The 239340-nt window shown below is 45.4% G+C and overlaps 2 protein-coding genes, 1 long non-coding RNA gene and 1 pseudogene across 3 annotated transcripts; 1 reads left to right on the top strand and 3 right to left on the bottom strand.

Annotated features, from left to right (window-relative positions):
- The first annotated feature begins 6128 nt into the window (after positions 1–6128).
- On the top strand, positions 6129–88497 carry LOC141995382 (uncharacterized). Its single transcript, XR_012641315.1, has 3 exons — positions 6129–6609; positions 13718–13864; positions 88277–88497. It is a non-coding gene; the product is annotated as an uncharacterized LOC141995382 (long non-coding RNA).
- Positions 71707–180605, bottom strand: LRRK1 (leucine rich repeat kinase 1). Its single transcript, XM_074966549.1, has 35 exons — positions 180508–180605; positions 177934–178060; positions 172994–173209; positions 150491–150654; positions 148551–148722; positions 145779–145958; positions 144996–145144; positions 133021–133247; positions 132514–132641; positions 132063–132226; positions 131121–131258; positions 126772–126884; positions 124563–124639; positions 119010–119139; positions 118064–118176; positions 116583–116797; positions 113309–113473; positions 112142–112314; positions 109320–109440; positions 108877–109036; positions 107834–108110; positions 102941–103112; positions 101554–101717; positions 99880–100019; positions 97082–97331; positions 93393–93559; positions 91360–91557; positions 90421–90698; positions 89408–89602; positions 88358–88509; positions 86691–86808; positions 84827–84943; positions 77085–77929; positions 75180–75281; positions 71707–73239 (listed from the first exon to the last, which is right to left on the bottom strand). Exons 3-35 carry the CDS (start codon positions 173058–173060, stop codon positions 73062–73064), a joined length of 6009 nt encoding a protein of 2002 aa, XP_074822650.1. The 5' UTR covers positions 173061–173209; positions 177934–178060; positions 180508–180605; the 3' UTR covers positions 71707–73061.
- LOC141994631 (centromere protein H-like) lies at positions 166407–167906 on the bottom strand (annotated as a pseudogene).
- Positions 180606–187662: 7057 nt separating the features above from the next.
- On the bottom strand, positions 187663–236429 carry ALDH1A3 (aldehyde dehydrogenase 1 family member A3). Its single transcript, XM_074966548.1, has 13 exons — positions 236226–236429; positions 231392–231496; positions 220111–220251; positions 215679–215808; positions 213841–213902; positions 210004–210132; positions 207227–207340; positions 203447–203549; positions 202404–202588; positions 194335–194499; positions 191606–191763; positions 190256–190330; positions 187663–187790 (listed from the first exon to the last, which is right to left on the bottom strand). Exons 1-13 carry the CDS (start codon positions 236322–236324, stop codon positions 187718–187720), a joined length of 1539 nt encoding a protein of 512 aa, XP_074822649.1. The 5' UTR covers positions 236325–236429; the 3' UTR covers positions 187663–187717.
- Between the last annotated feature and the right edge of the window lie 2911 nt (positions 236430–239340).

Here is a 239340-nt window from a genome sequence, read left to right as displayed (position 1 = left end):
AGTGAGCCTCCCAGCCTGGGTAGACAAGCAGTAGATATGATATTTTGATTTTTAGTACGGCTTTTGACACAGTCCTACTGACATTCTCAGAAGCATACTAGGGAAATATGGTCTAGATGAAATTACTATAAGGTGGGTGCACAACTGGTTGAAAGAAAGACAAGTGCAGAGTCCTGCATTTGGGACGGAAGAATCCCATGCACCGCTACAGACTAGGGACCGAATGGCTAGGCAGCAGTTCTTCAGAAAAGGACTTAGGGGTTACAGTGGACGAGAAGCTGGATATGAGTCAACAGTGTGCCCTTGTTGCCAAGAAGGCCAATGGCATTTTGGGATGTATAAGTAGGGGCATTGCCAGCAGATGGAGGGATGTGATCATTCCCCTCTATTCAACATTGGTGAGGCCTCATCTGGAGTACTGTGTCCAGTTTTGGGCCCCACACTACAAGAAGGATGTGGAAAAATTGGAAAACGTCCAGCGGAGGGCAACAAAAATGATTAGGGGACTGGAACACATGACTTATGAGGAGAGGCTGAGGGAACTGCAATTGTTTAGTCTGCAGAAGAGAAGAATGAGGGGGGATTTGATAGCTGCTTTCAACTACCTGAAAGGGGGTTCCAAAGAGGATGGCTCTAGACTGTTCTCAGTGATAGCTGATGACAGAACAAGGAGTAATGGTCTCAAGTTGCAGTGGGGGAGGTTTAGGTTGAATATTAGGAAAAACTTTTTCACTAGGAGGGTGGTGAAGCACTGGAATGCGTTACCTGGGGGCGGGGGGGTGGAATCTCCTTCCTTAGAAGTTTTTAAGGTCAGGCTTGACAAAACCCTGGCTGGGATGATTTAGTTGGGGATTGGTCCTGCTTTGAGCAGGGGGTTGGACTAGATGACCTCCTGAGGTCCCTTCCAACCCTGATATTCTATGACTTAAGAGTTGTTACCAATGTCAGACTGGGCGGATGTGTCTATTGGGGTCCTGCAGGATGGGTCTTGGGTCCATTATTAGTCAATATTTTCATTCATGACTTAGATAATGGTGTGGAGAGTATCTCTATAAAATTTGTGGATAACTCCAAGCTGGGACAGGCACTTTGGAAGAAAGGATTAGGGTTCAGACAAATTGCAGAATTGGTCTGAAATCAAGAGCATGAAATTCAATAAAGACAAGTGCAAAGTACTACACTTAAGAAGGCAAAATCAGATGTCCTACAAACTGAGGAATAATTGGCTAGGTGGTAGTACTGCTGTAAAGGATCAGGTGGTGATAGTGGGTCAGAAATTGAGTATAAAAATAGAAAACTCAGTAATAATAATAATTAATAGGGAATTTCAACTATCCCTGTACTAACTGGGTATGTGTCCCCTCAAGACAGAATGCAGAGAAAGTTTCTACACTCTATTAATGACTGCTTCTTGGAGCAGCTAGTCCTGGAACCCACAAGGGGAGAGGCAATTCTTGATTTAGTCCTAAATTGAACACAGGATCTGGTCCAAGAAGTGAATATAGCTGAGCTGCTCATTAATAGCAACCATAATATAATTAAATTTAACATCCTTGGGGGGGCATAAAATATTAAAGAAGCCCACCACAGTAGCATTTAACTTCAGAAAGGGGAACTACACAAAAATGAGGAAGCTAGTTAAACGAAAATTAAACAGTCACAAGAATGCTTACAAGCTGCATGAGAACTTTTTAAAAACCCCATAATAGAGGCTCAAATTAAATGTATATCCCAAATTTTAAAAAGGGGGGACCAAACAAATGCCACCATTGCTAAACACAGTAAAAGAGGCAAAAAGATATCCTTTTAAAAATTGGAAGTCAAATCCTACAGAGGAAAATACAAGAGTATAAACTCTGGTAAGCCAAGTGTAAAAGTATAATTAGGCCGGCCAAAAAAGAATTTGAAGAGCAAAAGACAAACTAGCAGCAAAAAAATTAAGAACATCAGAAGCAGAGAGCTTGCCAAACAATCAGGGGGCCACTGGATGATCGAAGTGCTAAAGGAGCGCTCAAGGAAGACAAGGCCATTGCGAAGACACTAAATTAATTCTTTCCCTCAGTCATCACTGCAGAGGATGTGAGGGAGATTCCCACACCTGAGCCATTCTTTTTAGGTGACAAATCTGAAGAACTATCACAGATTGAGGTGGTGTCAAAAGAGGTGGGTTTGGAACAAATTGATAAACAGTAATAAGTCACTAGGACCAGCTGGGATTCACCCAAGAGTTCTGAAAACTCAAGTATGAAATTGCAGATTTAACTGTGGTATGTAACCTATTGCTTAAATGAGCCTCTGTACCAGGTGACTGGAGGATAGCTAATGTAACATTTTATTTTTTTAAAGGGCTCCAGAGTCAAGATTTTTCTAAAAAGGACCCTGTGGATTCTGTCTCCAGGTCTGCCACTGACCTTGGGCAAATCACCCCTGAGCCTCAGTTTCCCTTCCCCTCCCTTTATCTACACAGAGCTCTTTGTGGCAGAGACTGTCTCACCAGTTGTCTGTGAGGCCCCTGTTACAATGGGACCTTTAAACTGAGGCTTCTGAGTAATACAAAAAATAACTATCCTTAGCTGTGGGTGAGCCTCTGGGGGAGTAGTATGTGGTCAAGAAGGGATGGGGCTCAGTCTTTATGGGATCTAGAGAGAGTTGTTACCTACAGGATTGCACCAGTCTGTTGGGCTATTTCATTTAGCACATCCTGTAGGTTTCCAACATGCCAGCCTGTGGAGGGGGTTATCTGTTATCCATGTCACCATCAAGTGTTGATTGGCCAGTAACCTCTGCACGAGAAGATCAAGAGCTAACTTGATTATGCTGTATAAATACCTTCACGAGAGAAAATACCAAGTACTGGAGAGCTCTCTATGCTAGCAGGGAGAGGTAGAACAAGAACTAGTGACTGGAAGCTAAAGCCAGACAAATTCAAATTAGAAATTACACACACTTATTTAGAGAGACAAGGTGGGTGAGGTAATATTTTTTATTGGACCAACTTCTCTTGATGAAGGAAGCACGCTTTTGAGCTACACAGAGCTTAACCACTGGAGCTTAACCACAAACTACCAATGGAAGTGGTAGATTCTTCATCTCTTGATGTCTTCTGATCAAGACTGGATGCCTTTCGTGAAGATGCTTTAGCCAAACGCAAATTATTGGGTGCAATACAAGGGAACAGAGTCAAATTCTCTGGCCTGTGATATCCAGGAAGGCAGACCAAATAATCTAATGGTCCCTTCTGGCCTTAAACTCTTATAAATCCATGAATCTAACTTTTTGCAATCTCTGCATACTCCCCAAGATCAATACAAGGAGTTCTATGAATCTGTCAGTATCTTATTGCATTCTCTGGGGCAAATGCAGATTTGATGTTTTTTCCATTCACTTTGAACAAGAACTACTCCATGAAATGTGGGCTGTTCTATTTTACTGTGCCTGCAGGAGCTTAATAGGCATCTGTGTGGCTCGGCTGTGGATCAACCTGATTCAGGAGCCAAATCTATCCGCTCACCTTTTTTTGCTTGGCTTGCTTTTAGAGCTATGCCTTTGTTTCTGCACAGTTCTGTGGCAAACTACTGTTCTTCCACATCCATAAATGTAACATAGCCCTCAGGGTGGTGTCCTAAAAACTGAACTTGTGACATTCCTGGGCCAAATTCTGCAAATCTTACTCTTGTAAGTGAAGATTTGCAGGCTTGGGCCCATAGAGTGGTCAATGGTCTGAGGAGTTTTATGACGTCTGTCTTTTAGGACACTTTACTGTGTGTATCCCTCGCTCCCTGACCACCTCAGATGCTTTCCCACATGACAAAAGCCCTAAATCTCCCCTTCCCAGCAGCAACAATTTTCTTCCTTACCGCAACTTTTCCTCCACAACTTCTACAGAAGAGCTGTGTTGCCAGTTCAAAAATCTGGGTCACATTTATGGATGGATTGGAAAAAACTGAATTTACGTCAGACAATAACAATACTGTGCTGGCTGCATGTTTCATGCTTTAATTAAATCTCTATTTTAATGGCTCAGAAGCTCCAGGAGTTGCAGTGTGCTGCTCTAAAGTGTCTCGGAAAACAGCAGTTTCTGAATTTACGTACAACTAAAGTGGTACAACGAACTGTATAGTGCTCCCTTGCAAGTTGACAGAAGACTTCCCTGGGAATCATGGACTAAAGTGAAGAAAAGAAAGTGTGAGGATGAGACTACAGAGAGTTTGCAAGTTAGGGTGAAACCTCACCAATTTCAGTGGGGCCGGGAGTTTTGCCATTGACCTCAATAAAGATAGAACTTCACCCTCAGTGTCTTCAAAAGGGTGAGGGGTCCAGGTGAGACAGCACGAGTATGAGACTGGTAGAGAGGAGGCCTTGTGGCAGAAGGGGCTAAGGCTGAGGAAAGTCAGGGGAACAAATCCATGGTTAGCGTTCACAGCCAAGGATGGTCATTTTAACTTGGTTTTACAGAGGGCTGTGGAGGTAGGGGTAGTTTTGGACTGGAAGGTCGTGTTGGCTGGAGTCGTGGATTCCCAGGAGCACTGAGATCAGATAGAGGAAGGCTTGTGAAAGAGTGAAACAGATGGCAAAGGATGAATGCATGACTCAGAATTTAAGCAGAGGAAGGTTCAAGGACCGGGTAAGTCGTGGCAACGGTCCAGAGGTGATGAAAGGAAGATGTAGGAAGGAGAAAGCTGGGGTCAAGGATGACTCCAAGATTTCTGGCTCTGGGAATAAAATGAAGAGCATGTGTAGTTAAGAGATATGAAAACCTCTTACCACAAAGAAGGACATGGAGGCAGGCTGTAATTCACCGACACTGAGGCGTCTCTCTGCTTTCATTTGTGTCTTTCAAAAGCCTTTAATTCTATCGACTTTTATGTGAAAAGGCTCATACAAAGAGCCCAGTCTAAACTCTATGAGTAATGCAATGGTAAAACAAACTTCCAAAGCAAACTCACTGTGATAGGGGATAAGAGAAAACCTGTTTGCTTTACTAGTTTTGACTTCTCGCCCTGCCTTTAAGGGAAGAGGCGGTGAGAGAATGGGAAAGGAATTAAATCAGAGAAACCTTCATGGACCCTCCCTGTTTCTGAGACCTGGAGCCCCACATATCCTCCAGTGTAGCCTGGTCTTTCATACCTGGCATAGGTGTATCTCCCATGAGCCCCCTTTGGGCAGTTATTCTCTTACTGTTGGCATGGATGCAGACTTCCAGGGTTGGATTATGGCTGCGGTAGCTGCCTTTATAAATGCGGCTCAGTGTCCTTTCTTCCTCTCCTGTCTCTTCCAGCACTATTGGGTCGTGCAACAGGTGGGATTTTGCAGCTAGGGAGCAGGCAGGATGTCCGATCCAGTCAGTCAGCATCCCGTTGTTTCAAAGAACATACATTGCCCGAAAATACAAAGTCCGGGGGCACCTTAAAGACAAACAGACACAATTTATTTAAAGACAAAATTTATTTGAGCATAAGCTTTCAAGGGTAAAAACCCCACTTCTTCGGGGGGGTTTACCCACGAAACCTTCTGCTGAAATAAATGTTAGTCTTTAAGGTGCCCCCGGCCTCCTTGTTGTTTTTGTGGCTACAGACTAACACGGCTACCCCCTGATACGTTCCCCAGGTGACTATGAAATGTCAGTGGATCGCCTGGGCCAGGTGAATAGGGGGGTTCCCTTTATTTAGGGTAAAAACGTATCCATTGTGGTCATGGAGATTTACCACCCGGCAAGCGTGTGCAGTCAGACTCTCTCTCCTTCACAGGAGCTGCTTTCTGCCGGCTGTTTTCCAGCCTTGATGGCTGTCTGACACAACATAAGGAGGTGTTCGTGTGTCAATCTGCCCTCCGAGGGCTCAGACGCGAGCCCAGCTGCGCACCCACAGAGGGGCATGAAGGGGAAGCAGCTGCTGACAGGCAAGTGAGCCGTGCCCGCATCCCCCCGTGGAGGCAGGACCTTGGCTCATCCCCAACACGTGAGCCTGCGCGGGCGAGCTGGTGCAGCGGGGGAGTCAGGCGGACCCGCTAAAGGCTGGCGCAGGTTCTGAACCGCCCGCAGCAGAGTCCGCTTCAGCGGAAGCGCTCTCCGGCTTCACCCCGAGAACACAGCGCGGCGCCTGGGGAGCCGGGCCGCCGCAGCGCGGAGCAGACGCTGACGGGCACTCGCTGAGTTCAGGAGGGCAACAGCCCAGGCGGGATAAACTAGACTAATGCAGCGACCAGCCCTGCCCAGGCTGCATGCGTTCCTTGCAGCCCCGCCCTCCAGGAGTCAGGCGGGAAAGTCAAATCACTCGTTCCTCTCCTGCCCTGGGGGCAGGGCAGAGATGTGCTTCCCCTTCTCCAGAATGGGGGGTAGGGTCCGACCCAGGCCAGGGTCCAATCCAACACGAAGAGGTCCCTGCCCCTCCCACGTGAGCCTTGGAATTCCTCACCCCTTGGTTCCCTGATCCCTCGCCCGTCGGTGGAGGATGCGTGGCTGCTTTTGCTGCTGATTGTTCGCTGTTCACGCACCTCCGAAAAGCCCAGAGCTTCCGCTTGAACCAGACAAACTGTTGCTGTCTGTCCTTTGCCTTCTGCTTTCCCACAAGGCCCCTTCCAGCCAAGCTCCGGACACTCTTCCTTGCTCATGTAAGTTCATGTTCCCTTTTAATAAAACTCACCTCCTGGCGAGTTTCTTTTCGATGGCCCTGCTCCCGCCACCCTCCCAAGCAGGGATCCGGTTATAAAGGTAGAACTTCGCAGCTTGCGAGGATCGGCCAGGGGAAAACGGAATCCTTTCCTTTGCGTTCACCTCCGGAATAAAGCACTCTCCGAATGAACTGGGAGCAAGATGGCAAAGGGCGCAATGGCTGCCTTCTACACCAGGTCTTATGGGCAGCGTGACTGGATGGATAAATCCCTGCGCGGTAAAGAACCTGGGCCAAATTCTCTTCTCTTATGCCGCTGTAACCCAGAGCGATTTAAGGGGTGCTGGAGAACTTGGCCCTCTGGGAATGACTGCTCTGGGAAATGCTGCAGAGAGTGCTGTAGTCGGGGCGGGGAGGGAGAGGAGTCATTTTGCTGGCAGAAGTTTTTCTTAAATACATGGCTACGCGAGACGGTTTTACTCGTAAAATTTCTGCCAGCATTGCTGTGACTTTAGTGTCCATTCACACCTGGCTGCATTTCAGGGCCATGATACCAGAAACATTCCGGGGGGGGGGGGGCTGGGAGCAAAGTTGTTAGCATCTAGAACATTACAGATAATTATCATATATCCCGCAAAGTCTGCGGCGGCAAAAAGTGGAGCACAGAGACACATGAAAAGTTGAGGGTTTGGGGGAGAGCAAACAAATGTCTGGAGGGGGCAACTGCCCCCCTGACCCCACTGCAAATGATGCCCCTGCTGCCTTTGCTGGTGCAGTGTGTCCTCACAACAACAGGTTGCACTGGGCCAAAGACTCAGAGCCCTGTGGGTAGGCCTCTGTGTCCCCCTCACCGCTGTTCTGCAGGTTGCTGCCTGGGAAATTTTTGAAGTGCATTGTGGAACGCTGGGGACTGAGTGTTTAGGGTCCACTTCCCATAATTCCCTCTGTTCCATCCCATAATCTTTTCTGTGCCACTTTTTAAAAATTCTCACAGGTCCCTCTAGTCCACATGGTCATCTTCTGTTTCCTCCTGCCAAATTCCAGTCTTGCCGTCAACTCACTGGCAAAAGCATAGCTGCAGCACAGGTCAGGAGATCCGTCTTGTCTGCTTTGTGAACAGGGTGACTGATTCGTCTCTATTTGCAGAACCTCTGCCACCACCACTGTGGCCAGCCGGGCAGCCGTGAACGTGAGAACTGAGGAATGGAGGGCGACAGATGCTGCAGGCCTTCACTGACCGGATACGTGCAGTGGAGTGCTGGCTCTGGCCCGTGAAACGAGCACGGATCCTGATGCAAATACAGGCCCATCAGCAGTGGCTGCAGCACCTTTGGATGCAGAAGGCCACATTTCTGGAGCGGTGCGTTGAACCCACCGCGGTCCTCCAGTGGAGAAAAGGATAGTGATTGGAGTTGCAAGCTTCCCGAGTGAGGGTTGCTATCGGTTGGTGGGCAGGCATTTCAGTCCACTCATCCCCTACCTCTTTCCTGGAAAATCTGCGTTGAGGGCAGTCATCATCTGGGTACACACGGCCATAAAACATATCCGGCTTCACAGCATTGTGACACTGGGAAACGAGCAGGATATAACAGATGGAATTGAGGAAATGGGCTTCCGTAACGGTGCTGGGGCGATAGATGGGATCCCGATTCTGACCCCACCCACCTGAGTACATAAACAGAACTAGGCAATTTTCCATGTTTGTGCGAGCCTACGTGGATCACCGGGGACGTTTCACTGATATTAACAATAGGTGGTCGGGGGAGGCGCATGAGGAATAGGGCTGTCTTTCAAAGGAAGAGATTTTTGTAAAGAAAAATTTTAAAAAATGGGAAAGAACAGATAGAGGCTACTGGAGTGAGCATCCCCATCATGCCTGCCACACCTCCCGCCTCTCCTGGGACCTCCGGTCCTTTGTCCTCCTGCTCCTGGGAGGTATCCTGATCAGAACAGGCTGAAAAGAGAGGGACCCAGATGACATGGCCACCCCTACTGGCTCCAGCTGACTCCCCCACACCTCCTGGGATGACAGTTACCATCTGTGATACCACCTCCAAGGGGTTTTTCCTTCTAGAAGCCTTTCCAGCTAAAGGGAAAGAAAACAAAAAGTGGTGGTAAAAAGAGAGCCTGATTTAATACTTTACATTAGAAATGTTTTAACTGTTTTTCTTCTTTTCGGTGTGTTTAATAAAGCGTTAAAAAGATTTTTTTATTATATGTTGGCCAGAGTGCTAAGCAGGGTATAGTCTGCGTATTCCAAGCCTCAGACCTGGTTTGACATGGTTGAATATTACCGTAACTGGGTTATGGTAACACTTTAATCCCATATATTCCATCTAAATTAATAAAAACGGATTCCACAGCACCGCACAGTAGCAGCCACTTTGTGGGGGGGGGGGGGGCAGCACCAGATGTTTAGTTGGCCTCCTTTGTCTTCTGGTAGGACTGCTGCAGTTCCTTGCCCTTTGCTCGGCACATCCCTGTCATGCCCCAGCTTCTGCGTCTCCATTGCAATATGCAAATAAACGTCTTTATGCCTGTGGGAATTCTGCAGCTGGGCTTGCACCTCTGCTTTCCCCCACAGGCCGAGCAAATCCAAGACTTCTTTTCTGGACTAGGTAGTAGCACGAGGCTTAGCTGCGGTTTTACCTGTGGCTTTACCTGGAGGTAAACCTGTGTGCTTGCAAAGGTGGGCTAGCAGGAGGAGAGGCGTTTCCAAAACATGCTCGGTATTGTGAAGCGGGGGGGTGACCGCTATGGAGCAGAATTCAAAAATTCGACCAGAGTGGTCAGTGCCACCATGGGGACATCGGCAATGTGGGATTGTTTCCGGAGGACGGTTTGTTTCAGTACACACAATGCAGGGTCTTCACAGGCATTGCACCCCTCAGGGAGGTGGTTTAACTTGACTGACAGAACTTCAGGGTTTTGTTGGCAGGACTCAGGGTTGTGTGTGGACGCGTGCAAAGCTGTGCTGATAAGGCGTGTTTTACCAGTAAAACTTTGTCGTGTAGACCAGGCCTATGGATGCATCTGCACTGGTAGTTAAGCACAACTGCTTTTGGGTATCCACGCTGAATTGGCTGATGAACTGCTGTTCTAAGCTGTGCTCAGCTGCACATGGAACTTATCCCCTGGTTTCTGGCTTAGCTCCCAGACGCGGTGTACGTTGGGGGATTTCGCAAGGCCTTCGGTACAGCGGGGAACAGCTGTAGGAGGACCAGTTAAATCATTTTAGATAGTTTGTGTCTGTACGGGCATTAAACCAGTTCAGGCTGAAGCAGTACCGAGCCCTGCTGAAAGCAAGCCTAATTTGGCTGGCATGACGAATCGTTGGCAGAACGTTGGGAATGTTGCTCTGTGGGGTGGAGGGGGTGGGGAGTCGCTATGAGGATGCTATAGCTTGTTTGCAGCCTGTTACAGGTTTCCAGTGTGGACATCTTAGGGCACTTGCACCGGGTGCCCACACTGGTACAGGGGGAAGGTTTATGACACAACTTTGCTTAACTTGCCCAGCTCCTGTCTGCCCCGCACTATGTGGAAGTACTTGAGAAGCCTGAGGAGAAAGGAGCCTTTCCCACTCTGCAGGCAGAAGGGGAGGATATCTACCTACGGCTCTGGATGCTGACAGAGAGAACCTCCCTCGCGTGGATGCCAGTCTGTGCCCTACCACCACACGGTGACACAGCCTCTAAACAGTTTGGGACAGGGACTGTGGGTTTGCTCTGTTTGTACAGCGCCTAGCACAACAGGATCCTGCTCCATGGCTGCAGCTCCCAGGCACTGTGATTCTACAAATATTAATAATAATAAGCTGCCAACTAGAGGCCTCGCTCATGCAGTTAGCCTGCTGGCATATGACCATGTGCCAGGGCCTTCTGACCTTAAAATCTAGGAGGAGATGCCATACTGGTTTTCAAAGGAGCAGGAAAGCATGCACCCGGCTGAAAGCTCCTCTCAGCCCGGAGTAAGCTTGTGCTGCTCCCTGCTGTGATCCGTCCGCTTTTCTCCTAGGGCAGGATATCATCTTCTGGGTCAGATCCCCAGCTGGTGCGTAAATGCACTTAGTTTCATTGACTTCACAGGAGCTTATGCCGGTGTTCACCACTGTGCACCTTGTGGCTGTTGCTGGCTTTTCTCCAACTAGAAAGGCTTGTAGACATCAATGAGATTTACTTTCTCATGCCAGACTCCAAAGCCTGGCACCCTGGAAATACAGGGTCGGACCATTGCTCTGTCCAGACCAGGACCCTCCATCTAGCAAGGTCTGGCGAAGATGAACTCCCCAAATGCCACATCTAGTTTGTAGTGCAACACTAAGCATGGGCACAGAGAGAGAGAATTCCCTGGTAGTTTTCACTAGCCGGCCATCAGGCATGAACCCAAATTCCCTGCATGAAGTACACATGCTACTACAATGGAAGTTGTGTCCACGTTGCTCAGTACAAAAGCATTTATGATGATTCTGCAGTTGTTTTGCATAGGACCCTGGCTGGCGAATTCAGGCAATTAATGAAGCACCAGCTGGAGGACAGAAATTGAATTAGCCAGCCCTTCATAATCCAAGAATATATCAAACCTACCTGACAAGAAGACGGACTATTCATTACTCACTTTGGTGCCAGCCACATTGAGTCCTCCTGCAGATGTTACTCAAGAGATTGGCAAATTCTCTGTAAGCACCATAAAGTTAAACGATTCCCCCAAAAGATGGGAGTGAACTGCAGGATATGAAACACAGAGTACGTGGAACAGCATTTTTCGAGAAGACACCCATAAATTATTCCAGTGCATGGATGAGTAAATTCATGCCCCAAAGTTGGACCATTTCAAGAGATCATTTTGAAATATTCATCAGGAAATGCATTATTTGGAGCACTAATAAGCATCTGGAGGGGGATTAGAAAAATGACATCTGTGTTCAATAAGCGCTTAACTGAACTGTGGGGGGTGGGAGAATCCTGGGTTTCCAAAGTACTCTAGCAGGATAGCACAGTGCGATTAGTAACATACAAGTCAGAAAAAAGTCTCCCATGAGCCACTCATACTGCAGAATCATCCATACCTTCAGTGTATCACCAGCCCCAAGCTTTCAAAAATGACTCAGGCTGCCCAAAATCGTGAGATTGGCCTAAGAATCGTGAATGTGAGGGGTTGTATTGTTTTGTTTTAATGTAGAGTTTATTTGCCTGCTGGCTTTTGAACCTTTTAAGATTCCCATTTTCAAGCTTATCTCTGCAACCAGGATGGCTAGAAACTTACTTTTAGTTTTATTTGTTTGAAATGAAAGTGGAGGGTCTCGCACTAGGGCTTTAAGAAAAGTAACAAAGATAGCAAGACTCAGGATGAGATTGCAGGAGCTGGCAATGCTGTACCGGGCACAGTAGCCTTCCGTTAACTCTGCCCCGGGTATCATGCCCACCACACCTTTCCCCACAGGGGCCTGACTTGGTACTCACCATATGGCCCATAGATTGTTTGCGGGCCTCAGCCGTGGCTCTGACAGGTCGTGGCTCTGACAGGCCCTGTCCATGGGTAATGCCAAGGGGCTGTGTGGAAGCTGCTTACGTGCACAGCCAGGCCTTTTGAGAAAGTGATTTGTGCTTGATTTCTGGGCCTCGGAGTGTGATTATGCGAACCTTTGACAGTCAACGAGTATTATGGGGGGCTCAGTCGTCAGTCCCCTTGGGCAAATCCAGAAGTGGGGCAACTGGAGAGAATTTCTGCCAAACACACAAATGGGAAAGAACGTGGCCTGGCAACTTCCATCCGTTGGTGAGGGATCAAGGCTCACCTTCTACTAAGGGCCGCAGGGAGAGGGGCTGAAACTGGAGTGATGGGAGAGACTGGAAGAAATGAGAGGAAGAGGTTGGGGTTTCTTTCTTCTTTCATGCGACAAGCAGGCCTGAGAGTGCTAGGCCGAGCACAGGCCCTGGGCTCTGAGACTAGGAGTTTGTACAATGTCACTGGCCCATTTTATCCCTTTCTCTGGCACACAGCTCTCCAGTAGCATGGACAGTGGCTTCTAGCAACCCAGTCTCTCTCTCTCTCTCTCTCTCTCTCCATCATCTTTGTTTCATGTTTCAGGAACACGCTTTGCAGGCTGTTGTGTGGAGATGATTGCCCAGATGTGGGAGCATTTGACCGCAGATCCCTCTTCCCTCCAGAAGAGTGAAACTTGTGTCTCCTCCGGAGAAAACCCTAAGAGAAGCTTGTTATGTTGAGGGCCCATTTCGAATCCAGCCCAAGTCTCCAGTGACTGAAATCTGTTACCACCTGATAGCTGAGCATTGGAAATAGGGTGTGGCAGTTGCTAGACGTGGCCAGCGGCTGTTTCCGAAGCTATATGAGACATTTTCATTTAGGGGAGGCAGTCTGGCCGCACGCCGTCACCTTTCGAGACCTGAGCCAACCGCAGCTCAGGAAGGAAAAGATTATAAACACATGAGTTAGCAGCAGTTTGACGCAGGGCCAACAGGTGTGTCCACTGTGCGGGCGGGGTCTCTGTACCTGCACCACTTTGGTTAGAGGCTACAGAGTCCTATCACCCTGGCCACTGGGGAAAGCCATCTACGACTAACCCAAGATCAGGAATGCTGCCAGCTGTAAGGATCCCAGCTGACAAGACTCTGCAGAGTTTGGGAAAGAATCGAGACGCTGCTCTGCTTGTCAAGCTCTGAAGAGTCCGGGTGACGCACGCTGGATGTGGTTCCTCTCTGAAAAAAGATCCGAGGGGAATGTGTGTCCTGATTAGGAGTGACAGAAGGTCCCTAAAAGTGTGGGGGGCACCAGTGCCCGAACCGTGGCCCTGCCCTTGCGCTGCCCCTAGCCCCCACCCCTGCTCGCTCTTCTCCGCCCCTCCCTCCCCCATTGCTTGCCCTTACAGCCAGTAAAAAGTGATAGGGCCATGGCCTCATGAACCTCACCCCCCCCGCCCCCCCCAGTTCCAGTGCCCTGGTCCTAATGTATAGAAATGTAAATGTTATCCTGCATTTAAATATATATAACAGCAACTAAGTGGGAAAGGCTATATAAGAATCAGTAGATTTAAAAATTATACAGAGGGTTTCCCAATATTGTTGACAGTGTTTTCATTCATACATTCTCAGGCCATAAGGGACCATTGGGATCATCTACTCTGACCTCCTGGATAACACAAACCAGAGAACTTTCCTGAATGAATTCCTTTTGAACCCGAAAAACATCCCCTCTGGATTTTAAAATGTCCAGCCATGGACCATCTCCTCCAGCCTCTGGTAAGTTGTTCCAATGGCCAGTTACCCTCTCTGTTAAAAGCTGGCACCACATTTCTTGTTTGTCTATGTATGAAATGTCTGTTTGTGAAGGAATTGTACACTGGTCTCTCTTTGACACTGACTGGGAACTGTTATTCGCTGCTACAGTCAGGGTTTTACATACAGCAGCCCTGAGGTTTGACTCTGTGATAGGCTTCCTGAAAAGCCAAACCTCTGCCTTTGCTTCAACAGAGAGTTAGGCTGAGATGCAGAGGGAAGAGGAGTTAAGTATGTTCTCACAAGGTCCCCTGCCCTATTACACTTGCCTGTACTTTCCTTCTCTGCAGTCGAGATTTTACCCTCCTCGGTGCTGTAAGAAAACCTGGACAGCTCGCAGAGGCTCTGTCATTGAGTTGCAGCCTTTCTCCTCAATGCTGAGTGACAAATAGGGGCCTGGAAGGCGCCTCGCTCTCTTTGCCAGTCAGAGGCTTGGCTCTGGATACCAAGCATATGTCTGTCTTTTCTCCTGCGGCTGCTGCAACATTATTGGGTAAGGAGGAGGCGGAGTGCACCCAGCAGGGGAGGAACCGCTCTCTGGGACACGGGCAACATTTACCTTCTCGGACAAAACTTTGGCTTGTGCTGTTTACCTTCTTTTGCCATCTTTTCTTAAGTAAACTTGAGGGCAGTAAATTGTAAAGAGGCTACTCTGTGTCTTATCACTCACTGTGGGTTGTATTCATCTCCCATGATCTGTGACCTCCTGACTGCATCAGCAGTTAGCAGTAGCAGAAGGTCCTAGATCATTATTCCTTCACCGGTCTCAGGAGATTTTTCTTTTCTGCAGGGGTTTGATTGTGGAGAGCCACGCAAGACTGGCAAGTGTAAGCTTAGTAAATGACTCCATCCATTTTTCCTCATTGCCTCGGTGCCCTCTTCTACGGGAGCTTAAAATGGGCTCTTTCTTCAACTTTAAAAGCCAAATGCATTTTAAACGGGGTGCCAGGACCCACTCTAACTGACGAGAAAAATTTCCTATATAGTACTGGTGTCTCCTTTTACAGATGGAAATTGAAAAGCCTCGGATTAGTCTTTTTTCTCTCCAAACCTTTAATTTGGTATCATTCACTCCCTTCTGGAGTGCAGCTAACATAAAATAGGAGCCAGTTAGCCTTTCCTGGTGCCCTTGGGAGTATGCTCCGTATAATTCACTGAGACAATGGCTTTGTTTTATGGAGAGCCGTCAAGGGTATGTTGTCCTCAGGAGCGTTTGTGCACATTCATTGCTCCGAGGGACGGACGTCCCAACTGTAAAGCCCTGAACCCCACCTTGCCGCGTAGAACCGATAAAGATTGTTCAAAATTTTGGCAAAAATTGGAAATAAAAAAGAAGTTAAACAAAAATTTGGAGCAATTTTGCTCCCCCTTCCATGTTTTGCCCAGTGATTGGCAGTCTTCAGATATTTCAAAATGCAAATAATTTAAAATTTTTAAATTTTCCAATTACGGGGCGGGGGGGGGGCTTTTATTATTATTTTTTTAAGTCACTGACGTATTTCCCTTTTTCTCTAGCCAGCTCTGCTGCCCCCATCATGAATCTTTTGCGACGGGCCCTCCCACAGCTGGGAATTGGAGATGAATACAGCCCTTGATGTTGAAATGACATCTCAGATTTGTCCTGACTACACTGGAAAGCTTTGTGTGGTTTTACTTTCCCATAGATGGCTGGTCGAGCTTTAAGGTTTTCTATGGGCCAGGTAGAATACAAACTGATGACAGAGGATGAGCAGTCTGGATTGTGGGTATTTCCTAGGTGGTGGGGCATACTGGTGAACAGATCAAATATCAGGGCTCCCTACGCAAAGGGTTAGTGTGATTCGGTGTGGCCCCCGCACACAGGCAACGAGAGAGTTAATGTGAGTCTGAGGCCAATTAACCCATATGCCTGCCCCTGGAGAGTGGGCCAGGCCTAGTTAAGGATGCAGCCCAGCTGGGGAAGGAGCTGCATGGTGACTTTAAAGAAAGGACGTCTGGAGCAGAAGGGGCCTGTGGACAGACAGGGAAGAGCTAGAGAATAGAGAGACCAGGGGAGTCAAGGAGGGAAGGACAGGGGGAGAGTTGGCCCTGGGAGTCAGCCTGAATAGCAAAGTCTGGCCAGAGGCCGGGGAGACACAGAGCAGCCCCAGGGCTAGGGCTGCCCCTTATCCAGGTTTTACAGGATGGTCCCATTTTTGAGGTAGCAGCCCTGTGTCCAGTTATACGGGCTCAGGCTCATCCCGGACATCCGGGTTTCTTGCACCTCAGAGGTGGCAACCCCACACTGGGATGGCGCACGCTCCGGAGCCCAGATAAAAGAGCAGGATCTGGACTCCCAGGGAGGAACGGAGCCGGGGATATTCAAAGGGAGGAAAGGTCAGGCCTGAGGTGGGCAGAAGTGGGTTTTCACTTTTACTTTGGAATTTTGTTGGGGGATTCCAAGGGGATCCCTGCAAGAAGGGTGAACCTAGCAAAGCAGTGGGAGAGGCCTGCCGACAGGCCTGGGTGGTAGGAAGAAGTCCGAGGAGTTTGGTGGAGTGAACCTTGATTGTCTGTCCTGGGCTCCCTGGCCTGGAACACAGTGTAGAGGGCAGGCCTGGGTTCACCTACCAGCCACTTGTGAGGTGGCGCGAAGCCCCTGAGGCAGGAATATGGACTATGGCAAGCCCTGAGACAAGGGTGTATGGACCACTGGGCCCTGAATCAAAGACAGCAGACGTGACAGAAGGAGCGGACTCTTGGTTTAGTTGGACTTTGTTATCCTGGAAGGCGTGGGACTGAATGTGACCTGGCCGGAGAGCTGAGTCATGAGAAAAGGTGAACCAACGTAGAACCCGGGTGCCATAGGCAGGGGGCGCAGAGGAGGAGAGCCAGCTATGCTATGCCCAGGAGTGAGTCCACCCTTCCACAGTTAAATAATGGATGTTTATGGAGTTCAGCTTTGGGATGCACAACTGCTGCTGGCAGTAGCATCCAGTTGAGAGGGATAGTAGCAATGGGGATGTTATTTATGAGGGGGGCAACGTGGTGTCGTGACTAGAGCACCGGACTGGGACTCAGAGCTGGGTCTATTCCCAGCTCTGGCATTGGCCTGCTGGGTGACCTTGGCAAGTCATTTCACATCCCCGTACCTCAGTTTCCCCATGTGTAAAAGAGGGATAACGATGCTGACCTCTTTTGTACAACAATTTGAGATCAACTGATGAAAAGCGCTAGAGAAGAGCGTAGAGAGACAAGGTGGGTGAGGTAATATCTGTTATGGGACCAACTGCTGTTGGTGAGAGACAAGCTTTTGAGCCAAGCAGAGCTCTTTGTCAGGTCTGGGAGCTGTGTGTGGCTTGAAAGCTTGTCTCTCACACCAATGGAAGTTGGTCCAATAACAGATGTTACCTCATCCACCTTGTCTCTCTAATATCCTGGGACTGGCATGACGACTGCACTGCACAGATAAGAGCTTGGCATTATTATTTTTATTTATTGTTTGTATTACGGTAGCACCTAGGAACCAAATGCCTGGACAAGGCCCCATTGCGCTCGGCATTTGCAATGATGATAATTCCATGTATTTATAAGGCACACGCCACTGCAGTACCTGGTATTACTAAGGTGGTACATGTTTTATTCATCTCTCTGCTTCTTCTCTACAAGAATAGAAGGGTCTCTTTTTAAAGTTTTACTTTTATGGCGCATTCGATACAAATCAGACCTTACCCCTAATTATGTTGCTACTGCAGAAGGGGAGGTTATGGGACATCAGAGTGGGTTGCAGAAGGGACTGTGCTCTGCATCGGAACAGCTTAGACAACAGCAAAACAAGTCCTGCTTTATGCCAATCCTCAGATATCGCCTCTCCACCTCAGGCCTTGATTCAGCAAAGCACCTAAGCAGGCAGGCAAGGCCCACAGATTTCAGTAGCTTGCTGAATTAAGGTCTTAGATTTGTTGTTCTCCACCCTTTGCCTTCCTCTCAAAGCAGAATTATGTTGTGTAAGATCCAAAATAAAAAGAACATCAGAAATCTGGAGAGGCCATGGGGTTCCCCAGGCTGTGGCTGGTGTATAATATACTATATCCTGTGGGGATGAAACATAGTGTAGCGGGACAATTACCCTGCTCCTGAAAAACAAGGAGAAAAGGTAGGCTGATTGGGAAGGCAGCCACGGCTGGGGCCACGCCCAAGTAGGAGACAGCTGGCCCTATAAAAGGGCTGTGAGCCAGGAGCTGAGTCAGTCTCTCTCTAGCTTTGTAGAGAGATGGGCCTAGCTGCCTAAAGGAGCAAAGGGTACTGTGGACTGAGCAGTGCTGGGGCAGGCTGAGCTGGGGAGCTCAGGCCTGGTGACCTCCCAGGCTGCAGCCTGATGGGAAGGCCTGGAGAGGTACTGGGCTGCAGGGAAAGGCAGCAGGTCCAACTCCCCCTTGCCAATGATGAGTGGCCATTACACTGCAGTCTGCCCCAGTGAACAGGGGCTAGATGATGACTGGCAGTAGCCACTGAGATGAGGTGGGCTTAGAGGGTTGGGGGTTCCCCTGGGAGGGGAAACCCAGAGTAATGGGGTACTGCTGGGGCAGAACTCCAGGTAAGAGGCACTGGGGTCTGGGAGGGACACGGGGGCCTGAGGCAGGTGAGCCACCGGCCAGCAGAGGGCGCTCTGAGCTGGAATCGAGCTAATTCCCAGGACAACCAGCAGGAGGCGCCGCACCAGTGAGTCTCACTTCGCTACACATACCTTGAGCTGGTTAGGCTCTGGAAGATGTAGACAGAAAGAGGAATTAATTGGGAAAACATTCAGTGAATCCCATTATAAGCAGCAAAAGCTGGGGAAAATATAACTCAGATACTTAAACTTTTGAATCTGAATCAGGTTCTTCCTTTAAATCAACTAACTGGGGCTTCTTTTAGTCATTCATCAACATCTACTCCAGGAAGAAGGCTGTTTCCTTTCTCATCTGTAATGGAAATTCGACTCTGCAGCGACAAGCTGATAGGCGTGGGTGGAGATAAGGAGTTGGCTCAACTAAAAGTGATCACGGCCTCCTCTCCTTGGCTACTTAGCTGTTTCTTTAAAAGCTCAGAGAATTCCACTTCATTTGACGTGACTTGAGTGTGGAGTTCCAGCTAATTGTTGCTGCTTCCTTCTGACGCTGGTGCTGCCTCCACCAAGGGGCTGCTTGTGTGAGTAAAGACGGTGATCAGTAAAGATTTTGAGACTGGGCTAAAATGCAGTCCCCTCTGGGGTGGAGCGCACAAGGCGAGGGTGAGACCGCCATCTACTCCTCACTGAAAGTGCCAGGGGACATACCTGGGTAGAGAGGAGTGCCCTTTGCCCGGGCCCCTGAGTTTTCATCCAAAAAAGTCCAATTCTGAAGCCAGAGATACTGGTCTCTGAGCTGGTCTCTGTCTTTAACTTGGCTTTAACCTCTTAATGGGCTCTAACTTGAGAGGTGTAGAGTGCCTGTGTGACACAGAGAGAGCATGTGCTTTGCTCGCCCCTGTGTGCGTGTAACTCTCTCAGGCGTGCCCTCTCAGGAGGAGCGTGTACACATGGCCTAACTTGGATTTAAAGAAGGGAGATAGGCCCAGAGCCTGAGCAAAGGCTGCTGGTCTGCACGCTTCTCTATCTCTTTTCAGGTTTCAAAGTAGCAGCCGTGTTGGTCTGTATTCGCAAAAAGAAAAGGAGGACTTGTGGCACCTTAGAGACTAACCAATTTATTTGAGCATAAGCTTTCGTGAGCTACAGCTCACTTTGCAGGTTCTCTTTCTAAGTCATTTTCTCCATTGTTTGTTTGCTTGGGGGTTGTTTAGTGTGGGAGACCTTGACGCACGACGGAAGAAGCCTATGAAACCAATTTAACTGGGCTTCTGCAGCTGTTGGGCAGCGTTCCACAGGCCCTGGATGTAATGGTGAAATAAATAGATGGTACCGGAGAGATCCAGAAGCTTTGACACACTCAGCTCAGGGCAATGGGTCGAGCAAAATAACATTCCCATTCTCGCTCAGCAGATCAGACATCACCGGTGGCCATTCTCACCCCCATCAGCCATAATAATATCAATGGGGACAAACTGCTAGTGAGGCATTGGTGGAATAATGTGCAGTGATGACATGGTTTTGTGTCCAAGCTCTGTGAGCCTTTCCAATGGGAATGTACGTTCTCAGTGGCCACAGACAAAGCTCAGGAGGTTGAATTGTTTATAAATCTAAAATTACTCGGCTTCACTTGCAAGATTATGGGCTGAGGATCCAAATTCGCTTGCCGCTAACTGAGAAAACATTAGTTTGTTTAGATGTGGCGATGGCTCCCTGGCCCCAGCCCCACTGGATCGTTCCAGGCATTCCCTGCTCTGGTTTGTTGATTGCCAAGGATCTTAAATCATGGTCGCCGGCTCTGTTGTCACTGCAAAGGGGTGGTCGTTGTGTAGTCGCTTGCACTCTTCCCCCTGAGCCAGCGCCCCAGCATGACGTCACAAGGCCACTTTGTTGGTGGAGGTAGCAGCTCTCAAGTCGCATAAGACAAAAACCTGGCCACCAAGGGGCATCAGAGACCCCAGGCTGCTTTTCACACAGAAAAAGGAGATGTTAGCCCCCCACCCATGCACTGGCTAAATTTCCCCTCAGCTAGTGCTTAAAATACTCCCTTCAACCTCTGGTGGTTAGGATGTTCTTCACTTCAAGTTTGCACTGTTGTGTACTGTTTCTGTGCACTGTTAACCAGCGGACGTCTCTCACCCCAGAGTAGGCTGCATTTCAAGAGGGGTGCGAAATGGTCTGTGTACGCCTCCCGGGTTTTTCTTTGCAGTGCTCCAGTGTTGTGATGCACGTGGGGTGGGCTAAGACAGGAGCAGGGCAGGCAAAGAGGAGGGGGGCTTGGGTACAGATATTGATATAAGCACCTGGAGGGATAGATTTTTACACCTGGAATGTCCTTGGAACAAGCCAGCATTGCTCACTGTGCAAACTGACTTTCAGACCAGAGCTGTCAATTGGCCTGGTTTGAGCTCTTTTAATAAGCAGCTGTTAGTTCTTATTAAATTACACGTCCCCAGATGTGTGCTGCTTATCTAAGCACATTGCAATGAATTGGTACTGCAATGTGATTAACACGCTCACAAAATGCTCTTCTGTTGTTCTGCCCCTGAAATACTGACATCTGTGCTGGGCATTCCCCAGGGACTTTGCTAACATCGTTCCTCTGTGCTATGCCCTCGCTGTCACAGCAAAGGCACTTCAACCGATGAGCCCTTTCCCAGTTCCCTTTCTTTCTCAGACCTGTGCAGGTGCTGGTCTCTGTCTGGTCATGTCTGGGCATGGGAATGCGCACACAGCCATAAATCAAATTGCCCAAGGAAGGCTTTGGTCCTCAAGTCCAATGTCAAATTGAAAGCAGGATTTTTAAATGCCACTTATGTGAATCCAAAAGCGTCACTCTGGTTTTTTTCTCTGGGTGTAAAATTCAGCTCTCCCATGCAAAGAGCATGGAGATTGTCCAGAGGCATGGGCTGGTGCCAGCTACACTGCACTAGCTCATGGGCGATAGACAAGTTTCCATTGAAAAAAATAGGTTTTTCCATTGTGTGGTTTATTTCGAGACTGAATCGCTCTGGCTACTCCTGGATCAGCCTCAGAGCATGAGTCTGATCCGAACAGTTCTTACTTAGACAAAAGATCCTTTGAGATCGAGCGGCGTTTCAACTAAGGAAGGGCTGCAGGATTGGGCCCCGTAGGTGTCCAGAATGTTATGGGGCTGTGGGTTAGATGCTTAGAGAAATCGGTGGGACAGACAAAGCACAACACCCCAGAAATGTTCCCTGGTTGCCCACATGCGAAAGGACCCTACAGCCAGAGCGAACCTGGTTAGCCAGCCTCTTGTGATGTGATAACAATGACCGACTCCCAGCCATGGGCCTTTCCAGTCTTTCCTTTCTCCCTTCTAGCCTATCGCTGCTCAATGCAAGGTGGTGGGTCCTGATTCCCAGCCACAGTCTGACCCCTTTCTGCTTCCGGAACAGTGTAACGGGCCCAGAAAGCAGCAGGATTCCCCCCAGCACAGGAGAACTCTCTGAGTGAGATATGGCAGATTATACCACCTTCCTCTTGCAGCCCCCGAGATGGGGAATGCGGGGACGGGGGGCTGTCAGAGACAAGGGAGTAGTGTGATCAGTCACTCTGCACTCCAGCTGTGCTGAGCTGCGAAGCCACAGCCTATAGGTGGCTGTGGGAAGCTGCCATAAATTAGAGATTGCTCTAATTGAGAGTGGGGGCTCTGATATAAAGACACCATAGGCCCCTCCCTTTTGGGCTGAGCTTCCCTGGAGATGTTCCAATCAGAATCTGGCCCATTATTGTCAGAAAAGGCAATCCTACTTTAAATGGCCCCATTGATGGGGTCCCATTGCTTCCCTTGGGTGTCATCTGCACTGTGTTGACTGGTAATAGGTCTCACCGTTGGACAGAAAAGGGTGCTAGGAAGAGAAGTGCCCTGTCCTACGCGGTTTTCCCTGGGTATAGCGTCCTGCAGACGTAGCCAGTGGAAGTCTTTGATCTTTATTTTATCTGAAGTTTTCTATTTATTTCTGGAAAGGGAAAAACCTGTTTTCACTCTTCTTTTCAGCTGCCCCTCCAGGCAATGGCACAGGGGCAGTGCCTGTTTGATCACTTAGAGCTTCCGCTTTCTCCGCAGGACCCAGAAGCTGTGTGCGAACAAAGAGCTCGACAAGGTGGCTATTTTCAAACCAAAACCATAAATATTTTTGGAAAATTTTTACCAAAACGATCCATTTTCATTGGGTAATAACCCTCCTCCACCCCCTATGTGTTCATAGTAGGCCCAGGCAAACATCTTTCCTGCAGTATCAAGGATTCGAGATTGTGACAGGGTCTGCCCAAGACACCCTCACCTTGTGAGCGGCTGTTGGGAATTAAGTGGGTTCTCATGGATATGAGGGAGGTTAGGTTGGGTGGGGTTGGGGGTAGGTTCTCTGGGTATTTAGTGTGTGGGCTGTATCGTCCTGAGGGTGAAATGAAAAAGAGGGATGGGAAGGTTTGAGCTGAATTTCTTAATTTGTTTTTCATGAAGCCCAACCTCCGGTAGCCGGGGGCGAATTTGAACTTTGCACCCTGTGTTTACGGAGTACGCTGGGAATAGTACCCACTAAGCCTAAGTTAATTGTATCCAGTTTGCAAATTAATTCCAATTCACCAGTCTCTCGTTGGAGTCTGTTTTTGAAGTTTTTTTTAGGCTTGAGTAAAGACTGGGAGTAGATGTGTCATTACACAAAGTAAAACTATTTCCCCATGTTTATTTCCCCCCTCCTACTGTTCCTCAGACGTTCTTGTCAACTGCTGGAAATGGCCCACCTTGATTATCACTACAAAAGGTTCCTTTCCCGCCCCCCCCCCCCCCGCTCTCTTGCTGGTAATAGCTCACTTTACCTGATCACTCTCGTTACAGTGTGTATGGTAACACCCATTGTTTCATGTTCTCTGTGTATATAAAATCTCCCCACTGTATTTTCCACTGCATGCATCCGATGAAGTGAGCTGTAGCTCACGAAAGCTTATGCTGAAATAAATTGGTTAGTCTCTAAGGTGCCACACGTCCTCCTTTTCTTCGTTCAGCTCTGTGGCTTGAGCAAAAGCACACTTGGGCCCTTCGCTTTTAAATCTCTGTGACCCAGTACCAGTAGAGCTTTAGACATGCTCCAGCCCAGTGGTTCTCAAGCTTTTGTATTGCTAACCCCTTTCACACAGCAAGCCTCTGAGTCCGACCCCCTCCCCCCATAAATTAAAAATACATTTTTTTAATATTTAACACTATTATAAACGCTGGAGGCAAAGTGGGGCTTGGGGGGTGGAGGTTGACAGCTCACGACGCCCGTGTAAGAACCTTGTGACCCCCCCCCGAGGGCTCACAACCCCTGTGAATCACCATCGTTACTGGGCAGTGTAACTAACCAGTGCACACGAATGGCTTCCCACGGCTGGAAGCAAAAACTCTGACTCTGAAGGAGTGTAAAGGAACCTATTGTCAAGAAGAATTACAGATATATAAAGGAGCCTTGGACGTCTAATATTTTTCATATGGGGCAATCCCTAAGGGAGGCGGGGTAGGGAGAGGGAAAGCACTTTGAAGCTGTGCAGCAGACTGATACTCTACGTTATACCTTCATGTTTCATTCCGAAATTGTTCTGCTATAAGTTCCCCTTTATGGTTCTCTTGAGCCCTGGGATGAATGGGGCCCTGTAGCCTCGCTGTGCGGTCTGGGGCCTGCAGGTAGTGATTTATTTTCATTCTCACAGGGTTAGTGAGGGCGGTAGGGGGTGGGGGTTGCAATGGGAGAACAATATTGGTCATGAATCAAGACTGGTTAAAGAAAACTGCAAAGCCAGTATAAAGAGAGATGTAGGATTCGGAGCCTCTCGGCAGCGTCATCTGGATTGAATAAGGAATGAGCCCACGTGACACACCAGCTATTGCAAAGGCACTAGCTGTGCTGGCCCCTCCTCTTGGTACAAATGACAAATACACAGGATGGCCTGAGGGAAGGTTTGAAACACTTGAACTGGGCTTCCCTGAACAACTTCCAAGTCCCTTTCACAAAGCTGGAGGGCTACCCCCTCGCATTCCGACAGCCAGGGGGCAGACAGCCAGGGGGCAGGGCTCAGCATCACTGTTCTGCCCTAGGTCTCTGCGAGATTGGAAGGACAATAGCCATTGAGATTTCAGGGGGAAATAGCTGTCTCAATTGCCCAACCCCTGCTTACCACAAAATTGCAAAGCCCTGCAAATATGTCACCGCGTATAGGTAAGTCGTTCATCAGAAGGTTTAGAGCTGTGAAATCTCCATGGAGCTTCCGGGATCTGCTAGTTTTCCAAAGCTTCTCGTTCATTTTTCTAGCCTGAGCAGATCCCTGGGTTGCACTTTCAGAGCCAAGAGCCTATTTCGATTTCTGATTTTTTGGGGCGAGGGGGAGTTATATAATCCTCTGAATGTGCTGCATAATGCTGGCCATGAAAATCATCCCATTCTAGGCAGATGTATAGCTAGGAGGACTTGGGAGTAGATACGCATATCAACTGTATGGTCTGCCACTGGGGGCCAATCCTGCAAGGTGCTGAGTGCCTTCTGCTCCCACTAAAGCAGACAGGAACTGAGGGCACTCAGCACACTTCAGGATTGGACCCTGGGCCCTCCCCTAATAACAATGAATTGCTTTCTAAGGAGCCAGAGAACCAGATCTAATGCCTGAAGAGAACCAGAAGCTTAAGGATCAAAAAGGTGTTCTGTAACTGAGGTTAGCAGTTATACACCATGATTCTACACTTTCCTTCTGTGGCAATATAAACATGACGCGGCAGATCTTCCCATGGTGTGAACTGCCCTTGCTTCAGTGAAGTCAATTTGCACCAGTCAATCATAAGAACGGCCATACTGGGTCAGAGCAAAGGTCCATCTAGCCCAGTATCCTGTCTGCTGACAGTGGCCAATGCCAGGTGCCCCAGGGGGAACAAACAGAACAGGTGGCATCCACTGCTCAGCTTCCCTCCCCTGTAACGCTGTGATTCCCTCCTCTGAGCATGTCGGCTTTTACTACTGCAGGGAGGCCAGGCTTCCCTTAATGCACATCCATGGAGACGAGCATTTCTGTCCAAACCTCTGGCCCAAGAGGGGAAGAACAACGCCGCACTTTAACTGCCCCAAGTCAGACACCCTCACCCCCACCCCGGTGTAGCTGTAGTGACATTAATGGAGTTATACTGGGAATGAATATGTCCTGCTGCCCCTCCCTCCTCCTTCCCCCCCCCCCCACCCAGTCCCCGTGCTCCTAGCCAGAGTTCAGCACTCAATGCCTGATTTATTACATCTCCCCAGGTCTCATGAGCTTCAGCCTGATTCCTTCTTGATAACATTTCTACACTGAACAAAGAGTCCCGTTTATAACTTGAACCAAGGAACGAATAATGCCTAGCTCTTATCTAGCAGTTTTCAGCCATAGATGAAAATGACTCTGTTCCTTTGCATCCACCCAAGAATTTTAGGGTCCTTCTCTGAATCTATGAACGCTTTACTGTTCACCTATCACTAGTGCAAATCTGAGCTTTACGCAACGTTAGTGGAGAAGAAGGAAGGGTTGTGAGTTTCCCTGGGTTTCCTCTGTCCCCATGCTGCTCTTTAGCACAGAGTCTGTGGCCAGGCCCTTACAGAAGAAGGCAGTGGGTAGAATGTGATTTTTATTGATCCATAAAATATCCTGGATGATCCCAAAGCATTTTACAAAATACATGTGGACACATTGAAATGCAGCCACTTCTGGGAGTGGAAGGCAGCAGTGACTGGCGCACAAGGCACTGAAGGGCAGGGACGTTTTTGCTTTCCAGAGCTCTAGTTCAAAAACCTATTCTTATGGGACCTTTATGTCCCTAGAGAACCTCTGGGTTTAAAGTCTCTCATATGATAAACGGTGGGATCAATTTGCCCTAGAAGGTTCCAGGGCTCGGTGGGCCCTGCTGGGATGGGAGTGTGCTGTTTCAGGACATGCTTTGCTAGCTATTCTGCCCTGGTGCTTATCCCACTTAGCCATCCACCATGCCTAGAAGCATCAGAGGAAGGGCCATGTTATAGAACACATAAAGGGAAGCAATTGCCTAACTTTTCTGTCTCTGGGATGTTTCTTTGATCAGCAGACCCAAACCTCCAACTGGAAGAGAAGAAGTCTCTCTTATTTTTCACCCTAAAAATAGCAAACAAGCTGGACATTGATGGTTCAGGCACAAGGACTGAACTTGTGACTGGCTGCGTTGGAAATAATTATATCCGAGGATCTCATGACAGCAAAGAAAGCCTTGGTCTCCTCTATGCTTGCCTTGGTGATTTCCACACTATTTCAATGCCTTCTTCCCGGCCCTGTGCAACTCCCTTGCAAAGCTACACATCGAAGTGCCTCGCATTACCTTTCTCCACCTTCTGCCCAGCTCTCCCTTATACGCTATGTGTACAAAGGGCCGTGCGCAAAGTCTATTGAAGTCAATGGAAAGCCAAATATCAACTCATTTGTCTATCGCCCTTTATAGTGACTACTAATCGGTGCAGCTTCTTCCCCAGGCTACTCTTGGCTCTGTATCTTTTTACCCATAGCAATGGCCTACTCCCAACCCCCCAGCTGGGAGCCTCTGGCAATGGCATTGTGTTAGAGCTCTGAAGCAAAGCAGTTCAGGTGACTAGTCACAAGGGGAATGAGAGGAGCTGCATACTCCCACATTATGACCCGAGTTTCATAGGGCGAGGCTGGTGCCCCACATGCATGGCAGTGCCTGCTTTCCCAGGTGGAGTTACTCTAATCGTGTGCCTAAATGGGCTATGGGTCCCTTTTGCATGCCCGAAGGTCCAGTTTATGAAAATCTAGCCCATGCGATTCTCCCAGGAGTAGTCATTGATACATACAATGAAATAGCTAGACCCTTCCTTGACAGATCTCTGGCAGTGTCTTGCTGTTGGACCTCTCAGTTCATAAAGAGGTGAATTTAGAGGCTTCATGACATCTCAGGTGAGAAGAGGGGGCCCGTGAAAGCTTCACTTTCCCTAGTTTCCTGCATTTTTCTTTGATCTTGAAGGAAATCTGAAATCATTTTGGTCATTTCCTGCAGGCTGCTGGGAATTCTTTTCTGTGTATACATTTCAGGAGCAGAAGGCCATAAAGTCTCTCCATGCCTGTGAAGCTAGAGTGCACAGATGTACATATCAAGATCTTATAGACAAGTTGGAATCATTCTTAGCTCTCCTAGTAAATCCTCATCTGTAAAACATATGGTTTATATCTCTCCTAGCAGCAGAGCTCAATTGAATGTTCTGCTAAACTTTCATGATACGTTGTGGTTTTAAATGGGTGGTATTAGCAGAGAAATAATGAGTGGCCTTTTTTATTTGTATTATAGCCAAGCTTCTGAATCATCTGAGAAAGTCCATGAAAAGAATCGCCGTGTCCCTTCTTAAAACATGTTAATGTCATTCCTGCCATTTGATGATTCACTAGATGTACAGCGAGAGACAGAAAGCTCAGGGAAATGTTGACTAACTGTGCAGGTTATGTGGTTGTAGTGAGGGATCATTACTATCTTCTCAAGTTTTGAAACTATTCCTATATTCCAAGCCTCATGCTCCTGATAAGATATAGGACTTTATGGTTAATAAACTACAAGGTCTACACGGATTTAGGAAAGCTAAAAGAACTAGAGTTACTCCACTAGTGTATTGCGTCCAGTTTTGGGCCTCCCACTACAGAAAGGATATGGACAAATTGGAGAGAGTCCAGTGGAGGGCAACGAAAATGATTAGGGGGCTGGGGCACATGACTTATGAGGAGAGGCTGAGGGAACTGGGTTTATTTAGTCTGCAGAAGAGAAGAGTGAGGCAGGATTTGATAGCACCCTTCAACTACCTGAAGGGGAGTTCCAAAGAGGATGGAGCTGGGCTGTTCTCAGTGGTGGCAGATGACAGAACAAGGAGCAATGGTCTCAAGTTGCAGTGGGGGAGGTCTAGGTTGGATATTAAGAAACACTATTTCACTAGGAGGGTGGTGAAGCACTGGAATGGGTTCCCTAGGGAGGTGGTGGAATCTCCATCCTTAAAGGTTTTTAAGGCCCAGCTTGACAAAGCCCTTGCTGGGATGATTTAGTTAGGTTTGGTCCTGCTTTAAGCAGGGGGTTGGACTAGATGACCTCCTGAGGTGTCTTCCAACCCTAATCTTCTATGATTCTGTGATTCACTTGCAGATCTGTGTGCAGCATATAAAGATCAGGGAGAAAAGAAATCCTATGATTGAAGAAAGGCAGAGTTCAGTTATTCTCCTGCTGTTTTTTAAAATTTCATTTCTCAGATGGCTTGTCAGCAGCTCACTTCCTTAAAATAAAACCTGTTTGCAGCTCATCTGGTTTAAACAAAATGCAAATGATTGAGCAACATCAGCCAACAGTGCTGAAAGAACTGTCAGAATTATGAGTTAAATCCTGCTCCCAGTGTAAAGCTGGAGTCATTCTCTTGAATTTATTGGCAACTCCCTAGCATTTCACCTGTGTTCCTGAGAGCAGAACCGAGCTCAACAGAACCAGGAAAGGAAAAGATCTGATGCTCTGGAAATGAAGTTTTTCTTGTAACCCTTTCAGATGAGAGGTTTCAGAGTAACAGCCGTGTTAGTCTGTATTCGTAAAAAGAAAAAAGAAAAGGAGTACTTGTGGCACCTTAGAGACTAACCAGTTTATTTGAGCATGAGCTTTCGTGAGCTACAGCTCACTTCATCGGATGCATAGCATATCGTGGAAACTGCAGAAGACATTATATACACACAGAGACCATGAAACAAAACTTCCTCCCACCCCACTCTCCTGCTGGTAACAGCTTATCTAAAGTGATCATCAAGTAGGGCCATTTCCAGCACAAATCCAGGTTTTCTCACCCTTCCCCCCCCCCCACACACACATACAAACTCACTCTCCTGCTGGTAATAGCCCATCCCTCTTTGAAACCTCTCTTTATAATGCGCATGATAATCAAGGTGGGTCATTTCCAGCACTAATCCAGGTTTTCTCACCCCCCCCACACCCCTCTCCAAAAACCACACACACAAACTCACTCTCCTGCTGGCAATAGCTCATCTTACAATGTGCACAGCAATAATCCAAGTTTAACCAGAACGTCTTGGGGGGGTTTGTAGGAAAAAAACAAGGGGAGATAGGCTACCTTGCATAATGACTTAGCCACTCCCAGTCTCTATTCAAGCCCAAATTAATAGTATCCAATTTGCAAATGAATTCCAATTCAGCAGTTTCTCGCTGGAGTCTGGATTTGAAGTTTTTTTGCTTTAAGATAGCGACCCTCATGTCTGTGATTGCGTGACCAGAGAGATTGAAGTGTTCTCCGACTGGTTTATGAATGTTATAATTCTTAACATCTGATTTGTGTCCATTTATTCTTTTACGTAGAGACTGTCCAGTTTGACCAATGTACATGGCAGAGGGGCATTGCTGGCACATGATGGCATATATCACATTGGTGGATGTGCAGGTGAACGAGCCTCTGATAGTGTGGCTGATGTTGTTAGGCCCTGTGATGGTGTCCCCTGAATGTGGACCCACATATCTATTCAGGGGACACCATCACAGTGTTTCAGAAGCAGTATTGTAAAACTGTGCTCTGCTGTGCCCTACATGAAGATTTGATTATCTTCAGCTGTGTCTCTGGGGAATAGGGTAAAACTCTTTACTAACCCACACACGCACTGGAACCGGTGGTATCCATTGTGTTCCTGGAGGGAGAGGAAATGGACAGGCGAACAGAAGGCTGCAACTTTTAGAAGTAGGTAATTGAAATAATTCCAAAAATTGCTTGGCAACTTATATATACAACCAGGAGCCTTTAATTATTAATCTCTCTCTCACACAAGTGCTCATAAAATGTAGCTTACACAACCATGGTGATTATTTTCTAAAAGATCCATCGCTGCTTCATGGTTTAAATTCTGTTTGGAAACAATTTGCTGTAATAATAATGAACCTGATACTGCTAGCTGACCCTGGCATCCCAGCAGAACAGAGCCGTGGGCCTTAATGGTTTTAGTTGTGGAGAGACGTTTCCTATGGCCCAGATTCTGATTTCCATTCCACTGGTGTAGATCCAGGAGAGCGCCACTGAAGTCAAACGAGTTCTTCCAGATTTACTCTGGTCTAGCTGAGATCAGAGCCTGATTCAGAGGAAATGTCCCCCCACAAGTAGGACAGCTGAAATTCATGGTCCTGATCCTGTGAGCTGATCCATTTGGAGGCTGGGGGTTGCCTACAGGGATAAGAATCTGACAATTTGCATGCTGGCATTGCTCAGTCCCAAGCACATCAGAAAAGCTGGCCCAGTGCTCTAATGAAAATGCTGTACTAAAATATTTAACCTTTTTTGTAGTCTGCCACACCTTCAAAAAATCCATCTACTCTAATCTGTCCCAATGGCAGCTAAAAGGGTTTCTCTGTTGTTTTTTTTTTTTTTTGCTTTGGAATATTCCTATTCATTGCAATTGAATGTTGAATCTGATGTATTTGTAAGCCCTGAAGCCCGAGAGTAGGGAGCTCGCTATTGACACCTGCTGGTGAATAGAAAAAAGAGGCCACAGCTGCTTGACAGCTTCAGATGGACCCTGGGCTCCAGAGGGGAGGAATCTATCTGTTGGCCAGCACGGCGAAATGAGTGGATGGGCCAGGTGTCATTTGCATTGCAGTTATGTGACTGTTTGGGTCATGTGGATTAAAACACCATTAAGTTTTGAGTTTGGGGGTAATAAATGCTGTTGTCTTTGTTGGGAAATAAAAGGACAAGAGAGCTTCACCCCAGGCACAGTTCGTGTGGGGGTCACCCTGACCATGACTATGGGCTGGCAGAGCTGGATAATGGTACCTAGGCAAAACATGAGCCAGCAGAGAGTGGAGAGACTACTAGTGGCTTATATTATTGCATAACCCTTGCTGAAGGCACAGCACAGAGGAAACTTCCAGACAGAAGATGGCTTTGAGGGGGTGGACGGAGTGGCGCTGAAGGCACCTTTGAGATGTCGGCTGACCTGGGGTGGCAGACAGTGTAGAGGTGGCACTGAGATGGCTTGAGGCTGTAGCCACAGAGAGCAACAGCCTGCCTGAGGGACTCCAGTGGGAACCCTCTACTCAGCAATCCAAGCTGAAATCACTGGAGCAGCCCAGGGAGCTCTGTCCTTAGGGGCTGGAGACTGACCTGACCAAAATTTTGGACTCCATCAACCCTGGACAAAGAGACTGTGAGGGGGAGCTGGACAGGAGGTACATGGCTAGAACACATTAGCCACTCAGGCTTGTTAATTGATGGCTTTCCTCAGTCTATTCAGTTGTGTCCCCCTCCACCCCCGGAAAGTTCTTTGTTTTAAAGCCCCAGACTCCATGCTTGTGAGTGGGGAAGTATTGCCTATCACAGTGGCCTGGGGAAGGGGAGGCTATATATAGTTTTCCAGGTTTCTGGATCGGAGCTGGAGCTGGAGGCATTTAAGTCTTCAGAAGGAACCTCTAGAAAATTGGACCCAGCCCTTTTTGCTCTTGACAACACTTGCCCAAAAGGTTAGAAAGGACACACATGGTTTTGTATAACAAAGGAGACAGTATCCTGAAAACAGGACCTGTACAGGACTTCATCCACTCCTGCGTCAGCCGTGAAAGCAACTCCTTGTTTGAGGTCACAGTGCAGTAGATTATGACTTTATATGAATTTAAAAATCCAGCCGGAACTGTTGTGAAACACCGAACAATAAAGATCTGGATGTAAATGTCCTCGGTACTAATCAAATAAATAAAGTAAAAAAATGAGGGAAATAAAACATGAAAACGGTTTGTCGTAGGCAGAAATGTTACAAATGGAATAGTTTCTAAATGCACTTGGCTATTTTCCAGGAGACATCAGCCATTAAGCATGAGTGTTGGGAGGGAGAGGGGAGCGAACAGATTTATTAAAGCCTGTCTGAATTTTGCTTTGTGAACATGTTGTTAATATCAATTGTCTGCTGATTTTCTTTATTTAATTATTTTTAATTTTCATGAAGTTTTGTTAGAAATTAGGAGTGAAGCAATGCCCAGGACTAGAAATCCTCCTTGATTAGAGAAAATGTCTTGGTTGTTTCAAATAAAAGAATTGGGTTGAGTGCTCGACTTTAAAACAACAGAAATCAGTGAAAATTCAGATGTGAGTTGAATGCTCAGATTCAACCCCTCTGCTGTCCCCACACCCTCCCCTCTGCTTTTACCTAGGACGCAGGGCTTTCATTGCAGTCTGCAAGACCATATTTGTTGAAATATCTATGTGTACTTATGGCAGGGTGAGCTAAGGACAGCCTGGCAGCCTAAAATCCGAATTTCCTGTCCTTTAAAGTTAGTCTTTAAAAGTTAATTTCCTTTCTCTATTTGATAGCAGAATACAAATCAGAAATTTGTCCTTTGTTTTGTTTTTTAAGCTCTTAGCATTGGGCCTGTTCCTGTTCCCTCTGAAGCCAATGAGAGTTTTATCATTGACGTCAATAGACTCAGTCCCATTTCCCATAACCTTCAGTGCACCCTTAACGCCATCTTAACTGATGAGTTCCAGTTCCAGGTGTGATGGTCTTACAGGGCCTGATCCTGTTCCCAGTAGTCAGTGGGGGGAAACTCCTCCTGATTTCAATGGTGCAGGATTGTTTAGTATCCACCAAGTTCCAGTTCAGGTTTAAAGGCTGAGTTTTGAGGATCTGCGGAAAAGAACAGCCAGGAGGTTCAATCAAGTTTTCATATTGTGGCAGAATTGGCGTTCTCTGCCACTCTGGAGGGAAGATGCTAGTGACAAAATCCTGTTAGGAAACTCAGAGATTCCTAGGCCAGAAGGGACCATTGTGATCATCTAGTCTGACCTCCTGTATCACACAGGCCATAGAACTTCATCAAGATAATTCCTAAAGCAGATCTTTTAGAAAAACATCCAATCTGGATTTACAAATTGTCAGCGAAGGAGAATCCACCATGACCCTCGGTAAATTGTTCCAATGATTAATTACTTGCACTGTTAAAAATTTGCATCTTATTTCCAGTCTGAATGTCTAGCTTCAACTTCCAGCCATTGGATCATGTTAGACCTTTCTCTGCTAGATTGAAGAGCCCTTTATTAAATATTAGTTTCTTATAGACAGTGAGCAAGTTTCCCCTCAACCTTCTCTTTGTTAGATCAAAGAGATCAATCTATTTAGCTTCTCTCTCTAAAGCAGGTTTTGTCATCCTTTAACTATTTTCAAGGCTCTTCTCTGAACCCACTCCAATTGATCAACATCTTTCTTGAATTTTGGACACCAGAACTGGACTATTACAACAGTGGTTGCATCGGAGCCAAATACAAAGATACAATAACTCATTATGCTGTTTGGGTTTGTTTTTTTTCCCTGCATGTGGTTTGGTTTTTGTTAAAACACTCATGACTTAGGGTTGTGTGAAACATTCTTGCTTTAATGGCTCAAGTCTGGGCTATTTTTTTAATTATCAGCATGCATTTGACACTTCCTGGCTTTTCAGAAGTCTTATGTGTTCATAATATAGTGACCCTGCATTGGAATGGGGGGAAGGAGACCTGCCACTGACTTCCTGTGTGACATTAACCAAGTCACGTTGTCTCTCCACACCTTACGTTCCCCTCCAGTAAAACGAGGATATTGCTATTCACCCTCCTTTGTCATCCACTTTCAGAGATCGGAATGAGAACCACTATGGAGGAGCTGAAGTATCACTCTATCGATTTGGCTTAGGTCAGAAAGTGTACTTCAAAATACTTTGCCTGGTGGGGAGTATCTCCAAAGCACCAGGGATGTAAACTGTGACATGGAGCTTTTTAGCTCAGGTCTATAGTGACTTCAGGTATTGCCACCTTGACTGGCATCTCCTTGGTAGCTTTAGCAGGGAGGCCACGGGATGGCTCAACACAGAGATTGAATCACGCTTCAGCGTCTTTTACTGGCATTTAGCTCACAGTAGAGTTGCTTTTTCTCATGGGATAAAGCCCAAGACAGGGTGGTCCAGCGGCTGGTGTATTATTTGTTGTTTCCATTGAGTCAGCATTGATCTGTATCAGACTGTGCAGTGTTCCAGTTGGGGAGAAGGAGCAGAAGGTTTGTCTTTTCTGCAGGCTATGTGCTGCCTTCTTCCCATCCGGCGTCTGCAGATTCCATCACGCTGCTAACTGAACGCACTGCAGCACATGGGGGAATGTTTGGATTTAAAATAAACTTTTGCAGGTCAGGAGCATTTGGCAGCTGTTTTGCCTGCTGGAGGATCTGCGATCTGTCCTTTCTGAGCAGGCTTTCAGTGAGTTTCAAGTCACCACGAAATTGTGCTGGCCTGGGGTGTCGCTTCCTTTCTTCTCCTCTCTGCACTGGCTCAGTCAACGGAGTGGGCTGTATTGCTTGGAGTCATAAACAGTAGCTGTTCCTCATGCACTCATATTTGCTATGCATGACCCCTTGTGTTCCCAAAAGGTTTTTATATCGAGCAGCTGAATATGGTTTTCTATTAATCGCATATGGAGAAGGGAAAACATAAGTGCAGTTTTCTTCATACTGACCTTCTGCATGAGACAGACAGGCAGAACTTTGGTACCATCACTCGAGGCACATGGATATTTAGCACGGAGTAGAGAGATGTGTGCGAGGGAAAGGAGAGCTGGGAAGAATGAGGGAGAAATTTAATTAAACAACATCCTATCTTGCAAAATTGCCAGATTATGATAATGTATTACAGACGTGTCAAGAGGTCCAGCCAAAAGAAAGAGTCTATTGTGCCGGGTGCAGTGCAAACACATAATGAGAGAACTTGAAATCTAAGTAGATGGGAGAAGGAAGGGAAAGTGACGTTCAGTTTCACTCATCAGAGCAGGAACAGAACCCAGATCTCCCTCTCTAGCTCAAGCTGCTGACTCATGAAAATTTTGAACCTATTTCCAGTGCAGTAATTATTCTGTCTACCTCTCCTGTGTGGCCTCTGCCCGCTTTCATCATAGAATATCAGGGTTGGAAGGGACCTCAGGAGGTCATCTAGTGCAAGCCCCTGCTCAAAGCAGGGCCAGTCCCCAATTTTTGCCCTGATCCCCCTCAAGGATTGAACTTACAACCCTGGGTTTAGCAGGCCAATGCTCAAACCACTGAGCTATCCCTCCCCCCCCTTCATTTGTTACTAGGAAATTGGTCCCTCATTTCTTAACAACTCACTTTCTCTTCCCCCTCTGAAGCTCCAGTCCTGCACTGGTGCTGCCCTACTCCTTTCCCGAAAAGCCAGTTGGGATCTCACAGAGAGTGATTGTTTCATTCGGGGGCAGAAGCAGGAAGAACAGATGGAGGCCGAAGAAAGCTGCCGCTAAAGCCTGCTTTCAAATTGTCCCTATTCATAAAGAAGTAGGAGAGAGAAATACAGGAAATAAATGAAAGAGGAGAATTGATTTCTCTCTCTAAATGCAAGTGGCTTTAACATGTGAGACAGGCCTGTTATATACTCTCCCTGAGGACCTCTGTTTAGCCATAGGCCATATTAGCCAGGCTTGATTCACATTAGCCTTTGTTTAGCTCCAGAAAGGTTTCTGGCCCTGTACAGTATCTGAAGATCAAGAGATCACCTGGCCAGACATGCTGCAATCTAAGGCTCCAACTCTTGTGTGTGGACAGGGACATCCAAGGAGTGTGCCCACCTGGTTCCCCATTGCTTGTGTGTGGTGGTGCGTGGCCTCCGCCACTACTCACTGCTGGTCACAAGAGCTGCCAGATCAGACTTCAAAATAGATACAGGGAAGATGGCATGCAGGGGGGACCCAGAGCTGGATGGATTAATGTCTTACAGGTACATATTCAAGGATTGGCACTGTTCCTTCTACTCCACGCTCAAATGCACTTTCCTTGGACAAGCTTTTTTTGAAATGGAAACCAAACCAAACCAGTTTTGAATTTGATTTTTAAAATGTAGCTTCAAGCAGGGAAGTCAGGAAATTCACTGCCAAGGCTTGCTCTTTAGACAAACTTTTTCTCCTGGGTATGACAGCTGAGACGGCATGTCAAATTACCCCATGTTCACCTGGTAGCAAAGGGGTCAAGTGGGGATGGCATTGCTGACTTTCCTAATATTGGAGTTACAAGCTGGGTGAGGTAATATCTTTTATTGGACCAACTTCTGCTGGTGAGAGAAACAAGCTTTTGAGCTGTTCTTCAGGCCTAGGAAAGGTACGCAGTGTTACAGCTAAATCCAGAACAAGGTCAACAGGTAGAGAATATTGTGAACTACTTATGCTAAACTAAGGGACCATTCAAGGTGAAGCGGCCCATTCACACCCTTGTAGTAAGACCATGATTTTTAGTGTCCAGCAAAGTTAGGAATTTAAGCTCCCAGGCTCATCTTCTGAAAGTGTTGTGCAGGTTTCCTCTGAGGAGGAGGAGTGATAGGTCAGAGCCAGAGTGATTGCTTTGTGAAAAGTGTTCCCCCACGGCTGCTGTGGTGTTTTTGTCTTTTAGCATTTTCCAGTGTGAGTTCATTCGAGAGCATAGTGATTGTCTGAGGTACACCCCATGTTGTGATAGGCACCTGTAAGATCCATGGATCTGGAAAGATGTGTCGTAGGGGGTGTTGATCATTGCAGCAGTGGAGATGTTTGCGGGTTTTGCATCTGTTGTTCTGGCAGGGTGCCGCTTTGAGTTGGGCTGGCCTGGTCTGTGGTCCTGACGTTGGTCAGTTTCCCCCGAGCCAGGATATTCCCATCACACAGTCTTGAAGGGCTGCATTCTCTTGCTCTCCCCTCTGGTGACTAGCAGTTCAGGCATTTTGCATTTGCTGCTTTGCATTTATTTGGCTTTCTTCACAAAAAAAGGGAAAACCTAGTGGAGAAAGAGAGCTGCCTGCCTGGTAACTGGTGTCACTCTGCTGCAGACAGCAATGGCTTAAGAATACAAATGACTCCAGCAAGGTAGACGTGATTGCTTCTAAATCAAGACTTCCTAGCAAGCTCATTTGCAAGGCATGGCTCTGAGGAGAAGGCTTTTCTTGTGTGTACTTTCAATCAGCACAGAAGCCATTTCCCCTCTGTCAGAAGACATGAACGTGAGAATGTATCATGCTTTCTGGGCATATTAGCTGAGGACTTTGCACTCTCTCCTCCCAAAGCTAGTATCCCTGAAGGTTATGTTATCTGTAACAAGCATACAATACCCCTCCACATGGCACCTTGAGAAACTACAGAGAACAGAGCAGATAAACACAGAGTCAACTGGCAATCATAGACTGGAAGAAATTGATAGGCAGGAAAGGTGGCTCAAGTTGAAACATTTGGATTCAAATTTGTACATGAACATCCCCCAAATTTTTGGATTTGTATCCAGTTTGAAACCATTCTAAAAATTGTGGCCAGCTGCAACATTCAAATCTGGATCAGAATTTCCCCTCAGTTTGCGGGTGTGGGATCCAAGTTTGGGTTCACTTGGAACTAGGAAGGAGCCTGGTATCTGCCCCAAAGACTCTAAAACTATGTTGGACAAAGAGACTTTGAATTCCCCAAAAGGGGAAAGACTCGGCTGTGAATAGTTAGAGCATTTTAATCAGTCTCATTTTTACTGGTCAAATGTAATTCCTTATGGTATCCTGAGTGGAGGGGTAACTTGGAACCACTCACAGGAGGGGCGCTTAATGTAGTGCAAATTAGGAGACAAAAGCCAGCACGTAACTAAATACAACATATTTCACAGATTGCCGTTACTGGATCGTTCAGATTTGTTTCTTTTGAAAAATATATGAATTATGGAGTTTTCAACCTTTGAACAGGAGTGAAAATAAATCTGCCACTTGTTTGGGACTGTTCATCAAGAACAGTTTAATGCTTAAACTCCTTCATACACCCGAATGCAACATATCCAAGGCTAACCTAATACAACAGTGGTACTATTGTCCTGTGAGACACACAGTGATGGAGGAGGTGAAAGCAGAAAGGTTATAAATAAAATTCAGTTTCCTCTTTGCCCCTCCCCTTCCCGATTTATTACATCCCAGGAAAGGGGGAAGGAGATTTGCCCTGGAAATGGAGAGAAGTAATGGTGGCTCTTTTCAGCAGCTAAAGGCATCCTCACAATCCCCTGTGTTGTGATTACCAGAGGCTTTCCTGTTAGCTATCTGCTCTGCTTGGATCCAGATGGAGAAACAAAGCTTTGTAAACAAAGAGCTGTCATGGGTCTTTAAGCAGATTGGGGGAAGGGAAGGGAGGGGGGAAAGCTGCTTTCTGGGAAGGCTGCAGATCTTTGTGTTTTCAGTGAGCCCCTTTGAGTGAGTAGCTTCCTGTCAGCCTTTACTCTGTGAGCGAACCAGCCACTTCTATCCCTTATTAGCTAAATAATCAGGCAGTGTTAGGCCATCCCAATGACATCAGCCCTGCAAGCGAAGTGAGTGTGTATAAATAAATGAAAAGGAAGCCAAACGGCTGTCCTGCTTATCCAGACTTAGCCAGGAGCATAGTAGCCAGCTGGACTCCTGCTCGCGGACCATCTCCTAAGATGGCATTAGCAGCGCTGTTGGCATGGAATCAGCAGGCCGATAAGCTGATCAGCGGGGAAGTGGGTCCCACAGTGGGTGGGAGTAGTAGGCAGAGGTTCTTGCCTTTATATCTGAACTCGGTAAGATGCTTTGTCTTTTTACCTCCCCCTGGGTGGCCTCTCCAGGCCTATTATCTTCATGCCCCATAGGAATGGCACTCTGTGCCTCTGTACCGCCTTTCTCCAGGAGGTCAGGGCACGCCACATCAACTAGCTAATAGTAAAACTTACAGCGTTCTTCATCTGAGGCTCTCAAAGCACCCTGCAAAAATGAATGAGCTCAGCCACTCTGGGAAGTGTTGTTATCCCCAAAAGAGCAATGGAGAAACTGAGGCACAGAGGTTAAGTGGCTTGACTGAGGTCACATAGGAAGCCCGGTTAGGAGTCACGAGCATCTGAGTCTCAGTAGTATCTTTCCCGTCTCCATAAAGCCTCACAACACATCTGTGGGGTGGCTGAGAGAGAGAGAGAGGAATCCCATCACTGAAATGCAGCCACCTCTGGTGTGAAACATGGCAAAAAATTGAGAAATATTAAGAAATATCATATCCCATTGAAATAGCAAGGGGCAAGGGTGTTAGGAAGGTGGGGTGGAATCACCTCAGCTGGAATTTGGCAAGGATGCAGGGCTAGGCCCTCTAGCTGTGATGGGAACGGTGCACAAGAGTATTAAATGACTGAGTGACCACAGCCCTGCTTTTTGCATCTCCTCTGTGTAGCTCCAGCAGCACAGCGCCCCCTGATGGCACACTGAAGCATTTGCTCATTGCTGATTTAGTGCCATGTAAGGACTCGCCAGCTGTCCTTCCGATAGCACCTTGCAGATTCCCCATCCAAGTACTGAGCCAGAGACCTATGAGGGTCGGAGCACAGTGTGGTAAGATTGCAGGCCATCAAGATTTGAATCCTACGCTACAAGTTATGCACTCCATTGGATTCATTTTCAGAGGCAGTAGTAGCTGGGCCTGGGAGTGAGGTGACCTTGCAGCTTGGTCTGGCTCCAGCAGAGGCTCCTACCCCCTGTGGGAGGGAGATGTCACTACTGATGGAAAGTGGGCCTATAGAGAAGTCTCAGGGTAAACAACCCCATTCGGCGCCGTGGTTGGTACACATGGTACCACTCAAGCACAGGACTCAACGAAACCGCCTCCAACCCCACCCCAAGGCACAGAGATGTGCCCAAGGTCAGCGGTGGAACCAGGAATAGATCCTAGGACTCCCAGTGCAGTAGACCATGCTGTCGCTCAAAAAGGGCCAATTTCTGTCCTCAGTTTTGAGCCTCAGATACTAGGGCGGTTATCCTTATAATTATTATCTGTATTGCTGTGGTGGCTCGGGTCCATAGACTTGTCCCAGGTGCTGTATGCTCAAAACACGTGTGTTGGCTCATGGTGGTGATCATGTTTGATACTATAAAATGGTACTTCCGAAGGTGATCGATTCCTCCACTCGGATATTGCCACATACTTCTAATGTCATGGAATCTTCCGATTTACCAAACCCTATAAGAATGGCTAGGAAAACATTTTTCGTGTGAATTAACTTCCTCTCGCTGTGTTTTGGACCCAAGTGACAGCAAAAGGGCCTGAGAACCAGAAAGGGAAATTCATGCTAAACAAAAGAGGAAGTGTCCAAGCTGGCTTCATCATCCGAGCTGATTAAAAGGCAAAAAGTAAACCCCATAAATGGGGAAAAGCCAGTGAAATGTTTATTCTTTCTGTTTTGGTAACCTAACAAATTGCTAGTAACAAAGACAGAAGTGCCAACCGCACAGGTTCAAAAATCATGAATCAGACTCCCCGGATCACGCGATTGGCTTAAAAGCCACGAGATCTGTAACAAGCAATGAGTTTGGGCTTTTTTTTTCTTTTTTTTTTTTTTTTGGTTCAGTGTTCCTTTCGAAATGGTGAACTTTTCTGTCAAGAGTTAAGGAAAGCATGGATCTGGCTTAGGATTTCCCATAAAGGAGCAGAGCGAGGTTGCTTTCCAAGGCCTTGAGCTCGTCAGTCATTTGGGGTGGCAGATTTCCACTGTCCTGTGAGGACTGGGGTGGAACCAGGAAGTTACGAGGAGAACAGTTCGACTCCTAAAATATTTAAGATACAAATTGTCAGGGGGTGGGGGTGGGGGAGGAGAGCCAGATGCAAACATTGTCTTTCCAGCTGTGGCTGAGGGAGTAATTTCTTCCCTTGCATCCAGCAGAAATTAGACTTAAATGGAAAAAATATTAATACCATGTTTCATTATGAGCTGATCTCAGCACCGTCCGAGAGCAGAAGACTGATGTATTACCAGTTTGTGCTGGCACAGGCCCCATACCACAATGACTGTAGCGGTTAGGCTGGCACCCTGCCAAAGGTTAGCTCTTTATATACAGTCCTAAGGAACATGCCACAGAAAAATTGGCCCATTAAGGGTTCTGGAAATAAAGCCGTTTTTATTTTCTAATCATGCTGAAAGGTTACAAAATATAATTGGAGTTGCTATTCTCCCTTGTCCTGTTTCTGATACTGAGTTTATAAAGGAGCCTTTGTCTTCGCAAAGAGTTCAAAGTCAGCACTCTACAAGGAAAATTATTAGCAATTAAAAGTTGGAGACGCGCAGTTTTACAGCCACTGGCTGTCAGAGGGAAAATATGTTACAAATCAAATTTTCTGCAAAGGCACAAAAAATATAGAGGGCAGGACTGCTCAAGCTCCCTTTAATGGCTTTTCATGGGAGTAGGTTCATGTACGTGTTCAACACACACCCGCAATGAGAGGGCCTGGCACTTTTCAAAACCAAATCAGACCTATAGCATGAAGTCATTCGGTTACCACCAAAGATTAGGATTCAGCAGTCCTAGAACTTTATTCTGGAGCCACCCCAGGTGCTGGACTGATCCCAAACTAAACTTGGTCTTGATTGGACACAGAACCTGGCTGGTAGATCTGTGTGAAGTAAAAATGGGTGGTGCAGATTGGTTGTTGTCCCACAGACAACAGGGGCTGTCTCAACAAACGCACATATTAAGCCTCTTTTGTTTAAATCCCCCAGACCACATAGGGCTGAGCAGAGCAGGATGTCCTGCCCGATAACTGCCAGATATGTCAATTGCTAGACTATACCATTTTCATCCTTACTTCCACTCATGCACTTCATGAGCAGTGCTGCTTCAAAGATGAGCGCTCATTATTAGTCCTATTAAGAGGGATCAAGTTTCCCTATCAGCTTTTTAGATTAGGACACAGTGAAGCTCTGTCTATGCTAGGAAAACATTTCTGCATCTCTGAGCAGGATCAGTAGATGCACTGTCACAGCTGACATGCTATGTCTTCTACCACTGCCATGGCTGGCGCAGAAAAACACCTCCGATCTTCCCAGCACAGATGTAAAACCTATAGATTTAGTGCAACCCCTTCCCAGTGAATGCTGTAGGCTCAGCTTTAAGATAGAGAAGAAAACTCAGGCAAAGCCACAGAGCGCAGCCACATTGGCTTGCGCACCACCTACCGTGCTGTCTTTAGAAACAGCATCCACAGGATTTACAAGGTGCTAATGTGGAGAGGACGGTTTGGCTTGCATCTCTCATCTGAGATGTTTTCTGGATTTCGATGGTTTCCTTGTTGTCATAACGCCACATGAAACCTGAGTGTGGGAATGAAAAGCCCGGGCTGGTTCTGATTAATTTAAAAGGAACCCCTCCCCCTCAATTTTGTATTAATTTTTGAAAGAAAAGCAGGATCACCCTGAACTGGGGGGAGATTCTTATCATGAACTGGGCTATAAACACCTCCCAGGGGGAAAGCATTATCGCTGGTGCTAACCTCCCTGGGAGTAGTGCAGAAAGTTGCCCCCTGCAGCAAGAAAACTTTAAGAAGAGAGGATCCCAGCACACTTGGAATGGGGCAGCTGTATTATACCATATCTATAGTGCCAACAGTGGGTGTACAATGAATGGGTCCAATAGATTGCACGGGCTGTACTTCAGCTACGTTTTTGGCTCGACCATTGAGATTGGGCAGGTGCCTTGGAGGGCAGAACCTGACCCCAAGTACCGCAAAGATTGCGCCCGCCAAACTAACTGCTGGGAGTTTCCATATTCAAAGCTGAGTCTGAGACCTGCATTCTTCTGCTCCTTTGTATTTTTACAAGGCAGGGAAGTCAACAAATAAAATAAACAGAAAAGGCTTGTGGTTAAGGGCTGGCTGGAGACAGGAAAGGAACAGACCGAGCGGGTTATTTTTAAAGGAGAATCAACCCACCCTCTAATTTTTGCACCCACAATTAATAGGTACAGTTAAGGGAGGAGGCAAAGGTTAGTGTGTCACTGCTATCTATCTGATTCTTGAGTGCCATCCAGTAGAAGTCTAAATTCCGACGTTTGTGCCTGCAATTCCCAAGTTTGGGCTGAGGTGTTTTGTTTTGTTTTTAAATATGAGCCCTGTGTATCACGTCACTGCCAAGCTGGATTACCAGAGCATCAGGATGATCATCGCCATTTACCTATTAAAGTTAATTCCCAGCTATCTCCTATAGAGAGCTGCCTCATTATATCGTAGCCATGAGGTTGGCTAAATCAGAGGTAGCTGGTCATTTCCAGTTGTCTGTTGCACCACTGATCAGTCTTAGGAGATGTTTGACATTTCCAAGTTGTCAGAATTGAATGGCTTGTCTGCCAGGTCCATTGTTGAATTATCACTCACCTTATGCTGAAAATAATCTGACATCCATCTGCCACAGCTGGCTCAAGCCAGGCATCCTGAATCACGGGGCCTTTGTTTGTGCCTGCTGCATACCTGGCCAGAGCAATCAAAGGCTCCTGCAAATCAAGGATGGCAATAAAAGCTTGATGAAAGAGTCATTTCATGAAATGTGCATGAGACTATTTAGAAACACAAAAACAATTCTCTAATGTGCATTTGCAGAATAATTCGCTTGGAAAAAAATGTACCCCCCCCACAAGCATTTGGGGGTCAGCCAAGGTCATTTGCCATTGATTCCACTCTTCAAAAGATCCACCTCCAACCGCAGATGAGTTTTGTTTTTCCCAGGTGAGGGCCTGAAGTTCAGACTCTTAGAAAGATACAGTTATGGGTAGAGCCCTACCAAATTCAAGGTCCAGTTGGGTAAATTTCACAGTCATAGGATTTTTTAAATCTTACATTTTACGGTTTCAGATATTTAAATCTGAAATTTCACGTGTTGCAACTGTGGGGGTCCCAATCCAAAAATGACTCATGGGGTGGGGATGCAAGGCTATTATAGGGGCGTCATGGTATTGGCACCCTGACTTCTGCACTGCTGTTGGTGGCGGCGCTGCCTTCAGAGCTGGGATCCCGGCCAGCAGCCGCTGCTCTCCAGCCGCCCAGCTCTGAAGGCAGCACAGAAGTAAGTGTGGCAATGCCGTGACCAACCCCCTAGAATAGCCAGATGGCATGGGGGAGACCAGATTTCACGATCTGGGCTGCGTTTTTCATGGCCATGAATTTGGTAGGGCTCTAGTTATGGGCCTTCTGTGCACATGCACTGTGGGACATGCTCATGCAACTTGTGATTTGAACACTCTTGTGTCTCTAGGCCTTTAGCTGTGTGTGTTCACTGAAGGGGGTTTTTGTGTCCACACCTGCCATGCCTGTGGAAAATAGCCATTTAAATGCATGCCTGCTAGTGCAGCGTATGTATCTACCTGTGGCTGTCTTGTCCTTGTGTCCTGTGTTCTGCTCTGTTGCATCTCTGCGGACTCCTCCATCTACAGCTATTTTGTGTATAGTGCAGAATCGAATACACACCCCGGGCCTGACTCTCTGTTACCCTACAGCTTGTTATAGTCAGTTACACCAGTGCAAAATACTACTCTAGCGTTTTATATTCACTCTGCATGGATGTAGATGACTGTACCAGTGGGAGCAATTCCACAGTGAGCTCTGGCAGACAGTCTTCTTTCCTGTTTTGTTGTTTGCTTAATATAAAATGAAGGTCATTTAACTGGAAGGGTCTGTTTGCTCTGTTCATGCATATAAAAAATATACCAACCCAGGGCCTGAAAATCAGGCCTTAATGTGAATTGATTTTAACCTAGCATTCAATTACAGCTAGCATGTTGGTCTGTGATCTGCAGATTTTAAATATCAAATGGTGCTTGAATTCACCCTTTAATGTCTCTCCTGAAAGCAACTGGCTCAAATGGCACTGAACTCCCTTCGGTACAGGATCAGAGACCTGAGCCTGCTCCCACTGGCTCCAATTGGAACAAGATTTGGCCCTTAACCTGCGGCTGTAGACCGCTAACAGAGTAAATGTAAAGGATGCTGCTGCTTGTCCCTTGATGCTTCCTTATAGGTCTGCAATAGATTGGGAGTGGGACCATAGCTGGACCAAATGTTGGGCCTTATATTAGCAAGTCGCTGGGCCAGATGCGATTTCATTTATTTAGATTTATGCAAATATTTTAAAAAGGGGCATCTAGTCACGCGCCCTGAAGGTGCCTTGACAATACACCCCGAAGTATACTAAGTGCATCTTCACACTTCACCTTCAGGAGACAGTCAACAGGACAGCTCCAATACCCCCTCCATCAGTTCCCCACTGTACATCTCTCTCCTTCCTTTAGTGGGTAATCACTGGGATTGCTCTCCTGAGTAGGAAGTGCAGGATCAGGTTCTTTGGGACGCTTGGCACCATATTTCTCTCTATGACTCTTTATAACGTCTTGTGTGAGAGAGGGAAATGGGGATGGGCCTGAATTGAAACTCCAGCCCCACTCTCCCCTGAACTTCGGGAAAGTTTGAGGCATAAACCTTCTGCCTTCATTCATTTCTTCCTTATCAGCTGAATAGCAATGGGGAATGGCACACAACACAGGTTGGCGACGTGCCAACAGCAGTGAAGGACCCGATTTGTAACAGTACCATAGAGGAAGTTGCAGTGTTGTAAACTCTTGCGATTTTGTTACAAGTCTCCTGCTATTTGGTGTTTGCCCTGAAAGCCGCTGCTCTGTGAGTCAATTGCGCGGGGCCTGAGTCTTGCTTTCAATGCTTGGGGTTGGTGGCAGTGGTGTTCACCCTTTTCCCAGGGCAGAGCCTATTCCAGAGCCCTCAGCGATCAGCGTGCGTGTTAGAGGCTTTGTTCTATTCGTCGGGCTGATGGCGTGCCGCAGACCTCGACGCCTCTCGGGGAGTCCGTAAGCACGTCTTAATTCTTTACTCACATTTGTTCCAAGGGTGATCTTTAAAACAACTTTGTTGCTCCCAAAGGGCCGGCTCTGACTGATGCTCAGCTCAGCACTTGGGCAAAGCGAGGGTAGTTGCACAGAGCAAAGTATGCCCAGCAGGTGCAAGCAGGGCAGATATAGGGAGAAATCTAGAGAAATTAGAAATTAGAGCAGCAGGAAGGTGTTTTTTCCAGTGCAGGGGGGACATACATGTGCCCGCTCTGCTCGAGCTAATGCCTAAACATAGCAGTGTGGCCCTGGTGGCTTGGGCTAGGTACCCAAAGGGGTGAGGCAGGATTTTACCCAGGTGGCTCAGCCTGTGCGGTTCAGACCAGCCGTCTGGGTAGAATCCTGCCTCACCCCTCTGGGTACGTAGCCCAAGCCACCAGCTGTGCCGCCAGAGCCACACTGCTATGCTTAGGCGTTAGCTCGAGCATTGCTAGCCCATGTATGTCTAATTCCCAGCGCGGGTACACCCAGCTACTGTGTAGTCAGACCCTTAGGAAATCCTTTCCAGCTGTACGTACTCCACCTGCTCAATTCAACTGATTGGTGCAGGCAATGCTCATCTGCCCATCAACAGGGCCTCCACCACATTGATAATACTTTACACTGCTCTGACACCTTCCACATGAGAATCTCCGAGGGCTTTGCTAACATGAGGAGCCCTGGGAGGCAGGGGAATATCATTATCTTTGTTTTACAAATCGGGAGGGTGGGGCACCAGGAGAGTTGGGTGATTTCCCCTCCACCCAAGCTGCAGACAGCAGCTGACTCCTAGTTCTGTGCTTTTGCAACAGGACCATTCTCAGATCACAACCTGCCCCCCAACCCCTGAGTTTGGCCAAGTATAACTAAATACCCTGGGCCTTATTCTCCAGGCTGCTCAGGCCAGGCTGCGCTGACCTAGTGACACAAAGCAGCCTTAGACCCACAGTGGATCTGGTATCTTGAGGCTCTTTGTCTGCCTTGGGGAATGCTTGGGTGGCACAGTGCCCCTGTTGCAGCTCCTAACCCAGTGGCTCTCAACCTTTCCAGACTGCTGTGCCCCTTCCAGGAGTCTGATTTGTCTCACCTCACCAAGTTTCACCTCACTTAAAAACTACTTGCTTACAAACTCAGACCTAAAAATACAGAAGTGTCACAGCTCACTATTACTGAAACATTGCTGACGTTCTCATTTATACCATATCATTATAAAATAAATCGACTGGAATATAAATAGTGTACTTACATTTCAGTGGACAGGAGATAGAGCAGTATAAAATTTTACTTTGTAGTGACTTCGCTAGTGCTTTTTTATGTAGCCTGTTGTAAAACTAGGCAAATATCTAGATGAGTTGATGTCCCCCTTGGAAGACCTCTGCGTACCCCCAGGCTACATGTACTCCTAGTTGAGAACCGCTGTCCTAACTCAACCATCCACCTGGCCATAAGTCCTGGGGAGATGGCTGGAGGGAAAGGGGTCTGATTTGGGACACCTCTGCCTCTAGCTGATCTCTGGACTCTTGTGGCATGGTTGGCAGCCAGTGTACTTTAAAGCAGCCCTCAAGCTATTCTACTGGATGTCAGGGTCCAGGCCAGCACGGAATCAGGTTTAAGGCCACGTTGGCCCTGGCTGCTGCTGAGCACAGTTGTCTGGTGTGGTGGATCTGGCCCCCTCTTTCTATTATCTAAGTACATTGTGATTCTGTTCCATGGCCACAACAGGGAGCTTTGCTGGTGGAACTGGGCTTGCACACCCTGTTCATCCAAGATCGGAGTGTGCCAAGGTCACGAAGGAAAACCGATTCCATGGTGCCATCTCAGTCCCTGGCCCGCTCTCAGGCCAAGGCCAGTGCCCACATTATTATCTGCGTCTGCTCTGGGGAGGCCCAGGAACCGAACAGCCACTTCTGCAGCTGGCTAGGGCTGGTGCACTGTAGCAGAGCAGGATGTGGGGGCAAAGGCAATTGCGCAGCACCTGCTGGGTTCCGCCCCATGCAAGAGGATCCCTTCCCCACGTAATCCAGGGCTCTAAAATAATGAGCAAAGCCACTGTGTAAAACTGTCACTTGACTGAGATTGCAAACTCTTTGGGGCAGGGGCTTGGTGGTCTGCCTTGTTGCTAAATAGGCTCAGAAGGATTCGATTTTTATTGGTAACTGGCAGTAAACACTGATTTCACAGAACGCACATGGGCTGAAGAAAAAATATTTCCATTGATGATGACTGAAATTTATAGATAGGCAAAGTTTGAAAAATGCCACTTGAGAAATGATTAGTGTTTGATTTAAGGATACTTCCGTTGTAGATTTTGACATGTGAAGTTGACAATTTGTATATTAATGGTTATAGAGTTTTAAACTTTTTGAATCTCAATGTCTCCGGTCATTAAATAATTATTGTCTGACCCCCACCCCCAGTAATTTCTCCCATCTGTGTGTGACGCATGGCGAGAAAGGGTTAAATAGCCCGCAAACTAAATAACCCTCAAAAACCATGTGGGGAGATAATATTTGTGGTTTTGTGTATTTACATATGTATGAGTAGGGTGGACAATGTAATCAACAGTTCCTGTCTGTGCTGTATTCTGATATCATTTCAATGAATTGTAAACACAGGATATCTCGGTATTCATGTACTGCGAATGGTGGAGGAAAAAGCAAATGGCCTTATGTTAATTCGTATAGCTAAGCACCGGTGGGTGATGGACCTCCTTCAAAGCCATCCAAATTACCTTTTGTTCCCTGAGGAGCTCCCAACTTGTCAACGAGGACATGAAATTATATAAAAGATCCTTGGGTCCTGATTCTGTCCTCTCAGATCTGCTTAAGCTTCTTCAGCGGAAGTTTGAGTCGCAAGATTGAGGTCTCAGTTATGCTGGTACGCCCTGAACGTGATATTTGGACATTGGACTATTAACTATGAACTATTTCTGAAAGAACTCTTTGCAACCTCAAAGCTCACCATCTCTGCTATGAATCTGCGCCTAAATGAATAGAACTCATGTCTGTATGTATATTGATCTTTTAACCAGACTCTCTCTCTTTTGTTTTTAATAAATTTTAGTTTAGTTAGTAAGAATTGGCTGTAGTGTGTATTTGGGTAAGATCTGAAACATTCATTAACCTGGGAGGTGACGTGTCCGATCCTTTGGGATTGGTAGAACCTTTTCTTTTATATGATGAAATAAGATTTAAAGAAATTTTCACCATATTTGATGTGGGTACCTGGATGGAGGCCTGAGGCTGGATCACTTGAAGGGAACTGTGTTGTTTGGACTTCTGAGTAACCAGTAAGGTAATAAAGAAGCTGTTTTATGCTGGCTTGGTAAATCTAAGCATTGGAATATCCACCAGCTTTATGGGGACTGTCTGCCCCATTCTTTGCAGTTCACCCTAATTGAGTGACCACAGCTGGTTCCCCACGAGGACTCCGGTCACACTGTGAAAATGTAAATTGATAAAAATGAAAAAAAGCTTAAAACCCATAATTTTGTGCACCTGTGAACACCTCAATTGATCATCTAAGAAAAATGCTTAAAATAAGACTTGATATTTTCTGTCAAAATGATCAAAAAAACCCAGAAATGCACCATGCTTATGGTGCTGTATAGATAACAAAGTGGTAGTCATTGTGAGCAGCTGCCTTGTGAGCAGTGCCGGAGAGTCCAGTAATATTTTGCCAGCAAAGGTTAGTTCCAGGAACGCTACTTGACTTTCCTATAGAACAGAACAAGGTAGTCAAAGTCCTACAGTATTTAAAGGGAAATGATAATGTTTCCATAGGGTTGTTTTCCTCCCCACCTATCCTACAGAATTGAATACAGAATTCTATCCCTGCTTTAGAACTGGCCTATACAATTCTATAGATTTTTTGGAAAGTTTGTCATTTTCTATTCATTCTACAGGCTTATTTTTTTTTCTATAAAGCCTTATTAAGTTTCTATACAAATCGTATCGGTTCTATTAACGTCTATGGGACTTTCCCTGAAGGGTCTAGTTGCTGCAGAGCAATTCTGCAAAAAATCGTGGCCTTAGGAAGATGACACCAAAATCCTCTGACAGCGGCTCAAGGGTGCGTGGAGTCTTCCATTTAACTCAGGTGCCATATGCGCAGCGCATGTGACTATGTCAGAAAAGTAGTTTAAACACAAACCCAGACAGCACCACTCCTACACCCCCCCCCAACCCACACATTCTGTCTCTTGATTCAGCGCTGCTACGCCCTGTCTTATGACTGACATGGTACTCGTTATCTACTGACAGCTAGAGTAGGGATGAAACAGAGATTCCTATTAATTATAGCAATGAGGCAGCCAGGTGGCTTAGGCCAGGTCCTGTTACCCTTCACAACAGGTCTGATTGCTGAACTGTGCTGTCTTGATGCCGGAAGAACAGGTTCACACATGCATGGACACAGACTGCGATAAAGAATGATAAAGGTCACCAGGAGGAGCAGAAGGGGAGTGGGATGCTGAAGCCGCAAAGCTAGCAGGGTGCCATAGCAGCTGCATAATGTTGTCGGAAGCTGTACGTGGGAGAAACTGGCTGATTCCCAGCGACAAAGCCCATTCGAATGCTTTTAATGTGGGCCTAGGTCTGCATGTCCGTCCGTCAGGAGCAGAGCAGGGGGGCCCCAACTCCGCAAACAGCAAGGTCTCTCGTCCCCCATCCTTTCGTGCACTGAATGAAAGACACTGTAGAAAAATATACATTGCACTAGTTGCTAAATAAATAGGGATCCTCATCAAAATGTAAATGCAAGTGATTGTGGGTGGCAAGGCCAGGGGACTTAAATAAACTAGGAGTTTATTTACAAAGGTGAGAGGGATGCAGCCTAAAACAACTGCGTGTTGCACAATTTTGCAATGAAAAGGCCCTATTGTGTGCAGTGGCTTTTAATAAGAATGGGTTTATTTCTAAGGCAGCTGTGGGTGGCAATTCTTTCTCATGGAAATGCTCTCCAGGTCTTTTTCTGCTTCACTGTAGCGCACAGGATTTCTTTTACAGCAATAGTCACTTTTCTCCCACCTTCCATTTGAGGATCCCAAAGCACTTCACAGTTCATTGATCGTGAAGCCTCATCATGCCTCTGAAGTAGATCAGTGTGAGCCTCGTTTTATAGGGGGAAACTGAGGCACAGAGCGGTGGCGTGACTTGTCTAAGGTCAGGCGCTGCATCCGTGGCAGTGCCAGGAACAGAACTGTGGAGGCCAACCTCCCAGCCCCCTGCTTTAACCATGGGATCAGTAGCCCGTGACATCGCTTGTCTAGTGAGCAAGGAGTTGTTAACATTTTAGTTATGGCAGTCCAGATTTTGAAACAAGAAGAGCCCAGGCACTAGTGTAGGGTGAATGAAGAATGTATGGGGTGCTCACTGCTAGCACTGGGAAATGCTCACCTGTGGCGCTGGAACATTACTTACAGAGGGCCTGAGTCTGTTCTCACACCAATTTTACACTGGTGTCATTCCCACTGGCTTCAGCGGAGTGAGCATTCCTGGTGTCTCCAGCAATCTGAACATGCCCTGAGCTCCCTTCGCCACTGTGGTTTGTTTTGCAAGGTTTACAGAAGTGTAAACCAGCCAGTCCTCTAATCAAGACCTTACAGCCATTGGAGGTGGCAGTGCCTAAGAACACATGAATCGGCTACCGCCTGCACCTCCCTATATGTTTCCAGATGTCACTCTAGGAAGGCATTTGTGGGGGAGGGATAGCTCAGTGGTTTGAGCATTGGCCTGCTAAACCCACGGTTGTGAGTTCAATCCTTGAGGGGGCCATTTAGGGATCTGGGGCAAAAATTGGGGATTGGTCCTACTTTGAGCAGGGGGTTGGACTCGATGACCTCCTGAGGTCCCTTCCAACCCCGATATTCTATGATTCTAGGAAGGTGGCCTCTGTTTCCTAGTTACTAGGCCTTTCTGCTTTCCCACCTTTGCCCTGAATTCTTCTGGGATATCAAACTGTGCTCAGCAAAAGGAGCTCCCCCAGCTGTTTAATTCTGGGTCTAGCACAATGCCAAATGAGTGGTTTTCTAATGACCACTCTTCTCGAATCAAATCCCGTGGGTATGTCGTGTTGTCTTTTTTGCAGCAAAATTCCCTCGAGGCTGAATGCCGTATGTAGCCAAAGTGGTGCCCCCACTAAAAAGGAAAGCCTGTGTCTCTGTAGGAACAGCCTGTTACAATAAAATCTCATTACAGTCCTTTGCATAGGCAGAACTGAGTTTCCATTAGCACACATTATTTTTCCATTAAAATATTGCACTCTATTACTGAGCAAACATGCGAGCTCCAAGGAACGGGGCTAGAAGAATGGCAGCGTTAAGCAATTACGTAACAGGGAATCGTCCCAAGCAAAGCTACTTGAGCCATTCCCCATGGAACACGCACTCAGCAGTCCAGACTAAATATGAATGGTAAATAATAAAATACTTGTTGCCGATAAGTACCAGTTCCTTGTTTTACAGGTGGGGGAAACTGAGGCAACGAGGCTATGTGACCCACCCAATCACTAACACATTTATTTTATTAACCTGAATGACCCATAAATCTGCAGGGCCAGGCTATGATCTGAGTTACACGGGGTAAAACTGGAGTAACTCCATTGACGTTGAAGCTCAGATTCTCAAGGTTATTTAGGTGCCTAACTGCCATCAATTTAAATAGGAGTTAGCACCGAAATACCTTTAGGGTCTGGGCCCGAGAGCCTGCAGCTTCCATTGTTGGAAGAGAATCCATGCCAGAGGGTCAGGCTTGGGTAAGGGTGCCTGGAGCCGCAGCTGATCAGCCATCTCAGGATTTGACCCTGGAGAGGGAGAGGACTCGTCTGGCATGACAGATGATGGGGTATTACTAGGAGTGATGGGGAGAGACACAAAATTGAGACTGAACATCAGTGCAATCCCTCCGACAGTGCATTAGCCTGGGGAATGATCTGCCCAGGGCAGTGGAGGAATTCCCGTTCCTAGGGATTTTTCGCACTAGGGAGTACAAAAGTCTTTACGGAGCAGCTGTGACCGCTATTGCAATCATATGCACTGTCTTTGGGGGCCACATTGTATTAAACCTCTGAATGGTTTGTGTGGCCTTCTCCCCAGAGAGGGCTCCCACAGGAACTAACAACAGGGTGGTGGTCTTACAGTGAGCCCAAAGGGCCAGCCCAGCTGCTGGAAATAGCCAGAACCCAGCTGCATTCCAGCCACACCCTGGCCCCTCTCCCCATCAGCTACATCTCCTTCGGCCAGTGGATGAAAGGGGTAGAAGTGGCATTGAGGCCTCTAGCAGCTTTCTGAGGAAATCCTTGGGCCAAGGACATTCAAACTGTCCACCTGTGAGACTGAACCCCCTGCCCAGCACAGAAATGGTGCTGATGGACGGCCTGGGATAGGAAGCAAACCAGTGGACGGCTGCCGCTACCTGTCTTTCTGGCTTGTGACACCATTCAGATGCTGGCGACTCACACGGCAGGCTGCCGGACTAAACAGGGCAGTGCTCAGGTGACTTTGTTCATGCCTGAAGAACAGATCCCTGAGGCTTGTCCAGCTGCTCCCCATCGCCTAGCGCTCTACTGTACGGATGCCCACAGGGTTCAGCTGGTTCCCTCATTCCTCCATAATGACGTGAGGCTGTTCAGGGAGGCGGTGAGAGGCCACAGACTCATGAGCCACCAATATGCAGGTGGCACCCGACTGTACGTTTCCTCTTCCACTGACGCGGCTTCTGTTTTCTTCCCAGCAGTTGGAAGAAACCAGCAGCTGGATGAAGCTCAGCCCACGTGATGTAAGTAGGGAATTGGGAAACACTTGGAAGAGCTTGCAAATGTGCTGACCTCACCAGCGATTGAAGGCATCAGATCAGTGTCTCCTAGTGGTGCCTAAGAGATTTCCCTTCCCATGGGCAATGTGGACGGCCACAGAGAGAAAATACTATTTCTCACCTCTGACTCACTGGGAAGACTCTGCCCTTTCGTGTCAGATGAGGACCTCCCCTGAGGTCCATGCTTTCATCTCCTCCCGGACAGGCTGCTACAACTCCTCCTGCTTCAGGCTGAATGAAGTCCGTGCAGCATCAAGATACACGCTCTGCTTCACAAACACCACTGGCTCCCCATGCATTTTGGTACAGAATTCAAAGTCTTGATCCTACTGTGCAAAACCCTTATCAGGCTGGGACCTGGCTCCAGCCCTGAGGGTCTCGCCCTCCGTGACCCTCATGCACGTCTACATTTCACAAGTGTGACCAAGCAGGGGAGACCCAGATGGAGCCGCTCGGCAGCTGGAGGCAGAGTGTTCCCAGCAGCGAGAGCCTGGGTATGGAATGCCTTGCTGGATGAGGTCAGGCTGATGCCAAGCGTGACAACATGCAGATGGCAGTGTGTAGGCCATGCATTTCCCATTAGTTGTCTTTTCCCAGGAATGTCACCCAAGCAATGAAATAATAAACTTTAAAAAAACCCTGAATGTAGAAACTCCCACACAGCTGATCCCAGGGCCACAGAGCAACAGCAATGTTCGTTCCGGCTTCGCTTGTTTGGTGCTGTGATATTGAGGTGAATGGGCACATTAGAAACACCATGGAGAGCATTCTTCTCCATTAAAACCAGCCAGGACAACCACTGAGGGAGAGAAATTGGCCATTAACCCTTTGCGTGCTACAAATGCTCATGTTTTCTGGCGACACAGTGAAGTGTGCTTAACCTTTCCTTGTGCCCTCCAGGTAGGGAATCTGGGTTTTGGTCCTGCCTCAACCACTGCCCAGCTGCGTGACCTTGGTCAAGTCCCTCTCCTTCTGTCTCGTCTCCCACCCCTCTTAAATTATAAGCTCTTTGGGGGAAGAGCCTGTTGCTTATTATGGACATCACCCCATGCAAGGGGACTCTGAGCTGAGTCGGGGCTGAGTCCCCATAACACAAACGGATAATAGCAGTGTCTCAAGGAGGGTTTGAAGACATGCAGGGAGCAGGGCTCATTACTGTGGGATGAATTATAAAGGCTGCAAATGTTCACACTGAATGCAGTTCTTGTTTCCATTTGGGCGTTGTGCTTTAGAATGAAATTCCATTTTTTCAGGCATTAGTGCGAAATCAATAATCTTAATGAATGCTGGATGTGGAGGGAGACTTCCTAGGAAAGATTTTTCAATTTCAATCCTGCTTGGCCTGTGAGAAATAACAATGGGCTTTTGAGTACAGTCAATCTCTTGCAAAGAAAATAATAGCACATAATGAACGACTGATTCAGGTGTGTAGGAATAGCTTCCAAATAGACCCAGACTCAATAAGGGCCTGATTGCTGAAAAGCCTGTATTCATATTAGTACATTTTGTACATGTGCCCCAGCAGGATCCTCTGCTAGTGTAAACTGGAGCCGCTCCATTGCTGGCCATGTAGCTATATCCATTTGCACCAGCTGAGGACCTGGCCTGGCTGGTGAGAACCTCTAGTGAGAAAAGAGGGTGCTGACCAGGTCCCCAGGGAAATCCTTACTTTCCTGACTACATACAGGGTCTTTCACTTTGAGCTGCATTGACAGCAGGGAGAAGACTTTGATTTCCCATCTCTCCTCATGCAATGCACCTGTGGCAAGTCAGCAGCCCTTTCGCTCAGCACAGCGCAAGTATTAGCCACGAGTCTGGGCCTTCCATTTGTTTCCATCTAGCACAGAGCCAACAGTGACATCCTATATGCATGCATAATTCTGTCCATGACTTTCCCATGCAAATTCCAATGTTAGTATGCAGCCTCCAGAATGGAGCACAAAAGGGCCTCTTGCTGTCACCAAAAAAATTCACGGAACTATTTTGGTTCTCATTAGGTCTCCTTGATGCTAGCGCAAGCCTATTAACTCTCTAACCAAAAGCTCTTGTTAAAACATCTGCAACTGATAGAATCGCAGAGAAAGAGACACAGCAAGGATCAGTGGTGGGCGACTCCCAGGAGTGAACTAATGAGCTGATTCAAGTGCTCAGCTGCCAAACTGCACATTTCATAGCTGGTGGGAAGCGGACAGTGCCAAGTTGCAGCTGCAGGAAAACCTGTGGTTTCAAAGGAGAGCCACGTAGAAAGAATTGTCACAGAATGAGGGACTGGCATGAGTGGGAGACAAGATGGGGCAGCTGGGGGGAACCTCCCCGAGACAGGAAGATAAAACCATGCCTGCTGAATGGCTTTGTTTGAATTTTGAGGGCAAGGCCCTGTGTATCACTCTGTGTTGTAACCGGAGTGAGTGCCTACATCAGTAACAGAGATGGGATGGGACACTGAACTGGGGCTCAGGAGACCTGGATCCAAGCCCAGCATGGCCAGAGCTGTGTGACTTTAGGCCAGTCCCTTCATCTATCCCAGGGCTCGGTTCCCTAGTTGTAAAATGAAGATAATATTTTCCTGTCTGCAGAGGTGTTTGGATAAACTCCATTAATGAGTACGAGACTCTCACACGCCAGGAAGGGGAGGGCCATGTAAACAGGTAGCTAGACCCTGCATGGCGGGATCGTTCGGTGGGAATATTAGGGCATGTCTATACTACTGACACTGTAATGGCGCAACTCCCGCACTGGCGCCGTAGTGCCGTAGTGTAGACGCTTTAGGTTTCCCATCGCTGTGGTTGATCCACCTCTCCAAGTGGCGGGAGCTTGCTCCACAGCCGAATTCTTCCATGGACCTAGCCACGTCCACACCGTGCATTAGGTCAGTTTAACTACAGTGCTTAGGAGTGTGACTTTCTCACATCCAGAGCGACGTAGCTAGGTCAATCTAAATGTAAAGTGTGCAGCAGGCCTTTTTCCTGGTGATAAGGAGCAATGTTCTGCGCAGATAAATTTGCCTGGTTGGGACTGGAGAAACTCTGAATACAGTTAAATTACCCTTTCTCTTCCTTTCTCAATAGACAAAGTGTGGATTATGAGATGACTGATAAGACTCTCATAGCATAATCCCGGGAGCAGTATTCCAGCATGTCAACATCAAAGCCACAGTAATGACACTAAATTGTTGGATTACTAGACAATGGAAAAGGCAGCACAGACTTTAATCATCAGAATGCAGAAATAGGAGTGAAATGCAGTTGGTACAACAGACTGGGGAACCCTAAATACTTCTGCTGTTCCTTCCCATCCGCAAATAATTCTGGAAGTACAGGCTGCATTTAAGCCCTTTATTTCAACCAAGCACCGTAGCTTGTTCATCCCATAGTCAAGGAAGCAGCTGATGTAGTAGAAACTAAAGGCGCATTTGACAATTTAGAGCCAGATTCTGAACTTAGTTACCTGGGGTAAATCCAGAGAAACTCCGCTCAAGTCAACAGAGTTAATCCCAGCACAAAACTGTGCAAGCCAGCTCAGAAACAGGCCTCTCAGGGCTAAACAGCTGCCAAAGAAATGCTCCGGGGGCTGGGTAAGTCAGTGAATAAATAGACATTAATTAAATAAACCTCTTGCTTAACCCTTTTGCAAGCTGATGCTTCGGGACACAGACCAATGGGGTTTGCATTGGCAGATCCAACAGCTCTCGCTTTGGGGACGGCTTTTCTTCTTGGCCTGACTGAAAGCCTGGCGTGCTCTTCGCATCAAAGAGTAAATAAATGAGGTGTTCGGAGCCCCGGTGTCAGCTCGACAGTCTCAGTGCCGTCTTTCCGGAAGCTTCTTCTTCCCCCTCCCCCATCTGTGCTTCTGCTTTCCTGCTGCTAACACCGTGTTTAAGGCCCCACAGTCCCATCTGTTCATTTCTAGCGCTGATCCCCTCTAATTTAGGCACCTCTCTCTATTAGCAGTCCCAATTTGTCATCAGGCACCATCTGAAAAGGGTTATTAGCCCTTGTGGCCTTGCATGGAAACGTGACCGCTCCCCTTTAAAACAGGGGTCACTGTCAGTGGCACTGATCGGAGTGAATGTGTGTGCCTGGCAGGCCTGGGCCGTGACCGCTCGGACTATGGCTAACAAGCCCCTTGCTCCCGGGCGCTGGGTGGTTTGATAAGGGCCCATTCCTGCACCCCTCACTGTCTGGGACCACGCATGCGCGTAAGAGCTGCTCACATGAGTCGGGCTTTGCAGACTTGGGCCCTCTGATTACGTTGCATGTGATAAGTCATGAAATTGGGCCGTGCCCTGGAGGCAGTGGTCCTTTGCCTGCCTGCTTTGGCAGCTGAGCAGCAGGCCAGGCCGGGCACAAAAGACCTTCACTTTGTAGGTTTCGGTGAGTCACCCTCTCTCTTTTTGAGGGCGAGTTATCTAGGGACAGAGGTAGCCTCTCTGATTCATAATCCAGGGGCAGCTGCCTGTCCCTCCCTGCACAGTGTGTGCTTGTGTTTAAAAAGAAAAGCCACTGAGCCAGTGGGCCCCAAACTTTTCAGGGTCGTGCTCCCCGCCACTTACCCTGTCCGTGCCCCCGTCCCTTCCCTCAGAGTCGGGGCCGGGAGTGGGGCTGCAGCTCCATGGGGGAGGGGGGCAAGGGTAAGGGGGCAGAGGCTGGGGCTGCAGCTGGAGGTGGGGCCGTGGCCAGGGGCTGAGGCTAGGGGATAGGGCCAGGACCCGGGCCAGCACATGTGGTGCTGCGGTCAGAGCCCAAGGCTGGGGCAGGGCAGTGCAGAGCTGAGAGTGGAGTGGGGCTGGGTGGCGCTCTGTCCCTTCCCCCTCCCTCCCCCCAGTGCAGGGGTGCTGGCACAATTTTTATAATGGGGGTGCTGAGAGCCATTGAACCAAACTATAAACCCTGTAAATAATGAAATCCACTTCAAGCCGGGGGTGCTGCAGCACCATAGCATGGGCAGTGGGTGAACACCCCCCCACACCCTTTGGGGAGGCTAGCCCAACCCCCCCTTCTGCCCTCACCCCCATCAACCAGCACCCTGAACACCTCCCCCTCCTCCCGTGGCCAGAGGAGCCCCAGCCTGCCGGCCTGCCTCAACCCCAGTGCCGCCCTGGGTCGCCTCTGGCCTTAACTCAGGGCTGCCAGCTGGAGCTAAGTCCCCCCCCACAGCTTCAGGTACAGGGGCAGGAAGGGCAGGGCCTCGGGGTGGAACATGGGCAGGGCCACAACCCGGGTCAGGGGAGGCTTAGCCTGCTATGATACCCGCCACCCATGCCCAGCACCCCTGGGTCCAGCACCAATGCCCCTGTTGGGGCTCACCCAGGCCTCACCGCAGCCCCCCCCAGCCCCAAATGTTGTTCCACACCCCCTTAGGGGAGCGCACCCCACAGTTTGGGGCCCTCTGCACTAAGCAAACCCTCCTGGAGGGACAGTTGCAAACTGATTAGGCTGAAATGATTGGCTCCCGGAAAGGCTAGCTGATACATGCCCCCCGCCCGCCACACAACCCAGCTGCATTATTGTTTCTCTCGGTGGGGACAGTGCTTTACAAACCAACAGCCCTGCTGGCAGTCTGAGCCTGTTCCTGCATCTAGAGTGACCACATCACAACAGTAAAATATCGGACACATCGGCCCCGCCCACAGTCCACCCCTGCTCCTCCCAGCGCCGCCCCCCCCCACTGTGCCCCAGGTCCTGCCCCCTCCCCGCTCGGCCGCCCCCGTGCCCTTCCTCACCCCCTGGCCTGCTGCTGGCTTGCCATGTCCCTCCTCAGTCCCCCACACCCCGCTCACCACCTCCCCAACCTACCACTCACTTCCTCACTCCCCTGCCAGCCTGCCCACTCGCCGCTCGTCTCCTCACCCCCCCCCCCACGCCCTCGCTGGCTCGCCTCGTCACCCCTCCCGCCCCTCGCTGTTCCCCTCATTACCCCCCCCACTCGCCTCCTTACCTGCATATCGGGACAAATGGGGTCCCGATTGTACATCGGTCGGGACGCAGGACAAAGGGTTAAATATCGGGACAGTCCCGTTTTTATCGGGACATGTGGTCACCCTACCCACATAGCACTTACACAACGAAGCCCACTGAGTTAAACGACGTCTACGCTGCAGAAGGGGGGGGGGGGGCGAGGGGGGGTCAGCGAGCCGTGACACTGCAGCAACTCGGCTTTGAACTTGGCTTAGCGCCGGTTGAAACCCCAGGCTCCGGGCTAGGCTTTGTTACCCTGAGCGAAAAGCCAACAGCTGGAGTCAAGGCCAAGCTGGGAGTCGGGGGCTGAATGGGAGCGGCTAAGCCAAGTTCAAAGCCGAGTTGGTTGTGCTGTGTGGTTTGTTTAACCTGTGTTTGCTAACGTGGATGACCACACAGCTTGTTGCTTTGCTTTCCTGGGCCATGTAGCCATAGCTTGCGACATGGCAGAGCAAGGGGAAGCAGAGAAACTGCCAGCCTGTGACCGGCTTGGCCTTAGGCAGGAGCTGGGGCTTATCCCAGGCTCAGTAACAGCTGCAGCCCCTGCCATTGGGCCTGCCTCCCCGCAGCATGCCAGCCAGTCGAGCAGGCCTCAAGGGGAGGAGGTCGTGCTGAGGAGGGGGTACCATCAAATGCAGGGGCGCTTCACTGGGTATTCTGCCTCCTGGAGCTCCCCCATGGTGCCCCACTGCCCCCAACTGCCACCACAGAGCCCAACCAGCTCCACACAGCCCACGTAGTCAGCACTCCCGTGTGGCAAAGAGCCCACGTAGCCTGCTCTGTGCCAAACCACCTCTCCTGAGACGCTTGTCAGGGGCGTGGGCGCTGCCAGAATGGCTCTGCTTTCCAGCCATCTCCTGATGCCGGAACAGCCCCTCAGGGCCATTGCAGCCGAGCACAAGGGAGCGGAGCTGTGTGTCTGTGTGTGGGGGCGGGGAGGTGGGGGGGGGACACACAGATAGCCAGAAAGCTCCAGCTGCAGGGACATGAAGGGGACATACACCTGGGGACCGGGAATGAAATCCTGGCCCCATTCACCCGAGGGGGGGTCTTGCTTTAGATGCCGACACATTGTGACAATTCTATTGTTAAATTGAGTTTGTGTACGCAGTTTTTAATTGCACTGTCCTTTGCAATGCTGGTCCTTTGAGGAGTCGAGCTGAGACGGATTATTAAAGGGGCGCCTGCCACGTCTCCGCTGGCACTAGGACACTGAAGTAACTGGAGCTGTGGATTTTCTTGGCTTTGTGGCTGGGGTGTCACATCTTTGATGTGTGCTGGGCAGAGAGCGGTTGGATTAATATGGCCACAGAATTGAGGCAATGCCATATGCCAGTATAGGCGCTTGGTGGTGAATTTCAGTTGTGCTTTTATTTTCACTCAGGTGCTGGCTGTACCCAGCGCTTCCTGGCAGTTGCCAGCGCTCGATAATAAATGGTGATGACTTCTGCAGCTCTCACCAAGTGCGGTATAATGGCTAATACTGTACGGATCAGATTACTGAGAGCAGAGCGTCTGCGCAAGTTTGTGCCCTAAAAAAAAAAGCTCACTAAGCACAAAGATCCTTAGCCGACTGGAGTCACTGCTCAGTAGCTGCTCTGCAAGCTCTTAATATCTCATCTGCACACTCTTCTTTTATGGCGAAATTCACCCCTGTGCAAAGCTCCCACCCTAAACCCATGCACCGCTCTAAGTCCTCGCACTAGAGTGCAAATGGGGCATAAACATTGGGCAGGTCCTCTGTGCAGGGGTGAATTTCCCCCAATTTCTCTTTGGGGAGGAAATGCTTCTCCAGCTTTCTGTGGTTCAGCTAATGAGGTGGCAAATAGGGGCCCAAGTGTGTGGACAGAAGTTGCTCAGACCTGCACAAAGAGGGCCAGACGCCTAACCCCGTTAAATTTTGTTAGAATTTAAAATGTAACCGAACGGCAAGAAACCAACTGCCAAGCTGAAAATGGTCGGGCCAAGGATTAGCTAGGTATGGAAACAAACAATGAGCGCCTTAAGACGAGGCAGGCAGGGCTGTATAGGAACCCAGGGAGAGTTAGGGAAAAGTTGACCTACACAAATCATTGTGCTGTCCAGACACTGAGGAAAGAGCAGCAGGGAAGCGGCTCTCCCCTTGTGCACTGCTCAGTACCTTCCTCAACACACTGGTGCTAGCTGCAGGTGTGGGGGGCTACGGTACAGGTCTGAATGGGGCTTTACTTTGCGATCTGGATTTATTTCGTCTGGACCAAAATAGAACCCTCCCGTTGTCCGAATCTCCTTGAAGCTCGCGCGCCCTCTAGTGCCCAGATGGGGGAAAACATGCAAACCTCATTCAAAACCAAGGGCTGGTCTACACTTACAAGTGAGGTCAACGTAGCTATGTCAGCAGGGGCGTGAAACACACACCCCTGAGCGCCCCAGCTATGGCCACGTAAGAGTGTAGACGCAACTATAGCCATGGACGAATGCTTCCGCCTGGTGTTGCCACACACTGATGGCAAAACCCCATCTGTCAGCGTAGGCCGCCTCTAAGGTACTGGGTAATGCCAGCGTAGCGTCGGAAGCCCAGCTACGCTGGGAGAGTCTGCCTAGTGTTGCCATACCCTGAGCTAGCAGATGTTTTCTCCTTCTTGCTGGTAACAGGGACAAAGCTGCAACAGTGAGCGATGTAAACTCATTTATGATTAACAAAAACAACCACCTTTGCCGGTCAGCGACGCCAATGCTGGCAGCCAAAAAAGACGAAGGGCTTACCTACAGTCTGAGTTATTCAGGCACAGCTATTGCCCTTGAAACTCACACCCTACCTTCCGCCAAATTGACTTTCAAGTGACGACAAGCCCCTAGTTAACAATCAAATCAGCTGCTTCACTCCGACTAGAAATGCAGGCCCCCGGTAAGATCTTAATGCAGTAGGAGACTCAGTATAGAAAGTTTGAGCCAGATCCTCAGCTGCTGCAAATTAATGTCACGCCACTGTCATCACCTCTCTGTTCCCCTCATCCACAGCCAGCTGGCCACCAGGCCGATACCCTGACATACCCGTAGCCTGAGGACCGCTCCAATGCACGCGGCTTGCCAAGGACTGGAGATTAAAGGGGTGCAGGGAAACCATCACCAGTCCCTGGTCACGGTCCCTGTGTCAGGGGCCAGGTACAAACTGTTCTTATGGCGCTATGTGATGAGGAGCCGTTGGTTAATAGTTGCCTGGTCACTTGTGCAGAGACCGCAAAGCAACCTGAGCGCAGGGGAGAACCTGGGCCTAGATTTTTTTTACACCAGTAAATCAGACCTGCTGCCTGACCTGGGAGCAGGGCTGGATTACCCGATAGGCAGCCTAAGCACGTGCTTAGGGCACCAGAAAAGCAGAAGGCACCAAAAAATTTTTGTTTTAATTTGATATTTGATATTTCAAAAACATTGAAGTAGTCATCATGGGAAAAATCAGAACTTTGTTAGACTTCCTTACACTCCACTACACCCTCTTCCCCTGTTTTTCTGTTCTCTTTTTATTACTTATTCCCCTAAACCAGGGGGCCATCCTACTAACGTAGATCGAAATAATGCGAGGAAGTCAGATCCTGTCATTAGCTGAACGTGGTCTGCCTTTCCGGGGATCAAATGACACATTTGGATCATTGCAGAATGGAAATTTCTTGGGATTGTTGAAGCTTGTGGCTCAGTTTGACCCATTTTTAGTAGGCCATATCTCAAAATATGGGAATGCTGGCAAAGGTAACCCATCATACTTATCCAAGACAATATGTGATGAACTCATTGGTCTAATGAGTGACAATATTCATTCAGCTATTGTGGATGAAATAAGTACTGCTGGGTACTTCAGTTTATCTGTCGACTCTACACCTGATCTTTCACATATTGATCAATTGAGTATTGTACTAAGATATGTGTCTCCCACAGATGGAAAAACCAGTTGAACGATTTATAACATTCCTCAATTTGAAAAGCCACACTGGTGAAGAAATGGCAAATCAAGTACTGCATTATCTGTGCCAAGCTTGCAAAATAGATTTCTCAAAGTGCAGAGGTCAATCTTATGCTAACGCTGCCAGCATGTCAGAGCGTCATCAAGGAATGCAGAAAAAGCTTTTAGAACATGTGCTATGAAGACATATCAAAAGATATCTTGCCTGATACTAACTACAAAGAAGCCCAGTCCCGCAAGCAAATCAGGAAAAAACAAGCAAATAATAGCAGTGCAACAGAAACAGCATTGAATCCTAGAGACAAATTTTGCGTATCTACTTACTACGCTATAATTGATACACGTGAAGCTCATATGAAGAGGGGACGTGAAGTGTACAAAGAAGTATTAAGTAGATTTTCTTTTCTAAACGATATGGACTTAGCTGACAAACAATATTCACAAGGTTCCCAAAAGCTAGTTGACTCGTACCCTGTTAACTTGAACATGAATCTCTGTGGAGAAGTACAGCAGTTCCACTGTTATATGCGCACGGAGTTTAATGAAACAGGAAAAATGAAATTCAGTCACATTGGTCTTCATGACACAATACTGAAAGGCGGAATACAATGTGTATTTCCAAATGTAGAGATTGCACAACGGATTTTTCTAACATCGATGATTACTAACTGCGCCACAGAATGCTCTTTTTCGCAGCTGAAAAGACTAAAAAACCCTCAGAGAACAACAATGTGTCAGGACAGACTTGATTCACTTTCCCTATTGTGTATGGAAGCGGACATGCTTTGTCGCGTCAGCGTCGATGAACTTATCCAGAATTTTGCAATCAGAAAATCTAGAAAGAAGCTATTTTAATTTCAGCATATATGTAAGTTTTGTGTCATTTCGAAAAATAAAATTTTATTTTACAGTATAGTTTTGTTTTTATTTTGAATTACATATGGGGGGGGGGCACCATAATCTTTTCAGTGCTTATGGCGTCTAAAGGTCTTAATCCGGCCCTGCCTGGGAGCTAATGAGCAAAGCCGCAGAGATATCTCAATCCTACATGCAGCCAGCACAGGGTGAGGGCAGACCTACAGCTCCATTATTGAAGAGATGTTCTCGCTCTAGCTGTGGTGGGTTTATTACGTAATAATTGCACTTGCCCTTCATTAGCATCTCTTCATTTAAGGTTAGTGCCTGTTGGCCCCAAAAAACTGGGGCTTTGATTTGCCTCACCTGTTCCGTTTGCTTGCATTTACACCTACCTTGTCTTTCTGCAACGTTTTCTTAATCGCCTTTGGCTATTCTAGAGCTGTGGTTCTCAAACTTTTTTTTCCATGGACCACTTGAAAATTGTGAGGGTCTCGGCGGACCACTTAATGAACTTTCCAAATGTTGTTTGTACCATTAGTTAACTATTGTAAAATGATTTGGATAAAAGCGCTATATTAAAAAAAAAAAGTAATAATAATTAACCTTTTTTTGTTCTACAAATAAAAGCACACAACTCATATTTTAATATCAGTGGTCTTACCTTTCTAATGCAATGGATGTGCTCTCTCTCCCTCGCTGTGGCAGCCCCCTAGCTGGGGCTGGGAAGGAAGGGGGTCTCTCCCTATCTCCCCTGCCACAGCAGCCACAGCCCTGAAGCTGGGGAAAGTCGCCACTTTCTCTGGCTGCAGCAGCCATGCACATCCCAAATTCCCCCCACCCCCTCTTCTAACTCCACTGCTCCCTCCCTCCTACCCCCTATTCCTCCCAGGGCCACCCCCTCAGCTTACATGTGTGTCTTCTCCAGGGTCCACGCACCTAATTAGCGGAGCCACGCCTGCGCGGATGGGTGGCCCTTCGTTCTCTTGTGTGCAGCTGCCTAGGTGCGCACCTTAGAGGGAACTATCCGCGGATCACCTGAATGGAGCTCGCGGACCAGTTTGGGAACCTCTGTTCTAGAGCTTGGCTCAGTCTTTATCAATGAGTGCCACAAAGTGGTCACGTGAAAGGCAACTAAAATTGCGTATTAAAGAACAGGGGATTTCCGACCCATTTTCTCCTCACAGTGGGCCCAAGCCTAATACTAGATAATAACCATGCAGTCCTTAGTCAAAGGATCAGGGCCCTAATGAGCTTATAAAAAAAACTTCTGCTTGTGCCATGATGGGGTGCAGTGCAGCCATAGCCTAGCAAAATAATGTCCTGTCTACACGCTTTAAAAGATGGCCTTGTCTTATGCTTTAAACAGAGGAATACTTCTAGAAGCAGATGGCTTTTTTTTAAAATGTTAGATAAAATGACATCTGATTAAATGTTAAGCTCTTAAAAAGCCAGACCTGCTTTGTGCATGCCAAATTACATTCCAGGAAACAGATTTAAACTGCAGGAACAAGTTGTGTACCCTTGGCTGCATCTCGCTAAGCGTTCAGTCTTTATGTGAGCCGCACTGGATGTGGAATTAAGTGGGCAATTTGCTAAGGCCTTTCCAAGGCTGAAATAGGGGAGCTGTTACACTTTTCTTTGCCACTGAAATAGCTAATGATATGAGCCAAGCTAGTAATGTGTCTGTCAGGTAAGTTGAGGAGCGGTTTCATCCCTAATGAGACACTTATCAAACAGCTGTGTTAAAACAGGAGCATGTGTCTAGTTTGATTTGATTAAACATGAATGTGGTGTATTCAGGAGTATGCAGGATTATCATTCTTCTAGGTTTCGGCAATCATGTCGGTGGGGTGAAACAGGCAGGATTTTCCATGGCAGTGTATGCAAACACAGAAATGCTCACACATTTTTAGTAGCATTAACGCTGACATCAATGAACCTGTATTCCTTCAAGTCCCGGTCATACCTAAAGGATTTTTAGGCCTCAGACCCAACAGCTGTGTCCCTTAAATCTTCCTTGATTCATTTTTTTTTTTTTTTTTTTTTTTTTTTGTAGTGACTGACTGGCCTTTTAAAACAGCCTATTCCTGTATTGAGTGGCCTGACAGGTCGTTCAGGCATTTGGAAAATGGTTCCTGTGTAGTTCCTTTTTGAGGCTTTCTTGGTCATTGACAGAATTAAAAATACCCTGGGTTTTATTGTCTGTGGTGGATTAATCTAATTTGAGTGCAGCTTTCTGGCTTGAGGCATCTGCAACCCATCTCCATTCCTGCAGCAGGGGGAGAGGCTTGAGACCTTGTGCACCTACTGGCCTCGCCATCGTACAATTTACAAAACAAGGCTGAGCTGTTGGCTTGCTCCAGTTGGTCAACAGAGGAAGAGATTCACTTTCTGTTTAAAACAATATGTTGCAACATACATCAAACTACACAGCTCGAATGCACTGCCTCTTGGTCAGCACGTGCCAATGTTCTCAAGTCCCTCTCCCTGAAGGCCTAACTGGGGAGAGTCCCCGCCCCAGAGGCTCTTACCCTCTAGCTCAGGGGTGGCTACCCTGGGGCTCCGGAGCCACATGCGGCCCTTCAGAAGTTAATATGCGGCTCCTTGTACAGGCGCCGACTCCGGGGCTGGAGCTACAGGCACCAACTTTCCAGTGTGCCGGGGGGGGGGGGTGCTCACTGCTCAACGACTGGCTCTGCCACAGGCTCTGCCTCCACTCCACCCCTTCCCGCCCCCCTCCCCTGAGCCTGCAGTGCCCTCGCTCCTCCCCTCCCCCCTGAGCCTCCTGCACCCCACGAAACAGCTGATTGGGAGGTATGGGGAGGCACTGATCAGCAGTGCTGCCAGTGGGTGGAAGGTGCTGGGGGGGGCTGGGAAGCTGATGTGGGGCTGCTGACATATTACTGTGGCTCTTTGGCAATGTACATTGGTCAGTTCTGTCTCTTTCTCAAGTTCAGGTTGGCCACTCCTGTTCTAGCTGCTGTTTTACCAGTGACTGATTTTTGACAGCGCAATCTTTGGGCGAGATCCCAATGCTGTTACTCATCTTGAATGGCACCTGAGTCCATGACACTATTAACAAGAACCTGGCCCTGTTTCCCCTGCAGTCCTGCCCCACAATATCCTTTTGTCTTAAACAAATTGTGCTTTTCATCGTACGTGGAGTGGGTGCATGACACCATGCACTCTGGGCCCTTCTGGAGAGAGGCCTCACTGTGCAGATTAATTCTGCCCTGATTTTGGCTGGGTTGTATTGGGGTGCGGTGGGGGGGGGGGAATGGGAGTTGGAGAGTTTCGGGGAGTCTCATGAAAATTGTTTTTTAATCCTCTAGCTTGTGTTTTTTCCTTTAGAGCATTACTAAATCTGCCTATGGCTTGCTAACTGAAGCGAGGCCTGTGCTAATAAACAGTCTGGTTTGATGGCGGGTCTTGTCCTGCTCCAAGGAAGCCCAGGGAATACAATGTAAGCGTTCCCACCCATACAGCCTCCAGAACTGATTTTCATGTCCGAGCCAATGGAACGCAGGTCTCATAGCCTGTAAGGCCAAAGGGCCCATTGTGATCATCTAGTCTGACCTCCTGCACATCGCAGGCCATACAACCTCACCCACCCCCTCCACTCATCGGCCCAGCCCTGCAAAGTGCTGTGTTCTAAACCTGGAGCCTACTGGGCTCAAGCAGGTTCTACGAGTGCTAGGCGACGTTCTCCCTGCCCCCACTGACAGGCTGCTTTACTCACATCCTGGAGGGTCAACGGCACTGAAATAGGTCGAGGGCTCCAGTCTATACCCACCCAGTCACATCCCACCGCTGGCTTCAGCACCTGCCCCCGGTGCCTGGAATGGTCTCAGCTGGGTGGAGGCCTCTTCACTTCTTCCACCCCCCTGCTAAGATCCACATGCTCTGAGCTGCCCACAAGAAGTGAGTCAATTACAGTAACGCTAGACCAGTAACCAGTATAACCCCCCCCTTAGTCATTCCCGTGGTGGCCCTTGCTGAATTGTTGTCTGGCTTTTGTAGCAGGTAAGAGCTTTTCGGGAGAGGGGGTGGGCAGGGGCTGTGCACACGCGTGGTGCATAATAACTAATAATACTAAGCCACTCTACTGAAATAATAGGCTCTTCCATGCGACCAGAGCCTGATCCAGTGCTCACTGACGTCAATGGAACGATTCCAACTGATTTCAGCTGGGTGTTGGATCAAGCCCACGTAGCACACAGCCAAACAGAGGCCTCGGGCCCAGGAACCAGTGCTATGTGCTGCCTGAATGCATGCCCAGGAGTTCCTGCTTGAGAAAGAAGCCACCACAGTGTGAAATTCCCACAGCTGAAGGAATGGGAGGTGTGCACGGACAGATGCTTGCATTCCAGCCATCTCGGCTCTCGCCTGCCCTCCGACATGGTCCCGTCACACCGTGTCCAGATCGCTGGTGTTTCCTGCTTGCTTTGATCATCCGAGCTATTATTTTCTCTCAAAGAAATGTACAAGGCAATGCTGCTTTGGAACACACCAGCTTTTGGCACGTTTGAGCCCATTTTTGGCCTCTGTATGGTTTAAGGACGGCTAATAAAATAATAATAAATACGCTCTTTACAACCATTCAGGCTGTCACCTATTGAATGCATCTCCCTCTGGGCTGAATACAAGCCTGGGACTCAGGAGACCTGGGTTCTAGTCCTGGCTCTGCTGCTGACTTCCTGGGTGACCTTTGGCAAGTCACTTAGCCTGTCCGGGTCTCAGTTGCCTCATCTGTAAAATGGAGATAATGATACTGCCCTCCTTTGTAAGTGTACAGATGGGAAGGGCTACATAACAACTAGGTATTATTAGTGCCATCTAATGGGGGAGGCCCAGGACATGGTACAAATGGGCTTCATGTTAGTGTACAGCTCACTGGAAGCCCTGGCTGTGTTTCTCAAGCCCTCACCCTGGGGAAGCACTGGTGTGGTGGGGCATCCTGAATACAGCCTCCATGCAGGGGATGATTTGTCTCTGCTATGCTAAAGATGGGGCATCCCCAGATGTTTTCGGGGTCTACGCAGCCTGTCTAGCTGAGCACACTCTGGTGCTAGGGTCTGGACTGGGCTTGAATGGCGGGGACACAAGTCCAGTGGGCTGAGATAGCTTGCTACAAAGGTAGCGATTTTAGGGGCGGCACCTCAGCTGAGGTCGCGCCATTGGCTGCAGTGGAGTTACTCTGCTTTACACCAGCTGGGGATTTGGCACCTTAGCTTTTCACGCTCCATTTGGCGTGCTCTCCTTTACTCCAGTTGTGTCAAGTAACCCCTGCACATCACCAGGAGACGGATGGAAGGAGCTCCAGGAAGGAGCATCCAAGCTGCACTCCTCAGTGGATCCAAGTCCCACTCTACAGTTGGAACAGCTTTAAGTTGGCGTCCAGCTTCTCCCCAAAGCGTTTGTGTCATACAGTAGCACAGCGGATGGGATCATGTCTTTCACATTGATGGGGCTGCTTTTGGTCCTTCCCAAATGTGTTTTTTTTAAAAAACCCACAGACCCTTGCACCATTCCTAACTAGTATCCAGGCAGATTGTATCTGTAGCCCTGATGTAGTCTAAAATATCTCAGTTATGTGATACTCTTGTTAGCTGTGCTGGAGAGGCCAAGGAGGAGGGGACCCCTGTCCTCTCCCCACCATTCAGCTATCTAATGGGGGAGAACATAAGAACGGCCATACTGGGTCAGACCAAAGGTCCATCCAGCTCAGTATCTTGTCTACCGACAGTGGCCAATGCCAGGTGCCCCAGAGGGAGTGAATCTAACAGGTAATGATCAAGTGATCTCTCTCCTGTCATCCATCTCCACCCTCTGACAAACAGAGGCTAGGGACACCGTTCCTTACCCATCCTGGCTAATAGCCATTAATGGACTTAACCTCCATGAATTTATCCAGTTCTCTTTTAAACCCTGTTATAGTCCTAGCCTTCACAACCTCCTCAGGCAGGGAGTTCCACAGGTTGACTGTGCGCTGTGTGAAGAACTTCCTTTTATTTGTTTTAAACCTGCTGCCCATTAATTTCATTTGGTGCCCCCTAGTTCTTATATTATGGGAACAAGTAAATAACTTTCCCTTACTCACTTTTTCCACACCACTCATGATTTTATAAACCTCTATCCTATCCCCCCCTTGAGTCGCCTCTTTTCCAAGCTGAAAAGTCCTAGCCTCTTTAACCTCTCCTCATATGGGACCCGTTCCAAACCCCTAATCATTTTAGTTGCCCTTTTCTGAACCTTTTCTAATGCCAGTATATCTTTTTTTGAGATGAGGGGACCACATCTGTATGCAGTATTCAAGATGTGGGTGTACCATGGATTTATATAAGGACAATAAGATATTCTCCGTCTTATGCTCTATCCCTTTTTTAATGATTCCTAACATCCTGTTTGCTTTTTTGACTGCCGCTGCACACTGCATGGTAGTCTTCAGAGAACTATCCATGATGACTCAAAGATCTTTCTCCTGATTAGTTGTAGCTAAATTAGCCCCCATCATATTGTATATATAATTGGGGTTATTTTTTCCAATGTGCATTACTTGAAATTTAATGTGGATAAATGTAATTTGCCATTTGGTTGCCCAATCACTTAGTTTTGTAAGATCTTTTTGAAATTCTTCACAGTTTGCTTTGGTCTTAACTATCTCGAGCAGTTTAGTATCATCTGCAAACTTTGCCACGTCACTGTGTACCCCTTTCTCCAGATCATTTATGAATAAGTTGAATAGGATTGGTCCTAGGACTGACCCCTGGGGAACACCACTAGTTACCCCTCGCCAGTCTGAAAATTTACCATTTATTCCTACCCTTTGTTCCCTGAGAGAAAGCCTGCATTTTAATCAGATACAGCAACTCTTGACCTGATCATGGAGCTGTGCAAACATCCAGTGGCTGATGCAGTCACCAGCCGCCAATAAACGGTGACACTGACGCAATGTAATTCTTGGAGGAGTCTGTTTATTTTGAGATACGTTTTGCTTCTGATGGTTATTTTAACAGCCTGCAGTAAAAGTGTAAATCTGACATTTAACCTGCTAATTCTACATCAAGCAGCCTTGCATATATGTTCAAACTTAGTATAAGGTTCTCAGTATAAAAACACTTCAATACACAGTACACATTCATTCATCAAGAGTTGATTCACTTTTTACACTCTTCTGTACATTCTATGATAATGGGATTGTGTGTACACTGGGTACAATGCTTTCCAGGGTCCAGTGTGACCTTAGTGATGTGAAAAATAAACTATATAAGCAACTCTATCTAAAAAATAACAGACACTTTTATATACCAGTAAACTGAGCTTACTTCCAAATGTATTTACAGAGGAAAAAGAAAAGGAGTACTTGTGGCACCTTAGTACTAGTGGCACCTTAGAGACTAACCAGTTTAATTAAATTGGTCAGTCTCTAAGGTGCCACAAGTACTCCTTTTCTCTTTGCGAATACAGACTAACATGGCTGCTACTCTGAAACCTTACAGAGGAAAGTAACAGAGGGACATGGACCATTTCCAAGTTCTGCTGGTTAAATTACTCCCTTCTCTTACCAACTGGTAAAGCATCTGAAGTGCTGACATGTTTTGCTTTGCATTGGACTCTGTGTACAATTTACTTTGCAGCAGTGCAATTAATTAGCTCATTAATGTACTGAGATTGTGCAGTATTCAATGACAGATCATCATCTTTGGGTCTTTCACAGTAACTCTGTAGCACAATATCTTTCCAGCCCAGAAATATATTGGCCACTGAAGGATTATTGCTGGGCTCTCACCCACTGGGACAGCAGGTGACAGGAGTATTGTGTAAAAGCTCAGTCTCTGAGGGAGAGAGAGATGCATATCTGTGTAGTTAATGAAGCTCTTTTGGATGAGGACCTAAGCAGCAGCTGCCCAGATGTGTGGGGGTTGTGAGGGAATTTACAATGGAAGAAAGGTGGCTCAAAATAGAGAAGTGAATGGAAATGGGTGGAGGGTTAAGGAGGGTGGTACACATTAGGGCAACATTGTTGAGAGATCACCCGCTTTCTGGACTTAATACATCTCTATCCCCTGCTGAAAAGAAAGGCAGAAACAAACAGAAAGGTATCTAGTTTGGTCTTCTGCATCTCTGGCAAATGCACTGCAGAGGAGATAGTTTCTGCAAGAACCCTGCAGTGTTCCTTAGCAGCAAATGTAGAAAAAAAAAACAACCAAACCCTTCTCTAAGGATACAAAAGTGCCCAGGCTGGAATGCTGAAGGGCATCAGGTTCTGTTCCCTGTAGTCTGTCCTTCCTGGATGCTTGATTTTAAATTTGACAAGCACTACCTTCTTTTTCGCATGCAGGTTTCAAGCCTTCCCAGCTCTTCATAGGACTGGTAGAAAATGTCAAACTCTCGGGCACCCCAGCTCTTCCAGACAGCAAGGCACCATTCCATGTTTTTGTTCTCAAAGCAGCACACAACAGTGTCCCTTGCTACGATAGCAGCTTCGACCAGCGCCCTGGGAAAGCAAGAACAGGGTTGGAGAATGGAGTGCAGCTCTCCCAGAAAACAGACAGCCCAGCAAAAGTGAGAAGCGCTGGCTGCTTAGGGTTTGTCTTACAGTCAGTGAATCTGCTTTTCTAAGACAGCTGGAGATATTTAACACAGGAAAACATAAAGCTGTGTAACTACTAGTTACATAATAGCAACCCTCGCCTCCCTCTGAAAACCCCAACACAGTGACATAGTTCTACGAGGCTCTTTTGATTACAACAGTACTGTGCACTAATGTAAGGCCAGATTCGCTAGACCTTCATCCCATTGATTTCAATGAGGCTGCTCACAAAGTGCGGGCCTATTCAATGTGAGGAAAGGTGGCAGAATTTGCCCCATCATGCATTTAGTAAGACCCAAATAATGGATTGATGCCACTCTATAAAGGAGTGCTGGGATAAAGGAAAGGGACTTGCCCCTTGGGGAACTGCCCCAGCACCGGGGCAAGGGAAACGGGAATGGCAGGAGTAGCTAGAGAGTTTGGTATTTTGGAGCTGTGGGGAAGCTGTCCTAAGTGAGAGCAGCCCCCAAGGAAGTCATCTCCTCTCCCTCCCTCCCCTCCACTCCTCAGAAGTGCAGTACAGTATCTGGCTCCATCTTAGCGATATTGCAGCCTTGCAGATGCCTCCACACCCAGGGGAAGTAATTTGTTGCCACTGGGAGTGCAATATTGTTGGCTTTTTCATCATTTTCATCCTGCTGGTCAAGGATGAGTCGACGGATTTTGTGCCTGAATCAGCAAGGCTGCAATATTGTAAAATAGGACAAGCCTAGCAATGGCCATTTCGTCTGGTCTTCTATTCCCCATACTTTTTCTTTCCTATTTTTTTTTAAATCAGGTGACTCTCTGAAATGAGTCCACCTAGCTAAATGGGCCTATGCAGGTAACAAAAGGGACAAAGCACTATACCTGACATGCCAAGGCACAAACGAACAACGGAAGTGAATGAAAGCAAGGCTTTGATTTCATGTTACCTGTGCTGATTTATTAATAAATGGCCATTAATAACACACAGCACAGCTTAACTTCTAGTTGTTTTGTCTTGCCATGAACAGCACAATCACATATTGGTGTTTAAATGGTCAGCAAAAAACAACTCCACACTATGCCATGGTTATTTATTTACTTGGAAGCTCAGTTGCTACATGAAGCATTTTAAATGAATGTCCATAACTGTTTTCCATGGAGTGCCAGGAGCTGCAGCTGGTACAAAGGTGCTTATTTAGAGCCAGATCTTCAACCTGCTCTGAGTGAATGAAGCCACTGACAAGCACTGCACTCTGTAGTAAATACACTTCTTGTTCTTCATGCAGAGACTGAGTCTGCCAAGCACTGAGGACCCCTGCCAGGTGCCGGTGCCTGCAAAGGCCAGGGAAGTCAGCACCTGGCAGGATTGGGCCAAGAGTTATCACAACATCACATTTTGCAAAATGAGAGGCACTATCTTAACACTGACTCAGCCTGGGAAATAAGGCAGCTAGTTAGAGAGCTGGAGATTCAACTTGCTGTGATGTTTCTGGGGCAGATCATGACCATTGCCTGAAGAAGCCAGCTTGGATTGATCTGGCACGTGGGAGAAGATCTACCCCAACTTCTCCTGCTTGTCCCAGTATAAGGAGCAGAAGGGGCACAGTCACAGCATGCTCTGCTCTACCAATCCAGGGCCACCCCAGCCTCAGGGCTGCTCTAACTTGCACTGGGGGGCCTGCCTGTGTAATTGGAGCCTAATCACAGTGACTCCTCCAGCTGGGAGCTTGCCCTATGGCGTAGAATCCACACTAGAATGCCCTGAAGGAAGAGAGGCCAATTGGAGGACTGCAGGCCTTGCACTCAAACACTGATTGTGCATTTCTCCTGATGGAATCCTTTGTGATCATGAAATACAGGCTCTAATTCAATCTCACCCATAGGGAGCCAGTTCTCTGGCCTTCAATACGGCTATGACTCTGCCGCGCTGCATGCCACATTCCTTCTCCAGCCCAATAACTATGATGTCGCCACCTCTCCTACAGACAAAAGAGAGACAGTCATGCTCAACAACTTGGGCCATGGACAGTCAGGGAAAGCACATGTACGGTAGCTCTTCCGATTACTTATGCTGAAGGTTGCCAGCAGGGGGATAGGTCTGAGATCCAAAGAGGCTCACAGACCTTGTTAAAGACAATGGGTGTGCCAAACACTCTCTTTCAGGCTGAAAAGGAGGAGCAATCAAGTTACTTATGTAGTAAAAACAATTGCAGACAATTGCCCACTCAAAGCAATAGGCCAGCGAAGGCCACCTGGCAGGTCAGCATTAAGCCATGTGGACTGAGGGGTTTCCCTGGCTGCAAATGCAGGGATATTGGTAGCAGGGTGTGTGCAGGTTAGGATACATCTACACTGCAATGTAGGCCTAGGGGGTTTGAACTCAGGCTCAAGCCTAACCCCCTTCTTTCTACACACATATCATGCTAATCCAGGGCTCAGATTCAGGGTTGAAGGACCCCACGGGGGTGGAGGGTCCAAACCTGAGTCAAACCAGGACCCAGAATAAAAGCCCTATTGCTTTCCAGTGTGGACACAGCCCCACTGGACTCATGCTCAGGGAATGCGCTCAAGTATCCCACAATCCTTTTGGCTGACTTTCTTTGTCCTCTGGACAATCAAGTTTGGCGGACCTTCGAGTTTTCCCACACTGCACCATGAACAAAGGGCTAGAGCAGCCACATGTTGGAAGGCAGCTAGGAAGTCTGGGATATGGCTGGTCCGACTCAGATCTCCATACCGCGGTGCGGATGCTGGAGCCCCAGGTTCGGGTCCAGGTTAGAAAATTCTTAACCTAGAGTTGACAATCAGTGTAGAAGCTGAAGCTCTAGGTTTTCTAACCCAGGGTCCGCTAACTCCAATTCCACTATCCCTAGGCTTACATTGCAGCATAGACATACCCTTAGAGCAGGGGTGAAAGTAAGGTAAATTACTCACCGGTATGGGGGACTGGCTCCGGGCTCCCGGAAGGGGCGGGGCCTCGGGCAGAAGGGGCGGGGCTGAGGGCCAGCGTCCCCCAGCCTGTCCTTCCACGCTGCCTGGGGGCGATTTAAAGGGCCCAGGGTTCCAGCCACTGCTGCAGTAGTGGCGGCTGCGGCCGGGAGCCCCGGGCCCTTTTAAATTGCCAGGCCCCATCGGCGGCCCTGGGCAGGGCGGCAAAAGGGGCAGTGACGTTAAAGTCCTTAAAGCGCTGCCACGGCTGTGCTTTAACGTGGCCTGTGTACACTTCTTACCGGAACGCCGTACCAGACCACTTTCACCTCTGCCTTAGAGGCAGAAAGCCAGCAAAAGCAGCAGCGAACATGACCCTGAGAGGAGACAGAGGGACAGCTTCTTGAGCAGAGGTTTCACAGGAGTGGCAGGCTTGGGGATTTCTGGGCAAGAAAACTGCCTGCTGATGTTTGTTTCTACTCTGTCCAAGGAACCAGGATTTTGAGTACATTTTTTTTGTAAATAAGATGGCACCAAGAATACACCTGATTTGTATCAGGATTTCTTGTCTTAATGGAAACAATCCTGCAAGACCCCAAATTTGCCAAAGGGGCAACACTAGATACCATCCAAAAGTTGTAGAAACATTGGTTTCTAACTTGAAATTCTGGGATAGTTACGTAGTTTTTTTGCTGTATCTTATTGCTAGTCACCACCATGGGTAAGTTTGCTGTGAAATTACAATTAGAAACAAAACCCAAGTCCTTGAGAGCTTCCTTAAACCCAAACGGACTCATGCTCCACTTGTGACTTGGATCTGGTTTGCTGAGTATGTGCTTTAAGGAGGGATTTACCTAGGGATCCAGATGAGGTCTTTTACTGGAAGAATCTTTACAGCTTGGAGATGTGATGCATTTTCATCGGTTGGTGTAGCACCATTTTCAGATCTGTCTGGGGAAGGGATCAGTTCATGAAACTTGTTGGACTCCTCGCAATCCATGGAGAAAGGCGTGCTGTATGAGCTTGCAGGAGAGCTCGGCAGGCTGGAGAAGGACCTAGTTATTCTGTTAGAAGGGGAGGATGAGTAAGAAGACATGGAGCAATAGTCTGTGAGGGAGTCCTGATGGTTTAATATTTGTGTGCCCAGCTCTGGGCTGCAGATAATGCTCATGTCAGCCAAAGAGTTACTCTCCAGCACAGTCCTGTGTACAGCTGCTGTAGCAGGGATCCCTGCGGAAGGCTGCTGGATTGTAAACATGTCTCTTAAAGGGCTGCAGTCGCCACAGAAGTACCGTGCGCAGAGCTGATAGGCTGCAGTATGGTACATCACCAGGTAGTTCGTTTTATCATCCAGGCACCAAATCACTTCCTCCCCATGGTACTCCGAGTTACACGCCATAGATGTGATCACAGATGGAGGGCTGTAGGGCTCCAGCCTCCTGTTTATATCTAGGGTCACGCAGTCTATGATGAGAATGCCAGGGCCATTGCTGTACCAGACCTCGGCCCCGCTGTTTGTTATTTCCATGGCTTTCACAGGGTAGGGGTTCTGCCGGGGGTCACTGTCCAAGATGTTGAACTTGGACCTATTCACAGTGTGTGAGCACAAGTAGGAGCAGCTGTCCTCTGGGATGCCGCGTGCCACTGAAAAAACTGCCACAAGTCCGTCTGACAGTCCAGCCAGCACCAGGTAGGAGTTCTGTGGGAGAGAGAGAGATTTGTTTCTCCATGTAGACGTTTACAGTTTTGCAACAAGAGAGCTCCCCATCCAACATTCTGGGTGCCCCAACAATATCAGAATAGACTGATCTGTTACCCCAAAAGCAAATTAAATTACCCCACAACAATGTCACTACCTAAAAAACCTAATGAACCTATACACACAACCCCCCCGTTCCCTCTACCCAGCCCTATCCATCCCCCATCACCTTACAGGAATGGGAGGAAAGATGGGCCACGCAGCCCACCCTGAAGGCACAAATGCCGGCTGTGATACACCTGAGACAGCCATCGTGTACCTGGAAACCCAACTGGTCAAGTCCAGATTAGTTCAAACCGAGAATAAAGCAGAATGGTGCTTCTGCCAGGGGAGCCACTCTGACCAATGAGAAAATGAAATTATTGATCCTCCGCCCAATGCCATGCAAACTGCACCTCTAGCAGTGGTTAATCTGACAGCATGACTCATCCAGATGAAGGCTGCAGGTCTGGGGCCCCAGACTATGTTGTAGGCACATGGAGATGTCAGCAGCACTTCAGAGAACAAGCTGACAGGCTGACAAGCACGACGGAGAATTCAGAGGTGCTTATGATTAACGAACACACACTGACTGTGGCAGCTTACAGCACAGTGAGCAAGTCGCACGCTGCACGGATTTCGTCATAGCCAAACCATAATATTCTGCACCACGGTCACTCTCAACACACAGCTAGAGGGTCTCCTTTGTGTGGCAGCCAAAGTCAGGTGTCTAATTATGCACAGCACAGATTGCTATTCTGCAACATTGCTCCCCGGCAGAATGCTCAAAGCATAACAAAACAGCCATCAAGAAAGAACATTACAGCCTGTCAGAACTTCTGCTTGGCCTGGTCATCCCAACGACAGTGAAAACGCGGGAGACAGTGGTTAGAGGACGGGGAAATGGGTATCTTGGGAATCTGACTCACTGTGCGACCACGGGCACGTGCCAGAACCCTCCCTATGTCTCGGCTCCCACAGCTGTGAAACCGACAGAATAACACTCACCTCACAGGAGAGATGGAGCTGGGTTTTTCCAATGTATCAGACTGTAAGAATGTGTCTATCCCAGGTGCTCGGTGCCTCTTAACACTTTATCATACTGTGAAAACCAAACCCAGCAGCCAGACCCTGACAAGTACCTTACCCTTCCTAGGTACCAACCCTCAACCCAGGACCCACTCTTGGTACAAACATGCATTTTGCAGCATGCCCAAAAGGTCAGCAAATTCAGGCTATTTCAGACCAAGGCGGGTGGAATGAATTCCAAGCTCAAGGGCCCCCCCAAAGGCCCCTCTGCTGTGTATAACTAAGAAATTCTAGCCCAAGCTCCTCCACAGATCTTAGCTTATCAACCAGGGAGAAGGGCAGTCACACAAGGAGGTGAGTCACAGGCCATTTCGGTTGTAAAAGGTCAAAAATCAGCATCTATATCCATAACATAAAGGGGAACAAAAAGACACTGAGTAACCCATCACTTAGGGGACACTGGAAACAGCAACCTGTGAGCCTGTGAAAGTTGTATCCCCTGGTCTGACAGGCTGGAGATGCTGGTAACTTTATGTGAGTATTTATGTGAGTAAGAAAACTGCATAGGCAAAGACTGTAACTTGCTAAGATTAAGTTTTAGTCACTAGAAAGTGTGTTTCATTTTGTTTTGTTTGTAACCAGACCTGTCTCCTTCCCCCTTGTTTAGTGTCATTTAGATCTCTGTTCTGTGTTAACAAACCTATTCTTGTTTTGTTACAAAACCATCTCCATGCTGCGTATCAAAGGGAAGTGTGAGTCTTCACACTGACAGGCTGATGTGTGCTCTGCCCTTTTGGAGGCAGCGAACACAGAAATTTCTAAGAGTGTCCAGTGAGAGTGACGGGACACTGCAGTGGGATATCTGTGGGGAACTGAGGTTCACTGACTGTTACCTGTAAGGCCAAGTTTAGACGGGCAATCTTGAAGAGTTTGCTGCAAGGCAGACAGGCTGGTGCAGTAGGGAGCTGACACATCTTAGCAGTAACAAAGCTCTCACTCTTGCTAAGACAGAGGGATAACATAGTAGCTCGCAGTTCTGGGTGTCTTAAACATTACGTCACAGAAGGCCATTTTACATTAAAGAATTTTGATGGGAATTTTTCAGTCAGTTCTACTAGCTACATTTTAGCAGGCTTTAGTGGACAGTGAAAGCTATTCTTTGACCTTTCACTCCTTCCGCCCCCATCCCCAGCTCTGAGTCACTGCTAGATCTTTTAAACTCCTCTGCAACTGAGTGCCTTGGGAGAGGACAGTCTGGCTAGCAAGTGATGTATTTCTTTTGGCTTAGCATCATAAAAATCTATTTGATCTCCTTGGTTAGTGTCAGCTACAACCGAACAGAACAAGGTAGCTTTCAGAGTCAACGCAGCTGCGCCAAGTACACTAGCTGGGGATCGGGCCCAATACAGCCCAAGGAATATTACAAAACCCTTAGACTACGTTAACACAATCACTGTGGAGGCAAATTCAGCAGCCATTTTATGCTCAGCATGACTCAAGCCTTGGGCACTAGAACCTGTTTTATTCAGGCACTGAGGTTGTCCCCAACACTTTGGAAAGCAAGGCATGAGAATTCCTGACCCAAGAAGGGGCTTGAACCCACATTTGTTACAGCATGTCCCGAGGTAAGAGAGCCAGCCACTTAACATGCAAGTGCTATGAAAGCCACATGCTCACAAGGGCTATACACTTCACCGATGCTATCAAGAAACCAGTGCGTTGGGAGGTGGTGGACGTAAGGCAGACGTCTCCAAACCGCGATATTAAAAAAGTGACCAAACCCAAGCAGCACAGCGTCCTCCATCAGCGTGAAGCAACTTTCTCGGAATTCACTTTCGACATTTTAGCGGAGAGAAGAGCCAACGAAAACACAGAAACAAAACTGCATTGGAAGCCTCTGGCCTGCCAAAAGTCCAGCTGTGCCAGTGAGAATGGCCTCTAAATGGGGGCGTGTGCCATACTGTACAGCACAGAGGATGAGCCTGCGCCAAGACGTTCTGTCCTCATAACTACAGTACAGTGTAAGGCTTTGAGCCTATTGGAACTCATCAGATACCATGTAAACGAAGCCCGCAAACAACACAGACTTTGTCGCTCCCCCATCCCATTTCCCTGGCTGATCCTTCTGGCACAGAAGACTTTGGCAGGCTACAGCCTTTAAATGCAGCTTTTGTTTTTATGTGTTCTAGGCTCCTTATGCAGGCCAGGTCCCGACACACGTTCCAACCTCTCTTTTGCTTTTCTTTGTGAAAATATTGGAAACAGATTGAAAAGGAAGTTGCTTTTTGGGGGTCTGGAGGATTTCATTGTTATCTGGTCATCAGAATTAATCATAAAAATTAACCTCCAAAATTACACTTTCAATTCCTCTGGTTTTTTGTTTTTCGGTTTTTTTTTTTTTGAGACGGAGAGTTTATTTTCAGGGCTTCACTCTGCTTCTTTCAAATGTCTACGATGTTTCCTTTGGATGAGAAAAGAAGCATGGGAAACGATTCTTTTGGATCTGTCTTCCCAAATGTAGCCAGTCAGAAGTATTTCCCTTATGAGCAAAATCCCAGGGCAGTAATCTGTCTGCGTGTTTCTTCAAGTTTCATCAGCTAGCTGGCTCTTGTGCTTGGAAAAGGCCAGTGTTCCCATCTACCTTAATGCAAGATTCTTTTCTCTTTAGAGGCTTATTCCATACAGCAACCTCGACAGCTTAATACAACAGGCCTTATGTGACTCCTTCAGCAAAACTGTCAGCTCTAGAATTATAGAATTATAGAATATCAGGGTTGGAAGGGACCTCAGGAGGTCATCTAGTCCAACCCCCTGCTCAAAGCAGGACCAATCCCCAACTAAATCATCCCAGCCAGGGCTTTGTCAAGCCTGACCTTAAAAACCTCAAAGGAAGGAGATTCTACCACCTCCCGAGGTAACGCATTCCAGTGCTTCACCACCCTCCTAGTGAAAAAGTTTTTCCTAATATCCAACCTAAACCTCCCCCACTGCAACTTGAGACCATTACTCCTTGTTCTGTCATCTGCTACCCCTGAGAACAGTCTAGATCCATCCTCTTTGGAACCCCCTTTCAGGTAGTGGAAAGCAGCTATCAAATCCCCCCACATTCTTCTCTTCCGCAGACTAAACAATCCCAGTTCCCTCAGCCTCTCCTCATAAGTCATGTGTTCCAGCCCCCTAATCATTTTTGTTGCCCTCCACTGGACGCTTTCCAATTTTTTCACATCCTTCTTATAGTGTGGGGCCCAAAACTGGACACAGTACTCCAGATGAGGCCTCACCAATGTCGAATAGAGGGGAATGATCACGTCCCTCCATCTGCTGGCAATGCCCCTACTTATATAGCCCAAAATTCCATTGGCCTTCTTGGCAACAAGGGCACACTGTTGACTCATATCAAGTTTCTCATCCACTGTAACCCCTAGGTCCTTTTCTGCAGAACTGCTGCCGAGCCATTCGGTCCCTAGTCTGTAGTGGTGCATGGGATTCTTCCGTCCTAAGTACAGGACTCTGCACTTGTCCTTGTTGAACCTCATCAGATTTCTTTTGGCCCAATCCTCTAATTTGTCTAGGTCCCTCTGTATCCTATCCCTGCCCTCCAGCGTATCTACCTCTCCTCCCAGTTTAGTGTCATCTGAAAACTTGCTGAGGGTGCAATCCACGCCATCCTCCCAATCATTAATGAAGATATTGAACAAAACCGGCCCCAGGACTGACCCTTGGGGCACTCCAGTTGATACCGGCTGCCAACTAGACATGGAGCCATTGATCACTACCGTGGAGCCCGACGATCTAGCCAGCTTTCTATCCAACTTATAGTCCATTCATCCAGCCCATACTTCTTTAACTTGTAAACAGTTTAGCTTCTTGCAGACCTTGCCTGCACTTCCTCCTGGTGATTGGCCTGGCCATACACAGAAAGGAGGAAAAAATGTCATATAAGGAATTCTGCTGAAAGGGCATTGATTGGGGGGGGCGGGAAGGGAGTGGGGAGGGAGAATTGTTTAGATTCAATATTATTGTAGGGCCTGGAATTATTTATTACATTCACTAGACATATCACAGTCTGGAAAGATAATCCAGGAGATCTAAAACCCACTAGAAATCCCATAGGGTTGTAATCAGTGTGACAGCAGAAAATCTCAAAATGAAAGGCACATTCTACTTCTCTGGACAAAATACAAGGTAGCAGATGAAAGATAAGTCAGGTGTCAGGCATCAAACATCGGGGAGGATGTAGCTTTGGGATCCAGAAAAAGTCAACAGGAGCAGTCTCCCAGGAGGTGAAATTCATTCCTGTGTCAGCACCAGGCCTGGTGTCTCCTGTAAATCCCACTTACCCAAAGGGTGAAGTGGGATGTAAGCAGTGCACACTATTCCTGCGCTCACCCTCTGCTCAGGGACACACCTCACTAACTATACAGCAGTCTGAGCCTTTGAATCAGATATGCGCAGTAACACAGAATGGGCACATGGAATAAAATACCCCCCCCCCACTGTGAAACTTGCTCTGTGCAGTTACTAGACGTAGCATGTTGGCGTGTGAATAAGCTTTCAGATCATTAGAGATATTGAAAATAAATGGATAATAATGTGACTTTTTCACTCTAGCTTGCTACAGGTCAAACTGAGGATAATCTAACCAATTAGAAAATATTTGTATATATATCCTAAAACTTGACTGCAATAGCCAATAATGCCACATTGCCACATTTCTCTTAAGAGCCTGCTTATGATAGGACTTTAAATGACTCCAAAAATAAGACTACTAGCTGTATACCACATAATACCTCCCTTTGTTATTACCAGGGGGAGATAATATCCCTAGCCTGCCTTTTTGTTGTATGCCAATTCCTAACCCAAGAGAAAAAGGGCTGTTGATAAGGCATAGGTGATACGTATGCACGTATATACTGCATACATGTAGACCAGGGGCGGCCAACCTGGGGCTCCGGAGCCACATGCGGCTCTTCAGAAGTTAATATGCGGCTCCTTGTACAGGCACCAACTCCGGGGCTGGATCTACAGGCGCCAACTTTCCAATGTGCCGGGGGGTGCTCACTGCTCAACCCCTGGCTCTGCCACAGGCCCTGCCCCGACTCCACCCCTTCCTGCCCCCTCTCCTGAGCCTGGAGTGCCCTGGCTCCTCCCCCGCCCCAGAGCCTCCTGCACGCCACGAAACAGCTGATCGGGAGGTGCGGGGAGGGAGGGGGAGGCGCTGATCGGCAGGGCTGCCGGCCGGCAGGAGGCACTGGGGTGGGGGAGCTGATGGGGGGCTACTGACGTATTACTGTGGCTCTTTGGCAATGTACATTGGTAAATTCCAGTTCCTTCTCAGGCTCTGGTTGGCCATCCGTGATGTAGAGTGTCCAATAAATATGTGCTTAAAAGAAATACTCAAGTCCTACATTAGGAATTAATCAATATCTATCCTAATCACTCAGTCACTTCCCCTCTACTCATCTTTCTCATTCACTTACGCTAATTTTTTTCTAATGATGAGGTGGAAATGCAGCCGGAAAGCTTTAATGTAAAGAAAGCAGGTGTATTTTGACTATTTCCCCAGCAGATTCTGAAGTGCCATTTCTAGACCCTCAGGTTCTCTCCATACCACTTTCAGACCTGTGCTCTCCTTGGCTTGGACACAGAGACCTGAAAACTGCTCTTTTTGCTCTGCCAGCAAGTTCTAGGGTAGAGGAGTTCACAGCAATGCCCTTTAGTTATGCAGAGGATAGTGAAAAACAACATTATCTTGGACTCCTGGTTCCATAAGCAGAGTCTTTAGTTTCATTGATACCCTTTCCAATTGTGAGAAACATTCCTCTTTACCTTTTTTATAACAGGCACCGCTAAGAAGCAGCTCACGGTAGCTGGAGTGTCTAATCCCTTTTGTGGAGTATTTAAAGGACACATGCCTTGTAAGCCATATACATAAATCTTCTGGTCCTGCAGATCAACAAGAGCAGAGGAAATTATGTTTAATTCAGTAATAATTTAACTTAGCTGCTTTTCACATTAACACATAAACAGTCTCAAATTTGTTCCCTATAAAACTGTCCAATTTGTGTTTCTGGAGGTTAATAATCTCCACTTTGGAGTTAATGTAGTTCTTTTTCAGCCAGCTTTTATCTTAAAAGTCCTCTCCCTGATGATTGTTTTGGCTTCTGTGATCCACACTGGTTGGAGAGGCTACCTTGGATTCCCCTTAATGCAGTGCATGATACCAAACACTGTCTGGTAGTACAGGGATCAGATTTTTACCAAATCTGCAATCAGGCGAAAATATGGTTGACTCCACACACAGTTCACATCTACTAGTGTTGTTAGGGAATTTTCTGCCAGGAAAATCAAAATTACATATGTTGTTTTGGTTAGTTTGCTGAACCCAACCAAAATATTTCATTTTCAGTCAGGTCAACATCAAACTGCATCTCCCTGTGGTGTTGCATTTCCTTATGGGAGTTGTAGTTCAGATGCTTCATACCCCCACCCTACTATATGGGCTGGGCCTCTTGGCTGCACTTCAGCTCCCATGATGCACTGCAGTTTCCCCTCTGACTAAGCTGCAGGGTGTATCATGGGAGATGTAGTCCAGCCATGGAGCCAAGCCCATACAAACGAATGAGGGCATGAAAAACCAGAACTACAGCTCTGAAGAAGCGGTGTGGCACTGTAAGAAGATGCGGGTTAATGTTAAAGGGACTTAAAACTAAACCTTTAATTTCAGTTCAAGTTGAAACAAAATATCTCATTTGTCAACATGTTTAATTTTTAATGAAAAGTGTCAAAATGAAATGTTTCAACCTTTCTAAATTGAAATTTTTCTGAGCTTTTCTTTCTGTGAAAAAATGCCTATAATTTTTACTTTTTTTTTTTACCTGATTCAGGACGAATAAAATGTCAAAATATCAGAATTACCTGCAGGATGTAAATTCCAATTTTCACTCAGCTCCACTGTCCATACACATGCAATTAGAGCTGACTGAATTACCTATTACAAATAATTCACCCAATTCATTTAGCCCTTTTTCCATTTGTGAAGCTCTGACTTCTAGGAAATTGTTTGTAATGGTTCAACAGCTTTGCAAGACCATTTTTGTTTTGTGTTGGAGCCTGGTTACACTCAACACAGTTTTGTCTGAGGAGTAGATAGGGACCGAGAGAGATAAATCCACTGCGCTATCTTGGTCTTATCTTCTTAGGCAGGGATTTTAAAGGGCATAGGAGAGTTAGGCCCCCATTTCCCATAGACTTCCAACTCCCTTCAGCCTCTTTTTAAATCCCCAGCCTCAATGTGTTTTCTTCCATCCCTTCCCCTTATCACTTACAGATAAGATTCTTTACCAGATAGAATCTCTCAGTGCTAATGTGCTATAACCTGGGACAGTTTTATGTTGGACAGCTGTTGTTTCCCCGTTCATTCAGAACAGCAGAACATGGTCTTGGGATCAGTAGGCTCTAGACGCTAGCTAAATAACAGGTGGAAACAATATACCAGTGAGAAAGCATTTGTAAAGTTTGACTGCCCATTTAAGACATCCATTGTCATGCTGATTCTCTGAGCTTTACATTACTAATTTATTAAGCTAATACCACGTTCCTTTATAACACACCCGAAAAAAGATTTCTCCAGCACAGCAATGAAGTGCGCACAACCGACAAGAAGAGAGCTGACATGTCAGATAACGTTTACCTCTGTGGCAGTCCACAGTGCACTCTGAACTTTTAACTGGCAGCATAACTTCATTCCTGGGCAGCTCATTCTCTCCACTTCTATGAGACCTTTCTCTGTATTTACCACCGTGTAGTTTCTGAAAGGAGCAAATGTAATTTGTTATAGCAACGGTGCCGATAGTAAAACAGCATTAGCAAGTATTTGCAATTAATGTGTTTGCACTGTACAATTTGGAGATCACCTAATGTTTTTGGCCAGGTCATGCATACTGTCAGCTCCTTAGCTACCCATCATCCTGCAGATGTATAAAATGCTCTTAATCTTTTTTGGGGGAGAGGAAAGTATATCATAAAGGGAGAAAAATTCAGACATTTAAAAGCTCTTTCTGCTATTAACTGTTTGCTAAGTGTACTCCAACTGTTGTCTTGTTACTCTGATTATTTTACTGGCTAAATGAAAGAGAAGTGACACATCAAGAAAGGATGAAGGCCCTTGAGATGGTAAAATAATTTTTAACAGATTGATGAATGAATATTTTTGTGAATAAAAGCACTTCGTTTGTTTCACTATGATTCACGGGGTCACATTGTATATGGGTATTTGAACAAACCCTGGGTATTCACAAATGGGTCTATGAATCCCAGAAGTTGCAACTATTTTAGCACAAGTAGTTCTGAGTTCTAAAATGTATACGAGATGCGCATACCTTGTTACTCTTCTTTCAAAAATGAATTAGTTATCCAATCAGGGAGCAGAAATAATAATGTATGGCTTAAGTAACCAACCAAACGCTATGAATGACAAATAGTGAAAGCAAACAGTTCATGAACAATGTGCAGAGCCAAAATTATTTACCCATACCATTTGGCAAATACTTGCCAATAGTGAATACTTGAATAGAAAATCTGGATCAGCTCATGAATGGTTTCCAAACCCAAAAATGGGCTATAAGTTCATAATCATAGAATATCAGGGTTGGAAGGGACTTCAGGAGACCATCTAGTCCAACCTCCTGCTCAAAGCAGGACCAATCCCCAATTTTGCCCCAGATCCCTAAATGGCTCCTTCAAGGATTAAACTCACAACCCTAGGTTTAGCAGGCCAATGCTCAAACCACTGTGCTATCCCTGAATATTATTTATAAAAAGCAGCTCGACCAACGTGTTCTTGAATCAAATACCAGCATCAGGTCCCAATTCTGCAAAGCATTTAAGCACTTGCTTAAGACCATCCCTATTCAGTAAAACACTTAAGTACATACTAAACTTAAGACATGTGGTTAAGACTAATTATTTCAAGGGGACTTAAGCACGGGCTTAAGTGCTTTGCTGAACAGGCATGGAATGCTGAATTGGTGCCTCAGTTACGAAAGGCTTCGTGTCAAAAGGCCTCATTAGTAAAAAGAGATCATATCTAGTCTGATGTCTCTGTGTTTGTTATAGGTTCCTAATCTTGACCTGATATTATTTGAAGATGAGCTAAGATCAGTAATACTCTTTATGAAATAACCACTGACATATTACTAATTAAAGCAGTCTGGGGAAATGATGCTGTATGTATCTTTGGAAATGCTCCTAATTCACTTTCACCTTCCTTTCTTACAGCCCCGTGGCATGAGTGCTGACATTGAAAGAGTCGATGTTAAATCAAGGAAGAATCGAAAAGGATAAAAACAAGCCCTCTACCTGGTGTCTTCCTTCCCATCCCAGAATACCACAGTGTATTCTTGGCCTTGGGAAGAGAAGAAGGAAGACTGCTTCCCACAGCAGAGCAGGTACATGAAAGTAGCAAACGTAGGATCTTTCATCTGTCCTACAACAGAAATGGCCAATGGACGCTGAGGGGGAAAAAAATTACATACACTGAATGGTGTGTACACATCAGAGATTCTTTTGCAGGTTAAGAATGAACAATACATTCATAATAATTACTATTTATTACATCTATAGTTCCAGAGGCTGGGGATCTCAAAAGAACCTAAGGGAGTTAGGTGCCCAAATCTGCACCCAAATCCCTTAAACTTCTTTCAAAATCCTGTCCCACAGGTGCTCCCTGAGTTTTGCATTTCAGTGCAAAACTAACATAAATTACAAGAATCAAGGCCCATCTCTCTCTTTCCTCCCCTCTTCCTTGCCTCCCTCTCTCATTAGGATTTTATCTATGAACCTCTTGTGCTTTGAGAATTTAGGGAAGAGAGCCACACTCATTATAGAGTATAAGTGCTTGTTAATCAAAGCTCTGCCTGGCTCTTAGGTGAAGGACTGTGGCTCCAAAAATGCAAAATGATTAAAGAAAGCTGTAGTACAGTGTAATCTCTGTTTGTATTTGGAACCCTTCCCTGTCCCCAGAGTGCCTTTTTTTCAAAGCTCCTGAATTCCTTCTAGCTGCATTCACAGCATGACACGTCAGTAGTTTTTAATAATTAAGGGTGGAATCTTGCCCCCACTGAAGTCAATGAGAGTTTTGCCATCGACTTCAACGGGCCATGATTTCACCATTAGGGTAAGCATACAGTTGCTCCATTCATGAAACCCAAACTGAAGTCAATGGAATTTTAGGGCCCCAATCACTAGCAGGTGTAAACAGGTGGCGCTCCACTGATGTCAGTGGAGCAGTGCTCATTGAGACCAGCTGAGGATCTAGCCCTTAGCATATGGGGGGCGGGGGGGGGCTGTCCCAGTAACAAGCAGTAGATAAATGGTCAAAAAGCACCAATTGTCAGGCCCCTCTTGTACCTTTTCTGGCTTAGTGTCCCAACATTCCATCATGAGCGTCTGCATCCTGTGGAACTGCACTTCCCCCGGCTGCCCCAGAATGGGACGGATCCCTTTAGACAGCTTCTTCGCAATCTGAAGCTGATGTTGTCCGAGCACAGGCCGCTGTCCAGACAATAGTTCATATAGGACCATTCCATAGGAGAACATGTCCACCTAAGGCAAATATCACTCAGTTAAGCACAAAGCTGCCTCCATAGATGGGTATGGCTATTTCTTTGGAAGGGAGTTTTATTGTATGGTTAGAATTTGGGATAACATTGACAGCAGTGATGGAAACCAAACAATACATGAATAAGCATTAAGAGGTAATAAAATAAGATCAGCAGCACATTCAGCATATGCATGGAAGGTGAAATGCACCCCCGTGCGGTGGGCCAGGCTTATGCATATCTTAAGTGTTGCCTAGCTCTTAGGCTGGCTCCTATGTACGGGGTTAATTTCTTCTAGAAAGAATGAACGGACCTAAATGAACAATCCAAATCATTTTGTTCCCAGCAAGGAACCTTCCATGACACATACAGACATTTCCAATCTAGCTGCAATCAGTGCTATGAATAAGGAGTCCAGTTTGCATGTGCCTTGCTCATATCTTGCTGATCGTTAACACAACGACACACTTAGTTTCTTCATCAGTGATTCCATTAAATCGGGTCTCTTTGCAGAAGTGGGTGCCTCAAGTTAAGATTCCTAAATCCATAGTTAGGCACCTAAATAATGGTCTGATTTTTCAGAGGTGTTGAGTACCTGCAGCTCCCACTGAAGAGAATTTGTTGTTGGGCACCTCTGAAAATCAAGCTATTTACCTAGATGCCTAAATATGTACTCAGGAGCACAACTTTAGGTACCCACTTTTGAAAACCTTGGCTTTAGTCAGCACATGTGAGAAAACTCCATGAAGGGCCTTGATGAGCATCTTTTTCATTGGGTTATAGATGAGAACAGTGCCGCTTCAATGGACATTTCTTAGTTACCTTTTCATCATAGACTATTCGAGGCCTAATCTCTGGGGCTTGGTACCCAGGAGTGCCTTCCACTCCAAGAGCTCCTTCATGGAATGACTGCCGAGAAATCCCATAGTCAGACAGTTTGATGTTGATATGCTCTTTAATGTCCAGGGACCACACTAAAATATTGTCTGACTTTAGGTCACAGAATATGATGTTTTTCTTATGCAGGTAGGCAAGGCCTGTTGCAATCTGATACGCTATTTTCTGGGTCAGCAGGCGCCCCAGTGGCACAAAGGAAGCCCCTGTTATAAAGGAAAAACGCTGTGTTCATTAGAGCAGACTTTCAAAAGGATGACAGTTCTTGTCATTTTAATCTGACCTAGTGGAAACAATCTACCTGTTAAAATGTCACTCTGAATGGGATGATCTGAAGTGGCACCATTCATCTTACTTTAGACAGAACTCTGTCAGGTTTTTTTTAACCCCTTAATTTCAGCAGTTCATAACACTCCCATTGTTGGGCTGAAACTAGACAAAGTGCTGATATGCAGACAGGGCCAAGTTATTAAAGGGGCCTCATCCCAGTTCTGGATTTTATGCCATTAATTTAACAGCGGCAAAATTACAGGTACATAGGATAGCATTTAGATCTCTAAATATCTGATTTGCAGGGGGAATATTGCACATGCAGAATTAAAATGAGATTTGGATACCCAGTCCCCATTAATTTTAAGGGGAACTGGGTATACAGATTTTTTACATAGTTTTGAAAAGCTCAGCCTTCTTGGCAGTTTTCATGAGACCCCCACCAAAGTCCCAATTTGAAAGGAATTCCATCACTGCCCACCAAACTTGGAAAAAACATTCTACCACTCAAAAAATAGCTTGAGTGTTGCAGGCCATTTGCTCACACTGGGACATAGGGATTTCATTATTTTCAGGGAGCAGGTTCGGGGCTGTTACCTTTGGACTTTCCAGATAACACAGTTGCAAGGCTGCCCAAGGGGGCCAACTCTAAGGCAAAGCAGAGAGGATGGATGCTAATCCCAATCAAGGAAACGATGCAGGGGTGTTGCAAGGAGTGGAGCATGCTGGCTTCCTGGCGGAACTCGGAGAAGTTCTTCATGGCGTCCATAGCTCGCAAGTGCTTCAGCATGGTATCTAGCAAAACACACAGGCCTGTTTTCACTTCAGCACATGGCATTGCAATAGGGGAACCCAGCAATGCAGCATTAGCGGTTTTCTTGAAAGCTAAAACTGTTTATAGGATTCTAAGAGCTGAGAAAACTACTGTAGGAAGCAAACCATGTCCTTGCTTACTCTGATGATGGTGTTTTGGGCCATCCCCTCCTTAGCATGAGCTGCTAATAGGCATTATTGGTACTGTCAGTGGGAGTTACACGAGTGCATTAGGAAGCAACTGGGGGTGGGATTTTTTGACTTAGGAGTGTAAGACCCACTGAAAGTTGGTGGGACTTGTGTTCTTCCATAACGTAAGTGCTTTTGAAAATCCTTCCCTATACTCTTTAGAGCAGGGAGTCAGCAATACATAAGCAGCATGTTACTATTATATAAAACTTCGTGGGCAAGAGACTTGCCCGCTCTGGCTGCAACCCCAGCACAGGAGCCGTGCACAATAGCAGTCCTCGCGCTAAGGGAAAGCAGAGGCCATTCATGGCTAGCCTTGCTGTTAGCACTGGTCTTTCCAAAGGGCGTGTGCCATTGGGACAGTACCTGTGCTCCTCCACAGCTCACGGAGGCCCCGTATGCTTAAAACCAGAAGTGAGCACAGTGAGGTGGAACAGCCTCCCAAGGATAATGAAGGACGCCCCATGACTTGTGATCTAAAACTAAACTGGCCAGAGTACTGGTAAACTCACTGTACTAGCCTCCATGTGATTGACCGGATGATCTAACTGACCTTTCCTGTGTTTAACTTCTAGGACTCGCTAACAGTCCCAGTGAAGGGAGCACCTCAGAGAAGGCCCGGCTTTTAGAAGTATGATGATTGAGTTAGTAGTATTTGTATTATGGTGGAGGTCCCAATTAAGCTGAGTGCTAGGTGCTGTACAGACACGAGAGACAGTCCCTGCTCCAAAAAGCTGACAGTCTAAGTAGAAAAGACACAGGAAGTATCATCACCCCCATTTTACAGGTGGAGAACTGAGGTAAAGATTGATTAAATGACTTGGCCAAGGTCACAGCTAGAAACTGAACCCAGATCTCTTGAGTTCCAGTCAAGTGCGTTGTCCACGCAACCACCTCTCTACAGCCAGACGGCTCGGGTTATGAGAGTCACAAGAAGGATGGAGCATTGAGATTTTGTCTTCTCCCCCAAACTGGGGCTCTGTCTTGTTAGAGCTCCCAGCCCCCTGCTGGCCAGCACATGAGGTTTCATGTCAAAACTGAGAATCCAAACTCGAACCCCCAGTGCAGAAGTGCATTGTGTGCCAATGACTGCCAGCTGGCCTCAGTTCTCCATTTCTTATACGTGTTTTCAAAGGGTATGCCTCCACGGCACAAAACCCCTGCAGCAGCGTGTCTCAGAGCCCAGGTCAACTAACTCGGGCTTGTGCTGTGGGGCTAGAAATAGCAGTGTAGGCATTCAGGCTTAGGCTGGAGATTTGGCTCCCAGACCCTCCTCCCTCCCCAGGTTTCAGAGACCAGGCTCCGGCCCAAGCAGGAACATCTACACTGCTATTATTAGCCTCGTAATGAAAACCCCGTGACTCCAAGTCAACTGACCCGAGCTCTGAGAATTGAAGCTACAGGGTTGTTGTTGTTTTTTGCTGTGGAGATGTACCCAAAAAGGCTTTTTAAAAATACGTCAATATTCCTTCCCTTACAAGTTTTGCTGTATTTTGGGAAGCTGTATTTAAATAGGTGCTGCCAGCCCTTAGCAGACTGAAGACGATTCAATCATAACTTGTAAACTCACTGCGGACAGAGCAGATTTAAAAACAAACCCCCCCCCCCATGCGTTCTGTGCACTGTACCTGTAGCCGAATTAGGAGAACTCTTGCATTTCTTAATCTGATATCTCTTCACCGCCACGGGTTTTCCTTGGTATTTTGCCTGATATATAATGGTTCCACTTCCACCCTGGCCAAGAACATTGTTTTCATTTTCACTGTATTCTAGTTTACTATTTTCCAGAAATAGTCTGCCAGAAATGTAACAAAAAATAATATTTAAAGGAACTGTAATTTGTATGTTTAATCTGATTTTTTGCACATTTTTAAACAGATTTTCGTTTCAATAAAAGGTTTCCACTGAGAGTACAAGACTGGAAAGTCACTTTGTTGTCCTGAGATATTTTGCATGCCAGTACACATTGCACATTTTTCGCACAGGAAGAGCGACGTGGGCAAACCTGCAAAATGGCTGTCCACTGAGTCAAACATATCTCATCGGAAACCGACAAGATCCTGAAAGGCATCAGGGTGCCAAGCTCCGTTTCTAGGTTGATGATGTAAATCCAGCTGATATGGACAATATATGGCCAGTTTAATAGGTTTTTACTTCTGTTGCCTTCCAGCAGGACTGGACTGTGCTCTGAAATCTGAATATTCTAACCAGCCTGCTGTTACCAGGCTGCAATTCATCATTTTCCCACCCTTCCCGAGACAGCTTTTACAGCCACTCTGACATCAAACATTTCTACTTGCCTTGTTGTATTAGTCAAATAAAACTAACAAATGACACCCCTGATGAGGGCCCACATGCCGCAGTGTTGGCGAGTTTGTCCAGAATGACCCATTAAAACTACCTGGAGAAAGGAACGCCGCTGTTAAAATGATTTATTTGAGAGGCACACATGACTCAGGGCAAATATTGGGAGCTCAGGCAGCAGCTGATTAGAGCCCTCAGAGCTCTGCACCATGCCCAACAGAAAGATCTGAGTCATACAGACAGAATGCGAAGGACACGGACTGTCTAAGTGCCCAGATGGCCTTATGAAGGCCCCCCAGCCACTTTATACTCTACTTAGTAAGAGTGGATTCTTTACCCTCTGGAGCCCAGTGTGTGCCCGTCTTATACACATCACACATATGGGGTCATTTATCCTCAGAGCCATGCAAAATGTTTGCACTGGGACCAGGTGAATGATGGCTGCTTACAGGCTTCATGAAAAGGCAAAATTCAGCCCAGTTTCATCAAAAGGGTCAGTGCAAACATTAGAGGTTTCACGTCAAATCCAGGTGAAACTTCATGGCACTGGCTCAATTTGCTTTGAGTATGTGTGTTCACTTATACCCAAAACTGAGCTGCATGAACCAAAAGCAAATGTTACACAACAGGTGCAATGCAAAAGATAGAATCTTAGTTATATGAAAAAAGGAAAGGAGTACTTGTGGCACCTTAGAGACTAACAAATTTATTTGAGCATAAGCTTTCGTGAGCTACAGCTCACTTCATCGGAAGCATTCAGATGAAGTGAGCTGTAGCTCACGAAAACTTATGCTCAAATAAATTTGTTAGTCTCTAAGGTGCCACAAGTACTCCTCGTTCTTTTTGCGGATATAGACTAACACGGCTGCTATGCTGAAACCCTTAGTTATATGAAACTCTCAACAATTTAATCTAAGCCTGGGAATAAAAATGCCTACTTTTCCCTTAAATCTGTTCCTAGATTGTGACTCTTCCCCCCGCCCCCATTACAAAACATATAATAGCCTTGATGAAGACATCCAAGGTCATGTATGTCAGACAGGACACAAAAAGGCCTCCTAACTTTCTTCATAGGTTGACTGTCCTCAACCATCTTTCAGGTTCTCCTTGTGCCTCATAGGTCAGAATGTCTCAACCACAGTATTGCCAATGAAATGGGTTTTTGTGAGTGGGTCAGGCGCCTACCTAGCTCCTTTACTGGAGACATCCAGAAAAATAAGCACTTCGTCTCACGGCATATGGAACCCTAAATTATTTCATTACTGAGAGGGCCTCAAAAATCAAAATGAAATGGGTTCCTTCAGCCTTTCTACAGACCCTGTAGTAGGTTACGGCAAGCCCTCCTTTTCTTGTATGTGTTTTAGTACACAATGCATCAAACACGGGTTAAAAATTGGTGTGCAACTTGGAATGGCCTTTGAGTCAAAAGGAAAGGTCTGTCAGACAGGCAGACAGAGATGCATTTATAGAAAATCATCCTCCATATGGAATGCTTATCTAGTCCCTAACTTGGACGTGCAAAACCTTTTGATCCAACCCCACACTCTCCTGGTGACCTCCCTGATGAGCTTGGAAGAGAAACTTCCCTACCCACTAATCCTTTGGGAGATTTTCTTTCCTGCCTTCAATACGCCAACACAGGGAGTGAGTAGGAATGGGCTAGGGTTTGGTTCAGAGGGGGTGAAGAGCATGAGGAAAAGGGTAAAGATTTAGACTTTGTGGTTGGGTAGAAACAGCAGAGGAATTGGGAAGAAGCAATAAACCAGAAACCACAGGACATATATGAAGGAGATAAAGGCCTTTATCAAATCGTTCAGATTCACTTCAGGGCGTGAGGGGAAAAAATTGTGCCAGTGTTTCGTTTCTTTTCTTTTTTTAAAGCATCAGTTCTCCCAGCCTCATTCATTATTAGGTTTGTAAAATGCATTAATCACTGTGGAATAGGCTCCATTACTCAGAGGATTAAAGTTTTCCTGAAGTAATGGGAAAAGTAACCTAGAATAGCTTTTAGGGGACCAAGGTCTAGGATTTTGGTCTCTGTGTAAACTTCAGGAAATATCATCACTTCCTAGAGCAGATTTGATTTAATGCCCACTTTCTGGTGGGTCAAATATGCTTTCGACAGCAAAAGTGCTTTAATTTTCTCAAGGAAGGAAACTGTGCTATCCAAACCAATTACAGGGTACAGGAGTCAATCCTCCTAGAAAAGTAGTTAAATAGTTTAAAGTTTCTGTCTGGGGCAGCGCAGCCTTCTACAGAGTACAGGGCTTTCTGCAGAGGAGGAAAGAAGTCTCTCTGATTCGCAGCCAAAGCCCCTGAATCTGCTCCTGATGCTGCATGTCCGATATCATCCCACAAGAGCAGAAACTGCCACCTGCCACAAACGGATGTTTGTAATTGTTCACCAGGAAGGGTCTGAAGAAATTCATTGCACACAGGCCATGTAAGGGCTAGAGGTTGAAGTTAACCCATTTCAGTAACCCACTCGTGGCTTCCAAATTAAAACCCCAGCTCTGAACAAATCCAAATTTGAATCCAAGTCTGAACACCGTGACTGATCCCCAAATCAAAACATCCCCAAACCATATGGACGTTCAAATGCAGATCGGGATGGGCACTTTGCAGCACTCTATAGTGTTAGTGCCCTATTAAAAATCTCCTGAAAGAGACATATTGCATCAACCCCTGGCCAGAATATGTTACCAAAGACAGTAGAGAACAGGGTCACTTTTTAAAAAGTGACTTTCACATCGTACCACAGGAACCTCAGGAGCCTTTACAAGGCGATGAGTCAGATACTGACAGTGTACAGTGACTGTGTAAGCAAATGTAATGACTACGTAGGCAGATATAGGCTAGGATACAATGACATGGCTGGGAGTCATGGGTAGATGAATTTGTCTCCCTATCAAGGGTCAATATGGACCTCCAGTGGTCGTGAACTAGAGGAAATGCAAACTGAATTATTCATAGACATTTTGAAGTCCGATCAATGACTGTCAAGTAACATTACCTGGCAGGAAAATCTGTCATGAAGAGCTCTGGGACCAGCTCTTGTAGAGGAACTGGGATGTTAGGGTGACTAGGACATGTGATACAATCCAGTTCTATAGCAGTCAGAACACAATCTTCCATGTTAAAGTACTGCTCATCTTCCGGTTTATCAGGTGGCCCATTCTCTTGTGTCCTAGAAGTTGCACAGATCTGACATGGGACATACTGTTCCATTAGCAAAGTCCCATCACTCTCCGTGGCCGTCAGTGCTAAAAATAATTAAAAAAAAGAAGTGATATTGAACAGCAATGTCCAATGCATTCAGATGTATACCTCTTCTGCATGAAATCAGTGCCTGAGAAGTCCCATGTAAGTCTCGTGTAATCCCTCACTTGACTCCCATGCTTTCAAACCTGGTGGTAGTAGCTCCTCTATTTATCACCTGTGATAAAAAGTAGCTATTTGCCAAATACACAAAAGGCAGCAAGGACAGGGTTGGCCAGAGACGTACTCTGGATTGTTGAGATAACTCAAGAGGCCTGGCAGGTTTTCATTTAGGTATCAGGAATAAGTATAATGCAGGGCATGCAAGTAATACATTTTCAGCGCACTAGAAATTTAAAAGTTCATGGATAGGAAAAGCCTTCTTATGAAGCAATTCTCCATGGCTTTAGTTAGCGACACTTCAGAAAGATGGAGTCCATTGCAATGAATAGAAAGGCACAAGTATGTCTGTCCCTTTAAAACAGAGAGGGAGAAAAACTGGCAGAGCTCCTTCCTCTTTCTGACACTGCTTTAGCCAGAATCAAGCAAGCAGACAAAGAATCAGAGACACAGCACCCAGGGGTCATGGGCCAAAGTAGTCTTTCATTTAACAGAATCTATTGTAAATGTTACTTTACAGCGGGGGTTCTGAACCTGTGAGTTAGAGGGTTGTGACCAGCCACAATCTGAGGCAGTGATACTCAGACCACAGTGGTTCAGGAGCCAAATTAGCAATCAACATTATCCAAAAGAGCCACAGGAGTGTGAATTCATTGTTTCATTTGGTATACTATCATATATTCTTATTTAAACAGTATGACGGGAAATTTTTAGAGCATGGCTACACTTGCAGATGTACAATGCTTTGAGTTAAACCAGCCTTTGGAGAGCGCAGTAGGGAAAGCACTGCAGTCTGTCCACCCTGACAGCTTCAAGCGCACTTGCAGCGGCATTGGGCGCGGTGCATTATGGGCAGATATCCCAGCATGCAAGTGGCTGCACCGTGCTTTTCTAATGGGGGTGGGTGGGGTGGAGTGTGACAGGGAGTGTGCTGTGTGTATGTGAGGGGAGAGAGAGTGGGTTTTTGGGGGGCTGAGAGCATGTCAGCATACTGTCTTGTAAGTTCAGACAGCAGCAGTCCCCCCTCCCCCCGCCTCTCTCTTTCTCACACATCTTTCCACACTAATGGTTGCTTTGTCTCGGAGCAGATAAGCAGCCGGCTGTCAGAAACGGAGCTTTCAAAGGGCATATCTGCATTCCTGCAGAGATTCAAAAACAATGACAAGAGTGGCCACTTGACTTAAGGGGATTATGGGACATTTCCGGAGGCTGATCAGAGCGCAGTAATGCAACACCTCGTCCACACTGGCACGGCAGCGCTCCAGCGGGGGTGCAGCAAACGTTATTCCACTCGCCGAGGTGGAGTACCAGCAGTGCTCTAGCTGCGGACTCAGAGCGCTCTACCTGCCTTGCCAGTGTGGACGGGGCGTGAGCTAGTGCGCCCGGGGCTCCTTTATTGCGCTGTGACTCACAAGTGTAGCCAAGCCCTTAGTATATATAGTTCTGTAGTTACCAGTCTGAAAAGGAATGATAAGAATTCCTCCTTAGACAACTAGAGGCACAGGACAGGGACACTAGACATGTGCATTGTAAGTTTTAGAAATGGGCCAACAAGTCTTGCTGGATGGGCTGTTGGCCTGTCTTTTGACCCAAACGGCCCACTGGCTGGCATCCTCCACTTGTATCTATATTGCTGATCATCCCTCCATATCCGAATATGCTTCTTTGGGATCATGGCGCGGGTCAGTCTTCAATGATTAAAAAAAACAAACAATCCAAACACAAATGAAAGTTTTATTTTCCCCCTTTGCAGAGTGATCGCGGATAAAACAGAAGAGCAAAGGTTGATCTACGGCAGCTCACAGCACTATTTTCTGGTGAAGATCTCAGATCAATACCTGCCAACACTAATCTCTAAAGCAGCATGCGGTCACCTGGGATACAGCACATTATTTTTTAAATCAAAATCTATTTGTGGGTTACAAACATCACTTGGGGAAACAGTGGGCCTGATTCTAATCTCCCTTATGGTGTAAATCAGGAGTAACTCCATGAAAGTATAAAACTAGCACAAGGGGCTCAGACACACTGATGTAACTTACCTAAGCAGTATGGACCTGACTCTGCTTCCACGAAATTCAATGGAGGATCTGATCACTGACTTCTGCAGGAGCAGGTTTGGACCCTGTTTGCGCCATAACATCTAATTTGTGTTTGCTTTTCGGATTTTGAGGGATTGAGCGCTCTGGATACACTGTTCACATCACGCGGTGTCAGTAAAGGTTTATATTATATTGCATTGAATCTGCTGTTGCCTCTAGATTGTAAAATCCTTGGAGCAGGGACCTATTTTGAGTTTTTTGTAGCACTCTTCAACTGTTGCATCACATTGTGCACACTGACAGCACCATCAAGGAATAATTTCCAAAACAGGAATAATTTCCAAAATAAATTCCAAAACAATGTACAGAATGCTACAGTTGTTCTTCTTACCTGGAAACCACTGATCTATCAAGGAATTGACATGATCTGTGATGAAAGCCATTGCTGAAAAATCTCTTGCTTCTGATTGGCAAATGATTTTAATTCCACCACTTTTTTTCTTTTTCCAGTTCACATCAGAAGATTCCACACTAAGTAATGGACAGCATGAAACACCCAAATAAGGCATTTGTAAAGCATGAATGTTAACAGTTTTTCTTTAGCAAAATCATTGATAAGCAGAGCCACAAAACCACAAGTAATTAACAAGTACTTAAAAGGAAAGTGTCTTCGATTACATATAAATATGATCCCCAAACTGAATCTATCGTTCTCTGGAGAGAGCATTCTTGCACAGAAATAAGCAAAAGCTGGATGCTTACAAAGTGCACATGGTAAAGAAGGTCGTAGTCTGAGTGAAGAGAGGCTGGTGGAGATTATACTGGAAGCAATAAATAAAGTGCTGAAGGGTTAAGAGTCTTAAAAACCAATACTAAAACTCTAAGAACCATATTTTCAAAGGAGCTTCATAAATAATGCTTGCAAAATATGTGGATATATCCTTTTGTGTACAGCCCCGGGTATTTGTGCACAAAATAATGGGCTCTTGTGAAAACTGGGTAATTGTATGCAAAGAGCTGAATGTCCTTCTGCCCCAACAAAGCCTGAGTAAATGGGCTTTGTGTGAGAATTTAATATGGATAGGTAGATGGTACACATCCACCAAACCCAAGAGAGAGGAAGGATGGTCCAGTGGTTAGGTACTGGCTGAGAACTTGGGAGACCTGAGTTCAAGTCCCACGGACCTCCTGTGTGACCTTAAGAGAGTCACTCAGCCCAGATTCTCAAAGGTATTTAGGTACCTAACTCCCATACATTTCACAGGAGTTAGGCACCTAAGTCCCCTTGAGGATCTGGGCGTTAGCTGTTCTGTGTCTCAGTTCCCCATCTGTAAAATGGGAACAGCACTTTCCTATTTGCAAGGGCTGCTGTGAGGAGAAATACACTAAGATCGTGAGGTGCTCAGATACTACAGTAATGAGGGTACCTTAGGTAAGGAGGAAGAGGCTGCAGGACAAAACTCCATGGCTGCTAATCTATCCTAGTGGGTGGAACAGTGTCCATACCCCCAGTATCCAGACTCCTGGCCACTGCATCTTTGTAAGAATAAATGCAGTTGTTTTGCTTCACCCAATGGAAGGCTTTGCACTGGCCTAGCCCCACCACATCTCACATGCCCCCTTCTGCCAGCAAAGCCACAGGGCTTAAGTTGCACAGAAAAGAAAAGTCCTCTGTGCGGGGTGTGAATTGAAGCCATATGGCAGAGAGTTTTAAGAGCACTGTGCAGAGATTTGTTCATCCAAACACTTGTTTGCATGTGAAAATGCAAAATTTTCCACAGGCAAACAGCTCTGCTCCAAATGTTACTTTACATTTTTGGAGTTCTTCATATTTGTAGCTGCAACAATATCTGTAAGAAATAATAAGTGATACATTCCTAACTGGCAAACAAAGACTGATCCATTACTGTTGAGCTTTGCTTTTATCCGCTGAATTTTTATATATATATCTATATAAGCCTCCTCTTCAGTTGAAATTAGTGAATGTGTAATATTTGGGTCAGGTCTGTTAGCGTCCATTTAGCATGCAGTTTTATGAAGTAGGTTACAGGCGAGCACAGATTACCTGAGGTAGCCTCCATCAAAGGTAACAAACAGACCTTCCTGCCAGTAGACTGTATGAGTTCTTTTGACGCGGAATGTGCTGCAGCGGTTTCTTTGAGTGCCTGTAAAGCTGTAGATGGTCACATTTTTGTTCCTGCTCTTGGTGTTCTTCTTGTTCTCAAACAGCTGAAATGAGCAGCATGGCACAATAATTCAACACCGAGACGCCTCACATGGGGATTCCCCTTAATCAAGCAAACAGGGCCGACCCTTCTTTCTCTGGCCATCTTGGATATATTCCATTATTTTTGTAATTAAAGTGCCCGTGACTTGTAAAACAGCTTGTGAAGTGATTAAAATAAATACAGTCACGACTATGTCAGCAGCAAATCAAGAATTCCAGATCACGTATAGCGGAATGGCCTCAAGCCAGTGAACATGGTTCATTCTACTGCTCTCGTGCGCAATAATTAAAATGGATTTTGTATTTGAAAATACAAAGAAGAATAAACCCGTTTACTGGGTGAGCAAACAATTATCTGCCTCCAGAGCACTGAGCTAGTAAATCCACCTGTGTCAATATTTCAGAAGCTGTTTCAATAGGTGGAAAATGACTTTCTCTATGTTTTTTAAAAATAGTGTGTTGAGAATTCAATATCATCATCACTCAGAGGCCTACCCATCTGGGGCTTGACCTGATGCCCAGTTAAGTCAATGGGATCCTTCCCATTGACGTCAGTGGGTACTGGATACAGGCACTAGTGAGATGCTTAAGATTTACTTCCTGCCCAATGGGATATAATCAGAAATGCTACACTATTTTTTTTATAGAGAAATTTTTACACTATTAAAAAAAAAATTTACCTGTTAAAAAAATGGACATTCCTAACATTTTGCGAAGCCTTGGAATTGGAGCATCTCCAAATCTGACTAATACTATAGGACACCAAAAGAAAAAGTCTCGACATAGCTAATGCAAGTTAAGTGGGCAGTTTGAAGAGGTGGCAGGGTAGAGTTAATGGGTAATTATAATGGCTTCCAATGGAGCTTCCAGGTTATCACTGGAGAGATGCTGCAGCATTAACTTGTCCCACCACCAGCAACGACATTAATAGCTTTAACCAACCATGCCAACGTTATTTTTATGACTGGAAAATAACCTTTGGGCTATATTGACTCTAAACAATGCTTCAGTGTATAAAAATGGAATCAAATTTCAGTAGGACATTTCCTGCTCACCTTACTCACGCGAACAGTGCTATTGAAGTCAATGAGATTTCTCACATGAGTAAAGCAAGCAGAATGTGGTCGAAGAGTATTTGTGAATGAACTCCCAGTGGTATTTATGTTATTATTAAATGACATCCTTTATTGTTTTCACTTTCTATTTTGTGAATATAGTAACCTACCTGGAGATCCATCTCTGCAAGACTAATTAACATCCGAGCTATGAACCTTTGCCAAAAGCCAACTGGGACAAAACTCATCTTGAACACTCTTTGGACAGTGTTTGTGGACTGGTGGCATAAGCCATGGATATCTAATGCTGGTTTGGCTGGGAGGAGATGAGGTAGGAGGTAGCTGAAACAAATCAAATGTGACAGTTCAAATCTTCAATTACAGCTTTACAACAGCAAATACCTCGTACTGTGTAATAACTCAGTTTCAGCCTCCACAGAGCATTTTAATAGCACAGCCTACTGCAGATAAAAAGCTTTGTGACACTGCAGCAACATACGAAGAAGGGACACAGAGCTACTGCTTTGAGGACTGTGCTTAATGTATGGTGCGGAAATCGGCACGTGAAGAGCAAGCATTGTACCCAACTCAGTACGGTCGAGTGGAGGAGATAAAAGCAATATAAAGGGGAGAACATTTGTATAAACAAAAATTAACGGCATACAAATATGATATAGTCACTGGAATGGTATTTGGTTTCCATTAAATTCTGAAGTGACTTTTGGACTCATTCAGGCTGACACATGTGAAGATGCTGTCCTGATAGCAGAGAATTAGAGCTCCAATCCTGTAGGAATCTTTGAATATAAAAACCTAGGGGCAGTTGTTTACTACAGCTGAGCTTCACCCAGCACAGATGAGAGGTATCAGAGAGTCAACAGTTACAACTCCCTAATTGCGAGGGCCAGGCTGTGTTGCCCCTCCTCCCCACCCCATGAATTAGTGCAGCCTACAGGTTAGTATAGTTTACCCCCGTACTGTATGGTCCCTAAAGGACTATAATGCAGGTGAGGATCAGCTGAGTACAGTTCTGTCCTATCCCCTACAAGCCCCAGACAAACTACTTTCCTCTCTCAATATGTCCCTATGCTCAGGTAGGGGAGGCGAGCAGCTGGTACAGCAGCCAGCTGTGCTCGTTGAGAGAACCTTTCTCTGGGGGAATTCTCTGCTGGCCAGTTATGACCGAAATCCAGCTACTCCAGGCCATGAGAGCCACAGAAAAGGGCTGGGTTGTTTTTGAGAGTCAGACCCATATTAGAGTCACAGTAGAACAGAAAGCTTTTGGTTTCCATAAAGCTACTGTAAATGTGTTGTTAAGCAAAGACTATTGATTTGTCCTATTGCACGGTATTTGAGAAGCTAAGATATGGTAGGAGAACACTGCTCTTTTGAAAAGCAAAATGAGAGGTTGTTGATCTGCAAGAGAAATTCATGCACAAGTTATTATTTAGGTAAATTACAGTTTTCAATGACTGCTCTAGCAAAGGTCCTCAAAGAAGCAAATTGTGCGTAACACTCCTTTAAAATGGGCTTCTGGCTCTTGATACCTACTAATTATACTGCTTTCCAAACCAGAGACGTACTCCTATAACAAATACATTAATGGCCACACATTTAATTTAAAGGGCTCTCAGCGCAGCCTGGACTTTTGTAATCACTGTCAACTGTATGTGCAAAACTGTGCACACGAATGACAAGATTTAGACACCAAAACATCCAATTTGTAGTCACAATCAAGTAGCCAAGTAGCTAAGCAGCTGGCTAAATTCTATCGTTTGTGCATTGTGCAAGTTCTTTTCATTCTTTGAATGTGGAAGGAAAATTTATGGCTTCATTGGGAGAAGATTTTTCTAAAAATGTAGGTCCAGGGGGCTAAATAAATAAATAAATACATACATACATACATACAGAAATTGCACTTATAAAGAACCCCTTTGCAGAATTGTAAAATCTACAGTATTATACCCTGGAAAGGTAAACTGAGGCAAAAAACTAGGATTTAACCAAGGTAGCAAGGTGTCAGTGGCAGAGGTGAGAAAACAACAGGTAATCTTGGGTCAAAGTCCCACACTCTAGCCACTAGATCACAATCCCTCTTACATAGTTAAACCTATAGCATCCTGTGAAGGTCAGTATTAGAATAATCAATTCAGAAAGATGATCTTAAGGACATATTTTTGTATATCGTACATATAATGTATAACATTTTACATGACAAAATTAATCATCCTACAAAACACCTTCGGAATTTAAAACAGTAACCTTTCCATTTCGAAACTGAAAACAGAAAGGTAAGGCTTTCAGCCTTAATTTAACAACCAAGACAAGGCTGAGCTACATACATCTTAGGCAGATTGAATTCCAGAGATGCAGAGCGTATTAAAGGAAAAGCTCTTGCTCCATAAAACTAGTGGACACATCTTGTGACAGCCAATAAATTTGTCTCAGCATATCTAAAAACGTGTCTAGGAATGTAAGAAATATGAAGGCCAATGATGTCTGCTGGACCAAAACCATAGAATGGCTTATAATACAGATGGAGATTCAACACAGTGTTTGAGAAGCAGCCAATGTAAATCTTGAAAATATGTGAAACGTATCCCCATCCACCCTTCTCAGTATGTAAACTGGCAGCTGCTTACTCTGCCAATTGCAGGGTGTGGAAAGCCCTATCAGGCAATCTAGACAATAATTGCAAGAGTCCAATCACAAATAACTGCTTTGGTCTGCCAGGCAGAAAAAATTAATGCAACCTGCTGTATCTCCATCAATGGTGGGCAGGTGTATTGTAACCAGAAAGCTTAGATGGCTCCAAATAGATTGGCTGAAGTATAAAATAACAACCCATTTCCTTACTACTGAGCCAGGGACAACGTAATTGCCTTTGAGAAAAACGGCAGAGCAGGACAAGGAGTCAGGAAGGCATTTAGGATTAAGCAGAAACATTATTGCTTTATCTGTGTTAAGCTTGAGAAAATGTGCTGGCAACCGGGACTGGATAACTGACAGTCCCAGTGACAGCATTGCAAAGGCAGCACTTGTCGCAGCATTAAGAACTCCTGAGGGATTTAGAATGAGGAAGGAGTGCGACAGCGGCAGAGTTAGGAAATGACATGCAAATGTTATGCCGAAAAGGCAATAGGGCTAGGACTTAACTATTAATTCAACAGACAGTCGACAGACATAAAGAAAAATAGTGGGGAGGAGAAGGGAATGGGGAAAGGGATCCAATAACATTGAAGTGAACATGGTCCCCATGTCAAATTCCTAGTGCAACATGGAGGAATATCTAGTGATGAGTTTTATCATAAGAAATAAACCTTGTCGCGTAAGATGTGCTTTCTTGCGCTCACTGAACTGGGGATTAGATATTTAACTCTTGTTCTCAGGGTTGACGAGATCACCAGCGTTTGAGAGCAATTTGTCCCCAGCGCAATACTAGTGGGAACCTAAAAGATTTTCTGCCTTGCTCTGGAGCATGGATCATCCGTTCGAATCAGATGGTCCGTAGTTCCCGCAAGGCAGTCACTGGTGGAACTCTGAGCTGGTCTACACAGGAGCAGGAGATGTAATGTCCAGCTCGGGCAGACATACTTACCTTGATCAAGTTAGCACACTAAAAATACCAGCGTAGCAGCTGCTGCTAGTGCCTCGGATATGTACCCGGGGTTTCAGATGGGATTGTCCATGGGGTGACTAGCCTATCTGGCTGCCCATGCTGCTACAGCTACACTGCAATTTTTAGTGCCCTAGCTCAGTCAAAGCCAGCACAGGTATCATAGAATCATAGAATATCAGGGTTGGAAGGGACCTCAGGAGGTCATCTAGTCCAACCCCCTGCTCAAAGCAGGACCAATCCCCAATTTTTGCCCCAGATCCCTAAATGGCCCCCTCAAGGATTGAACTCACAACCCTGGGTTTAGCAGGCCAATGCTCAAACCACTGAGCTATCCCTCCCCCCCGGTATGTCTATCCGCGCTGGAAATTACACCTACAGTGCCAGTGTGGACATAAGTGCCGACGCCGTGGGTACTCTGGGGCTCAAGCACCCACAGAAAAAAAATAGAAGGTGCTCAGCCCCCACCTGCCACAGCTGTTTGGTGGGGCCGCTGATCAGTTGTTTGGAGGCTAGCGGGAGGGACTCAGGGGAGGGCGGAGATCAGTGAGTGGGGGGTCTCAGGGGAGAGGGTGGGGCAGGGGTGGGAATGGGTGGAGCAAGGGCGGGGCCTTAGGAGAAGAGGCAGAATGGGGGCAGGGCCTCAGGACAGCGCAGGGGTGGAGCACCCACCCAGAAAAATACAAGTCAGCACCTGTGAGCATGGACATAGCCTTTGTCTTTGCCATCTTTGACTACAGCTAGTTGACATAGTCCGATACTTTCTGACGGTGAGACAAGTTCCTTCATTATGACAGCTACCTCTAGTGAGACAAGTTGGGCGAAGCAGTGTCTCTTTTTGGACCAACTTCTGTTGGTGGACGGTGCAAACTTTCAGGTCCACACAGAGCTTTTCTTCAGGTCTGTGTAGCTCAAAAGCTTGTCCCTTCCATTAACAGAAGTTGGTTCAAGAGAAAGATATTACGTCACCTGCCTTGACTCTCTCACATCCTGGGACACACAAAGCTACAACAAGTCTGCAAACAACTATGGAAGCTTCCTCCAGCGACATGGCTGGCTAATATTCCCTACCTAAATAACCATTTGCTCTCGCCCTGGCTTAGTCATCACCAGTGACCATTACTAAGGCTGCGTTTATGTCACGGAATCCGACGTCCAGAGGCCTCCCTGATATTTTCTGCTTCAGCCTCTGAGACCAGGGGACTGGAGCTGGCAGCCAGCGGGGCCCCGGCAGGGTTCCAGTGACAGGCAACAGCCTCCTCATGGGGGCCCTCCTCAGGGTTCCAGTGACGGGTGCGGGAGGAAACCATGGAGCCGCAGCAGCAAAAGTCACAGACAGGTCACAGCTTCCATGAATTTTTGTTCCTTGCCCGTGACCTGTCTGTGACTTTTACTAAAAATCTTAGTACTTTACTAAAAATCTTAGCCTTAATCATTACCAACATACCTGTTATTGGCTACTGGTAGTGCAATTTCAAACTTGGCCAGGAACTGGAAATACTGTTCTTCTGTTTGTTCAGTAAACCCTGTCCCAACTAACAACATCCTGAAATCCTCTGCTTTGATCAATCCATTCTTAGCAACAGACTTTGAGCTCTTAATATTAAATATTCTCTGAAGGCATTCTGATAACCAGACTGGATCAAGGAAATAGAGGTTTCTCAGTCCATGGCTGGTGTCTGGGAAATGCAGCAACGTTCCTGTTTCTATAAGGAAACTGATGGCTGTAAAAAAACCAGAAGAGCAAGATAGCAGTGTTATGTAACCATACTACAGACAGCAGATTAGAAGAAAGCCTTGATCACTTCATCCAGACAAGGAACAGACCCGAAAACATGCCAGCACGTAGTCAACAACCAGCATATAGCATTTACATGCAGAGGCTATAGCTAATGAGATCTCATTTCTTGCAACACAGCTGCAAATACATCTTTATTGTTTGCAAGATACAAGCTTTCAGACTACACTGAACTCTTCTTCAGATCTCTGCCCCTGCCCCAACTCAGATCCTGTTGTTCTCATGGGTGCAGCGTTCCCACTGGTGGGAATACTGCTTGGGTGAGGATTGCAGGACTGGTCCTTCATACTTGAAACTCAAGACAGTTTTAATAAAACATGTCCATGTTAATTTCTGCAGGACTGGTCGAGAACGTGGCACAGCACGTGGGCAGACAAAGAGATGGTACTTTAAACTAGCAGCATGCACAATACAGCATATTCTAAATTGGCAGCAGACTGATTGTCACTTGGAGAAGGATGCTCTTTTTAATGACAGTAGGTGGAATGTGACTTGATTTTAGAGCCCTGGAGACCTCCTGGAGACAGCGATTCCACTACCCATGATTGTTACCAATCACCTGAATAGAGATCTGCACAGACTCAGAATCTTTTACAGTAATGATCTGAACAGCAGCTACTTTCATTCTCATAATATTTATAAATCCCAATGAACGTTAACTTCCAAGCAATTACTGGGCTCCCAAGACATACCAGCTTGCAAGTCCTCATAGTCTTTGATATCATTTCCAGGGGTTTGCTCTACGATTTGCTCTATTTGTTTGTCTGTTAGATACTGCACGTCATCATTTTGACTCCTTTTCTGTTGTTCTGCTAGGACAGCTTCTTGGAGACTAAGGTAACTTCTTGGTATCTGTAAGTCACATGAGAAAAATAGCACAACCAATTCCAAACAACAATCACGCTACTCAAAGTTGGGTTCAAAACCATGTTTGAGAAGCAAGCTTATGAATTCGTTTGTTTTCCAAAATCATATAACTTACAATATTTGTGTTTGCTTGTTTTGTTGTTGGTTTATGGCTGCTGATACATTGTATGTATTTCCTATAGCTATAATCAAAAGCCAAACATAAAAACATAAAACAAAAAATTACCCAGGTTCGCTACAATTTTCATTAGAAAAAATGAACACTTACCAATCTCGCTGCAAGCTTCTGCGAGCAAATAAAGCTGCCAACATCCTTCATGTTGCAAGTGACTTGAAATATCAGCTGGCGGAGCCCATCAAGGCCTTCTAGGGTCTTACACGATAGCTCACTGCAAACAAAAACCAGGGGGAAGGATTGTGAGACGTTAATACAGGTTATGGTTCTTCCTTTAGGGCCTGTCTACACTTGCATGTCAGCTGACTCGAGCTCAGGCGATGGGATTGTAAAATTGATGTCTAGATGCTTGGGTTCAGGCTGGAGTCCGAGCTCTGGGACCCTAAGAGACGGGAGGGCCCCAGAGCTGGGGTTTCAGCCCAAACCTGAACGTCTACACAGCAATTTTACAGCCCCACAGCCCAAGTGCAAGTCAGCTGACACGTGCCAGCTGCAGGTGTTTAACTGAAGTGTAGACGGACCCTTAATGTCACTATTTCTTTATCTGTTATTTGGAATTTCTAATTTCCAGTGCCGGAATAAATGAGGTGGGATGGGGGCAGGGTGCTCTCAATGAGGGTCCTTGGCTTGGGGAAAACATACCAAGAAATGTGAGAAAAACATACATTGGTCCAGATTCTGGCCCTCCCAGTGCCATCTATTGTGCATTGTTCAGGGACACAGAGCTCCCTCCCTCGGGGGAATGCCACGGTGGCACAAAGCCAATGTATCTAGCGCTCCACCATCCACTCTCCAGCCCCTGCATCTGCAATGCTCTGGGATGAGCCGGGAGTATGAGATGTCAGCAGTCCATAGGCGACCGTTCTTGTCCAACTGGTTCAGCCAGCCTCAGGTTCAGGGAGGTAGAATGGTGGCTCACAGCTGCCTTTCCCCCACCCTGGATCCTGCACAAAATGCAGCTGGCTGGACCCCCTTTATGCTGGGCCCTTACAAGCTGGCCTTCTCCATCTCTCTTACAGCTAGGAAATGCTTGTCTCCCTATCATGCTATTCCTGGCCTCCTTGTTTGCTGCACAGGAGCACTCCTCTTCTGCTTTTCCCCATAAAGACTCTTTCTTACGGATTCCACATATGGAGGGGAGGGAGGGAAAGGGAAGAAATTTGTTTTAAAGGAGAATCCTGTATTTTAAACCCTGGCCATTGAGTGGTGGGGGGCAGGGGGATGGGGGAAAGTATGTGCTCACACACCCGGGCTGAGCTGAATGAATGGCCTATAAGAGTGCTTTTGTCTCACCCGCACAAAGGCATTCTGCAACTACTCTGGCTGTCCCCAAGTAGTGCTCGGGGGAGCCGTGTTCCTGCCAGCTCCAGGTGAATGATGGTGAATGAATGAAATTGTTTGGGGTGGGGGTAGGGGGAAGGAAGTGGGCATAGCGTCTCCAGCTAAGAGGAAATGAATGAGGAAAGTTGGACAGGAGACTGGAGGCTGACAGGAGCTGAGAGCAGACTGTGCTGGGGAGAGTTTGAGCAAGAATATTAATTAGAGTTCAGGGTCAGGGTGAAGGGAGTTCCCTTTAGAGAGAGAGGTCCGGGCAGGCTGCTTTATGGTGGCAAAAGAGTGGCTGTAATGAGAGAGAGTAGGAAATGATGGTACCAGGGTAAATTCGGTGATACGCTGCTAGTGCAGCCAGCACTGTACGCAGGGTAGGCCCAGGTAAAAGCTGGACTCACAGGTGTGTATCCTGGACCTAGTTTTAGTGCAGCTAGGAAATACAGTGCCTATTGCACGCTGATAAAAGAAGCCGCCCTGACTGTGAGCGTGAACACTCTGCCTGAGCGGGAGCTAGGCCATACACCAAGCGTCGGGTGGTTTTCCTGACGTTGGGAAGGATACAAGGGGGCTGGGAAGCTCAGTGCAGGGTCTGTTTACCAGATGCAGAATGTCCCGGCAGAGATCTTCACACTGACAGTGTGTGCAGAGCGTGAGCGGCTGGTGCAGCAGAGACCCCATTTCCCAGCTATGGGAATTCAACATCAGCTTCTGGGCCTAGTCAACTGTTCCCACCAGAGATATCAGGAATTTCCAGCTGTTAGGGGTCAGTGACAAGTTGCTGCTGTCTCAGCACAGTGCTCAGCAATCGCACACGCTGGGAAATGTAAGTCCTCTGTTCAATTTCCCAGCCCGAGGATTCTGCATTCCCCAAGTGCACTCTCACACCACGCAGACGTGAGCAAGTTGGGCTGAACTCCATGACCTGGTTATATAATGAGCAGTCGCTGACTCTTTGGCCTTTCTAAAATAAAAAATGATGTAGACTGTAAGCCCTTTGGGGCAGGAACCAGCTTTTTGTTCTGGGTTTGTACAGCACCTAGCACAATGACCAGGAATCCTAGTTGCTATGAGAATGCAACGAATATTTAGTAATAGTCTTGTAAAGTTATAAAGGCATTTATCTTGCAAATATTACAAATCCCATTAGTATATTGCTAATTGGCAGTAATAATACTTAGATTTTATAGAACAGTTGCTATCTTTATCTTTAAAGTGTTTGCAACATTAATCACTCAATGGATACAACTCCCCTGTGAGTTAGTTAATAAAATTTATCCTTATTTTACTTAGAGGGAAAATGAGATGCAATGAAGGCAGGGTAAGTGATTTGCCCAAGGTCACAGCTGTGATTAGAACTCAGTTCCTGCCTCTTAGACCCATGTTGACACCACTATAGCATGCCGTACTTCTCTCTCTAATTATACCAGAAAAAATCCAATATACAGATGAAGTACAAAGCTAATGAGCTTTTAGACCTATTGTTGCCAAGGAAACATAAAATTTACAAAAGCTACTTACATTTAGGGGCCATAAAGTATAACCCACTGATTGATACACAGCGATATAAGAGATATTGTACTTACTGTAAGTGCTTGAATGTGATATCTGGAAAGCCAGTAGCTCTTGATCCAGAAGGAGAGCGACAAAGAGCCAGGACATATGCTCTCAGAGTTGCTATCCTCTCAACGCGAAATTTAGTTTCAATAAGGTCAAGGTGTGTTCCTACCACTAACACGACAGAATTCGGGGCTTTGGCCTGAAAGGAAAAACACGGACCCTGATTTGCCCCAGACTATGTAATGTACGGAACTGACAAGTGATCAGAAGTCAAGGAATACATTTCACCAAACTCAATGGGATCGCTTAGACTTTAGTGGAGAAGAGTCAGAACCAAACCCCTGGATCCAAACAACTTTGAACTTCAGGGAAATTCGGATCTAGAATCAAACTGTGCGGCTAGCCCCTTTCTCAGGGTACGTCCACGCTACAGTTATGGGTATCTGCTGCCAAGCAGAAATACCAGAGCTGCCTTTACTCTAGCTAGCTCAGGTACCAGAGCAGTGACGCTGCAACCGTACAATCTTCAGCACAGGCTTTACAAGCCCGCTGGAATTCTGGGTAATTATGTGCATGCCGCAACAGTTTCACTGCTCCGATACCTGAACTAGCTCGATTAAAGCTAACTTGGAAATGTCTACACAAGCTACAGTCACGCCCCAGGGTTCCCGTGTAACCATACTCTCTGTTATGGTATTAACTCAATCTCCAGATCCAAACACCTCTGAACGCTGAATCTCAACCCTGCAGCTCGGACCTATCTTTATGCATTGGAATGGAATTCAGCCACAGAGAGCACTGGAGACCTACGTATCTGAACTAAAAAATGTTAAAACAGAACCTCTCTGGGCCAGAAGAATAGAATAAGTGCGACTAACCAGCACACGATAGAAACTGCTTAGAAATCTCCTCAAACCAAACTGTGACTGGGCACTAATGAGTATTTGCAGCTTTGTCTTAGTCTGAATTTACAAATCAGCTTTTGTTTCACTCTCTGATGTGCAGAGATGATGAATTTTAACCATTAAATGTAGTGACCTATCTATGGTACAATGGCAATTTATATCCCAAGAACAACATAAAATTCACAGATAGATGAGCTTATAAGAGAGGTTCTAAATGAAGGTAAAGCATCCCCGTTGACGGGCAGAAATACGACTAAAAAAATCCCACAACCCGAAGGGACCTCTTACCTCAATGTTCAGCAGCCAGAACTGAAGGTTTGCAACAGCCTCTTCCCCTAGTGCCAGGTTCCATACAACTACATACAATGCTTTGTCTGTGAAGAAACACTGATTGACTGTCGACATGCTTGCTGGGCCCCCGATATCCCAGACATTGAATTCCACGGAATCAATCTACTTAGACAAAGAGAAGTGGTCATATAAAACAGCTACAGGAAGTCATGGGACGATAACAGCTGAAGTCTAAACTGAGGCCTAGGTGTCTGCATATTGTATGCCATTAGAACGGTATCGATGTTGCAATTGTGCCTCAAGGAAATCAAAATCAACAAGCAATTATTAAATGTGGCTGCCACTTGCACGCAGGAAATCGGAACGAATCACTTCCTGCTAAGACTATAGGTGCACTGCTGATACTGGTAAGTCTCCAGCTAATGCTCCAGCACAAACAAAAGACTGATTCTGAGCCATGTAATTCACTGGCTCAGGAATAAGAATGGTTTCCGTACTTGATTGTGGTATATTTGATAGACTTGCTAAAGCTAGTTAGCCAAAAAGTGAATCATAGAGAGCTGGGGTACAGGGAAGCCCCCTGCAGAAACCATTTTCATTCCACAGAAGGTATGTCTACACCTTGAGCTGGACGGGTAAACTCTGGTCGAGCTACTGAGCCAAAAACAGAGCAGCTGCAGCAGGGCCTAGCTGCCTTGAGCACAGTCCTGTCCAAGACCGCTAGGCACATACTTGGGCGACCAGACCCTCCTACCACTGCCGCTACATTTCTATTTTTAGCATGGTATGTCTCCTTGAGCTGGAATTCACATCTCCAGCTCAAAATGTAGATGTATCCTTAGTCCCGATTCCCATCAAGGCTGAGTTTACCTTGCACAAGGGCAGGGTCTGTCTAGATACTTTGGTGTTCAAAGCTTCTCATGCCACTGATTAACACCTGCTGGATGTCATTAGAAACCCTGATGCCAGGTGCAATGTAATGCCACAGGTGGGCCAAAAGAGCACTCTCAAATCCAGGCTGCTGTGAATTTGATAGGAAGTTTTAAAGTACTGCATACGATTCTGCCCCGTACAGCTTGGGATCTATCTATGGTGCTTATAAACCCCCATCAGTGTAGTATCTCAGTATCTTTTATGCATTTATCCGTACAAGCCAGAGGCAATGGATTCCTCCTAAAAGTGGGGGGCCCCGAGGCCCCGCCCCCTCTGCGGTCCATATCCGCCACGTCTCTTCCCCCCGAAGCCCCGTCCAAGGCAGAAGCCAGAGCCAGGCCAGGGAGCCCGGGCCCCTCCGCCTGCCCGGGATGCGGGAGCTCGAGAACCGCCCTGTGTCCCTGCCTCCTCTGATGCAACTGAAGGAGAAGGCTCATTTCCACTGTCCTGTGGTGGAATTCAGTGTTAGTAAAGGCAGAGTCTTATGGCCACATAGGGCCTGATACTGATCTCATATTGGGGTAAATCAGGAATGATTCCACTCGAGATAACAGAGTTACACCATTGTAAGTGAGGTGAGAACCAGACGCTTTGGCCATTGTTTATAGGATTCTAGTCCTTTGCAGGTCAGGCAATAACTTTGTCAGAATATTAAATTCCACTTTAAAGGCCGAAGACTTGAAACTGGATTTTCCTGATCAGTGAAGTGTTGCCTGGAGGCTGCATTCTGCAGAAATGCAGGAGACAACTTGGTTAATCGAAGGGTGCTCCATGGATGCTAATCCTTGAAAGGTTTGTATCTCCAGGGCTCTCTGTTCAATATGAACATCTCCATGTTCTTTCACTAGGCTGTGACTCACTGCACCCAACTTAGAAAGAATGGAAAAGAAACACCCTCGCTTTAAGGAAAAGTTCCATGGAACCAAATAGAAAATGTTTACATTCCTATAGCTGATGTGAACCCTACAGAATTCATCCCTGCTTTACAATTCTATACGTTAGTTCAATTAGCCATAAAATATCATTCTCCATTAAATTCCATAGGATTGTACCGTAAATTCGGTTATGTTTCTGTAGGATCCTACTGGTCTCATCCCAATTAAACTCTATAGGGCTTTATCATAAAGGCCTGGCAGAAATGTCTTTCCCTTTTCCACCAATCTAAAAAACGTTTTGCAGCATCTGTTTTCTATTGGAATTTTTCTTTTTAAACGGTCCCCTTTTCTCTTCCACAGGAGCTTGCCTCACAGAGCCTGATTTAATCTTTCATATGGTAAGCATCTATTTAAAACATGGCATAAGGTTTGCCAAAAATGGGGAGGGCTCTTGAAACAAACAGTTTAGGGGGAAAAGCTCTTGGCCAGCTGAAGATTTGAACACAGGTGTTCTGCTGTAGTCCTGAAAGTGGTGCTACAGCCACTAGTTATAAGCCAATATTTGGTCTCACCAGGCTCTCTCTGCCCAAGAGTGTACATTCTTGTCAATACATTACCTAGCAAAGCAGTGTCTTATGTCTATGACCACTCATTTCTCTTCCAAATCCTTATTTTCCACTTGGAAGCTGGCAAATAGGGCCACTGATTTCAACCAGTTCCCTGAGTCAGATTTTCAAAGATAACTAGCTACCTAAGATGCAGACGGGCACCTAATGGGATTTGCAAAAATGCCTACGTGAGTTACGTTTCTAACACCCACTGAAATCAAAGGCAGTTAGATGACTCTTCTTAGATGCACTTGATTTCAAGGGGAGTTAGGAGCCCACATACCTTTGTGGATCTGGGCTTTAGTGCCCAGAATACAATGATGAAGGGTTGTCAGAACTAGGCATGTTTAGTAGAAAGGGAAGATGTGAGAAATGACTAGTGATTAACACAGGCAGTGCTTAATTTGTGCCAGGGCTTGCCAGAGCTGAGCCCGACACCTCTAGGCTTGGCAGTTCATAGCCCCGGCATCTCCAAGCTTGCTGCATCAGTTACGAATGTAAAAAAAATTGCTTGAGCCCTGCCATGTCTTTCATTACAAATTAAGCACTGAATAAAGGATGTTTTAAAGAGGGCAGAGACCACTAAGCAAAGAGTGAACCAGAAGAAAGAGCTTTAGGCTGTAATAAGAAAAACGTTTTTAACTACAGTGTAGGAATGTAGACAACTGGACAATGAAGCAAGCTGACAAAGGGAATGGTGAATCACAAGAGTAAATTAACACCATCTACAAGGTCTGGTTTAGGGTAATGAAGTCAGTCTAGCACTGTTTTAAGGGGCAGACTACATGACCCACTGGAGATCCTTCCTGCTCCAAACCATTCTACACTAGCAAACTATCTCTGACCATTATTCACCTTGGCTTTGAGTCCAGCTGGTTTCTGAAGCTCCCATTTTGTTGTCCGTATGGTGGCATCACTGTGCATCATCTGTGGGGCTTTCCCGGTCTGCAAGATCTCTGTAAGTGTTGACTTTCCCTGCCGTGGAGGACCGACAATAATCATCTTCATCAGCTTGCATTTCTCTGCTTTGCGCAGCTGTGCCCGCAAGTATGCTAATATTGTTTTAGGGCCTATTGGAAAAAAGGGTGAACATATCCTGTGGTTAGCAACGTGCAGCAGGGCACATTTAAAATCTAGTGCAGCAGGTATGCTGGTAGTATAAGTATTTTCACTGCAGTTTCTCTGTTGATTGAAAGGGCTCAGCGAATAAACAAAAGGAACGAAATTCCTAATGGACAGACCTGATCCCACCAAAAAGTCAACTCAGCAAGAGGCTACAGTGAGTCAGTGTAAAGAGAAAAAAAATACTTTCATTTTCACTCTTCAAAAGCTCAAAGGAAACATAAAACACTAATGCAGCATTGGCAAATACTCAGTACATTCTTATACTTTCATGTTTCTACTTAAAACGAGGTTTAGACCACAGCACTTGATTTAAGAAAAATTAGGGTTTTTTAAATAAAAGACTATGCTGTTATAATTGGTCCAAAACACGACAGCTTACACCATCATGTTACTCTGCAATGTTTTGGGCCATTACTGAAAAATGCTTTAGAAGGGCTGTCAAAGTATTATAAACTATTTGCAGTCCTATAAAATCCACCACAAAAGTTCTCTGGCATAATATACTGCCAACAAAAGGTTGCATTTACAGGTCATTTTTCTGACGTAAAAATCTTTCGTAAACGGAGCCAATAGTTGGCGTTTCGCACTGAGGGCTGAACAGTGGCGCAACCAGAATTTTCTCAAGGTGGGGGCCTGGAACCAGAAGAGGTGGAGGAGGCTGCATTAGGAGATGGTTCACAGCGTTCTGGGAAATGGGGAGCCAGCTGCACGGTGTCTTAGGAGCCAAAGCCCCAGGAAGAGATGCAGCCCCCACTTCAGGCCATGCTGGTGGCTGAGAGATTCAATTGCTACTTCTTCCCCATCTCCAAGGACTGGCCCTGGGTGAGGCAGATCAACTGGGGTCTCTCAGCCTTTCCCCTGCCACCAAAGAAATCGGAACCAGCCCAGATCTCTTCCTGCCTCCCCTCCCCTCTCCTCCCCTCCCCTCTCCTCAGAGAGACTCGGACCTCTCTCTGTGTCCCCTCCCCTTCCACTGGAGAGACTGGAAGACACTGTGTGGTAGCATCCATGGCCAAGAGGGGGCCTGGACCCCTCCCCTGTTGTGTCCTGGGGTTGACTTTGCACTGTGTGGGAAGTTCCCTATGCAATTCCTTTTAACATTCCCTATGCAGATACAGTTCTTTCATGTCCAAGATGATAAAAAAAAAGTGATTCTGATGCTCTGTTCAAAGAGATGAATTTATTAAAATACGTGTAGAATACAGACTTACCCTCTTTTATGATCTCTGCAGGAATGTTGCTGATATTTAGTTCCTCAACATCCAGCTGCCAAAGATTAGCCAGCTGTCCAAGTTCTGGAGGGAGCTCTCGGATACCAGGGTTACTGTTGGAAAATAAATCAATCTACCAACAACCAGGCTTTGTAAGTACGTAGCTACTGTTAGGGGCTCCCATATTACACAGTTCTGTCTTCACAAAGATCTGCCCCTCTCTTCCATTAACATTTTCATAATACTCAGCACTTCCATAGCGATTTCCATCTTCAAAGTGCTTGGTAAAATTTAATTAACCCCCACAGCACCCCTGTGAGGCAGGTGAGTATTATCATCTCCAGTTTGTAGATGAGGAAGCTTGGGCAGAATGGTTAAAGCTCAAGGCTACAGAAGGAGACAGTGGAGAGTCAGGATTAGCATTCAGGCCAGCAGCATCCAGTTCTCTGCTCCGCCCATTAGAACCACTGTCCTTACTTTAGAGTTTAAAGGTTAAAATCTCCAACCTAATTATACAAATCTATGGGCCCAATCCTATGAGCTGCTGAGCGTCTTCAACTCCCTCTGACTTTACATGTGCTCATCGCCTCGACTCTACGGCTACGTCTACATTTGGAGATTGGGCTGAAGCAGACATGCTTGTGCTAGCTTTCACCGAACTAGAGCATTAAACATAGTAGTGTAAATGCAGTAGCAAACAGTGGCAAGGCTCAGTATGTACCCACGGGGTCTGGGTGGGGTTGTACTGGGGGGCGGCTCGCTGCTGCCCGAGTTACCATGTCTACACTAGTATTTGTAGCATGCTAGCTCAATGAGAGCTAGCATGAGTCTATCAAACGGATCTGGGAATCACACCCCCAGCTTGCAGTGTAGATGTAGCCTCAGACAGAAGGTTGGTCGTCAAAGCAGCAGAGTAATAATGTGGCTTTTCATGGCATGTACTTACTTCCCTAAATAAAGCTCTGTTAGACCTTTCAGAAGGCAAATGGATTGTGGGACGGTGTCTAGCTTATTGTCATTTACATAAAGGACTTCCAGAGAGTCACTCAGGAATGCCGGAAACTCCAAGAAGGGACCTGAAACAACACGAGAGAAAATAAATGCTGAGATGAAAGCAAACAGAACATGCCACAAGGCTCTAGACCAATAACCCTTGGTCTTTAACATGTCAGCGAGGTCATTAGGTAATTGAATTAGTTACCATGAAGCAACACATGCAAAGCAAGTGACCACCAACAGAAACAATGGTAATAAAGCATCCAGGCCCAGATTACGGTTTTTACAATCACAGCACTGTTGGATTTTGCCCTCGTGTAGAGGTGCAAACCCCCAGCAGTGAACTGAGACCTTCTACCTGTGGAGCACTGAGGCAGACCGAATGTCTCCACAGTCGCTGATGGGAATGTGTCTAGAAGAACATTTAATTTTTCTTTTTTGGTGGAGTAGCATGTGTTTCCTTGTGGTTGGACAGCGTCTGCTCTGAGATGCATCACGGTCCGAGCAATGACATCCATGCCCAATCCAGCCCCGTAACTTGCACGCAAGGAGCACAAGCACTGGGAAGTTTGTTCCCTGCACTCTCACAAGAGCAGCCAAAATGTGACCACAATACTGTCTGATAACTACATGTGAATAACTCAACAAGAGTTCAGGGTGAGCAGAGAATCAGGTCAATTTATGGAATTAACCCTGCACAGAGGGGGAGCTAGCGAGCAGCAGGATCTGACAGTGACTACCGTGGGCAGATAAGTCAATGTAGGCCCTCACCACAGGCAACAATAAAGCTAAGATTTACTCAAGGGCCCCAGATGGAGGCATAGAAGAAGCTGCATTGATCTGGAATGATGCTGCACAAAGAGCGATTTCAGACTGTCAACCAGTGAATGACAGAATGATATGAGCAAGATTTCAGAAACGCTATATAAAAATGACCATCATTCAATGCTACGCCCCAACAAGAGAATTCAATGATGACAATAAGGATACTTTTTATAACGGTCTTCAGAAGCTCATCAGCAAGTCCCACATGATGATATTTTTATTGTTATGGGTGATATAAATGCTGTAGTGGGGAGAGACAATCATGACATGACAGACATAAAGGGCATAGGTGAAACCGGCTCACTTAACAGTGAACACTTGCTTGAATTATGTCAACTGAACCATCTTATTGTTAGAGGGATACTCCTTCATCATACACCACCATAAAACAATGTGGTTCTCACCTGATGGCAAAAATCATATGAATAAAGTTCTGATCGTCACCTCAAGACATCCAAGTGTACAGAAGGGCAGATGTAGGCAGTGATCATCAACTGTGCATTGCCACAGTGAAAATGAATTGAGGAAAGTACCAGTAAAGTGAATCACAAGAAAAATTAACGTCTTTAAATTTGAGGATGAACACTCCTCAAACATTCCTGGGTTCAGTTCACTCATTTTTTGACTCGTTATGAATTTAATCTTTTTAGTGTTTATTGCTCCTCTTCAGTATGGATGAATGGAACTAATCTAGCTATAGACAGACAGATTCAGTCCATCCTGGACACACAGGAGTAACTACCAAAAATAGCAGCAATGCTCCCAATTCATTTCCTAACCCTAGATAGAAAAGAGTGTGTTATGTTAGAACCAGGCTCGAAGTGTTTATGAATTGTAATTATTTATTCATGAATTATGTATGACTTTTCTGGCTTGGGTCTGGATTTTCTGTTAAAAGAATTCCCATCCTAAAAATATTTTTGGATGGGTAAACTACACAAATGCAACCACATAAATATGCAAGAAGTTTATTCTGAGTTTTATCAACCTAGTGTACTGAGTATCCCTAAATCATCCTCTGTAAATAATTTCCTAGACATAAGTAAACAGTTTACTTGGTAAAACTATATTAAATATAGGGAGCTTTTTGTACGAAACTGATGCGTTCTGACTCCTGTCTTCACTAAATGTTCTTTAAACTCCTGGTCATGTCCTCTGGTCTCACCAAGCTGCACTTGGGACAGGAGGAGAAGCTGGGAGACAAAGGTGATTTTACTCCATCTTTGTGGCTGTCCAATCCTGGCGCCAGCCAGGGAGCTGGTTTGGCCCCTGGCCCAAGTTTAGTCACACCCAGATACCCACGTATCAAAGGGGACATTCTAGCTAGGGACTGTCAGAGAGCCGTGGCGCTCAGGCCATACCCCCTTTCACCAGGTCCCACCCCCTTTTCTAGGGGAAGGGGTTGTTATGAAGACTGGGCTGGCTCTGCATTGCTTGGGGATTCTCATTGCACAAGGAATCCCCAGGGAGCTGGTTAAACCAGCTTTATGTCCCTTTGCACGGCCAGAGCAGCACAAAGGAGCTATGGCAGGGCTGAAGGTCTGGCCCTCTGAATCTCCATCTTCTTGTTATAACATTCATGTTTCTTATTTCAACAAACACACACCAATCCTTTTTGCTGAGGCCCTTCCCCATTTGCAGCTGATTGCTGGATCGGCATCACCTAGCCCATACTGACAAATGCACCTCTTATCCCCTTGCTCCATGACCTGACAAAAGCGCCTCCATCTCTCCTTTTGTCTCTCCTTCTCAGCTCCTCTTTTCACATTATTCGACAACACTAGGCACAGAAGATGGGCATTAACTGGAATAGCTGGAGGATTTGAGTGGGGTGGGGTTGGTAGTAAGGCCAGGACAGATCTTTGGCTCAAAGCATCCCTGGGGTTAGTCCTCCGTTCACGCCCCCATCCCCCAGCTGTTGTAATAGCTTTACAGAGAGGATATGATGCCCCTGATGCTGACAAACTCTTTAGAACAAAGGTTCAGGGTCATATTCCCACATGTTCTACACTCGGGATTGATGTCACAGCATTTATCTTTCTAGGTAAATCCTGCTACTTGTCTTTTCATTTGTAACTAGTTAAAGAAAATCTTACGCACAACAGAGATTTATTTTCTTCATATGAACGCACACATTACTTGCTGGACAGCAGCTTCTACCTCCACCGAGAGGAAATTTTGCAAGTTTCATGGTTCCTTAGAATTTAAGGCCAGAAAGAATCATTAGATCCCCCAGTCTGACCTCCTTTGTATCACAAGCCATTAAATTTCACCCAGTTAATTGGGCTCAATACAGTTAACCCTGTATTGAGCCCAATAACTTGGGTTTGAACAAAGCATTTCAGTCCTCGTAACTCTTGTGTGCCACAGGCAGAGAACAAGAGGAATCATAAGAATGGCCATACTGGGTCAGACCAAAGGTCCGTCTAGCCCAGTATCCTGTCTTCCAACAGTGGCCAATGCCAGGTGCCCCAGAGGGAATGAACAGAACAGGTTATCATCAAGTGATTCATCCCCTGTGGCCCATTCCCAGCTTCTAGCAAACAGAGGCTAGGGACACCATCCCTGCCCATCCTGGCTAATAGCCATTGATGTACCTACTCTCCATTAACTTATCTAGTTCTTTTTTGAACCCTGTTCTAGTCTTGGCCTTCACAACATCCTCTGGCAAAGAGTTCCACAGGTTTACTGTGCACTGTGTGAAGAAATACTTCCTTTTGTTTGTTTTAAACCTGTTGCCTATTAATTTCATTGGGTGACCCCTAGTTCTTGTGTTATGAGAAGGAGTAAATAGCACTTCCTTATTTAATTTCTCTACACCAGTCATGATTTTATAGACCTCAGTCATATCCCCTCTTAGTTGTCTCTTTCCCAAGCTGAAAAGTCTCAGCCTTATTAATCTCTTCTTATACGGAAGCCGTTCCATACCCATAATCATTTCTGTTGCCCTTTTCTGAACCCTTTCCAATTCCAGTATATCTTTTTTGAGATGGGGCGACCACATCTGCACACACTATTCAATATGTGGGCGTACCATGGATTTATATAGAGGCAACATGATATTTTCTGTCTTATTATCTATACCCTTCTTAATGATTCCCAACATTCTGTTCGCTTTTTTGACTGCCGCTGCACATTGAATGGATGATTTCAGAGAACTATCCACAATGACTCCAAGATCTCTTTCTTGAGTGGTAACAGCTAATTTAGACTCCATCATGTTATATGTATAGTTGGGACTATGTTTTCCAATGCCTGAGGGCCCTGCAATGGCTGGCTATTGATTAGGTGAGGTGTGCCTGGATGATCTCAGCAGGTGATCCATGCTCCATGCTGCAGAGGAAAGCAAAAAACACTCAAGATCCCTGCAAATCTGACTTGGGGGGAAATTCCCTCCTGACCCCAAATCTAGAGATCAGTTTGACCCAGAGGATTTGAGCAAGACCTAGCAGCCAGGCATCTAGGAAGAGGATTCTCTCTGTGACCTCAGATCCATCTGTCAGGTGTCCTATCTCCAGCTGTGGCCAATCCCTGATGCTTCAGAGCAAGGCAAAACTACTCCCAGAATATATCTGACCAATGGTGCCCCAGGGGAAAGACTCCTTCCTGACCCCTGTAGCCAACCAGCTAAAGCCCTGAAGCATGAGATTTTATTATAGTCTTTGTCTTAATGCAGATTTGCAAGGGTCATGGGTGTGTTGTGGGTAATGCTTCTGCTTTGTCCATGACCCATGAAGGAAGGGGAAAAATAGAGGGATTCATTCATAGTGCAGTGAGGTGAGACTATATGGTTAGTGGACTATTCTCATCAGGATGTCCAGGGCAATGTTAACTGTCACCACAAAACCTAAATTTTATTCCGTTCTGTGCAATTCCCCGGGGACACTGTAAAATGCACTGCCAGGAAGGTATTCCCAAGGAAGAATGCAGAACATAAAAGATCAGAGTGGCCTAAAATAAAAACAAACAAACAAAAAGAAAAGCAGAGCAAATTAATTCCACAGAGATTAGGGATCAGTGTGGATATCTTCAAATGATCTTTTGAATTTTATGGGATTTCACAGGTGGTAATCCAGAAAATCTCCCGCCAGATCTTTGGCAATCATCAAAGAGGCAAAGGGCAAAACCTATCTTGCAAGTTCAGCGACATAGTTGTATTGCCCTTGGGATCATCTAATTATTCGTTCATTCTCCCATCTCAGTGAACTAACGGGCACACTAGCTAGAGTGACTAGCTTTTCAAAACATGTACTCCCAACAGAAATACAATGCATCCGATGAAGTGAGCTGTAGCTCACGAAAGCTTATGCTCAAATAAATTGGTCAGTCTCTAAGGTGCCACAAGTCCTCCTTTTCTTTTTGCGAATACAGACTAACACAGCTGCTACTCTGAATCACGCACTTTAGTAATTTGGACAAAGAGAGGGACTGATAGTTCAGGGAGAGAAGCAGGTTTCACCCACTAGCCATTTGGGCAGAGGGGATAGACCAGCTCTACAGTAATTTGTACGTTAAAAGCATTTCCCATCTTATTTTCATGTCACTGCACTAAGAGCTGTAGCTGTACTGATACTGGCCACTCATCTGACAGACTCCAAGAGGGTCCCTGTACCCCTGGAATTCACTTGGCGCAATTGACCATCTCCTTCCCAGGAGAGGAGGTCACCACATACCATACCTGCCTCTGTGCCTGCACGCGCTCGGTTTCTTGTGGTAAAAAAGGAAATCCGCTTTGTTTTAAACCCCTCCTCGCTCCTGCGGACGAAACAAAATGCACAAAGCGATGCTTGAGAAAGACAAAGCCACGCTGGGGGACATTCACATGAACTCGTACTGTTATGGGCCCAACCTTTGGGACCTCAGCACCTTGTAGGATTTGGACCTCTGCAAGGCTTCATGATGTCAGAGTACAGCCTTTGCTGCTTCCCATTCCCATGTATGTGGAAGAGGAGTCTGAGCCACACAGTTCAGCAGCAGTTCTGAACACCACCAAAACTCAGAACCATCTGGACCCAAGGGTTTTGGTTCAGACTCATCTCTGTCATTCAGCATATTAGCCTAGCTCTGGGGCATCATGTTGATTCCATTTGGGAAATGCACACTTGACTTTGCGTTCTCTATACTGGTATCAAGGTTTAGGAGATTGTCAAATAGCAAACTGAGAGACTCTGGAGAATAGCCCTTTCCTATTACAGCTAGCACTCTGACATGATGACCCATGAATGCTATTGTGGAGGTGGACCGAGGCATTTCTAGAGCATTTATACATCCTTGTTTATTGACATTGACCATGCAGACTAGTGGCAGGGCAAATCATAATGAATCTAGCAGAGCTGCTGGGCATACACCTAAATGATATACATGGAAGCTGGATGCGCTGACAGTCACCTCTGGAGAAGGGAACAGGCCAGCAAGTCTGCCTATCAAACGTCCTTATAATGTTTTCTAAATGGAAAAAATATCACTCCGAATTTTTCTTTTCTTTTCTAAATCACCAAAGTCATTAGTCTGGCTATGGGCTAATGGCCTGTTACATTTTAATGAAAAAAAACAAACCCAAAGATTATTAACATTTTTCAAAACACGTACTCCTAACGGATGATACTAAGCTGGGAGGAGTGGTAGATACGTTGGAGGGCAGAGATAGGATACAGAGGGACCTAGACAAATTGGAGGATTGGGCCAAAAGAAACCTGATGAGGTTCAATAAGGATAAGTGCAGGGTCCTGCACTTAGGACGGAAGAACCCAATGCACAGCTACAGACTAGGGACCGAATGGCTAGGCAGCAGTTCTGCGGAAAAGGACCTAGGGGTTACAGTGGACGAGAATCTGGATATGAGTCAGCAGTGTGCCCTTGTTGCCAAGAAGGCCAATGGAATTTTGGGATGTATAAGTAGGGGCATAGCGAGCAGATCGAGGGACGTGATCGTTCCCCTCTATTCGACATTGGTGAGGCCTCATCTGGAGTACTGTGTCCAGTTTTGGGCCCCACACTACAAGAAGGATGTGGATAAATTGGAGAGAGTCCAGCAAAGGGCAACAAAAATGATTAGGGGTCTGGAACACATGACTTATGAGGAGAGGCTGAGGGAACTGGGATTGTTTAGTCTGCAGAAGAGAAGAATGAGGGGGGATTTGATATCTGCTTTCAACTACCTGAGAGGTGGTTCCAAAGAGGATGGTTCTAGACTATTCTCAGTGGTAGAAGATGACAGGACAAGGAGTAATGGTTTCAGGTTGCAGTGGGGGAGGTTTAGGTTGGATATTAGGAAAAACTTTTTCACTAGGAGGGTGGTGAAACACTGGAATGCGTTACCTAGGGAGGTGGTAGAATCTCCTTCCTTAGAAGTTTTTAAGGTCAGGCTTGACAAAGCCCTGGCTGGGATGATTTAATTGGGGATTGGTCCTGCTTTGAGCAGGGGGTTGGACTAGATGACCTCCTGAGGTCCCTTCCAACCCTGATATTCTATGATTCTATGATTCCATGATTTAAGTACAAAAGTTTAAGCCCAGACAAAATGCTTATGGTTAAGATATGCTCCCCACAAATAAGTACTTGCATTGGTAAACCACTCAGAGTGAAGCGTGTTCTACATTTTATTACCACTAATAATTATTCACTCATGATATAATGTCATGTGCTATATCCAAAGGAACTATGGGTAATATTTCGTCAATGCCACGGGTGTACAAGACACTTTGGAGATGCAAAAGAAGATGTGGTCCATGCTGTACTGATAACTATATGCTATATAGAGGGAATTAATCCAGCGAGTCTGTCAAAGCATCGTCACTTTCTACCACATGTAAGGGATTGGTTTTGTTATTAATTTTTAATCTTTAGCTTAAATTTTAGCTCTGACACAAACTAAAAGGAACACTTACTTCCCAAACTGATTCTTAGAAAGATCCAGTGATTTAAGTTGCCTGCAAGTCCACTTATCTTGAGAAGGCAACGAAACTAACTGATTTCCCAAAAGCTTCAGTGACACCAGCGCCTGAAAGAGGAATAGGCTGCACTTACAAGAAGCAATCCATTAAACAAGCAGAAAGAGGTTTGGTAAGTACAGCTGCTTAAATCACAGGAAAACTAAGAAAGCACTTCTTATTTAACAAAGAGACTAGCTTCCTAGGATATAAACATTCCCCTCCTTAACTCTCTCCAATACACACATTTAGTTCATCTCCTTGTACAAAGCAATGCAACTTTTAGCCCAACACAATTACTGAAAGATTCAACTATAAATTCCAAACGTCAGCTTTGGTGTTAATGAAACAGTCCGATGTAGATAAGAGATATGTTTTATATGGATACTATGCCATATGTTTGTCATAGGTGTTGCATATGTGTGTGGATTAAGATATGAGTGGGCCCACTCCTACTAATTCATATTTCAGATTACATATTCTCTTGTATAAATCCAAAATATAAAATGTGAGCTACCTATACAGTAGAATCTGCATATATTTTTGTTACATGTGGTTTAGATTATTAAAAATAGATTTACATTTCCTTTCACCATTTATACTATTGGTTTACTCTTTACCTGTACTCAGTTTCATTTGCTTGCTTTCATGCATTAAGAAGCACCACGGAGATATGGTGAAATTCCAAAAACCACCTCCCTCCTAAAAAGTTAATTAAAATTTACGAAAAATTGATTTATGCCAGATTTTGTAAACCTCCCCACTCTCCCACCTTGCTTTACAAATAAATTTGAAGCTAAAACCATATGATGGTGTCCCTTTAATAAAACAAGAGTAGATTTTCGTTGAAGAGATGTTCTCAAGATATTAAGGCAACAGGACAATACCCAAAGGCACTATAAAGTGCTTTTAAAAGCTGGACAAGAAGATAGTTCTTGAAATGTGTCAGCATTAGATGGAAAATTGGGGATGAGGGGTTCCCCCATGAGAAATTTCAACTTTTGATTAAAAATGTTTTGGCCTAAAATTGAAACTTTTGGGATTTTTGGCCATGATGTTTTTGTTTTTTCAGCAAGTCAATGTTTTCCATGAAAATATTCATTTTGTCAAAGATCCAATTATCCATAGGAAAACAGCTTTTGACTGAAAATTTAATCAAGTCCTAGCCAATACATCCCCTGATGTGATCTGAGATAAGCAGAATTCTAACCTAGAAATGCCAAATTCTTTCTAGCATAACTCCACTGAAGTTAGTGTAATATACCCAAAGTCAATGGAGTTATGCCAGCAGAGAATTTGGCCCTAGGTATTTTAGACACCATTTATGTTCCATATGCCATTAAGGTTTAGTGTAAATGGTGGATACCACTTAAGAGGTTGTGCTGGCATGGTGTGGCAAGTACTTAATCAAGCCGCAATAACGCTGTCTCAGAAACTGAGACTGTTCCTCTGTGATGAGGTCAAATAGAAGAATAAGAAATCGGAGTGGGACCAGGGTAGCCGCCTATCATCAGGTGAGTAGGTCGGTATTTAATGTGTAACTTGCACAGTGCCAGGACAGGGGCACAACAAAGCTTTGACATAATGCTAGAAAAGTAACAAATGTAGATAACTGTGAAATATTAGAGGAGGCCATTGGAAGGGAACTGGTGAAGGAACATGCTGAGTCAATTTAAATGCTGGAATTGAACGACACCAGAGACTTCCAGAGAAGTATAAACAAATTAACCATACAGCCTTCCCCCAACTCCACCCCCACATTTTGTCAAAATCATTGCACATTTGGAATCAACCTCAGTTTGACAAGAAGAATCTGCCTCCACCCAACACTTTGTGCCAAGTTCCCTGCAGGTATCACCACAGATTTCCAGAATCGTGACTGTCCACTGGCAAAGTTTCAGGGGGATGGGGCGCTGTCAGGAGCAAGAAATGGACCATAGTAGGTAACTTCCTTCTCTTTTCTGCCACAACACACAATAAGGGAACTGTCATATAATTTAAAACAGAGTGGAAAAAGCTACTGTCACTTACTTATGACAGGGGCTGCATGAGTCAACATGTAAGAGATCTGGAAAACATGACAGGACTGCTTTGCATATGTCCCTCAGAGAAAAGTTCCTGGTCTTTCTCCAGGAGCGATCAACTTCTCTAGAGAAGTGAGCCATGACTTGGAAAGGTACCAGCTTCTTTGGAAAAGGATAATGGGCTCTACAGCAAAGCTGAAAAGGACCTTGGGTAGGAACATCTGAGCTGCACAAGGAATCATAGGACATGAGCTGGTTTAGCTTCCCCTTCTCTTGCCACATCTGAACAATGACATACCTAAATCATATTCTTTACCATGGACCAGATCCTGCCTTTAGACCCAGCACTGACCAAAGGGTGATGGGTGAACTACAACATTCCAGCAGCAGCGTTATACCAGAGATGCTCCTCTGAGACACACGTCTTCCTTGCTCCATGGGCTTGGGATAGTAATTTACTGCTGGCCAGGGAGCGTGTACGCACATGCGGGCTGGCACCAAAGTTCTGCCCATTTTCCACCCCTCACCACCTACATAAACCTAGAGAGGGTGCAAGTGGGTGAGTAGTCTCATTTGCTCCAATGCACCCACATCCAAGATGAAGGTTTATTGTTCTTATTTCCTCCGATTCCCTTAGGCACACATGTAATCACATCTCAGTCTAGCTCTGGGTAACTTGGGTGAGTTGGCACTTTTTAATGTTATCTGATTAGGACTAAAGAAACAGAGATGTGAGCTGGAGCTATCTAGGATGCCCAAGTGCCTGCCAAAGTATGCCAGCTTCTAAATCACACAGCCCAGTGGAGAATTTATCCAACTCTACTTAGACATGCTGCCCTGGGAGATATCACATCATGCACAAATCCAGCCTTCCATACACAAAAACTACAGTGTAGGATGAAATGTGACCCTGGAGCACCATCTAGTGTCCAGCATTTGCTGTGTCGACTGAATCTCTCCCATTTGTATTTTTACTATCTTCAGAGAAAAAAAAGTGATGTTAAAGTCAATAGCACATAGATTTCATCCTTCCGGAGATGTGCCAGGATAGAGGAAATGATGAGCAGAAATCATTAAAAATATATGTAATGAAAAGGCAACTCACACATGCAGAGGTCACTTGTAGCCTTCTGCAAATAATAATTTAGGAAGAAAGTGATCTTCTCTGTTCCTATTAGCGGGACAAAGCCAGAGGCATCTCTCTAGCACGCTCCTCCTTTCCCCTGTGGGCACTCCACTGGGAACAGGCTAGCTGCGTGGGATTGGGGAGGGAGGTGAAGAATTATTTTCAGTGGCATTGTTCTCCCACTAACTTTATGGGGATTTCAAGTGAAATCAGGGCTGACCAGGATGGCTTCTCTTGAATGTGGTTTATCTTACACCTTCCTATCAGATGTTTTTCCTGCTACAACTGCTCCCTTGGTGTCCAAGTAAACTGACTTAGACAGACATGGACATATGCTGTCACCACTCAATTTTCCATGCTGGGTAGAGCTGTGAAAATCTTCGGACTTTCACAAATGTTTTCCTTGATTTCAATCCACTCAAGACTATGCCCCTGTGCTTCACAATCTGAAATGGAAACTCAGATGAAACCGCTGAGTTCTGCCTTGGTTCATGTTGAAACCACAAATTCTGAACAAGTTTGGAGCAAAACCATGAATCTGTCCTATTAGCTGGAAAGAGGCCCTGCATTTGCATGAAAGGTTTGTCAAACACAATGAACCTTTCAATGAACGTGGTCTGCGCTTTGAGTTTGTAACTCACCTTAACCCAGGTCTGTTTCAGATGCTACCAGGTTTCAAAGCAAGTATTTCACACAGCACTAATGTGGACCCGATGAACAATAATACTTCCTGCTTATATAGTGCTTTCTGGGACAGATTAACAAACTGGCCTTCCCTTCTGCACTCATAATGACCATTGGACGTCTAACTCTGACTTGCAACTACCAAATGGAGGTTGCTTTAAAAAAATGCAGTCCTAAAGACACAGCTGCAGGCACCAAAATAGCTCTCAAAGGAATCCTAAAGCATGTTACAAACAATACACAAGGATCATTTGGGACATGGCTAAAGTGCACCTTTGGGGAAAATGGGGCAGCTATTTAATATTGCATGGAAGGCCCGCACAACAGCTCTGCACAGGGAGCAAAGGGACATTATCCTACCGAACACACAAAGATCCTCTAATCCCTTGTTCGTAATCACATACACGCTGCCGTTGGTGTTCCTGTCCTGAATAGGTTCTGCTGAAAAAGCTTTAGGAGGGTTTTACACTTACTTCAAGTTGGAAAAGTCCTTGTGGAACTTCATTTAGGGAGTTCTCAGAAAAATCCACTTCTCTGAGGTGATGTTTCCAGAAAACAGTCAATGTGTCCGGGAGGGACTCCAGTGAATTTCCAGATGCTTTACAACATTTCTGGAAGCATGAAAAACAAAATACTGAGACAATAACAAATTCTAAGACACATACATCTTTCAAGAAACATGCTGATCAATTGTCATGTTTTATACATTAACACGTTTGATTCATGCAGCCTTCCTCGGTTTTTTTTTTAAGAGTAACTACTGCACAACAAGGAATTGTACACTTGTGGGTCTAAGATCCCATTCCTGCAAGTCTAATTCCAAGCAACCCCCAATAAACTCTACAAGCATACACTTAATTGATAGGCAAATCCATTTTTAAGGATATGCATTTTAATTGTTACTTTGAAGACTGTAACTCTTCCTCCACAAATATATATTTAATCAACAAAATACTTTCTTGCACTCATTATTTTTTACCACTATCCATGAAACACTGACATTTATCTCCTCCTGAAATACACAATGACATGTGGGTATTGATGTCTCATAATGTACCCACTGGCTTGATTAAAGTTAATCTGAAGGAAGGCTGTGGGTTTGGTAACATGACGCAGTACATCCTTCGGTCATATGCGCAGGGTCCAAGCTGTTTGCTTTATCCATGGCAGTGGTACCATTGGCCCTACTGGGAATATCCACATGAACAGAGCTGAACCGCAGTGGATCTCCAAAAACCCACCCTGAAAATCCAAAAGTTAAAATCACCCTGGTATCACCACTGCACTGGGAGACCAGCTTTTCAGCCTAAGAAGCTAGACAGAGTCTTAATGTAGCACATCCCATTTCTTTGCACTGTCCTGTGAGTAGAAAGCTTTCCTCATTCTTTTGCTCCCACCAGAGCAGTTTGACTTACCAAGGGGCAGGCCCAGGGGTCTGGAAACACCTTCAGATTGTTTCTGGAAACATTGAGGATGGTTAGGGATTTGAAGCAGTAAAGGAACAGTGTGGGGAGCTCCACCAATCTGTTGTCAGACACATCAAGTTCTTGCAGTTTCCTTAATCCAATCCAATTAGTTGCTAGAAAATACAAAACAGCACAAATTTAGTGAAGGGCTGTCACTCGGGGTCTAATCTTGCATAGTGCTCAGTACTTTGTGGGTGTGAGCCAAAGCCCAGTGACGTCAGCAGAAAGACGATTGACTTCAGTGTGCTTTGGATGAAGATCCCACAGCTGTACTAAGCACCCTCACGACCACCATTGGCTTTGGTGGGTTAGGGGTCAAAGGAAGCTTGGGTGCCCCTTGCAAGATCAGGCCTGGGAGTGAAAAGTGTAAGGGTAACACTGATCACTGGAGCTAACATACCACTTTCCTCATCAAATAACTTTTCCAGATAATTTTTGGTGGCAATGAGTTTTTGAAGTTTTGTGAGATGAAGGAATCCAGAAGGGAGAATACAGAGCCTGTTGATGGACACATCCACCTCAAGTAACCTGCAAGTATGGAAAAACATCCAACAAAGCATAAATAAAAGCATGAGCAATGACTAGTGTTGTATAAAGACATCTATTTTATCACATTTTTAGCTCCCCTTGGGCAGAGGTATGATGTGTTTTCACAAGCCATGGCAAAAGCCACACTTTAAAACATGACCATCCTGATAATTAACTTGGAAATAACTGTATTATAAAGTATGGAGCAGAACTGAGTCTTCGTAATGAAAAGATAAAACCAAGAAGCTCTTCATCTGCCCAAGGGGCACAGGTTCATTTGTTCTCTTCAGGTTTCAGTCTGTCACACATGCACAACTGATTGATCTGAAGCAGCTCTTTGCACTTGCTATCCTTTGATTTAAGGATACAGCACACACACCTTGTGCATATAATTTCATCGGATGACTGGACACTGGGCAGTTCGGTCAGCTGGTTGTCAGATAGGTTCAGTTTCCTGAGGTTTATCAGTCCCCACGGAATCACGGATGGGAGGGAGGCCAGGCAGTTGGCAGACAGATCGAGCTCAGTTATCTGACATGAGATATCGATCAGCCAGTCCAGATCCACCCAAGGCAGCTTGAGATTTGACCAACTCACAGACAGTGCCTGTATGCCAAAGAAAGAACAAAAAACAATTTTAATATGACTCACTTGCCTTATGGTAATAAGCCAGGGCCTGTTACAATACTGACAAATCATCAAGTAGCTGTAAGTGCTTCACTTTCTATGCAACTAGCTTCTAGGAACTCAGATGACCCAGCTATGAAATAATGCATTGATGTCAGAGGCCCTGATCACGAAGCTGCTCCGTGGGCTTCATCCAATGACCCAGTGCCCAGCCTAAGCAGTGGAATCGCTACAGACCTGGTCCACTGAGGGTGAAGTGGTCTTCCATGAAACCTACCCACTCTTCTCTGTAGGATGCAGGGTAGATCCTCAAACCCTGCCCCATCCTATACTGTGCAGGGAGAGGAGCTCTGTGCCATCCAGGAGGCACTCAGATGCCTCAGTGATGGACACAGCCTGAGAACCTAGATGTGGATACATACTGCAAGTCCTTCTTAAATCCCAGCTTCCCCACCTCTTCCGTGTCTTGAAGCTATACCGGGTCCTTTGCCGGGGGGATCCTTGCACCTCTGGATGTACAGGCTAGATTTCCTCCAAGTGACACTCTTCCAAGGACTAGTTTAGAGGTGTGCGTGTGAAGCAGGTGCAGGATTGCACCCACATCTGAGATGTGGGGTGGAGAGTGCGAAGCACTCAAGGAGTGCTGCCTAAGAGCTTCTGGAAAGGAGTCAGTGCAAGCCCATAGGGTAGATATGCTGCACTTGGGTAAAAAATTTCATGCACCAGTGTGGTCAAACTACGGTAAATTACACTAGTGCAAGTCACAAGTACATGAGAGGTCTGTACCACTGCAGCAACATCGGTCTAGCAACACCAGTCCAAAACTGCCCAGTCTGGACCGGCCCTCAGAGGGAGTTCCCGTAGGAGATTAGCAGCAGTAGAATAAGATTTATCACTGGTGGGCTGTTTGCTAGAATACATAATATTTTCACATGTATCATTCTTCCCTATCAAACCTTGGAACATCACCAGCTCTGAGCCATTTCAAGGAGTGTTTTACAAAGGCATGTCCAGACCAGGGGAAGAATGAGAGCTGCCCTATTGGAAAGAGTGTTTGTGAACAGGGGAAATTTGCTCGTGAAGTTAGAAATAAATTGGCAAAATAGCACCATTTGGGCAGCAACTCCATTGCTGATACCACAGCGGCCTGTGAGAACAGGACAAAAAGAACACTGCATCCTATTCTTATCAAAGAAAATCTGAAAGTTGTTAAAGGCTAAAACAAAGTGGAAGCCTGAACTAACATGCACACTTGGGAAAACGTGACCACCTAATGATCATCTCTGCATCGAAACAAAGCACGGGCAACACTTCCAAAAGTGCCTCAGTGACTTGGAAGCCTAAGTGCCATTAATTTGCTTGGAGACACAGGCTGCAAAGTGCCTAAGTAACATTTGAAAATGAGATTTAGGTGCTTTTGAATATTTTACCCCAAGAGTGGCTTCAGATGCTACAGCAGGGGTGGGGAACCTATGGCCCATGGGCCAGATTAGGCCCATTGGTAAATTTCACCTGGCCCGCAGTGCTGGAGCTGCAAGGGCTGGCTTGCCCCACCGCAGGGGGGTGGGAGGGGGAGAAGTCCTGAGTCTTGGCACCTCTCCCCCGGGCTGGAGCTGCTGCCGCAGGGGAAAGCCCCAAGCCTCCGTGCCCCCCATGGCGGGTGAGTGGCCCGCGATTAATTTTTTTATGTGCGTCAGTGGCCTGCGACAGAAAAAAGGTCCCCCACCCCTGTGCTATACGATATAATGCTAAACCCTAAAAACTGGGATTAATGGAGTGATTCATGAATGTACCACCAGGAGGCAGCAAGCAACTGATAAGCTGATTTCATTTCCTTTTAAATTCTGAATTTATAGCCCCGTGATTTATTTTTACATTTTATTTTAAATGAAAAGGAAATACAAAGGTGGTTTCCAGGTTGATCCCAAATGCTTATTTGGTATACAGAATTCCAGATAAAGAAGAGCAAGTGGTGAAGATGCAGAGGAAAGTGGAATTATTATGAATAATTGTGCAGTCTAACAAATAACAGTAACAATATATAGGATACATATAGTCCTTTAGACATAAAAACACTTAACAAATATTCACTAACGAAACCTCAGAAACTCCCTGTGAACTAAGAAGGAAATTATTATTATTATCCCCATTATGCATATGGGGAAAATAAGGCACAGAGGGCCATGGACTTGCCCAAGGCCACACACATCACACTGCTGTGTGGCCATGGCATCTGATACAGGCTTCCCCAGTCCACAGTGAGAAATCAAATTACCCAGGGCATCCAGTGCAATGGTGACTACAGAGCACCCTGTGCAAAGTACATTTCAGAGATTTTACAATGACACCAAGTGAATGCAGTTTTATCACAGAGTCTCTTGTGCCTCTCTATTTAATGGTCTGTTCATTAACAAACCCCAGTGGCTACATTTTATATGTCAGCTGTAAACATTTACTCCCAGCTGAAGCTTGTAACAGCCCAAAAGCAAATTTATTTACAGCATTAGACAAAAATCAGTGGGCACACTTTTGAGTTATGGTATAAAGAGGGCATAAAACACAGACAGGTCTGGGCACCCTCCTCCACTGCCATCATTCCAGAATACAATCAGAAGGATGCTGCCAATTAGTGCTGGCACAACAGGGTCACAGGAGTTAATAAAACTTCAGCTAAATCATCCCCCAACATGGGAAAAACTCTTCCATATGAGGAGAGAAAACATGGACAGATAAGCTAGCAGAATTTCTTTCCGATCATTACCCAGATTGCCCCTTCACCAGGAAGAGGTGGGGGAAAGATTCAAACATGTGGGATTCAAGAAGCCTATCTAAGGCTAGGTCTACACTAGAAGGTTTACCAGCTTAGCTATACCAGCAAAACCTCCTAGTATAGACAAAACTTATACCAGCAAAAAGTGCTTTGGCTGGTATAGCTTATACTGATCTTACGCCACTATAAGTGCATCTACCCAAAGGCTATTTGCCAGCATGGAAAATCTGCAAAACAATCAATCAAAAAATCACACCCCTAACCAACATTACTATGCTGGTAAAAGTTTCTAGTGTAGACCTGGCCTCAGACAATGTTAAGAGGGAACTAGATCACAGTCTGTAAGTACCTCCCTGGGGAGAAGATTTCTAATAGTAGAGGGTTCTTTAATCTAGAAGACAAAGGCACAGCGAGATCTGATGGCTGGAAGCTGAAGTTAGATAAATTCAGGCTAGAAATAAGTCTGTTATCCGTGAGGGGAACTTACAATTGGAACAACTTCTGCAGGGGATTCTACATCACTTGGAGCCTTTAAATCAAGACTGAATGTTTTTCTAAGTGACATGCTCTGGTTCAACCAGAATTTATGGGCTTGATGCAAGAGTGACCTGGGCCTGGTCTAGCCTTAAAAGTTTTGCCAGCTATGTCAGTTAAAGAAGTGATTTTTTACTGACATAGTTGTGCCAGGGAAAGCTCTAGTATAGACACAGTTATACTGGCAAAATCAGTCCTTTTGCCAGCACAGCCTGTTTTGTTTGGGGAACTGGTCCAAGCTATACCAGCAAAATGATCTTTCTGCTGGTATAAACTGTGTCTACACTAGGAGGGTTTGCTGATATAACCAGAAAACCTCTTATGTGTAGAAACGGCCTGGGTGAAATTCTACGGCCCATTGTGCAAGAGGTGAGAGTAAATCATAATGGTCTTGCCTGGCCTTAAAAATCTACAAATCTACGGAACAAGAGGCTGTCCACTGATTGCCTTGCTCCCCACGTCTCTGACACCTGCATCAGGAGGCAAGACTGGGAATAGCGTTTGAGCTGGTACCACGAAGGTGACCACAGTATAAGTGTCTAGGCAGAAAGACAGACAAGTCATGTGCTGTCTACTCGATCGTCCACCTAGCCCTGCAAAGCATTTCTTACTCCGTGGAGGAGTGCACCAGGGGCAATGACTCAGCGGAAATCAGCCATCTTCGTAGCCAGCCTCCTTCCAGCTTGCTGCGCACCTGTGGAGGTGTTTCCACAGCAGGAGGCAGGTAAGTGGCAATGCCACTTCCCCCTTTGGTACGAGAGGAGTCTGATCTGGGTCCCTTCCCCTTATGGGAGCAGAGGGAAGAGTCAGATCCCCTATATAAACAGAAGAATTGAAACATTTCATCAGTTTCTAATTATTATTTCAGTGACAAGGTTTGTTTTCATATAAACATCTGGAGAGGCTAGGCCTGAGAAGCAGAGCCCAGCAACCGCAAGAAGCAGTCCTCGGCACAGGACCCGGGGGAAGGATTTGGAAACAAGGTGGCTGAGGGCCACCTTTGTTCCTCAGTACCTGTCCCGGGGCCAGCTGGCAGTCACTTGATAGCCTCATTATTACTCTAAAGCTACGTCTACACGACTGCTGGTGTGCCCGTACTGGCGGTATCGCGCACTACGTAGGCGTGGACGCACAGGTCGAAGCAGAGCTGGCCTGGCTGAGAAGCGCTACGTACATACCCACTGGTTTCGGGAGGGTTTGTACTTGGCATGGCTCAGTCAGGCCTCCGCGGCAACTACCCATGCTACCACGGCTACACGGCTATTTATACTCACTAGCTCTCATCAGAGACACAGCTTTAGTTGTGCTCGGCTGGCTACGAGCCCGAGGGACCATTCCAGCAGGCAGGGAGCACTGGAGCCCAGCAGTGTTCCAGCCATGCCTAACACGCCCGCTTTGTTAAGGTTGAGAAGCTCTCCACCAGCTGAGGTAACCCCTGGCTGGGGGAAATCCTCCACCAGCCGGTTAAGATGGCTTTCCCCGTGCTTTGTACTTCTGGAGCAATACAGACTGGGGTGGGAGTCCGAACTGTACCTGAAACCTTCCATAACCAGAACTTCCTCATCCAAGTTGCAAAGAACAAAACAAACAGTGAAGTTATATTTCAAAGGTTATTTCAGTGTTAATAGTCTAAGGTGCCACTAGCATTATCATCCCTATTATTATTTATGTGTATTACCATAGCGCCTACGATACGCAGTCAAAAATGAGGACCCCCCTTGGCTAGGCACACAAGGAAAATGTTTCACACATGAGCTTTATGTCGACAGTCTAGCACTCATTTTGCAGGGAAATATTCTAAGGGTTTCCCCAACCACTCCACTCCAAATTGCTGTGGATGTGTGAAAGACAATTTGAATTCGTGACTTAAACCCACAAAAATACGGAAATCCAGATTTGCAGCCAAAACCCTGGGCTATTGTTCCATCCAAAATGCTATACTTAGGAACTGCAGCCACATATGGGACCTATATTGTGCAGTGCTCTGACATTCTCGCAGTGTTGGGAATCAAGTGCCAGGTGTTAGCCAGCCTGGTTGTTTAGTTTCCACTCTAGGGGAGGAAGGATGGGTTAGTGAAGGTTGTGAACAGGGACCCCAGAGACCTAGATTCTGTCCCTGCTCTACTGCAGACAACTTGTGTGGCTTTGGGCTAGGCTCTATGGCTCATTTCCCTATCTGCAAAATGGGGATAACAGCACTTTGCTACTTCACAGGGGTGTTGGGAGGAGAAATACATAAGGACAGCTCAAGCAGGGGATGGGAAGGAGGCAAATGGGGCCCAGCTGGAACCATTCCAGCCCCAGAACCGTAAAGGAGAGCCTTCCACCCTTTGGAGGCACTAGGGCCCATGTGGTAGCCCCCTCTCCTCAGCCACGTGGCTTTTTGGAAAGAAAGGGCAGAGAGAAACCGGACGGAGACTGAAAGGGCACCGCCGCTGCAGAAAGCTGTTCAAACAGGGGCTGATGGACACTGATGGGGTTGTCAGACTTTTTTTCTACAGACCTCACACTGAACATTCTCCCTGCTGCGCTGATTGGCTGTTTGCTCCAGCCCCTCTCTCTCTGTCTCTCCCGTGAGCTAATCCCCTTCTAACACAATGCCTCTGAGTGGACTCAAACAACAAAAGCAACAAATCATGGCGCTGACACGACCTTTGCCACCATCACATTGTTCACGCTGCTTCTGTGTTCTGTCCCCTTCCTCGGCCCTTTGTCCATCTTGTCTCTTTAGATTGTAAAGAACTAGGGGCGGACTGTGTCTACGTTTGTACAGGGCCTAGCACAATGTGGCCCATTCTCAGTCAGACCCTAGGCACTACCATAAGCATAACAAATAATAATAGATAGAACTACCATGCTTCTGTGGGTGCAAGTAAGACCATGTGTCTCAACTGCCTCTCATTCGCGTCTTACCCTTCTATTACTGTGTATCATTTACAAAGAAAATGCAGATTCATGATCCTGAGGTTATTTAATGCTCTAGAAATCTATCACTGTGGCACTCAGGCTGACTTCCAAAGCCACCTAAGCGATTAAGACCCAAACTGGGCGTCCAAATCCCTAGGCATCTTCAAAATCTTGGCATTAAGCTTTTTGCACTGACTTGTCCTTCTGATTTTGGTTCTTGGACTCACAACGTTCTCATATATGAGCCCTGGAAGCCAGAGGCATGAGTCAAACCTTGCTGTCTGGCTTAAACTTAGTGAGCCAAATGTATCCTTAGTGTAAACACATTAAAGTCAATGGGGTTACAGCAGGGATGAATTTGGCCCTGGATTTTGTGTTTGTATCATAATAAGTTGAAACAAAACTTGGCTGCAATGCCATCAAGAAAGGAGCTTTCTTTCCTAGCTAGCACTTAATGATCTCCCCTAGCTTCGCAGGCAAGCCTGTCTCCGTGAATGTCGAACTCTCAGAACCCCAGGGATTCGAATAAACAAGCGTAGAGTGGCAGTGCATTGGAGCCATACAACTGTTCTGTTACTGGCTCCACAGAGTGCGCCCGATGCTCTCGAGTCCTAATAGACTAACAGTCTCTATACACAGCCTGCCCGTCAATCACTTACTGGTTTCAATACCACCAAAGAAGGCTTCTACAGACTCCTTTCCCCCTACCATGGTAAGCGTTTTTCAATCATCTGACCCCTTCCCAGTCTTGAAAACTAACTGGAACTAGTCAGGAGCAGCCTGCTGCTTCTAAATGGAAGACTTTGGTTACATTATGTATCCACAATCAAAGGAGGTGTAGGATAATTGGCTGGAGTTTTGCTGTTTGTCCTATTCTGTAATTTCCTTTCAATCTTGGCAAGCAGCTGGCTACTTGATTCTGCAGAAGTATAAAAATCCTTTCTAGCTAAATTACTTTCTAAAATTCTTTCCTAGTTAAAATTCTTCTGCTGGGTGTGGTGATGCTGATTTACTAATTACTAATGAGCAAATAGTATTTACCAGAAACCTAGGCTGTCTGATAAGCTCTTGTACCTGTCTAATAGACTGCCACTCTTGCCATGGAAGGGACAATGTAAGGATTGTAGGCCCAATGCCAGAGTGACGCTGGGGCATAGCCAGTGAAGATTGCTGTATCTTGATGGAGCAATGGAGCAATCAGCATGGTGAAGAAGCCAGAGAAGACACTCTCTCTCTCTCTCTCTCTCTCTCTCTCTCTCACACACACACACACACACACACACACACACACACACACACACCCCCCCCCCCCCCCCCGGGCAAAAGGGCTCATTAGGAAAGTTGCAACAGTTTATTTTGCTCTTTTCCTATTTGTAATGGAAAAAAATATTCCTGACACTACATGCAGCTGGAAAGTTAGATATATCTGTGTACAGACCACGTTCATCTGAATGTCTGGAATCTGTGGCCTGCTCAACCTACACTTTAACGCAGTGGATATTTTGGTGATTGCAACCTGTTCCTATATAAATGGAGCGTTTCCTCTTTCTATTGTGGCAGTGGCTGGGTGGATTTTTATATTAGGAAAAAAGAGAAACAGGCTTAAGAAAAGTGAGAATTAGCCCTTCATCTTTCTCCTTCTGTAGCGTGACAGAGTGAAAGCAAGTAGTGCTCTATACAGCATTGCGGCTGTCTGAGAGGTACAGTAGCTGTAAACAGGCTGTCCTAATAATAAAATCTTGTATGCATACTAGGTAAAATTCACTGCTTTGCAAAGGGCCAGCACCCCCTTTTGAGCACCTAACTGGGATGTTTTCCATCCTCTGAAAGCAAAGATGGAGTAATCTCTTTTCTTTTCTTTTCATTTTTTGTCCTGTCCTGAGACTAAAAATATTACCACCTGGTCTGCCTCACTCAAATGGAGAGAGTTAGTCTCCAATTCCCATGGGATGTTATGGAGTCTGGTGCCAAATTGCCCACTGCCGATCTTAGTGGTTGCTGTTGTCTAGCCCTTGCTTTAATTAGAGGAAAGAAGAAGATAATGTTTACTTTCCTCCTCCTTCATGCTGGGCTTTGGGGGCATATTCGTCCAAGCCCGGATTCAGCAAACCATCCCTAGTCAGGAAAGCACTTAAGCACACAATCAACTTTAAGTGCACACGTAAGCGCTTTCTTGAACTGTGTCGTTCGTTATTCAAAGACCTGAACTTCGCAGAGACATCAGGCCAATTTCATGCCTGGCAGGAGTCCTTTGATGTCAGGGGATTTACACTAGGTGTGAATTCTGGCCCAGTATATCAAAGCTAATTCAAACAGAAAACCTAAAATATTCAACATACAAAAATAAACAGCAACCATGAGAAACAGGGCCAAGTTTCTGCTAATCGATTCATCATTCCAAACTCCTCTCTTCTTCACTCTTGGTGTAACAACAGCAAAGTATTAAGCCATTTATAATAGAGCCTATGTTAAATATTGTCAGGATGTTCACAAGGAAAACAAATTCCTGTACTGCACTTCAGACCTGTATTCTGCGATGGGAGATCCACTCCGTTGGAAAGCACCTCTTCCGCACAAGCACGAGTATGTTACTTAGTTGTCTCAGCTGCTGTTCAGGCATTCCTGGGCTTAATTAATCTCCTTTTATTCATCTGTCATCAAAAGCTAAGAAATCACCTTAGATTCATCACCACTTTCTTCCACCTCCACCTATGAGACTTCCTTGGGAGTCTCATATAAAACTATTTTGCTAGCTCCAGACTGTAGTAAAATGCCCTTAACTCTACAGAAACTCACCTGCTGTTCTTGTGACATATGACATCCAGCCTCTTTCTCACATTACATAATGCAACCCCTAAATTTACAAGCATCAGCCTCCTGTGAAGCTAGTAGCATATAATCACAGAGTTAAAGTGACAGCTTGGCCAGGAGCCTAAACTTGAGTGTTTTGCACAGGACAATTTATTGCTGCACAGTAAGCTGTGTCCTGTGCAATTCTGCAGTCTGGGAAACCATCACTGTTTTGGTGACAAGTGTTTTGGCGACAAGTGTTTTGGTGTAATCTGTTAAAAGAACAGCTTTATTGGAGATTTTACTCACTTTATGTCATTCCATTTTGATTGCAGACAAGTATAAATTGGGCCAATGTACAGGCTAGTGAAGTTAAAAAAAAGGCCAAGGGTAAATCCTGCATGACTTTACAAGACTTTTAATGGACTGTCAATAATGCATTTATAGTACAATATTTATATGCATAGAACAATTTTTTTTAATATGGTCTGTGTGTGCACATGCAATTTTTAAGTGCATGCACTTCCACAAAGAGTTGTTGGTTTTTTTGCTCACTATCACCTATGCATGCAACTGACAGAATTTGCAAAATAAACGCTATATGTGTACACAAACAGGTGTCCTGTTACCTGTCTGTGCAAGGTTGTACGCACATAAATGGAGTCCTCCCCAACACTCCACTGATAATTTGTCCATAGAGATTTTCTATATTTCATAGCTCTTGGGTATTTTAGTGAGGGCTACACAGACTTTGAATGAATATAAATAAAATCATAGCTCGGAGTTTCCAAGGAACTTTCGGGAGCCAGTGTCTGCGATTTGTGTCCCTAACTTCCTTTGAATATCCCAACCCCAGTGCTTTATACCTAATATTAAGTTCTAACAGGTGGGTTTGAAAATGTGAAGAAGGATGTACAGTGCAGTTCCTTTCACCGGGCAAGCTAAAAACAAGCCCTGAACTTGCAAGAATCAATCTCATCACCAGGCCATATAAAACTGAGGTAATGTCTACATTACGGAACCTATGCTGGCATAGTTATATCAGCATAGCTCTGTAGTGTAGACACAACCCAAACAGACAGAAGGAATTTTTCTGTCAGTGTAGGAACATCACCTCCCCCGATGACAGTTAGCTATACTGATAGAACCCCTCTTCCGTCAACAAAGCTGCGTCTACACTAGGGGTTTTGCTGACATAGCTGATGTAGCTATGCTGGTATGACTTAAGTGTAGACACGGCGTGAGTAAGGCAGAATTTAGCGTTCCTAATTAAATTAAGAGAGTCGGTAAATCAAAGGGCAACTGGGTAAAACAGAATTGACATGTGTGGATTGAAGTTCCTGTCTTGTACAGCTTTATCTCGAGTAGTCAGAGGGAGCTCTGGCAATCACATGGAGAAGTGTATAACACTAGAGCCCCTTTATTTATTAGTATTTCATATCTATAAAGCCAGAATTGAGGCTCCATTGTGCTAAGTGCTGGGCAAACAGCAGCACTGACCCTGCAATGGGATTTGTACAAGCAGAGCTTTTTGCCAATGTCATCTCCCTCACCCGATTTTCTATGACCTGATGAAGAACATGACTATTAAAGGCTCAGGGTTAGATATTTATTTTTAGCCTCAGTTATCTAAATATCAAGGGAGAAGGGAAGTGATTTGAGATGATTAAGGTGCTGGAGTACTGAGAAAATGTTCTATTGATCATCTACATACCTATCTATGTAGCTCCGAAAGCAGGTGTTGTGGGACATAACCTAATTTTGGATAAGAGGGAACTGTGGATAACTGAAGTTGAAATAATGAAGAGGAGTGTAGTCAAACAAGTATGATAAAACAGTGAAATATAATAATACTTTGCATTAACACAGCATCTTTCATCTGAGGATCTCAAAGCAATTATCACAGGAGGGGAAACTGAGGCACAAGGCTGTTAAGTGATCTGCCCGAGGTCGTGCTATAAGTTACTGGCTAAGTCAGGAATGCTCCCTGCCCCGACCCCAATCAACCTAAAACTTATTAGCTTCTTATTCACAGAGGAACAAAATGACTGCACCCCATATACATCCTACCAAAAAACGGCATATAAACGACCTGAGCGTGGAAAAGTAAATATGAACCATTTTATTACAGCAGTGACACCTGACAGCCTTGACTGACACCTGGGCCCTACTGTGCTAGGCACTGTACATGGACATAGTAAGAGGTTGCCCTGATGTTGTTACAATCTATATAGACAAGAGAGACAAAGGGTGAGAGAAAAGAAGCTCTATTGGCCATATTTGATGGATGGGGCACTGAGGCACACAGAAATTAAGTGACTTGCTCATGGTCAGACAGGCAGTCTGTGACACAGCAAGGAATTGAATGCAGGTTTCTTGAGTCCCAACCCAGTGCCTGTACTACAAACCCAACCTTTCCTTTCCCAAACACCATCATAGTTCATGCATAACATTAAAATGACCAAGTGGAAATGACTATATATATATTGTGGCTTGCAAAAGGATATCGTTTAATGGACCCAATTATTTATGGCTTATACTTCATCATTGACTTGTAAGCCACTCTGTAGCAGACATAGTGTCAGGTTGCTCTGTATCTGATAGCAAACCACCTCTTAGATGAGAAGAAAAAATACTCATTGCACAATATGCAAAGATAAGCATCAATTATTAGTATGATGCTTTCTTATATCACCTTCTCAGAAGACAGATAAATGGCTACTTACTGTTTTTGCTGGAACGCTACCAGGTAGTAAGATTGTTTCTATGAAATATTTCCTCAAAAGGTGCTTGCTAGAATCAGGACTGTCCATCAGGATGTAAGAACAAAAACAAGCCCCGTTCTGAAGTAAAAACACAGCTATATCTTCATTCCCTTGAAAGAAAAGACAGACTATGTGTACTCTTGTTTTCAAAAGGACGAAGCCACAAGGAGCTATGGAACTAACCCTTTAAAAAAAAACAGCTTGGGTGTGCAAAAAAGGAACTACACTAAATAAGCCTGTTTCCTCTAGCTATGCTCCTTGCTACAGTCAAACCTTCAAAACATTGAACCAAGTTTGGCTGCTGCTGCTTCATTTTTAGCATCTTGTAAAGCTGTATGCGCAGCAGTGTTGTAATATACATGATGTTCATTCCTGATCCGATCTAGGTTTCAAAGAGTGTATCTGATTGATATATGTTTGTTTATGAGGTTCTTGCTTTGTTTAAAAAAAAAGAAAAAGAAAAAGAAATTCTAACTAGACAATTGAAACAGAGAATTTATTATAAGAATTACCACTGGAGGAAGTTCTGAGTCTCTCATGGTTTGAGTTTACTCCATTTTGCAGGGCTCTGCCTTAAATTTGACAAAAGGCTCAGGGCCAAATTGACAATGGTGTCAATCCATAATAACTCCAGATAAGTCAATCCACATTGACATCAGCATGAGAGGGAGAGAATTTGTCCCATTCTTTAGAAGACATTATCATCAAAAAAGGGACACAGCTGCAGAATGTGCAATTACATACCTGCCTTTATAGCAGCATACAGTGGTAATCTCTTAAGAATTGGAAATTCATTCTTCCTTACTGCGCAGCTCCCGGGGTCAGCATTGTAGGTGAGGATTAAGAATTTAACTATCGCCAAGTGTCCCTGCTGGCAGGAGATGGCCAGCATCCAGTTCAGGAGTCGCTGGAAATTACTGGGACCTATCAGAACGATAAGACGTGGGCTTTATTTGCTGCTTTTTTGATGCGAGATAGTTGATCATTAACAACTTAAAAGGCAGGACGTACAGGAAGGGGCCCCCAAATGGCCAGACCGTCGACTATGCTGTTACCGCATCCTTTAGAGGAATCCTAACCTGACTAGATGCACTCTCTTTTCTTAACTGAGGTGGATGCTAAGTGCTGTCTTTTCTGTTCTTCATTTCCCATCAAGACGAGGGGCATAGAATCATAGAATATCATGGTTGGAAGGGACCTCAGGAGGTCATCTAGTCCAACCCCCTGCTCAAAGCAGGACCAATCCCCAACTAAATCATCCCAGCCAGGGCTTGGTCAAGCCTGACCTTAAAAATATCTAAGGAAGGAGATTCCACCACCTCCCTAGGTAACGCATTCCAGTGTTTCACCACCCTCCTAGTGAAATTTTTTTTTCTAATATCCAACCTAAACCTCCCCCACTGCAACTTGAGACCACTACTCCTTGTTCTGTCATCAGCTATCACTGAGAACAGTCCAGATCCATCCTCTTTGGAACCCCCTTTCAGGTAGTTGAAAGCAGCTATCAAATCCCCCCTCATTCTTCTCTTCCGCAGACTAAACAATCCCTGTTCCCTCAGCAGTTCTCACGACATTCACCCAGCAGCGCTGGGGGCCCAGAACAGTATCAGACTCGCCAGGGGGATATGTGGCTGCAGAGCAGGCACTCAGGGAGACTCCACACCCATGGCAATGCTCAGTTCTGTACTAGCTCTTCACAGGCCAGTACAGAAGAGGGTTGGCAGCCGGTCAGCAGGCTGCAATTAGGTGAATCGAGGGCCTATAAATCCCAGCAGGATGACTGAGTCCAGAGGCTTCAGAGTGGATGAGGGTTGGTTTCCAACCCCCAAGATAGCCCATTTCCTTAGGCTTTGCGCAGGGATGTGCCTGCCTTTTGCCTTACATGATTAAATGGCTTCCTGACATGGTCTCTCAGTGTACACCGCAGGTGTTCCTCATAAACCTTCCCAGACTTACATTTAATACGCACAAACTGTCAGTTTCCATTTATGTTACCAAGTAACATCCTGCATAAAACATTCACAGCAGGTGCGAGCTGGAGCCCTGCAAGGTCTACTCTACATGCTTGAATTTACATGCCACTTCTTCATAATTTCTCAGTTGAAATTACCTCACCCTCTTCACCCTTAGCAACTCCATAACACCACCAAATCTCCTGAAAGCCAGGCGCCAGTTCGACAGTAAGCTACAGACTCAAACGTCTTAACTGGGCCATCCCTTCCCAACAAGAGTCATTGCAGCAAATCTGCCAGAGCATGACTTCTGGCACGGGATATATAGGTCATTTATTAACATCATGCCCTAGTACTGATCCAAGCATGATATTCTCATGGTAATCAGTGGGGAGTCCTGCATAAAAATCTACTGAAGGTTATGCTGCTTGTAACTCAGAAAAAAACCCAGAAAGTGTAAAAGAAATCGTTGCAATCTTCTTATTGGTTAGCTTCAGAGTCTACAGGGACTTGGTCAGCTTCAAACTGATCGAAATTTCCTGTCTTACTAAAACCATCGTTGACGACTGAGACTGAACAGATTTTTTAAAATCGAATTTAATTTTCACTGTTTAATGTGGCTCGCTTCCTCCTCTTTCCCCTGCTCAGCTTGGGTCATAAAAATGGTCTGGCCAGTGTGATTTTCTGTTCCAGCGACCCAGCACAATAATGCAAGGTCTGCATTGCAAACCTGGCAGGGGGATGTTTAAACTCAACCCCCAAACTGTTTTTAATAGAGATGGAAACTTTTCTATCGCTATTTCATTTTCTAAATGTGTTTTTAAAAATTAAAAGATCATCTACCTGTCTTTGAACGGGTTCATCCTGCTTCCACTGAAGTCAACGGCAAAAAACCCATTAGCCCTCATGAATGAAGGACCGGGAGTTTAAAACGGACTGCCCTGATGCCTAGAGTACTGCAGTTGCAACCTTGTAGGGCTGCACCAGACCCCTGCATCTGCTCTTACACTGGGGTTTGGAGCTTTAGCCTTTTCCATCAGCAGTAACTGCACATCGTTAAAATAAATAACATGTTCAAAATAACAAACAACCCTCCTGAAAAGACAAGCTGAAAAAGCCAACAGCAAAAGAGAAGAAAATGTAGGACTGCCTGTGAGCTCGAACCAGTGCTCACTCAACAGGCTCTGGCTCTGGCTCATCTGAACTGTATCACTGCAGAGTGCCAGAACACCTTTTTAAGTGGGATTGTGCTTTCTGAAAATACTTTCTGTTCTCTGCAGGGGCTGGGATGTCACCCAGCTGTGATGACTGATAGGAATTGATTGCCAAAAAAGGCTTCTTGTCAGCAAACATGGAATATTTCTTCCCAGAAGGGAAGTTGTCTCAAGGCACAAGGGATATCAGATCCTGCCACCCGTTTCCCCTTCCTGGAGGAGGCAAAAGAAAAGTAGTGCTGGTCTGAATCTGCAACACAACTGTGCAATCCCATGAGGCTGAGGCAAAAGTAGGCGGGGAAGGTAGAGAACAAGCTGGTCACCGACAGTCAGTCAGACGAACAACTTACCAAGCAAAGAATCCAATAATTCCTTCACAATGTCCTCATGTCCAAAATATGCTGCCACCACAGCCGGATTATCATCATTGGGTTCCGTCGGTAATCCCACCAACGCTTCCTTGAGTAAATACCTCACTGCAGGCAGATCTCCATACGCTGATGCAACACTCAAAAGCTGGCACTAGTGGAGAAAACACAGCATAATAAGGCAAGGCAATCTCTCCCTCTGGCATCTTTTTCTGAGGACTATGAAGTAGGTAGACAGTGATGGCGGAGGCCTTCTAGCTACGTATTTAAATGTCCCCCATCACTGTGCTATATGAACTCTATTCACAAACACTAATGAATTTATCATCACAATACCCCTGGGAATTATCATCTCCATTTTACAGATGGGAAATTCAGACAGAAAGAGATTAAGAGAGCAGGGTCACAGAGGAAGCATATAGTAAAATCTGGGCCTGAATACAGACCTCCCAAATCTGGGCCTGAATACAGACTGCCTTTCATTGCCGATTGTAATACTCAGTACTTTATATTACTGTATTACACACACTATGGCTTTTGGGCAAACCAATCTCTCAGCTGACAAAATCTCTTTTCTGTAAATGCCCTTCTAAATTATCTCACTGACTCCATCTGTTTTCTGTATTGGAACAGTCTACTACACTGAGCAGATAAGATTTTACATTTTTTGTGTAACCACAGAATGCAAGTTTTCATTCTATATTAAAACAACTCAGTATCTTCCAAAGATGATCAAGGTCTGTGATGTAGACTCTGGAAGAGGCTCAGGGCAGCCAGACACATTGTACATTTCCTTTGAATTACCTCATATGAAACCTCAACCTTGACCTGAAGGAACCCCACCTCCCAGAACATCTAGAGTGATCAGCTCCTGCCAAGCAGATTTGCACAATCGTTCCAAAACTGCACCGCTCAGTTGCTGGCGTTATGCAATGCCCCCGGAGAGGTCATTGCTGGGAACTGAAGCTGGGACCTCTGGATCTAAACACATGAGCCTCTCCTGTCAAAGCTAAAAGAACCAGCAGCCATAAGTAGGGTAGGCGAGGTAAAAGTCACGCTACTCTTGGCATGAAAGAAGCCAATAGCTTTGTCCAAGTGGCTGAAACAGCCCCTTTATCATCTCCAATGACACCCAAACAGAAATGGAACAAAAACAAAACTCAAAGCACAAGCCCCTCTTGGGCGAATACAGATTACTAAACCATTTACCCCACAATCTAGAATGTATTTTGCCATGAGTGGCCTCTTTTTCTAGAATCATGAAACAACATGGAAACCGCCCCCCCCTTCCTCCCCAAACCATTTTTACAAAGTCATTTTTCTGAGTAAAACCATTCACTTTAAACAGTCAGTGAAGAACGAATGGTTAATTGACAGTTTCCGAAATGAGGGTGCAAGAGTTATCTTTTCCCTTCCCTGCAACCAAGCAGATCATCTTGAAATAGCGTCGAGAAGTGAAGAGCTAAATGTTGCAGGGCTTACTCAGTCCTCACCCAGGCAAAACTGCAGTAAGGTCCAGTGGCCAGGGCAGAGGACTGGGAGTTGGGAAACTTGGGGTGAAATCCTGACCCCATCAAAGTCAATGGGAGTTTTGTCACTGACTTTACTGGAACCAGGATTTTACCCACTCTCCACTGACCTGCTATGTGACCTTGGATAGGCCAATTCACCTACCTGTGCCTGTTTTCTCTCCAAACCATTGGCTCTCTTGTCCATTTAGAAAGTTTAAGGCAGGTCTGCCTCTTACTTTGTGCTTGTGTGGTGCCCAGCACAATTAGGCTCCAATCTTTTGTGGGTTTCTGGGTAATATTGTAAGATAAAAGTGAATGGGCCTTTTGCATGAGAAACAACTGCAGATCCAAGCCCAGAGTTGGTAGGTTTCTTTTCCAATGAGACCCGATGACAGATAACACATACTCTACCTTTTCCACTTGTAATATGTTCTCCTCACATGAGAGTTTAATCAGCTCTTGGGCCTTACTGGTGTCTCCACTTTTGTAAGCGTCCTGAATGCTTCTTATCACAGGGGAGTGGCCTACGGAGACATCGCCAACTGTGGACTGTTTGCCACCCATGTCCACAGTACCTGGGTTAAAAGGAAAGAAAAGAAAGGAAGAAGCATTTGCTTATTACTCGTGCACTGTTGCAATGTCAAAGCACACAGAGAAGAACAAACGGCAATCCATTTGCTGTGGATTATTTTGTGCATACAGTAAAAAACAACAACAACAACAAAAGAACATCCTAAAAACCGGTGCTCAGACAACTTTCCAATGGGGACATGAAACTGAAAAGGGCAATGACTTCCTTAATCTCTGCTAGAGGGACTTTCCAAAGGGAGGTGCATAAAAGCAGACACACTTTGGATTCTGTTAGAGTCTGTTAGCAGAACAACACGGGCTGAGCAAGTACTTAGGCAAGGTTGCCACCTGGAGTAGTTCTGAGGAACTGAGTGGTCCCTACAGGTAGCAAGATAGCTCTGAATTATTATTTAGGCCTACTTCTTATACGAAAGTCTTCTTCCGCCATCAGTACAATCACACTAAATAACAAGCCATTGTCATTTTGTGGCACCTCGCATCAGAGGGACTCGCACGCTCTTTATACACATTAATTAATTAAGCCTCACAACACCCATATGAGGGGAGGAAAAATTATCATCTTCCGTTTTCTGGATGGGAAAAATGAGGCACAGAGAGATTAAGCAAGGTGCCCAAGGTCACACAGGTCCACCTTGGATGAGCCAGGAATAGAAACCAGAGCCCTAAATCCTGTGTTTTAGCCACAAAACCATCCTAGAAAGATTAGATCCATTTTGTCTGAGGATGTGTGATGGGGTGTATATGCACCACACCCCCAGTTGGGGAGCAAAGGGATTAATTCTTCCCTTTAAAGGTGCATGAGCTGTCAGGACCGGCAGAGAGAGAGGCCTTCATTAAGAGGCAGCCATAAAGCTAGTGTTGACAGGGACTGCATTATGGGTCAACGAGTTTGCAAGGCTGCTTTTTCAGCTCATAAAAAACCAAATCCCAAATAAGCTTATATCTAAAACAATCATGACTAAAAAGTGCCCAAGAGGCATCAGGGCCTAGCAGGAAGGGCACTGGCCAGCAATGTCAGCAAGTCTAGATTCTGTTCCTGGCTCAGTAATTCACCTGGTGCGTGACCTTGGACAAGTCATTTCACTTCTCTGTGCCTCGGTTTCCTTCCTCACCCTTTGTCTGTTTTGTCTATTCAGGGCGCATGCCCTTTGGGCCAGGGACTGTCTTGGACCATGTGTTTGCGCTCTGCCTACCATAATGGGGCCCACCAACAACCACCAACAGCAACAGCTGACTCCATTAAAAATGAAATTATGAAAAGCCTGAAAGAATGAGACATAATTATATGGAAAGAAAACGGGGGTGCTTTCTCCCCAGTGAAGAGAGATCTGTTAGTAGTTAAAGAAGTTTTTCCTACCAAACCATCATTATAATTCCTTTAAAATCTGTCTCAAAGAACCCTTCAAAGCCACCAGCAGATCAGTTGTGCGTAGAGTAACCAGATGTCCTGCTTTTATAGGGACAGTCCCAATATTCTGTGCTTTGTCTTATATAAGCAATTACTCCCACCCCATCCCGATTTTTCACGCTTGCTATCTGGTCACACTAGTTGTGTGCCTGGGTTTATTGCATGAGGTAACAAGAAGATCTTTGTGAATTTTAGTGTAATGCAGGCTGGACTAAGGAATACATTTGAATCAATCTATAGTTGTCAGTACATACCCTTGGATAATGCAGTTTGAATTACCAATACATTCTGACTAACATTGCTCATTAATTATTTAAATCAAGCTCAAGTCACCGAGACATCTGAGACGGCTCCAGAGATTCATGCTATTAAGATATGCAGGCAACAGTAATCCTTCTCAGGAGCTGCAAAATGTGTGAAGGGCAAACAGCAAGAATTCAAACCAAATGAACATGATATTAAATGAAAGTGGAATGAGCAGCAGCTCTGAATTAACGCAACAGGGACAATTTTCACCCCCAATTCGTAGGGATTTTGCTGAATATATAGAAGAACATTTAACAGTTACTAATCTCCTGCCCCGATCATTTAAAAATCACTGCACAGCCATAGCTGACCTATCAGAATAACTATATTTTTCTGTGCTTTTATACAATAAGTTACTTTTTAAATTGTCTATTTGAATGCATTCATTTCTTTGCAGGTTTTTAATGGCTGTGGAAGGTGATCAATACAGGTAATTCATTATAAGACACTAGCTCAAATGGTGATAAGATGGTACTTCACTAGATAGGGAAGTTTAAAGGAAAATGGGTCTCTACCCCAGTGAGCTCAGCACCTGCTAAAGTATAACCAAGAAATAACCCATTAATGCTCCATTTGAACACTCATATCATGTGGGAAAGATAGGGCTCATAACTGCTTCACTGGGCGACGTGAATCAGTGTTCATGTCGCACCCCCCATCGGTACCTGGCCCGGGCCAGGGAAGCTAAAGATCCAACCAGCAGACCAAATTAAGTGATGACTGCTGGTCACGTACCACCTGAGGCATATTGCGCATATGCTAAGAAGAATGCTTCACTGAACCTAGCTAACTTCTAGTCTTTGAAATGACTGTATTTACGTTTAAACATCATAACAAGGGCAAAAAGTTGATATTGCATATTACTTAACTTAGTTTTGTAACTGTCATCACAATGTCTTTCTAAGATCACACTCTGCTTAAGGGAAACTGATCTCACTCCTCAAAAGCCTGAGACCCCAAGCTATCATTAGATCATTAGCAACAGAAAAAGCTTGCAACTCAATCAACTTTCAATCAGAAAGAGAGCAAAACTGAGGAGTCACAGGGCAAGAAAAATTCTTCCCTCAAAGTCATTTACCTCCATGTGACCAGATTGAAGTTAATGAGGTTCCACAGATTTAAGTGAGAGTGGAACCCAGTTCATTCATTCTTGGGGTCTCAAAAGAAAAAATGTTATCTGTTGCATAGCAATGGGTCTGACTGGGTCACAGTAATTACCTGATTCACTAATGGCAGCTTGAGAAACCATGCTTCTACTTTTGTCATAAGTTTTGCACTGATTTTCTTAAAGCAATTGTAAAAATATTAGTAACATTATTTAAGAGATAGGAAATAATGGGTAAGAAGTGTGTTTATTTGCTTAATTTATATTAAGTATTAAAAGAAAAGAATAATTACCTTTCTTTGATCAAAGACGATTTTATTTCTAGAAGATTTATGACTGAACTACCTTAATACCTGCATTTATGTTTCTGGGAAAATTCTTTGCTAAAATATGTTAATTTTGCCATATCGTGTCATCCATTTTTAAGCAGAACTCCCCATTGAAATCAAGGGTAAATTAAGTTTTGCCTAAGGCTTTAATCCTGCAAACTGTTACACATGTGAATAACTTCAACACCTGTGAGGGGTCTCACTGAATAGGCCAACTCACATGTGTAAAATTACTGAAAGAATGTACGTGTGGCCAACTGCTGAAGACAAATTACTCTGAAAATGCCCTTAAGGGTTCAATCATGCAAGGTGCTGAGTATTCCAGCCCGGACCCAGCCCATAGTTTAGCTCTAAGCATGTACTTCAGTAGCAGGGATTTAACATTAAGCATATGCTTAAGTCCTTTGCTGAATAGGGGTCTAAATGAATATAACATATAGGGACTAGTGAATTACATTACTATAATTATACCCAAGGAGTTCTGATAATATTGTAAGAGGCCATCAGAATCAAACAAAATAAGGCCCACGGGCTTTCTCTTGCCTATTCATACCCCCACCTCCGGTATCTGCCCTATTTGAGACCTCTGAAGCCCCAGACTCTGTTTGTTCCAATGAGGACAGTAAGCGAACCAAGCATTGTTTTAAAAGGGAAAAGTTGTAGGCATTCACTGACTTTTAACAGTGCTTCTTTCTTTCACAGTTGAACCCACTTTAGACTTCATATTAAAAGAACTAATTTAGGAGATGTTTCACACTTTTGATTTCAATATTATTTAAGGGGTCACCACCAACTCAAATGTAGATTATTCAATATCAGGCTTTTACTAAAGCTAAGAGCAGTAGAAATATCTCAGATTTTCTTTTTAAAAAGTATGCAAGGAAACTGTTGTTTACAAACAAACATGACCCCTGCTCTGTTTGCAACCTAAATGTTATGGCACTAACAACCTGGAAGTGAAATTGACAGCATTCTCCAAGCTAAGAGAAATGCAATAAAAAGTAAACAAATGTCATTAACAATGGAAAATATATGGGGATTTTATAATTACGCACAGTTTTATTAACTCTAAGGCCTTGTTAATAACCTGGATAAGGAATCTGTTTGTTTAAAATATACCATTTCTAAACTGACAGTGTTCTTTCAATTAAAAAAAGTGACTGTTTGCAGGTAAACTCCACAGCAAATATCAATATGTCAGTGAATGATAGCACAGTAAAGGGGCAGATTGTGCAGTATCGTATGGGTCTCTTTACATTCCAAATGATCTACTCACCAGAATATATGGGTAGTACCTGTCTTTGAGAAGTCACAATATAAAGTTTTAAAAGGCCACAACTCCCTATAACAGATTAGGCAAAAGATCTTTGGACTCAATAGACATAAATACTTTCATATCAGGATATTTCATTTACCATAAAACAGACAGGACACAAATGAGATGTTTGAGAGAAGATAAAATGGGAGCGGGGAGTTTTTCTGTTTCAATAAAGGATTTAAAACAAAACAAAACCCCAATCACCCTCGCTTTAAAACTGCTACTAACCTTGTCATGCTTTAGGAAGACGATTCCAAGAATTGGAGCAAATCGAAGATAATTATTTTAAGACCATCTCCCATAAGGTATCAACCTATTCAGTGATGGTCCATTAAGCTATTAATTCCTTGAACTCTTAACCATCTGAACTCTGCATCAGCAGAAATAGCTTCCAGACAGTCCTTACTGCGGCCACTAGATGTAACGCCTCTTGGCTGGAGAGATGGCTCTTTGTCTGAAGTGACTACCGCATTTTAGCCTTGATGGTAATTTTCATCTCCATGTCCTATTACAGTGAAATTCAACCCTCTGGTTCTTAAGAGAGGATTCGGGGGATGGGGATGGGGATGGATGGGTGGGTGGGGAGATAGCGGCTCCAGGGTGACCTCAGACATTAATTCCTCAGCAGCACCAGATGGCTAGTGCTGAGGTTTATCAGATTAATCTTTTGCCATTTTGACTCTTGAACATTGTCACAGAGCAAATGAAAAAAGGAAAAGTGGTGGGTACTGGCCTTGTTTAAAATGGGCAAAATAGTTCAGACTAAAAATAAATAAATCACCAAACCCAGCACAGATTCTGAAATTTTACAATAATAATCCAGACATTTTAGCAGGTATTTGTGAAACTCTGAAACAAACTCCAGGCCAAGCTAATACTAGCATGCCTCCTGCACCTTCTGTAACAGACCCACGCTCCCATTTATTTCCTGTTTCTATGAAAAGTTTTAAATTAATAATACTAACAATTATTTTGCACTTCTAGGACCCTAAATAAAGCCCACTGCAGTCAGTGGAAAGACTCCCATTGGCTTGGGTGGGCTTTGGATCAGTCTCCTTTAGAGAGTACTTCACAATCATTATAGGCCAGGTTCTGCCACCATGACGCACTAATTTGAAGTAGTACTTTACTCCTTGATTCACCCCAAAGGTGCCAGTAGCCAGATGAGGTACCTGGAGCTTTACTTTCTAGAGAGTCTGAGAACAGGTTTCACAAATCCCCTTCCTGCGTCTTTGCGGCTCCCAATTTATTGAACAAAAAACCCCAACAACCCTGAAATCGGTGTTAAATATGCTGGGTTTGCAGAAGGAAAGGGAGACACGGAGTGAAACGCCCCTGTCCCTCTGAACAAAATCAAACTAGGAGAGAATTTAGATAGTGCCCCAACCATGCACAGGTGACTGGATTGTTATTCTCCAGATTAAACAAAGGGGAAGGAGGGGGGAAGAAAATCTCATTCCATGGATGACAAACTACTTTGGGGCATATTCTTTATTTTCTTTGGTAAATTTGTATGGTCAAACCACACGTCCTTCCCCCACTCACCACAGCAGGCCCCAGTTGTGGCAGGCGCACCTGCCCCACCCTATGTGCTAGGGAGCTCACTCTGAGGACAGTGGAGTGACAGTTCTGGAGCTCCACCAGCCGTTAACCATGCACATGGGGATTAGGAGGATAGCCACAGAGGCTGCAATTATGGCCACAGAGTGGCTTTACTACCTCACAGCCCCGTTACTCAGGATCGAGCTCTATTGTGCTAGGTACTGTACAATCCCAGTGGGAGACACGGTTCCTGCTCTGAGGAGTTTATAATCTAATTTACATGGTTCTTATGATTTAGATGAAATATACAAAGTCCCATCTGTCTGATTTATGATCCTGGTGGAGACATTTTGAATCAATCAGAACCATTACAAAGTCCCTGCTGGGAGACCCATCAGAGAGGTTACAATAAATCCATCCAGGAGGTAACAAAATGGCCTGGATCTGTTGAAGAGCCAAAGTGACAGAACTGGGCAAAGCCCTCCTGATGGTAAAGTGATCTCTCTCTGTGACTAGTGTGATGTAATGACTGGAGACACGGGCTATGATCACACCAAACCTTCTCATTCTCCATGCAACCAACATCACATCACTTCTCCAAGCAAAGAGGAAATCTCTTCTGTGCTGACTCTGAGGGCTTAGCAGTTCAGTTTAACCAAACACCCATTATTTAAACTAATTACAGCAATTGTTCTACACTGAGAGCCTCTGGGTAGGCCAGTGGAAAAGAGGATGTAAAACTGGGCATCACCCACAACACATAGAGTACAATCAATGCCCAATTCCCCTACAAATGGAGCTGGTAACTATGTAATTAGAGAGGGCCAAAGATGAAATCAGGAGGAATAGTGCCAGGCTGACTCCAGAGAAAAATCAGAAATTGAAGGGGTCTTTTGTTGCTGTTGTTTAATTTAGCACTATTTTTAAATTGCTTGAGTGCCAGTACCTGGCATGTCAAATTTTGTCCCATATAAAGTGTTTGTCACTAAATTAAAAGGACTTTATACGACAAACTTTGACAAGCAGTAATTTCAGTGACGCATCGTGCACCACGATAGTGAAAGCCATTGGAAATGGTCAAAAGCAAAATTCTCTTAATCTGGAAGTGAAATCATTTGTTAAAATTGTAAATGAAAATCAGAAAGTGAAAAAAATGGACTCTGGGAAGGAAAATGATTTGGGGTTTTACTCCCTTGAAAAGCTACACCCAGAGGTAAATTACAAAAACGTAGCAGGCCTAGGAAGCTGCAGCTTCAGTTCTACATTTATAGGATATTTTCTGTAATGAATCATCTGCATTTGGGTGTATATCTGCCTGCTACCTTGGATTATGGGAATGAATTACTTTATTCTGGGAGTCTGAGTGAAAATGGGTCAGTTATTCATTTTGTGCTGGAGCATAACACAAATTCAAGAGGCCACTTAATCCCATGAAAAGGCAGCAAGTTTAGAGCGCATACAAAGAAATACATTTCAGTGCATCACAACATCAGCATCAACCTGCGACTTGTGTTATAGGAAGTTAAATCACATTCAACAGAGCTGGATAAGTTCATGTCTACTAGCTATATTTGTAGCTATGAATGGTAAGGGAATACGGGCATTTAAATTTCACACTTAAAGCTGTAACTACTCCCCTGTGGTCATCAGGAAAGAATGTTTGCCTTATGTATAGCATTGCACCATTGGCTAGTTCAGGGGTTCTCAAAATGGGGCTCGGGACCCCTCAGAGGGTCGCAAGGTTATTACATGGAGGATCGTGAGCTGTCAACCTCCACCACAAACCCCACTTTGCCTCCAGCATATATAATGGTGGCAGATATATTAAAAAGTGTTTTTAATTTATGGGGGGGTCGCACTCAGAGGCTTGCTGTGTGAAAGGGGTCCCCAGTACAAAAGTCTGAGAACCACCAGGCTAGTTATTCAAGTGCATGGTGGTATTTTGTATGTCTGGGCTACAATGAAAGGCTTAAACAGGGACCAGTACTATATCATCTGGTTTGACAAACCCTATGTAAAGTCTCAACTCACAATACACTCAGACATTCAAATGTACATTTCTCCACATCTCATCCCCAGCTCCCTCAACTCAAGTTATAAACATTGTCCTTTACTGAGCGAGTTAACATGTAACATAGATCCCGTATCCTAGGCAAGCTAGCCAAACTGTTGCAAGTAAATGACAGGAAGCGAAAAGCAAACTTAGACCTGCTCCTCTCTCTTTCCGAATGGGACTCAGAATGACTGCGTTAGGAACACTAGCAGGCATTAGCTAGCTAACCCTGCTGTCCTCAGATCATAAAAGCAGAATGCTTATCTGTCCGAAAGTCCCTTGGTTCCTGTTTGCCCTTCCTGCTCCGTGTGCTGAAGAGGAAGAGGTGAAGCTGAAACCAAGTTAAAAGTTTGTTCTGATGCATTTGCGCTGGTGGGATCCTGGCTGGTTTCCAGAGAAGCAAGCAGAGATTGTAGGAGGGGCACAAGAACAAGTCAGAGCAACTTGCTTAATTCACTGGGAAAAAATGAATTAATTGGGCTAATCAGACACACAGGTGACTTCACCTGTTTAACTGAGTGCAGGATCAGGCCCATTAACTTTAATGTTATGTAACAAATTAATTCCCCATTACTTAAGAGCTTTCAAAATTCTCGTGGTCACAATCTAGTTTTTAGTAGGCAGGTGTCAGACTCATGAAATCATCATCATAACCAGCAGGCCAGGTGTCAACACTCTATTTAGGCCAAGACCAGAATGGGTATGCAGAAAGCGCTGACCTCCTGCCCACAGATATTGCCCCTCCAGATCAAAGGCGAGGTGCCCTGGTGAGCAGTGTGAAGAAGCTTACACCGTCCTTACCCATATTATACTCCTCTAGGCATAAACAAAAGACTTTAATAGAACATCAATATTTTTTTGAAAGAAGTGAAAAAGTTGATATTAAATTCCATTCAGTAGGGAAAACAATAAAATAAAATAAATATCAGGGAACAGAACCCTAAAATGGCCAGAGATGTGGTTATTGTGCAGAAAAATTAAAATGACTCAGCTTTTAAACGAAAGTTCTATTTCTGCGGCATGGTTTCAGTGATTTCATCCCAGTCCTACAGTTTGCATTCACAAACGTGCTTATCGATATAAGCCACCTCTGCTACTCTTTTTCTTTACCAGATATATATTTTTAATTGGAACAGGCATAAGTACAATTACTGTTCTCTCTTTGATTCCCTTCACGCTGCTTTTCCAAATATTGACTATGCCAAACAAAGAGAGAATATTAAAGCACCGCTCCTGGGTCTCCAGTGGGAAGTGACAAAAAGGAGATATAAGGACCATCCCTGTTCAACTGAACAAAGTACAACCCATGAAATCCAGACCAAGAGAGGGAATTAATTAGTATATCTAGAGCTGGTCAAAATTTTCAACTGATTTTTAAAAAACGAAATATGGCCATTTTTCACAATTAAAATTTTCATGGCCAATTTTACTTTCTTTTGAAATTTTCCAGCTTTCCCACAGCAACCTTCTCTTCCCAACCCCCCCGGGAAATTTTCCAGTGTTTCATTTTTCATTGGAAAAAACACCTAAAAAACAAAAAAAAAGGTTTTCATTCCTTTAAATATTTTTTTCAAAAACGTGTTTACTATTTTCCAGCCAGCACTAATGATTACTTGTATTAGCTGCTACAGCAATACCAACAGTGAATTGGGAACAGGGCCACCCTGCGCCAGCCAATGTTCAAACGCATACGATGACACAGTCCTCGCTCCAAACCGCTCACAATTTGAGGCCTGAAAGCATCCTTATTCAGGAAAGCACTTAAGCACATGCTTAACTTTAAGCACACACTGAAACACTTTCCTGAATCACGGCCTAATTTAAGACAAGACACCAGTGAATGTTACAAACAATATGAGGAAAGGGGGAAGAGATCACAAAGCTAAGAACATGGGGTTCCATAGGCTGATGATGACCCCAATTCAGGAAAGCACTTAAGCATAGCTTTAAGCATGTGAGTAGGGCCCACTGACTTCAGTCAGACTTAAGCACATATTTAATTGCTTTCCTGAATTAGGGCCTACATATGCGATAGATGGTTCAACTATCCCACCAGTCCCTGCTGGCCCTTTACATAGCTCTTAGCCATTGACGGTAGGGATCACAATAGAAGCAAGCCTGGAGATGGAATTTGAAGAAGGGTTAGCAGGCTTTACAAGCTTGTTTGGAAAGGATACTCCTTCCATGTGTCGGGGTAGAGCAGAAGAAAAGGCTACGGGCTTGTGGGAGGATCAGTCGAGGGGTGGTTGTGGTGGGCACTGGGAGAGCACGGGGCAGGAATGGCAGAAGGTCCCTAAAAGTGGGGTGGCCACCAGATCCTGAACTTTGGCCCCGCCCCTCCACTGCCCCTTCCCCCTGAGGCCCTGCCCCCACGATGCCCCTTCCCCTGGAGCTCCCGCCCTCTCACCGCCCCTTCTCCCAAGGCCCCACCCTCACACCACCCCTTTTCTCCAAGCGCCAGGCCTCACATCACCCCTTCCCCCAAGGCCCTGCTCCTGCATGGCCTCTTCCCTGCACGACCCCACCCCCCGCTTGCTCCTCTCCTCAATGAGAATTTTTCCATAGGCTTCAATGGAAGCTGGATCAGATCCTCAGAGAGGTGGGTATGGAGAGAACAACATGGAAGGAAGTTTATCTTAGCAGCTTTACTTTGAATGAACTGGAAAGTGTGGAAAGCGTGTCAAACATCCACAAGCAATATCCAAGATAAGCAGCATTGGTCCTGAGACAAGTGATGTGCAGCCAAAATTTCAGCAAGCGGTTCCCACAAAAAATGTCTCCCTTAGTCTGTGATAAAGTTTAGGTACCAGAGATGCTTGTGTATGCAAAAAGGAAGAAAGAAGGACTGGGGAACACAACTATTTGTTTTTATAGTAAACACAAGTTCTCTCTCACTGGGGGGCAGGCATTACCACTGAGCAAACAAACTTCTACTATGTGTATTTTGCTGGAAATACATATACTTTGATCTTGAAAACTATATGGGGTAAAATCCAGGCCCCAGGAAAGTCAATGTGAGTTTTGTCACTGACTTGGATGGGGTCAGGATTTCACCCACGGAGTATACTGATAGCATAACGCAGTGATCAACTGGTATAATTTAAAGGGGGAGGGGGTGGAATGAGCTGAGAGCCTTAAGAGACCTTTACAAGCCAATGCAACTCAGAGCAACCTAGAGGCTGATCTAAATTGCACCAGGGGCCAAAACAGGAAAGCCACTTTATATCCACCCTCCCACCAATGTGTGCTAAACACAAATCCAGTGTGCCTGAGGATCTGGCCCAATGAGTGCAAAGGGGTGCAAACGGCTACCTTTTATGTAAAGACAAAGGAGACTTCAGATGTGATAGCATTTTATTCTCACTTTGCCCAGGTGAGGAAGAGTACTCAAGATGCAAGGCAGTGGAAAATCACACCCACAACGGTGGGCTGAATACAGAGAGCTATACTTCAGTTAACAATATGGAGCTATGTTTGAGATATGAAAGGGGATCCCGTCCATTAGTGTTTAAAAAATTCTGTTTGATGCAAAAATAAAAGCTTTCACTTTTGAACATCTTTGATGTGAGAGAGACAGATTCTGGGGGAGTTCTTGTCTGAAGTGATTATCAGCATTCCCTTTGAATCTTACTCCCTAGACAGACTTTTAATGTAAGGTAGATAATCACACTGAAGTGTGTATCAGCTCTAAGCCTTGCAAACCCAGCTTTGTGGCTTTTCAATTAAGTAATAATCTATAGTCAAACTCTCCTTCCCCAAGAAGGGGGGGGGGGGGAATGAGTAATTCCAAAACAAGAAATCCAGGTGAATCATTTAAAACAATTTTAAAGAGTCTTAATTGTAAAGTTTTGTCCAGTCAGTGATGCCAGTTTTTCTAAACGATAATGCAATCATTAAAGCATGAAGCAGTGTAAATTCCACAGGAACCACAAACATACCAAGAATATTTGAGCTAAATTTATCCAGACTTCTCGTTTCTAAGTTTGAATCTCTGCCCTGCTTCATTATTCATTATTTTACCAGAACTTGCAACTGTATGCAGCAAGGGATTATGGACAGTTTGCACTGAGCTTTTCCCAGTGAGTTCTGAGATTATGCCCTGTCACACTGCAAGCCATTTATTGGGTATTTGAAGTCTAAAATACAAAAAAGAAGACAGGGAAAATGAAGGGAAAGGTGGAGTTTAACATTCCCTAAGTACAATTTCAGTACAAGTCTTCATGAGGTACTCTGTTAACACAGTCTCCTCAAACACCGCTGTGAGGGAGGAAGTGCTATTATCCCCATTTTACAGATGGGAAACTGAGGCACAGAGCCACTAAGTGACTTACCCAAGGTCACATGGGAAGTTTGTGGCAGAGGAGAAAACTGAACCCAGACATCCAAAGTTCCAGATTAACCACTGCAAAAGCTCTTTCGCTTGTGCCAGCTAAGCACCTTAGAAACCTAGCATTTTAAACTCCTCGGAGAACAGACTTTTCCCTTTCTGTATGTAGGTGGCTATGTTACTGCTAACAGGAACACACAAGCAGAGAGGGAAATCCCACCTTTACGAGAGCACTCGATGGAAGGTACTAATAATATGTGCCTGCCCCAGCCTATAGCAAATGTATGGAAATACGTCATATTGAAAGAATTTCTGTGGTACTGCCAAGTGGAAGGAAAATTCTCCTTATTTTTCATTCTGCAACAGGAACCAATCCCTAGACAGCAGCAGTAGATCAGCATTACTAATGAAACCACAAAGAGGCAGTGAGAAAGGGGGGGGGGAATTGCTCATGGACACAATCTACCCTCTTACACATATGTGTATGACTCCAATGGATTTAAATGAGAGTTCTGTTCACGTATCCCAGGGATTAGTTGATATGTCCATGGCATATACTCAAAAAGTTAGATAAAAACAAATGCTCTTGCTGGAAGGTTGCAGTGTAACCCCATTTTATTTTGTAGAAAACTCCATGGTAACACACAAGAACCCCAAAACAGAGAGAGAGAAAACAGACTGCTCTCTAAGGCAACAAGATACAGCTCGCATCACCTTGCTTCCAGGAAACACCCCACCACAGTGATTGCTTGTGATTCCAACACAGTCCTTGATAAACCACATTAATAAGCAATTGACATAAAGAGTTCAGTCTTATGAAATCTACACCTTACAGCTGATACAGATTAAGGGTGAGGAAAAGTGGTCCTAGAATTGGGCAGAATCCAACAGCATTTGAGCATAAAAATGTGGCCCAGTGATTTAAAGTGGAGGTCAGCATAATTGGGAGTCTTGAACACAGGGCAGAGAGTAAAACCCTGAGTTCTAACCCTGGCTCTTGCAACCAACACATGCTACAGTTTTGGGCACATCATGATATTTCTCCATCTCAGTCTCCCCATCTGCAAAATGGGGACAATAATTCTTGCCTCGCTCGTGGGGCTGAATTAGTTAACACCTACACCACTCTTTGAAGGTGGATGTCACTTCTAAGTATTACTCTGGGGAGGTGTGGGTTTGCAAAGACTGCCAAATCAGCTACATAGTGACCCCTCCCCATCCCCAAAAAACCCCAGCATTGCTATTGTTATGATGGAAAAGCTATTTTAAACCAATCAGACTTTAAAGAAGGGTGAACTTTGCATTGTTTGCTCCATTTTATTTTTATATCACATTGTCATTAAAAGTTTGGCTGGATACAGTAAAAATAAACGTCATGGGTACAGTTTAGGTTTATGGGTTTAGCTGTTTTTATTAACTGCACTAAGGTCCCACTCCTCCAAACAGCAGGACTCTTGTGACAGCACTCAGGGAAAGACACCCGTACCAACACAGAACCACGCTGATTGCAGGGTCTGCCTGTGAGGGTCTCTTTACAGCATCAGGGCCTAAATGCCCTTCCCTACTATTCAGATCAGCCAACCTCCTTTGAGTTGGAATGAAGTACAGGTTCGAACCATATCAAAATATAAATACAAAATCAAACTATTATAGAAGATTTAGAATGGGATGGAACAAAAATCCCACCCCATTCTGCACTGCAAACATTTCCTCTGGGCTGGCTGTATTCTGAAGAGCAAAACACTGGTAGCATCTTTAGTGAAGCTGGCCTTAAAAGAAAAAAATCTGACCAAATGGCTCTGACCATCACTGAAGGTTTGACCGAACGCCTGTTGAAGTTAGTGTAAAGGCCCCCGTAAATTTCCATGGGCTTTGGAACAGGCCTATATAGTCTTTTTGACATTATGAAAAGTAACTATTCAGCACAATTCCTTTTGCAAGTGTCAATGTATACACAACACTATTGGCAAAATGGTAGCCAGGGTCGCGATTGTAAGTGTTGGATGTGCACACACGCCAGGCAATTAGTAATTTCATAATGTAACTAAGGACGGGGATTTTGTTTTTCACCAGATTGAACCCTGGCCCCCCAACTATTTTATCATCACATACTCGCAAGAGCATATATAAAAGTCCCATTTATATAAAAGTCCTGTTTGCGAAAGATTTTCCGATTGCCTCCCTTATATTGTTACCATTTCTTCTGTCAGGCTGCTTGAACTCCTATGTATTGGTTGTATATTGTATTAAAAACTAAGGATTTAAATAGGAAGTCTTGTTTCTTCTTGCCCAAATAAAGATCACACTTTCCCCAAGCAGTAAAACAACTGTATTTGGAGTTGTACCCTCTGCTCAGTCGACTCTGCTCCCAGAAATGTAGGAGTGGAAGGGATCTTGAGAGGTCATCTAGTCCCGTGGTTCTCAACCAGGTGTATGTGTACCCCTGGGAGTATGCAGAGGTCTTCCAGGAGGTACATCAACTCATCTAGATTTTTTACTACAGGCTACATAAAAAGCACTAGCTAAGTCAGTACAAATTGAAATTTCATATAGACAATGACTTGTTTGTACTGCTCTATATACACTGAAATGTAAGTACAATATTTATATTCCAATCGATTTATTTTATAATTATATGTTAAAAATAAGAAAGTCAGCAATGTTCCAGTAACAGTGAGCTGTAACACTTTTGTATTTTTATGTCTGAATTTTTTAAGCAACTAGTTTTTACGTGAGCTGAAACTAGGGGTGCACAAGAAAAATCCGCCTCCTGAAAGGAGTACAGCAGCCTGGAAAGGTTGAGAACCACTAATCTAGTCCATCCTCCCCTGCAGGACCATGTATAACTAGATCATCCCTGACAGGTGGTTGTGTAACCTGTTTTTAAAAATCCCCATTGATGGGGGTTTCACAACCTCCCTGGTTAACCTAATCCAGCACTTTACTGTCCTTATAGGTAGAAAGTTTTTCCTAATATCTAACCTAAACCTCTCTTGCTGCAGAGTAAGCGGATTACTTCTTGCCCTACCTTCAGCAAACATGGCAAACCACAAATAGCTATTCTTGGAGTACAATTTTTGAACTGTTTTAAACCCACTTTATAGTAATTTCATCTAGAACACATTTCCCTCGGTTGCTTATGAGAATGTCAGGTGGGACTGTGTGAAAAGCTTCACTAAAAATCAAGGTATATCATCACTAAAAGTCAAGGTATATCACGTCTACTGCTTCCCCCCATCCGCTAAGCCAGTAACCCTGTCAAAGAAAGAAAGTAGATTGGTTTGGTATGATTTATTCTTGACAAATCCATGTCGGCTATTACTTGTCACCCTATTATCCTCTCGGTGCTTACAAAGAATTTACTATTGATGCTCTTAGATATGTTTGAATCAGTGTAGACATCTGTATTTCTTTTTGCAAGGTTCTACTTATCCTCTTTACCATCTCGTCCACTTCCATGGCCTCTCATTCCTTTTACAGCGTCTTTCTTCACAGTGTGGGTTTGGACCAGGTTATATTATCCAGCGTGTGTAGCAGTAGATTCCTATTTTAAGATCAGCTGGTTTTCCTTCCAGTTCATGCGCATGCTGGTGGGATTTGTTCTCTGCATTACCATTATGTGCTTTATAGTCACTGAGATACATTTTGAGCCAGCATAAGTTAGTCTCAGTTTGGTCCTGAGAGCATCTGGCTTCTGTAAACTGGATCCTTTGTAACACCTAGGTTATGATTTGGAAGGAGACGCTCACCTGGTCTGTTTGTCTTACTAAATTTCGATTGTCTTAATTGGCTCGTCTTCAGTAACTGGGTGAGGAATAGTTCCCTCGCTTGCATGAACTGTTGTATTATATTCCGTGAGTTGTTGCTCTATTTGTGCCTCCTTATCAGAGCAACATGTCCAGGTCCAGCTCCTGCTAGCTCCTGTGCCTGGCTCCTAGTCAAACCCCCTTCCCTTCATTGCCCCTGGCTTCCTGCCCCTCGGGAGGCTGCCGGCTTCTCCAGTTTTGTGGATGTGTTCCTGATTCCCTGCTGCATGTCTCTCCTCTTTGCAGCGGGGCACGGGTTCAAGAGATGCAGAGCCAATCTACCGCTAATAGTTGTTTTTTGTTTTTGTTTTGCTTTGCTCACTATTGTATAAATGTCGGCCCCTGTAAGCGTACAGCACCAACGAGGCTAAGTCACTGAGCAATGATTAGGAGTGCAATCGCAGATGCGTCCTACTCACAAAGGCCAAGATGTTCAAAAGTGACTCATTATTTTGGATGCCTCCATCATTTTTAGGCACCCACCTTGAGACACCTTGAAGGTGCCTGTTTTTTAAGAATATGCTGAGCGTCTGCCCTCTGAAAATCAGCCCCCTTCAAGGTGTCAGAGAACTGAGGCACCAAAATCACTAGTCACTTTTGAAAATCTTGGTCAAGATAATTGTGAATGTGCAATGTGCTGCCTTGGTATCACACAGCATCTTTATGTGACAGCAAGCAATCTCAATGCATTCTAAACAAAGCTGAATTTCTGTTAGCTTTTGGGCCTCCACCAAATCTCACCACTTCTGTATATGGTCTACATTTCAAGAGGGTTAAAAATAAAACCTGGTTACTGCTGTGTAAGGGCACTTCCTATTTCTGCTTGCTGTTTCCTACTTCTGTTTCTGGAGGGCATGCACAATAAGTCCAGCTCACATAGCAACTTGGTTTTTTTGCTTGTAGGATTATTTTTGATTCACCGCTTGCCCCCAAAGACCTCAGAGTCAGAAGCAGGAAGAAAAAAAAGTTCATGATTCGTTTATTCTCATTCCTATTCCATAAACTTCAAACTAAGACCACTTACAGTGCTTCTGTAGTGCATTGCCCACCCCAAGTGCATCCAATTCATCCTCACACCACCACCCTGTCTTCCAGATGGGGAAGCTGAGAGCAACTGTGAGCCTTTTGCTGAAGGCTATTCAGTGCATCATGACATGGCTGGGTCTCGAATGCCAGTGCCCTGACCCCTAGCCCTGTGCTATAACCATGATCCCTTTCTGCTGGCATAACTCCTCCTTGTAAAACGTTACACAGAGAACATTTAGATCCACTACTGTTAATGGAACTTCAAAACCTGTGTCCGCCCTGCCCCCCCCAAATCATTCAGCAGTAAAGATTTATGAACAAAAAACCTACAAAACAGTCACAGTAATAAGTGCAAGTCCCTGCCCTTGACATTAAAGGAAACACAGTCAACCAGGCAGAATTTTCCAGAAATAAAAACAAAGGTCTAATCTGGAGGCATCACATATGTTAACGCCCAGGGTTATGTGGACTTCAGCTATTTTTATTGCTAGGAGGCAGTCACTAGTTGCTGCTGTAGACTTTTATTTTCTAAACTGATGTAAAGTTGGTGCCAGACTAACAGGACTAGTGGTTTAAATTTGCAGAAACAGCACGGGCAGGAACACTGTAAACATTGTAAGGAGAGTGATAACTTTAGATAAGCTATTGCCAGCAGGAGAGTGGGGTGGGGGGAGGTATTTTTTCATGCTTTGTGTGTATAAAAGATCTTCTACACTTTCCACAGTATGCATCCGATGAAGTGAGCTGTAGCTCACGAAAGCTTATGCTCAAATAAATTGGTTAGTCTCTAAGGTGCCACAAGTACTCCTTTTCTTTTTGTAAACTCTCTCTCTCTCTCTCTCCCGCCCCCTGCCCCCTTCCCCCATCAGTGTGCTTCAGCGGGAGAGGACAGCTCAGCCTCTCGCCTGCTATTAGTGAGGGGGCCGGTACTGATGGGGGCACCTACCCACTAGAAAAGGGGCTGAGCCAAAGGCTGCTTAAGGCACCAGAGTCTCTCTTCCACATTTGCAAATCTGACCCCCAATGCAAACAGAGCAGAGATGGAGAAGGGGGCCTCTTCTTCAAGGAAAGCCGTTCATATATGGATTATGCTGCTACTAAGTAACCAAAAGTAGTTACTATCTAATGGCGTGTGAAATTTTCTCTGAGAAATTGCTTTGCAGAGTTAACTATTTCATGAGGAAGCCACTTAAAATGACCCTGCGAGATCTCACAAGCGAAGCAAGGTCAGGGTGGGTCACGGCTTGGATGGGATACCTACAGGAAAGACTTTTCCGTGATGCAGGAAGTGGGGTTGGTGATGTGCAGGCAGCTCATTTTCATCTGAGTCAGGCTGTGTCTACACTTAAAATGCAGCAGCACTGCCAGAGCGCTTCAGTGTAGACCCTCACTGTAGTGGCAGGATGGGTTCTCCCATCACACTGGTTCATCCGCCTCCCCAAGAGGTAGTAGCTAGGTTGATGTAAGAATTCCTCCATCAACACTATGCTGTCGACACCAGGGATTAGGTCAGATTAACTATGTCGCGCAGGGGTGTGGATATTTCACACCCCTGAGCTATGAAGTTGGGTCAACCTGACTTGTCAGTGTAGACCAGCCCTCAGTTCTGAATTAATGCCCTAGCATGATTGTAGGCGCCTCTGTAATGACAGGAATGCTACCTTTCAGGTGAAATAAAAAGGTGGATTGGGCCACACATGGTCAATCAAAGATCTTCTTGCATTTTTCAAGAGACATAAGGGCATTAAACCTCTGGGCCGCTCTGAATTCCAACTCATGTAATTATGCTCTGGCCACCTAAATCTGCAGGGCAAATTTATGTTCTTTTTTCTTCAGCTCCTACCCTATACTGTAATGCAATGTGTCTCTGTGCCGTTGGACAGCTGATGAATTCCAGTGGTGGGCAGCATGATCCTTTTACTGTACAGACTTGTCTCAGTGGGGGGTTGTAAGGGTTTAATTAGTTAATTTTTGTAAAGTTGCTATGGAAATAAAAAGTATTATAATAGCGATCATTATTATTTCTTTAATATTAATCATTACTGAAACCAAGGAAGAGACTCTCTCAATGTTTTTGTAGTGTGGCCCAATTTCCCTTAGAAACCATCATACAGAGGTATCCTGGCCACTCTGGGGCTCAGGACCACATTTATTATTGTACCTAGACAGGCTTTACCAACAGAGGTGTCACTAAGTATTTTTCAAAGGAGAGCCCTGATGAATTCAATTAACAGTGATTACCTTTCTGTAGCTTTCTTGAATCATCCCATAGAATTTAATAGAGAATTATATCCCTGCTACAAAATTCTATAAAATTAGAAAAAACAGCACTCTAGAAAGGAACTAATTCTAATTATATAATTTGCAGAGTAACTTCTTTAGAACTCTACTGAGTTGCTGCAAAATCCCGTTTGGTTTCATCTCCATTAAATTCTATAGAACTTTTCAATAAGGGTAAAGATCTTTTGATTCACAAAAGGCAGGAATATCCCCCATATCCCTACACTTGCCCCATATGGGTCACAATGCTTCCTTTTAATAAGCATGATATTAATGTGTAATAGGGAGGGGAAGCAGAGGTGGGGTGGGAGTGAGTCAATTATTTAGACTGCTGAAAAAACAATAAATATTACTCTGCACCTCTATAATGCCTTCCATCTGAGGAACCCACCGTGTGTTACAGACATTGGCTAATTAAGCTTAGCAACATCCCTGTGAGGTAGCAAAGGCTATATAGGGAGCACTTCACATACCACTGAAATGCAGCTACCTCACAACTGGAGTAGAGCAGAAGTTTAGCTGGACACAAAACCAGCATACAAATTAGGGCAGGAATAACATACCAAGTTTAAACTGCAGGGGGAACTTAGATACACAGAATGGGAGAGATTCGCTGCTGGTCTAACTTGTCACAGCTCCACTGAAGTCAACGTAGCTAGGACAATATGCTCCAGCTTGAGGATCTGCCCCAATGTTCAGATTTCATGAAAAGTGGCCTAGGATTGTAAGGCTGGTAAGTGATCAGAACACAAGTGTGATTTCTCATCTGACAGAAGGGGCTTCCAGCAGCACATGGCCTCCAGTACCCTCCTGGATGCAGTAGCCAGTTACTGAGCCAAAAGACCATTACACTATGTGTTAGAAGCCACCATTCATATACTGACCAGAGCTACCCTGCTCAGCTTGTGAGAGCTGATTGGATCCCAGCATAAGATGACAGGACTACAAGAAATACCTCTACTGGAATCCCTGATATTTACAGATGAGATGCTATGGCCTATTATTATTCCCAGTGGTTCATGCACAATGAAAGCAGCCGACACCATCTGCATGAAAAGCATGAAAACAATATATTCACATGTGAAGGTTTAATGACTCACTGCATTCCAGCATTCAAGTTAGGTAAGTAAATCCAAATGGCGAACAAGGACCATCTAATCTAAGGAGTGGAATGACTAGCTGACATAATTCATCCTTGGGAGAAACTAAGCAATCCTTAACCAAAATAAGTTTAAAAACATACAGCATACACACAGGGAGCAAACTTCCTGAAGTAGTACATGATTGAAAACCTAACCTCAATACCACATGGCCAATCTTCCCTATCCCTACAATTTCTTACACACACAATTCTATGTATAGTGGTTATACTGGTGTGCTTTGTACACTACATGTTACTTGTAACTTACAGCACATTTTACACAACAAAGCAATATAAAAATTTCCATGAAGAAAGCCAGCTTCTTCATGGAAATTCTTTTCTATCATTAAATAGAAAAACAGTTTATAGCTTTTTTTCCCCTTCCCACCTCATTATTTACACACAGACAAACTTGTTTATTTACCTTCTCTTTGAAACACTGAGGAAAATCTGTCAAATCAGAATTACAGGCTAAAACTGTTGGTGATCCATTAAAGTCTGCTAATAGTTACAGCAGATTAAAATTCTTCTCATGGTTTATAATTTAGTATGCCAACAGAAATGAATTCAGATTTCCAGAAAGAGAGTTTAGACATACAATTAACAGTTTAAGGCAAATACCAGATTTAATCATTATTCCCAAGAGCTCCTGATCACTGTACAAAGATAAAGCTTTAAATATAGAAAAAAAAGCCACCACAAAATAATCATAATACATACGGGGAAAGGAAAGAGTTCCCGGAGCTCTGTGTGACACTGGTGCGAAATGTCTTTGATAAAGGTAAAAAGGCCTCTGAATAAAGTATCAGGCATTGCTTCATGGTTGCTGATAAAATCCAAAATAAGGTTGCTAAAACATTAGCCTCTTCTGAGCTTTGCTTACTCACTACCCAGCGTCAAAAACACCTTCATCCCACACTTCTAACGCAAAGACTGCATCCTTATGAATTGTTTATTATGGGGAAAAACACACTAATATAATAAGCCAAAGACTGGTTCTTGTTACTGAGACATAACTGTTTTTGACTTGGAGAAAATTAATGCTATTGTCCCGTGATTGACAATTTTGGCAACAAATATAATATTTGAAGAAGAAATTATCACACCAACAGAAACATACATCGCCTTTTAAAGAAGGATTTCTACCTATGGATTCAAAATATTATTATATAAACACAAATTTTCTAATCCATGCTAAGGATTTTTAACCTTAAATTATCAGTAGTTGCTGAATTAAAGCTTACAGTACAACAGGAGCAGGATCTGCTCAGCCTTAGGAATGATGCTCTGATTTTAAAAGCTTTGGTACCCTGAGCACATACGACATCAATAGCTGGCAGCACATTTGTATTCATGTGCTAAAAATTATGAACCTTATAACACATTTTTGAATCAATGATATGTGATAGAAATATTGACTAGTTCCACTTGTAAGGAACACTGTTCCTTCTTTATTAATAGATACATGCCATTCTTCTTGCAAGTAAAATTAACTGTTACATTTTGTAGATTCTTGAAGATATGGTCTTGGATATTCAAAGCAACTTAAGGGAATTAGGTGTTTAAATCTCATTGAATTCCAATGGGACCTGTGCACCTAAGTCCCTTGGGCACCTTCAAAAAATCAAAGTCTAAATATTTACTGCTGCTCCAAATAGGAAAGAAACAGCTGTTCCATTTACCATTTTGGTGCTCCATGTTGCACTCTCGGCTAACAGCGGATTCCTCAGTTCCCACGCACCAGTACATTCTGGGCTGCAGTTGCGAAGTTTCAATAAGCCAACTTTCTGCAGCATTTAAAATTAAATGGTGTTGTCAAAGTCAAACGAAATCTCTCCAGGTGCAGGATTGGAGTCACCGCTAGTTGTCACAGTCATGAAGAAACACCATCTGCCCTGCTTTAAAAAAAAAAGAAAAGAAAAGAAAAAGCAAACACCATAAATCATCCCAGCACAGGAACGGCAAGATGTTTATTCCTTTGCACATACAAAACGTGCTTCTCTAGATATTACCTTGCAAAAGTGCATTCATTTCATGCCAGTGTAAATACAATTTATTATATAATACTTTAGCTACCCATAGCGTGAATCAACAAAATAGCCTGACAATGTCTCCACACTCAAAAAAGGGGGCTAGTCTCAATTTCTCTCAGCCAAAACTACTAAAGAGACTACAGTCAGAGCTGGGATATTTTGGATAAGGATTGCAAATCTAGTTTCTGACTCTCAGTGGGCTAGTGTAAAGGCTGAGAACTGAAGTGGTGTATACCTGCTGGAGGGAATTCTTGAAAATTCCTAAAGAAATTCCACTTCAGAACCATCTTCAGTCATAAAAGAAGTCGAAATCTAAGCAGAAATTGTGGATCCCAGTAAGAGTGCACTTGAGAAACTCCATATTACCCCCAACAAATACTGTTCTGGTTACCAAAAAGGGGAAATCCTCTATGGAAGGAAAGAATACAAGGGGGAAAGAAGAGCACAAACTTTGTATCTAGACCAGTAATGCACAAGGATTTCATTGCAAAATAAACAACATTTTGCAGGAACATATCCAAGAAGCCATATTTGATTTCCAAGAGCTACAAATTGTTCGTTTCTTTTAACCACCCTGCAAAATTAGCAACGACCAGGGCATTGATTGTCTCACTCTCCCAGGGAATTTTGAAGTTCTTACCTGTTTAAAGTCGAGTCTCTGAAATTTTCTCTCTTTTTAAAAGTTTCCTGTCTAACACTGCTGTGGCATTTACAGTATGCACACAACTAGCATACTTTGTTCCTTTATTTTCTGCTTTCACTTTCAGTATGTAAATTATTTCATTAATGTAACAGAGCATCACTAAAAAGATCTGATTTTAATCCATTTCTTTCATGTCTGCTGCATGCCATCAAAGGCATGAAAGGAGGCCCCCAATTCAGCAAAGCACTTAAACATGTGCTTAACATTAAGTATGTGCTTATGTGCCATTAAAGTCAACGAGACTTAAGCAGATGCTTCAGTGCTTTACTAACTAGAGCTGTTTGTTGAATTGGGGTTTAAGAGCAAGGGCAGTACAAAATACACTCATCCTTCAATGGACCTGGATTCCGCTTCCTCACATTCCTCCTTCATTTCACAGGACTTTAAGTCCAGTTGGCAATGTGTTACAAAACCTGTGAATGGCAAGTGATTCATTTCTATGCAGAGGTTTGAGTCTGGTCCTACTTTATGTCCATACAGACAAATGCAATTTCTAGTGATCCCCACTTTGTGGAGCTTGTCTGGCAACAAAGACCAAATGCCCATTCCAGCTAACTGCTTGCCCTAAGGCTATGTGGATCAGTGGCATGTTAGATTTTAAAGGTCATATTGAATGGAATTTTTTGATGCTTTCAAAGCTAGGACATGCATTTTTGTGTGCTCCTTGGTTGCCAGTAAAATATGTTACAGCTTGTGGGAGTACCTGCGTGAGCCAATAACAATGTGATTGACCTGCTTTGGAATTAGACAGGGTAAATTCTACTAGCCAGTCGTTACAAGACAGGGAGTGTTTGCTTACCCTGCACATGTCTGATTTGACAAGTTCACCATTTTACAGATCCGATTGCAGTGATCATTTAATTCTAATGGTCTATATTGCGGCTGACCCAGGATTATACTCCCTGTAAACCTGTAGACAGAGAGCAGGGCCAGATTCACTAGATGGGTTATGTCTCTTGTGTGCCACTGAGGTGGGTGAAAAGAGCAGTAACCCAACTGCAAGTGGCCAGCAGAGTGTTTCTCTGTGGTAGAATTGCACTCTCTGCTGATGCATGTATACTGCAGCCAGTCCCTGCACCTCTGGCCCTTTTCCCAATGCAAGGGGTATCATTGGAGCAGGTAAGAGGCACGGCCGAGCCCTGCTATGCTATGCCATGCCAGTCCTCAACTGGTACATGGTCTGTTAAGGACCTCACATCAGCAGCATAACCTAGCGATGTTCGGCGGCAGCGCTAAGTGGCATCAGGCCCTGAGGATCAGGGAGCCATAACCTCCATGAAAAGAAAAGGAGGACTTGTGGCACCTTAGAGACTAACAAATTTATTTGAGCATAAGCTTTCGTGAGCTACAGCTCACTTCATCGGATGCATTCAGTGGAAAATACCTGATCACCCCCACTCCTCCCTTTTGTTCTATAAAGAGGATCTAGTCCATTATTTTCAAGGACCAACATGGGAATTATTAAATCAGCAGATAATTTGGGTCACTTCATGTGAAACCACCCAACAATGATGGGACAAACAACTTTGGGGGTTTCGTTTGTTTGTTTTTTAAGAAAACTAAAATAGCAAAAATATTTGCCAAATAACAGAGCATGTCATTTTGCAAACTATTAACACGGGGTTCTCTGCTTTCCAATGCCTGCAGTCCAAGATTTAGTGTGTGTGATATTTCTGCAGGGTTGAATGATTGACATCGCAGCCAGTGGCGGATTTAGAGTTAGTGGGGCCCTGTGCGCAGCTTCATTTTGGGGGGACCCCCTTGAGACCCAGCCAAGAAAAAGAACATTCTCTCTTATCTCCCCCACCCCCTATTTTTCATTCTTTTTTTCTTCATCCTCCTCCTATATTATAAGTAATAAGACGTAAATGACAATAAAGTGAGGTACCTTGATTGGGGCAGGAGGTTGGGGTGCAGGAGGGTGTGCAGGGGGTCAGGCTCTGGGAGGGAGTTTGGGTGCAGGCTCTGGGCTGGGGCAGGGGGTTGGAGTGTGGGAAGGGGTGAGGGGTTCAGGCTCTGGGAGGAAGTTTGGGTGTAGGGTGTGGGCTCTGGACTGGGGGTTGGGGTGCAGGAGGGGTCAGGGGGGCGGCACTTACCTTGGGCGGCACAGCTCCCAAAGTGACCGGCGCACCCCTCTGGCAGCAGCTCCTAGGTGAGGGGGGGAACCGGGGGTCACTGCGCACTGCTGCCTGCAGGCACTGTCCCTGCAGCTCCCATTGGCTGGAGCTCCCAGCCAATGGGAGCTGCGGAGTCAGTGCTCGGGGCAGGGGACAACGTGCGGGGACTCCCCCCTCCCCCCCACAGGGGCTGCAGGGACATGCCAGTTGCTTCCGTGAGCGGTGCAGCGCGGAGGGAGGGAGGCAACGCAGGCAGGGAGCCGCCTTAGCCCTGCTGCTGGCACATTTCTGCACGCCCCTTGCGGAGAGCGGGTCTCCGTGTGCTGCCTAGGGCAGGGGCAGCATGTGGAGCCACCTCCGCCCCACCAGGGGCACGCAGAGACATGCCAGCAGCCGTCAGCTTCCGGGAGCAGCATGGGGCCACTGGCCACCAGCCACCGAATGCAGGCAACCTGCCTGCCTGAGCCCTGCTGCGCTGCCGTCAGGGACCCGGGGGCAGGTTGTCAGATGAGATTTGTCCTGCATTTTGGGGGGCCTCCTGTCACTGGGGGCCCCGTGCCACCGCACTCTTTGTTTCACAGTAAATCCACCTCTGATCACAGCTCAAATTCATCTTGATCATAACTCCACTGAGTTACATCAAGCATGAATCTGCAGAGCAGAGCAGAGACTAGTTCAGTCTTTCTTTCCAGCACACATTCAGACTTATGTGGCATTTCTTTGCAGTACAATCCATGGCACACAGTCGCACAATTTCAGAAATTGTGGGGGAAACTAATTTTTGTTTTCTGGACTTAGTGCCCATTAGATATTTGAAAATCATCCCAGTCATGATTTCAGGAACTCCTAATCCAGTCACTCTCCCCTATAGTGACCCCAGGGCGGGGGGGAACGACGGGACGGACTGTGTCTTTAAAAATCAATTTCATTTAATCTGAGACTACAAAATGCCTTAACCATAATTATATTATTATTGCATGGTCTCAATACAAGACTGAACTAAGGTTGTTGGGATGTTTTACATATGCATTTCTATACCTTAACACCTTTGAATTTCTTTTATGTATAACCTGAATTTCCTGGATTTGTCATGGTTGGTTTGGGGAACACCACTATAATGCTTTTTACCCTTAAGTTACTGATACATACACTCAACTTTTAACTCCAATAACATAGGTTTTGTCCTGGAATGTATAGTAACTATTGACTATTAGACAGGCTGGTCTTACACAAGATTCTGTAGTTTCTGCGAGATTCCTCTCAGCAGGACTAGGAGCAAGGAGCAATATATTTTAATGCAGATTTAGATTCCATTCAGCATCTGCCCAGCTTCTCCTTCAAGATTCACTAGCAGGCAAATGGCTCACTTTTAGAGATAGGCTAAAGGAATTATTGCCAATTTTTAAAAATAAAATGGTATAAAATATTTTGCATTCACAGCCCTTTTCATCCAAAGATCTTAAAACACTTCATAAACATTCATTAAGTCTCACAATACCCCTGTGAATGTATCAGACCCATTTTGTAGGTAAGTACATTGAGGCACATAGAAGTGCAATGACTTGCCCAAGATTACTCACCAAGTCAAGAGCAGACTGGAATAGCATCTTGAGTCCTTTGCTCAAACCAATGCGTTTGAAAACAATGTTATGCCACATCCAAGACCAGGGATGGTGTCAGAGGTATTCACAAGGTAATATTGTGGAGCATGAATGTGGATGAAGCATTGTGAGGACGTAGTCACACTCAGAAGAGGTATTAATACCTACCAAGGCAACGAGAAGAGAATGTGGCTCTTGGTATTTGGTTAGGGCAAAATCCCTGCTAAACAGCAATCCATCTTTGGTCTTTATAGGAAGCCAATGTATCCTCAGCTGTCTTGGATCACCAGAAACTCTGTGAAGAAAAATAGAATCCAATTACTTCTATAGAATCATAGGACTGGAAGGAACCTCAAGAGCTCATCTAGTCTAGTGCCCTGCAACGACATGCTGGCAGACACTAATATCGCTCATCACGTGTAATAAAAGCAGACAGAGTGAAAAATAAAGCACCCAATGCTTATTTAGATAAAGAATGTTAGAAACATACAAAAAAATAACAGAAGTTGGAAACAGAAGAGAGTTTGTATTCAAGGCCAACCCTTTGTACCTGTTGCATTCTCCACTGGATTGCCACTTTTCTCCTAATGTCCCATGTGACTAAATCAGTTGTCACAATACCATGACATTGCACCTCATCTTTCAACTTAAGTCATTTGTCGAGGACTTTTTTAAGTGCTCCGCAAGTGACACATGTCAAAATTGGGAATCTACCTCAAGTTTTGGGATAAGTGACAATGCATTTGTACACTGTTTCACTGGTTTCAGAGTAACAGCCGTGTTAGACTGTATTCGCAAAAAGAAAAGGAGGACTTGTGGCACCTTAGAGACTAACCAATTTATTTGAGCATGAGCTTCCGATGAAGTAAACTGTTTCACTGGTCATAGCAGCAGAGAGAGGGAGAACTAGTGGTCAGAGCAAGGACTCCTGGGTTCTGTTTCCCCCTCTGACAAAAGTATGCTGTGTAACCTTAAGCAAATCACGGGTAAATTCTATGTGCATCCATTTGGGGATTGGTCCTGCTTTGAGCAGGGGGTTGGACTAGATGACCTCCTGAGGTCCCTTCCAACCCTGATATTCTATGATTCTATGATTCTATGATTTCCAAATCTGCAAAGTGGTTATATTATTTATCTCCCTCCAGACACATAGTAGCATTTGATTAATTACTATTTATGAAGCACTCTGAGATTACTGTCTGAGAAGTCTATATAAGTGGAAAGTAATAATAATAATAAATACTCTGTACTATAAAAGTGAAGTGTTTCTATTCTGGAGCCCCAAAGTGCTTCCTGATGGCTGTTGTAATGGTGATTGTATAAAAAGAAGTTTTTCCTTAAAGCTAATATAGGCTATTTCCCTTCAACAACCAGCTTTCAGGAAAGGACAACAGCTTCCTGCTTATGACTTATTTAACCCAAACATTTCCTTTATGGATCCCAAATTTAGGTTCTATTAAAAAAGACCCCAAACAATCCACATTTATAGAAATGTTTTCTTCTCGTGAACCTCTTCTCACCCTTTTATTTCTCCTGAGCACCAGACTGAGACAGGCCCTGAGTTTCTAATCACATAGGCATGTATTTAACTTTACTCACATAAGAAGTTCCAGTGATATCAATGTGAGCTTTTACATGAGTAAAATTAACCATATGCTTAAATGTCTGGAAGCTTGGGGCCTTAGACCATAAGGAAAAGGGATCTAGACTTGTTGTGTGCTATGTAATATGTTGCCTGTCTTTATTATTCTATACAAACACATATAGAATAAACAAAAGGCGAAACAGACGAGTATAATTTCCTCTTTCAGAGCAGGTGAAAAGCAAACAATGTGGCCAGCATAAACGGTTAAAAATAAATTCGATCTTTAAAATTCTGATGAGAGCGGGTGAAGAAATGATTTGCCCTCCCCCCCAAAAAAATATTTTGGCAGAAACAAACTTTTCTTTTTAATTAAAAAAAAAATTAAAACCCTAAAGTTTGTTTTTTCAACAAAAACCTGAAAAAGTCCAAAGAAAAACATTTGGTCATGAAAATTAACCCTTTGTCAAAAAGCCACTTTTCACTGAAAAAAACAATATTAGTGCAAGCTATTCAGCTAGCTCGCATTCTGCGTAACAAAGATAAGGAAAGTGGTTATCCCGCCAGGGTCCCTTTGACTGCGGATTACAAAAGAGCAGCCACAATGTAAGAAGTCCAAACGCACACACCACAGGGCCAAGCCGCTTCAAACCTCAGGTGTGACTATCCAGCTGCTATTTAGGCGCGACACCTCATTCGCCATAGGCCTGGCAAAGTTATGGAGCAGAGTGTGCCCCATTGGGCACTGGGTCCCTTTCAAGAGCCTGCCCTGTCCCCAGCCTGGGGAAACACTCCTCTTCCCTATGGCAGCATCCCCTCCTCCAGGACCGACTTCAAGCCCCTTTTCAATGCAGTTTGTGCCCTTCAAGAGCACCCAGCTGGAGCGCTGCTGTAAGAAGGCAGGTGTGTGTTTGCCACAGCAGTGCCCAGCGCGGGGAGGGGCATTCAGGAGCAGGGCGCCCGTACTATGCTGATGAGGGCCAGATAAATACCCTCGGGAGACCCCGGCTTCCCCCTCCACGAAGGGGAAACTCCTGCTGCAGAGGGCAGGAGGTTGCCAGCCCTGCTGCGGGGTGGGGGGGCCCTGCAAGGGGAAGAAGCAGAAGCAGAAGCAGAGAAACCCGGCGCAGCCCAGCGGGGACCCCGCGAAGCCACTGTACCTCCTGTCTCCCCGGCGGGGCAGCGTCCCTGCGAGGCGGGGGCACCGCTCGGGGCTGCGGGGCCGGGACGCCGCCGCCGGCTGCTCCGGCCACAGCGACTTTCGGGCTGGGGCTGCTCGGGGGGGCGGCGGGGCGGGCGAGAAGCGAGCGAGGAACCAGGGCTGTGCGCAGCCTGCCGGGGCAGCCAGCACTTCCTCAATCCAGGGAGCAGCGGGGGGGGCTGAGTGTGTGTGTGGTTGGGTGTGGGGGGAGGAGAAAGGGGAGTGTGGGGGGGTGAGTGTGAGGGGGGGGGAGGAGAAAGGGGCATGGGTGGGGGGCTGAGTGTATGGGGGTGAGTGTGAGGGGAGGGGGGAGGAGAAAGGGGCGTGGGTGGGGAGTTGAGTGTGTGTGTGGTTGAGTGTGGGGGGAGGAGAAAGGGGAGTGTGGGGGGTGAGTGTGAGGGGAGGGGGGAGGAGAAAGGGGCATGGGGGGGGCTGAATGTGTGGGGGTGAGTGTGAGGGGAGGGGGGAGGAGAAAGGGGCATGGGTGGGGGGCTGAGTATGTGTGTGGTTGAGTGTGGGGGGAGGAGAAAGGGGAGTTTGTGGGGGGGTGAGTGTGAGAGGGGGAGGAGAAAGGGGCGTGGGTGGGGGGCTGAGTGTGTGTGTGGTTGAGTGTGGGGGGAGGAGAAAGGGGAGAGTGTGGGGGGTGAGTGTGAGGGGAGGTGGGAGGAGAAAGGGGCATGGGTGGGGGGCTGAGTGTGTGTGTGGTTGAGTGTGGGGGGAGGAGAAAGGGGAGTGTGTGGGGGTGAGTGTGAGGGGAGGGGGGAGGAGAAAGGGGCATGGGTGGGGGGCTGAGTGTGTGGGGGTGAGTGTGGGGGGGGAGGAGAAAGGGGCATGGGTGGGGGGCTGAGTGTGTGTGTGGTTGAGTGTGGGGGGAGGGGAAAGGGGAGAGTGTGGGGGGTGAGTGTGAGGGGAGGGGGGAGGAGAAAGGGGCATGGGTGGGGGGCTGAGTGTGTGTGTGGTTGAGTGTGGGGGGAGGAGAAAGGGGAGTTTGTGGGGGGGTGAGTGTGAGGGGAGGTGGGAGGAGAAAGGGGCATGGGTGGGGGGCTGAGTGTGTGTGTGGTTGAGTGTGGGGGGAGGAGAAAGGGGAGTGTGGGGGGTGAGTGTGAGGGGAGGGGGGAGGAGAAAGGGGCATGGGTGGGGGCTCAGTATGTGTGTGGTTGAGTGTGGGGGGAGGAGAAAGGGGAGTGTGGGGGGGTGAGTGTGAGGGGAGTGGGGAGGAGAAAGGGGCGTGGGTGGGGGGCTGAGTGTGTGTGTGGTTGAGTGTGGGGGGAGGAGAAAGGGGAGTGTGTGGGGGTGAGTGTGAGGGGAGGGGGGAGGAGAAAGGGGCATGGGTGGGGGGCTGAGTGTGTGGGGGTGAGTGTGGGGGGGGAGGAGAAAGGGGCATGGGTGGGGGGCTGAGTGTGTGGGGGTGAGTGTGGGGGGGGAGGAGAAAGGGGCATGGGTGGGGGGCTGAGTGTGTGTGTGGTTGAGTGTGGGGGGAGGGGAAAGGGGAGAGTGTGGGGGGGTGAGTGTGAGGGGAGGGGGGAGGAGAAAGGGGCATGGGTGGGGGGCTGAGTGTGTGTGTGGTTGAGTGTGGGGGGAGGAGAAAGGGGAGTTTGTGGGGGGGTGAGTGTGAGGGGAGGTGGGAGGAGAAAGGGGCATGGGTGGGGGGCTGAGTGTGTGTGTGGTTGAGTGTGGGGGGAGGAGAAAGGGGAGTGTGGGGGGTGAGTGTGAGGGGAGGGGGGAGGAGAAAGGGGCATGGGTGGGGGCTCAGTATGTGTGTGGTTGAGTGTGGGGGGAGGAGAAAGGGGAGTGTGGGGGGGTGAGTGTGAGGGGAGTGGGGAGGAGAAAGGGGCGTGGGTGGGGGGCTGAGTGTGTGTGTGGTTGAGTGTGGGGGGAGGAGAAAGGGGAGTGTGTGGGGGTGAGTGTGAGGGGAGGGGGGAGGAGAAAGGGGCATGGGTGGGGGGCTGTGTGTGGGGGTGAGTGTGGGGGGGGAGGAGAAAGGGGCATGGGTGGGGGGCTGACTGTGTGTGTGGTTGAGTGTGGGGGGAGGAGAAAGGGGAGTGTGGGGGGGTGAGTGTGAGGGGAGTGGGGAGGAGAAAGGGGCGTGGGTGGGGGGCTGAGTGTGTGTGTGGTTGAGTGTGGGGGGAGGAGAAAGGGGAGTGTGTGGGGGTGAGTGTGAGGGGAGGGGGGAGGAGAAAGGGGCATGGGTGGGGGGCTGTGTGTGGGGGTGAGTGTGGGGGGGGAGGAGAAAGGGGCATGGGTGGGGGGCTGACTGTGTGTGTGGTTGAGTGTGGGGGGAGGAGAAAGGGGAGTTTGTGGGGGGTGAATGTGAGGGGAGGGGGGAGGAGAAAGGGGCATGAGTGGGGGGCTGAATATGAGTGTGGTTGAGTGTGGGAGGAGGAGAAAGGGGAGTGTGTGGGAGGGGTGAGTGTGAGGGGAGGGAGGAAGGAGAAAGGGGCATGGGTTGGGGGCTGAGTATGTGTGTGGTTGAGTGTGGGGGGAGGAGAAAGGGGAGTGTATGTGTACGTGTCATTTTACATGCACACAGAGGTATATAAGGGGATTGGGCAGTGTTTTACGCCCGCTTTGCCAATGTGGCCACTCTCACAATTTGATTAAGGGCTTATCTGCACAGTGCTTTAGTCCGCACCAGAAGGGTGTAAAGTTTAGACTGCACTTGCATGTCGCACAAACTGGCCCTTGTGAGCCCTGCTGGCATGCATTAAAAGTTCTGTTCTGTGCGTAGTGCTGTCTAAAACACTAGGAAACTTTTTGTGCACACCAGCAGGATCAGTTAGTGCACAACACGCTAGCGTGGACTAAAATTGACATCCCTCCAGTCCACATTAAAGATTAGATGCTTTTCTAAAAGATAGGGTCTAGGAATTATTGTTGGGAAGCGTTATGGCCTGTGTTATACAGGAGGGCAGACTAGATGATCACAGTGAACCCTTCGGTCTTTGGAATTGATGAATCATGTAGACAAGTTTTCTAGTATTTAGTATTTTTCTGAAAGCCCCCCCTCCTGGAGTTCTACAATTGCATGAAAAACTCAGATTTAATTTTTTAAAAATATATGCACTTCTGTAACCATAAAGGCAAATAAAAATTCAGAATTTATTATTTTTATAATTCCTGTGATTTTTATGCCAATGTCATGATTTTTTCTGGCCTCATGCATGATTTTTTCGTGTTTGAGCCTGGCAATCAGTATTGCCAAAAGTCCTGCGGCCGCCCCCGAATCATGAGATTGGCTTAAAAAACACGAAAACTTTAAACAAAAACATTTTGTCATTTTGACACAACAGGCCAAATTCAGATGATGTGAAAGGAAGGTTAGTGAGTGGGTGCAAGTCTGATCACAGTGACGGGTGGGGTCACGGAGGCCCCCTTGGGGCTGTCACCTGATGTGCTAAGACTACCCCTGAGCCCGTTTTCCCTGCCAGCTTGGGACTTCAGTACCCTCTCTGGTTGAGCCAGACATGCTAGCCTGCTACAAACACAGACCCAGGTCTGAACCACGTCCCCCACAAGCACAGGGTTGGTTTTTTTGTTTCATCCCAGTCTCTCTCCTGCAGTTTTTATTTGGGCAAAACCCACTGTCTCTAATGGAAGGTTTACCGGATGACAGGCTACTGCAAGAGTGGGCCCACTACATCCTCACTGTTGCTTACCTTTTCTTAAAGGGGCCATGTCAAGCAGTTTAGGCTAAAATTGTAGGGCAGGACGTGTATATGGAACAGGGAAGCAGCGGGAATGGGTCAGAAGAGCTTTGTTTTATCAGGCACTTACTAGCTACAGGATGATAGGGAAAAATAAAGGCCCTGGCTCCCAACCAGGGACTAGGGCTAGCACTGTGGTAGCAATGCTAGGGGGAGCTGGTACCATGATTTGGCTTTTCATCTGAGACTTGATCCTGGACATTGGGACTCTTGCATATGGATCTTGGGTAGTAGGCTAGGTACTCTGGTAGTTAAAGCTCCAGCTACCCAAAGCACTTACACAAGGCCAAAGCGTGTGGCAACATTTCCAAGCCCTGTGTGTGGTGATGCAACGGTGTAAATGATTGGACAGGACTAGAGAGAAGTTGTGGAAAGAAGCACAAAGGAGAGAGGAAGAAGCAGAGAACACCATGTAAGGAATGAAGAGAGCTGGTCCAGAAACAAGCCAAAAATGTTCACAAAAATCAAAATTCCAAATTTTGTAAACTTCCAGACAGCTCCAGAATGATAATGGGGAGGGGGGTGGGGAGAAGAAAGAGGAAGATCGCACCTGTAACATTTATACAAACCATACCACAACAAGTTAAACATTTTTATTAAGAATTGAAAAGCTAATATTAAAAAAAGATACCCATATTCTAAATATATACATGAGGTTTAACCACATATAGCATTTCCATGTTCCTTCAGCTATAAAAATACATTAGATTAACTGTACTCTAATTTATAAATATATTTTTAAAAAATTAAGCAGTATTTCATATGAAAAGTATTATTGTGCAATGAAAGAATATAAATCCTCTAACGGGTCATTTTATGTTAGTGGCTAATGTTACTTGATATATCACTTAGAAAATTCAGTGTGTAAAGTCAAACCCTGATTTATACAGTAAGAGAATACATTACTAAGTCATTTGTTTAACTTGAGAGGAAAAAAAAAAGGTGAAAATATTATATATAAAAACCAAATGCTAAAAAAGATTGTACATTTCAGATGTTGTCACGTTTTCATTCCCCCAAGATGTTTATCAAACAAAAAAAATACAGAAAGCTATATTGGTTATTATTATTCCAGCTTCATTTTACTATTTACCTTGCCTCCAGATCATTTGCTTGTAGCTCTAGAAAACGTAAGTTGGCAATAGTAAAATGCTTGTCTGATAAGACAGTTGAGATCTCGCTAAATGTACTATAAAAATAGAAAAGGAGGACTTGTGGCACCTTAGAGACTAACCAATTTATTTGAGCATAAGCTTTCGTGAGCTACAGCTCACTTCATGAAGTGAGCTGTAGCTCACGAAAGTTTATGCTCAAATAAATTGGTTAGTCTCTAAGGTGCCACAAGTACTCCTTTTCTTTTTGCGAATACAGACTAACACGGCTGCTACTCTGAAACCTATAAAAATAGAAATATATTTACAGTTTTCCCATTTGGACTTTCATGGGATCTCTTCTGCATTTAGGTGGGGAGAGGTATCTGTGGAAGTCCCACCTCCTACATCCATGGGAGAGCAGACACTCCCCCCCCCCCCCCCCCAGCCAGTTGTGTACAGCTGTCAGGGGTATGTTATTTATGAGTGATCAGAGATTAAGGAGTACAAAAGCCTCATTTCTTTCAAGATTCAGTGACTAACAAGGGAGTTCAGCCCCATGCAAACTTCTTCCATACCTCCTCATCCATCAGCATGGTAATAATTCTTACTTATCCAGGAGGTGCATCTCTGGTGAAGAAAGATATTGGGTTAGGCTCTAGCTTTGCGGTTTGCCCCACAGTGCATTTCCACTTTAAACCCTAATTTCTGGGGTTTGTGATCTACTGCTGCTTTAGCCACCTGCATAACTCCCTTTCACAACAAAGGGCCCTTATGAGCACTCTAGTGAAGTCAACAGGCATCTGCTGCCTTAGGAGTCCTAGGTACAACACAAAGGAGTTATGCACCTCAGGCCAATTTGCTCCCATGATGCCTGAGTGGGGTATTTGCCCATCACCTGCCTTCCCTCAGCTTGGATCTTGGTTGAGGATTCTACACAGAGCCTTGCTGGAACTGGCTGTGCAACCAGAGTACCTTCCAACCACCCTCCCCACAAATCGCCCCCCCCAGCCAGTGCTGCCCAATTTGGGGCCTGACTGCCAGCATGGCAGGAATTTTATACCACTGCCCACCTACAGGTTGCACAATGGCTTCCTCCAGCATAGATCCTCGGTGATTTAGCCCATGGAATGAAGACAGTTGAAACTTTGCATAACAGTCCTGGCCTGGGAGCAATTTCTTTTTCATAGCGTATTTTCAGAAATCTGTTAAATTACATTCATCTGGGGGTGGGGGGAAACAGAGGTTTAGGAGAGTTTACTAATCCTGCTCAACGTAACGAACAGCTCCAGCTGAACAAAATGAGATTCACATGTTGGGATAATGATGATGGCAAAGAAGTGAGACGCAGGTCTTGCTGTCTCTCCATCCTTCTGTTTCTTTTGGAAGATTTCTGTTTGGTTTTCTATCCCATGGATGTTTTCTGCAGCGTGCGTGCCCTGCTACAAGACTGGCAGGAGCGCTGGCGTCATTACTGTAGATGCAGTGCAAAATCCTCTTGTGAAAAGTGCCTTAGTGAAGATTTATCATACACCGTATGAACTCTTCTGAAGCCAGACAGGTTAGTGAGTTGATGACTTGTTTTCAGTACGTGTAGAGTACATGTATCACAATACATGGGGTACAAAAGTTCCCCTCCCCCTCCAGTCTAAATATGTAGGATGAAACTGGTCCCACTGAAGTCGATGGCAAACCCGCTATTGACGTCAATGGGGCTACGCTGTCACCATTATGGAGGATGTGTGTGTATTAGAGAGACCAAGACAACTCTTTCAGATAAAAGTGCTTTACATAACCTTCCACAAAAACAAACTCCCCCCTCCCCATAGGGCTCAATTCTCCTCTTCACCCCAATACAACTCCTGTGATTTCAGTGCTATTATACTGGCTCATATCAGCAGCAATGCCGCTGAATTCAATGGAGCTATGTTGGTTTACACCAGCTAAAGTCCACAGGTCTTTCAGCATTCCATGCTAGTGATGCCTTGGGTCTCTCTAATATGGCATTGGGGGTGATTTTGCCTTCAAAGCCACGGTTTGATAAAAGCAGACTTCCTGTAAAGCACTGTGTGACCAGAAGTTTGGTCACTGGTAAGAGACTGATGTAAAGCCAAGGACTAGTCCACTGAATGCAGCATACAGCATGTGAGGGCACAGAATGAACAGCTGATAGGTCAATTAAATTCTGTCTCCAAAAGCTAATTGACGAGCATTCCAGTAGATTCAAAGTTTCTATAGAGTAAAAAAGTTCTCTTTGAAAAAAAGAAGTGCCGTTTTCTTCCCCGCCCCCCACCCCTTCCCCCATGTTTTGAACTTGTCCCCCATGTCTGCGTGTCACATTCAGAGTGTCAGAATTTTTAGGCCTCCAGCTCTCTCAGTGATTCTTCTGGGATAGTTTAATAGTGACGGTTTTCACCTCAGTATATTCTGCCAGAGCGTATTCACCACTGGAAAAAAAAATAAAGCAATCACAGCGCTTGCATTTGCCATTTTTACCATACCACATTTTCATGTAGGACAGCTGCTTTCACCCAGCGGGTCTTATTTCATAGTATTGCTACATTTTATCTACACTATGCAGGCCCAGATCATCAGCTGCTTTAAATCAACATAGGTCCACCAAAGCCAACGGTGCTCTGCTGACTTATCGCAGCTGGAGAGCTGCCCCGTCCTGTCTCATAATTAGGGCCCCGACCAAATTCACTGTCCATTTTGGTACATTTCATGGTCATAGGATTTTAAAAATCGTAAATTTCATGATTTCAGCTATTTAAATCAGAAATTTCACGGTGTCGTAATTGTCGGGGTCCTGACCCAAAAAGGAGTTGTGGGGGGGGTTGCAAGGTCGTTGTGGGGGGGGTTGTGGTACTGCTACCCTGACTTGTGCGCTCTGCTGGCAGTGGCGATGCCTTCAGAGCTGGGCAGCTGGAGAGCGGGGGTGGCTGGTTGGGAGCCCCGATCTGAAGGCAGAGCTGCTGTCAGCAGCAGCACAGAAATGAGGATGGCCTGGTATGGTATTGCCACCCTTCCTTCTGCGCTGCTGCTGGCGGGTGCGGCCTTCAGGGCTCTCCGGCACCCAGCTCTGAAGGCAGCACAGAAGTAAGGGTGGCAATACCGCCCCCCCCCCGACCCTTAAAATAACCTTGCAACCCCTCAACAAACTCGTTTTGGGTCAGGACCCTCAATTTGAGAAACGCTGGTCTCCTCTGTGAAATCTGTATCGTATAGGGTAAAAGCATACAAAAGACCAGATTTCATGGTCCGTGATGTATTTTTCATGGCCGTGAATTTGGTAGGGCCCTACTCATAATGCACTTATATCTATCTATCTCTAGAGAGAGAGAGAGCGCGCGCGTGCTTTGATACAAGTCTAGCAAGAGTTGAGTGGCTAATATTCACATGAGGAATGTCTCAATTCCCAGCTTGGTGGAATTCATGAAGCGTTTTGGGAGTCTGCAGAAGGAAAGGCTCTGCGTGCACACTAACTAAAATTACAGACAGTAACTAAAATTACACTTGCTCTCTTCTTCCTTAGAATAAAATAAGCTTCTGTGTGGAAGCATGTACTGTATATACATATATAAAATATGGGGGTGGGGGAAACTTGTCGTGTGTGGCCTAAGAGATAATGTTAGTGTAGAACAACTAACTGGATGATAGGTGCATTCATTATATTACGTCCAGGTCGGGGGGGAAGAGGGATTTGCCCCTTTTCTCTTCATTGGCCAGGGGATAAAGCCCTGATGTGATTATCTAATTAGGCAGACCCTCAGGCAAAGGAAAGCTATACATTTTCTCGTGGTCTTTATAATCCTTTGGAGGGATGATTCATCATCCTTGCTCTCTATCTTGTTTAGCAAATCAAGCATCTGAACACATTTCTCTTCCAAAACAAAGCCAATTGAGATGGTTAATAATAGATTGTGAGTTAACACCTAGGAAGGAGCTCTGTGGTTAGGACAAAGCAAGTCCTTAGGAAGCCCCTGAACAGGGTAATTGCAAGCTGCTTCTCCTATGCCTATGCAGTGATGAATCCGCCTCTGGAAATGTGAGTTCTATTCCCAGTCCTGCCACTGATTCTCATGGGACGTTGGGCCAAAATTTTCAAGGGTGGACGCTAAGTTGGGTGCTAGAATGTTGGGGTGACCAACCTGAGACAGACCTGATTTCCAGAGGTACTGAGAAAAAGCTAGCAGCCCTTCAGTAACTGAAAAGCTTGGAATGGGGGAAGCAGAATTCATTTTTCTCTGGCAGGCTCTCTGTACAACCACAGGAACCCATCCCCAAACACCTTCCCAAGCCCTAACCTCCATCAGCAGGTGAAGCAAGGGGAATTCATTACATGACAGCCTTGGTCTGATGTTTACCTGGCAAGGAAATATCCTTTATCGTTAAAGCAAGAGTAGGAGCTAGTTAACTGAGTTTTGAAAAGCGGTTTTAGGACAGAGAGCACTGAGTGCTGTGGATGACTTGCACTCTGGGCAAGGGGGATTCTAAGGGCACTATTCACATGAACAAATCACAGTGGAAGTTTTTACACCCTCTTGCTCTCACTCGATCATTTCCCTGCCATTGCAGGGGCCTTGGGCACATAACAGTCTAGTCTCCTGTGGGCTGTAATACTTTGGTCTCATTTTTTTCAGTTGCTGGGTTTAATGTGGGGGGTTGGTGGCCTATGATATACAGGCGGTCAGACTGATTTGGTGGTCCCTTCTGCTCTCAAACTCTGTGATAAGTTTCACTGGTATAAATCACAACATAGAGGTGTAAGGGCAATCCAGCCCCAACAGTTTAAGGCAAGCTTGGTGAAAGCCTTACTAAGTCATCACACTTACAATATTGCATTTAAATTTCTAGATAGAAAAGAGATAACAAAACTGAGTTAAAAACCAAAAAACCAAAACAAACTTACAGTTCTCTGCCATTTCCTGACATCTTAAAACCACCAAAAGGAGCTTGTGCATAAAGGGCATTGTAGCAGTTGATCCTATGATCAAACATAATTTATCAGATTAAACACTTGGAAGATGGGGGAAATATATTCATGTTTATTAGTAGTCATGAGTTGCCTGACAAACGTGTATCTCTTCCCTTTTATATACTTCACTAGGTGTTTTATTCACTACATTTTGGTCATTTCAGCCACAGAGTTTGATTTTTTCATAGCAGGAAACAGAATATTTGAGAAACCATCATTCTCTACCAAGATTGGTCCTTTTTGTCCATTTTCCAGCCAGGACCAGCGAACACATATGTAAAGGTTTTAAACTGTGTCTATGCTAGTTTCCAAGCCTCATTTAAAAAACACACTTTTTAAAAAATATAACCTATTTCCTTGTCTAGACATGCCCGTCTCAGCTGCAACAGCTTTGCTACTGTCCAGAGTACATGCCGGCTCAACCCGTAGCGATGGGTGTAAGAATACAATTGTATTAGACACATCTGTGTTGTGGTGAGAGTAGAAATTGCTAGTGTAACCCACTGGTGAGCGAATGTCACACTAGCTCCACCGAGGTCCTACTTCTATAGGACACTAGCTGTGGTGTGATTACAAGGATTCAAAACCTGATCCCTTGACTACAGCACCTGAGCAAGGTGAGCAGGATTTGGTCTGTTGCAACAGACAGGACTTTAGCATCACATGCAGAAGTGTGGTGAAGGCCTTCTTCAAAACCAAAGACCCTATTCTCCAGTAAATATCCTCACCGAGGCAGAGGCTGAAAATCTTGGATAAATACAAAGTATTGTTGCTAAATAGAAAAGATTTTTTAAAAACCATACTATCAGGCACCAGAGCAAAACTGCCATTGACTACAGCGGGGCCAGGATTTCAGCCCAGTTCTTTAAACTGTCCTAATATTAAATCAGGAGCTTTGTACACAAAATGCGGACTTGCCTCGTTAACCGGTAACATGGTGCCATCTACTGTTCAAACCGATCTGTTACCTTGTCTGAGACCTTATACAATAATTACATAATAAAGCTTCTCAGAAGGCATAACCATGTTCATCGATAAGGCAGCATATGCTGTTGGGATTTTCCATAGGAGAGAGTACATTTAAAATGTGTGGGAACTAACACAGTTTGGTTTCTCTAAAATACATTTCACTCTCACTCTCTCATTTTGAGCAATAGCTATTGCTTCTTAGGACAAAATTTCAAGAGGATGGGAGCTCAGGGTCAGTGCTACTGGTCAGCAGGGCTCAGACACATTGTAAACTACCTCGGTGTATCGCAATCCCATAGGCAGAAACACATTTACCAGACTGTTCCAGATTCCAGCGCAGAAGCTAATGTCAGAGCTCTGTCCAGATTTTTTGTGAACACTGCTGCTGTGAGTCCATATTCAGTGTTATTTGCTCTTTTTATGACCTCTTCTATACTTTTGAACTTCATTATCGACTGCACTGGTCCAAAAATCTGTAAGCAATTAAACTGGCATTACTCTGCAAAGATCAGGGAGTGTTCTGAAAATTAAAACTTAGAAATGTTATATGGATGTCTTCAGTTTTGGTGTTTTAAGGTTTTAAATCTGTATGATGGACCTGCTCTTGTGGAAGCCAATGACAAAACTCCCCACTGATTGCCAATGAAATCTGGTTCAGGCCCAGTGTGAAGTGAGGTGCTACAGTAATAGACCTATGCAAACCTCAGAAGATTAAAGATTTTCCTTCGCATTATGGAATCTTGTAATCTACATGAGCAAAAATTATCTGGTTAAAATGGGCAAGAGAAAGTTCTGGATACGTTTAAAATGGTTCATTCTTTCTCCATTCAGAACTCTAACTTTCTATGGGCTCAACAAGCACTTGCTGTAGTTGAAATGTACAACATTTACATACATTTTCACCCAGGTTTTCTACAGCCTCTGGTTTTCTATAGCTTTGTTGATACAAGCCACTGATTTTGCACACCCAAGTGGCTGCCCACCACTTCTGCATGCACTCGCTCTGCAGGTGCATAACCTGGCTCGTGTATTTATAAGGGCAATCTGCAGCCACAAAATAGTACAAGCCTACTGTTCTGAGCACAAGTGGGCTGAAGTTTCTCACAAAGTACAGTACAGAAGCAATGCCAGGAGACTTCTATGTGTTGATGATCATATGCTATGCAGGCTGATACTCCACTGATGAAATGGAGACATGCTCCCACATGTAGCTTTCCACAGGGACATCCCCTGCAAGAGCTTAAATCAATTGTTTCACAAAAAGATGGACTCCAAACAAGTTGTTGCAAATTCCTGCCTTTTTAAGGTCTGTGTTCTTAATGGAGACTTACTAGCAGACAGAGTAAAAGAACATATTTGCAGCAAAACTGCAAATGAAAGAAACTGGAGAAGCCCCATGAATCATGAGTTTGGGATCTGGAGGTAACTCATTTGAAAGAGGTTCGTCATGGGATTGTCTGTTCAGCTCTTATTCTTCTCTATTTTTAGGACACTCATGCCCAGGCTGACTGAGATTTTTCCAGGTTCCTCAGAGACTGCATGGCAGATCTGACACATCAAGACAACACTTTCTTTCCCAGGAGTACACAATAAGTGTCCCCATAAAAAGGTCTAGGCTAAACTATCAGACACCAGTGTCAATAGGACCTTGGCAGCCACTTTATTCCCATTCCATTTCCCAATGGAAATACATTAGTTAATACTGTTTCAAAGGGACACCTCAGGGTCTAAATCACATGCCGCTTGTTTCAGCTTGCTTGCTATTCAATACTGAAAACCAGAGCTTCTGACTTACACGTCTGGTTTTCCCAGTATTTTGACACTAGGATGACTGAGCCAGCACAAACAAGGATAACAGCAAGAGAAGAATAGCGTTTACACCTGCAATTACTGGGCTCACCAAGTTTCTCTTTGTAGGTTACTGGGATATTCTAACTTGTCCATGAGTTCCAACGTCAGGGTTTCACTCGGAGGCATTACAAGTACTCATGGCTTTCTAGCAACAGTGGGGTTAGAACTTAGATCACCATGCCCAAAAGCACAGGGGGCATATCCCTGGAGCTAGAGGGGAACATCTCCTAACTTTGGACAGCATAAACCCTGGCATGCACAGTTGAGCAGTTCTCATTCCATCCAGTAGGGGGCACAAAACAGCACATGGTACCCTACTGAGCCAGCTACGTATAATATGTAACTGTGGATTTAGATGGTCCGAGAATTTTCTGATCATGGAGAGGGAGCAGGCAGGTGAGGAATTTCTGTAACTAGTAAATATATGCCTGAATTATTGCAATTTGCTGAATTTGCAAGTCAGAAAAATACCGTCAATGCCCTTCCATTAAAAATCGTTTCATTTTCAGTAACAACGTTCATAGCAACTACATGAAACCCTGATTCAGCACCATATTGAAGCATATGCTTAAATTTAAACATATGCTTAAGTGCCATTGACTTTAATGGGGGCTTAAGAAGCTTTCCTGATTAGAGGTGCTTTTCTGAATGGGGGCCTGAACGCTTACAACTGAAGTTCATACACAGATACATTACTGTAGCACGCTCATTGGCACTGTGCTGCTGGCACTTATTTTGAAAAAGAAGGGCAAGAAAGCACTTGTTTTATTTGGGGGGGGGGGAGAACCCCCAGGAATTATATGTACTATACAAACAGATAAAAGAAAAACAGGCAACCACACTTTGGCTCTAACAACTTTGACAATATCCCCTTCCCTCTCCCCTCTTATTAAATTTCCACTTCTGGTTATTTGGCAGATTATTTTTTAAATAAACCTCGGAAATTCCCCTATTACCGAAATGCTAGAAATTCATTTCTGCCCCACGCAGCTTTTTGGGATGCTCTGTCAACTTAATAAATTCTGCAATTTTCAGCAGTTTATTTTGCTTGACATCTACTAAGATCGTGGCTGAAAAATTTTCAGATTAGTGGGACTCTCACTGAAAATAATGACGGAAAAGCACTGTTAAAATACTGTGGCTATGGCTTCTACACGTGACCGGAAATCTAAACCCGCCGATGAGTACTGTACCTCCTCTTTGGCAATTCGCATGTTGTCAGTAACCTCGGAAAACACGGTGGGTTTTATGAACAGACCTCTGTCTCCAATGGCTAAACCCCCACACTCCAGCTTGGCACCTTCCTTCTTCCCGCTTTCTATCAGCTCCAAAATTTTATCAAACTGTTTTTGGTCAATCTGTCAGATACAAAAGGCATGTCATGGAACAGCAGCTCTGTGTTGTCACTGTAATTCCAAAGACTTGATTCAATTGCAGCTATATTATCGGACAATGGTTAAACAATTTCAGCACATTGTTAGATTGTACTATTGAGGTTTGCATTTCACTTAGGATTCAGCTACATTACGAAAATGACCATATCTAAGCATGATTAACAGAGCTTGTCTATACCTGGACTTAGTCCAAAATAGCTATTGCACTTAAAAATCACCCCCTCCCTTAATGCGAATTAACACTCAAACGTAGACAAGCCTTTTGGAGACTAAGGGTATGTCTACACCAGTGGCTCTCGACCTTTCCCGATTACTGTACCCCTTTCAGGAGTTGGATTTGTCTTGTTTACCCCCAAGTTTCACCTCACTTAAAAACTACTCGATTACAAAAATTAGACATAAAAATACAAGTGTCACAGCTCACTGTTACTGAAACATTGCTGATGTTCTCATTTTTACCACATAATCATAAAATAAATCAATTGGAATATAAATATTGTTCTTAGAGCAGTATAAGCAAGTCATTGTCTGTATGAAATTTTAGTTTGTACTGACTTCACTCGTGCTTTTTATGCACCCCCTGGAAGACTTCTGTGTACCCCCCTTGGGTACGGTACCTCTGGTTGAAACCATTGGCCTACAGCACAGTCATGGGAAGTGATTGCAGCTCACAAAGCCATACCCAAGCCAGCGGTAGTCCAGCCAGCTCAGGTCCTGGTAGCAGTGAACCTGTGGCAGAATGCATTTCAGTATGGCCTGGACAAGCCTACCTGGAACCTGGTCCTCACTCACGGGGAACTGCCATGGCTACACTGCTAACGGCACCCGAGATAGCTGGATTAAAACTAGCTCAGGTATGTCTGCATTACCTCAAATCACCCCCCGCCCCCTCACCCTGTGGTACTAACGCAGACAGACCCATAACAGCGTCGCAACAATTTCTGGTCCTCTGTCATCCTCTTTCCACACTGGCAGGACCAGACAGCCCTAGGACACGGTTCATCCCCAACCTTGTTAAACCAGTGAAGATCTAAGCATACCACAGCCCTCAGGTGGGCAGTGCTGCAGCCTGTTCCTTTTGGAAATGGTTTTTAACAGCAAGTGCACATCAAAATGATCCTGTATTGGACTGTCAATCTTTCCCACTCACTACAAACTTTCATGAGTAATTTGGCCTCTAGTCAGAGAAGGGTCCTGATTTGACCTTAGTAGATGCGGGCATCAGGATGCAGGAGTCAGGGTTTGCAAGACCCAGCCCAAAGCAGACGCAGTCATATAACCCCCGCTAGATTATCCACCCGCGACAGTTCGCCATAATTAATTCTGACCTCATGCTTCCAATCTGAATTTACCCAAAAAACAAACATCAGAGCTCTGGGGAATAATGAGATATTTGGGAAGCCAGGTACACAAGGAAGAGCACAATATAACGTACGTGTTGCTGAGTGCATGCAAAATTTGCCTCTGCAACAAAAACACAAAGCAAATACAAAGTATACATGACAGGTTTCAGAGTAGCAGCCGTGTTAGTCTGTATTCGCAAAAAGAAAGGGAGTACTAGTGGCACCTTAGAGACTAACCAATTTATCTGAGCATAAGCTTTCGTGAGCTACAGCTCACTTCATCAGATGCATCCGATGACATGTGCTGTAGCTCACGAAAGCTTATGCTCAAATAAATTGGTTAGTCTCTAAGGTGCCACTAGTACTCCTTTTCTTTTAAAGTATACATGTTGCACTCACATGTAACACATAGGGTAGGGTAAAGTAGAGGATGGAAAACAATCTTTCAAGAATGCAAAGTGCTGCCTGGGGAAATGGCTGCGATCACAGATGATGCAGGGTGCCACCTACAAGAGTTGGCAGGTGGTTTGCATATTGTTTATTTGCCTGGTTGCCACATGTGAATAATTTGAAAGTATCTGTGAGCGCTTCCCATGCTGACCTGTCTCTGGCCATGACCAATCTAGGTCAATCAACCACTTTGCATCACAAAAAAACAAGAATATTTATACAGCTGTAACTTCTTGTAAAGCAAAGGCCTGTCAGATGATGAAACACATTGAGGAAAAAAACAAAAACAAAACAACCTGTTTCCAAAAGCGACATACAAGGGTAGGATTGCTGGTGCTTTTCATTTCAACTAGAGCTTGCAAGACTCTTAACTCTGACCTCTACTTTATCAAGGAGAGGAAGGATAGTCCAGTGGTTAGGACAGTAATGTAGCCCCTGGGAGACTCAGGTTCAGTTCCCTGGGCTGCCAGACTTCCCGTGTGACCTTGGGCAAGTCACTTAGCCTCTATGCCTCAGTTTCCCCATCTGACCAATGGCAATATTAGTACTGCCCTACCTCCCAGGGGCATTGTGAGGAGAAATAAATTAAAGACTGCGAAATGTTCTGATATATTATGCTTCTGATCAAACAAGAGCTATTTATTATTTACAGTTTTGAATTTTGGTTTTACCCTCTATTAAAGATGCCTGATCTGCTAAGACAAATCCTGTTATTGATCCATCTAAACCAGAAAGCAGTGGTCAATACCTGATTCAGAGGAAAGCAATATATACACACACACACACACACACACAGACAATATTGTATACCCCTCCCCCAACGACCATAGTAGAAGCATCAGAAGAAAAGAAAAAAAAACCAAACAACCCCTCCTCCTAGCACACTTGATTAGTTGGGCAAGGGTCTACATGGAGAAGCTTTGCCTTCCTGATGCCTGCAGTATTTCAATATTATTTCATAAGCAGATGTTTATGACCTGATGTGCGAGATTTGATTACTCTTTTATTATCTTGCTTTGCTCAACTACACGTTATTGAAATTATCCAGCCTCCTAAAATCCAGCACCAATGTCTGACTCAGTGGCTTCTGCCCAGTGAATTCCACAGGGTGACTCTAGGTTGCATAAAGGAATATTCACTTTCATTTGTTTTATGGGTGTTGTCTTGCTCATTTATTACAAGGAAAGGTATTCAACCCACAAACGCACACCACAGACTAACTGGAGTTCAAGATGCCACTCAGAATTTTGTAGGGCCCCCCCTCAAGGTCCCGCCAACATTTTCTTCCCAAGCAAAATATATTTCTTATTTGTGGTTTCTCCTCCCATGCATGCCCCATCCAGACCTTTAGCCATCATTGTGGCCCTTCTCCAGACCATTTTGATCTTTGCTAGAAATGTAAGGTAAAATACCCTTAACCAATGCGTGGCAGAACACTGTACGGTTTTCTTCCTCCACCGGCTGTAGCAGGTAATTGTGCAAGTGGACTAGATACCCAATCCACCAATATCTCATCAGAATGGGCAGACAGTGGTAATCTGTCCCAGTCTATTAGGGTTTTAACACAACCGAATATTGTCTGCCAGGCACCATTTATTGATGGATTAGGTAGCAAATTTGCAGTTTGGACTGACTTACTGTATTATTCTCTACAGTCACTCAACCCCAAGCACCAGAATTCCCTGGGTCTGCATGTGAAATCAGCACTTGGCTCAGACCCCCCCTGCTGGATGCCATGTATGCTGCAACATAGGTTGGATGGACACACCCACCCTGCCTAGGTGCTCAGCATGATGGGACTGCTTGCTCAAATGATCACTTGTAGCTGATGTTGGATCCCCAGTCTCCTTGTTATTGGGGCAGGAGTAATAAAGGATTGCCATCCTTGCTGCGTGATCCGAGGGCAGCAGAACTGTACCTGGCATACCCCAATGGAGGGACTCACCCTCAACTGAGCGGCACTCGCTAGACAGGGGACATGGGTCCCAAAGCTCAATGAATTGAGAGAGGGTGGGGAGAGGTACTTGTATCTGGTGGTATGGGCCCAGTTTAAGGGTCCTAGATACCATGTAACCCTTCCTCTCTCCATGGTATAACAAAAGAGCTAATTTGGACTCAATTGCTGCAGAGCTGAAATCACTGATACCTTGGTCTAAATATTAGGCCTACTTTGTGATAGTGTCTCTATTGCAAGAGGCTGTCCCACTAACAGCTGAAATCACTGAGAGCTGTGTTAAGTGTGGGGGGTGGGGGCTGAAGACATCTTGGTGAGGGGGCAGCTGGTGGAGAGGCATAGCAAGTGGCTAGCAGGGTGGCTGGTGGAGAGGGCCAGAGGAGAGCCCCACAGAGGTGTGGCAATCAGCCTTTGGGGGCAACAAGCAAGTGCCCAAACAGTGCAGTATGTAAGGTGCCTCCTGATTCTCCCCCTGCCCCTCTCCACACAAGGTGGGAAGTGAACTCTGCGGATGAACCTCTGAAGTCTGGGGCTGCACTGGCAACTGTGAGTGGGGTACAGAGAAGGATGGGCACATTAAAGGGACTTTTGGGTTGCTGGACTTAAGAGGGGAAAAGGACACTGCCCAACTTATTTGGGGGTGGGTCTTTTGCTCATGGTTTGTGTTTATGAGCCCTAGTGGCGGTGTTTTCCCAAATTAATGCTGAGTTAATTTCCTCCTTTTATTTAAAGTTTTTTGCTACACTCAGACTCTGTGCTTGTGAGAAGGGAAGTATTGCCTCTTAGAGGAGCCCAGGGGGTGGTGTGTAATTGTCCCAAGGGGTGTGGGCTCGAGCCGGTTTCATGGTGTATTGTTGAAAAGGAACCCGTAGACACTGAACCTGGCCCTTGTTGCCGCTGGCTTCACTTGGCAGAAGGGTTACACATATGTTCCCCTGCGGCACTACAAAGGGGAAGCTAATGCAGTAACTTGGCTACTCATATACAAATATGCATGGGCCATACATGTCCTTCCTGTGGGTCAGGGAGACACAAATGGATGTAAGGCCAGGGCATCCCCAGGAAAGCAGCCTCCCAGCTCCTGGGCATCTTCAGGGAGAGAGTGTAGTGTTGTGGCCTGCTCCCATTGCGCCAGCTGCGTGCCATGACCCAGCCCAGAGGAGCAATGCAGTGTGAGTTGTTGGGGCTATTACCACACATTTAGATGTTTGATGACGAGGGAACAAGACCCTTTGTGCAGATAGAAAAGGAGTTTGGGGCCCAGCAACTATGTGGTCCATCAGCCACACAGATATTCTGCAGCGGGGAAAATAGCATGCATGGAGAGAGAGAGAGGGGGACGAGGAGGAGAAGAAATATTCTGTGTAGCTTCCTTGCCCTGACATTGTGCTCCTTCTCCTTACTGTTTGAATGCCTATTTGACGCCCCTCTGGGTACGCCATGCCCAGCGCAACAGCTAAGGCTTTTAAGTATTGCAAGTTATTAACAAACATACATCTAAGACGTGCTCTCTCTGTATTCATCTTCCCTGCCCGGGAGAAGGTAATGGAGAGAACAATGGAATCTGCCTGCTGCAGCTCTGACAGTAGACACAGGCCTAAGGAGCCATTCAGCCAAAGTCTCCCAACTGTGTTTTTTTTAAAAATGTCTAGAACATGGGTCAGGTTTCCAGCTGCTGGCACTCTGCATTGCTCCACTGGACTTCAGTGGAGCTATGCTGATTTACAGCAGCTGAGGAGCTGCTCCTAGATTCTCACAGCAGCACCAAAAACCAAAACACAACACGACCTTGATTTGGGACATCAGGGATTTTTTCTGGAAAAATATTTTGCAGATTTAAAAAAAAATTCTGGACCCTTCAGCCTGGTGTAAATCAGGAATAACTTTACTGACTACAAATGGAGTAACTCCTGAGTTACATAGGTGTAAGTAAGAGGAGAATCTGATGGTCAGATGGTGTAAGCAGAGTTTCAATGATGTACACAAGCTGAGGATTGAGCCCTGTATCTTTGGTAACTACTTTTGGAGGATTTACTGGTTTTTGATATTTTAAAATGGTTTTGAAGGTTTTTTTTCCCCCTTTTCCTTCCCCTCCTTCAGATTTGAGCCATTTGTTCCAAAATGCACATGTTTCCCCACTGCCAGCCTGGAATGTACCCTGTCCAAAAGCCAGACTCCAGAGAAGCAGCTGTTCTGATTATGTGCAGACAGAGGAAGTGGTTTGTGTTGCACTGGGAACCACAGGACAGTGCTGAAAACAGCCTCCCATGCTCCACTCCCTATCTTGCGTCTCTTCTTGTTCAGATGGTTGGCACACCGACATGCGGGAGAGAGGGAAAAGTCATATGCATCAGGTCAGGTAGAACAGGAGAAACAGGACATGTGGTCATGTTGTTTGTGAGCCGGTGAACACCCCAACTTCACTACTAGCTGCTTTATCATCTGTATTACCATAGCACCTACTTATGGATCAGGACCCTGTGGTGCTAGGTGCTGTACAAACACAGAATAAAAGGACAGCCCCAACCCTTAGGAGCTTTCAGTCCGAAGTACCCTCACTCTCACTGAACAACTAAGGCCTGGTCTACACTAGAAAATTAGGTCTATATAACTACATCACTCACAGCAGGGGCGTGAAAAATCCACACCCCTGAGCAACATTGTTAAATTGACCTAGTGTAGACAGCACAAGGTCGACAGGAGAACTGTCCTGCCAACCTAGTTACTGCCTCTCAGGGAGATGGATTACCTAGGCCAGTGGGAGAACCCCTCCCGTCAGCATAGGTAGCTCCTTCACTGAAGCGGCGCTACTGCAGTGTTTTAAGTGTAGACCAGCCCTTACTCTGCAAGTAATACCACTGGCTTCAAACAGGACTGTTGCAGAGGAAGGTGTTGCTCAACGCAAGGCCACATGTACACTACAGCACTGTAGCTGTGCCACTGTAGCGTAGATGCTTCCTACAGGACCAGGAGGTATTTTTGTTTCCCAGGTGCAGTAGGTAACCTCTCCCCTCAGCTGGCAGTAGCCAGAAGTATTCTTCCATTGACCTAGCTGCATTTACAGCGGGATGGAGGTCGGCACTCCGGCATACCAATTTTTCACACTGCTGAGCAATGTAGCTATGTTGATCTAAATTTTAGCTGTAGACTAGGCCCAGGCAAAGGCATCAGAATCTGGTCTTATCTCACTAGCCATTAGTTAGCATTCTTTAATTACCACATACCTGTTATCAAGGGCCCCTTTCTGCCATCCTTATTCACCTTGAGCTGTAATTTACTCATGCAAGCAGTCCAGTGATTTCAAAGCCATGAAATCATGACTTGCACGAGGAAGTCGTTTGCGCAGTCAGAATGGCTGGCAGAGTTGGGCCCTCATCGGTTTCAGAGCTCCAACTGTAAGCAGAGCCGCCTATTTCATACAGGGCTATCATGGTGATGGCCTAAGCCTTTCAAGTCTGTGTTGGGAAAAGTCTGAACCAGTAGAAAGTTATGGATTCTAGAGTTAGAACAAGCCATGAAACTTTTTGGAGTGGCATTTTCTCATTTACCTTTGGCAGAGCACAAGTTCTGGGGTGCCACTGGTTTGTTATGTTTTATTAATAACTGGTTGACCTAGGAGAAGATGAAACATTTCCCTCAATCGTGGATCTTTATGGCTTCCTTAGAAGGGATAAGAAGAGGCGTAAAAGCCCAAAATGTTGGCAAGGCTGATATTCAGCTTGGCACCATCCTGCCTTCCGCTTAAACCCTCTGTGCATTAGGGGTTTTGTTCTCTACTTCTACATATTACCCCTCCTGCAAAGAGGTAGCATCACTGTTTTATAGCTGAATTATAACACATCTGCAGCCACCACACTCTGCCTGCACAAAATACTCCGTGCCGTAATAGGTTTTGCATTACTATGCAAAAGGGCAGCCCACTTGGGTAAATTTCTTTATTGTCCAGCTTTCAGTTCATTTATGGAAAGAGCCAACATGTCAACCCTCATGATTAATTGATGTTTAGAACAGAGAGAAGAAACAATACAATGACGTATTAGTCACTGGATCAGGACTGCAGCTCACACAGGAGCACCACTCGCACCAGGAGTGCGGAAAACTATTCTTGAGCACATCATTACCTGTGGCCCTTGTTCAGTTTTGGCATCGAATGGGTCTCCAATGAGTCTTTTCTTGGCATACTCCACGCTGCGCTTGACAAATTCTGGGTAGATCTGCTCCTCCACAAATACTCGAGAGGCAGCAGTGCAGCACTGGCCTTGATTAAAGAAAACTCCTTGATGGGCACATTCGACCGCCAAGTCCACTGGAATGGAAAGGTCACCACAGAGAGTGAGGCGTTCTACTGACTTGAACCAGAAGTTAATGAGACTTATTGAAAGTCCCTCACTATCCCTTCCCCCTCTCAATGCTTCCTCAAAAAAAAAAAAAAAAAAAAACCACCACACACACAAAACAAACAAAACAAAAAACAAAAAAAAAAAAACACACACACCACTCACTTCAAGGAGGCCTATAAAACTACCGAAAAAGAAAGCTCCCTGTGAGCCTCAAGACATGACCAAATCTTCTGCCTGTCTGTACCACCATCCTCCCTCCCGGTACAGTCTCTGGTTGTGCATGTCTCAGCTAAGGGCCCAGTTTGGTCACCTTGACTCACACGGAGTAGTACCTTACTCCCCATGAGTAGTCCCATTAAGGATGGCAGAATTTAGTCCTTATCCCCTGTGATGGGAAGTATTGTGGGATGGATGCTGCCTTTACAGAAAACAGCTGCAGCTTCTCTTCTGTCTGGGAGACTAAAACGAGTCAGTGCAGGAGTGCTGGCTGAGAAAATTGTGTGGGCAGCCGAGCAGGGGTGCACAGATACAATACACCATCTCTGCAGCCTCAGCCAGCGGGGCTCTTCCCTGCGGGTCACCCCCAGAGAGGGCAGCATTCGGAACAGCCCCCTATAAAGGGGGGGGGGAACAGCCCTCCCTTTATAGCCTGGCTGGTGCAGGGAGTGGTGTAGCACACCCTCTAGCAAAGGAGTCTTGGCCAGGCTTTGTGGCAAGTTGGACCACGCTGCGTCCTCTGCTGGAGAGGTTACATGGGAGTCACTAGCAGTGCTGTGTGGGCCACTGAGACTAGAAAAATTAATTGCAATGTGACAAATACTTACAGTCAGCATCTGCACACACAATGCAGGGGTTCTTCCCTCCAAGCTCCAGGGTCACCCTTTTGAGATTACTTTTAGAGGCCGCTTCCTTGATCAGTTTTCCAACCTATGGCATTGGGATTCACAGGACACAGGTTTATTCCTCAAAAAAAAAAATTACTTCATTCAAAGTGTCGTAAAATGCATGAGGTTAACAAGAAACAGCTGGAATTGTAAAATAATTCTTCCAGGTTTCTAATTGCTGAATTTTCTAGTTCTCACCACCTGCTTCTACAAGGTACTTAGCCATCCAAGGTGGGCCTTGCAATTTTAAAATCACAAATATTTATCATTTGTCTTAGATAAGGGAAATGTAGGGGCCTGGTATTCTATAGTTCTTACCTATGCAAGCGGTCCCCTGGAAGTCGTTTTTTGGACAGAGTAAGGGCTGCAGGATCAGGCCCCTAATTGGACAATGCAGGAAGTATTGCTAATGGACTACTGTTCTTATAAAAAAGTACAATCAGGTGACACCCTGCCATTTCTTACGAAATCACTGTGTCATGGCTCCACACTTAATGAGGTGAGTTTTGCACTTAAAGAAGGGATTCGGTCTCTGGTATCAGTATATCCTCTACCACAGGACAGGTTTTAATTTTTGACTACAAAATGAATTGCCCTAAGAATTTACAATATAGTCATATAATTAGGGCTGGTCAAAAAAAATGGAAAAAATGTTTTTTCCATGAAAATTTTTGTTCAAAAATTTAAAAAAAAAAAATAAAAAAATTGTTTCATTTGAATTTTCCCCTAGTATTTTCTGACAAGATGATTTGAAAACAAACAAACAAACAAACAAACAAAAAAAAACCAACACACCAACCATTGTGATCTAGTTGGTCCTCCTGCATAACACAGATCGCAGAACTTTCCCCAAACAATGTGTGTTTAAATCTTTTCCTAAAAAATAAGCTGTAGTTCAATCTTGACTGAAGAATTGGTAGGTTGTTCTAATGGTGAACTACTCTGGCCCTTAAAAATGTAGGCCTTATTTGCTGTCTGAATCAGTCTAGGCTCAAATTCCAGACATTGGATTTTGTTTTACTTTTGCCTGCTCGACTGAAGAGTCCATCATCAAATGTTTGTTCCCCAAACATGCATTTACAAACTGTGACCAAGTTACTCCTTAGCCTTCTCTTTGTTCCACTAAAGAGATTGTGCTCCTTGATTCTATGGTATGTTAATGGTATGTCCTTTCAACCTTGTACTCAGTTTTATGCCTGGGAGAAACTCAGATCTTGTTGAATCAGAACAGTAAAAAAACATAAAAGTTTCAATCAGCTGAAGAGCTGGTTACACTCAAGTTTCACCTGCTACCTTTATAACCAGAGCAAGATTCCCAAACCAGAAGTGAACCTGGTCCTTCCAATTAGCAGTGCAGAGTCCTCCCAGCCAGCCCTCAAGATAATAGAAACAGAAAGCTGTCTTGTGCTGCAAATTAACATAACTTGCTATAAAGCTAACCAGGTAAGAGACCTTATATGGTAGCTGCTTGATTAGGAATAAATTAAATATGCTGAAAAGTAGGAAGCTAGAAGGAGACACTGTCAGGTAATTGAAGATCAAAATTGTTAGGCATTTATGTTAACCTAAAACATGGTTTTAAAAATGTTTTCATTCTTCACTGTTCCATGTTCATTTTGATTTAAACAATCGCCTGCAGTATTTGCACCCAAATACTAAGTCATGATGCTAATACACAAGAACCAGAAAGTGAAAAGGATTAGAAATATCTACCTAACTAATGTACTCAATATGACCCTCATTACTGTGTCAAAGCACTTCAATTTTTAAATGCCCACCCACAACTCAAAAGATAAAAATACCACGTGTAAAATCCTGACTCCAGTGAAGTTGATGGAAAACCTCCCACCGACTTGGATGGAGCCAGGATTTCAGCCCGAACCTTAAGATAATGCATTGGATAGTCTCTTTCTTGTAATGACAGATCTGTTCATGTTTTATAAAAAGTGGATCCATAAAAACAAGAAAGTTTATAGGATTTTAGAACAGAGTGCCTGATTTTGATTATAGAAAGATTATTCTTAGCCTACAAAGAATTCTATGTATTTTACATATTTTGTCTAATTATATAGCGTATCAAATAAAGGGCAACACTCAACATGAGCATGCTGCCGATCCCATTCATATTTATATTACAATCTTTATAAGGAACAAGGAAGCTCTGTGCCATGTCCCCTTTGGGATAACCAATGGGAATGCACATATATATGATAAGCCACTAGATGGTGTTGTTAAACACAAAACATTTGGCCTTCAGCATGTCTTTGAACCTTTAAAATGAGACACACCTCTGGTGTTGGAGAAGGCAGCTCAGTGTAATTTATCATAATTATGCAAATTATAAAAAGCATGCAGTGAATGTCAAAATGAAGGCGTTGGAAGAATGCTCAAGTAGGATGTGAGTACTCAGAGGAAAATGAAAAAAAAACAAACAAGTCCAACACATGACCTGGTTGAATAGTCAACATGCGTAGATCCTTGGCATAAAGCACCCTCCTTTATTGGATGCTGCCCTTTGTCATAGCAGATGAAGATATACACATGCTGCACACATATTGCTATAGATTTTCTTGCATTATTACTACAGGGGCAAAGGAACTAAGCAACTAGTGGGTGGTGGTGGGGGAACAAGTTTCAGAATTTGTTAGTCTAAGGTGCCACAAGTTCTCTTTTCTTAAAACAAAAACTCTTCAAACTCGCTGGCAAATTTTGATTCAGCACCATTCACCACCCTGGCATGTTCTCTTTCGGCCTGCCATTAGAGCGCTCAGCTTTTAGTAGCAAATATCTGGCTCAACACCTCACTGAAAGTGAAATTCAGTATATAAGTTGGTTGCCAGTTATTTGCTCAGTACTAACAGACAATGAGAGCTGGACCAGCACAATACTGACCAGGCACACCCCTCTCCCTTCCCCCAGACTGCTAACCCCAAGCGAGCACTTGGAGAGATCATTTTCCCTGAGCAAAGCAGGCTTACGTCTCTATCATGCACATACAGCCAAAAAGGATGCTTATTGTTGTGACATTTTAATTGTATCTAAATTTAAAGGGAGAAGAAAACATTGGGTTGAAGGTGTTTTTACGATACCATTTTTACTATCAGAAGGCCAACTCTTAGTCCCTTTCATAACAAATGTTGTCATTGACTTGGACTTCAATGGGATCAGGATTTGGCCCAGAATGGGGTTATAGCACTGGGTTATATATTTATTTTTAATAAAGACTCGGTAACTAGTGTATGATTAAAAACAGCAGAATTGTTTAATATGAATATAATGTTGTTTTATAGTTATGTGGTCTTGTTGGCCAAAGCTGATCAACTGGCATTTGCCAGTTGGACAAATCATTATGATGCTAATGACCTCTCCAACAGATCACCTTGCTTATAGAATAGGCACCATTTGTGATGGACCTTTCAGAATTTTGGTGAGAATAAGGTTAAAGTCTTTTTTAGAGATTTTCAAAAGCATTAAATGTTGGCCTAACTGCTTTCGACAGAAGTCAGTGGTCATGGACTACAGTGGGAGCAGCCAAAAACCTCTGAAAAATTCCACCAAGTAGATTTCGTTTTTCCAAGCACTGAGTATCACTGAAATTTACAATGGTCCAAGCTTCCACAGATAGCACTTCTACCAGAGAAATACTGTTCCTTGCGAAGAGCAGTATCCGGTAATGCAGTAAGGCTAAAAAGGCAAGTTAAGCAGGAAGTGATCACCTACCTCTGTTGATCCAGTGAAAGCTATTTTGTCAATGTTCTGATGGGCAGAAATGGCGGCCCCAGCTGTGGGGCCATATCCTGGCACTATGTTTACCACACCGGGAGGAAAGCCCACCTGAAAATGAAATTAGAGATTATACTATAGAAATAGGGTAATAAGAACCATTCAGATTTCTCAGCACTCCAATTTTCTTGGACTAAGAACCAGGATATACATGTAAACTATGCTCCCATATGGAGGTTTTACCATCACTCAATGGAAATAGTTTCTATAGTGTTTTCTATCTGAGCATCTCAAAGAATTTTATAAAACATCAATCAGATGAGCCTCTCAATGCCACAGCGAGTTAACCAGTGCCTCTCCCCTGATCCTGCGAACACTTTACGTACATACATGACTTCTCATATAAGTGGTCACACTGAAACCAGAATCAGGGCCTGAATGTTAATTAAACCCCAAAGTAGGCTTAGTGCTTTAAGAATGAGGCATGTAGCACCCAAAGGTTTGAAATCAAAGGCAAATGGACAATTTTCCAGATTAAGAATGGTTTTCATGATCTTTTCCAGCACTGTGGCTGCTTGCTACCTCCTGGATTGGACATGATGAAAATAAGAGCCACTCATAAGTGCCTGGAATCACCAGGAGAGAATTATTGGAGGATTTGCATTTTGCAGCCCTGCTGTTATAACAAAATAGTCTTCTGGACAAATTTAGCCTCCAGCCACAGCTATGCATCCCTAGTCAATGGAGGCTAAAAGCAAAATCTGGCCCTTTAAAGTTTGTTTTGAGCAGAAAGTTCCCAAGGTTGCCTCTTGTGGTTCTTCAGAGGCCAGGAGAATTAAGATGTCAGTAAGACACCACTAGATGATGCGTTTTTTTTCCCCCACTAGTGCCAAGAGAGCAGATGGTAACCAGTTTTTAACCACATTTATAATGTATTAACCTGTGACAGCCATTTCGTGTGTTCTGGCACAATGACAATAGGAAAAACTTTGGTAAAATTCTAGTGAAATGCAAGCCAAAGTCTTGGCCCAACTGAGCTGCTTATTGCTCTCTGAAACAATAAATGGGGGGTGGGCAGGGCAGGGATAGCTCAGTGGTTTGAGCATTGGCCTGCTAAACCCAGGGTTGTGAGTTCAGTCCTTGAGGGGGTCGTTTAGGGATCTGGGGCAAAAATTGGGGATTGGTCTTGCTTTGAGCAGGGGGTTGGACTAGATGACCTCCTGAGGTCCCTTCCAGCCCTGATATTCTACGAAACATGGGCTGCTGTGAAGATATATATTTCTAGGCTGGCCAGTCTCTGTTTCTGACTGGGAAGTGCAGGCACACAACCCTAGTATCCTGTGAGTCACTTGTTATTCAGCTCCCTTCATTTCTGGTGGATTCTTCCAGTACACACATTCATGAGGCTAATAAGAGAATGCACCTGCAGGAATCTCATCTGACACAGAAAAAAAACCCAAAATAAAATAAAAAAGGAACATGGTTTGGTTATAAATTGCCTTGGAAAATTCTACTTTCTTCTGGGTAACGTTTTAGGGTTTTGATGGTTGTCTAGCTTGCCTGTTCCAGCTTGTGGGAGGGGAGGGGGGAGACAAAGGATGTTCAACACTTTGCTACTCGCTCTGCAGGGAACGTTGGTTTAAACTCCTAGGTATTTGCTAAACTACTATTAAAAAAAAAAAAAACACACGCAAGCAAGAGATGTGTGGGGCCATCTAAGCATAGTCTTTGGGACTACCCATGGCAACAATTCAGCAAAGCACATAAGAACACGTATAACTTTTGACCTGTGCTTAAGTGACATTGACTTCAATAGGACAACTGACTTGTTTAGGCTAGGCTGGGCCTCAGTTTTGCCCATGTGAATAAAGGCTGCAGGACTGGGCCATCAGGATGGGTGGAGGAGGTGGTGGTGTCCATGGGGGGCATTCATCCTTGACTTAACTGCATTGACATCAGTGGGCTTGCACCAGGGGTGAAGTCAACTCCCTGGTTAAGATGATTTAGGCCATAAATCTGAAGTGTATTTTTCTGGGAGGGTCTTGGGTCCTGATCTTTCAACTGAGAGGGCACATGTCTGCACCTGCATTATTTTCCATGCAGGATTAGGGCCCTGGGTCATTAGCCCTCTGCTCAGTATGGGGACTAGACCTTCGTTCTCTGTTAAGCACCAGGCACACCTTCATAAGTCAAATCATAATAAAACAGTCACAGTGATGTAGTGCAATTTCTGTGCATGAAGCAGCTGCAGGATCCAGTCCCATATTTTAAGGGCCAAATTCTGCCACCTGTACTCGTGCCAAGTAGTCTCAAGCTTTGTGATCTGTCCCACAATTTATGGGACAATTCTGCTAACATGACTAAGGGTGGCAGAATTTAGCTCCAAATAGTCTCACTAAACATATTAGAAAAGGCGGGGGGGGGGGGGGGGGAAAGAGAACAACCCACGACATACCTGGTGATTTCAGCACCGTCTCAGCAAGATACTTAAACATGTGCCCAACTTTAAGCATGTGGCTAGCCTGGTCCCATTGAAGTTACTGGGACTACTTGCATAAATACCTTGGTGAATTAGGGCATTCATGCACAGAGATCAAGAGATAAAAGTTCAAAAGAAAAAGGGGAGATTGTTTCTAGGTCTGGCATCGAACGGAGCTGGCAGCAACATCTTTGGGAGCCGACTATGGCTACAGCTGCCTTTTGAATTGGACCCGCTGCCTATGAGAAACAGTAACTTGCGTAAACTCCTTGAACGTGCTGCTAAGATTTCTTACCTCCTTGATTAAGGAGCCAATGTAGAGGGATGTGAGGGGTGTCTGCTCAGCTGGTTTAATAATCAGCGTGTTCCCGCAGCACAGTGCTGGTGCCATCTTCCAAACAAGCATAAGCAATGGAAAGTTCCACTGAAAGAGAGAGAGTATAAAGTTGATTAAATTAGCACCAGTCAGCTCCCTATTGACCTCTGTGCAGTATTCCCCTTTGCTTTCAGTGACGTCTGTTGGCTACAGAGAAAATAAAAATGACTAGAAAGACATCCACCGTTACAAAGGACTTGTGACCGCGTATAGCGCCTAGGTGGGTTACACAGGTATTGCCTTTGAAAAAAGTTTAGAGTACAAATTGTACCAGTCATGAATGACTGGTTCTCTTACTGTAGTAAGACTTCCATAGTCTCAAGTCAAGGGTCTTCTTTGTAAATATATGGAGGCAAGCAAGACAGGAATCCAGAACTTCACACAGGTAACAGAATAGTAATGTAACTTCTAAGATAAGACCTCTGGTATTCTAATCCATAACTCCAGACACAAAGCAGAATTTTAAATAATCTGCTACAGTGGTTCAACCTTTCCTATACTGGGACCCGCTTTTCCACAACATGATGCCTCACCCAGCAAACTAGGACCTTTGCCAATTGAGAAGGGCACTGTGGCCATGATCCTCTCCCCAACGCCTGTTACCAACCCTCCCTGGAGGCCAGAATGCTCAGGTTTAGAACTCATGATTTAAAAAACCAACACCTGAAAGCCATACTGTGAAGGTGTGATCCAAACCTGCCAGGATCCCCCCCACCCCAGAATGCTATTGTGCTGGTATAAGTGAAGAGACTAGCCAGAGAGCCAGACTTGGGACAAACCACCATGCAATAATACCTAGGTCTTATAATCAGTAGATTTCAAAGCACTTTACAAAAGGAGGTTGGTATAATTTGTAAATACAGGCACAGGTGCTGACTTTCAGCTTTCCCCAAACACGCCCCGGCCTTGCTCTGCCTCTTCCTGCCCCAGCTCCCCCCGCCCAGCACCTCCTGACTGCTGCTGAACAGCTGATGGTGGCAGGTGGGAGCTGCTGGAGGGGAGCAGGAGGAGCTGATCAGTTGGTTGCTAGTGGGTGCTCAGCACCCACTTCCCCCCCCCATGGGTGCTCCAGCCCTGGTGCACCCACAGAGTCAGCACCTCTGAACATAGGTGGGTCTCAGTACATTGGAGGGATCATTAATCAAATAAATTTAACTCCACATAATTGATGTTGAGCTAAACAATCTCAAATGTACAGGGATTCGGTCCAGATATTTTAAAATAAATAAAAGGTTTTACAGAAGCAAATACGAATACAGATGCTACTGAAATCAAGGGAATTACACACCAGAATGGATAGTGGCCTTGGTTTTTTATTATGACAATGTCCTTAAAGTGGAACAATATGCCTCAGGGTGCACAGAGTCATATCAGACTGGATAACGATTACATTTGCAGTTTAAGCCCAATATTTGTGTACAATTCCCATAGATTAAATAGCAACACTAGAGATAGACTCTTGAGATAGCATCTGCTCAGTTCTTTCCCCCTCCCCATGATATGGTGGCTTCCCAAACCTCCTGCCTGAAAATAGCCACCACAGAATTTTTGAACGGGCGTAAATCCAAAAAACCATCTGCCAACAGTCAGGTCCATTTGGAGGATGGAAATGGAGGCATTTAGATCAGCGGTCAATGCAAGCTGGAGCTTGCGAAGTGTATGAACAGGATTGTAGGATGGGGTTGGCTGTGGATTTGATGACCCAAGAGGGCCTCTTCAGTCTTATGCCCCTAATGCAAAACACTTGAGAGTCTCAACTTCATTGGACTCGAGTCACTCAAATGCAGCAGTCACTCACAAAATGACAATGCTCGGTTACCTCAATCGGCTAGGCTCTGTAAAACAGAGTGAGACAGCATGCATTCCCAAGCCAAACTCGGTCTCCGCATGTCAATCTATCATCTATGGACACTGTCTATGGACATCTACCTACAAGACTCATCTATGCCATCTTCTATTCTCTCTGCAGTCACCTCTATTGGGCAAAAAACCAAACAGCCCATTCAACTCCAAGATCTAGGTCAGAAGTCAGTCACGAGGGACGCAATCCTGTTCCCACTGAAGTTAGAAGCAAAAACATTGACATTAATGCAAACTGTATCAGGCTCAAAGTCTCCAGCGTCCCAGCAAAAACAGAGTTGTTTTAGTCTCTAGTATAGTCTGGTTCACCCTCCACAACACTGGCCCGAGATCTTTCTCTGACCTTCCCCAACAGACTCTCACAGCAGAGTAGCTCACACACTTCTCTGCCTCTATAACAGATGTTCAAAGCACTTTACAACCATTAGGGCTCCTCAACAGCTGTAAAATCCGGCTGCCTATTTAAATAATGCAAATACCACTTGAAGAACCGAGGAATTCCAAGTACTAGCCAGAGTTTCTCAGCAAGAGAAACAAACCCACCAGGAGAAGAAAAACAGTATTGATCAGCTATAAAACCAAACTATGGAACAAGGAAACAAACTAAAAAAATGACAATTTAAAACTAAAAAACCCACAATGCCTCAGAGCCAGTCAGCAACCATAAATGTCAGGACAACTAGCTTGCAACTACTCAGTAAGAAAAGGCTCAAGAGGTAAGAATAGCAGATGATCATGGATTGGTCACTGGTGACTCTTGTGTAAGTGCCATATGAGAAACGGACACTTGATCTTGAGACCCAGCCTTCTATGCCAAAGAGCTGTTTGGAATGCCATAGGCCAATTCCTTCTGATGTATCAAGAAACATCAGGCTCCAAAGGAAATGCCCTCCAGTCCAGCCTCCTCGTCTAGGAGGGTGTGATGGGGCGCACTTGCCCCGCACTGCTACTGCGAGAGTTAACTCCACTCTGGGCGGAAGAGGCCACAACCCTGTGGCCCTGCTAGGCATGCTCTGGCTAGAGACTAGGTATAAAAGGAAGCTGCTCAGCTCATTCAGGGCTGACCAAAGAGAGGATGCACGCTGCAAGCTCCAGTCCAGGAACTGCAGAAGCCCCAGAGAGTGGAAGCCAGGGATGCTGAGACTCTGGAGGACACCCAATGCACGGTGGAGTTGTTGGGAGCCGCACTGACTGAGGAGCCCAGGGACCATGGCAATGCTGGGACCATGGCATCAGGAACCAAGTAGGAAGTAGCTCAGGGAGACTAGTTCTGTTGCCGAGTGGAATCGGCGTATTTTGGATGGATTCCCCAGTGACGGGCATACTTGCCACTGACCGAGCCCTGAGCTGGGACCTGGTGAAGCACGGAGGGCCTGGGCCCTCCTACCAGGCCACCACCCACTCCTTTAACAGGCCACTAGGTCACGTAGCCCCACGGAAGGGGTAGTTATACTGTCTCTGGCCACCAGGGCACACAGCCCTGAGAGAGAGGGCGAACTTACTGATTCTTGCCAGGTGGCCACACTGACTCTGACGACCACTAGGCAATACACCCCAGTCAAACTGAAGCCATAGTGACTTGGGCCATTGGGTCCCACAGCCCTGTGGGAAGGGCCATCACCCTGACTCTGGCCATTGGGCCACACAACCTTGAGAGAGCATGCGGCCATATTGACTTTTACTGTTAGTCCACGTAACTCCAGGACAAGGGGTGGCTGTAAGGACGTGACTGTGGGGAAGTAATTACCCTGCCCCAAGAGGGGACAGGGCGCACTTGCCCCATGACAGAGGGCAATGGCTGTAATGCTATGGGGGCATGCATATATTTGTAAATAGAGGGGATCCTCAGGGTCTGAGCACCTCTTGGCGAAAAACATTAGCCAGTCTTATACTTACTGGAGTTATAGCCCCACAGACACCCATCGGTTCGTGCCTGGTGAAACAGACAACGTTTTCATCTGCAAAACAAAAACCAAAATGTGTAAGGGATCAAAGCCAATATTGTGACATACCTGTACGTACTGCACTTGTGGGGGCTGAATAGCGGAAACAATATAAAATGATGATATAAACAACAGAACAGTGAGGCAGAATGAATATAAATGAGTTATATGAGGTGAAGCTAATCTGAGAAGATTGTGGAGTCACCCATTCTATCCCATGCTCAGGCAAAGTGCTCTTCAAAAAGGAAGAAAATTATTTGATAATATACATCTATCACAGAACAATTCAGATCTGCGATATACAGAGGGCCAAGTGCTGTTCTAATTCAGACTGGTATAACCCTTTGAAATCCACCGACTTGCATCACATCAATTCCACTGGGTCAGTTCCTCCCTTACAATTGCTCCTGCTGCTCAGACATGTTCAGTTGGTGTAATTCTCCATTTCAGTGACGAATAAAAGAAAATGAATTATCAACGCTTTTATGATTTTTAGTTTTGGTGGTGGTGGGGAAACAGGTTTATTTCTTAGGGAAAAATTCCAACAAAGTTTTGTGACAGATTCCCACAAGAAATATGTGGGAAAAAAAACAAAAAAAACCAAACAAACAGTAGTTCAATTTGATACAAAAATAAAGTTTTGTTTTGATTCAATTAGAATCATTTTGTTTCTGAGAACAGAAACAAAAAAAACAAAAAAAAAGACTATTTTAGTGTTGAAATTTCCTATCAGAAGATTTAATAAAACCATTTGCCTACTAGAACTTTTGCTTTTTATGAAGCTCCATGTTGGGGGGGGGGTGTGGTGGTGTGTGTCTCTAGTTATTATGCACTTTGGAAGTGATCTCAAAAAAAGACTGAGAGCCATCTCCATAGAGAGCAATTCTGCAAATTAAACTGAGCTTGCGTGACAGAAATATCTGATTTGACATAGGCTTGGACTCTGCTACCCTTAAATCAATGCTGACTGGCGGGAAGTGGGCAAGGAGTGCAGTCCTTCGCAGCTACCAGAAGGAGCCGGTCTTTAACCTTTGTCTGTGGTGCTCTTTCCTTCATAGACCACCAGCTATCACTAGGGCAAAGGAAAGGAGCAGGCTGCTGACTTTCAATTAGCTGTTCACTGACTTCGTGCAAGCACCCTTGTTATCTTAAAAACCAGCCGTCATTTCCCAAGGCCACACCTGTGCTCACACATGAGTGGATAGATTCTTCCCTAAGTTACTCACACTAAATCCATTGGCATGGGTGTAATGAAGCACAGAATTGTGTACAAACCCTAGGAGAGGAGTTTTTAAAAGAGTGCTGCAAGTGTTTAGAAATAAATTAAATACCCCTACAAACTAGAGCTTGACCAAACCCCCAGGAACTGAATGTCTGCCATGTACTTGGATTACCGACAGATCTGAGCTAGCAGATCTGGCCTCTCTCCAATAAACCTAATTTAACAACAAAGAAGGTACTCAAAAATATCCTTTGAACTTTGATTGCCAATGCACTCTCACCAACAACGAAATCTTTAGTTTCGGTGAAACTGGATGTACAATAACCAGGGATAGAATTCTCATAAAAGTCTACAGGGCAATTCCAAAACTCTCAGGGAGGAATATAATCTTCTGTTAAACTCTATGGCCTTTCCATAAGGGAAAAGGCATAAAGTAATTTGTGGGGTGGGAGGGGGGGGGGGATGATTTTTTCAGAAGGGAAACTCCTTAAACTGATTCTGTCTCAATGTACTTGATATCACAGACCGAAGGAGTTTTTAAAAGGCGAACATGGAATGGTTCAACTTACCCACTGGGATAGTTCTGCCTTGGATTTTATCAGCCCACCCAGCATAATACCTAAGTGTCTTTATACAGCCTTCCAAGTCAATGAAGAAGGCATGAAGAAAAGGTTTCCCTGTGTCCATTGTTTCCAAGGTCTGAAACAACAAATCACATGCATGGTTATATACTGCTTAATAATTATTGGGGTGGGGGTTGGGGTTGTTTTTAAAGGTTCTAGACAAAAAGTTTTCTGCAATCTACAAGGTTTCATCTTTCTCTCACCCTGCACAATGGAGAGGGGTGGTCTCTTCCCCCCCTCCCCCACACCATGGATGATGGGATGGATTGCATCCTCAGCAAGTTTGCAGGTGACACCTAGCTGGGGGCGGGGGGGGGGGGGAGGAGGAGGAGGAGTAGTTAGATATGCTGGAGGGTAGGCATAGGGTCCAGAGTGACCTAGACAAATTGGAGGATTGGGCCAAAAGAAGTCAGAGGAGATTCAACAAGGACAAAGTTCTGAGTCCTGCACTTAGGATGGAAGAATCTCATGCACTGCTACAAGCTGGGGACCGACTGGCTAAATGGCAGTTCTGCAGGAAATGACCTGGGGATTATAGTAGATGAGAAGCTGGATATGAGTCAGCAGTGTGCCCTTGTTGCCAAGAAGGTTAACGGCATATTGGGCTGCATTAGTTGGAGCACGGCCAGCAGATCGAGGGAAGTGCTTATTCCCCTCTATTTGGCACTGGTGAGGCCACATCCAGAGTATTGTGTCCAGTTTTGGGCCCCCCCCCCCGACAGAAAAGATGTGGACAAATTAGAGAGAGAGTCCAGTGGAGGGCAACAAAAATGATTAGGGGGCTGGGGCACATGATTTATGAGGTAAGGCTGAGGGAATTGGGCTTGTTTAGTCTGCAGAAGAGAAGAGTTGGGGGGGGGGGGGAATTTAATATCAGCCTTCAACTACCTGAAGGGGGGATTCCAAAGAGGATGGAGCTAGGCTGTTCTCAGTAGTAGCGGATGACAGGACAAGGAGAAATGGTCTCAAGTTGCAGTGAGGGAGGTCTAGGTTGGATATTAGGAAAAGCTATTTCACTAGGAGGAAGGTGAAGCACTGGAATGGGTTATGTAGGGAGGTGGTGGAATCACCATCTGTAGAGGTTAAGACCTTGACAAAGCCCTGGCTGTGATGATTTAGTTGGGGATTGCTCCTGCTTTGAGCAGGGGGTTGAACTAGATGACCTCCTGAGGTCTCTTCTAACCCTAATCTTCTATGATACTCTGATGCAGACCACATGGATGCAGACTTGGATTTTTCCTAAGTTCAGGGATGTTCAGAACTGGGGTTTTGGTTGTGCTCATTCTTGAGATTTGAGTCAACCATGAAGACTGGTCAACGAGGTTGCCCCAGGAAAAGCCTCAACTCACCACAGCAAGTTGTCACATCCTTAACTCTAAGCACACGGCTGAGCCCATTGCTATTCCCCGCAGCACTTAAGTATGTGTTTAATTTTTAAGCATGTGCTTAAGTCCCAATGGCCACAAGACATAAGCATGTTCTGAAGTGCAGTGCTAGGTAGGGGTGGATTTCAGCCTGTGCTTAAAGCTAAGCAAAAGCTCTAGTGTTATGCTGAATCAGGGCCAATATGAACATACAGTTTGGCCTGAGTACAGATACAAACCCTCCTGGAGTTCAGGGATGTTGGATACGTTTTTTAGTTTAGCCCCACATCCAAGTTAGAGAAGAGAGTCCCACAGAAATCAATGGAAGTCTCTCCACTGACTATCAGGTTGTGGAGCAGGTCCTCTTTCCTGACTGACCATGAGGCTTTGTTCTTCAAGACCAGGACGTTATTGCAAAATGGTACTCTCTCTTTTCGGTGTAAACAAGAGCGTGTCCAAATTCAGTGTCACATCCTACTTGAAGTTTCATTTTGCGAGCAGCATGTTCATGAAAAGCATATCCAATGATGCATTTTAAGTCCTGAACTAAAAGCAGCAGGAAGCAGTTACTCTCTGCTACCTTTTACTTTTTTTTTTTTTTTAAAAAAGAGTAACTTACAAATTGACAAGAATTGGATGTGTACCCTCTTTGCTCCTCTGTAATGTATAGAAAAGGTCAAGAGATTTCTGTGCATATGTTTTTACATCGTCTATCCTGGAAGACTCCAGGACAGCATCACAAGAGTGAAGACTGAAAAAGCGGAGAAGGAAAATTTTAACAGTTTAAAAGAACTGTTTGTATTAACACACATTTAATATCAATGGCCAGTCGATGTTTTGGAGAAATTCTTGTTAAATCTCTTTCAGTTAAAAATGTGAGAACTAACAGACATCCTCTGAAATCCCATCAAATTCTTTGGCAAACAAAGATGACCACACAGGACATTCCTGATATTGAAGGTTAAAAACCAAGCAGAAAAATTTGTCCATTGGAAAGAAAAAGGGGCACAAGGCCAACTTTAAAAAAAATTTGTTGGTTACTGAGATCTAACCACCATAATTTCTGCAAAAATTTGAGCCAGAACTTTGTGGCTTAGGCCCAAAGTTAATTTTTGGCTTTTTTAAAAAAAAAAAAAAAAACGACGACAAGTGTCATGTCCAAATGAGCTGGTGTCTCACCTTCTGGTCCCATATCACACAGCCATCACAAAGTCTAGCATCATTCACTTCTCTATCTGGCAGAGGAACTAGAAGTAGGTCAGGACCGAACTGCATGGACCAAGCTTCCCGGGGGAACCAGATTAGGAAGAGGGAGGAGTTGCAATACACAGTGCAGGTGCATTAATTCTGTGAGCAGTCAAGTCACAGTGGAATAATTTTTATGAAGAGCCAAAGGAACAAATGGATGTTTTGTGAATAGCTCAAAATCTTCACACACATCTTTCTGCCATTTCTTTCAATTGCTATAAGGAAGTTAAATCCTTTAGACAGTCCATTTGATGTGGTTTACTGCAAATCAGTCGTCATGTTGTTTTATTGTTGCCATTGTCACTTGTCCCCTTTAATGTTCTGATGAGTAGAACACGCAAGTCAGGGATGGCACAGACCTATTTAGGTCATCCTTTGCCAATGCAAGATTGTTCCCAACTCTGTATCTTTGTTATTCTCTTCACGTTTCTTTCATTAATTCCACAGACGATTCAATAGTTAACATAGTGATTATAGATGCTTTTAGCCTTAGCCAGTTGTCTTTGTCTGCTAGTTTTAAACAGGGTGGGGGTTATTTGCTCATTTTATTCTAGGACTTCATTTATTTAAAGGTTTATTCAACACCGTAGGCAAGAACATTCAATTCAAGTAGGGATATGGTCTTTTTTTACATCAGTAACTCAAAGATAACACATGATACAGACATCTGATGCATGACCTAAACTCTTTTAAAATGAGGGAGTTGAATTCACCCCTGGCACCAATGCCGTTAAGCCAAGGATGAATATGACCGCCCATGGGTGCCACCACCTCCCATGAATCCACTCTGCGGATGCAGGCCCTCATGGCCCCTTTCTGCAGCCTTTACTCACGTCGGCCTCGGTTTTGCCCAGCCTAGTCTAAACATGTCACTTAAGCACCTGTCTAAAGTTATGTGCGCTTTGTTGAATTGCGATAGACTGCTAAACAATCAGCACAGAGGCAGTCCCAAAGACAATGCTTATATGGCTCCATGGCTCTCTTGCTCAATCTCTCTTTTTTAAAAAATTGGTTTAGCAAATAACACCTAGTAGTTTAAAACAGTGTTCCTCACAGAGTGAGTATAAGCAGCACTAAGTGTTGAGCATCCTTTGTGTCCCCCCCCCCCCCCAAGCTAGACAACCATCAACTGTACTTCACCAAGTGGACACGGGGCTGGGGAGGATACGGCAAAAAGAAATGAGTTAAGAAGGTGACGTTTTGCTGCTGTTGTTCCCGGACAACTCAAGCCTGTTGACTTGGAAAGTTTTCCTAGCCTCCCATTGCATGGGACATGGAGATCAAACGGTGGGAGGAGAGGCAGCTTTTCCAAGTCAGCCAGGGGATTTCCCCTCTCATGGTGTGTGGGCATTGGAGCGGTGGGGAGGGGAAATGCAGGGGGAGGGGGGGCGGCGCACTATTCAAGTTTGAAGAGGGAGGTAGGCTTCACCTGCAATTCTAAGGTCTAGGGTGACCTCATCCAGAGCACTGAAAAGAACAATGGATTTGGAATTTTTCCCTTTAACAAGGCAGAGATGCCCTTAAACAGCTCTCTCAAAATCAGTGACTTTTTAAAAATTATTAAAAAGTCCCTTTATCCAGATGTTACTAAACCAAGCTGGGAGCTTGGGAAACGGAAGCTTCCCTGCAGATGGGATTCCCCTTTCAAACAAACAAACTAAACACAAGCTACAAACAGATCTCCAGGGCAGTCAGAGGGACAGAATTAAGTAGTCAGCCAATTGCTTCTGATTCATTATCGCTCCCCCCCACCACGTTTCACTTACCGCCAAAATGACTCGGTCTCGCTCGATGAGATCGGCTAGTTTGTGGAGGAGCCTCCCTCTGCTTAAGGCGTCCATTTGTCTCCATAGAGATCCTCTCTGGAATGCTGCTTTTGCGGCCTCTACTGCCTTATCTACATCGGGCTAAAGCAACCAAACACACACATGAAATATTCAGGTGAGAGAGAAATTGCATAGTGCTATGAACAGCTCCCAAGCAGGTTGCTTCCTATGCGGTGTCCTGCAGAGCCTGCCTACTGTAACATTGAATCATCTGCGAAGAGAGTCTGCTGTTTTGCTGCTGAACATGGAACCTAGCAAGATCTGACCTAAGCGGCTTCAGACTCTGGTAGGATTTGACCTTGCCGGATAGGAACCTAAATTCAAATTTTGCAGAGACAATCAGATCTTTCAGGGTAAGTTGTGAAGTTTATGGAATTGGACCAGGCTTCCCTGACAAGATAAAAATATATATATATATTCAAGCCCCTATATTTTCTTATCTACATACTTTGTTGGCAAGAGTGAGAAGTGTGCCCTGTCCTAGTGGGGAACAGGCAAGACTTTCATTGACAGCAAGACTGGGCCTGGTGCACTCACAAGCCAAATCTGGATGGATCAATATTTTTTAAAACAAAGAGGTGGGAAAGAGGATATATTCCGAGTATGGATATTATGATGGTTTTAGCCCAGGGAATAGTTACAGCTCACAGACCTCACTGGACAATCCCAGTTTTCCCTTGTAAATTAGTTTTCCCTTATAAATCCATAATCAAATGTGTCAATAACAGTTTTAATTCACAAAATTCACTTAGATCCTAGACAGCATTTTTCAGAAGAACCACATGTCCCCCTTTATGGGGGGCTACGAGTGTTTTTAGCTCAATGCTATGGCCCTAACCCTCAAATGATGACTTCAGTGGGGCTACGCTGATTTGCAATTTCCAGCCGGGGATAGGGACCCATGACGATAAATATGTTTGTTGTACCACTGGCTGCTATGTTTACTCACACAAGACGTTGCTGTGGATTACTCACATGAGTGAAGTGTCCCTACATGCACCTTATCTGGTCAAGATATGCCCCAGCAATTTTTCCCCTCTGAATGTACACTGATATTTTTCAAATAGGGTGCAATCTGGGCCTCGCTGAAACCAATGAGAGTTTTGCTGATGGCTTAAATGGAGACAGGATTTCACCCCAAGTGTATGTTTGATGGACACTGCTGCCCGTCTTTGGAAGGAATTCCGCCCTGTGCAAGATCTTCTAGAACACATCTTGTCTTCTTCTCCAGGATTATTCTAACTCTGTGAATCTACGCAATCCTCTAGTATGGGAGACAACAAGACAGACCTATCCCAGAACATATTGAACGCCAACAAACAAGAAATGACACCTTACTAAGGACAGACACTTTCAAGGGAGGAGTGGGTCACGGAAGAGTGCTACAGAAAAACACAACTGGTGATTAAAGTTACACCGGAAGGTTTATAGACAAACTACCAACAGCCATATCCCATTGTTACTTAATGTTCTTGGGCAAGCTGCCTCCTATATGCCTTTCCCCCCCCCGCCCCCCCCCCACCACCACCTCAGGGTAGTCCTGCAAGCAGTTCCCCCCCTTTTGTCCATTCACAGCCATTCTTGGGTCCTGTTGTATTAAATGAACAAGCATTCAAAATAAAGTTCTCCAGTCCCACCACACGTCCATCCATTTAACCCTTTGCTCCCAGGCCTCTCTTGCCTGTAGTCTCACCCCAAGCTTCTCTGCTGGAGCTTACTTGTTTCCAACAGCCTCTGATCTCCCTGGGCACCCTCCCTCTCTGTAGCTTCCTGAGGCTGGTTACAGGGGAATCAGAGTTCAGATGCGCCTCCTTAATAACTAGGGTGGGCTGTCCCCAGGCCTCTAGTTCTAAAGAGGCAAGCCACCCTGTTACAGACACACCTACTCATGCCAGGTCTGCAATGGGTTACATGGTATTTAATCAGCCTATTTGTACAAGCAGCTGAAAACAGAAACCCACCCTTGTCAGAAGGGCATTGGCTATGCTGCTGCCTGAGAGGTGGGAGGGATAGCTCAGTGGTTTGAGCATTGGCCTGCTAAACCCAGGCTTGTGAGTTCAATCCTTGAGGGGGCCATTTAGGGGGTTCTGGGGCAAAATTGGGGATTGGTCCTGCTTTAAGCAGGGGGTTGAACTAGATGACCTCCTGAGGTCCCTTCCAACCCTGATATTCTATGAAGCTAGTACATTTGGGCACCCCATTACCTTGGTCATGTCAGGCTATTTTTATCTCCACAGCTATGGTAGGTTTTGTGAGACTGATGTGTATGTGGGAGTCAGAGTGAATGCACACTGTAAGTGGGTGGATGCATTAACAGACAGTAGCAGGGCTCTGGAGTTACTGGCAAGCTCCTACCTTGAATTCACACAGGTTACATACAGGGCACAATTTGACAATCGGTTTAATCTGAATCAACTCATTTGGCACCTGCCAATCAGAGCAGAAACCAGTGTCAAACCTCCCCACTTCTAAGAAGTCCCCAATTTCATGCTGAAATTAGGATCTGCAAGCCACGCCTGAAAGAAATATTTTAATGGTAAATCAGGCAGGACACAAAACATAATGAAGGCGTCAGGTTTAAACACATTCCCTTTAAACGCTGTTGTGTTTATCGGGATATGGAAGACCCTTAGCACAGGTGCTGCACGAGGCAGCACTACGCCCATGCTGGCCAGGCCTGTGGGAAATGAAGTTACAAGGACTGCCCCTAGTTCTGAGAGTGCACAAATGGGATGGCAGGCATGCAGCACAAAGAGCCTTCCCACCAGCCTTGCATACTTGTGCAATGCACAGGCTTGTGCTCACCAAGCCCCAGGCACACCTGGGGCTTGATTCAACTCCTACTGATGTCAATGGGAATATTTCCATTGGTTTCAATGGGAGTGGAGTCAAGCTCCAAGAACTGGGAGCTCTGAAGCTTACTGGGATAGCAATCATGGGTGGTTTGTTCGCTCACCCAGTGCTCCAAGTCACATTATCTGTGGCGTGATGCTCCATGAGCTACCACTGGGCTAAGGCTTAAAGCCACAATCTAGACCCAAATGTGTATTTGCCTCATCCAGCAGAAAGGCACCAATGCACAAAATGAGAGAGAGATGGGGATAATTCAGTACAGAACCCTGGCTGCTTTAGGGTGACCAGACAGCAAGTGTGAAAAATCGGGATGGGGGTGGGGGGGTAATAGGAGCCTATATAAGAAAAAGACCCCAAAACTGGGACTGTCCATATAAAATGTGGACATCTGGTCACCCTAGGCTGCTTACACACTGCACTCACAAGTAGACAAGCTAATTGATCTGCAGTATATTACTGAACATTCAAACTGTTACTAAAATCGGGTTGTTTCTTTAAAACAGCAAACATCCCTTCTGAATACCATGACTACCTCCCTGCAAAGGACATCTGAGACTCAGGAGTGGAGTATTTATAAGGCTCAGTCCTGCCATGGCTAGTGTAGGAAGAAGGAACAGAGATGCTGCCTGGTACATCCTCCACAAAAGGAGACCTGCAAGCCAAAGCAGAAGTCCTAGGTGGTGGGATGGCCATTAGTGCTTCTGCGTGGGAGCATCATCTGTTGGGTAGCACTTTCAGGTGATTGCAAAATACTTGCTAGCCAGCTGGGATGCTAGATGTACTCCCTAATCTGCAGACCACATCCTCTTGGGCTCCTGAGAGCTACATAAAGATCTTGTTCATTTCCCTTTCATGGGACCATGATTGGGGAAAGGCCCCCCTTCCTGCACTAATTACCCTGTGTGCTAGCATCACAAAAAGAAGTGACTTAGCCCTCAGCTGCTTTGCAATTTTCCACTGAGATCATCATCAATCATCATCAACAATCCAGCCCTTTCCAGAAGTCACGCTAGGAGCAATCTTACAGAACACAGCATTACTATGGACCATGACTGTTCTCCAAAACTGGGCATGTGGGCGACTCTGTGGTTAGCTATGTTCATTCCTACTCGCTGTGCTCCCAGATACCATACATGGTTTGGTGTTTTGCATAGTCATTATGCATGCAAGCAGGAGAACTTCCCCAAAATACCTCAGTGGAAATGCCATACAATACAGGCACAACAAAACTCAGCTACCCCTCACATTAAGTGTCTGAGTTCAAACCAGCAAAGACCAGGAAATTCTTAGGTAAGGCTGAAATTCCATTCTTAATCCACCCTATGAAGACTAGGCACGAAAGGGGTCAGAACGGTGCATTACAGTACACAGATGTTGCAATCTGTAGACACAATACGTGACATAAGGACAGAGTCATAGCTGTCAAGGTGCCAAGGACAAAACATGGGACAAAAAGGAGGGACACACAAGACCTAACAATTCACAGAGTTTCAATCTGTGGGGGGAATTTATTTAGTATTGCACACACAAAACTACCTCAAGAGTGTTAGGGTTGCAAAATCAAATGCTAAAAGGTTAGGAAACGCTAGAATTAAAGATGCCTGTGAAACCTTAATTCAGCCCCCTTGTGTGTACGCGATTGTGATACAGTCTCTCATTACATGATCACAGACTACTTTCTCCACAGGACCCTTACGGCTCATCCCAGTCTAACCCTCTTCCCCCTCCCCCTCACCTCCTACTCAAACTCACAGGTCCAGCTCATCACCTGTGCATTAGAGTCAGGCTCCTTCCTCCTCCCCGCCAGGGCGCCAGCAGGTGGAACATTGAGTCCATTAGGAAGACGGTCCCCCAACTATTAGTTCCCAAGCCCAGTGCCACAGCAGCCCAGAGGAGCAATGGCAAAGAAAGTCCTGGTCAGCTCCAGGCTCTGTGAGGATAGCACACGTGCACTATGGTTAGTAGGTGAAGAGAGGGGGTAGAGCATGCCCAGTGCAGATGGAATCTCCAGGGAATTCTGGTAAGTCTCTACTGATCATGGGCAAACAGATGAATGTGTCTTTGAACACTTAAGTCAAATTTGGGCATCTCCACAGGAACGGGCATGTGCCTGTTGCTGAGACCAAGGTGACAACCCCTGCCAAATGTCAAGTCCCTGTTTCAAAGCATGGAGTCACCAGAGCTTCTCAATGAAGCAGTACGAAGAATTTTGTTAACATGGGCAAAAACAACATATTCTCCCTTCCACTCTCTCTCATAAATGGCTGAATCACCCCAAAAATATTCAGACTGAGACAGACATTCAGCATGGACTGTTTGGGCTGAAACTTTCAACTTTGGACAAAGTTACAAGCAACTAAAAACGGGGCAAGAGGGTAACAATGGGAAATGCTGGGTCACTTTAACTACAAGCAGCCCCACCAGCTCAGCCTGTAGTAAGTACCCGTCTATAACTGCTCCTCCTAATCTCAGTCCATCCCTAAAATACAAGGATGGGTGGCATGGATAGCAACAGACACCCTTAAAACAATCACAAGCACAGGAAAGGCCGACTCCTCTGGCCTGGCTGTGACGCATAAAGCCAGGGTATAGCATTGCAGGTTTTCCACTCCAGGGCGGAACTCAGCCATGTGCAGAAAGACAAAATAAAGCGAGGCACCCCTTGAGCACTCGACATTCACTCTTGCGCACAGGACTATGCCAACCACAGGGAAACAGAGAATATTTTCTGTGATCACACTGGAGGCAAACTGGGACAGATGGAGTATTTTACAGGGAACTGGTCTGCCAGGTCAGGATGGGTAACAGCCTGCAAACAGCACAATGACACAGCCTTAACATTAGTCAAATCAGTTATTCCCATGCCTGGTATCAGCCTGACAGACATGAACACTCAGCCCTTATTTGTAGGCCAAGGAAAACTCCAGCAGAGCATCACTGCCAGCTCCTCTTTCCCCACCCAGGATTTCCCTCTGACTGCAAGTAATTCCATTTTAATTTTGTAACTAAAGAAAAACAAAACCTTTGCTCCCAAGCGAACAACAAGTTGGCCACGTTTCAGCCCCACAGCCAACCGTCATCGCCAGATTATTAGTTGCCAAATTCCCATCCCTCATGCACAGCCTAAGCAAACAGGCATCTCAGGAGGGACTTACACAGAGGGTGAGGGGGATGGAATCCAGCCCCCACAATCTAGAGTCAGGGTGAACAGCAGCTTCTGTAGCGACAGCACCAGCGACTGCAGCCCCTACAAGAGTTTTAGCCACTGCAACTGCGTAGCTTCCGTCTCCTCAAGCCACCCCACTGAGAATGCTCCGGAGCCCAGTTCCACAGCGTTCTTCATTAACGAAGCCAAGTCTGCCCACATGAAACTTCCAGAGATCTAGAATGGGGGGGGGGGGGGGGTTACACTGGGGCTGTGTTCATCTCAGGGGGTTCAGTTTGCACAGGACTCTTTGGTTCCAGGCCATGTGGATTTGCAACCACTAACCTCAGAGTGTCATGTTTAGGTACTAACAGACCCAAAGTTGCAAAGCAAAGCTCAGGTGAATACACCCAGTTTGGCTTGTTTTGGACACCGAACACAAGTTTTTAAACTTACTCAGCCCCAACCCCAGCCTTGCCTGCTGCCCCCTTCCCCCCCCATACATACAGCAGGAGTGTCTGCATGTAGGATTTAGGGGATGCAAGGAGAGACTCTCTGGGTACAGCTAAAACACAATAAAAAACCCACAGCACTGCGTTTCAGAGCCTGGGGCAATGGATTCTAGCTGTGGAGCTGAAAATTGCAATGTAGACCCTCCCCCCACTTAGTAGGCCTCAGAGCCCAGGTTGCAGCTTGAGCCCAAAGGTCTACGTGCAATTTTCAGCCCCACAAGCCCAAGTCAGTTGACCTGGGCCAGCCATGGCCGTACTACAGGTCTTTTACACTGCAGTGTAGACATACCCTCTGTGACCAGAATATAGTGCATTTTCCCCCCTGTATAGAGATTAGCCTGCACACTGGATATCCACAGAAACTTCCAGACCTTCCACAGATTGATCCCTATAGGCCAGAGAGTCTCTCTCAGGAGAGCCCAGAGATGGAATTTTTCCAATGATAGTCCCATGAGCTAGAAGTTAAAATCTCTCCCTGGCACCCAGAAGAGAGCCGAGTAATGAGGGCTCTCTCTGTAGAAGAGACATGAGGTTGTCTTCTTTGTTTTGCTCAACAGGTTTCTTTAACAGAGGCATGAAAAGCAGGCCTGAAATACCCACGTAACGACTTTGTAATTACTCGAGGAGGCACTTAGCTATAGCGGAGCCATGGTTTCTGCCTAGTAAAACAAAGTTACCTCAGGATTAGCCTCAGCCCTCAGTTTATATGGTAATTATAATTAGATGCAATGATGTGCTATATAAAATTAGCCTACAATTACATGTAATTTCATGATATTATCTGGCCACTTTACAATTGCCTCCACTGCTGCATTGTCCATGGACAGGGCAAGTCTTCTGGACATCGCAGGCAGGAAGGCTTCTCCTTATTCCAAGGGGTTCCTCTCTCTGGATGTGGCTGCATTAAGCCAGTGACAAGCTTGCACCACTACCCAGCCTTGCCCTCTTCCCTCAGGCCGAGTCATAGACTCCACCCCATTGCCATATATAGCCAGGGTGGCCACCTGCCCAGGTTTTCCCAGGATCATTCCTTTTTTCTGGAGGTGGCTTTCTGGGAAATCTGGAAGGGTGCTGAGTATACTGTACCAGCACCCCGAGACATCCTGATTTTTCATACTGCAGAAGTGGCAACCCTGTTATAGCATTATGGTCCATGGGAACTTCATTGGGATGGGCAGGGGCATTCTTCTAACAAAGAACCTTTGACTCTTCAGTTTTCCTGTCCTAGAGCGGTGGTGTGTAGCTTGGCCACAGAGGTGAGGATACTCACTGTGCTTAAAACATTCCCCATCCCACTGCTGATAAAGAGGGGACGTCGTTCCACAACATGAGGGTGAGGCCCCACCACTAACAGTGACAGGAGAGCCTTCCAGTCATCAGATGGAAAAAGGCAAGTTCTTGGACCTGTCCTTCCCCCTACAGCACCTCCACAAGGCCCATGTTTGTGAAGAGAAGGCAGCCCTACTAGCGTCACTGACTCCAATCAGAGGTTTGTGTGCACAAGCAGGGCCAGATTAAGGTTATGAGCAACCTAAATCTAATGGGAGGGAAAGGCCTAAGTATGAATGACATATTGCAAAAGAAATTATGAAGGCATCCAACATTTCTCTACATACATATTGACATTTATTTATGTAACATTAAATAGTTTATTCTACTCCCTTGACACTCCATTCTTCAAACAGATACTTCTGAGTAGGAGGTAGCACAGGGGATGCTATGCAGTCCTTCTCTTAGGCCTCCTTCCTCCTAGCTAGTGGGATGCTCGTCTGTATGAGGGTGAACACTGCAACACTCCCCATCCTGCTCACCTCTTTCAACCTGGTGCTTCAACCCTCAGCTCTCCACATGGCACTGTGCAAAGCCAAGCCCTGCAGGTGTTTTCCCCAAGCTATGGCCTCTACACCACAGACCCCGTCTCCCTCTGACTGCACTCTGGGAGGCAGCCAGCTTTTGTTATGTAAAAGAAAACCACTCAGGTGTAAAATCCACTGAAGTAGAGCAAGTAGCAGTGGGAAAATTACATGGGGGTGGCATAATTTTAGGCTGTCTTGCTCGGAAAGCAGCCTCCCAGTGTTGCACTGGCTGAGGACAATGAATTACCATTTTCACATTGAACCCAAATATTTGTGGGGTGATATCCAGCTTGTGTAGTTAATCTCCAGTGATTCACCACATCAGGCCATTCTGTCACCAAGCTTTTCCTCAATTAGAATCATGGGACTGGAAGGGACCTCAAGAGGTGGTCTAGTCCAGTCCCCTGCGCTCATGGAAGGGCTAAGCATTATCTATTCTAGAATGTGTGATCAGCAGCTCTGATATGAGGTTTCCTAGGCATGAGTTCTACGGTTTGCATTTATTTGTTTTAAGCTTTCTGTAAGAAAAAGGTAACAGCTAGAAGGGACACCGATCTTTAGATGGTTGCCCTGTCATAATATTTATCACTTCTGTACTGTGTTGGCTCTTCAAAAACCACGGTACAAACATTAAACAATCTAAAGCCTTTCAGCTTTTGAATCACTAGGAGTTGACAAAACAGAGATATTCCCTGTTGTGTTCTCTGCCCCCCTGAACAAAAAGACTTCACTGAAAAATTAGTCTCTTAAAAGAACCATTGAGGCTCTTTCAAAAGAACAGTCCAACCAAGGCTGCTGCAGGGACACCCTTGTAACATCAGGTCTGGTGTTCCTGTTTCATTTGTGTAAATCAAGCAGATCTTGCTTATTTTTTTCCCTTAAGTGTTCCAAGTTTAGGGGAGGAAAGTGAATGAGATTCTGTTTGTACCAGGTGTGAAAAAGCAGAAGGAACCAAAAATCTAGTCTTGTGCAAAAATCCCTGAAGTCAATACAGCTACACAGGTGTGATGGTCAGCAGGAACTGGCCTGTGTTCTCATTCCCTTCTCGAATCACATCCCATGCTTACCCAATTTCCCCTTGGGAAAGAAGTTCGTTTGAATTGGGGCAGAAAAATGAGGACTAACTTCAAGTTTATTTAGCTTTAAGGTTTTGGAATGAAACTCAAAAGAAATCAAATGTGAGCTACTTTTATTATGGATTGAACTTCTAGAGAACTAGCAAATGGACAGAACCTGCCTTTAGCCTATTCAGCCAGTCTTTCTATCATACATTGCTAAGAAGTGGATTTAAAATCCTTGAGGGAGTTGGGAGGGAGAAACCTACAACATTGTGTGTTGAGCTTCCTCCAGTAATTTTTCAACCCCTTAAATGTACAAAGATGCATTGGCATGTGGAACTAGGCTGAGCATAAGGAAAGAACTTGGTTGCCTGTGCAATACAGAAAAATACATCAAAGAAAAAAATTGGATTTCTTTGATTTTTAGTACAGTTCAATACAGTATTGAACACAGTGCATCATAAATCTGAAGCCCCACAAGGGAAGGTTCTGTAAAAGTTAGAGGACTGGTATCCAGAATGGAATGTTTTGTTTCTCCTACAAATGTGTGGGAATTTGTTCCCTATACACAGCAGGGGCAGTAGTTCTGGTGGGAGCTGGATAGAGTGCGTGCAGGTTCTGTGCAAGCTTCCCACCCTACCGCTCTCATACAGTCTCTTCCCCTGGCTATCCCCTTGCCCTGCGGCCCCCCCCCCCCCCACAGCACTCACCAGCTGTCCAGAAATGGGACAGAGCATACATAGAAGAGGACATTGACGAGCACTAGGACCCAGCGTCTGGAGCTGCCTGCCAGCCTCAGTGGAGGAGAGGGACAGAGGGAGCCTCTTTCCTCCCTGTCAGCTAAGAGGAGCTCTGGAGAAATCAGGGGTGGTATACAATGCCTGCTCAAACTACACCCATGGCTGGTATGGGTTCCCGTGGTAACCCGATTTTTAGTGTCCGGTCACCAGTGTTAACCAGATCCCTGGCAGTGTGTTCCTGCAGCATGGGGAGATGCAGCAGGCTGAGCTCCTTCCAAGCCACAGGTGGCAAGCTCGCTCCCCCCACCTGGCCATGCCCCCTGCCTGACCAGTAGGGCCTAAAAAAAATAAGAGGGTCTAAGGCTATACCCTTATTAGCCAAATGGTTAATCCAGCCCTATGCACAAGGCATGGACTATGGAGTGCTTGATGCTAAAGCCAATATAAAATATTGAGCACTCCCACTCATCCTTTGGTTTGACTGATCGTCACCTATTAATGGGACTAATGCACATCCACAGAGAAGGGACCAGAATCCAAGGTGGTTTGTTTTTAAAAACTTCCCCTAAAAGGGTCTTTAAAAATAAATGTGCATTCCTTCTTTGGTCACAATCTCTGTCCCCAACCCTGCAAAGGCTTCATTTTACACATGTGAGTAAACCCACTGAAATCACTGAGCCTGTTCACGTGCATAAAGCTAAGCAGGCAAGTAAGCATTTGCAAGCTGGGGGGGGGGGCGGGCTGAATTACATCAAATAAGTGACCAAAAAAGGGCTGCAATGGGGCAGTAGGTGTTTGATCAATCACTTCCTTCTAAACAATACTTGGTATCACTCCTAGGATTTGGTTCAATCGGTACAGTAATCACCATCCTTAGCAAAGAAGCAACTCATGATTCTAGCAGAGTGGGACATAACTGATTCTCTCTAATGCATTTGAATGAGCATGCCACAATGGTTAGCTACCACAGGCTTTAAACCTACAGGTGGGCCAGCCACATTTTGTAGCAAAAACGAACCCAGGATGCTTTCCTGACTTGTAACCCAGAGAAACTTACCTTATCACCTTCCTCTACATCACAGATTTTCTCAACCGTTGAGGGATTATATGTGGGAAACGTCTTTCCACTCATGGATTCGTGCCATTCGTTGTTAATAAATATCTAACAGGGGTCAAAAAGAAAAAAAAATAGCAAACATACATGTACCATGTGGAGGCTCAAATATCTCTATGGGCCTGATCCTGCAAGGAGTGGAGAACCCACTGAAGCCAAAGGGAGTCAAGAACATTTAGCAGCTTTGCAGGATTAGGCCCTAAGGTTTCCATTTTTAATTGCAGTCAAACAAACCAAACCAAGGGAAGTACACATACATAAAGGTCCAGTGAAGGCAGTTTTGATGGACCAAAGAATGCAGGATCAGGTCTGCGCAGTGTAATTCATGTGATTTAGACTTGTGAAATAGCCAGGATTTATTCCATCCCATCTCCTTGGGTCTGGCAAGCAAACACCAAGAGAAAGCTACATATTTCAAGCACAAACATTATAGATGTTGGGTATATGCTGCTAATGTTGCTTATTTTGGGCTACTCATGAGTGGTTTCTCCATTAGCATTTTCCACCAGTGAATGTGCGGTATGGACCCAATTTTGCAATGTTACCTCACCCAAGGAGTCCTTATTCACACACGCCCCTAACACTTTGCCAGTCTTTTGTCAATATCAGTTGGAAAAGTTGTGTCTATGGCAGTTTATTCTTATATGCAAATTAAAAAAAACAAAAAAACACACACCACCAAAAAAACCAGACCAACCCATAAGCCTTTCTATAGCAAGGACAAAAAGAGTCCCAATGTTGTGTAACTAAAAATGCATTCAAATACTTTTAAAATGATTAAAATTTTGATATTTAGTATGAACTGTGCATAGACACCAGTATAGAATTGATTCAACAAGCATCTGCACTATTCTGACGATACTTTTTTGTTCAAATAAAATAATTTACTGTCTTGCAAAGATTAACCAGGGCTCATTATCTAAAGACTGTTTGATCTCATTTTATTTACAAGGAATCATTAATAAAAGTGTCTCCCCTTTCCAATGCAATGCACAAGTCTATTGGCACATCAGCTCATGCTAGAGTTCTGTCCCACAGAAAAGAAAAACCAAAAACCCAACCAATCCTGCAGTCTTTGCACACTCAAAACTCCCATTGAATTGGATCGCAGAGATTTCTTTTCTTGCCCGTTTCAAAGCATAATTACTCCTTAACATTAGTATTGAAAATAAATAAATATTATTCCCTGAATACTTCTGCAAAGTGTGTGCAGCACATATTGGAGGAAGCTGCCTCTATGTGAACGCGTCTGAAAGTTGATTTTTAGATCCACCTATCCTGGATGATTTTCCACTTTTTGGGGGGCAGATGTGGGGGGGCAGAGGTGTCACGATTACCACACTCAGTGTGACAAGACACCGAAATGAAGTTTTGGAAGGGAACTCACCGCACGGGAAGTTTTAAGTAGCCTGGAGCTCACAAATTACAATCCAGCACTTTGGATGCAAACATTTTTAAATGGTACGAGTGAGCAGGTTTATGGAAGACAATGGCAAATTTGGGTCTAAAACGGGGAACATTTCACTGCAAACTTGAGAGATACAGGGAGGGGAGCCCATGAAACTACAATGGAATGTTTACAGCTACTAATGAATGGGGCACCATTTTCCTGCATCTATGTGTTAGCATTAATTATGGATCAGGGAGCTGGAGATGAAATCACTCCAGCGAATGGCGGACGCAAAGTGACTGACAGACTCGCCAAGATTCTTTTCACCGTCATACAACTAAGCTTGGTTCTTCCATAAGAAGTCACTCTGAGCGTATGACATGGATCATCACCACACTCGCTTTCATCTTTATCTCTAGAGACATTATGGAAAGATCATTTGTGAGCGATCATTGCTTCATAAAAACATCATGCTGATCAATACAAGACTTGGTCTTAAAACCATTTCCCCAATTCAGTAGCTAGTAGAATTGAAAAGAAGATTCTCACTTTACAGAAGGATGAGTGCTGGTGGGAGACAGCTGCAAACATCTGGGAGAAGTCAATAGAGTTTGCAGAATCCCCCCATAGATGTGTATTTATCATCATTCTAAGCTTAATATTGCCCACAATTTTCCTCATCAGATGATGTGTTCTGAGCATCAAACCAGAAGCAGAACTTATACTCTAATTAATAACATTTTCCACTTTTGAGACAGTCTCTTGGATTGTCTAGACATCTCTAGGGGTCCTATTCTCCACACCCATCTCACATGCAACCGCCAGTGAAGTTAATAAAAGTCTGTCCAAAGTAACATTACGCCATTCTGAAATCAGCAACAGAAGGTGCAAGTCCCAGGTTAGCAGAAAGCTCAGCTTTTAAAAAGTAATGTAGGGAAAACTGGTTTAAGAAGACGGCTTATCTGCTGACGAATTATTAATAAATGGCTAATCACATTTGGATCCAGGTACACACCGAAGGAACAACTTTCAACTTGAGAAATTAATGCAGTTCAGCTTTATTTGTCCTCTCGCAGCTGGGAGACAAATTATAATGATCTCTTTTATATAATGTAAGCAGCATGAATTATTTTATATTAACTAAAACATTCTAAACCCCACTAGCCTGTTTAGTCCAGTCACATAGTTGAAATTAGCAAAGTAAAGGTCATACGTCAATAGGACAGCATAAACCTGAGGAGTCCCTCCACTACAGGAAACAGTGCTGTAGGATACTGGTGAAAACAACATAGGGGTTTAACTACCACAATGTGACAATTCCTAAAAAAGGATGTTGAGGTCTGCAATGACTCTCAACTCTATGCCTTAGAAACCAGCAATGAGCAGATGTCTTGGATATCAAGAACAAAGTAGGAAAACCAGGAGTCTAACAAGGGCTTTGGAAGTTTTACATTTCAGTGGCTTGGGATAACCAAGGTGCTTTAAAGGTTTCAGAGCAGCCGCCGTGTTAGTCTGTATTCGCAAAAAGAAAAGGAGTACTAGTGGCACGTTAGAGACTAACCCAATTTATTTGAGCATAAGCTTTCGTGAGCTACAGCTCACTTCATCGGAAAGCTTATGCTCAAATTAATTGGGTTAGTCTCTAAGGTGCCACTAGTACTCCTTTTCTTTGTGTGTTTTAAAGGGAAGCTCTATTGATCGCATAAGAGCGGACTGGACTTTTGGTTGTGTGTTTTTACACTGAAGCCCTGACTTTAGCAAGGATACCAGGAGCTTTCCCCCCCCCCCCCCCCAAGTGTAAAATCAGACATTTTGAGAGGGGTACGATCAGCGCAACCAGCAATTTTGGGTCTGATCCTAAAAGTTGCTGAGCACCCTTCACTCCTAGTGCCTCTGGCAGAAACTGAGGGCCCTCTGAACTTTGCAACATTGATTCCCGATTCCCTTTCCTATACTATAAATATAGGGTCTGATCCTGCCATCAATGAAGCCACTGCAAAACCCCCAGTATCCACAATGGGAACAGGACTGAATCCACAGAAAAAAAAAAAACCCACCCTGTTTTTTAATAGGAATTTTTTTAGTCCTCCTAGCAGCTTCACTCTATCCAGATGTGACTTCAATGAAAACTGCTGAGCCCTCCGAGTTCCCAAGAAGTGCTCCATATCTTGGAGGACTGGCTCTCGTATGCCCAGTGTACTAATTTGGGAATATGGCCTCACCCTGTTAGTGACCCAGGATGGCACATTAGGTCCATACTCAGTACAAAAACCATTTTCTTCTTCGATAGCAAAATCCCAGAGAACAGGGTGACTACGCAGTACAAATTCAGGAATACACAGATGCAACTTCATTTGGGGCTGAAGTGAGTCTAATGTGCAGAAGAGGAAAACTATAACTTCAATCTGGGGCAGAAATTGCTAAATCATAAACTTTGGGAGGGGGAAACACCCCCAAAAGTCAATTTCACTTGATTTCCTGCAGTTGACATGTCTGCCTGAGGCAGGAGACGTCCAGTGACATCTTTTTGTACCCCTCCTAGAACATACACCTTTCTCCACTTGCTACAAATACCACAATAAACTTCCAGTCTGTTAAAATACAAGAGCACAGACCGAGGTTGTGGAATATCAAGCTAAAAAAAAAAAAAAAAAAAAAGGAATTAAACAGAACACTGCATGATCGATAAGGATTTAACTGAACCTCTGAATCACAGCAGACAGGGGGGAAAATCTGCTGTTAATTAAAAAGTACTAGACAGATATATCCTGCAACAATGGGAAGTGCAACACTTCTCTGTAGGAGCAGGGCTCCAAACACAGAAGAATTATAACAAAGAAGGGAAAGTTTTTGCAAACTCAGGTTTTGAGGAGGAAATGACCTAATTTTCCCCATTTACTCTTTAATCTTATTGTTGACAATGAAGAGGTGCACAACAATAAGTTTCCTGCCTGAGAGGTCAGACCCTGCGTTCCTGCAGCACCCAAAAAGATCTCCCCTGGAATTCAATATGGATTGAGGGCATGCAGGATCAGGGCCCAGTGCATTCTGCGCTGGAGCTGTATGGTTTTAAAGTCAGCTTATATTGATCTGGACATTTAGATTTTTTTGGTTTCAATCCCTGCTGGCTCCTGACCAGATTGGTCAGGACCTATGGACTGGTTCCCACCAGGCACCCTGAATCCTGGCTAGAATAAAGGCAGAGAGTCTCCCGCGGGGTGGTTGTTCATTTCCCCACCCAGCTGGATCTAAGCGGAGTCCCTCCTTTCAGAGCGGGGTCCCCTTTGCCGGGGCGCCCCGCGCCCGGGCAGACTGGGGGAGCTCCTGCCCGGCCATGCGCACCGGGCGGCGCGGGTCTCGGGCGGCAGGTGCGCGGCGCTGGCTCACCTTGGTGTGCTGGATCTCCAGGTTCTTCACGGGCCGAGGCAGCGCCGGCAGCTTCTTGTCCGGCTGCCCGTTCTCCACCGTGCCGTTCACCGCAGCCATCGCCGGAGGGAGGGGAGAGGACAGACCGAGCGCCGCGCTCCGGCCGCCCCACCGCCAACCCTGCCTCTGCGGCTGACAGCCGGGCGGCGCGGCCTTTAAGGGCTCCCGGCCGGCGAGCGCCCATAGGCTCCGCGCGCCGCCCGCGCCACGCCCCCTCCATCCCCGGGCACCGCGCGGCGGCGGCGGCGGCGGCGGGGCAGGTACCGCGGCCCCCGGGGGCTCGGCCCCGCTCTGCCCGCGCCCGCTCCCCGTCCCCGCAGCCCGGGGCGCTGCTGAGCCCGCGCCTGCAGCAGCAGCTGGCCCAAGCTGTGGCCCTAGGAATGAGGGCAGGGCTCAAACAATGAGGGTGATTGTAAGGGTCTCCTTGAGCGGGGGTGTAATGGGGGGGGCTGCTTTTAAAGGGTCCTCTGGGGAGGTCAGCTGCATTGCCACAGCCGCTGGTGCTTCCCTGTGAGATATAAGCGGGGGGAGGATGTGATAGCAAATTAACCTACTAACAAAATTGCATGGGTCCAAGAGCAAGCCTGGAACATGCAGCCCATTGGCTAGGCATGGAGCCCATCAGCTAGGTCTCTCTGGTCTTTTCAGGGCAACCAGAGACCAACCGCGTCCCCCCCCCACCCCCTTTTAAAAGTTTACCCACTGACTTTGGCCCACGGCCGGCTTCCACTTTGCTCGGGTGCTGCAGGGTAGGCGAAGAGCTTTGGCAACCTTGAGAACAGTTACACTCATCCCAACAAAAGGAAGAGCTCAGTGGATTGAGCATTGGCCTAGTTAAACCCAGGATCGTGAGCTCAATCCTGGAGGGGGCCATTTAGGGATCTGGGGCAAAAAGAAGAAAAAAAAGGTCCTGCTTTGAGCAGGGGGTTGGACTAGGTGCGCTCCTGAGGTCCCTGCCAACCCTGATATTCTATGAACCTTAGCACTTGGCATACATATCCCATCCTCAGCACAGCCATCCCTCCCCCAAGGTCTGAGATGCTTTAAGACTCGTCTCTAAAGAGATGCCTGGAAGCGTATTGACTTGGGCATTTTGGCTCAGGGGAGGGCAGGCAGAGAGTTCTGGAGAATGCCCTGTTGGCAGCTCCTATTTCAAACCCTGAAGATCCAGTTTGGGCACCTCCAGGACTGCACCGCCCAGGGAGGACGTCTCTCCAGGATGTATATCACAAGTCATTCATGCCTTTAAGTCAAAACTAAAATCTTAAACACAAGGGTGTGTGTCACAAGGGTGGGGGCCCCTCACCGCTCTATTCCTTGCTACAAACAGCCCTCATGCAGGCTACTAGCAAGGGGAGGGATAGCTCAGTGGTTTGAGCATTGGCCTGCTAAATCCAGGGTTGTGAGTTCAATCCTTGAAGGGGCCATTTAGGGATCAGGGGCAAAAAGTGGGGATTGGTCCTGCTTCAAGCAGGGAGTTGGACTAGATGGCCTCCTGAGGTCTCTTCCAACCCTGATATTCTAGGATTCTATGAAGTTGCTATATAAGCTTTCTCTCCACCATATGCTTTTGTCTTCTCCTTAGGCACAGGGCAAGAGATCTCACTTTCCTGGCCTTCCCCCCTCCTCCCTGTCCTCACCGGACCAGCTGAATCACATTGTTAATGGGTTAATCATCCAGTCCTTTACCAATTATCTCCTCAATTTGGCCTATGGAAGGTCACTTGCCAAGAGCAATGAGTCAGCCTCAGGATACTCACAGTCACACCTCCCAAAGCCAAGCAGCAGCCTGTTCACACCCTGGAGAACTGACTGATACATACTCATGATGAGTAGCTCCACCTAGCATGAGCTGCCACAATCTCTACTAGCCCCAGTTTCCCAGACTAGCCCCACATGTGAAACTCTGACCCTGTTCGCATTGCAGTCCTCTACTCTCAGGGTGATCTCAGCAGCAATGTCCATATCCCACAGAAAAGGCTGCATCCTCCTCATTAGATGTATGGGGAATTGCACTATATCCCTGTCTCCCGGCTCACTCCCCCCCTTTGGATCTTTCTCCTGACCTCAACTTCATGCCTTCCTCTATGCTGCCTTTGTTTGGAAACACCGCACTTCCCCGGTGCACCAAACCACCTCCCTTTCCTCGTGCAACCCTCCTCCCCCCAACCTTCACACTCACATCTTCTGCAAACCAAAAATCTTCCCAAGAGTATTCTAAAAAGAGACAGAAAAAGAAGAAGTAAACAAAAACTCCAGACTAATATGATACCTGGATTCCCCAAGTCCCATGTGCGTCTACTGTATTATCTGGGTCTGACTTCAAGCCCAAGCCTGTCTTAGTTGAGACAATGGCAGTTTTGCTGTATTGACTTGAAAGGAAACAGAACCGGGTCCTTCAGCTATAACTCCCTTTGGGAGGTGATCAGCCATTATGTGTGTGCCTCACACCTAGGGCAACCTATCAATAACATTATATAAGTTAAACATCGGGAGAAGTCCTTTCCTTTAAAGAGCTGTAAGAGACTCAGAACATGTCCAGAGAGTCAGATTTAGGGCTGAATCCTGCAAACGCTTACCCAGTTGCTTAACTTTACTCACTATAAGTAAAGTTAGGCATGTGTGTAAGTCTTTGCAGGACTTAATGAATACTGAGGGCAAGTCAGTACATGTGTATGTACATATAGACACACACACTCAGTAAATTCTCCTTGTAGAGTATTTCACATATAAAAACGAAACTCCACCATGCTTATTTTTGTCCGATATAAAATAAATGTTCCATACAACATATTAAGATGAGTCAGGACACCAGAATTACCCTACAAAATGTTTTATGGTGTCTCGAATCTCCAGGAGAAGTCAGGATTTTGCTTTTATATCTTGGCCAAAAGAATAGCACCACCAGTGGTGGTAGGCCTCATAACATCATGCCAGTCTAATGGTTCATACTGATTTAGAAGAGAAAGCACGACAGCATGAATCATAAGCATGACTTCCTGTATTCTCTTTGAGATCTTCCATCCAGGTAATAACCCAGTCGGATACTGCTTGACTTGGCTTGTGAAAGCTGATA

Source organism: Natator depressus, chromosome 10, assembly GCF_965152275.1.
Source record: "Natator depressus isolate rNatDep1 chromosome 10, rNatDep2.hap1, whole genome shotgun sequence".
NCBI classification, from domain to species: Eukaryota; Metazoa; Chordata; order Testudines; family Cheloniidae; genus Natator; species Natator depressus.
This window is presented reverse-complemented; position numbering and strand designations above follow the sequence as displayed.

What these genes read in the sequence shown, in the direction of transcription:
- LRRK1 (XM_074966549.1), bottom strand. Translation starts at nt 173,060, where the DNA reads ATGTACTGGTGCGTGGGAACTGAGGAATCCGCTGTTAGCCGAGAGTGC. An exon ending in ATCACATTCAAGCACTTACA is followed by an intron (nt 109,441 to 112,141) that starts GTAAGTACAATA and finishes TTTTGTTTGCAG; the next exon opens with TGAGCTATCGTGTAAGACCC. An exon ending in GTTATCTGGAAAGTCCAAAG is followed by an intron (nt 90,699 to 91,359) that starts GTAACAGCCCCG and finishes CCTTTATAACAG; the next exon opens with GGGCTTCCTTTGTGCCACTG.
- ALDH1A3 (XM_074966548.1), bottom strand. Translation starts at nt 236,324, where the DNA reads ATGGCTGCGGTGAACGGCACGGTGGAGAACGGGCAGCCGGACAAGAAG. An exon ending in GAGACCGAGTCATTTTGGCG is followed by an intron (nt 215,809 to 220,110) that starts GTAAGTGAAACG and finishes TTGTTGTTTCAG; the next exon opens with ACCTTGGAAACAATGGACAC. An exon ending in CTGGAATCTGGAACAGTCTG is followed by an intron (nt 190,331 to 191,605) that starts GTAAATGTGTTT and finishes GTTTGATCATAG; the next exon opens with GATCAACTGCTACAATGCCC.